The 243793-nt window shown below is 55.5% G+C and overlaps 8 protein-coding genes across 8 annotated transcripts; 4 read left to right on the top strand and 4 right to left on the bottom strand.

The window, feature by feature from the left end:
* The first annotated feature begins 24398 nt into the window (after positions 1–24398).
* On the top strand, positions 24399–81770 carry SEZ6L (seizure related 6 homolog like). The gene is made up of 17 exons (XM_075718960.1): positions 24399–24546; positions 63575–64315; positions 64573–64706; positions 71091–71283; positions 71872–72057; positions 72510–72675; positions 73565–73731; positions 74821–75015; positions 75107–75245; positions 77598–77794; positions 79053–79247; positions 79372–79563; positions 79802–79996; positions 80749–80781; positions 80932–81046; positions 81307–81409; positions 81741–81770. Exons 1-17 carry the CDS (start codon positions 24399–24401, stop codon positions 81768–81770), a joined length of 3129 nt encoding a protein of 1042 aa, XP_075575075.1.
* An 11011-nt stretch (positions 81771–92781) lies between these two features.
* Positions 92782–97758, top strand: ASPHD2 (aspartate beta-hydroxylase domain containing 2). The gene is made up of 3 exons (XM_075719192.1): positions 92782–93667; positions 96347–96460; positions 97649–97758. The coding sequence occupies exons 1-3, from the start codon at positions 92782–92784 to the stop codon at positions 97756–97758; spliced, it is 1110 nt and encodes a 369-aa protein (XP_075575307.1).
* Positions 97759–101986: 4228 nt separating this feature from the next.
* Positions 101987–117379, bottom strand: HPS4 (HPS4 biogenesis of lysosomal organelles complex 3 subunit 2). The gene is made up of 13 exons (XM_075718470.1): positions 117339–117379; positions 115920–116010; positions 115226–115369; positions 114091–114198; positions 113580–113696; positions 113357–113451; positions 111633–111705; positions 110891–110924; positions 110153–110249; positions 108743–109664; positions 105476–105608; positions 104456–104564; positions 101987–102887 (listed from the first exon to the last, which is right to left on the bottom strand). Exons 1-13 carry the CDS (start codon positions 117377–117379, stop codon positions 102716–102718), a joined length of 2136 nt encoding a protein of 711 aa, XP_075574585.1. The 3' UTR covers positions 101987–102715.
* Positions 117380–117574: 195 nt separating this feature from the next.
* On the top strand, positions 117575–119474 carry SRRD (SRR1 domain containing). The gene is made up of 7 exons (XM_075718959.1): positions 117575–117684; positions 117752–117792; positions 117890–118026; positions 118114–118212; positions 118318–118472; positions 118728–118773; positions 119067–119474. Exons 1-7 carry the CDS (start codon positions 117575–117577, stop codon positions 119289–119291), a joined length of 813 nt encoding a protein of 270 aa, XP_075575074.1. The 3' UTR covers positions 119292–119474.
* A 55-nt stretch (positions 119475–119529) lies between these two features.
* Positions 119530–129074, bottom strand: TFIP11 (tuftelin interacting protein 11). The gene is made up of 12 exons (XM_075718469.1): positions 128878–129074; positions 128290–128443; positions 127447–127603; positions 126784–126911; positions 126150–126302; positions 124824–125333; positions 124012–124118; positions 123607–123775; positions 123159–123402; positions 122396–122538; positions 121943–122108; positions 119530–120778 (listed from the first exon to the last, which is right to left on the bottom strand). The coding sequence occupies exons 1-12, from the start codon at positions 129072–129074 to the stop codon at positions 120423–120425; spliced, it is 2484 nt and encodes an 827-aa protein (XP_075574584.1). The 3' UTR covers positions 119530–120422.
* Positions 129075–129833: 759 nt separating this feature from the next.
* On the bottom strand, positions 129834–135748 carry TPST2 (tyrosylprotein sulfotransferase 2). Its single transcript, XM_009484993.2, has 5 exons — positions 134913–135748; positions 133134–133332; positions 131747–131797; positions 130624–130672; positions 129834–129866 (listed from the first exon to the last, which is right to left on the bottom strand). Exons 1-4 carry the CDS (start codon positions 135746–135748, stop codon positions 130643–130645), a joined length of 1116 nt encoding a protein of 371 aa, XP_009483268.1. The 3' UTR covers positions 129834–129866; positions 130624–130642.
* A 13575-nt stretch (positions 135749–149323) lies between these two features.
* On the bottom strand, positions 149324–153129 carry CRYBB1 (crystallin beta B1). Its single transcript, XM_075718641.1, has 5 exons — positions 152989–153129; positions 151958–152076; positions 150058–150190; positions 149783–149925; positions 149324–149504 (listed from the first exon to the last, which is right to left on the bottom strand). The coding sequence occupies exons 1-5, from the start codon at positions 153127–153129 to the stop codon at positions 149324–149326; spliced, it is 717 nt and encodes a 238-aa protein (XP_075574756.1).
* Positions 153130–158214: 5085 nt separating this feature from the next.
* On the top strand, positions 158215–159467 carry CRYBA4 (crystallin beta A4). The gene is made up of 5 exons (XM_075719003.1): positions 158215–158253; positions 158379–158497; positions 158721–158862; positions 159005–159147; positions 159320–159467. Exons 1-5 carry the CDS (start codon positions 158215–158217, stop codon positions 159465–159467), a joined length of 591 nt encoding a protein of 196 aa, XP_075575118.1.
* The last annotated feature ends 84326 nt before the right edge of the window (positions 159468–243793 follow it).

Below are 243793 nucleotides of genomic sequence, written 5' to 3'. Positions count from 1 at the left end.
AATTATCCTCATTCTATTTTCCAGTTCTTACTAAAGGGACTTTTGCTAGCACTGTTATAATTGTTAACATTATTTTTTGTTTTATTTTTTTTTTAAGTGTAGTCCTGTGCAGAACTTTCCCACCTGTATATAATAATTTTTATCATACACCTACTGATGTCCACCCTTGGTTGTTAAACAAAATTGCTGCAAAATTAACCAGATACAATCACATTTTGCTGGACAGCTAGTGATCATTTCTAATAATTTCTATTGTGCTAGATAATTTACACCATGTGAAGACTGAGAGCAGGAGACGGTCCCTCCTCTGCTCGCCCGGGCAATGGAGCGGGAGCAGGGACGCTGCTGGGACCACAGGCCAGGAGGAAGCGAGGGATGCCGAGCACCTTGCTGGGCGGAGGCACCTCTTGCTGCCTGCCAAAACCCAAACTGGGGCCCTGGGACCCACACAGCGGAGGGGTGCGGACAGGAGGGGCCGGTGGCGGGGCAGGAGGGCAGCACGGCACCTGGGGTCCCACCAGGGCTGCCCTGGGGGGCTGGGGGATGCAAACCTTAACACATTGACCGTGGCTCTTGGGGAAAAGCATTGTTTCTCCATGACTCGCAGTCAAGCTGCTCATCTGAGTTGGAAGTGATGAATTGCTTTGAATTGAAGTCCTGAAAGAACAGCGAGAGCTTAATTACAGTAAAAGGTCCTTGTGCTCATGCAGCACATTGCAAACCGGCTGGGGAGAAAAGTTTCTACAATAGGAACCTTTCCAGTGTAATGTGCTGGCATTAGGGGACCTGGGACAGAGGGAGGTTTTTAAAGGGGAAAAAAACCCAACATCAGAAGAGAATCACTAGTTTGAGGTTCATTTGCATTCCTGTTGCAGAGCTACAGCATTGGCAATACAAATTCAACCCACCCAGACATCACTTACAGGAACAACTGCAAAATCCAAAACTGGAGCAAACTGTTGATGCTGAAAATGCTTTTCAAAAGGAAAATTAATATTCTCATCTGCTGGTTGGAGGGGCCAAGGCACAACGACTGTGCCTTGGGAAACGGGCCCCTCGGAGATGGCTATAATCATAGGGTTGTGAGAGGAGACAATCACATTGCTGCCATTTTCTGCTGACATGTTAAAAATAGCTCAAAGTCTTGGGGTTTTTTTTAAGACAGAGTTCACGGAGTCTGGTGTCTGTCCATTTTAATTACTTTCCAACAGCATAGCCTTTGTCACCTACCTTCCTACAGGATATAATGATTCTGCTTTGGCAAAGTTTCCCAGCAGAAGTGGGATTTCACCAGGAACTTGCATGCACAGTGCTGTACAAAAACGCAGGGTGCAGGACAGACTGACAGCCCCTCTGGTGACCCAGGGCTCCTGCTGCCGAGAAGAGGTGCTGGCGAGGGGGAGCAGGGTTTGCTCCTGTGGCTGCTGGGGCAGGTCGGGGTGCCCTGGCCAGGGGCTGGGGCTTACAGCTGGCCCCCGGCATCGGGAGCGCCGCAGCTCATCCGAGCATGGGGAGCGCAGGCAGAGATCCAGGGAAACAGGGCTCCATGCTGAAAACGTGAACATGTGCTTTAGGGGAAGTGCCAAGAAAGCAACATTTGGAGGTTAAGAAATGGCAGAAAACAGACATTTTTTTCCTGTGAAATTCAGTGAAATGATGACTGTGAGTTTCACAGAGCGCAAGCTGTGCAGCTTTGATAATTAATTAATATTTGCAGAGGGCTTTGGGATCCTCAGATGAAAGGTGTCAAGTATCATTACCCTGATAGATGGCCGGTGGCAAAGCAGGGGGATGAAGGTGCGCAGGAAGGGGAGCTGCGGGCTGTGCCGACGAGCCTCCCTCCCGCCCCCGTGGGCTCCCCGGTTTGAAGGGCGGCTGGCAGAGCTGGTGGTGCAGACCAGATGCATAAAGGTGTGCATCCAACAAAGACCTCAAGCGCTTCGCTCTGAGGTTCCTGCCCGCTTACCCGGAGTGCGGCGAGCCGGCGGTCAGCAGCCCCGCCAGCGGCAATGCCCACCTGCCCCTTGCCACAAGGGAGGTGCAGGGGGGGCTGCCAGCTCTGCACCCTTCAAGCATCTTTGCATTGATGTTGCCAATTGTGGTTTTGAGCCCAAAACACCCTGCAAATTAAATTATTTATTCGTATGAAACGTGCTTACAATTGCAAAAGGGATTCACTTAATTGAAAGTGCAGCCAGCATTTTAATAAAACTATAAAAGGGTGAAACATACATAAATGGAAGAAAAGTGTTTAATCTCAGAGCGATCGCTTGATGTTAGTGAGAGCATTTAGCTTCCAATATAGCTAAGCAAATAATACTGAGATCCCATGAGCAAAGAGATATTTTTATCTTTTTGCACAAGCCCTAGGTTTAAATTTGACATTATAATTGTGAATTATGTTAGTTCATTACCATAGCTACAGAAGGCTTTGACCAGCTAGTGGATCGCATTACTAATGGCTGTCACAGGTTGGCTGTGCGTGTGTCAGCATGACAGTAATCCCTCGCATGTACGTGGGGCTGCCATGCCCTGCGTGACACCGCCGAGCCAGAATCAGCTGCACGAGACACCGTGGGCACATTAGGGATGCAGGGTCAACACAGCAAATAGTCCCTGCTTGTATTTAAGCCACTCAGATCATAGGAGATGGCAGCTATGTGACAAACCTGGCTAGCAAAGGGGTCTGCCAGTCGCCTGCCACTGTCCCCTGCAGCTCCTGGGGCAGTCCTGTGACAGACCCTGCACCCAGCACCGGGTTGGAGGGTGAGAAAGGCTTCTGAGCATCCTTTATTTTAGCTCCCCTCTCATGGGGGCTGTTTTCAGGAAGGAGCTGGGGAGCCCTGGGACCAGAACTTGTTTCCCAGCTGGAAGGTGCTACCGTGGCTGCACTGAGGAAACTTGGAAAGGGGCAAGGAGCCGCTGGTTTGGGCACCAAGGATGCTGCAGCGAGGCTGTGCCCAGCCCTGCACAGCCTCAGGGGAATGCAGGACTCAAGAAAGCATTTGCTTATAGAGCATCAGCACAGCACGGTCCTGGAGCTGCGTCCCCTCGATAGCAGCACTACACCTACACCTCCCCGGTGCACTGGAGCTCAGAGCAGCACCCTCCTGTGCTTCACAGGAGGTGCTGGGTGAGGGCTGAAGAAAATTGAGCCCTGTGCCAGTCGGCGTAGTCCCATGCCAGGTATAATGGGCAGCACATCCTCTTCGGCAGCTCCCAAAAGCCAATTAATCCTTTGTCTTGTTAATACCTCGGAGCAGCTTGTCTGGGCTGCGCTAGCCTGTCTGCTTCCCAATGAATAATATAGCACAGCGGGGAGGTTGCTCAGGAATTATGCGGTGATTATAATTAGCGTGGCAAGTGGAAATGTGGGGCAAGGAGGGGATGTTCTCCCAGAGTGGTGCGGGAGGATGGAGCCAGCGAGCTCTGCTCCAGCCCAGGCCAGTGCATCCCGGTGCACGCTGCTGCCGATTAACAGCACCCGGCTCCACGTCAAGGACAAGGCCATTAACGCTGGAGGAACTGCTTCTGCCCAGCCCTGCAGTGATGCTGCCGGGGGCAGTTCCTGCCAGAAACCTCCTCTTCTTCCTTCAGCCATCTGATAGCAGAAGCCCTGGACACCCTGTACAGGACTTCATCGCTCCTGCTTGGAAATGCCCCAAATGCCCTGTCCTGCTCCTTGGGCTGTGCTGAGCATCCCACATTGGGGTTTATCCCTGCCAGGGCAGGGCTGTTGGACAGGCACGGTCATGGGGACAGTCCCAGGGGGCACAGCCGGGAGATCCCGGCTGCAGAGAGATCCCCACACAGGTGCCACAGGGGTCACCCAGGCTACGCTTCTGCATCCCAGAGCTGATTTCATAACCGGTGCTAATACTGCTAAATAACTGTAGCAAGAGAGTGCACAGGAGGAAGGGGAGAAGTTCTGGCTCTAACTTTTATAGAGATTAACTGAGAAACATGCAGAGCAATCCCCCGGCGGCCGTGGCCTCCTGCCCTCGGTGCAGCATGATCGCTGTGCTGTGCCGTGGCCCTGTAATGATGAGCGATTGCTGGGGGGACCCGGCAAGCCCTCCAGCCAGGCTCCCCCACCCGCTGCTTGCAGGGGTGGTGGTACCCCCACGCGCACAGGGCATGACACAGGCCCAGCGAGCAAATCCCTGGGGATTTCAGGCAGATTAGGAGCATTAGCAGCAGCTGGGCAGGGGTGACCACTTTGACTTTGCGGGTCCAGGTCCTCCTGCTGCTCTCGAGGCCTCAGAAGACTTGTTACAGGATAGCTTTTGGCTCCTTCCGCTGCTGGGCTTAGCCTAAATCCCTGCCCAGCACTAAAGCTGCTGGGAAGGAGCCACCGGCTTTGGGCTTCTGCACTGAAATCCCTTCTCCTGTGTGCCAAGGTGGAGGCTGCAGCTCCTCTCCCTGCCCCAGCCCAGGGATAAGGGGTCTGTGCATGGAAATCATAGCAGGTTTTGCTAGGGGAAAACGCCCCTCCTTTCTGGGGAGGCAGCTGAGAGATGTCCTGCACCAGTCACTGCCCTTTGCCGCATCTCTGGCTTCGAACACTCATTGGATCCCTCTCCCACACTATATCCTGGCCTCAGCTGTAGGCTGGGGTTTGCCGTTGGTAACTCCAATGGTAAAAATAAGCAAGATCACTTTTAAGACACATTAAACATACAAATTCTGTGAAATCTTAACAGATTCCTAAATCTCACGCTGTTAGTATCGCCTGCAGCCTGTGCGTGGCACAGGGATGCAGCCAAAGAGGCACTGGAGACCAGTGGTCTCCGGGCAAACCCTTGTCTGGCTTCAGGAGCAGCAAGGATGGATGAGATCAATTCAAACCAAATCCTCACATTTGGGTGCAGGGGCTCTGTGGAAGCATCTCCAGCAGTGCCACATGGACATGGTGCTGCTGCCAGATGTGCAGCTCCTGCCCTGCACTGGGGAATATGAGGCTCCCACCCCCACGGGAAGAGCTGAGCCCATAGCTCATCGCAGCTTTCCTGCTGTGGCCATAGAAGAGCAGACTCTGAAGAGACGTGCAAAGAGAGCTGCTTTTGTCCAACACAGTCCTCCTCCCTGACGTGGCTGAGGTCAACCGAAAACCAACCCCATGCAGCACCTGCAATGGCAGCTGGCTGCAACTGGGATTGCAGAGAGTCCATCAGCTCTGGTCCAACTGCGGTGCTCAGTCACCTCTGCAAAATGAGCATGAGCACCTGCACGATACCCTCCTCTGCAGAGCACCCGTCCAGCACCGTCACCAATCCCGCAGGGTCCCTGCGTGGTGGTATGAGGCAGTGAGAGGCAGCGAGATGGGGAATCTCCCAAATCTGGGATTCAAACTCTTTAGCTGAGGAGCTGCTGCTAACAGCCTGGTCTCCAAACCCGTATTTGTATCGCATGTTGTGTGGAGTTACTGTAACCAAGGAGATTGGAAACTCGGGGAAATGGCTAGTCCTGCTTATCAGGGGCTCTTCTTCATCTCTGCTATTGCACAGAATTGTGCTCGGTTTAATAAAGAGATTGAAAACAGTATAGCCCTTTGCAGGGAGAGACTATTCTTCACAAGGTACACTCAGCTGGCATCTGCTGATATAAAAAGATGGACAACTTAGAAAATCAGTGCAGCTAGCTGCTGAAATTCTCTGTGCTTCTCTAGTCATAAAACTTACATCTGAATTGCAAAAATTACCGGGCAGTTTCCAAGCCAGTGTGAGCTGGCATCACCCCAAAAAAGGCACCTTGCACCAGCTGACAGCCCAGTGCAGAGGTGCCTGGGTGGTGTTTTGGAGGGCTGCATCCACATGCTCTGCCTGCGGGGACCCCTCGGCCACATCCAGAGAGGGCAGAAGACATGGAGACAGAGATCGCCAGGAAACTCCCGGTGAATGCTGCGCTGCAGCCCCCGCGGCCCCCGGCATCCCAGCCCAGCCCCACAGCAAGGAGCTGCTCGTTCCCATACGTAGGACAGAGCATTAATATATTCCTGCCTATTTTGGAGTCTGCTCCTGGGGAGGAAAGCCATTATTTAAACATTAATTCCTTGTGTGGGCTCTTCTGCAATAAAGCAGGAGTGCGGAGGTGTTGAAGGAATTACGTTTTTATTTAATCACGGAGTAATTACAGGACCATAGCTCTACGGAGTGGCTCTGATTGACTTCCCTGCCTAGATCAGCCCCAGCTCACGGGAAGGGCTAAGCTGTTTGACACCAAACACACGCAGGGACGACTTCGCATCGGGCATGGCCTCTGTAACTGTGCTGCAGCAGCCCCTGCCAGGAGCATCCCGCGACCTCCCCGGACTCCCGCACGCTGCCAGCCCCTGGATGCACCCCCCCAGCTGCCGGCACTACTGGAGGACTGTCAGCGTGGCCGAGGAGCCGCCGCTCATCAGGTTGCATACATATATATATATATATATATATATGCGTATATACAGAGTCCTGCAAGGAGAGCCCCAGCTTGGATGGGGCTCTGTGTCCAGGATGGTTTTGCACCAGAGAGCTGCAGCCCCATCACACAGAGCAGATACCCTGGGGCCGCATCCAGACCACTCTCTAACTTCAAATTTTGTACAGGGCACCATTTTACAGAAGGCAGAGGAAATGCCCTGTGGGTGGCAAGCATAAAAGCAGGGACGCTGGCAGGACCAGCAGTCCTGGCTTCGCTGGGGATGGGGCCGGCGCTGGGAAACGCTCCTCTCCCTCAGCCCATGGCAGTGACCTGAACCCTGTTTTGCTTTAAAGCTTCCACCATCTCATCAGAACGTGGTTACGCTGATCTTAAGGCCAGAGGGGTTCTGGAGGGTCTGAGCTGACCTTCAAGCACAGGCAATTAAATTCCTCCAGTCGCTGCTGGACAGAGCCCAGTCATTGGTGTTTGACTAAAGCTTCTTCTTGGAAGAAACATCCCGTCTTAATTTGAAAACTTCAAGAGATGGAGAAAGCACCACTTCCCCTTGATAATTTGTTCCAGTGGTTAATTACCCTCACTATTAGAAATGTGTCCTTTGTTCTAATTTAAATGTGTCTGGCTCCAGCCTCCAGTCATTAGTTCTTGTTATGCTTTTCCCTGTTAGATTAAAGGGCCCTTTCAGAGCCCGCTTAACCCCAGGGAAGGTTTTTGCACAGTGGATTCAAGGCACCTCTGGATCCTCCTTTTGCTAAACCACACGGACTATGCTCCCGCCTCGCCTCTGAGAGGCATTTTTCCAGACCTCAAAGAAATTTCCTACCTCTTTTATTCACCCTCTCCTGTTTGCCCAAACCCCTCTTTAATTAACCACAGCTCCCAGATCTGCCTGGAATATTCCCCTTGGTCCCTCAAGTGTGGCAGGACCGCAGCAAAACCACCCCCAGCCACACGCCACGGCCGCACCAGGGCTGTTTGCTCCAGCACAGAGCGAGCAGTAGAAGTGTATCATAAAGTGCAGCTCTAAGAGTGCCTGTTCAGTTTCTTTTTTCCTACAGCCTCTAAATTATTTTCACATTTGATGTTTTCTGGGACGCAGCCTCCCAGTTTGTGAGCTTGGCCTATATTTTCTGTCCCTAGATTACAACATCGCCTTGAATTGTATTAAAATGTATTTTTTCTTGGATGGCAGTTAATTTACCGAGTAACCCAGATCCCCCTGCTCCCACGGGACACTGGCTTGCCAGCGGTCCCAGCAACTGTGGCTCTTGAGCTGCTTTCCAGCAGCACCCAAAGCTTGCAGGAAGGCAACTATGTCTAAGAGCTCGAGCTGTTTCTTAATCCCGCAGAAGCACCCTCGGCACCGGCACCCTCGGCAGCAAGCCGCTCAGCTCCCAGGCGCCGCTGCCAGTGCTAAAAGGTTTAGCACTGGGCCCGATGGCTTAAGCTCCTTAGTGGGAGTAATGCTGCGTTTGCAAGGAGATCAGGGCAGTGCGGCTGCTCAGGGATCCCCGCTCCCGTCCCCGTCAGCAAAGGCAGCTCATGAAGCACTGGGGGAACTCCCTGCCCCACTAAGTCCTCGTGGCTCTCCCTGTGGCTGCCGGCATGGCTGCCCCACCAGCACACACCGGCGTGCGAGGGGTGGCCAAGACACCCTCTGAGGGAAGGCAGAGGTGCGTGACGGGCGAGAGTGCGTCCCCCAGGCTTGGCAACTGAGCAGAACTGCAAGGAGCAACCCCATCCCGGCTGGGCATGCGCCGGCTGCTGCTGCAGCGCCTGGCGCTGGCACTAATCCAGCCTTGCTTGCAATCACGGGGTTGCAAGCCTGAGGTGTTCTCAGCAATTATATGTCACCCCTAACGATGTCTCCAGTCGACTGCAGCGTCATTACCAGCTCAGCGCAGCGTGCGAGCGCGACAGCTCTGTTCCCTGCCTGCTGACACCAGCAGTCTGTCCCAGGGACCCAGCCCCCAGGGACGCTGCTAGCAGGAGCGCATGTTAGTGCTGCATAGGCTAATGAATAGAGACCGTGTCACTCAGCTGGTGCTGGCCTTAACCACCCCATCCCAGGGCCACCCGTCCCAACCCAGTCCTGTAGTCATGCTCTTCATCTCCACACTGTGTGGGATTTTGTGTGTCACCTGGTGAACCGCTCAGCACCGGGCTCCCTGTTCAGGTAGGTGGCTTTGACATTTGTGGGTATTTACCAGACAGCGGCCATGGATGATTTCCAGGTCAGGGGATGCCTGCAGAGAGCTCAGCTGGGATTATTCATGGCTTGCTACTTGCGTTGTGCAAGTGGCATCACTCCTGCTTCCTGGCTGGGTGACAAACAAACAAGATGAGACCACTCAACACCTACCACAACACAGGAGGACATGCGGGGGGGTGTTTCTTCAGCAATAAGGAAAATCTCTGGCAGTTTCTTTGAGTGAGACAGAGGCCAGTTTCCTCCTTCAACAAGACGGGTGCCTCTGCGGGAGGCAGGCTGGGTGCCTCTGCCCTGCACGGGGGAGGTTCGTAAATCATTGATGACTTGCTCAGCCCTCCTCCCACCAAAGCCAGGTCCTTGTGGAAGTGCTCCAGAAGAGTCTTTGCGGACCTGCTCCTCCTCCTCCCCCGAGGTGTTCCACGCCAGCATCAGGAAGTCATCGAGTAAATAAAGATAAGACTCTTACTCACTGCTGCCCATGTGAATCATCACTGAGTCCCACAAGAGCATCAAAGGAAAATGCTCCATTTTCCTAGACCTTTGCATCACCAGTAAAAAAAGAAATCCTGGCTGTCCCCTCGCCCTTGCTCTCCGCTCCGCCGGTGGTGCTGAGCTGCCAAAGCCCCAGCACAAGAAACCTTCGCCAAGCATCTGCAGCCAGCACAGAAACACAGAATTAACTGTGCTTTCAGCAGTCTTTGCTGCTTTTTTTTTCTGCATGTCTTTTATTCTGCAAAGGCACTTGCACGCAGGGGAGAAGCACTAGTGGGAAAGGCACCCTGGGCCAAGGCGGGGCTGGCTAGAGGGGAGAAAGCAGCGTTTGCAGCAGGGAAGTGACCTGAACGCCATCGGCTCGGGGACCTGCCGCTCCCCTGCACAGCCCACGCAGCCAAGCCAGGCTGGCAGGAGAGCAGGGCTCTGGGGACTCAGATGGCTTCAAACCCCAGCAAAAGCCCTTGTTCGCTGCTGTGAGGCAGCAGGCGCAGCCTGCGCACTGCAAGGAGCATGGCCACGGAGAAGCGAGGGGCTGAAATGCTGCTCCAGGACCTGCAGCTTGTTACATGGGGTTTAAAGAAACTGCTCCTGGAGCGAAGCACCCAGCACCAGGGCTGAGCTGGAGTAACACACCTAGCCTGGGGAACAGGCCGCTGCTTTCAGCTATCCACCTGTTTGAAATAGCAGGCCAGCCTGCAGCCCTGGGCAGGTTTTATGGTTGTAAATACGGATAACAAAGGGTCTTGCCACCAGTGCATCCCTAGAGTGATTCTGCCTGGCCAGTCTCCTCCACAGACATCTCTGTCCTGGCTTTTAATTGATGGCTTTAAAAACTGTCCTTGTTAAAGAGCCCGTCTGCCATCAGAGCACGCTGGGCAGCGGCGGCAGCCGGCACAGAGCTCTTGCCGGGAGCGGGAGGCAAGGCAGCACGGCAGCCAGCGCACAGGCTGCGTCCTCCACCAACTCCGAGACCAGCAAACATCCACTGCTTGCTCCCGTCGCAGGGCACACGTGTTGCAGCATGACTGATGTTTGTTCCATACCGACCCAGGAGCTGAAATAAATTGGAGCTATACAATGAAGAGGCACTTTATTGCTAAGGCATTAGGCAAAGCTAATGTAATCTGAACTGATATTGAATACAAATCCTTGACTGTGAGTCACTCTGCTTTTACATTGTGTTCTGCGGTGGAGGAGCGGCATGCCATCAGAAAGCCAGGCATTAGAAAAAATAAGGAAGGAATATGCTTTTCTTTTTCCCTGTGAAAGACAGCTGCAATGATGGCCAAATCACCCAATCATTGCATTAATTAATAAGTATTTGGAGCCTCTTGAGATTGATTGGATCATTATAACACCAAGTGAAGCCTAAAGAGAAAGAACTCCTGGGGGAAGATGATGCTGATTTCATGTTCACTTTGGCTCTGCTCACTTGCAGAAAAAGCATATAAAAGCCGAAGCAGTTTGGGAGCCCACGGAGGGGAAGAGCCTGCATTTTTCCTGGATAATTCATTCCCGCAAGTGGCACGAGACTTTACAACCAGCTGCTGTTCTTTCGGACTTAAGGCCAACACGGGGCCGAGTTGCTGTGCTGGGGCAGGGCTGCAGCGTAAGGACCTCGCAGCTGCGGGGAACTGGGAAATGCAGCAACGAGCCGGTCAGGGCTGCTCTGCACCGGGACTGGTGCGTGCCAGCCCTTCTCCTGCGCTGCACAGTGCTCCTGCCACGCTGCGGCAATAACCCCTCCCCAGGGAACCACCGGTGCTCCCTCGCCACTGCTTACCCCCATGCACAAAGCCTGCTGCCCAGGCTGAGGGGCCAGGGGAGCTTTATTTTCCCCAGCCCTGCTCAGAGGCAGGCCCTCTCACTCCCTCCCCGAGACCAGAGCTGAGGAGCTGCGATCCTGCTAGGCAGAACATTTGTTTTGCGCAAGATGGATTACAGATGCCATGTTTGTGCATGACGCACAATTAACAACCATAATTGCGCTTCATACTGACGGAGCATTGTTCATCTCTGGGTACGAATGCATTTTTGCAGACATGGATTAATCAAGCCCCTAAATGCTCCTGCAAGGCAGGTGCAATTGATACACGCAGTGTTAGGTGAGATTTAGAGTTGAGTGTGGCCTTGTGCTGAGTTAGGAAATTTCTGCTGCTTGCCATACCTGAGGTCAATACTAATGCAGTCCTCGATCCCACAGCCAGCTGGAGACTGAAAATCTTCCTTCTAGTATGGCCAAGAACCTTTCACTGCTCAAGCTCTTGCTTTCCCTTTAACTTTTTGTTTCAAGCCCAAGCAAACTTGAGAAAATCAAAATGGTGTCTCTGGTCCACCAAGGCCAAGAGCCCCAGAGCATCCCAGGCAGGCGGGCAAAAGCCCAGCGGTGACAAAGGGCAGAGTCAATCTCCACTCAGGGGCCGCTCGCACTGAGTCTCTGTAGCCCTGATCCCCTGCCGAAACCTGCAGCCAGGCACCCCTGGGGACAGCCTGCTCATCCTCTACACCCCTACAACAGAAATTCTTGAAGCGTGCCAAGAAAATAAACATGATCCCAGAAAGAAAAATCAAAATGCCTCCCACTCATGCATTGGATCATCACCTTGTCAGATATCCACACTGTGAGCACATGGGTATGAAATAACCATGAGTGTTCGAGCGCAGAGATGGCTCTCCAGCACGAGGTGTCATCCCTGGCTGCGCGCACGCTGCCAGCCCCGTGACATCCCTGGCTACAGGCACGCTGCCGGTCCCGCAACAGCCCCTGTGCAGCCCATACCCCTGCGGCAGGTGGGTCTGCAGCAGCAGCCATGGCCAGCACACGTTGCATGGCCAGCTGGTGAGTGGATATACAGCCGCTGAGCCCGGCGCCAATGCCACCTGCATGCACTGGTTTGCATCGTGGGAGGCTGGGAGGGCAGCACTGGCTTGTGTTTCCAACTTGCCACTGCCCTAGTCAAGTCCTTTCATTTGCCTTGTGAGCGCAGTCATGGATCAGCTGGGATCATCCTGCCTTGGATCATCTCACCAGTTCCTGCTGGGGAGAGCTGGGAATGAAGCACTGCTCTCAGCTTTAGGGAGACAGCGACCTGCCTGCAACAGGCACCTGAGCCCTGCGCTGCACCCCAGCCCCTGCCTGGCATCTCTCCCTGGTGCCCCGGGGACCCCACGTGCACAGAGGCCACTGGTGCCTGCAAGCTGCCTGCACTGGGGGTGTTGAACACACCTGCTGTTTCCCTGGCTTTGGGGAAGGAATGAACCGTGCCTCACGCTGCCAGCAAAGCCGATAGGAAAGGCAATAAGTCATCTGCTCCTCTCCCTCGCAGTGCCACCCCTGTTTAATGAGACTATCCATCACTGGGTTTTTTTTTAAGCTATCAGCATGGTTCAGGGTGAAAGACTCAGCCATCAGTCATGGGGATCCATCAGTGTCTGAAGGCAGAGGCACCAACTGCTTCCCAGAGCAGCATTGCACTGAGCCCCCCGAGCCCCTCACCTCTGCGTCTTGGGGTGTGGCACAGTGCCTCGTCCCAGCAACAGCATGGCCGGTCCCAGAAAGGCATCTGCTGCTACACCACGATGTGCAAGGCTTTCTGAGCAGAGACCATTAATCCAGACCCGGGACGGGCCACCTTTCCGGCCATGCCCCCTTTCTGGCAGTGCCAGCGCTGCAGCATGGGGAAAGCTGCATGCAGCGAAAAGCAGCCTCTGCCAGGGCCGTTAAAAGCTGCATACTGAAAAGGTCAGGCTGACACAGTGCAGTCGCTCGGTAAATGATCCCCCAGCCCCGCAGTGGTATCAGCCCCGTGCCATCCCTCGGCTTGTTTATTTTCTCTTTTGAAAAACACCGTGGGAAGGGAAGGAAATCGGAAGGCGCAAGGGCAGTGGGATGAAAGGGGATGAAAGCAGATGGCAAGATGGGGAGGGACCAGAAATACCTGGAAGGCTTGAACAGCAGAGAATTGGTCTAATATGCGAATAAGTGCATTTTCCAGTGTTGTGCACCGCAGGAGGACAGGCAGGGGCTGCCTGACGGGTGGATTCTGCACCATGAAATCAATCTCACCCCAGCACACAGAGGCATTTCTGCTGGAAAACACCACTCGTTCCACCAGGAATACTTCCTGGGTCTCGCTAACCTACCTCTGATCAACACCCACAGTTTGCAAGTGGAATTAGAGCAGTGATGAGTAAATTAAGACCTTTTTTTTTGGAGTGGAAAAGAGCTTATGAAAGTGAGAAAATGTCAGGAATGACTGATTTTTAAAGGAGGTGTGGGACACGACTGTGAGCCGAGAGGAAGCTCGCACAGAGCAGCATTGGTAGCAACACGGTTCTCCGGTGTGGAGCCTGGCGCTGCACCCTGAAGACAACAGCCACAGGGACCACACACCATTGCAAGTTCATGTGTAAATAGCAATTTGTGACAGCACACAAGCATCACTCCATAACGTCCTTGAAGCACAGGCTCAGCAAACCCCAAAGAGATTTGTTCAATCAGTGCTGAGTTTTGCAAAATGCAGGAGCAGCCTTGGCCAGGGCATGGGGAGCTCCCACTCGCCCTGGTGCCAGCCTTTGCTTGTAAAAGCCTGTTAAGTAGTTGTGCAGCATGACTGGCATTGCATGAGACCTCCTCCAGCCCCAGTACCATCAGCGGTGCCCTGGCACACAGGGAGCAGAGCGCAGCTCACCAGCACTCGCACTGGCGCAGCAGGGCTGGAGCACAAGCCCCTGGGCACGTCCCACTCCAACAGGCGATGGCAGGACCAGCCCAAATGGCCGTGCTGCACCAAATGGCCTGTCCCCACCAGCTGCAGGGCAGAGAAATGGACCACACTGAGCCAGCACGTTCCTCGAGGTTCAGGGGTCCTGTGCAGCCCCTTTTGCCAACAGTCAGGCTTTGCAATGGCCACTGAGATGGTCCTCAAGGTGCTGGGGCATGCAGCAGCCTTTGCACAAGAGCTCAGCAAGAGGGAAAGCAGGAGAGGACCCACCGGGAGCCAGCAGCAGGGGCAAAGGTGTGCAGCCCCCTCCGTCCCTGCCCAGAGCTGAAGGCATTCAGGGCAGTGTTCCCCCAGGCACTGCCCTCCCCTTCAGCCCTCTCGTGCTATCGGGGCTTTTACCAGCTCTGGGAAGAAGGGGAATGGGACCCTGGCGCTAATACGAGCGGCAGCCCCTGCCTCGGCCAGAAAGGATGTTGGAGAGCATTGTACATGGGCTTTTATGCACAGGGGAGCTTTTGATGATCACGGAGGGCTTTGCAGGCACAGAACAGAGACGGCACAAAGTAGGGGCATGTACACTGCACAAATCTGCCACCACATGTACAGAAAAGGAAGCAAATGCAAAGGCTTTACAAAAAGTCTTAATTTTTTGAGAACCATATGAGAAAAATCCCTGTCCGTGGTTACAGACATTACATTATTGGTGTTACACGCTCAAGCCCTTGGTTCCAGGTGTGAAGGCTTATACAGCTCATCCTCTCATCATCCTCAGACCCGGGAAGCCACACATGCAGCTGGGGAAGGTCTCCATGACTCAGGGCTGTGTGTCATCGTGCCCAGCGATCGCTCCATCACACCCTCACGTGCAGACAGCCCAACACACAACCTGCCAGGGCCAGGCCCTGTGAGCAGTCAGGACCCATTGAACAAGTTCATACGCGATGGGGACCCTTGTGGGTGTCTCTGTGCTCACACACACAGCATATGTACATCCATACATGCACGCATTCAAGTTCTGCTCTTCTGGGCTCATATGCGCCTGACCTGTGCCTCTATGCATAGCTTTACATCGCAGGCTTACAGCTCCCCCTCTCCGGGTAATTATGGAAACTGTGATTACATCTAACTCTTGTAGAATTAGCACTTTACTTGAAACAGCAATAACTTCATCCCCAGACCCACAGTTTTCCCAGTGGATGTCGGCAGAAGCCAGAATGATTTGTGACTGTCCCTGGCTATGGGCCATATTCAGAATCAGAAGTGAGGGTCCCAGACCACGGGGCTGGAAGGGGCTTCTCTGACTCTGCCCCACACAAAGCCCCCGGCAGCTGTATGGCTCATCTGAGGGCCTGAGTTGCTGAGCGGTGTCATGGTTTAGCCCCAGCCAGCAACTCAGCACCATGCAGCCGCTCGCTCACTCCCCCTACCCCGATGGGATGGGGGAGAGAATCGGAGGAGTAAGAGTGAGAAACATTCCTGAGCTGAGATAAGAACAGCTTAATAATTGAAATAAAATAAAGTAAAATAATAATAATAGCAATATAAAAATAATAATAATAATGATATACAAAGCAAGTGATGCACAATGCAATTGCTCACCACCCGCCGACCGATACCCAGACAGTTCCCGAGCAGCAATCGCTGCTCCCCAGCCAACCCCCCCCCCCAGTTTCTATACTGAGCATGACGCCATATGGTATGGAATAGCCCTTTGGGCAGTTTGGATCAACTATTCTGGCTGTGCCCCCTCCCAGTTTCTTGTGTACCTGGCAGAGCATGGGAAGCTGAAAAGTCCTTGACTAGCATAAGCAGTACTCAGCAACAACTAAAACATCAGCATGTTATCAACATTCTTCTCCTACTAAATCCAAAACACAGCACTATGCCAGCTACTAGGAAGAAAATTAACTCTATCCCAGCCGAAACCAGGACAGCGGTAATTCATTACTTGCTCAAAATAAGAGCTTGAGAGCCTGAGAGGAGCTTGCATGCTCATCTTTCAGCCTGGGACAGGGGCATGCACCAGCACTGCCAAGGGGCCAATGCTAATTAACACAAAATCATTACAACCAGGGCATGCAGAGCTGGAGTCCCCAAATGAGAGACTGAGTATGCTTTGGACTGGGCAGGCCACATGTTTATTCCAAATTTGAGCCTTTCTGAGCGCACATCTTGGCCCAGCCCTCTCCAGCCTCCCCATCTCCATCACTGCTAACTCTAATGCAGCAGTGGCAAGCGGAGCCGTCGCCCCCGGGAACGCCACCATCATCCCTCCGGTATAGCCTGGAGAGGCAGCTCATCCTAGAGCCGGCTTGTCTGGGGGCTGCCAGCCTCCCTCCTTCTGATCCCCCTGTGTAATAACACACTGCCGCACTTGACAGCTTCCCTTATCTGCTGCCAGGCTGATCAGTTCTGGCTGTAATTTCATGCTGTTATAAGCAATCACACTTGTAAAGCAAAAATCATGGCTGTGTTTCATAGCAGAGGATGTGAAGTTGGCTTTTAAGCGCTGGAGAAATCCTGGCTGGCAGCTCCTCCCTCTGTCAGCACCAGCTCGCCCCAGTGCCCAGGCATCCCTACAGCCACCCCCTCCCCACGCCTGCTCCTGCTGCACTCAGACCCTCTTCCCCATCCCAATCCCTCAGGCTTTTGCTGAGACAGCAGCTTGCAGCACCCACACCAGGGCATGTAGAGATGCACTCAGGGACAATCTCAGCATGCAGGCAGAAAGACAAACGACTCCAGGCAGCATTGGAGCCACATGCGTGCTTTGCATTCACCACAGACAACACGTGCAATCATCACTGAGCCCTGACCAAACCCAGGGCAGCACACAGGCTCTGGCATAGCAAGAGGTACAAACATATTGAAGATGTTGGTGCAAAACTTTGCTTTTATGACAGGGGGCTTAAACAGCACAGTGCTGCTTCTCTCCTGAGCCTCCATTAGCCTTTTACTGGGTCTCAAATCCGTCCTTTTGCACAGGGATGCAGTGGGCAGGTTGTTGGGATCAGAAACCACCCTCCCCTCAAAACCAAGCACTTCTCCCATGGGATGAATCTGACCTTGGAAAGGTGCTGCCTCATCTGCCCTGGGCTGGTGAGAGTAGCAGGGATCAGCCAGGACACAGGCAGGCAGCAAGCAATCCTCCAGCTTCCATCACACCCACTGCAGGGAGAAGATGGGGGCCATGATAGCTGAACCTCCCAAGGGCCAAGCAGGGCTATTTTTAGAAATAAAAGAGAAGTTTAAGACATTTTCAGATGTATTTTATAACAAGCCATTTGCAGACATGCCTATGGGGAGAGATCACCCCAAGGAGACAGCACCAAACTGGAACCCTGCGGCTCCAGGCTGGGCAGGAGAGCACCCCGTGCAGACTCCAGGCTGGGCAGGAGAGCACCCTGTGCAGACCCCAGCCTGGCATAATCCACCGTGCCCCCGTGGGAAGCCCAGCACTTGCTGGGGACAGTCCTGTGCTGCTCTGGGTGCTGGTTACAAACTTGGGTTTGCTCCAGGGCCCTTCCCCACCCATGCTCAGCCCTCACACAGACAGCACACAGGGGAGGCAGCCAGGACTCCCACCCTGCCATGCTGTTCCTGGGGAGCCCAGTGTGCCCCACTCCCTCCCTCACCCACCCACCAAGGGAGCACAGACTCCAGCAAGCTCATGAGGGTATTCCCACAAAGCGGAGTAGGAAGCCCAGCTCTGCTAATAAAGCTCTCCTTTGCTCCCCACCCAGCTGCAGAGAGCTGGGCTTTGGCACCCAACACCAGGACACCAAGCCCTGAGCTGGGCTATCGAGAAACCCTCTCGCAAGCCAGCCCTACTAGCACACAGCTATGCACCATTTGCACGGCATCAGCCCAGCCACCCTCCATCCTCAGCTCCCTCCAACCCAGCACCCTCCTGGGAGGTGCAGTCCTGGTCCTTTTTAATGGGTCTCAGCAACGAGCCCCAGGTGGAGGTGAGCATCCCCAGCCAGGCTCCATCCTGGACCTGTCCATCAGCTCCAAATCCTCCTCCATGTTGCACCAGTGCCAAGGAGAGGCTGCTCAGGCGGTGGCCACCCCACAGGGGAGCTCAGGCAGTCACAGCCTGGCCCCACTGCCGTTTCCCAACAGCCCTTCGCCGTGCACGTCTGCATCAACCCCAAGGCTAACGCTGGTGTGGCTGAATTATCCCCTGCACGCTCTGCACAGGATGGCACCATGTCTGCTGCGGGGCAGATGCACAGTGCCTTCTGGACACAGCATGCCATGCACCCACAAAACATCCCCGAGCACAAGATGCAGTGTGCGGCTCTGCTCCAGCTGGATACGAGGTACACAGGGGCAGAGAGATCCCCATCGCTCCCCACTGCAGAGTCTGAGGGAAGGAGCATGAATGATTCCTGCAGAGCCAATTGTGCCTTGCACCACGTAGCGCAGCCCTGCGCAGACACCTTGTTAGACAGGCAGAGAATGTGTCATGTGTTTTGGGAAAGAAACAAAACTCCTTATGGCACTCTCCATCTGGGCTGAAAGGTTGCCTGGAAGGAAGGACAGCCAAGTGCGCAGGGCACCATACCAGGGCAAGCGAAACCTGTCCTGCTTCCAACCCAGCCCCCTGACATGGCTCTGCTTCCCGTCCCTCCGCACTGTGTGCCACCATCTCCCACCAGTGTTGGGAAGAGGGGCTGGGAGCCCCAGGACATGGGCTCAGTGGGAAGGCATTGCGCCACAGCTCTGCTAGCCAGGTATTGCAGGGGAGAGGATGCATCCGCTGAGGGCAGCCAGGAAAAGGATGTCAGGCTGAGAAGTGATGCATCTCCTTTGGCCACAGCAGGAGGGGAACGAGAGCATCTTGGCTGAGCCGTGGGCGCTCCCGTGGCGGGGGGGGACACGTTTCTCCATCTGCAACTGGTGATTTTCAGCAATGAGTTGGGATAGGGATGGTCCAGCCTCCAGCTCTTCTAGCAGGGACAGGCTGCAAATGCTTGAATTTGACACCCTGATGGAGGACAGCCCCGTGTCCGTTTTACCTTGTTTCTCACTCTCGCATTTCTGAAGAGTTGCTCTTGCGGCAATGCAATGGAAAATCTTTTTGAAGAGAGGTAACATCCCAGTCGTGTCATTTACCTTAACACAGGACAGCTGCGGGAGGAAAGGGTCATTGTAGTAAGAGGCGAGAAGCTCCATGGGCTTGTTTGTGCAGCTGGTCCTTGGCTGGCTCCCGACACCCCAGAAACCCCCGTATCTACCTGGGCTCAGGTGGGCTCAGAACCTGTCCGCCTACCCTTACCCAAACCCATCCTTCGGTGGCTGCTGGGGGGGTGATGGGGCTGCCACAGAACTGCAGCTCTCAACAGCCCTCTTCCCTCCCAGCCTGCCTGCGCTTCCCCAGCCCTGCCCCGGGGTTGCTGGGACGGGGTGATTTATTAGGGTGTCCAAAAGATGAACAGCACAGGACCAGTAAATGCTTTCCCCAGGTACCAAAAAACCCCTGAACTTGGGGAGTTTTCTCCTCCTGGCAGTAACTGATGCAACGGTGCATTTTCAGGCAGGAGAACATGCGGTTTCCATTCCTGCATGCCCCAAGGGGAATTGCTGCTTTCCATCTTACTCATATTTATAAATCCAGACTTGGGCCCAGCCAGGCTCCTCATTAGGAGGAGATTTACAATCTGTGCTAATAGCGAGGCTCCTGCCAGGACTCCTCCGAATGATGGCAGTTTATGTTGTGCCCAAATCTTTCAAAGTAAACAGCTCATCCTGGGGCTGTGAGGATGATGAGGAGTCTGTCGGCGCTTCCCCTCTCCCAGCCATCCCTGGCAGCAGGTGAACGAAGCCTTTGAAGGGTGGGGAAGAGCCGGCAGCGGTGCAGGGGACCCTCCTGAGCTGCAAGGACTGCACCCCGCTGACTGCAGGCAGAAGGATGTTCAGAAAGGAATTTGTGATTGCCGTGCTGCTCAGAGCTGTGCGATCGGGATTGGTCTCAGCATCAGGCTCAGGGTCAGGCTCAGGCTCAGGGGGACGTTTGCAGCCGCAGCTCAAGCAAACGAAAAAAGAGCCAACGAAATTCTCAACTTTTTCCTTCCTTCCTGGGAGAAAGGCCAGGGACTCAGACTGCTCTTTCTGGTACTTCTCACCCATGAGCTTTTCATGACCTCATCCTCCACCTTCCCTAAGCAGCCTGGGCACCCCAGCCCCCCGGACCCCCATCCCTCTCCTCCCCTCCGTCTATGGGGTCAAGCCCCGGGCTGGCACGGCCGCGCCATTCAGGGCCGGCCACATCTCAGGAGAGGGATTATTGATCCAGCAGCATCCTGCACTGTGGCAAAAGCCTGCTGCAAAGTTTAATTAATTGATCAGTAAGTGCTCAGAGATCCCCAGATGAAAGAGCCACGTAATTACCAAGTATCATCCGGTGGCACTCAGCGTAATTGCAGTAACTACTGCTTGGGGTTAGCTCTCAGAGGCAGAATTACCTCAGTGTTTAATGTCACCCTCCGGGGACAGACGATATTCTCCCTGTGCCATGGGGAAGGAACTGGAGAGCTTGGGCCTGGGAGACACAAATCCCTCTCTGCATCCCCTGGGATGCTGGTCCTCGGGGAGAGGCTGGGGACAGCGGCGGGACAGTGCAGACAGTGCAAGGTGAGGAGTGGCTCTTCAGCCTCCAGACTCAAAGCAGGGACCTTTCGGATCCTTTTGGATCACAGAAGCGTTCAGGTTGGACAGGACCACCTGAGATCTCCTGGTCCAGCCCCATCAGTAAACCCATCAATCAACCACCCATCACCAGTACCAAGGAAGCCCTTTTGGGCAGCAGCGCTGATGCAAAACTGTGCTTGCACAAGCAAAAGCACTCTCCTGCAGGGAAACCCTTGGTAGGGCTGGTCCCCAGAATGCCCCAGGGACCCAGAGACCAAAGCTTTCCAGAGGAAGGCGCTGGAACCTAAAATAATGGTTATGCAGAAATTCAGCTCCATGTGGGTTTCTCTGACAATTCCCAGCCTTATTTTAGATTTTTACGGTCTGCCATAAAAGCAGTTATAGTAAATTATTAGACCTACATGTGGGCTGTCAGGAGGCTTCTTCCATTTTAAATCCCCCACAATGTTGTTAACTCATTGCACTCAGCTGGGCTGTGTGGACCACATCCCTCCAGCCCGTGGGAAGAGGGGCCGCCGGGCCCCCTGTGCTCTGCCCCCCATGAGGTGTGCGGGGCTGGAGCCTCATCCCCCTGCGACCACGCTGGGCTTTATGGGCGGATAAACACACCTGCAGGGACAGGGAAAGCTCAGAGTTCCTGAAAACGAGGGCTGTGATGCAGAGGAGAGGTGGTGGTGCCACACGGGTATCAGCAGAATGCCATTATTCCTGGAGATATTTGGGACAGACATCCACTGCTGAGCTGCCCCAGAGCAGAGCTGGTCCTGCACGGTCAGTGGGCATCGTTCCCTAAAACACAGGGCAGAAAACCAGCTGGGGACACCCAGGTGCTGGGGAGAACACCGTGCCCTGGCCAAGCAGCAGCACCAGTAAGAGCATCACCATTCACCTCACTGGTAAGAGCATCACCATTCACAGCACCAGTAAGAGCATCACCATTACCCCACTTTGAGGGCACCTGCCCCAGGAGCAGCCGAAGCCCAAGGCCAGACACAGCCCTGGGGCTATCTCTTTGCAGCTGAAGCTTCTGCAGCCAGTTGTTCCCCCCTAACTCCACTTCACATGGTTCCTGTGTGAAGATCCTGCAAAAGACAGGTCCATGTAGGATGACATTAAGGTTTCCAGAGATGTATCTCCAACTTCACCTCTTCAGTCCCAGCTGGCAACAATATAAAAGTGCAGAACAAATCCTGTGGGTATTTTGTATGAAGGGGCATTGTCAATGCCAGGACACGCAGGGCTTGGGAGCCAGCAAGCGCGCGGGGAGCCCGGGCTGCGTGCAGCGTGCCTTACCCCATGGAGCTTTGCCCAGGTATATAAAAACCTCGTGGAAGTCAAAAATAGTCCTCACTAAGTCATCCTAATGGCCAGGTCAGGGGAAAGCAGAACAGTATTTGCTTCTACTGCCAAACACAAAGCAAAAACTGATCTCTTGGGTGCTCAGGAAAGTTTTACAAATTTCACTGGTTTACTCTATTAACCCTGCAGCTGCTCCGGCAAGCTCAGCAGTCATGTCTGCAATTACGTGACCTCCCTTTAACCTGCAGACACTGCTCTTTCCCTGCTCTCCCAACCGCTCACCAGCGCAGAGCCCATCTCCCAGCCCTGCCCGAGTTGCAGCCTGAGCAGCTACGTGCTTTGGTGCAATCTCAGGGCGAGAGGCCTGGGCAGGACATCTCCCCAGGGGCCAAAATGAGCTGAGCTGCAGTTGAGCGCACTCGTGTCATTCAGCTGACAATCACAGCAGGCTCGTTGCTTTGCACAGTAATTAGCTGCAACTGGAAACCGCAGCGCTGGCAGTAGGGTAGGAGCTGCGTGGAGGTGCCGAGCTCTTCAGGCAAGGCACCGCAGAATGAATTGCAAACGTTGCTTAATGCCTGTGTTTCCCTGACTGGTAACTAAACCTGCCGGGCTGGCAAGCAGATGGAGCTGTGATCCCTGCTGCAGCACCACGCTTGTCTTTCTCGCGTGGAGGGATGCCACTGCTGGGGACGGTCCCTTTGCAGGGCCTGCCTGTGCCCCCACACGCTCTGCTCCAGCCTCTTGCTCGTACAGGGCCTTTGGGATTCCAGGCTGCAGTACCGGGGCTGGCATCACCTGATCAGAAACCACGGCTGGAGCCATCCCAGGGAGGTGCCTCAGTCCGTGCCTGATGGGACGAGGTGACTCACAGCGAGTGGGCAGTGGACGTGTGCCCATGCCAGCACCAGCTAGCATCCTTCCTCTGCAATGATAGCCCACCCCTTGCCTTTAAATATATCTAGAACAAAGCTGCACATGAGTAGAGCTGCAGGGTTTTATTAGCGGTGCTGCTGCAGACCCCCCTGGAGAGCCCCGAGCCCTTTCCAGATGTGATGCAGCCGCCAGCGAGGGCAGAGCTGGGTTTCGGGCAGCCATCAGCCAGCACTGCTGCCGAGGGTGGAAGCAGTTTCCTCCTGCAGCTAAGTGAGGTGTGAGGATGGTCGAGCATGACAGGCAGCGGAGGCAGTATCAATCGCCGCGTGCCCCAGGCAGCTCCCAGGCCTGGGAGCGGGGTGTCTGCAGCAAGGATGTGCACAGAAACCCTGCACACAGTTTCTCTTGGCTGGCTGGAGAGGCTTGGCCACAGGGTGGGCCAAGGAGGGAGCCCTGAAGTTAAGCCAGGGGGAATCCAATTGCAGCCTCAGGGCAATGACTGCTCTCTTCCCATGCAGAGCGACATAAGCACAGAGAAGTTTAACATTGGCACAGAGCCCTTGCTGTGCTCTCTGCAAAGAGCTTGTCCTCTTGTGGGACACGTGCATATAAGGGAGAGAATGAAAAATAATCTCTGCTGTTGCAGTTGTCACCATCATCAACGTTACAAGTGCAGCTACGTGTTTGAAGAGACCTTTCTGCTCTGGGGCTTGTATGTACTGAGGGTTAAAAGCAAGCCTGCAGCCTGCGAAAGCCCCTTCCATGACAACTCCTTCTCTCTGCCAAACATCTCAGAGCCTGGCCAGGCGCATCATCTGAAAACACGTGGCTTCATGCTAATTGTAATGGAGGAACTGGGGGACATAACTGGTTATCAGCGGCTGCACACCGGCTGGGGGGCCCTTTGGCTCTGCCTCCCGGGCGGCCGGCTGCCATCCTGCGAGGCACCGCGGCCTGGCTCCACGTGAGACGTGCCTGGAGAAATAGTGCATGCTCCTGTCCATAGGCGCAGGCTGCAAGCATGAGCTCCTGCCCGTGGGTGCAGGCTGCAGGCAGCTCATGGGCAGGGCCACGGCTGGCCACTCTGAACCTGTGAAGCACGTGCCATGGAGAGGCAGCGAGAGGCAGGTCCTTTCGGACGGGCACAGGCGCTGCTCGTAATGTGCCAGAGCTGCAGGAAACAAGGCCGGGTGCTTTCAGCCGAGGGACCGTTCCCTGCACAAACATTTACCAAAAGCCCCCTGCCTGCCTCCTCTCCCCTCGCCAGCAGGCAGGGCACGGGGGTTAATGGGCAACATTACACAGTAAACTAGGCAGAAAGATTTGCATTTGTTGGAGAGAGAGATTTCCTTACTAGATGGTTTGTGTTTGCAGTACATTAGCTAATCTCATTTCAGCTTGCGCTACATCTCCCACCGTGCGAATGCACACGCACACACACTGCGATGCTGAAGCCCTGCCAGGGCCCCACACGTGTTGTTTCCAGTCTGCCTGCTCCTCCCTCCTCCCCAACCTCCCTCCTGCCTTTCCGAGTCGTGCCTGGATCCCCACAGAGTCCCCCAGGTGCTGATGCCTCTGCAAACCATGGGGCTGGGGCCCGGATGCAGGGTGCCGGAGCTGCTGCGGTGGCAAAGCTGGGCTCACCGCCCACCCTAATTGCTCAGAGCAAACCCCTGCATGGAGCTATGGCCAGATCCTGCCATGAGCACAGAGCCATGGGGCTGGCACCAAGGGACAAGCTTCTCCGCAAGGTGCTGCTGGAGCCCGTAATCAGCTACATGGAGTCCCGGGAACCAACACTGGACCTTCCAGCCTTGACAAATCCCCGTTTGCCAGACTCTGAGCAGGTGCTGGAGAGCCGAAGTACTGCTATTTCAGAGGAGGCATTTATATAGCAGCACTTAGTGACTGCTGGTAGGTTTATTACCAACCCCTCATCATACTGACACAGCAGCATGAAGTTAGAGGAAGCCTTGGTAATAGCTCTGCACAAGTGAAATGTTATTATTTTGCTAAGATCTCTGGGAATAAATAGGCCTGTATCTGTGTAGCCGCACAGGGCTGTAGGACGGGCAGCGTATCTGCACCGTGGGTAGGGTGGCAATGTACATGGGGTGGGGACTGTGTGGTTCAGGGGCTTTTCTCTGAAAACAACTGAAAAGCATCCACCCAAAGGCTCCTTGCAGGCAGAGGGACGAGTCTGGAGGCAGTTAATGGCTTTCCACCTGCAGGAGCTGTGGAAATGTTACCAACAAAGCACGGGCTCTGCTGCCAAGCTCTTACAAGCTAATCAATTAAAGCATCACAGCTTGGAAGACTGGTCAGAGCAAAGCAGCACAGTATGGATTTTTTTTTTTTTTCCCAGGAAAAGAGCTTTAGAACAAATCCCCTTTTCCCCCACAAAGAGAGCAACCACCCCCTGCAGAGAAAACCAGCCCCCGGGCACTGGGGAGTACCCAAGGGGCTGCCACAGGTGGGCTGGGGGGGGACGACACTGCTGCCTCCCCGGCAAGGCACAGCCACTCGCTGCCAGTTAGCGCCACTGTCCTGCTCCCTGTGTCACCCAGTTCAGGGGTGCTGGCTCCCTGGGCGATGCCCGAAGCATGAGAGACACAGGTATGTCACTGCTAGCCCACGGCTTTGCTGCTGGCTGGGGCACAGACCCCATCAGGAATTTGCTGTGTGTGAGGGCTGCCGCTGCCTCTCTGCAATGCTGTGATTAAGTAAAGCGCCGTTCCTTGCTCCGGCTGCAAGAGCTGCCATCGCTACAGGGGTTTCTCGGACCTGGCTAATGCTGACTGCTTTTGCCGCTGCAGAGGGACCCTCCAGTCTCTCAGACCTCCCGAGTCCCGTCCACTGCTGCCCAGAGCACAGCTCTCCCATCCTGAGGCCCTCTGTTCCGTGGCACAGAAATGAGCATTTGACTGGCTAAACTACATCTGGTTTAATAATTCATCCTGCGCTGTGATCTGCGATGCGCCGTATGACTGCACGGCTCCACACAAGTTAACCAGCCTCCTAATCTCCTGCTTGTAAATCTAATCACTAGTGATTTTATATTTACCTGCAGATCATAAGTAAGAATGTGCAGTGACAGAGCTAAGCACCATTCTTAACGGACTCATTAATAATTCCTCCATTTGAAGATGATTCCTCATTGCTGTTCTCTGAGATCTGTCAATGAGCCGGTTCTTAAGCCACTTAAGATGCACCGCGCTGATACTGCATCATGCTGCTTTTCATGAGAATACTGCTTGACACCACATCGAATACATTACAACAACCTATAACAGTGATTCAGATACCTTCCTCCATCAAATGTATAATCTCTTCAAAGATTACAATCAGCTACCTGACAAAATCTAGTTTTCATAGTGCCATGGTTACTGGTGCTAATTGTAATCTGTTCTTTCCTTCTTTTTCTTATTTCTTTTATTTCACTGTTTCTTTTCATTTGCCCATCACCAGCCTGTGCTGCCCAGCGGCTGGGCCCACCTGCCCTGGGCATTGGTGCCATGGCAGCGCTCGCCTGCTCCTTCCATTCTCTCCAGCATCTCAGGGTTCATTCACAATCAGCATCGCTGAGAGGTGCTGATTGCATCAGCTCCTCAGAGAATGCTTTTAAGATTCCTGTGGGGAAATTATTTGGGCCAACTGGATTGAAAATATTTACCCTTGGTCAGTGCTCAGGGCCAAAGTCTGCAGGCTGCACCCAGCACATCCCACAGGCACCTCGAGCCCTCCCTGGGGCGTTGCTGCCCTCCTCGAGGTACTGAGCACTGATGCTGTGCCCTCCTGCCCAGAGTCAGGGGACCCCAAAAAGCATGGGGAGATGCTGATGTAAGTAAGAAAGCCAGGACATCTTCCTGGAGACAATTAATAGAGTGAGTGCAGAATAATGCAAAGGCAAAGAAATCACTTTTTCTAGAGGCTGGTAAGATAGCGCCAAAGACATGCTGCACTTTGCCTCACTTTAAAATAAACTTCTAACAAAACTTCTTTTTATTCTTCAAGGAAAATTTGCTAGATAGGACAACATAATTCTGTGCACTCATGAATTTACAAATTCAGTTTTCTGTAGCAGTAACAGTATCTGGTGCAGAGTAACTTATCTTACAATTTATATGGAATGCGATGAGTAAATACCAGCGGTGTCCTGGCATGAATACCAATTTTGAAATTAATACAGAAAAATGGAGGCCCAGGCAGGAAAGCCTCAATAGACCAGGTATTTTTTGGCAGCTGGCAATATGTAGAAGGCATTTTTCTCCATGCACTTGTGGAGATGGTCAGTATTGGGCTGGCAAGACTTCACCAGGAAGAGAAATACTGCAACGCTGCCTGTCCTGCAAAGATCCGGCCCTGCAACTCTCAGAGTAAAGCACCCGGAAGCCTTGCTGGGTGGTGAGAGGTTTGTCTTGCTGGAGAGGGAAGGGGTGGGGGGCTTTGATAAAGATGGGTCTAAAATGATGCACAATATTGGTGCAAAAGTATAGAGAGATCTTTGAAGACGGGCAGTGAAGAGCACAGATACGGAGTTCAGACACTGACTGCTCCTGCCTGCTTTGCTCGATGCAAATCCTGCCGGAACAGAAAACTGAAAATCACAGCTAAAAAGTCCTTAAAAACTTTTGGACAGCACAGTGAAGCAGTGAGTTATGGATATGGCAACCAGAAGAGCATTATTGCCTTGATAAACAGACTGCTAACCTTGGGTTGGAGGGGGTTGGAAGAGCTACAGTGCCTGAAGCTGGTGGAGCCTCTCCAGGTGCTGCCATGAGGAGCCTTAGTCAATTAAGCTATGAATTATGCATAGAGGATAAAACAATGTCCTGTTTTATGGCTGGAGAGTTAAGGTGCCATGGGCTCAGGTAGGTACTCCCAGGCTTCATCCCTGCTGCACGAGGAAAGCCTTTGCTCCGACGACAGGACAGCTCCCTGCGATGTGCCACATGAACTCCATCTCTGCAAAGCCGTGCTGTGACCGCCTGCCCATGCAGAGGCATTGCATCGCTGAGGGATGCTGAGGTGGGGTGCACAGGTGATGCTGTGGGTCACAGCCCCCCAGCCCTGGCTGGGTGCTCAGCTGTGGAGTAGCCCTGGGGCTGGGCCACCCAGCACCCCAGGCGGGCTGCCCACAGGGTCCCTTCTCTCCTGATCCGCAGGGACGCTGCTGCCTGCCATCCCTGCAGCGGGTTTGTTTCTCTCAGCCCGCTCCAAACCCCAATGGGCAATAGAGAGCCTATTTTTGAGCTGTGCAAAATCTTCTTCTGTTGACAAGGAACAAGGACTTCCCTCCTGAAAGGGCCCCCAGCTGTGCCCGCAGGCACTCGCTCAAAGGGGCTGGAACCGAGCCTGGCCTCGGACTCAAACCTCCCATTCAGTGCTGGCGTTTGTAAGGCAGAGCAGGGAGGCAGCCTGCTCTGAAAGCCAAAGGCTGGAGTGGCTCTGCCATCTCAGAGGGACAAAGGCCTTTTCTGCCCTGGGACAATATTGCCACTCACCAGCGATGCCCCCCAGCCGGCGGAGCCTGGAGACCGCTCCTCAGAGCCGCCATTCAGCTTTGCTATGGGAGACCTCAGCTTCCAAGTCTAAAGCCAAGGTTATTTTTCCACTTCCTTCTGCCATTGAAGCCCCTCCAGGCACTGCAGAGGAGGAGATGAAAGCTTCCCAAGAAAGCTGCAGGGAGGAGGCTGGCCCTGTGTGTGCACCAAGGACTCGGAGGGCAGGAGCCTGGCACCCCATGCCTGCCTCTGTGTGCCCTCGCAGGAACCCCCCTTTGCACCACAGAGCATCTGTACCAGCCTGGGGCCCTAAACAGGAGCCGCGGAGTGTTTTGGGGCAGCTCAGCATGGGTCTGGAGCCAGGAGCCCCAGATACACCTGGTTGGGGTCTGTCCTCCCAGCACCTCCATCTGCCTCTCCCACCTGGACTCTCCCTGCACTTCCCAGCACTGAGATCCTCAGTACCCCACAAGCACCAGAGAAAACCCACCTTGCTGCTGACCCATGGCATCTCTGCTCTGAGCCCTCTCCCTCTTTACACTGGCTCTGGGGAAAGGGACCTGCACCCAACTTGCATTTAAGCCATGAGATGCTCTTCAAGGAGGTTTCTGGTAGCTCCAGGTGGAGGTCTGAGCTCATCAGGAGAAACTGCTGTGCCCAGACTGGGAAAGCTCCTTCCTGCAGCACTGGAGGTGCTGGAGGTGCTGGCACGTCCTGGCACGTGCTGCTGGAGCGCAGCTGATGAGGGTTTGCTCTCTGCATCCCCGCTCGGCTGCAGCTGGTGCATCCCCACCCACCCAGCACTGCTGACTGGCAGCTGGCAGTGATGCTCCAGCCTGGGCTTGGGGAGGACCTGGCTGTCCTTGCAGGGGACACCGTCAGGGCTGGGAAAGAGGGCCCAGAGATGTGTCACTGTCCATAAAATCATGAGGAGTTCCCAGCCTCTCAGCTGAGCTAGAGAGCTTCAAGCCCAGGGAGTCAGCTTGTTAGTCCTTCTGCAGGCTGGGCACTCGGCGAGGTTCATATTATGGTTGGGGAAGAGTAAAATCTGCAAGGATGCTGGCTCCCTTGCTGGCAGCACAGCAAACACCATGGGCAAAACCCCTGCAGCCCCCCTGCCCGGATGGAGACAGCCAGCCCAGGGTATGCAGACACACACACCACGTTTCTGCGGCATCCCCGCTCCTGCACTTGCAGGTTTCAGCACAGCAAACAACCCCGCTCGGCGGGTGGGCCCGTGCTGTGCCGTGTGCCAGCCCCGTCGCTGCCCACCGACGTGGCAGCAGCTGCCTGCGAGGTTCTGGGGGGCTCTGATGGCCGCAGGGTCTGTCCCACCCTGCTGTGGGGCAGGTGTTGCCAGGCTGCGGGACGCTTCCCGCAAGGCAGATGTGTCCGAGGGCTCCTCAGGTGATGCACAGACTCGACGGAGCCCCTGGCTAGCACTGCTCCTGCCCCACGAGGTGCAGGGAGCTGAGAGCGGATGGTGATGGATAGGTGTAACTGCAGAGCAAATGCAGCAGCACGGGGCTGCTGCATCACCATCATGAAAATAAATGAGAGATTGATTTTCCAGGCGGTTTGGATCTCACGGATCTCACCAGCTGTGACAAGCGGTGCGCAGGCATGGCCAGCGTGGCGGGGCTGACGCCTGCCTGTGCTCCCGTGCACCGAGGAGAGGGGCGTAGCTGTGAGGCAGCTGGAGACTCAGGCACCCTGAAATGGGGACAAAACAGGTCTGAGGGGCTTCAGGCTCTCACTGGCGTTGCAGGGGACAGACCCCAGGCAGGGAGCCAGGCGAGGCTGGGGACAACGGGAGGGATGGGGAAGCGCAGCGCCCTGGGCTCCCCCACAGGAGCCCCCGGCTTGCTGGCATCAGCCATATCCCAAACCATGGCGAGCAGCGCTTGTCTGCTCGCCAGAAAGGCACCGTCTTTCTTGTAACATCTTATCTTCAAGCTTCTCTTGCTAAGTCACATCTGACTTAATTATGGTAATTAAGATTGACTTTAATACAAGATTAAAATGTGAAATGAAAATTAGCTGTGAAACTTATCTGAATTTTTAGTGTGCTTATTGATTTTCTTCACTGTTAATCAAAGGTCTGAGGTAACTGCCGATGAATATGGTGCTAATTAGAGCAATGTCCACTAAAGTGGCCTCAGGAGACGCTTCTCTCTATTTCCTTTTGAATACCCCAGCTTTCTGACCATGCAAACATCTCCAGCCCTGAGCGTTGCCGAAGGAGCAATAACAATTTCTCCTTTTCTTATGCACACCCCTGTGGCTGCCTGCCCTGCTTGCTCCTGGAGCCACCGTCTCGCCTGCTCCTGTCGGCAGTGCTCCCTGTATGCACCGGGCTGCACACCTGGTGATGCACAGTGATGCATGGGGATGCGCTGTGATGCACGGTGATGCATGGGGATGCGCTGTGTTGTGCGGCGCTGCACGGTGATGCACGGTACTGAGGCAGCCGGTCTGGCCCCAGTGTTTCGGCAGGGTCAGCAGGAGCTCAGTGACCTGGGGAGTGCGGAGGCCACCGGCTTGCCTGCTGTGCACATTGCCATTGTTTCTCAAACTGAGATTTCACGGGCCATTAGGCCTCAGCACTGGCCGAGTGGGGAGGCTGCAGGAGAGGAAAATTATTCAAATCACCTTGTTACACACCAGCTTTGGGGAGCACATCCCGCGGCGCATCCCACCCTCTCCCTCTGCACGTGCTCCCTCCTCTCCGCTGCCTCCCAGCTCGCCCGAGTCCCCAACAAAGCCACTGGAGGGGCAAGGGGACCCCAGCACCGCTGCGAGACCCCCGGGCTCGCTGAGCAGCACTGTCCCCACCAGCTGCTGACCCTCCCCAGGCGCAGGTGCTGCGGGGAGTTGGGAAACGCACCCCAAGAGCCGCACCGGCTCTCGGCAGAGCAACAACAAACCCCGGCTGGTGCCAGGTGTGATGTCCCAGGCTCGTGGGGTGCTGCGCTGGTGGGGAGCTGGGCCTCGCTGCACTCCCTAATCCCGGCTGATGAGCCAAGGCTTGAGCTTAACCGTTCCCTCTCCATCACTAACTTTTGCCACTTAGTGGGCATTTCTGCATTACAAATACAACATTTGTTCTTTTTTTCCTGCCTGTTACCATGGCGCTGGTGTTATTATCTGGCTATCTTAGGAGTTTACTACAATGCAGATGAACACAATAAAAATCACTCAAGGAAAACTGCTAAATGAGAGAAAACTTTTATCTTTAATAACGGCAGGTCAGGAGGGAAGCTGGGGATGGAGCAGAGGGGGGACCAGAGCAGGCTGCGCTCGCTCTGCCGCAGATAGCTTTGTTAGACCAAATTAAACCTCTGAGCAAACGAATCCCACTTTGTATATGAAAATGACAGTGTTAAATAATATATTGCACCTCTTGGTGATTTCTCTCCCTTTCTTATTTTGTCCTTCTCTCGCCTGCTGCCCAACTGCTCCCAGCTGGCAGCAGCTAGGAGTGACACAGAGAATGCAAATGACCCCGCTGCCTGCACAGCCTGCTTCACGCTCCTCAAAATCCCTGGGCTGCTGCTTCTCCCTCTTGCACCCGCGTCGGGTGGAGGAACTCTGTAGAGCCCAGCAGGGAAAAAGGCAGCAGGATCAGTCCCGGTGTTTGGACGGTTTCTTGACTTGATGTGTTCTGCGTGGTGGCATTTGTAGTGATACCAGTATGTGATTATTGTTGCTGAGGTAACCGGATCAGTGTAATTGCTCTCTCAAAGGTAGCAGGGACTTCTCAGATGGCAGCATCAACAAACTGGCTATTTGGGGGAAAGGCTGGCCTCAATCTTGTGGTGTTTGACACTCACGTCGTGCTTTGTGACATTGTTCTGGCTATTTGACTTGACAGGCAGAGTGGCCGGGAGGACCAGGCAGCTCTCACCGGGAGGTGATTTACAGTAAACATTTCAGGGTAGGATTTGGGATTTCAAGAGAACGAAGCCTCCATTCCTGTTCTTATCAAAGGCGGTGTAATTACACCATGTGCTCTGACAGGCTCGGGAGAGGCCTGCTGGAAGCTCCCCGCTTACTGCTGCTGCCGGTGGCCCGGGCAGGAGCGATGGGCAGGGAGTTCCTGGGTGCCACCAGGCCCACGGTCCTACCCGTAGGGAAGAAGGTTGTGGAGCTCTGGGGCTGGGGGGCTCAGTGGGGACTGCCTGTGCGTTGCTTCTTTTGCTGCAGGGCTGAGGAGACTCCAGTGCTCACCCATGGCCACAGTGCCAGCCCCACGTTATGGGGAACCTGCGCGGCTTCCACAAAATGTGGATTCCCACGTGCCCAGAGCCCATCACCCCATCGCAGCTGGTCAGGCCGCGGTATGCGGCTCCCTCCCAGCCGGGCTTCGCTGGCTCCAGCAGCAGGACCAGACCCTGGTTCTTCCATGATCCCAAGGGGGGCATGGGGCCTGTGTCAGCCCCTCCATAGCACCACTGTCCTATTCGCCGCCTGCTTTTGGGAAGCCCGAGGGGAGGGAAGAGGGGTAAGGCTGGGCTTGAGCAGGGAGGCAAGAGGGGCTTGGGGTGCTGAGGGGGCTTGGGATGCTGAGAGGGGCTTGGGGTGCTGAGGGGGCTTGGGATGCTGAGAGGGGCTTGGGGTGCTGAGGGGGCTTGGGATGCTGAGAGAGGCTTGGGGTGCTGAGGGGGTTTGGGGTGCTGAGGGGGTCTTGGGATGCTGAGAGGGGCTTGGGGTGCTGAGGGGGTCTTGGGGTGCTGAGGGGGTTTGGGATGCTGAGAGGGGCCTGGGGTGCTGAGGGGGTTTGGGGTGCTGACAGGGGCTTGGGGTGCTATGGGAGGCTTGGGGACAAGGGGCAGTGAGATGATACAAGAGTCCGGGCGCAGGCTGAGCGGGGGCCTGCGGTGGGGACCACTGCCCGGGCTGGGGGGCACTGGGGCTGCTGGAGCCGGGGGGAGCCGGGGGGGAGCCGGGCGACTGGGGAGGCTGAGGGGAGTCGTAGCGGGCTGCGGGGAGCCCCGGGCCGGGGCAGAGCAGCGGGTCGGTGGGGCTGGGGCGAGCCGGGGGGGCCGGGGGAGCCGCGGGCGGGGCCGGAGCGCACGGCGCTGCGCGGGGGCCGGGGCGGCCGCCGGCGCCCTCCCCCGCCGCTCTCCCCGCTCCGCTCCGCGCCGCGCCGCTCCTCTCCGCCCTCCGCCGCGCCCGCTCCCCCGCGCCGGCTCCGGCTCCGGCGGCAGCCCCAGCCCCAGCCCCAGCCCCCGCCCCCGGCCCGGCCCCGCTCGGCTCGGCTCGGCTCGGCTCGGCTCGGCTCGGCTCGGCTCGCAGCAGCGCGGAGGCTCCGCCGCGCCCGCCGCCGCCGCCGCACCATGCCGGGGCCCCGCGGGCTCTGCCTGCTCGCCCTGCTGCTGGGCAGCCCCGCGGCCCCGCGCCCAGGTAAGCGGGGCGGAGCGGGGCGGAGCGGGCCGGGGCTGCGGCGCGGAGCGGAGCGGGGCTCCCCGGGCACGGCGGCCGCCACCGCCGGGGCCCTGCGCCTCCCGGCCGGGGGGTGCAAGCGCTGGCGCGGAGGGGGCGCCGGCCGGGACGGGGGGTGTGCGGGGGGTGCAGCCGTGAGCGGGGAGGGGGGAGTCGGCCCGGGGAGGGGGCAGCCGGCCCGGGAGGGGCTGCTGGAACCGGCCGGGCACCCCCGACCGGGGACCCCCCCGCTTCTGCTGCTCCCCGGGCCGGGATGAAACTTCTGGCATTGCTGGGAGAGCGCAGCGCCGGCACCGGCAGCGGCACCGGCAGCGGCGGCGGCACCGGCACCGGCAGCGGCAGCGGGGCCCGGCGGGACAGCGGCGGCTCAGCACCGCGGGGCGGACAGCTCCCGCCGCCGGGGCCCCGTCCTGCCGGGGCCGCTCCGGGGAGCCGCGTCCGAGCGGGGAACCGTGGGCTAACGGGAGCCGTGTCCTCCAGGGGAGCCGTGCCGGACCCTCCGCCTCCCTTCCGCAGGGAGAGCAGCCCGGTGTCCCCAGCCCCCGGTGTCCCCAGCCCCCGGTGTCCCCAGCCCCCGGTGCCAGCTCCCCGCCAGCGTTCCCGTCCCACCGGCTTGGGCGCGCAGGGGATGGCCGTGGGGTGGTGTTTCCCCACGGGCTGCATGTTCATTCCACATGTTTCACGTTTCCACGCAAATCCGCTCCCTCTCCCTTTCCCACTGCCGTGATGACGGACCTAAGAATAGGCTTCGGGACCCGTCTGCGGGTGACTTGACAAAGTCATTGCAAACTAGCTGCACCGGTGCTGCTCCCGATCTCTCGTAACTGGAAGGCTGCGGGGACGAGGCAGCCGGGTTTTGGTGTGCTGCTGGCTGTGGTTACCGATGCGGATTGGTCAGAGGGAGAACGGGAGAGGCCGGTGTCTGCCTGTGCTGCAGTGTTTGTGCAGGGCCTGGGAGGCTGACCTCCAGGGCCGATGGTGTGTTTTTAGCGAAGATTAACAGCTCCCCGTGTCAGGAGTGCTGTGCAATGCTGCCTGCCCGGCTTTGGTTTCTGTTCTCGTGTTCAGATTGCGTTAAAAGACTTTGACTTTTTGGTCTTAAACCCAGCTCTCCATACAGAGATTATATTACAGAATCTATCCTTTCTGGGCAACAAAACGGAAACGGGTGTAGATTATGGCGTTTCTCTCTCTCACCTGCATGGGTTTGTGTTCCGTGTGTGGATATGCACGTACATATGAAGGAATCAGATCTGAAGTCTCTACCCCGAGTTGTTGGCATCCTGTTTCAGCATTGGAACAAACAGAAAGACGGTTTTCTCCATCGTGTTACACAAATGCTTGCATCCAGGCCGCTGGTGAGCTGCTGTGGGAGACGTGTGCATACAGTGATAGTCCCCGTGCTGCCATGGGGGGGTCTGGGGGTGCTGGGCAAACAGACCGTGTGAGTGCAGGGCCCAATACGGGGCTCACAGCTCCGCCACCGCCTTGTGCCCTGGCAGGAGGGCTGCCCTGGTCCCAAGCACCCGTTGGGAGCACCAGCAGGCAGCCCAACTCCTCAGGAACAGGATTTGGCGCTTACGGCAAGCGCGATCTGTCATAAATCTCAGGGTGCGAGAACACAGCGTACTGAACTCCTCTTTCCTTGGCAGAGAGGGAGCTGATAAATAGTTGACCCTTTACAAGGTTCGGTGAATTATTGCTGTAAAATCCCAAGCTCCTGCACACGCAGCCCTGGAGCTGGCGGTGACGTGGCAGCTCTCCCCGTGCTGGCTTGTCGATCTGTTTGCAGGAGGTCACAGCCAGGGCCCAGATTGGCAAGCCCTGCTGTTCTCAAACTGTGAGGGGGAGCAGGATCAGACCCTGCAGAGAGATCGTTTGTTGTGCTCCATCTGCCTGCTCTTTCAGTTCGTTCTTTCAAGAAACAGCTAATTTCACATGCCTTGCACTAATCAGTTGCTCGGCTGGTGGCTTTTTGGTGCTTTGCACTTGTGGAGCCATTTAGATCAACAGAGAGGAGGTGTGAAAGCCTCTCCTCTCGGCATCCGCTTACACCCACCCACCAGCACGGAGCACAGCGGCAGAGCAGGCAGCGGAGGCACGTCCCTTCCCAAGGACTTGTGCCAGGAGGCTCCGGGCGGCAGCGTGCAAGGAGCGCGGTCAGCGGCGTAGATATTTATTTAGCACTGTGCGAATGCAGCGTGCAAACACGGGGCGTGCGGACAGGCTGCCTCCAAGTCTGGCGGCTGTGGGCAGAGGAAGGCGGCAGCGCTGCCTGTGCTGCCCGTGCTGCCCGGGTGGGCTCGGGCTGGGACCGGCGCTGGGCAAAGCCCGGGTGCTGGGGAGGGTGGGGGTGCGGCCGGACCCCCGGGACATCCAGGGTTTCTAAATATATCCCGTTTGGTGCGGCGGTGGCGATGCGGACCGGTGTCCACTAGAGGTTGTGATGAGACCAGCAAATCTGGCTGCGGTGCTGGGAGCAGAAATGCACCCCGAGGGGTGCTGAGCATCGGGCTCCTCCGTAGCCCCGTCATCTGCGCTCCCCCTTCTTTTCTTCAAGGAGTTTGGGCACCTCCAGGCTAGCTGCACAGCGCAATAGCAAGCCACAGAGATTCACCTGGCTTCATGGGGAGCGCAGCACCATGGGAGAATTTTTCCAGAAAATCAGGCGTGTCCAGCAGGAAGGAAAGCGGAGCGTGAACTCAGCGAGGGCTGCAACAAGTGAGCGGTGCGCTCTCGCTGCGATCGGCAGCACCCCGAGCGGTTTCGTCTCGGGCAATGAGATAACAGCACACGGTCAGGCTGCCAGCAGGCTGTGCGGCCGGAGATGATGGGGAGTGGAATTTGTCTGATGGGGAGGTATGAGAGTCCATAATAAATGTCTTCTTTTCCTTCTCTCCTCCTTGGCAGAAAGAAGAAGGGAGGTCTGGATCAGTAGCAAATGAAATTAAGATCTCCCAGCCCTCTACTTCTCTGTATTTTTGCCATTATGAATATATACAGCTGCTATTTAAAGTGCACGTTTTGTGGATGTTACAGTGTCACAAATGTTTCCTCCTATACATTTTTCACTTCTCTTTCAGTGAGGAATTTGATAGAAGTATTTGGGACTGAAGAGGCAGACTGTAGACCAATTAAGCTAAATGTGCTCACTTGGCATACAGAACGCCACACAGAGGTCTAATAAAAGCAACCCATGTAAAAAGGGAAGTGCAGAACATATCAGTGTATAATCCATCCCTTGCAGCTCTAAGTCAGCTTCTGCTGGGTTCAGAAATTAATAGGTAATAAGTCACAGATGAGGCAGTATGCACAGAGGTGTGGCAGGGCATCACTGGCTGGGTAATGCGGGCATTAAAAATGGCTGGTGTGAGAATGGCAAGTCCTGCCGGAGGGCAGGGTTGTTCCTGCGGGTATTCAGGGTCAGAGCCGAGCGCTGTGGCGCTTCGTTATCCCATTTTGTGCAAACAGATTTTTTTAAAATGAAATGGGCTCTGTATGATTAAATAACACGCAGCTTTTGATCTAGACTACAAGCAGCCTCAGAAATCAGTGTATTTTACATCCTCTGTCATTTCAATGAGTACAGCCAGTTTCAGTGGGCTTTGGAAAAAAAAAGACTAACCTTCTGTGAGCAATCCAAAAGTTATTTACTTGATGCGATTTTATTTTTCAAATATTTGAAAGTGGTTACTGAAGAGAAAAATACACTCCAAGGAAATCCTGTTACAAAACACAGGCTATATTTTAATTAGCATAACGTGCAGTTACATGGCTGGAAATGGAGCCTGCCAATAAATGTATCTGTCGGGAGTTCAGATAGATGTCTATAGAAAATACAGCATGAGCACTGGCTTTCCAATTTTCCAGTCCATCAGGATGGATTTACACTCTTGTCAGAGGTATGAAATTGCTGAATTCAGCGCTGAGATAGATCTGTGTCTTTAACCACTTGACTTGCCAGACTGAGGGTGCTCAGGAAGCCATGGGTGCCTCCCTGCTGCAGTCCGAGGGACCCAGCAGGTCTGCGGGGGGATCACCCTGCCCATCTGGGCACCCTGACAAGCGCCTGGCCCCCTGCCCCCCTTCAGGGCTTCAGCAGAGCGAGCACCGGGATGAACCACACCGGTATCGAACACGGCACCCGGGGCAAGCCTGGGGGTCCTGGGCACTGCCTGGCCCTTCCCCTTCGTTAGTGGAGTGGCATACGGGGCCAAAGCCAGTGTTCCAGCAGGCTGTTCTGCGGCTTGGGAGCAGAAACCCCAGGGTGCAGCCGGTGACAGCACCCACGGCAGTGGGGATGGGGACCTGCCATCCCTCCAGCCATGGCCTCGGGGGGGTGGCAGGGAGGAGCGTGTGTTCCAGGGGGGTTTAGGTCTGCCCGGGACAGCAGAGCAGGCAGGCCTGCAAACAAAAACGCTTTTTGAAGTCCTTGTGTTGGCTGTGCTGGGCCAGGATCGATGTCCCTCGGGGAGGGTGCAGGCAGAGCCCAGTGAAGCTGCTTTTCCACTGCTGCTTGCAGAAAGATGTAACACACATGCGGCCAAACAGCCACAAGAAAATGCCGTGGGACCGCTGCCAAAGAGGTGCAGACGGGCAGGGAGCCCCCCTGCCCACCCCAGCTGCACCCACCGTGCAGGGGGCTCATTGTTCCCTCTGCCTGCTCGAAGGGATGAGGTGTTTGGAGATGATGTGATTCAAAGAGAGACAGAACAATCTTTAACGTGTCCTAAGGTAAAAGCACTGAACCTTGTAGAGCTGGAGCTCTGTGACCCCAGCTGAAGCCCGGGACGTCTCCGGCCGGGCGTGCAGCAGCGCTGCGAGGCCTTGGGCACAGCTCTGTGCTGTACGCCGCTGCCCTGCTGAGATGGAGACCGAAATGCAGAGTGTGAGCAAGGCTCTGGGGAGGCTGCAGTGGGGCGAAGGAGGATTTGGCATCACTCTGACTCAGGTTCCTGCAGTTCAGCCGCTGCTTGTAACTGTCTTCCATGGCTTTCCAGAGCCCTTCCCAAAAGGGCCTGCTTCACAAGATCATTTTTCATACTGATGTGCACGTGAGCGATGCCTAGATAGGATGCACGGAGGAGATCCGCGTGATGCAGGTGGCTCACCTGCTCTCGCTGCAGCCCCGAGTCCAACTATGCGTCCGGGTAACTCAGTCTGCATGAGCCAGGATGGAGTGAAGGAGAAATTCTTTGCAGAAAGCAGCCCTTTTCTGCTGAGCTGCTAAAGGAAGGTGTCCTTCATTTCAGAGGACAGGCCACCAGCTGCCTGTCTGTCTGTCTTGTTTCACAGCTTGTTAACAGGCAAATTGTTAAGGATGTTCTTGCACAGCCCCATGGGGCCAGTCCGCTCTGATCTGCATCCTGCTCTGGTGAAGATCTGCCTGCTGCAGCTTTGCCCTGGCAGGAGAGCAGAGCCCAGGACAGACAGACGCTCGCTCAGGGAGCTTCTGCACCCCAGCCCTGAGCCCACGCCTCTCGGCAGCTCTCCTGAAGAAAGCAGAACTGCTCGGGCAGGGCAGGCTGCTCACCCTCTGCCATCCCCCAGAGCAATTGCTACAGCAACTGCACCACTGGGAAGAGGAAGGAGAGGAATAAATGAACTTCTGATACTTGCAGCAACCCCCTTGTCACTCAGGTCTGTTATGTCTCAGACTTCATCCATAAGGATTTCAGAAATCAGAGGAGATCCACAGAGCTTGGCAGCTGGAGGAGCCGACCAGAGCCTGGGGTGGAAGAGGCAGAGCTGGGAAATAGGTGGAGGAAGGCAGACTCATTTTTTGTAATGGAGAGCGAAGCGTTGTGGATTTCTAGCAGAGCCTATGGCATAAGCTTGATAAGCAAGTGTTGCTTATCTTCAACTTGAATCTATGGCTGTGGTCCCTATGGTTGGGGGGATTCTTGAGCAGTCACAGCCAGCACCTGTGTCCTGACACAGCCCAGTGTGCCCTGGCAGCCCCAGGACCCCCAAAAAACAGGGGTGTGGGTGATCAGCAAGGAGCTGCCAGGAACCTTAGAAGTTGGAAGCTGCAGCTGGCACAGACAGGGAGCGCTCCTCTTGTGCTTTCGAGAAGACACTATTTCTGGCCCAGCGTCTTTCTTAGGTGACATGGATGTGGAATAACAAACCCTTTGAAGCATGTTGCTGTGAGTTAGCATCACACTGTTAAAGCTGCTGGAGTTGCACTGATTTGTAAAAGCAGGGATCCAGCTAAGTGGCCCAAGCCTTGCTGCAGCCAGAGCCTGCGGGGGAGCGAGCAGGGGGAGCCTGAATTTGGCCCTGTGGCCCCCCCAGGCTGACCAGGTGCAAGGGTGGAGGGGGGGCTGATGGCCCCGTGGCACAGGGGACCCTCCACTGCAGCGCTCTGTCCCCGCGGTGGCTGGGGGGCTCAGGGCTGTGGGCACACAGAGGTAACGCTGTACGCAACCGGGGGACCTCCCCTTGCTCGGGGAGGACTGTGTTTCCGGGGCGCTGAGAAGCTGCTTTCCCTTCTGTTCCTTCTTTCGCTTGCTAAAATTCATGGCTGTGGTGCAGCTGAGGCTGAAGTGCTCACAGTGTGGGCAGAGAGCACAGCCCCAACTTAGCCATCTTTTTTTTTCCCCCTCCTTTTTCTTTCCCTGGGGAGAGTCCAGAAAAGCAGCCAACCAAAAGGGACCTGCATGATGGCTGAACCCAGAGCTTTCCTGATGCAAAGCAAGGAAGCTCTGCCTGGCACCCCCAAGTCTGCGTTCTGCTGGGACAAGCACAGATTTGTCCAGACCCTTCTCCCTTTTCCTGACCCCAGGATCCAGCTGCCTGTCTTGAACCCCTGGAGACCCCAAGTGACTGCCCCAACAGGGCCAGGGGCTTGGCTCTGCATCCCCGCTGGCAGGGGTAAGGGGTGCAGAAAGGAAAAGGGCATTAGCACCCCAGGACAGATGGCTGCAGTGGGAAGGTACAAGGAAACTTTATGCACCCGAAAGCCAAGCTCCTGGCAGCAGCAGGGAGGGAACGTATGAGCAGCCTTGGCCACTAAACCCAGCACTGGAGGTGCGATTCCAAATGCAAAGCTTTAGTCTGGAAGGGATATTTGGTGCCAAATGCAAAGGCATCCAAAAATTCAAGTGTAACAGAAGGAATATCTGTGGGACTGATCCTGGAGCAGTGTAATCTGTTTGGCAAAAACGATTTCCACATCTCTGTCCATCTCACTGTCGCGCACACTTGCGCATTATGTGCCAAAGCAAGGACCCGCGGCACCAGGAGCCGTGCTCAAGAGATGCGGCTCTGCAGGGGCGACCCCAGAGAAGGGACAGCCAGCGTGCTCCCCAGGGCTGCCGGGGGAGATTCAGTGATGTGCTTCAGCCTGTCAACAAGGGAACTACTGTGGGGACCTGGCACTGCCATGGGGAGCTGGGGCAGAGCAGGCAGGAGTGGGCAGGAGCGGGCAGGAGTGGGCAGGCAGGCGCCGGTGCGAACAGTTCCGCTGCCGGTCCCCTCCGGGCGGGGAAGGAGAGGGATGGTGGAGCAGGCTGGAGGGGTCTCCCGTGAGGTCTTGCAGCAGTCGCTGTTGGGCTTGGTGCAGTTCTGTGAGCAACGCAATAAACTGACGAAGATACTAAATTAGTTTGAGCATCCAGGCACTAATGAAACAGGAATAATGTGGGGGGAATGAGGAAATATTCTAGAAATTGGTGAATTCGGGGTGATTTCAGAGCTAGTCAGAATGGCTGAAAATATTTAAAATTCAAGAGAGAATCTCCATCTGACTCTTTAGGGTGGATTAATGGAGCATGTCAACATTTTGTGGATGAGATCCTTCATCTCGGGTAGATCGGTGGCTGGGGGACAACACCGGAGGACATAATTTCTGATATCCCCTCCACCACCTTCCCGCAGCCCTGCAGCTCTTCCCCTGACAATGGGGCTGCATGACGATACGCAGGAACTGGGCTTGCAGTTCTTTTCTCATGATAATTTAAACGCAATTTCAGTAAAAATCGGGCTATTCGTGACAGTCCTAAACTCCATTTGCAAAGATACCAAGTCCCTAAATTGAAAGACTACTCTCGCATGAGCCCTAATAGCCTCCCAGTGCTCCCAGCACACCAGCAGCATCCCTGCCCGCAGCGAGGAGCTCTGCAAAAACAGCTTAGCAGATGTCCGCTTGGACACATCAGCCGTCCTTTCCCCCATTGCACAGGATACAAATGAGGGAATGATTTAAAAGAAGAAAGGTAGATGGTGCTAACAACATTAAAAATGAGATTCAAGCGCTGCTTCACTATTAGTGGGGCAGGGGGGTGCACGGCTCTGTCAGCCTGGTACCCAGGCTGGCCTGGGGCGGGATGCAACGCCGCACTCTGGTCCCAAGAGCATCCTTAGAGATGCCAGACTGTTCCCAACACTGTCAGGGTTAGTCAGCTCCAGTGCAGAGAGGACGGATCCTGGGGCAACACTGCCCAAAGCAACCACCCACCTGCAAAGCTACCCCAAAACCCAGCACCCTGAGACGTGGAAAAACTGCTTTCCAGAGGACACAGCCCCCGTCAGACAACTTGGTTCCCTTTGCCCCTTATCATCCATCCAGATTATTCATGCAGCAGTTTTTAAATTGCTGTTGGACACTATATTTACATAAATATGTGAGCCAATGAGGTCTAAAACCCTGGTGAGCTCTAAATGGTGTATTAGGTTTTGGAAAGAGGATTTTATCAATTTACTGAGAGTACAAATCAACAGAGCAGAATTTACAAACCCATCAAAAAGCGAGGTGACAGTTTGGAATTAATCCTCTGCCTGAGGCACACGATGTACCTCCACAAACATCTCCCAGCATAAATATATTTGAGAAATAGCGAAGGAAAATGTAACTTCTAATGCCTTTGTACACTGCCAGTGAAACGGCTGCAGCGTCATCGGGGAGATGAATGGAGCTAATGTCATTGGGAAGGTGCTGCTGCCTCCTGCTTTATTTTTACCCAAGACTCAGTCCCCAGCCTGCGTTGAAATATTTCAATTTGTCTTTGTGCCACACTTACCCCAAAAGAAAATTTCCCCCATAATCTTTCTTCCTCATTCATTCTTTTTTAAAAAAAATTAAATTTAGTTTCTCTGCACACACACATGCTGCTCGGAGCAGCACCAGAGCCAGCGTTCCATGGGGGGGGCACGAGACGTCTGCTGGTGCCCCTGGGGTTGGGTGGTGTCGGTGGATGGCTGTGGCTTTGGGACAATCACTGGCACTGGCTGGGGCCATTCCTGCACTGATAGGTGCAGGGGTCAGGGGTTTCCTAGGGCTCGGTGGGATGCTCCATGGGCCACGGTCCCTGCCTTGGTCCCCAGACTGGCAGCAGCACTGCTCTCCTCGGGGCAGCCGAGCTTTCTGGCATTTGCTGGGCAGTAGAGCTGCTCCTTGCATAAGGAGAGAAAACAGCTTTTGGTCTCCCAACTCAGCACAGCATCCTGAAGGCACAAAGATTCCTGCTTCTCCTGGGCCCTTTGATCCGCACCTCCCGCGAGAGACGGCGCAGGATCCATGCAGCCGTCGCCTCTGTGCGGAGCTGGAGCTGCTCTCCCATAAGGGTTTCAGAGCTGACACTCTAGATGAAATCAGTGAGGCAATTTCAATTAAAAGCAAACTTTTCAAGCTATCTAATCAAAAAATATAAAGGCTTCTTTTCAGCTTTTGTTTCGAGTATACAGAGGAGCCCATGCCTGCCAGCGGTGAAATGGCTGTCTTTATTGTGTAGATGACTGTGAAGGACACAGGCTGTGTTCCCATTTTGGAATGCATTGAAGCTTTCTTGGAATTCATTAGGAAAGGTAGGGAGGGAAGGGTGCAGCAAAACAAGAGCCCTTGCAGCTGCAGCCTAACGCTCTCCTGACAGTGACATGGGGGAGGGTCAGCCTGTTCCCCCAGAGGCAAACCTTTTTAGTTTTTCCACTGCAAAATGACTTTTACAACATCTAAATTCGAAAGCATTTTCCATTCCTCTAGCTGGGGCTTACCGACAGTCTGCAATGAAAGGCAAGCTGCACCACCAGTAACCCAGCGGCTTGCTCTCCAGCATTGCTGCAGCTGCAGTCCCAGCCAGAAGCCACCACATCTCCTCGCTAGGACCCATCTGACGTAGACTGAATGGCTCTGCCACATGTCAGCATCTGCACCCATCTTCTACAGGCTTTGCTGCTCTTGCATATGTCCAAAACTTGGATGGAGCAGAGGTTTCGAGGCTCTGTGTGCCCACTAGCCTGCAGGGCAGGCAGAGCAAGGGCAGAGCCATTTTGTGGTGTTACCGGTGTGGCAAGGGGCTGGGCAGTGCGGGCCACAGGCTCAGCACCACCGGCGGAGGTGTGCAGGCACCCTGCCTGCTCCGACAACGGCATCGCTGCTGCTCCATTGCCCTCAGCAGCGCTGAGCATCTGGCTGGTTCCCTGGGAGCCAAGCTAAGGCAGAACCAACAGCTCGCTCTGCTCACCGGCAACCCAGCAGACATCCAACATTTCCTGCAGGCTCAGACACCGTGCATGCCTCAGCATTACACCTGTATCCGGAAAAAATGTGCCGACCTCAAGAATCAGCCAGATGGCCTGTTGGCAGCCCCACCATTGCCACGTTGGCTATCTGAGTCTTGAGGAGCCAGCTCTTGCAAACTAAAGAGATAAAGCCAATGCAGGAGAAACATGGGCGTGCCGATGAGAAGAGGGTGGTACTGGGCTGTGGGCAGCTCCGGTCAGTCGGGCACTGCCAGGGGAGCAGCTGACGGTGACACACGATGGGGGGATGCTCTATGGTGTGAACTGCCCAGCTCTGCTGGTGGGATGCAGCACAGGGCGATTGCAACTCATTACTGCTCATTGGTACGTTGTCACCCAACCGCACAAATTGAATTGAGTCATGGCAAATAACATCTCCTCGAGTGACTCAGATTACCCGAGCGGGCTTCCATGGGCAAGGGCTGTATTCTTCCACATTTCCACTCCACATGCAGCAAACTGGCCTCCCAAGCAAAGCCTTTCTTAAATCATACAGCATTGCATCTTTGATCAAACCAAGAAGCCTGAACGAATAGCAAAGGCAACACTCTCCTTACATTCAGGACTACAAGCCCAGAGTTAGAGTCAACTCTGAAAAAGGCATTCACCTCTGAAAAATTCCTTCCTAAGTGTGCCCAGCACTGTTCCCAGCTACAGTCTGGAACATTTGCTGATGGAAAACACACGTTACAAGTTTATGTTGAACCTGCTGCTGCTCTTCCTGCTCCCATGAAATCAGCTGTTGTGTTTCTCATGAGCAAACGGCCCTAACCCACGGCCTCCTGACTCCAGCTGCTGCTCCAGAAATGCTGCTATGGGCCACACCACACCTTGCGGGTTCCTGCCGAGCACACTCAGCGACAAGTGCAGGATGCGACCATCATTTCATGGGGAATGATGCCCAGGGAGATGCTGAGCCATGGGGAGATTTGCAAGGGGCAGACAGTGGGGTCTGAGCCTTGGCAGCCCTGCAGCCACTGCCCTTCCTCCCTGCCAGCCATCAGCGGGACCTGGGGGGACCGTCCCCACACAGGGACAGCCCAGATCCCCTTCAGCAGCAGCTGGTCCTTCCCTGAGCATTTAATATTGCATGTCAAAAAGGCAATCCTTAAAAACAGATTTATTTCTCAGATGTACCTTTTTTAATCATACTACACTGCTATCAAAAGCACATTAAAAATTACAATTACCCTGTAGGAACATAAACAATGGCAGCAGTAGGAAAAAACTTATCCAAGCCGGACAACATACTGTTTTTTATAATTTGCTGATTCGTTACCTGCTGGGAAGAACAGAGGCAGGTACTTTCTCACCGCATTTCCCAATCAGCAGGGTGTGTCAAAAATAATAATATCACCAGGAAACACGCACAAGTGCCAGTGATATGACATGCATGTTTTACAAGAATATATGAGGAACATCTGACAAAGCCCCCTCTCCGCACGCTGATTCAAATATCAAAGCTATTCTGGAGAGGCTTGTTGAGTGCCGCTCTTCCCCGAGCCGGAGCGGCACGGCGGCTGCGGTGTCACACGCTGCCAAAGCTGCTTTGATGGGAGCAGAAAAGCTGCAAACAGAAGAGCTGCCCCCGAGGAGAGCCCGATGTTCTTGCAGCACAGCTGGCTCCAGCCCCACGCCGCCTGCGCACCCACCCTGAGATAGGGCTTGGGGTAGAAACAAGCCTCAACGGCTGGCATTTAAAGGCTTTCTCATTTAAGTCAATCCAGCTGTGATTAATGAACAAAACAGGCAATTGTTTACATATTTGTGTTTTCTGGTTTTTCTATTTAAGGAATTCTTGGGGGTTGGGGAAAGTGATATTGCCAAGTCTCTTAAAAGAGAGATGTGTTTCCACGCCTCTTGTCAGCATCCCTGTACCTGCTCCTGTGGTAAAACACAGCTGAGGGGCAGTGAAGTCGCAGGGGGGACACAGCACACCTTGCCCGGGATGCGGAGGGAAAGGTGAGAGCGCCCTGAGCCTGCTGGGAGCTGGCCAGAGCCCCGCGTGGGTGCAGGGGAAAGCGAGGCATCTCCACGCAGGGCAGGATGCCCTGATGTGGGTGGCACAGGAGGGGGTCTGAAGGGGCGCCCAGGGAGGCTGGGGGGCAGCAGGCCCCCAGACAGCAGCAGGGAGCTGTTTCCAGTGAGCATCTGCTGCGAGGCACAACGGGAGAGGCAGGGACACGGTCTCTGCTGCTTGCCACGGTCCAGCCGAAGGACCGAGTCCTCTTTGCTTGTTAGCAACGCACTTTTAGCCTTCTGCTTCTCTGTTTTGGGGGAATATGGGGGTTTCCTGGGCATTGGTGGTGCCCAGGCGGTGGCACTGGGAGCGGAGGACCAGGCGCCTCGCACCTCGTCAGGCTCATTAGCTGGGCGCAGCGGCCGTGCCTGCCATTGCCGCCTGAGCAGCCCTCGTGCACTCTCAACAAAGAGCCTGTCATCTTTGTTCCCAATGTACTTGCACCCCCACAAAGACTATCATTATCCTTTCTGATATAATTAAGATCAATCAAACAGAATAATAGAGCAGAGGTCAAGGAAGGCTGTTACTTCCTCAGGGAACAAGGGGCTGCTTTCGTCAGAAATACCAGGGAGCTGGCTTAATTGTTCTAAATTTCAGAAATTACAAACGTGCCTTCTAATTGCTTGTCCTCCCGCGCTGGAGGGAGGAGGGACCCCGAGAGAGGCTTTGTCTCGGAGCGCACTGCCTGGCCCCACAGAGAGCTCTCGTCCCACAGGCACTGCAGCCCCAGCCCTGGGGGCTGCTACCATGGGGCACCATGGCTAAATTAGCTTTTTCCAGGGTCTGGTGGGTCATGCCACTGATATTGGGCTGGTAGGAAACTCTCTGCCCTGTGCCTGCCCAGCCGGTGCTGTACGGGTGCACATGGGTGCAGAGGGATGCGGAGGCGGCTGGAGCCGGGCAGGGGACCGGGCTGGGCTGGGGGCTGCACCCTGCCCCAGGACTGAAGGCTGCTCACCATGCAGGAGGACCGTGCTTCTCCCCTGACATCCTGATGGCTAATGAAAATATATTTGCTATCTGTATTAATTAAAATAAAGTGCAGCGGCTCATCATTAGGCTCTGTGGGAGAAGCTGTACATAGTTTATCATTATCCAGCACGACACAGTGCAGAAATGGAATTAGTTCTGCCAGGCCATCTTTAAAACACAAATCACTGATGACTGATACAGCTGACAATTAATTATATAAAAACCAGTGTCGCTGAAAACGAAGTGAGGACTGAGAGGAGCACTGGCTGCCCTGCAATGATGGACCCGGGCTGCACTAGGCCCCCATTGCGGGGTCTGGGGCAGGGCACTGTGCCAGCCTGTGCCAGCCCCGAGCTGCTCCTCTGCTCCCAGCAGAACAACTCCATTTTTACTGAGAAAATAAATAAAAAAAAAAAAAAATTAATTTTATATTTCCTCAGCTAAATCTTGTCTGAAAACAGGCTCATTTCTGAAAAAGTAAGCCAGTGCGCCAGCGCATCCCATGGCACTTGCGACGCTGGACACATGGTGACATGCCAGGCGCTGCGGCTCCTGCACGGAGCTGGGCTGCGGGCTGTGCTGGCTGACACCAGGAGCTGCCGTGCTGCCAAACCTGAAATTGTTTTGACATAATGAGGATCCGGCAGCTGAAGTGCAGTTTATTATTTTCTTTAGAGGGAAAATACTAAGTAATGGAGGAGGTGACTGGCTGACAAACTGCATCATGCCTGCCTGGCAGTGTTCCGGGCTGTTAAACAGCGTTTGGGAGGAGAGCGTGTCCTGTCCCTCGGCCACGTGTGGTTTTGAGCTGTGATCACTCCGCTTCACCGGGGTGTGCCAGGCCGGCAGCCGGTACGGGAATGGGGAGCGCCAGGCTTTGCCCTAGTTACTAACAGCCTCCGCGGCACAGACCATCCCTGTAATCGATGGAGTCCAATAACTGTAATAACCACAAACATCAGTAACCCAACACTTTTCCTGCCTTCCTGATTGCTAGCAGCGGGACTGTTCGCAATCTGTCAGGAATCATTAGGCGCCAGAGCTACATAATTTCAGAGGAGTACAACAGGGGTCTTTTCAAGGGCACTACACAGTAGCAGGCAGTGGCAGGCAGCAGGCGGGCAGGTTTCTGCCCAGCCTCTGTGAGGGGACAAAATGCAAAGAAAAGCATTGCTTGGAAAAAAGTTTCTCCCCCCAGGACAGGTGCTTCGGGGAGATATAGGCTGCAGCCATCAGTAGGACGTACTGACCCTGGTGCCTGCCCCAACAAATTGACCAAGCAGGCAGAGCTGAAACCACGCTTTGTCCCTCGGAGGGAGAAACGGGCCATGCTCGGGGGCCAGGGAAAGCAAGGGATGAAGGCACAGCCTGGGGTACAAGGAAACCCCAGCCCTGTCCCCCTTTCCTTGCCCTGAGCATCTCCAGCTCTACCAGCTCTGCCTACCTCTCCCACGTGCATGGTGTGATTGCTGGGTGCTGCATCCCTGTGGTGGGAAAAGCCCGGTTCATTAGGTGGGGAGAGCAGAAAATACTGTGTACCGCTATTCCAGGCTTCTCCTGTGCCACCCTCACTGCTCTGAGGCACCTCTGTGCCCTGGGAAGATAGCCAGGACCTGGTGGGTTTCAAATCCTGCACTGAGATGCCCCAGGGCATCTTTTGAGGTACTCCAAAAAACCCACATGCTTTTGGGGTGTCCCTGGAAAAATCCACGGGAGGACAGCAGCTATGGGCAGCAGCAGTGCTACCTGCATCTTCCCCTGCTGCTATGGGGGGAGGCAGCAATCTGACCCCGAGCAGGCTCCCTGTATCTGTTCTTCTCTCAGGAGCTTGGACTAGAGCCACATTGTCATTCCTGTTACATCTTGCAAAAGAAATATAAAGTGTTGCCAAACAGATTTGGCAAAAGGCAGCTCAGCTCTACCCCATGCCTTGCAGTCAATGCAGAAGCTATGCCATTAGCTCGGGCAGAAACCAAATCCTCCAGGTCCCCCAGCCCGAGGAGCACAGGGCAGTGATGCTGCAGTGCGAGCACAGGGCTGTTCTGGTCACCTGGATCTCTAGCGTTATATGAGTACTGCATTCAGCTCTGGGGCCCCAAATATAAGAAGGACATGGACCTGTTGGAGCGAGCCCAGAGGAGGGCCACAAAGATGATCCGAGGGCTGGAACACCTCTCCTACGAGGACAGGCTGAGAGAGTTGGGGTTGTTCAGCCTGGAGAAGAGGAGGCTCCAGGGAGACCTTATTGCGGCCTTTCAATACTTAAAGGGGGCTTATAAGAAAGCTGGAGAGGGACTTTTTACAAGGGCAGGTAGTGATAGGACAAGGGGTAATGGCTTTAAACTGAGAGAGGGTAGATTTAGGTTAGATATAAGGAAGAAATGCTTCACTCTGAGCGTGTTGAGGCACTGGAACAGGTTGCCCAGAGCAGTTGTGGATGCCCCCTCCCTGGAAGTGTTCAAGGCCAGGTTGGATGGGGCTTTGAGCAGCCTGGTCTAGCGGAAGGTGTACCTGCCCGTGGCAGGGGGGGTTGGAATGAGATGATCTTTAAGGTCCCTTCCAACCCAAACCATTCTATGATTCTATGATGATTCTATGTTGTCATCTCATATTTCCAGTTCTGGAGTGGAAATCAAATCAAACCAAGCCGTGAACACACTCCAGACAGGTAGAACAACAGAAGGAGGTTTTGAATAGTCAGATAGTCCATGGATATGACTGCCTGGAAGTGAGAGCATGAATGATTTATAGCCAGGCAGAGAAATAGTCATCTATTATGGCTAAACTTTGTCTCTCCAGATGTTTTACGGCTGTGTATCTTGTAATTGTTTCCCAGGCATCCCCAGACGCAGGGAGTTTTAGCTAAACCCAGTGGATGATAGCTTGTGTGGTTTTGGTGTGCCCGGTGGGATGCCCAGGCTGCCCCCCCTGGCCTGGCCTGTGTCTTGGCCAACGTAGGGATGGCAGGGACATGAGCCTGGTGCCCTGCTGGGTTGCAGCTAAGGCAGCAGGGGTGCTCAGGACCGAGGGATGCAATTCAAAGCCTGCAGCACTCCCGCAGAGTCCCTGGCTGGCACGGCAAGGACTGCTCACGATGCTTTGGGATATAGGTGCTTCAGGGAGAGGCGCTCTCGGGGGCAAAACCCTTCTAGCCATGGCATACCAACCTCCCCAGCCTGCCAGCAGCCCAGGCGGCAGGGCTCCTGCATCCCTGCTGGGGCTCCTGAGTCCCCTCCATCACCCAAGAGGCTGCGACAGGGCAGAGCAGCCCTGCCAACGCACCGGTTTGTGCAGTACGAGCATCAACAGGTGCTGCCATGGCTTGGCAGGGGCAAAGCCGAGCACAGCCCGGCCAGGGCAGGAGCTGGCAGGAGCCCCTTGGGCACAGCACAGAGCACGAGCTGTGTTTCACAGGGCTGACCTGCTCCCAAAGAGTTAATCGCAGCGCTTGCTTCTCACGATCTGCTCCGCTGCGTCTTAACAGTGATGGGAGATTAATTATTTTAGTCTCAGATAGCTGACTAGAATGGGCTTTTTGTATCTAAATATACTCTCTCTTTAGGAACCCATTTAATTTTATACCCTGATATAGACGACTAGGCTGGATGATTGGTTGAGAAAGAAGGAGCTTCTCTTCCCCCAGTTCAATTTGTATCCTGAAAAGCTGCCAAAATACTCAATTTCCTCTCCCCGGGCAGGCCCTGAGGAATGAGCATCCTGGCTGCAGAGCCCAGGAGAGCCACCAGATTGATTTGCCTTCGTTCCTTCATCCTCATGATGAACCCCTCCAGAGCAGGGACACCTGGGGGGACACAGCAGCAGGGGACAGGAGGGAGCAGGGGCATGGCAGGTGTCCCACGCAGGCTGCCCATGTTTGGTGCTGGCTGGGGCCAGCCTGGAGGTGCATCTGGCCAAGGACAGAGGTTTGGCACCAGGGATTTACCAGGAAGACTGGAAAACTGTACAGGAAACTTTCTGTTTGCACCTAGTGAGGCTCAGTTTTGAAAAAAATGAATTACTCCTTGAAACCACCCTGTTAATTCATTTCAGACACGCCTATCTGCCCATTACAAGGCAGAGACCATGTCTTTCTTACATTTGATATTATAAAAAACTGCAATGAGCTCAAGTTAACATCTGCATCAAAGTGCCACTATCTCTAATGGCTTTGCTCCCCTGCTATGTGGTCCCCACCAGCCTGTGCATCTCTGCTGAAGTATCAGGATAATTAATCACACCCATCAGCTGGGCAGGCAGCAGCGGCGGTACCAAGCCGGGACAAGTCAGCACGCGACAGGTCGTATCGTTTCCACACTGTAAATCTCTTGATTCCTCTGTAATTGGATGAGCCTCTTTAATTCCTCTTTCTCATCAGCTGCTGCTGCTCCTCCTACAGTGGAGCAGCGACCCGGCTTGTAGGCACTGCATCCTTTTGGGAAGGAGCTGGGCATTTCCCAGCACGGGCTGGGTTCATCCCTGGGGACCTGGGGACAGGGGGCTCTGCCAGGGCTGCTCCATGCCAGGGGTGATGCTGGGGAATGAGAGGTGCCAGGGCGCCAGTGCTTGGGGCACAGCGGGGCTATGGCATCATGGGGACATGGGCACCCACAGGCAGTGGTTCCCGGAGCGAGGGGGAGCATCAGCAGGTCCCCCCAAAGCTGCAGGTGCCTGCAAGGAGCTGGCGTGGCCACAACAAATGCCTGAGAGTCAAAGCCCCATTGATTCCAGCTCCATGAAGCAGCACTGGGGAGGAAAATCCATTTTCCTTGTAGCTTGGAGAAGTGTGTAATTTCCAGGCATCTGTCAGGCCGCTGCGGATCGTTAGAGCAGTTACGAGCTTCTCCGGAGCACAGTGGGGGAGAGGTTTGCAAGTTTAATTCCCGTATTCCTGGCGGTGTCCTTGCTCCCGAGCAAAGCGAGTCAGGCACAAACAGTATGGATGTGCCGCTAAAGTGGGTTTTTACAGAGCATTTAATTGTTGAGATATTACCCCTGCCTGCAAGCAGTCCCTGCCACAGAGCCCAAACCTGCCGCTCCCACACGTGACCAGAAAACCCCTTGCCCACAGCCAGTCCTCGGGGCTTTTCCACCTGTCTCAGCCCAGAGCTGAGGCCAAGCGTGGGCATGGGCATCTGCTGCCACCCAGGACCGTGTCCCAGCCTGGTGTCCCTGTCCCCCTGACAACGCAGCATGTGCCCGAGCACCTCGCCAAGCCCCACTCTGACCGTGGGCAGCAGGCGCCAATGAAATGCTTTTCCTCTTGTTTGCCTTTACTGACAAAGATGGGTTTGCCACTGGGCACAGGAGCTGCGTCCAGGTGGGCAGCAGGGAGGAGACCCCGGTCCTTCCCGGCCACGGCTCCTCGGGCTGGGCACAGCTACCAGCATCCTCACCCCGTAATGAGGGGTTTCCATGGCAACCTTATTTGAGTGTTGCTAGTGACACAGATGTAAATTTTAAAATGCAATATTCAGACCACAGTCCTGTGAGCATAAATAAAGCCCTGCACATGGCCAATTTAACAGGATTTTAAAGCACTTTGGAAACTCCCCAGGGCCACAGGAGTCTCTGGCATTAGGAAATTCATGAAAACGGAAGGAAAAGTGCCCTGGCCCCATCCCACCCCAGGAGCCCCAGCGCCCAGCCGGGTCCCTGGCCTGAGCCCGGCACAGAGCCCAGCATGGCCCCCCAGCTCCAGGGCTGGATCAAATCAGCAAGGAAAGGTGCTAGGTACAACCCAGGCTGCAGAAGATGTGGCTCCCGGGGACTGCACAGGAGGGACAGCCCACAGGAACGGGACACAGATCGGACCTGAAGCTCCTTGACCTCTGCTGCAGCCTCCTCCCAAGCAAAGCCTGAGCATCTCTCTTCTTCTGAATTAGCTGCCTATTAATTGTTCTTTGGGGCAGCTATGGTGAAGACATACCAGCCAGCTCCATCCACTGCAGCCAGCTGTGGAGCCCACACATCCCACTGCTTATTTTTAAGAGCCACCTGCTTTGCACAAGCACAGGGAATTGCTGCAGAGCACTCTTACTGCCCTTAAACGCACAACCTCCACATCTTCCCAGCAAGCAGGACCGAGCGCTGGAGTCTTGGGGCTCCCTGCACCCCAGGGCTGTCACCCCGACAGAGCAGAAGGACCTGGGGACGGGCACCGCTCCTGCATCCCTTGTGCCAAACTGGGCACCAAACTGTAGGAAAATTATTTTCTGTTTTCTCCAACTGCGATACAAACATTTGGATGAAAGCCATCCACGAGCCTTCCCGCTCCTGCCTCGCCAGGTGGCACAAAATATCCTTTACGCAGGAGAGCGGCTCAGAAACGCCCGATGTGACGGGCAGATATTGCTCTGGCTGTGTTTATCTGCGCTCCCACGTGGATGACTCACCGATGATCAGATTGCTACTATTTTATTTGCTTATAGGTTGAACTGTCAGGATGCTCTTGAGGAAAACTTTTTTTTCCATTGGAAAAACTTAATTTGCTGAAATTGTAACTGCAGGGAAGAGCAGGTTTCAAATCTCCTGTTTGGAGACAGGCGGCCATCGAGGCTGTATCAGTCTGTTTTGACATTTCGAAAATGAAAGACTGGTTTGATTCAGGTTTTTCTGCTCGCTCTTCAAGATTTAAGGCAAAAATCTTTTAAAATCTGAAACCAAACCAAAGCATTTCCAATCCATCACACCGGAGTGTTTTGACGGACCCAACCTGCTTTTTTGCAGATCCTTGGTTCACACTCAAACGCTCTATATTTTTCTCCCTGACGGTGAAATCTGTACAGTGCATGCTGGAGACTGGCATGGGACGGAGGTCCTGGGAGAGCACGACGTGCACTGGGCCCCCACCGCCCCGTCCCACCCAGGCAGCCCTCCATCAACGTGGGGTTGCATCAGAGACCGGCCTCGACACCCCTCTTTTATCTGAGATCTGAATCAGCCCTGTATGAACTCACAGAAGGAAGTTTTGGATTTAATTAGCAGCGCATGCCTTCCTGAGCTGCCGTGGTGTGCAGTGGGCCAGGCTGGAGGGCAGCGGGAGAGCCGGGGCAGGAGCTCTGTACGCCCACCAGCCTGGCAGCGAGGGCAGCAGTGCGGGCAGCACCTCTGCTGCCAGACTCAGCCACACAACCCCTGCCTCTGCCTGCAGGCAGAAATCAAGCTCTCTGAGCCAGGCACTGCTGCCGGTGGGCACTCACACTGTGGCGGGCGCAGCAGCCCTGTGCAAGTGTTCACATCTCCCCGTGCACGCATGATCCAGTTTCTCCCATTGCAGCGAATAGCAGCGCCGGCCGACCCTCCTTCATCATCCTGGCGGTAATTGCTAATTCTGGGGGTTCAGCCTGCTCGTTCGTCTGCTTGCACGCTGTTGCAGGCTTTAGATTACCTCTCTGCCTGCATGCACCGCAGGCTTTGAGGAGATAAGGGAAGAAGCCTCTATCTTTGGGAAGACAGATTTGGCCTAATCAAAGTGGCTACAACACCCCGACAGCCCGGGCTGCAGCAAAGGCTGCTGGGCTCCTTCATTAATAACAGAATTGGTGCGGCCGCCTGAGCAGCTTTGGCAGGCGGCTGCAACTCAGTGAACCCTGGGGCAAGGTGGGAGGCAGGTGCCAGCCGAGGCATCCCAGGGCTTGCCTGGCTCCATGCAGAGGGAGACCACGGATCCAGGAGGGCTGCCCGAGCTGCCTGGCCTCAGCATTTCACTTGCCCAAGCCTGGGAGCAGAGGGAGCCTCTACTCCAGAGCACATCCTTCACCTTGCACCAGCGGTGCCGGCCAGTGCGCGGAGGCAGTTACGCTCATTACGGCTATTGATTGCCCTGTTTCACCTGCCGATGGAGCCTGCGACAAGGCTGAGATGAACCATCGGTTGGGGTTCATTGTTCTGCTCAGTCCCCTCTCCTTGCTGCCTCGGTCCCCGCTGTGCCATCCATCTCACCCTTCAGAGGACCTCATTCAAGGCAGGGACCACGATAAAAAATTGAACTATACTCTACAAATAAATCAAGGCAACATCTTTTTAAAGGAAAGCTTATTGCATGTCCCTAGCCAGTTTGGAGAAGTACCTCTGCCAGCACAGAGCATCCCTGAGCATGCGTTCCCCATAACAGGGCAGTGCCATGTGCCATTCCCGGGCACTCACCCCACAGAGAGCCCCCTCCCCAGCCACAGTCAGCCACCCCTGACCTCACAGGCACACAAGGACTCGTGGTCTTCACAGTCATCCCTAGGGCCAGGCACTGCAATGCCTCCCTGCTCCGGGGCAGCCAGCACATCCCACTGGCATTACCCAGCCAGGGCGAGGCGGGGCTGTGCCGCAGGCAGCCCACCCCAGAGTGGCACAGCACAGCACAGTAAATCTCAGCAGCATCCCCTGACTTAGAGCTCCCTGCAGAGCAGGCTGAGCCAGCAGCCCTGCCCCTGGGAAGCCCTATGCCCAAGCCAAGCCTATCTACCTGGGCCTGGCTTTATTGCAAAGCAGGGCCAGCTGCTCCCATGGAACCTTAAAGGGGGCTTGTTCCTGAGAGCAGGGCACCCCCTGAGTAGGGCAGCACCCCCAGAGCAGGGCACCCCCAGAGATGGCACAGGGCTGGGGGTGTGCAGGGGCTGGGGTGCCGGGGGGTGCAGGATCAGTCCCAGCACTCAGGGAGGGCTCGGGCGAGACGTCTGCAGCAGAAGCAGCTCCGGGCAGGATTAGCCGATCCTAGCACACTGTCAATCCACCTAAGCCCATCACACAGGCAGAGCACGGGGGCTGAACGCCGCCATTAATAGCATCCGTATAAGCTTCTCAGGGTTTCTGGTATAATCAGATCACTAAAACCTTCAGGACGGTAACTACTGAACTTGAGCAATCAAGCCGCCATCCTCCGGCAGCCTGGGAACGTGTGCTCGCAGCGAGGCAGCGATAGCATCAGCATTAGTAATGGGAACCCGGCGATACAGCTACTCATGGTTTAGCTCTTTCAGGAGCACAGCAGCAAAATGAGTGCTTTATGATTATTTCAGCATCCTTTTATCAAGCATTTGCAGTTCCCTAATTCCTCTAAGCCCCTCTGGCTGAGGTATTGGCAGCAATCAGATTTGCCCGGTTCTCTCCAGCCACGGTACCTCTGGAGCAGCACAAGAGTGTCTGCCATCGCTGGCCATGGCCACAGGACACTGTCCTGTCTGCCTGGCTGGGGCTGCAGGGGGTCCCAGGGACCCTTTCTGATGGGGATGAAGCTTTGGGGCTGGGGAGGCCACAGTGGGTGGGTCCCTGCACCGTGGGGGCCCGGGGCTGAGCCTCCCATGGGAATGACGTGACTGTGCAGCATGGCCCCGGGAAGGAGCACATGGAATTGATGCGCTCTAGGGGCTTCCCAGGCACGCTCCGCTCTGCTGGCAGGGTGGCTGGGATGACAGCCGCTGATTTTCCTACGTGCTGGGGCTGGCCTTGCAGAGATCACAGTCGCTGGGGTTGTTTCTGAGGAGGTGGCTGCTGCGCCAGGCACCGTCCCCAGGAGCTGAGCTAACAGGCAGTGGCTCCTGCCATGACGCTGAGTGCATCCCTTCAGGCTGCACGTATCCCGCAGCCGAGGTCCCACCTGGACCCCGGTGCGGCACCGTGCCGGCACCTGCCCTGCTGACCCAGCGCAGCCCCACAGGGGGTCCCCAACCCATCCATCCTGGGGGACACCGGGGGTCCCTGGGGCCATCCCAGGGCCTCGAGCACAGGCAGAGACCGCGGTGGTGTGGGCAAGGCACTTTGCTGCCAGCTTCTCCCTGTGCTTTGAACACTGCACTTCCCAGCCCCTGCTGCTCCGCAAAGGCTTTCAGGGCTGGAACGAAGTCTTTGCTGTGTCCTTAATTGAAAGCCCCTTGATTGCTGGGGGGGTCCCTGCTGCAGGGGGGCAGCACAGGCACTGGCGTGGCTGCTGCTGCCAGCAGGGAAGGTTTGATGGCACCATGGGCTTCAGCGTGAGTTTTGTCTGCTAATTCAAGGCCCAGAAGCTGAAACCTTCATCTCCCCACCAACGCTGCACTGGGTCAAAAGCAGAGTCTGGGGGTTCCCCATGCCCAAGAGTGCAGCCGGGCCCCCCTTGGCGGGGACATGGCAACGCTGGCACTGTGGCCACCAGGCAGCAGAAAACTGCCTGAACGCCCCACGTCTGTCCTGTGCAAAACACAGCCAAGCTGCTTTTTGAGAGGGAACACTAAAAAGCCTATTTTGCTTTTATGGAGAACAAGAGCTGATAATGTATGAATTGTGGCAAAGGGGAGAGCTTGAGCTCACATTTAATTAGTTTTCTTTCATTCGTCTGGCCTTGCAATCTCATTCACTGTGTTGCTTAATACATTACAGTTCGCTCAGTTAATGCGCCTGGGCCGTCACGGCAAATTCCAGGCCACAACCCGAAATCTGTCGCTGCATGCGCACAGATCACAGGCAATAAGCAGATTTATTTCTGAGTAGCGGGAAAACAAAATTCTTCAAAAGGGTGAGATGAAACTATCCTAAATGGCAAAAAAAATAGGCTGTTTGCACCTGAAAAAATATTGTCAGAGCTATTAGTTGTTCTTTGTATGGGCAGAAGGATTGCATGGGTAACAGAGCACAGACCCCAGTTATGTTGGTCTTTGAGGTCATTAATTTTTCTCATGATAGCAAGTTTCAAAGAGGCATTTGCACTCATTTATATATATTTATGTATGCATTCGGTGCCAAGGGCCCTCCATGAGCGGCTGACGGTGCTGCTGGGGTGGGTGGCTGGTGGTCTGCAAGTGCCCAGGTCAGTGCTGGCTCTGGGCGAGGGGAGCTGCTTTGGCAGCCCCTGCTCTTGCCCTGCCCTGCCCTGCCTGCCTTGCCCTGCCCTCCCTGCTGCCCCTCTTGCCCCGCTGCCTCTCAAGACCGCCGTGCCATCATCCCAGCCCCGGGGACTGGGGCTGTGTCCCCGCTGCCAGCCCTGGCCTGCGCGCAGCCTGCACGCTCCCACGCGCGGCACGGCGTGCTTGGCACCCGTGCCCTGCAGAGGAGCGAGCGCTTCCGACAGCGCCTAAGTATAAATCGTGGGGGAGTGAAAGCTGGTTGGAGACGTCCTCCCCGGAGCCGAGCTTCCTTCCTCGGTGTTTACACGCTGGTATCTAGGCAGATCCTAGAATAGACCTGAAGACGAGCTGTCATTTTGCATTAAGGTCACTTGTGCTCCAAACTGTCCTGGACGTTTCTGTCCCATCTTGCAGGAGCAGCAGCCTGTGCCAGCGCCGCTGTGCGAGCGCAGTGCCCTGGGTGCCGTGCTGTGCCCGGGGGGAGCCGGGGCTGCAGGGGCTGCCTGCAAAGGCTTTCGTGGATTTAGAGAAGCCTTTCCAGTCTCGAACCACCTGCGGAGTGCTTCTGGATCAAGATACAAGATAAACCCCTTATACATCTTGATAGCATTTACTTCCTCCGGAGCTGTTTTAGCAGATCAGATCAAGGTCAAATGTGATCATTTCTCTTCCACCAGCTCAGTGTCTCCATATCAATTGATTGTGCAGAACAGGATGGATTTCGGCAGCCGGGAAGGGTCCTGCTCCGCCTGCCCTGGCCCCCAGCCCAGCCTCCCGTGGGGCCGGGGTGGTGGTGGGAAGCACGGGCATCCTGCAGTGCTGGGTGACATTAAACAGCCTTGTCCCGTGCTGGGAGCGGGCAGCAGAGAGCGAGAGCCCGGCTATGAGAGCCCCCCCAAGCAATCATCCCATGCTGACATTTCCTGCCTGCCATTACGATAGTTTCGCTACTGCAACTCAGAGTAAATCCACAGAACTGATCATAAATCTTTGGTGGTTTATTTAGTGCTCTGGTGGCATTAGGTGGGCGGGCTGCATCATTGTGCTCCTGGGAGGGGAGAGGGGCTGCAGAGCTTCCAGCGATGACTGTGAGCCACAAACCCCCTCCGCTCCTGGGCTGGCTCCTGGATAGAAATGCACCAAAGGTGCTCAGGCAATTTCAGACCTCATCTCTCACCGTGATTACCCTGTGGTCCTTGGAGGTGGGAGAACTGCTGCTTGCTTTCAGATTGTACAGTTCAGGTTGGTTGCATTCAGGTATGGAAAGTATCTTACTAAAGCCCACCCTTATTCCAATGTCAAATATGTAAAGCTACTGCAATCCTTCCTTAAGGATGAGGATACTCAGTTCTGCTTCACTTGCTCTTTGCTTTTAGAATCATAGAATCATAGAATCGTTTAGGTTGGAAAAGACCTTTAAGATCATCCAGTCCAACCAGTAACCTACACTACCAAGTCTACTCTAAACCAATCAAGGGTAGACTAGACTAAACCATGTCCCGAAGTGCCACATCTACCCGTTTTTTGAACACTTCCAGGGATGGTGACTCCACCACTTCTCTGGGCAGCCTGTTCCAATTCTTGACCACCCTTTCCGTAAAGAAATTTTTCCTAATTTCCAGCCTAAACCTCCCCTGGCGCAGCTTAAGCCCATTTCCTCTCGGAAAGCCTTTCCTAAAGCCTTGCTCACCTGGGAGAGGTCATGGATGGGGGAATGCCTTTCTGTGGGCAGCAACACCCATGGCGCTGGGGCCATGGGGGGTCACAGTGCCACACCAACATGCGTGGGGTGGGACCAGGGTCTGACTGCGACGGGGAGGCAGCAGGCAGGGCTGCCAGCCCACCTCTCGGGGATATACTGGAGCACAGCTCTGTTTTGGGGGTGGTGATGCAGTCTGGAGTCAAGATCGCTAATCACTTCTCTTTCTGGTAACGTGGAATATGCCCTTATTAATCACCGATGCTAGGGCCCCCCTGTGCCTCCATCTCCCCGCTCCAGCCTGGCTGCGTTCTTCGCTTCCCTGAAATACACATTTGCCCTTTACAAACTAAAGCATGTTAAGTATCTCATTATGGAGTTGCTATACAGAGTGTTTTATTTCATGCTTTGTTAAGGACAGAATCATTTAAATGCATCCTGGCAAAGGATCTAATAAGAAATTAGTCAACTTTCTGAAAGCATAAAATATGGTTTAGTGGCAACATCCTTTAAGAATTAGAGTTCACATGACAAATAACCCAGGCATGCTCTTTCTGGTAACACACTGGCTTTAAGGACTTAGATTCCTGTGGGAACACCCCAACTGTCCCACTGTGAGCCAGTGTCCCACTGTGTCCCACTGTGTCCCACCAGCCAGCGAGCCCCCTCCCCTCCCCTTGCCTCCTGGGTCCGTGCCACCTCCCCCTGGTCTGATAGCCCCATCTTCTCCCATAATGGAGAAACCGTTTTGCTGCAGAGCACTAAAACTGATGAGCTGAGCTGCGGCCAGACCAGTGGCAGTGGTAGAGCCACTGGCTGCTCATCCTGGGCTTGGGCTGCGAGAGGAAGCATAAAGCAAGCGAGAGCCCTGAAAAATGTGCCAGGGAAGGAGAGTTGATGCTGGTGCTGCCTTGGGGACCGATTCCCCCTCAACACCCCATGGCAGGATGCCCATCGCCCCACAGCAGGATGCCCATGGAGGCCAGCCTCAGCCCTGGTGCAGGATGGATAGGGAAGCAGAGACGCTCAGAAACAAGTGGAGGGTGCGGGGGCTCCCGGGCCACCCCACCAGCAGCATGCGTGGGGACACCGAGGCACCCAGCCTCCCCGGTGAGAGCCGCGGGAAATTATTCAGAGCTGACACAAGCTGGTGGTTGCAGACGACATGTGTGAAATGTCTCCTAATGTGCTAAAGGAATCAGCTAATGAATTTGCTGAACCACTGCTAATTAAAGAATTAATTTTTTAAGTCATGGGAAACGTACGGGGAGAGGCCAGGAAGCTCTTGGTAGCCGGGACTGGCTTGCCTGCGGCTGGCTCCGCAGCTCGGCTGGCTGACAGCAGGGAGCAGCGGCTTGGGGCCAGCATGGGCATGGCCCGGGCTGTCCCAGGGAGCTGGGGCTAAGGACCGACGCGGGTAACAGCAGCATGTGCAAGGGCTCTCTGGGACCGGGGAGCAGGAGCAGCTCGGGACTGCCCCAGCCCAGCCCAGCGAGTGGAGAGGTGAGCCTGCCTGCAGCGGAGGGGAAGGCTCCCGCACTCCTGCAGCACACTCACTGCACAGACCTGGACAAAAATACACCTCCAGCCTTGGACAAAGCAGATTTTGGAAACGCCATCCTTCAGGCTAACTCTCCCAGCCTTTGCCTCTTCCTGTTGTGTTCCCTTATCTTCAGTTCTCGCCAGAAACTGGCTTTGATTCTCCAGAAGACAGAGCAAAGTCAACTTTCAGCAGGCTGCTTGTTTCCCTCTGCGTAGGCTGCTTCTGCCTCTCCTTCCTGCCCTGCAGGCACCGGCCACCCCATTAATGGCTGGGGATATTCTCCGTCCCGCGGTGCGTTCCCAAGGGTGACACTGGGCTGCTTTTGCTGCAGAGCGACCATTTGGAGCGGTGACCACTGGTTATCCCTGCACAAGCTGCAGCAGTAAGAATAACTGCTTGGTGATAAAGGGAGCTGGCAGGGACCACCGGGGCACTCAAAGCCAGACTCTGCCACCCCATTGCCACCGTGGGTCCCTTTTCTCCCTGGCACATGTGGAGGTGACAGTGCTGGGGTCCCTGGTCCATCCCGGTGGGTACTTGCACCTTATGGTGTACGAGCCCGAGGCCTGTAAAGCCCCTGATGCCACACATCCAAATAACGCAGGGGCTGAGCGTTATGCATGCAAGTCACCTCCGAGCGAGCGCGCACCTCTGCAGAAAGCAGAGCGGGTACCCGAGTGTTTCCAGGATCAGCACTTAAATGTGTAATGAGAGGCAACAGCTGGGTGGCACAAACACGCTCGGGGAGCTGCAGCGTGGCCGGGGATCATGAGCAGCATAACAAGCAGCTGCGCTCTGCGGCATCACCGCCGAGGTGGGTTTAAGGTCCCCTACAACTTGTAGGGCCCCCGTGCCGTGCTGGCACTGCGTCGACCCGGCGCTGCTGGTGTGAACCAGCTGAACTGCGCCGCTGCTGCGCCGGAGCAGTGCTGTGCCAGGCTGCACCGTGGTGCGCCCAGCGCGGCACTCACTGGCTGTGCAGCAGCAGAACTAATGCTAAGGCATCAGAAGCAGAAGTTTAAAGCCATTAAAATCGCAGGGTGATGTAAAGGGCGGTTGGGCTCTGGGGCAACTGTCCTCCCCTGCATCAAACACCCTGCAGCGTCCCTGTGTTTCAGATTTCACATCCAAAAACTCCTTCCTTTCTTTTCATTCTGGTCCTACCTTAATTACTGGAGTTTGAAACACAAAAAATCAAGTTTAAATTTAATGTAAGCATTGTGCTTTTATTTAAAGTATCTGTAACACTAATTGTAATGAAGTGCCCAGCCAGAGGTTTATTGTGCTTTGCTGGAGTCTGCTTGGGAAAGAAACCCCTGGCTGCAGCTTAGGTCCCCCATCTCACAGAGACCCGGCACCGTGGCAGGCACGCGTCCCATCACAGTAGCTTGAACCACTTTTTGGAGCAGGTTGGTGTCTTCGTTTGCAGCCATGGAGGGGAGCACGTGCCCATGCAGCCCCAGGCCAGCAGCGGGGCCAGGGGCTCGCAGACCCCCCATGCCTGGCCAGGCACCTGCCCACACTGAGGGCAGGGACCCTACATTTAGGGGACTTAGGCTCCAAACCCTCCCGGGGGAGCTGAGAAGGCTGGAATTATGGTCTTTAAGTACTGCACATTAAGCTCTTTCCCTGGCAACTGCCGTTTCCATGGAAAACGTTGACTCTCTGCCTCTTCGAGCTTTCTGCAGCGTTTCACAGAGCCGCGGCGCTGCTTACAGCTTATTTTACACCATGGACCACAGCCCAATCAGAGCCATTGGTGGTGAATAAATCTGTATTTCATGCAATTAAACTCCCTGGCCGAAGTGGTGGCAGTGCGGCTTTGATTACTCTTTCTTTCCCACGCATTGCTCTGCCCAACACAAAGGGTTAGTGGCTGCCTAAGGAGAGACTTTGCAGAAGCGGGTGGTGTTTTGCCACGGGAGGCCGGAGGGAGCCGGTTAATCGGCGTCTGTTCCCCGCCAGGCAGCAGCGTGGGGAAGACAATGGGAAAGAGCCGTGGCCTAATCAGGCGTTTTGCAATAGCCATATTTGCTGATGACAATTGCAAAAATAAAGGCTTTTCACAGAGACTGAGCCAGAGCAACAAACTCAGCAGGAGCGAGTGAACCTCCCTGAACAAGTGACCTCTAGATAAAGAAACCAAATAGCGGCTCTGAAACGGCAAGATAAGGCCACTGAGTTTCAGCAGAAACCAAACTTTCAGGGAGTCGGTGCAGGCTCATTATTGCTTTCCTATAATGAGCCCGTCTGGGAGAGCGGCAGGCGTTCAATCAGCCGCAGCTCCCTGGGGGGCTGATTTCATTCTGCCAGCACAGCTATAATTTCATGCCCAGAATTGCCCAAGTCCCACTTTTCCCCATTTTTTTGCAGACAGCGGATCAGGGGCAGCGCTGGTCCCCGCCAGCCTGGACCCTCTCACTGCAGATGAACTGGTGGACCAGACGGTCGTCAGAGCCAGGGAGCTTGGGCACGCCACGGGTTCAGCCGGCAGAGTCGGAGAGCTTGGGCATGCCACTGCCCTCAACCTGCTGCCGGCCGCGGAGGAGGGCACCGATCCGGCAGCGGAGGAGACAACGCTGCTGGTGCAGAGCCGCGTCCTGCCAACGCCCACCGCCGCCCCCGACACTGATGCAAAACAAACTTTCCCTGTTAAGAAAAAGCCACCTACTCTAAAGCAAGTAAATACAGCAAGGAAGCACCCGAGGCCCAAGCCCACCCTACCAGGGCCCCCCAGGGCTGCCTCCCCAGCCAGCGCTTTGGGCTCCGGGCTCCCCGCTGCCTCCCAAGAGCTGCCTGCACCTGCAGAGGCAGCAGCCGGGATGGGGGATGCGGAGCAGAGCCCCCCCGAGCTGCCCTGGGGGGACCAGGCCAGCACCAGCCACCCTGCGCTGCAGATCTCCCCGTCTACGCTGCTGCCGGCGGTCCCTCGGCCCTTCCCCGATGGTGCGGGCGATGCCGCTGAGGCTCCGACCGCAGCTCCTGCCAGCGCCGCCATTAACCAGACAAATGGCACAGAGAGCGAGGCGTACACCTCCACGTTGGAAGAGAGCCAGGAAACCACCACGTCCACCATCATCACCACCACCGTCATAACCACGGAGCCCACGCCGGGTAAGCTGCGCTGCCTGCACGGGGCTGGGGAGCGCGGGAATGGGGTTGCGGCAGCTGATGGGGAACAGCTCTGTGCACGGTGCCAGCAGTACTGCCTGGGTTTGTGGGGCTGCCTAAAACCTGCACTTCAGGGGGGTTGGCCGCTCGAGCAGGGACCTGGGTGCTGGGTTTTAGGGCAGTGGGAGCACCCAGGCATGGGAGGGAGCTGCCGGGTGAGCTGTTCCCCCGGGATGATCGCTGATGCACGTTCCCCCCAGTCCTCTGCAGCATGAGCTTCCGTGACCCCGAGGGCTACATCGACTCCACAGACTACCCCCCCTTGCCCCTGCACAGCTACCTGGAGTGCACCTACAACGTTACCGTCTACACGGGCTATGGCGTCGAGCTCCAGGTGAGAAGCGCGTCGGTCGGGGAATCGCCATGGCCCAGCCCCCCTGTGCCACGGCAGCGAAGGATGCAAAGTGCCCGTGGCCTTGGGCACGGCTGCCCCAGGCACCTGCGCTTGCTTTAAAAAACCCTTCCCAGGGAAAAAATTTGATTTTTCTTAGGCCGTGTAATAAATGAACTGTACGAGGGAACTGGTACATCCTGAATGTCAGCAATGATCAAAGCGTTAAAATGCCATGTAATTAATTTAACAACGAGACACTGGCAGGCAATTTGCAAAAAAGGCACTCAGCCTTTGTGGGAAGGGGTGAAGCGGCAGCGCTGTCTCCAGTACAGCCACCAGCCCTCTGCCCTCGCTGCCCTGCCTGCTGGGAGGTATGCGGGCAGCCCCCAGGTGTGCAGGCAGCCACAAGGTGTGCGGGCAGCCCCGAGGCATCTGGGTGGGCAGCACAAGTCCCCTCTCCAGTTAGCGCTTGCTTTGGAGGGATTTTGACAAACGGCTCCTACACCAAAGCAGGGCCACGTCCCTGACAACTGCACGGTAAAAACCACATGGACAAGTAGGTGTTTCGCAGCAAACCCCAGCAGCAGCAAATATGCATGCCACAGCAGAGAGCCAGCGCTGAGTTTCTTCAGGAAGGCATCTGTGATGCTGTGAGCTGGCACACACGGGAGCATGGAGCAGCGGGCACGGCCGGTGTGGGCGCAGCACACCACGTGCCAGGGCTGCCGCCATGCCGGCTCCATGCAAACCCACCAGAGCAGGGGGTCTGGCCCAGGCAGGTGTGCTTGGTCAGCTCTCCCTGAAACACCGCATCCCACAGCCCGGTGAGACTGGGAGCAGGGCAGGGGCCTTGACATGTTTCAAACACCATCTGTCCGTGGTCTCCATGCTCTGGTGTGCAATCCTTTCTTGTTCTTGCATTTTCCCCATGTCACCATTTGCATCCAATTAAAATCCATTAGCTTTTAATCTGTGTAATTAAGAATGTGCATTAAAAAGAGCAGTAGTTCCAGTGAGCTTGTTCCTGCCATCCATCTGGCGGGCACGAGGGGCTGACCTCTGCGGCACAACTGTGGCTGTGGAAGTGAGCCCCGGTGGGGAGGTTGCCCTGGGAGCCAGCAGAGCTGGGCAGCAGTGGCAGCGGCTTCGGGGCGAGCACTGGGATGTGTGTGCATCTCAGACACTTTTCTGTGGCAGTAACTCTGTCTCCCCAAATCCGCAGGGTGCTAAAGACAGGCTGCTCCGCTGTAAATTCGCCTCCATCCATAATCCATCAGGTGACACCACTCCTGACCTCACTCCATTGTAAGCTGAGATTTTAATGGAGCATAAAATTAGCCTCTCCACCCCCTGAGCTTTGCATTTTGCTTTGCTGATGCTTCTGAGCTTTTCAGACAAATTAAATCACAACAGCGGGTCTGCACTGGCTGAGCACAGCCTCATCTGTAGCTGGCTGAGCATGCACTGTGCAGCCCGTCCAGCAACAGCCCCCAGGATGCCCGCAGGTGTCTGGGCAGGGCTGAGCCATCCTGGCTGGATGGGCACCAGTAGGAGCTGGAGGAGGACAGGCCCTGGGGCTGCAGGTAGTGGTGCTGAGTGTCCCGGAGCTGCTGCCTGCAGCTGAGGGCAGCAAAAAGCCTGCCCTTGCCCTGCCCCAGGGTGGACAGCAGCTCAGCAGAGATTAGGGAGGAGGGAAGGGGGCTGCCAGTCCCTGCCCTGACACCCCAGCCGCTGCAGGACCCCTCTGCAAGTGCCCATGGGCGAGGACTGATGTGCTCCAGCATGGCAGCATCCATGGGTGCCTGACCTGCCACTGCAGACAGTGGGCCCTGCAGAAGGCTTTTACCATTTAGGCAGCAGCAGCAACATGATTTATGTCCCAAGGAAGCTAGAAATAGCATTCACGCCAAGTAAGACAAAAGATTTATCCTTTCTCTTTAGTTCGTGCAGGGGATGTCACACACAATAGGTGCTGATGAGCCCATGGAGGAGACAGACAGCGCAGTGCAGAAACGTTGTCTGTGTTTGCATGAAAACCTGATTTTAAAACAACAGATCCACCCTGGACGTCATCGCTGACCAGTGGGGCTGGTGCAGAAATCTCTGGTCCTGTGGTGGGGATGTTTCCCACCGTCACAAACAGGCTTTGCCATAAAGATTCATGCCTGGCTGCTCCCAAGAAGCCTGCAAGACCGGCATGGAAGGCCAGCACCCGAGGGAGCTGAACCTGGAGGCGTCCCTGCACAGGCAGTTGCTGGCAGGGAGGGTGCAGCTGGCTGACATCCCAGCCCCCGGCAGCATCCCAACCCTTTGTCCCGGGGGTGGGGAAATGGGCACAGCACAGCAGAAGGGCCAGTAATTGTGGGGTTTGGGTTAGCCCTAGCCCTTGCTTCTGCTCCCAGGTGCCAGGACCCACGGCAATGCACAGGGACGGCACAGGGCCCTGGGGACCACCCCAGCACCGTGTCTCAGTTTCCCTACCTGTAAACCAATACCAATGGCCTTGTTCTGTGCCTCTCTGTGGCTTGGACTTTGGGGATTAATTAGCACAGGCATGCTGGAAGGTGGCAGTCCTAATTCTGTATCGTTTTCTACCAGAAGGGCTGGGACTGGAGGTGGCAGGAGGAGGACTGGTGATGGCAGGGGTGGTGGCAGTTCCCAGGTTGGGAAGTGGAGGAAGGGACACGCTAGCTGGAGCAGCCGATGGATGGCAGGAACCACTGCTCATGCCCAGTGTGCCAGCTTGGCTGGGGACAATGCCCTTGTCAGAGCCGGGGTGGGATGACCATTACTTCCCCGCTGCTCCCCTTTGTTTTTCCTGGTGCTGACGGACTCCCTTCCGTTGCTTTTTAGTTATTTCACATGTACAAGCGCTGTGAGCTTCAGTGGCTCCGAGGCTAATTACATCAGGCAGGTGCTGGAGTAACGCAGTGCAACTTCCTCAGCTGCCTCACTGTGATGTGGATAATTGGTTAACATTTAAGTGATTTGGATTTAATTCACAGCTCCTGTAATGGAGATGGGCAGGGGAGACCTTGCTGGGTGAGGAGGGGTGGGGCTGAGCTCTCCTGCCGGGATGGTGTGATGCAGAAGTGACTCACAGGGGATTCCTTTCTCTCACGTGGGTTTGCTGGGGCTGAGCTCCGGAGGCCAGGCTTGCTCAGGGATGCTGGTTTGGGAGAAGCCAGGCTGGGCTGGGGAGCAAAGCTGTGCAGGTGCTCTGTGGTGGGGTGGTCTGGGGAGCTGGGGTGGATGGGGTCTGTGTGGAGCCTGGGCTGGTGCACTGCCCTGTCATGAGTGGTGCATGGTCTCAGTGGGTCCCACCAGAGGCTGGACGTGAGGAAGCATGTCCTGGAGAGTGTGGGAGAAGGTATCCCCCAGGATTCAGCATGTGGTGTGGGGAGAGCAGGGTGAAGTGCAGAGTTTTACTTCTGTGAGTCTTTTAAAGGCATCTGCAGGGGAAGAGAGAAGCCCCTGGGACAGGAAAGCATATGGAAAGCACCCTATATGGTGGGGTCACCTCTCAATGCAGGGACTGTGGGAGAGTCCGGTGATGGCAGGAATGACTGTGGCATTGCAGCCCTGCCCCGAAACAGAGATTGGGAGTGCAGAGCCCTGGGGCTGTTCCTGTGGGCACTTGGGGCCATTCAGGAGGCTACGAGGACCCGCTGCTTCCTTCCCTTGCACCCTTTAGAGTCAGACCCTCGCTTGTTGTGGAGGAAATCTCCCTTCAGTGAGGAGCGGGCACAAAGCCTGGACATCAGGTGTGGTGTCAGTAAGGGCTGCCAGCAAACCTGCCTGGTGCAGGGAGCTGCTCAGCGCCATGTGAGAGCTCAGAGTCCCTGCTCTGCTTGCTGCTGGCAGCTCCCCGTGCCCCTTGCAGCATCCCGGAGAGAGCTGTGCCTCAGCCTGCCTGCCCCCATGCCAGCTGAGTCGTGCCACCACAGCCCTGGGAGCTGCGGAGCAGCCAGCTCTCCAAATGCTTAGTTAAATTATATTTATTTTTAAAATTCTTGAATCTTCTTGGCAGGAAATAGAATTTCCCTAACGAGGTTTTCTAGTGGGTGAGCAAGGCTGGCAGTCTGAATCAAGGATCCCTCCTGTCTTCCCAACATACTCTTTAGGAGCTGACATTGGTGCAGTCTTTGATTAAAGTAAGAACTTGTCCTCCCCAGCCCCTGGCAGGAACTTGCACATATGGTCCCTCTTGCAGCGGCTGACTGTCCCTGGCGCGAGGCCACTACATCCGTCTGTACCCGCCGGTTACTCCAGAGCGGACGGGGTCCTCTGAGGATGCCTGCCTACCTGGCACTGGCACGGGGAACTGCAGGTCCTTCTGAATGGCATCCCTGCTCCAGGCTTCTCTGAGCCTGGGTTTACAAAAGGGGGATGCTGACGGCGGAGCTGAGCGGTGCCCCCACCCCATGGCACCCTGCAAAGGGCCAGGGAGATGCCACAGCGTTCATCACCTCCCTGCCTTCTGCAGAGCTCTGCCTGCTCGAGCTGCTCCTCTGAAACCCCTTCCCAGCAGCAGAGCTGGGGAAGAAGAGCAGAGCAGCTCGGCTGCAATCAGCTGCTCAGATGGCACTCTTGAACGTTTCTCTTTCTAATTTGCTGGAGTGATTCGGTGCTAGATAGCGTGCTTGATGGTAGTCATCACCAGAGGAAGCTAGCTGGGGAGCAGGATTGTCTTTGAGTGATTTCAGAACAAAATGTGTTAGAAACACCCTGGAAACGTCTTTGCAGTGATTCAGACCTGGCTCAGGAAGCAAAACTCCGTCCCAGTGGGAGCTGGGGGGAAGTCGTTAGCATTGTACTTAACCCACTTAGCATCCCTGGATCCCGTGCTCCAAATAATTCATCCCAAATAACATTTAATTCATTCCATTTATTAATAATTAGACCTGAGCCATCCCACCAGACGTGATGTGTGCACGCTGTGCTGGGGAGGCACATTTTCAGGACAAAACCTGGGGAAGAAGAAATGACCTGGGGCAGGTCGGGGTCCAGGACAGACACTGTGTTTCCGATGCGGCACCCATGAGGACTGAGGACTGCTTTTCCCTGCAGTGAGGACCAGAGACTCTCTGTGGTGACCCAGCACCCTGCTCCAAAGTAAGGCAAAATCAGCTCCTCCTGGATTAAAAGCATGGGCTGGGGTGAACCCTGGCATGCTCTGACCCTGCCTGGGGGCTGCTCAGCCCAGCCCTGCAGTGACGACCGGGTTTTTCCAGGCACCATTCAGGGCTTAGAGACCTTTGGAGCGGGCAGAGAGTTACCTGATGATGTTGGGGTCATTTCTCCCAAGGAAATCTCACTTCTTCCAGCAGAAGGTCAGAGGACGCCGAGCACTGCAGGTGGCTCAGTGCGGGTCCCCCTGCAGTACCAGCAGCCCCCGGAGCCAGGCACATCCCCTCCCCATGCGCCGGGTGGGGGAGACGGGCACAGTTGTGACAACGGCAACAAACCCTTCCAGTCACAACATTGTCGGGAGCGCTCGCAATTACGGGCTAAGGCTGTGGTGTGTGCTAAATATAGAGCCCTGGTCCTCACACGCTTAAGGAAACAAGTGATCTGATGAGCATCTTTCTGCTGAAATATGAGCCCATTTATTAAGCTAAATGGACATGAAATGCAAATGTGAGGTTACTTTTCAGCTATTTCCAAATAATAATTAAAGCCTTTTGGGACTGCTCATTAGACACATTTGCCATGTGTGGATGAGGGATCCCGGGTAGGATGCCTGGTGTACGGGGTGGATGGTGAGCCCCGAGCCCTACAAAAGTATCCTGGTTTGCTTGCAGACCTGTGCTGAACAGCTCAGCCAAGGCTGAGACCTGTGAGCTTGGCCATGGCCATGCTCTGTGCCATGGTGCCCTGAGACATAGGTCCGCTGCCAGGGCTGATGCAGGTGGAGTTGGGGCCCCACCGCTCCCCTGACCAGTGACTCGCAGGACCCCTCCATTTTCCTCCTGTCTAACCTCACCGTCTCTACCCGCCTGCCTAAATCCCCAGTTTCAGCAGGGAACTAGACGTGGGTCATCTTGTGCTGCACAGGAGCATCCAGCTTTGAAATGTGTCTCAAGTGAGTGGCTCTAGCTGCCTGCGCCCACTGTCTTAGGGGAAGGAGAAGGGGTCAGCAGTCGTGGGGGTCCCTGGGGCTCATGTGGGGCACAAACTGCTCCATCGCAACTGAACAAGCAGGTCCTGTCACCAGTGAGCTGCCAGAGCTCAGAGCACTGCAGAGGGAAGGCTGCAACGGTGCAATGCTCTGCAGCTGCGGGCGCCGCGTATGTTTGGGGCTGGGACGTGACTGCTCACCCAGCACCCCGCCGAGACCCCCGCCTTCGCTCCCGCAGCTCACGGGTCTCTGCTCCCACCCAGGTGAAGAGCGTGAACCTGTCGGACGGGGAGGTGCTCTCCATCCGTGGGGTGGACGGCGATGCCCTCGTGGTCCTGGCCAACCAGACCCTGCTGGTGGAGGGCCAGGTGATCCGCAGCCCCACCAACACCATCTCCGTCTACTTCCGCACCTTCCAGGACGAGGTGGTGGGGACCTTCCAGCTCCACTACCAGGGTGGGTGCCTCCCCGACGTGGCTGCGTGAGGAGGGGTGGGACGGGGCATCAGTCCCGCAGGGCTCACCCCCTCTGGGCTGCAGGGGTGGAAGGATGCCGGGCTCTGCCCTCGCAGACGAGCTGGGCTCCTGCTTCACTGCGTGCCTGTGCTCAGAGCATCAGCTGGGCTGGGGGCAAGTGGCAGCTCCTGTCGTGCCCTGGGCAGAGGGTTCAACGTACACTGACGTCCTGGACCCCAGTGGTGGCTGTGCTCCTCACGCCCGCCTTGCCCTGTTTCTGTCCCTGTGCAGCAGCTCTTCCTGCACCGACTCAGACTGCAAGTCTATTTTTTTCCTTGAAGAGCTATAAAAAATAGATGAGTTCAAGCAAATTATTTCTAAAATAGAAACTGGGTCTGAGCAAAAGCAGTAACAGGTGGAGAAGCAGCAGAGTGGTGGTTTCTCAGTGCTCTACAGCCGGCACCCAGCAGTGAGGTCTGTCCATGGCACTGTGGGCACTTCCAGTGTGTTCCCACTGCTCCCCACCCTGACTGCGGGGTGGCTAGGAGGAGACAAGCCTTAAGCTCTGAAATGTGTGTGCTTGTTGCAGTGTTTATGCTGAGCTGCAACTTTCCACGGAGACCTGACTTCGGAGACGTCACTGTGATGGATTTGCACTCGGGTGGAATTGCTCACTTTCACTGTCACCTGGGCTACGAGCTACAGGGTCCCAGGGTGCTTACGTGCATCAATGCATCGAGGCCGCACTGGAGCAGCCCAGAGCCAATCTGCTCAGGTACACTCCTCGTTAGTTAGCCTCCATGCTAACAAAAACTGGGATCCCCAAAGAAAAGAAAAATAGAGTTGCTTGCTTTGTGCTGTGAGTTGAATGCGGTCCTGGGAGAGAGTGAAAGCAATGTCTGGCTCTGTGCACAGTGCAGCCTAAGGTACTGCGGGTTTTCACGTCAGTGGCAGCAGAACCTGCCTCCTAATTAGGCAGGTAAGGGAAAGGAAATTATAGATTTTATGTGTATGTGTGAGCATATATGTGTATACATAAAACAAAGCAAAGCGAAATGAGGCAAGAAGTTCATGCATCAAAGGCTGCTAAGCAGAGCTGAGCAGGCATCAGTGAAGGGGTTCATCCCCTTTGCTGTGCAGAAGCCCCGGGTGCAAATGCCTGCCCGTACCCTTTGCCTTGCCCTGTCTCCTTGCCCGTCTCAGCAGGGCTGTGCTCTGTGTCGGCAGCACCCTGCGGCGGGACGGTCCACAATGCCACCATCGGCCGCGTCCTCTCGCCCAGCTACACGGGGAACCAGTCGAGCAGCATGTACTGCGTGTGGGTGATCGGGGCCCCCCCGGGCCAGAAGCTGCACCTGCACTTCGAGAAGCTCCTGCTGACCGAGAAGGACAGGTGAGGCTCCGGGAGCCGCTTGTGAACCCGGGTGCTGCTGGCCAGCAGCGAGGACAGGGCCGAACCCATTTCCCTGCACCCCCGGGACTGCGGAGAGCTTTGCTCTGCCCAGGGTGAGGAGCGGGGAGCTTTGCTGGATGCTGAATATACCAAGGCTTGGAAGCTCTGAGATGGTCTCAGTCTTCCACCTCACACCTCCTGCGCTCCCGGTGCCCGGGCTGTGGGTGTCCCAGGACGCAACACCGACCCAAGCTTGGAGTGCACGGAGGAGGCTGCCAGCCAGCCAGATAGTGGGGATGGGGCAGAGAAAGGTCCTGTTGCAAAACAGGAGCTTCCCGATTCAGGTGTCCAAGCGCTCAGGAGGCAAGATAGGTCTTTGAGCCAAAAGAGCTGCAAGAGGCAGGTGCAGGGCACCAGCCCCTGCTATCCCGAGGTCCTGCGCTTCATGCCAGGGCATCTTGCCAGTCTCCTGATCCCGCTACCTGCGGGGCGATGCAGTGTGCTGTGTCACACCCGTCCTTTCCTCCCCCTGAATACCCAGTGCCCAGCACTGCTCATCACCACGGTGCAAGAGGCTGCAAATCGCACGCTACCTGCATCCGTAATGCAAAGCACAGGCTTGTGGTGCTGAGGCTTGTGTTTAAACAGCATTAACATTCAGTCTGGTAACAGGCAGTAAAGCAGGTTTATGGCTTGTAGTAAAATCAAAGAATAAAGCCCCTGTTTATGACACGGTAAAAGAGACTTATCTGGTTGGTGAATTTTTGTTTGCACCATTTCTTTAAAATGCCATATTCCATGAGCACTGGAGGAGGAGGAGGGGCTGGGTGATGCTCTGGGGGGTGTGGGGACGCTTCTCCCATGTAATGTGCCATGTCCTCCCGTGCAGGATGGTGGTGTACAGCGGGGACACAAACCAGTCCGCCGTCCTCTACGACTCGCTGCGCGCTGACAGTGTGCCCTTTGAAGGGGTGATCAGCGACGGCTCCTCCATCAGGATCGACTTCCTTGCGGAGGAGCCTGCAGCCACCACGGCTTTCAACATACGCTTTGAAGGTGATGTGCTCTCATTTCGGTACCCCTGAGAGCAGCAGGCAAGCCTCATCCAACGCTCCCGGGCCTCAGGACACTTGGGCAATTAACAGAGATATGGCTCTAGAAAGGCTCTTGGCTGCCCCTGGCACCAACAGACCCAGTGCTCCACTGTGCCACTGTCCCCACATTCTTGTAGGCACACAGGACAACCTGAACCTTGCCTGGTGCTGGAGTAGCTTTGGGGAATACATTTGCTTAGCAAGAAATAGGAAAAGAAATAGTGAAATTGCATTTACTCCAACAGAAAAATTTGCTGGTGAGCTGAGTGTCCATGGGACAAGTCTCCTGTGCCTGCTGCAGGGCAGCCCTGGGGCAGTGGGTGCCATGTCCAGGATGCGGTCCCTCCAAACCCAGGCTGAAAAGGCCATCGGTGCCATGGGAATCACATAGCCCGCGGTGACCACCACCACCAAAGGCTCAGTCTGTCCCCACCCTCCGTCCCCATAGTGTGACACTGCTGGGTACCGAGCCCACTCCAGCTGCAGGGATGGGGACTGTCCTGGCTCCTGCCCTCGCTGCAGCGCTTCCTCACCGGGCTGCCTTCCTCACCGGGCTGCCTTCCTCTTGACCTGCCAGCAGCTCCTTCCGGAACAGGGCACTGGGCAAGCCCCAGGCAGCTCACACAGATTTACTCCAGTTGTCATTTAAGTGCATCCTGCTGCCAGGATCAGTCCTGCAGGAGCCCCATGCCTCTGAGCAAGCTCAATAATGCGGAGTAATCCCAGGATAGATTGCTCAGCAAATACAGCAACTGGCAACACAGCGAGTGTGTTACTGATGCTGATGCACAATCAAAGTGGGGTTTGGTTAAGCCTGCATGGCTCAGGACAGATAAACTGTTGTTAATCCTAATTACCTGTAAAATACGCCATGGAAGAGGCCATCCATGCACAGTGGGGATGGAGGGATGGGTTTCTAGCTGGGGATGGTGGCAGAGCCCAGGGCTTATCTCGCAGACCCCCAGAGCTGAGGGTGTGAGGAGCAGGGGAAGGCAGCGCTTCCCCCAGCTAGCTCTGTGCCCCGACAGCTGATGCGGGGTTTCTCTTCCAGCCTTTGAGCGGGGCCACTGCTACGAGCCTTACATCCAGAACGGGAACTTCACCACCTCCGACCCCACCTACAACCTGGGCACCACTGTGGAGTTCACGTGCGACCCCGGGCACTCCCTGGAGCAGGGTCCCGCCGTCATCGAGTGCATCAACATGCGGGACCCGTACTGGAACGACACAGAGCCGCTGTGCCGAGGTCAGTCCCACCACCATGGAATGATGCTGGGCAGTGGGCACAAACACCCCTGGGACCCTGGCTGAGCCCTGCCTGCCTCTCGCTCCCACAGCCATGTGCGGGGGGGAGCTGACCGCCGTGGCCGGGGTGATTCTGTCCCCCAACTGGCCGGAGCCCTACGCAGAGGGGGAGGACTGCATCTGGAGGGTCCATGTCGGTGAGGAAAAGCGGCTCTTCCTGGACATCCAGCTGTGAGTAGTCCAGACCTCGGTGCATATCTCTGCCCTGCCAGTGCTCAGCCCACTTTGCTGCAGTATCCTGGCTCCTGCCGCCCCAGGGACCAGCACCGTTTCCCTGTTTTCCCCCTCAGAGCTTTCCTAATCCCTGATGATGTACTTGGCACCCAGGGAGAGGCCCAGGGCAGTACCGAGTGCTGCTCCCTGAGTTCAAAGCACTGCTACACCATCCACTGTAGTAGTTAATTGTTCCCGAGACAGCTTCTGAACTCCTCCAGAGCAAAGTCACAGGGAGCAATGCACACAACCACGTGTGGCTCAGTGACATGCAGCACCGTCACAAGCTGGTTCATATGGGGCTAGGAAAGCCTAGGGACATCCATGAGCTGGAAACCTCAGCTTAGTATCTGGGCTGAATGTGATACAGGCACTGAGGGAGGGCAAGGGGCAGGGGGAAGCTCTGCCCAGCCCTCCCTCCTGTGCCCTGCCTTCTTTCCCTTGTGGGACCAGCATGTCTTCACAAAATGCATCAGTTCCCCACCTGACTGCCAGCCCGCTCCCGTGCCATTCAGTGACATGGCTCGGAAAGCTGTGGGGAACAGAGCAGAGCTGCCCAGGAAGCCCCGGCGGCGCTGTCCGGGCACGGGCAGGCGCGGCCACACTCGCTGCACGTGCCGGGGTCAGAGGGGTACGGATTCGATGCCAGGCTGGGAGCCCTTGGCATGATAATGCTGCCAATGCAAAGGGAATCTCCTTCGATGCTCTTTTGGGTTTTCAAGAGGAGGGCGTGTTTCAAGTAGGGGCTTGGAGTCAGAAAGATTTTAAAGCTTTCTGTAAAAATCACAGGTCGAAGCTCCCAGTGCACCTCTCCCAGCTTTGTGGGTGCTTGGGCAGAGCAGAACTGGAGGCCAAGCGATTTGAAGTCATCAGACATAAATGTCACTGAGAAAATCATGTTTGACAGAGAGCAGAGATTTACTACAAATGTCAGCTTGCCATGGGGATTAGCTGGGCGCCTTCCAAGAACATTCTTAATAAAATGTTTGGGGATCAGCTCAGGCGTCTCCAAACAAGGCTGTATTAGATGGGCCAATGTGCAGGGCAGGGGTCCCACGGTGACTGAGCGCGTTGTGGGCCCACAGGTATTGTGTATGCACAGCCGGCAGGATCCTGCCCGCGTGCAGGAGTCCAGGCTTCGCTGGGAAAGCTACTTCAGCCTCAAACCTGATGGAGACTCCTCCTGCGGGGCCGGGAGCATGCCGGTGCTCTCCCCCTGCCCCTCTTCCCCATGGGGAAGGGGAGGACGTGGTGTCCCTGCCCCAGCCCCTTTCTGCCCCAGCCCCTCCTGCGCTGCCCAGTAGCAGAGCACTGGGTGCTGGCTGTGCTCCCCAGCATGGGAGAGCCTTGCTGGCGTGCAGGACAAGGCAGGGCAGCGAGCGGGGGAAGGTGACGACGTCTGGGCCCATCTTTGGGGTTGACCTGATCAGTTCACCCGCGCTAGCGGCACCGAGCAGGCAGCCAGCAGTGGGGCTGCAGGGGCCGCAAAGGCAAGAGAAACAGCCTGGCAGCAGGGCTGGCAGCCCCGGCTGCGGGGCGGGAGGCGGCGGAGCGATGTTTCCCCCGGGGATGAGCATCCATCGCCTGCCCTTAGCTTGGGAGCGAGGAGAGAGCCCCTTGTCCCCTCCCGCTCAAGGGGCAGCCCCATCCCTAATGCAGACGGGGTGGATGGAGGCTGCTGCCGGTGCTGGCCCTGGCTCTGGAGCAGGGTTTGCCGCCTGCCCGGCTGGATCCCGGGCATCCCCGGCGGAGCCGCTCCGGCAGCCGCGCCATCCGCGGGCCGCCACTGCTCTCTGCTGGCCGCGGGGACGAGAGCGGGGAGCCCCCGGCGCTGCAGACGGACAGAGCCCCGCGGGACGGACAGGCTCCCCAAGAGCAAGGAGGGCCGCCGCGGTGGCCCCGGCCTTTCCCACGCCGTGGGGCAGGGACCGGTGAAGCTGGTGTCACCCCATCGCGGGGACTTGGGCCGCCCTGCCCCGGGGAGCCGCCGGCACCTCCTGAGCCACCCAGAGCTCTCAGCGGGGAGGAGGAAGCGGGGGTGAGTTATGGGGTTGCCATCTGAAAACCAGCACTGCTGATCCACTCGGGACAGGCCAGCCCCACAGCGCTTGCCCAGCCTGGCCGGGGATGGGGACAGTGACGGGGATGGGGACAGTGACGGGGATGGGGACTGGGGTGGGCTGTGAAGCAGATTCGCTGCACTGCAGTGCCAGGGCGGGTGGTCACCTCATTGCCCCTTGAGCCCAACACCATCGCGTCCCGCCGGGGCTCCCTGCCCAAGCTGTTCTCTAACCAAGCTCTCCTTTCCAGCCTGAACCTCACCAACAGTGACATCCTCACCATTTATGATGGGGACGAGCTCACCGCCCGCATCCTGGGGCAGTACGTTGGCAGCAGTGGTCCCCAGAAGCTCTACTCCTCCAGCCCTGACCTCACCATCCAGTTCCACTCAGACCCTGCCGGGCTCATCTTTGGGAAGGGGCAAGGATTCATCATGAACTACATAGGTAGGGAGAGCGAGGCTCTGGGTGCATCCCGTGCCCTGCCACTGCAGTGCGGGTGGGGACCGTGACACGCAGCCAGACCAGGTTGTCCAGGTGCCGGGTTTGGAAGCGGGGAGAATTGCTGTGACACCAGCACTCCACATCCCACCCAGCTCCTGCAGAAATCCCCAGCCCCACTGCAGGTCTCTGGATCAGTCAGTTCTGGGGTGTCCCCGTATGTCTCCCCTATTCTGGGCTGGCAAGAAGGCAGTGGTATTTTTGGTCCCTGTTGGCCCCGGTCTGGCCCAGTGCAACTGCGGAGCAGAACAGGGAGAGAAATTGCTGGAAACAGGGGTGCAGGATTCCCACCACACACACTCCATCAGGCATGGAGCTGATGGCACTGAGGCACTGCAGCGAGGTGTCCTCCTAGGAGAGGTCACTGAAGCCAGTCCCTGGGTGGGCTCCTGAGAGATGTTCCCAGCTCACAGCTCCTTGCTCCTGAGAGGCTTAGACTACATCTGGAGATGTCTGCTCGCATTGTCCTTTGGTGCTGCCACTTCTGCCGGACCAGGGCAGCTGATGCCCAAGGAAGGCACAAGGACTGGGAAGGGCACTCCTGTGGTCTCACTGCATGCTTCTCCCCCCACCTGTCTTCCCCTGGCAGACTTGTTCCAAGCATGTTTTCTTTCCACTGCTGACAGCGCCGGTTATGACAAACAGAGAGCAAGCTGCAATGCAGATCACCTGCGAGGCTGCGGGTCCCCTCCTCAGTGCACTGCAGCACACGCAGCCAGGCTCAGCCATGGGCACAGTGCTTGGTGGGCACGGGGCTGGGGAGAGCAGGGCAGAAACCCTTCACCAGGGCAAACCAGCCGTGCTGTGACCATGGCATCTGCACTGCTCCTCCCGTGCGCCTGCAGCCAGAGCTGAGCCTAGTGTTCCCAGGTTGCTCTTTTTGTCCTGACCCCAGCAAAGACATTGCCCTGTTTTCATCAGCACAGCCCTCCGCCCGCTTTAAGGGTCAGGGCTGGGGAGGTTTCAAAGAGCTTCCGTTACCCACTGCTGCCCCGCTGCCCCTTCCCTCTGCCCAGGGGATGCCATCTGCGGACTGGGCTGCTGGCTGTGGCCATGCCGGTTGCAGTGCATGGGGCTGGAGAGCTCTTGGGGAGGGACAGGCACATGGCAAAGAGCTGTGTTGTCCATGTGCAGCAGCTCTGAGTAGGGCTGTGCCGTGGGGTCTTGCTTAGCGGGTGACGGCCAGCATCTCTCTTGGCTGCAGAGGTGTCCCGCAATGACTCCTGCTCCGACCTGCCTGAGATCCAGAATGGTTGGAAAACCACATCGCACACGGAGCTGGTGAGAGGGGCCAAGATCACCTACCAGTGTGACCCGGGCTATGACATTGTGGGGAGTGACACCCTCACCTGCCAGTGGGACCTCAGCTGGAGCAGCGATCCCCCCTTCTGCGAAAAGAGTAAGTGCCCCGAGCAACGTGCTGCTGTCCCCATGGCATCCCCGTGACCCACACCACTTTGTGACGGCTGCTGGTCCCCGCTGCCGTGCCGGGGCTCCCCACTCAGACGGCCTCTTTTCCCCAGTTATGTACTGCACAGACCCGGGGGAGGTGGAGCACTCAACCCGCCTCATCTCTGACCCGGTGCTGCTGGTGGGGACCACCATTCAGTACACGTGCAACCCCGGCTTTGTGCTGGAGGGCAGCTCGCTGCTGACCTGCTACAGCCGCGAGACGGGGACGCCCATTTGGACCTCGCGGCTCCCACACTGCGTCTGTAAGTTTGGGCAGTTTCCCCTGCTCTCCCGCAGCTTAGCTCCTCTGCTCGGGGGGTCCTGGGAAGCCCTTTCCCATAGCCGAGACCTTCCCCAGCCATGTGGGGTGGTGCAGAGCTTTGAGCTACCTGAAAGTGGGATGGGGTGGGATCTTGGGTGCTTCCCTGCTGCCTCCCAGGCTCCTTCTCTCCCTCAGCAGCCCAAGCCCTGGGGCTCACCCTGGGATGTGTTTCCTTTCAGCTGAGGAGTCACTGGCCTGTGACAATCCAGGACTGCCAGAAAATGGCTACCAAATACTTTATAAGCGCCTCTACTTGCCAGGAGAGTCCCTGACCTTCATGTGTTATGAGGGCTTTGAACTCATGGGGGAGGTTACCATCAAATGCATCCTGGGCCAGCCGTCCCACTGGAGCGGACCCCTGCCCATCTGCAAAGGTAACGGTGGGGGGTGGCTGGGGAGGGGGGCATGGGGACAGCCAATGCCTCTGTCCCCAACCCGGGACAGCCTGGGGACCTTCGTCTGGCTGCAGACCCCCAATGATTCTCTAGCCAGGAGCTGAACTCATCTGAGGCCTGGGTACTTTTCTGGATTTGTGCTGAGCAAGTTCTGCTGCCCTGGGAAGGGGGAGCAAACCCTCTGGCCACCGTGCTGGCGGTGTGGGGCGTGCAGGGTGGGCCTGGCTGCTCGCTTGCTTTTCGTGCTTTGTTGCTTCCCATAGCGGTCTGCCAAGGCTCAGCAGGGATGCTCTCCTTGGGCACCTGCTGAGATGGGAGAACTCAGCCCCAGGAAACCCTCTAGGTGCTTGTCTAAATAAAGTGTCTGGGTTTAGTGTGCTTTCTGGACACAGGAGGACCCTCCTGTTGCCACTAAGCTGCAGGGATGGATTGTTCTTAATTACTACTTAATGAGAACAAGTGGAGACCTTGTCTCTTGGGCAGCGGGGCTCTCTGGAGGGTACCACCACCCCAGGCAGAGCCATCCTGCCAGTGTCTCGCTTGCCCAGCCCGCTCAGTCCTGTGCACGCGCTTACAGAGACTGAGAGTTTATTAAAAACTGAAAATTTGCAGCATGGCTTGGGACCAAATGGGGCAGGCAGACCCCAGGCCTGGGCTCCCCACGCAGCCAACAGCTGCCAGCACCCAGTCAAACCCAGTTACATCCCAGTAACTCTCCATTTCTCTTCCAGTGAATCAAGACAGCTTTGAACATGCTCTGGAAGGTGAGTGACATGCATTTGCTGGGTGAGCCCTGTGCAAGGCCCTCAGCCAGAGCCTGCATGGAGCCCAGGAGGAGGGAGGGGAGAAGCAGAGGCAGAGAGGGGATCACAAGGTGCTTGCAAATGCCAACATAATAGATCTTGTCCTTTTAGTAGCAGAAGCTGCTGCAGAGACATCACTCGAAGGGGGAAATATGGCCTTAGCCATATTCATCCCGGTGCTGATCATCTCCTTGCTGCTGGGAGGAGCGTACATCTATCTCACAAGGTGGGGCGTGCAGTCAGGCTGGGGGGCCGGTGGCAGAGCCCCATGGGCACGTGGCCAGGGCTGGCTCAGCATTGCCGTGCCCTCACCGGCCGCACACGTTCAGGCACGGTCCTGGGGAGCCGGGCACCGAGCTCTCACTCTGGGGTCCCTGGGGCGCTGGTGGGGAGCTGGGATGGGGGGGGCGTGGGAGGATGGGGCTGCTCATGCTTTGTTCTGGGGTTGTGCTGTGCAGCCCAGTGACTCTTAAATCTCCCCCGCAGGTGTCGGTACTACTCCAGCCTCCGCCTTCCCCTCATGTACTCCCACCCCTACAGCCAGATCACAGTAGAAACGGAGTTTGACAACCCAATTTATGAGACAGGGGTGAGTCCTGCTGCACCAGTTCCTCCCTGGGGACCATCCTGACGGGGAAGCACGGGTTTTGCCTGGTGTGCAGCAATAGGATGAGTCCGGCCATCCTGATGTGGGAGCACTGAGTAACGGGGCAGGAGGCTCCATCCCTGTCAGTCGCTCCCGAGTGGCCGGGTGGGCTCCAGCAGGCAGGAGGAGGCAGAGGGGGCTGAGGGGTCTCAGCAGGGAGGGCACCACTTCACCAGGAGCAAAATGACACCCAGGGCCTCTCTTGCCACCTGGGAATGGGGAGATTATCCTGAAACACAGCTGCTGCCCTCAACTGGCTTTTCCTTCTTTTCAGGAAACAAGAGAATACGAAGTTTCAATATAAGGACAGCGGTAAGAGAGTCTCCGGCTGCGAACTTAATGTGCTCTCATAGAACTTCCTCAGTAACTAATCCAGAGACCACGTGGAGTTTGGTTGGACCCCTGGACCTGCTGTTGTCTTTCCTTTTGCCTCTTTATTGAAGATTTTACTGTTTTCTTCACTGTATTTATTCTATTTAAACTGCGATAGGTATGCTGCAGAGCCCTGGGAGCAGGCAGCAGTGGGAGCCAGGGCAGAGCTGGGTCCCGGTGAGGCCAGGGTGTCACGGAGGCATCCGCTGTCATCCCCGCTCTGTGCGGCGGCACGTCCCCGGCACTGCCCACATCCACGCAGGGGGATTTTTGCGGTTCTAATGTTGTCAAAAATTAAAAATGTCTCCATTGCAAGAGCCTGCAGTTGATTGCTGGGGGCTGAGGTAGGCGCAGGGTTTGCCGCAGGTTCCTGCCAGTGCTGCCAGCCCTCCCCATCCCACAGCTCCCAGCTCCCTTTGCCCCGAGCGGGAGCTGCAGCCAGGGCCTCGGGGGCTTGCGTGCCACCGGCACAGGGACCATCCTTGCTGCGGGGAAGCGGAGTGCGGCTCAGGAAAGCTGCCAGCCGGCATGGAGCCCTGCTTGCTGTGCCCAGGGAGCAGGGGACGGCCTGGCACACACGAGATACATGCCACTTTCTTTTCCCGCTTTGCTTTGGATGCTGGAGAGGCAGCGAGCCAGGACTCACAGCTCTATGGAGAAGCATTAACCAGCAACCCCCCAGCAGCCCACTGCCTGGAAGCCGTAGGAAACCTCCCTGGGAACGGGGAGCGGAGCAGCCAGCACCTCTTTGCTCACACCCGTTGTTCCTCATTAGTAACACTCAACCATGACCCTTGCCAGGAAAACCCCAGTCCCGCTAACGGGACTCTTGCCCCCCGGTAGCATCTCAGGGTAAGCAGGACAGACTGGGCTCCCTGCCACCGCTCCCGCTGGCTGCTGAGCTCCCCTTCACTGCGGGAGGGTCCGCTGCCTGCCCCAGGGTGCGGGCAGCCACGACGGCACGGCATCGGGCAGAGATCGGGGCAGCGCAGCCCACCCAGCACCCCCCGCCCAGCCCCCTGCGGGTCTGCAGCTCCCACCCAAAGCCCCCAGGGTTGGCACCTTGCTGGGGCTCTCAGCTGGGCAGGAGATGGAAAGGGGCAGGGGATGAAGGTGCAGGTTTATTGGGGAAGGAAAGGCAGGCAGGCAGCATAGCCAGGCTCCGGCATGGGAGACCAGCCCTGGGGGAGCAGAACAGGCAGAAATCAGCCCATCAAAGCTGGTCCCACCACAGGCAAAGCCCAGTTTGAGCCTCAGCATCCCCCGCGCTCCTTCGCTGCCTTCACCCCTGCCAGAGCCAGACACCGGTGGGTCTCCTCCCCGTCCATGGGGACACAGCCCCCCAGCCAGGCCCTGGGGATGCAGCAAAGCTGCCGACGTGTCCTTGGCTGCTGGTGTCTTTCTTTTGTCCTTGTAGAACAGCAATTGTAACCACGGGAGGCTGGTTTAGTTTCAGGACGGTTAGTGCATCTCTGCAGTGTACAGCTGAGACTTAGGTTTTTTTCCTTTAAAAACAATGAATGTGTGTTTGTAATTTGTAAAGGTTAAAAAAAGAAAAAAAAAAAGAAAAAAAATGTGCCAAAAATGTACTAAGCATTTCATTTCCCTTCATACATGTCTGTTTTTATAAGAACAATGTGAAAATTGCTGGGATTAAATATTTTTGAACATGATAAAGTACTTCCGTGGGAAGCTCTAGCATTCAGTATAACCTAAATACAAATTGTTCTGTATTTTTAAATGTCTGAAATAAGTTTGCAGAGACTTGGACCACAAATCTGGCCTGCCGCACAGGCGCAGGGGCTGCAGCGGTGCAAGCAAGGGTCAGCGCCGAGCACGTCGCACGCCCTGCTGCAGGACGGTGGCCCGATGCCTCTGGCTTGGCTCTGAGCGCAATTTCCAGGGACCACATCCTGCGCTGGTGCAGCCCCATGATGTGCCCCTGCTGCCATGGGATGGAGCCAGCCAAGGCCCACCGGGACACGGGATGAGCTGGCACAGCCCTGTGGACATCTCTCCTCCTTGGGATGCTCTACAGGAGCCAGCACCGGTTCCTCCTGCACCCTCCCAAACCCAGCCTCACCCCTTCCCAGAGCATCGCCCGTGCCAGCCCAGCCACAGCAGTGCCTTGCAGGGTGGGGGTGGGGTGCCTGGGTCCTGCCCTGAGGCACTGGGACCCCGCTGGAGACCCATGGCCATGTCACGGAGGATGTGCAGAAGGTTTGGGGGAGTCCCACTAGCACAGCCCCACAGGGCAGGGGGCCTTTGGGGACCCATCCTGCCTGTGCCCTGCTCACCCTGCAGCGCAGGCTGCCCGACGCCCCGTGGCCATCACCCAGCAGCTCCCACAGGACACGTGCCAGCTGGGGCAGGGCAGCTCCCCAAAACCATTGGGGGGGGGGGGCGGCCTGCCTCGCCTGCCAAAAAATCCCCCCACTGCTCCCTGGGAGCCACTCCAGGCTGAGCTGCTCTGGCAGGGGCTCCTGTCTGCCTCCTGCCCCCGCCTGCAGGAGGTTTCCCCCTGAGCAGCCCTCCGGGAGCTGGCCAGGCCAGGCCACATCCCTGGGGAGCAAGGAGTGTAAAAAGCATCAGGAGCATGCAGGGCAGGGTCTTGCCTGGGGGGATCCCTGGGTGCCTGTGAGCATGGCCATGCTCTGGGAGCATGGTGGCAGGATGATGGGTGTCACCGTTTCACCGAGGAGCGGGACCAGGGCAGGTGACATGCTGCAGGCGCTGGAAAGTCCCAGGGCAAATACCATTTCCCAATACCTGCAGAGTCCCAGGTTTTCCTGGCAGTGGTAATGGCTGGCGTGGAGGAACAGGGATGCACAGCCCACCCAGTGCCCTGGGAAATGCCCACTCCCAGGGCATCTGCTGCCCTCCAGAAAACCCAGGGCCTCCTGTGCATTCTTGCACCTCCCCACACAAAACAATAGAATAGTCCTGCACTCTGAAAATGTGCTTTTAAAAAAGGTTATGATGTGACATAAGATAATAGCTTCGTTTAGCAGCTGTCAGGCTAATGCACAGGGGGGCGAAGGAGCCAAGGCTCTGATGCGGAGCATTGCCGGGGGAGGAAGCTTGGGTTATTTTTGGACAGAGATTGCAAGAGAATTAAAATGAAGGGGAAAAAAAAAAAAAAATCTTGATGCTGCCATTCCTCCTCGGTGACGTAAAGCAGGAGCCAATCTCTGGCCTCGCGCTTTGTGCCGCGGATTAAGCTTTGTCTGGGCGCAGCAGCCACAGCCATTACCCGCCTCTCCCCTGCGGCGGGTGCAAGTGGGAAGATGCAGTGTGCTTGTCCCCCAGCAGTCACGTAGCCAAGGGACCCCCTGTGCCCACCCACCTGAGCTCAGGGACGGAGCAGCGGGGACCCCTTGCCTCCTTTCCAGCCACATCGCAGGGTGGCGAGGCAGAGCATCCCTGCGCAGCCCCAGGGATGCTCTGCCCCGGCATTGGGGCTCACGCTCCCCAGCAGGATTTCACATGGCCGCTTGCTGGCCACATTCCTGCACCTTCCCCCATCGCAGGGTTATTTCTCAGCAGGAGCCTAAGCAAAAGCGGTTTGGGGGGAGGCATGCTGAGGATGGAGGGCTGGGGCAGTGGCCGGCTCCCAGCCCCTGGCTCTGCTGAGGGCTTTGCTCAACACCAGGAGGCAGGAACCGGACGCAGGGTGCCCACGGTCACTGGTGTCAGCGGTGGCAGAGCCCTGGGGCTGGTGCTAGCACCCTTCAGTGCAGAGCCAGGAAACAGCAGCAGGGTGGAATATGATTAAACAGCAAAGAGCAGGGGGCTCAGGGCTGGGCTGGCAGAGGGGGCTGGCAGCTGGCAACAGAGCAGCACCCAGAGGCAGAAAAGCTGAGGGAGGGACGCAGGGCTGAGGGATAAAGCCATGCTCAGAGGATCCTGCACATTGCCTGGGCACAAGCTGGTCTGGCGGGGACTCAGGGGACAGGAGCCTGCACGGTGCAGGTCTCCTTGGCTCAGAAAGCACAGGGAGGGCCCCTCCGGGATCACTGTCCCAGCTCCAGCCCAAATGCTCCGGGAAATCCTGGCCCTGGCAGAACACAAGCACAGTTTTGGCTGCAGCCACGTCCTGGCAGCGGCTCAGGGGAGGACGCTGGGTGGTGTCTGCCCCAGGAGTACATCTCGGGAAAAGGGAGAAGGAACCGCTGGAGCCAGGAGGCTGCCATGCAGACAGGGCTCCTGCCAGGGTATTGCTGGCAGAGCCTTGTGAAGTGCATCCTTGGGCTGTTCCCAGCCCTTCTGCCGTGGGATGGTTCCTGAGCCTGCTCTTGCTGCCCGCTTTGCCCCTGCCAGACCCTTGCTGTCCCTGCCTGGAGCTCAGTGACCCTTCCTGGTGCCAGCAGCGGGGCTGGGCTCACACCTCTGTCCCACAGCTGCCCCATGGCTGTAGGCACCAGCGAGGTGGGGGATGCAGAGGCAGGGCTGCGGGGGGTGGGGGGGGGTGTGCTTGGGGTGCTCCCCACAGGCTGGGGCCATGCCTGCAGCACTCCAGGGGATCCCAGCTGAGCCATCGCAGCCCCGGGAACCTGCCCACCTGACTCCCCTGAGTTCCCCAGGCTGGGTGGATCACCCAGGCCAAACACTGAGAGGAGTTGATAGGGCAGAGGAGGGACCTGAGGAGCACAAACCCAGGAAGAGGCTGGCAGCAGGATTAACCCTTGTGGCATCCCTGCCAGCCCCTCAAAAGAGCACAGGGCAGAGGCATCGGGTCCCTGCACCCTCAGCGTGGGGCAGGCACAGATGGTGCAGGACGTGTCACAAGAAACCTGTGTGGCGCATGCTGTGGGCTTGGTGTTATTGGGGAAATGCACACCAGGGAGTCAGGATGAGACCCCGGTCCTTCAGATCTCCAGTTCCCCCTCCTCTCCCCAGAGCTATGGGAAAGCTGCCGCAGACCGGTTGCTGGAGCGGGTGCAGTGCTGAGAAGGGGGTTGCTGCACTGGAGGGCGAAGAGCACCAGGCGACATCCTAAAGGCAGAGGAAAGAGAGGGGCAGCTTGTCCTGCAGAGAAGAGACAAGCGGCAGAGCTGAGGAGCAGGGCCTGGAGAGGCCCAACGGGGAGCAGAGAGCAGAAGGCAGACAGAGGGGAGAAAGGCTGGGAGAGTCCAGAGCCCAGCACGGAGAGCCAGCAGACTCTGTGACTGCCAACAGAAGGATGCGCTGTCTGCCAAAAGCAGGCAGGAGGTGTGGGCTGAGGCAGGCTGAGAGGGGTCTGGGAAAGAGCAGGAGTGAATAAACTCACTCTCCTCTCACCCTGCAACATTGCCAGGGCCCTGCAGGAGTGAACCGCGGGGAGGCTGGGGTGGGGAATGAGCTCTTGGGAGCGCAGGGGAACAGCAGGACCAGACAGGAGGCAAAAATGTGCCAGGACAGATAACAAGGTGCAGCTTAGGTCTGAAGTAGCTGGGGATGAGGTTGCTCCAGAGCAAGCACACACACCTGAGGGGCTGAGCAGAGCAGCCCTTATTTCACTTCTAAAACCCAGCTTGAGCTGTTACGGGGGAGGACGTGCAGGCCGGCCACCTGCAGCGTGCAGGCACCGGATGGCAAAACCTGCGAAACGAGGCAGGGCTTCCCCCGCGCTGGGAGCAGTGACATGTGTCCCACGCAGCTCCACGTGGCACTCTGCCACAGGGCAGGGCAGCGCTGCCAGGGCTCTGCCTGCACCCGGGCTTTGCCTGCAGTCAGCTCGGCCCAGCAGCTTATCTGATGCCAGGGGGAACGGTGGAGGGAGGGCTGGACCATGGGGCTCCTGGGTCCCCCGGATTTGACAGTATTCACTTAGGTGAATGGGAAATGAGTTGGGGAGGAAAAAAGCAAGCAAGCAGGAAGCAGAAAGGCCACGACAAAGTGTTTCTCCACCAGCATTTCAGAGTTGTTAAGGGACACCCCAAATTGCTAAAAATTTTACTTCCTTTACAGCCAACCTGCAACACTGGTCTCCTCTTTTCCATAGGGCCAAAGCCTGGACGCATGCAAGGTCAGCTTAGAAAGGGAATGTTTGTCAACCCCCTTGGAGCCAAGTGTGCGTGGGGAGGCTGCACTTACAGTCAGTCTGTCGGCTCCAAGTGCTGAGCTGCTGCTGTTAGACATGGCCATGGTCTGCTGGGGCTCTGCAGCTCCTGCACCCGCTGCCAAGGGGCTCTCAAAGGGAACTCCCAGGAGCTGAAGCTGCCATGGCCCAGGAACCTCAGCCCTGACACTGCCCACAGCTGAGGGAGGAAGCACCTTGGAGCAGTCGGAATGGGAGCAGGAGATGCCAGCAGATTGTCGTTTACCAGCTGAGGGTCCCTCCTAACTGGAGGGGCAGGAACTGGCTGTGAGCATGAGGGGGGGCTCACACACTTCTGCCACCCCCTGGGAATGCCCACATCCCTGGGGGCTGCCTCCCCAGCCATCTGTATCCACGGTGCTGCATCCCAGGTGCCCCCAACCCCCCTGGCCAGCACCTCCTGCATCCTGGCAGCCAGCACCCCTGGGAACAGCCTCCCCTCACCCCAGGTGCTGCAGCACACCCTCACATCCTTGCTGTGGCATCCCTGGCTGCCTGCATCCCAGGCACAAGGTGCTCCTGTCCCCTGCATACCCAGCACATGCCTCCTCGGGGACCAGCAACCCCTGCAACCTGGGTGCCCGCATCCCCAGGTGCCTGTATCCCTGCAGCCAGTATTCCCTGCATCCCTGGAGCCAGCATCCCGCACATCCCAGCTGCTGCATCCCTAATAGTCTGAGTCCCTGGAGCCGGTATCCTGTGTACTGGGTGCCTGCATCCCTGTGTGCCCCCACCCCTGGGGCCAGCCTCCCCGGGGCCAGCCTCCCCTGCACCCTGACTGCTGCAGCCCCCAGTGCCGGTGTCCTTGGAGCCGGCAACCCCTGCACGTCCTCCTGCACCCCCCCGGCGCCTCTGCGCCTCCTGCCCCCCAGCCGCCGATGCCCGTGTCCCCGCGTCCCGGGGTGCCCGCAGCCGCGATGGCTGCTCCCTCGGGGACCAGCACCCCCCCCGCCTCTCCGTCCCCGGGACCCCCCGCCCGGGTGCCGCAGCCCCGCTGCTCCCGGCTGCGCGGTGCGGGGGCGCGCCGCGCCGCCCCGAGGCCGCGGCGAGGGGCGGGCGCGGGGGCGGGGGCCGGCCCGCAGCGGAGGGCGGGCGGGCGGGCGGTGCCTCGCCCGGGGCCCGCAGGCTGCCGCCCCGGCGCGGTCCCGGCGGGGGCGGTGCGGGCCCCTCCTGCCCGGGCTGCTGGGAGTTGTGGTCCGCGGCGGCGGCGGCGGCGGCGAGCGGAGCGGAGCGGAGCGGAGCGGAGCGGAGCGGAGCGGCGGCCCCGCACGGCCCGGCCCGGGCAGCAGGTCGGTACCACCGCACCGCACCGCACCGCATCGCATCGCATCGCATCGCATCGCGGGGGGAGAGGGCGAGGCCGCGGGGGCGGCGGGGCCGCGGGGCGGGGAGCGGTGCCCTCGGCGGGGAGCGCAGCCCGGGGAGCGCAGCCCGGCTCCGCCCGGCCGGGGCAGCGGGGCTCGGCGTGGGCCGGGCGACACGGCCGCGCCCGGTGCCACCGCGGCGGCAGGTGCCACCGCCACGCTGGGTGAGGTGACACCGGCGCGGCGGGCAGCGCTGCCACGCCGGGTGATGCAGCCACACCGGTGGCACCAGCTGACGCCGCCACGCCGGGGGGACACCGCCACACTGGGGGAGAGCGGCGCGCCGGCTGGCACCGGCGGGGTGGCGTGCGGGAGGACGGGGCGAAGCCAGCGCCCGCGCCTGCCTGGCCCCGCTCCAGCTCCGTAGTAGCAGGCGGGCACCCTGCCTCACCCCACCGCTCCTGCACCCGGAGGAGGCTCCTCGCACCCCTCCCGAAGGCGCCGCCGCCTTCACCGAGCCGAGGACGGCCCCGCCATGCGTCCTCATCGCCGCGGGGCCCACGGCCTGGGGATGCTGGCCGGGCTGAGCGAAACCCACCTCCTCCGGGAGATGCCGGGGCCCCCGCGGAGCCGCCAAGATGCAACTTTCTGCTGCATCGAAGCCTCTCTGCCTTCATTATGTAACGCCACTGCTGCCTGGCACGGTGCTCGCCTCCACGTCCTGCACAACTTCAGTGCAACGTGGAATTGATTTGCACTCTTCTGGACTGGTCCTGCTCTTTATTATTAGCTGACGAGCCTTTTCTTGGATCCCAGGCCAGGGGTGCTTTATGCGACTACCCGTCTCAGCGCTGCCTGCAGCTGGGCTGGAAGGGTGATGGCACCGACCAGCCTGGTAGCAGGTCCCAGCCGTGCGGCGCCCACGGGGAGTGGTGCCGGCATTTGGGGCCCTGCTCTGGTGCCGGCATTTGGGGCCCTGCTGTGGTGCCAGCATTTGGGGCCCTGCTCTGGTGCTGGCATTTGGGGCCCTGCTCTGCCGCCGCCAGTACAACGGCTGCAGAAGGTAGGTTTGGGCAGGTTTACATCAGGGCTCTCTGTGCCAGCGCAGGAGGCAGCTGCTGGGCTGGATCCCCGCGGGAGGCTCTGCCCGAAGCACCCCCGTGCAGCCCAGGGCTCAGCAGCCAGAAGGCTCCCTGGCTGCCAGGCTCTGGGGCCAGGCAGGCTGCACGTGGGCGCAGGGGCTTTGATCTCTTACTGCTCTGATGGTTTCCCCCTGATTTTCCCCCTTTGAGGTGTTGACAGCAGCTCCAGGGCAGCAGTGGGGATGTGTTTGTGCTGTTTTGCCCTCACAGGGGTGTGAACGACTCCATCTCGGGGACCCCGAGGTTGTCGGACCCCCCAGCTCTGCTTCCCCTCGCACTCTTTTTGTCAGTCGGCTTCTGAACGAGCCTGGCTGCTGCGCTGAGGCAGTTCCCTGCTTGCCTGTCGGGGTGAGAGCCACCTTGAATACAGATCATGCCAGGGCTCTGCCTGCCTTCCCAGGCACGCTCCAGCACTGTGGAGGAGCGTGGGGGGATTGTGCCAGCCTCGGGGAACACCCCTGGGACCGGCTCCACGGCTGCGCCCTGGGAGCTGAGGCCTGGGCTGGAGAAGTTGGCGTGTCTGGAGGGATGCCAGCCGGTGGGGATGGAGGAAAGTTATCTTAAAATTCCCAGGAGGCTGTGATGTGACACGTGGATTGCAGATCCTGGGACAGGGCACGCAGGCAATGTGCTACAAGGAAGTAGGATGGAGGGAGGTTGGCTGTGTGGGCGTCTCTCCCCAGGGTGTAAAAGTGCCCGAAGCCTGTGTCCCCGGCCCTGCACAAGGTCCACAGCTGCAGGGTCAGGTCCCAGCCAAAGCTCTACCAGCTGAAGTGCATCACCATTGCAATCAATAGGGAAATGCAGGACCTTGGCAGGGAGGGCTGGGAAGGATTTGGATGGCTTCCCTGGCTAATAAACCCATCCTACTCCTTCAAGTCAATGCTCTTGCTGATGAGCTCCCACGGCGTCTTCCTCCCTCCCCCTTACCTGTATCATCCTTGTTTCACCCCTCCCAGATGGAGAGCTGTTTGCCCTGCAGCTGCTGCCAGCCTGCATCCCCCTGCCCTGCCCGGGGCTGTGCAGCAGTTGACGTGTCCAGGAGGTGCACTCTGGGCGCAGCATTAGCACAGATGAACCCGGTGAGAGCATGTATCCTTCGCTCCGCTTTCGGTGCTCCGGGGCGGGCTGTGACCCTCCCTCCACACATGCCCAGCCTGACCCATCTGCTTGGTGCGGAGACGTGACCCCCAGACACTCCTGTTCAGCTGCTTTAAATGCCACACATCAGTAATTACAAGGCTCTCCTTCGGTGCTGGCAGCGTGCCGTAGGCTGGGATACCTCTCGGCATGCTTCCCAACCTGGTTTGTGTTTCCCCTCCATTTCTCACCTGTTGCCTTGTGTGCCCCTCTTCCCCCGCTGCTTGCTGCTCAGAGGTGCCCAGGGATGGAGTTTGGAGTGAGCAAACATTGCTCATGGTTACAAGGAGTTGGAGCAGCTTCTCTTTTCACAGAGCTGCTTTCCCAAGAGCTGTGACGGTGAGGCAGGACAAAGCTGCCCGGAGGTCACTGAAGAAGGGACAGACAGCGGCCGCTGCTTGCGTAGTGGACTTGTCCCCTGCCCGGGGAGGGAGGACAGGCTCTGCTTCTTGGGTCGGGCATGCAGGGCGTTGTGGCAGTGTGCGGAGCCGTTCAGCTCCTGTGACCTGCAAGCCAATAACCTCTAGTTGGTGAAATCAAACAAGCCAACCCTGACCTGCCGCTGCCGGCGGGCAAGCTCGGGGCTCAGCTCAGTCTCTGGAGGGAGAGTCATTTCAGAGCATTTAGATCAAGGGGATAAACTGATGTGCTGCAGGATAGGGCTGTTAAGTGTCTGTTCCCAGCTTTGCCCGCTGCCTTATCAGCCAGATTTCAGACATGATGAGGCAGCAATGGAGGAGAGAAATGGGGGGAAGAGCAGGAGGGGAGATGGTCACCTTGGGGCAATGGGGGCCAAGCGGCCTGCTCTCCCTGCTTACCTTCCATTTGGATACTTGTGGAAGATGCTGTTGGGAGGGGTGGGGGTTTTTCTCAGCGTGGGATGATGTTGGGCAGAGAGGAGGGCTCCTCATCCATCATCCCCCCATGAGGAGCCAGTGCCCCACGCAGCCCCGATACGCGGCCCCAGCTGCACGCTGTGCACTGAAGCACTGCAGGGACCCCAAGGGGAAACTGCCTCCCTAACGCCTCCGGATTTCTTTCCGCAGAGCTTCCCTCCAGCACTGCCTTTCAGGATGATCAGCCTGGGATTGCCAGTGGACACCCTCCAGGCACATTGCTGCTGAGCCCCGACGCTGGGACCTCCGGGCAGCCTGGCCGCCCGCCTCCCTGGGAGCTGCCGGCTGCTGCTGCCAATGCAGAACCCTCAGGCGCGCAGGGGAGAGCCGCAGCTCTGCTTCCCCATGGCAGCCCCTTCCCCCCACGCCCCGGCTGAGCTGCATGGTGTGGGTGCCTCTGAGGACCACGAGGACTGACCGCCCGGCCCCCCTGCACGCACCCACCACCCGCTGCACCACCATGTCTTTGGAGTGGCTGATGGACTGGAGCTGGTCCCTGGATGGACTCCGGGATTTCATCGCCACTGGCATCCAGTCTTTCCGGGACTGCGACGCCACAGCCCTCGCCGCCGTCGCCTGCCTCCTGGTCCTCTTCGTGTGGTACTGCTACCACGTGGGGCGGGAGCAGCCCCGCGCCTACGCCACCGTCAACGCCCTGATGCAGAGCGCCGAGGCCAACGGCGTGCAGAACGGGTACGTCTACTGCCACTCGCCCGAGTGCGTGCGCTGCACGCACCACGACGGGCTCAACCAGAAACTCTACCACAACCTGCAGGAGTACGCCAAGCGCTACTCCTGGTCTGGCATGGGCAGGATCCACAAGGGCATCCGCGAGCAGGGCCGCTACCTCAACAGCCGGCCGTCCATCCAGAAGCCAGAAGTCTTCTTCTTGCCAGACTTGCCAACCATGCCCTATTTCTCCCGGGACGCTCAAAAGCACGACGTGGAGTTGCTGGAGCGCAACTTCCAGACCATCCTGTGCGAGTTTGAGACTCTCTACAAAGCTTTCTCAAACTGCAGCCTCCCGCAAGGATGGAAAATGAACAGCACGCCCAGCGGGGAGTGGTTCACCTTCTACCTGGTGAACCAGGGCATGTGCGTGCCCAGGAACTGCAGGAGGTGCCCACGGACATACCGCTTGCTCGGGAGCCTTCGCACCTGCATTGGCAACAATGTCTTTGGGAACGCGTGCATCTCCGTGCTGAGCCCGGGCACTGTCATTGCCGAGCACTACGGACCCACGAACATCCGCATCCGCTGCCATCTAGGTAAGTGCCCAGCGGGGTGGTTCGTCCTGGCTGGGTGTCCCTGCCATGGGCGGTGCAGGGAGCTGCAGCCGTGCCTGGGTGCAGGAGCCCAGAGAAGGCCTCTTGCACCCCATGCCCTCTGAGTTCAGCCACTAATTGCAGCCCCAGGGCCAGCTCAGGTGCCTGCTCTGCTTTGGCCTGAAGGAGGTTTTGGGGCTTTGGTGGCAGCAGCCTCCCCAGGAGAGGCCGGCGCTCAGTCCCCCCAGGTGCCTGACCTCTCCGGGGTCCCCAGCTCGGCAGAAGGAGCATTTCACCACCTCCTCCCACCGACCTGGAGGCGTGGGCTCTCGCTGGTTGCGAGGTACAGCGCTGATTTTGTCCAGGGGCCTCCGAACAACCCCTGCTCTGCAGGCACCCTCACCTCCCATCGCGGGATGTGGGGCAGCCTGGGGTGCTGCTCCAGGGACCGAGCTGTCTCCCAGCGCTGCCCCTCCGGTAGTTTTGGGTGGTCCTGGGGTTTTGGGTGCTCTGCGTGTGACACAGGGAAATGCGAGCAAAGATGCTGCTTTGGTGCAAATCGGGGGTGGGGGGTCCCGGGGTATCCCCTCCAGCGGGGCAAGCTGGGCTGGCAGCGCAGTGCTCCCCGCCCCGCGGGTGCCCGGGATGGGGAGAGCCCACGCGGCACAGATGGTCGGGACTCTGCCGTGCTGGAAGCGGCGCAGATCGTGCCGGGGGAGGCACCACACGGGCCCTGCTGGCAAACACCGAACACGCTTGTTCAGCCAACTCTTCTTGGGTAAACACACTCAGGCGGTGACTGGCCATTTATTTAGAATGGGAATCAGTCTTCAGAGCTGATCCGAGGAGCTCTCCAGGCCTGGGGAATCACTGGGGAGCCGGGACCTGCCCTTGCTGGTGCCAGGAGGCAGCCCACTGCCCGGCCGCCAGCTCTCCCCTCTCTCTGGGGTGCTGGGGAGATGTGCTCTCCTTGCAAGGGGCTGAGAGCGGTTCCTGGGAGTGGGCCAGCGAGGCGAGGTCCAAACTGGCTCAAATGCACCCTGCCCCGGCAGTGTGGAGCTGGGGCCAGCCCTCCAGCTGGAGCACGCACACCCCGGGGAGATGAGCGACGCGGGTCATTCCCTTGTCCTTCCACATTTTCCAGCTCCATCTGTTCCGCAGCTGCTGGCCCTCCAGCCAGGACACAGCACCATGCCCAGGGCACGCCAACGGGCTGCTCGTGTGCTCACCGACACCCCCACCTCGGTGCTGGGGACTCGGCTCTTGCTGTGGCCAGGGCATGGATGCATTTAAGAGACAACCAGCCCTTTCAGGCCAGCTTGCTCTGAAAAGCCAGAACAGCCATCAGCATAGCCGAGTCACTCTCTAGGATTTACCCCAACCCCACTACTGCTCTGCTGAACACAGGGCCAAGCACAGGCACCGGCTCTGCCCCTCCGAGGGACAGGGCAGCGTCCCCCGGGGTGCGGATGCGATGGAAAGGCTGCGTGCCGCTGGCCGCCTCCTCCCCCGGCTGCTCAGCAACCTCTTTCCAGCTGGAGCGTCTCCAGCTGAGGCCGTTGTGCAGGGAAATGGCTTTGGGTTTTGTAGGCTTTGAAACATCCGTCAGAAAAGCAGAGCGGCTTTTTGTGCTCCCAGCTCTCCTGGGCAGCTAGGAGTCCCTGCTGCGCTCGCTTGGTTTTGGCATCGCTGTGAGATCCGTTCCTGCTCATTTGCTGCATCCTTACCATTTGCCAGCCACATGAGCCCTGACCCCTTTCTCCACCACAGCTGCATCCTCAGGGCAGGTTGACTCTGCACCAGCTCCAGCAGTCCCTGGCACTGTGGGGCGGTGACATTCCTGATGCAGGGGGTGATGGGATCAACCCTTGTCAAACTGGCCTGACTTGCACTAATATTTTAGGAAAAGACCCATTTTATTTCTACGATTGCCCTTCTTCATGTGGCCTTCACAGAACCTCATCCCTTATGGGGGTTTTGCAACCCTCCCCTGAATTTCTGTTCTTACAGCTGCCTGGTGGGGGACCGACTGGCAGCGTCTCGCGTGGGGGACTGAGTGACAAGGCAGATGCTGAGTGACGCAAGGTCAAATGGGGAGCTTGTGGCAGAGCCAGGAATTGAGCCCATTTCTCAAGTCCCAGTGCGGCATTTCCTCCTACTCCAGCCTTGCAGTGGGCAGGGTAATTGCAGCAGAGCTGGAGGAAGGAAAGGGCAGGCTCTGCCTTTGGTCCTGAAGCCAGAAAATGCACCAGGAAACTGGCTTCCTACGTACACCCTGTGTTTGTGGGCTCCGGGGACTTGATGGCCGTTCCAGGTGCAAAAGAGAGTGTGCACAATGCTGAGCAAGTTGGGGTACAGCGAGCAACTGCAGGGGGGTGCCCAGCAGCAGCTGGGGACCAGAGGGACAGGAGGGAGCAGGCAGGGGCTGAGCTGCATCAGGCTCGGAGTTCAGCTTGCAAATGCAGTGCCAGCTTTGCGCATGTTTTGAACCCTGGACTTTGCCATGCGCTGAGTTCAGCACAGCATGTGCTGCTGCTGCTGGTGCTCTCTGGAGGGAAGAAACCCCTCGGCAGCAGTATGGAGCTCGCGTGGAGCTCACCATTCACATTTCAGGGCTGCTCCCTTGTCCCAGGGAACGCAGCACCACCTGACCCGCCCTGTCCTCCCTCTTTGTGCTTGAAGGTCTGAAGACACCGAGCAACTGCGAGCTGGTGGTGGGGGGCGAGCCTCAGTGCTGGGCTGAGGGCCGCTGCCTGCTCTTCGACGACTCCTTCCTGCACACGGCGTTTCACGAAGGTAAGCACAACGCGCAGCTTGCCGGGCCTCACAGCCTCATCTCGTGCTGATGCCAGTGCCAGGGGGCCGGGGAGGAGGAGGCAGGCAGGGCGACTGCGCCCAGTCCCTTCTCCTGCCAAGGCGTCTGCAGGGCTGGAGGCACCTGCGTCCCATGGGGGTTACAGCGCCGCTGCCCTTGGCTTGCACCGGGGAGGGCGGTAGCCCCGTTCCTGGCATCCTTGCCCATCACACGTGCTCCCTGCTGCTTCAGGGTGCTGGAGCGTCCCCGTGGAGCCCCTGGAGCCCCCTCCTCAGCCTGCCCCAGGGCTCGCTCCCACCCTGACTTGCTTGCAGCCCCGCAGCGCTGCCAGCCCGGCACAGGGCCCGGTGATCCTCTCCCTCCCGCAACAGCAGCACGGAAAGGCTTCCTTCATCCCCTAGAGCTTTGCAGGGCGGTGCAGGTTCTGATGCTGACAGCCTCGGCGTCCTCTTGCCCTTGCTCGTGGCAGTGCTGCCGGTTGCAGCAGCCCTGTTGCAAGGCAGCAGCTCAGCACTGACGTGCCAGCTGCGCCTTTGTCTCCTGCGCAGGGAGAAAAGCTTCACGTCGGCCTGTTTTGTTGCCTCTCTCCATCACTGATGGAGGCTGTTCCACTTCAGCTCTCCCAGATTAACCGGCATTAGTCGCCGATGGCATAAAAGCATCAAGCAGTGTTGTTTTACGCAGGGGAGCGTGTGAAGAGAGTGGGAGAACAAAAGCTGTTGCTCCCACATCAACCCTGCTGTGGAATTGGGAAGCGTAGCTCAGTGCAGAGCTGCGGGGCTGGGAAGGCTGGAATAGCGCAGCAGCAGCTCCCTACACAGCTCCGAGCCACAGCTGCAAGGAGGGCAAGCTCAGCGTTGTGCCTGCTGTGCTGTGACGGGAAACCTTTGGGTCTGATTGCCCAAAGCAAAACCAGAGCCCTGGCAGGGAGGACCATGCCGGCTGCTGGAGGCACTGGGCTCCCAGTGAGCAGGTGGTGTTTACTGGGGTTGCGCTAGGCAGACAGCTCCCTGCTGTCCGGTCCTGCCGCCGGGTGCACGCTCTGCCGGGGGTGCAGGCAGCAGCCTCCCGGGGTGGAGCCCATCACCCGTGCGCTGGGGCAAGCGCTGGCCTCTCCTGCGGGAGCAGGGCGGGAGCGCAGCCTCACCCCGTGCTTGCATCCCACCCAGGTCCCCCGGAGGAGGGTCCCCGCGTGGTCTTCATGGTAGACCTGTGGCACCCCAACGTTGCTGCCGCGGAGCGCCAAGCCCTCGACTTTATCTTCGCCCCGGGACGATGATGGTGCTGCCCGGTGTCATGGGTTTGAGGGCAGTGGGCAGCCGGGTGGCCGTGCCGGCTCGGCTCCGCCGTGGGTCCAGCGCCGCACGCGGATGCCTGCCGCACTGGAAGCTTCCTCCCAGCACACGGCCTCGGGGTCCTCCCTCCCAGGGGCTCTTGTAAATGGAAACTGCGACGTGTATCAACACCCATCTCTTTCCTTCCATCGTTGGCTTCAGGGATTATTTTCCAACATGACAGCGCATTGCCTTCCCCTCCGTGGTTAGCTGCAGCACCACTCTTGTACGTGTTATGTTGCTACTGTGTTTTGCGGTGTTCAGAAGTAGAGTAACAAAACCAAGGGTGTTTGTTTGAATGTAATAATGTAAAACTTCTCGTGGTCATCAAAAGAACAACACACATACACACACCAAAACAGCAGACCAGCCAAATGGCCCAGCGTTGCGCTCAGCCTGCCCCTGTCCCGGTTGCAGTCCCCGGATGGATAGATGGACGGACGGATGGACACTGGGGGCTGCAGCGGGCACAAAACACCCGCTGGGCAGGGGCTGCTCAGGCTGGGGCAGACAGGGCAGCGCAGGCAGGGCAACGCTCTGCCCGCAAAGAGCTCCTGCTTCCTCCCTCGCATGCCAGCAGCACCCCGGCACGTGGCTCTCCGGTCCTCCTGCCTTGAGAAACCTTTTTGCCACACGGGCAGGGAGGAGGGCACGATGCCGGCTCCCTGCCTGCCCTCGCAGCTGCAGGTGCCCCCGGCCCCAGCAAGGCAGCAAGCCCAGCAGCACTCCGACATACACCCTGTCGAGGGGACAGCACACATCGAGCCCTGCTCTTTAATCTGACCAAGGGTGTTATCGATTGCCTACATCCCCTCCTTGCTTTATCTGCAACCTTTGGTTTTCACAGCTCAAGTTGGGAAGCCCCCACAGGGGCAGGGACACTTTGGGAATGCAGCGCAGGGCTTTTGTTTGTCTGTAGACAAAGGCCAGGGGAGAAAGGAGGTCACGCTTCCTTCTGCTGCTCCGATCTTTCCTGGAGCCAGGGCAGCTCACACATACCTGACAGCAAAGGAAAGGTTTCCAAAGGCAGGGGGTGTTTAATTCTGCGGCCCGAGGAAGGAGCCCTCCACCCCCCGGGAGTCCTGCCCACCCAGCAACCAACATGCTTTTCCTGAAGTCACCCAGCATCCAGGGTTTGTTTGGGGGTTTTGGGGTACAGAGCTACTGTACAGTTTATAACATGCTACACTTGAAGCGCAGCGTGTCGTGGATGCTCACCACCGTCCTTGCGCCTCTGGTTGGGAAGCGGCTCTGCCAGGCTTGTTGGCATCGGCACAGCTCTGGAGACCGCTCGCCTTTGCGCCCTGCCCGGGAGGGAACGCAGCCCCGCTCCCCTATGATTTCTTTACAGGTTTTTCAGTGATTAGATTGCAAGATAAGGCAGAGATTTCAAATACATCCGAGATATTTTTTACACCTGTCTTGTTACAGAATGTCTGAAGTGCATGATTTCTACACGCATTGACTACCTGGAACCAGACCCTGAGGAAGCAGGCTGGCTTGGTAACTGTCTTACAGTTTGGTAACATTCATACAGTGGATAAGCAAAGATTATCAATAAACAGTCGTGCTGAAAACAGAATGGGCTCTGCCTGCTGGTGTAACTATTCCAGGGCCAAGCAAAACACTGAGGGGTTGGGTCCTGCTTACCCCAGCGGCTCAGCCGGTTGCTGGTGGGAAAAGCAGGAGCTCCAGGGTGGGAGGAGGGGATGGGCCCAGGCAGAGTTTGCAAGCGATACGGTGAGCAAGGGTATTGCTTTAAAATACCCAGCCCTGTGGCACTTCTGTCCTGACCAGTTACAGCCCCGCTGGCCCAGATTTCACCCGTAGCCCACGCTGCCAAGGAGCGCAGGGAGTATCTGCTTTGGATCTCCCTGCATCTACCATACCCCTCCGGTCCAGGCGCTGCAGAGCCAGGCAGCCGGCACAGCCTGCAGGTTACAGCATCCCAAGGCAGCAGAGACCCTCACCAGTCAGCAACACAAACAGCCATGGACCCGCCGGCTCCCCAGCTCAGCATGCTCTCCAGGCTCCGCAGCAGGGCCACCAGCCTGCCGGAGAGTCTTCAAATAAGCCATTCTGGAAAATGCTTCCAGCTGCCTGCACTGACGCATCAAAGGCAGCAGGCAGCCTCGTCAGGAGCAGTTCTGGGGTGGAGGGTGCTGGGCTGCCGCTCAGTTCCTGCCCAACTGCCTGAAAGCCAGTGCCCAACACTGCCCCGAGCGCAGGGACAGTTTGGCAATGCAAGAAATCACTCAGCGCGAGACCCTTGGCCATCGTTAGCAGCACTCTCACATGCTCAGACAGGACAAAGCCAGAGCAGCAGCTGCTCCTCATCTTGTTATACTCAAAATGACCAATTTTTAAACATCCTCTCTGCAACGCAAGCATTAAGTCAAGGGCCTGGAGCTCTTTGCTGTACTACCCCAAGACAACTTTCCTTCTAACGATCAAAGGACAGAAATAGGTCTTGGTGGCCAGATGCAGTTCAAGAAGCAAAAGGGAATGAAGCCACCCCAGCTGTTCCACTGCCGACAGACGGCACAGCAGATTGTCGTGGAAGATTCCTGACGACAGCAGGCAAAAGCATCTATTTTGTGCTTTGCTGCTGTGCCAGAACTCCCTCCTGTCCCTCTCAGGCTTTTCCTTCAACTTCTTCGCATTTCCTGATAGAGCACACAACCACTTCCCAAAACACCCAGCTATGAGACAGCAGGATCTCCCTCGGGGAAGCAAAGCAGTCTGGAGCTGCCTCGCAGCCCTGCCTGCTGTCTCACTGCTCCTTCTGGCAGTCCGAGGCTTCCTTGCCTCCCGAGCATCACAGAGGGAACCTGGATCAGGGCTGTCGAGGGCGCTGAGAGGAGACAGACAGAGCAGCAGCATCTAACAGAGGCAGCCTCTTGGCTCAGCATGTCAGAGGAGCCCAGAGCATCGCAAGAGGGCTGGAGCACACAACTGTCTTTCCTCCTGCCTTCTCCCACCACCTCGTCCCTCGCCTACCTGGTGCCTCTCTATGCTGCACTCCAGAATCAAAGCAGCTTGTCTGTAACTCAGGGAAGCAGTGCCTCACGCTGTACCCCCTTCTGCATGGGCACCACCGAGGCAGGAGGTCTCCTGGATGGCTGTAGTTCAGGCTTTCCAGTGATGTTTCACATCTACACTACCATTAGCCAACAGGCAACTGATAGTACTTTACTGCAGAGCAGTTCCACTCCTATAGTCCCCACAAGGAGGACTGCAGGAACAGGAGCAGCATCACACAGCTCTTCTGCTGCTGAAACACCCCCTCCGCTGCCGGAGCTGGAAGCCAGATGGCAATCCATGCCCAGACACCCCCCGGGCCAGCAGCTGGCTATTCCTCTAGAGTCCACTGAATTTCCCAGCCAAGGTCTGCAGAGGAGCCCTGCCATGGCAGAGCTACCTTGGGAATTGTCTGCCGCCAGAGTAGAACTAGCAGTTGTGATGATGGCAACTTTGCCATGTCCATCTCCCAGGAGTGCTCGGCTAACACTGGCGGCAAGTCTGCTCACCATTTCATGCTAAAGTCAGTAATACATCTACCTTTAGCAACCTTCTAAGACCCTGACAAGTAGCTACTTTGCAGAAGTGATCGAAGCAACAGGCACTGCCTGTTCAACCCCACCAGCCCAGAAATTCGCCCTTGGCAGGGAGCTAAGTCGGGGTAACGGGTCACCCAACCCCAAACCCTCACACCATGAATCACAAACACAACAACCAAGCAGTAAGTGGGACTCAGGCCGCTTGGATGAGTCTTGGAGACTCTTTTATTTTCACAGTGATGTGCGTGTATGTAACAGCAGCAGGCTTTGAAACATACAGCACAGACACAGGTATCCATCACTCAGGTCTAAGCAGCCGTCACTGCCAATCCCCGCCCAGCCAGCCACTCACAGGGGACACGGCGTCTGTCTGAGTAGCAAGAGAACAGCTGCCGAGGAGCTACAAAACCTCTTTGGTCCCATTAGCTTAAGGGGCTCCCGCTTGCCTTTTCTGTCAACAGAGTGTAGACAAATTGAGCAGCAAGAGCAAGGACGTGAAACAAGGTCCTTCAACAGGAGGGAGGGAAGGAAGCAGAAGGCCGAGGAGCAGGCAGGAGGTGTAGTGCATTCATACCACCACCACCATCACCACGGCCCCTTGAGAGGCCGGCAGGTTACAGCTGCGTTGGGGGGCAGCGGGGAAGGCAGTGCTGTGCTGCACAATCACCAATCAGGCACGCATGGAGGGACAAGGATCTCCCTGATCCTTGTATACTTGTATAGCTACAGTATAAAAACCTCCTGATGGCACCTGTAGGAGGATTACGAGTTTCGCAGCACTTGTTCTATTCCAGTCTGAGAACATGCAGGCTCTGTTAATCAAGGTAAGGCATTATGTCATGGCAGGGGATCATTTCTATAGAGGAAGAGATATAAATAAAGCCCAAGTCTGACCGGGCAAATGTAGGCACAGAACTCCATGCAGATGCAGTGTCTGACTGACATCTCTGAAAGCCAGTACTGCCCAGTAGCCTGGTGTCTGTGTAGCTTAGAGCAAGAAGAGGTTTTACTTTAGGTCAAGGCACTCCAGGAGCCTCTGCCTGTGGCAGCAGAGCACCATGAATAGTCCTAGAGTCAATGTAAACCAAGCACAACAGCACAGCTATTTTCTCTCTGCGGTCTTTGGTAAGTGCTAACGTCAATGATACTCTGCACTAGCACAAAACGTGCTGCAGGAACAGGGCAGTGAGTGCCCCTTCCTCGGGGCAAGGCAGGCTGCAGACCGCACAGATGTAGCACAGAGCCTTGTGCCTCCTACAGAATAAATGGCTTTGAGATTTTACTTATTGGAGATGAACTAACTTTCAGCACTGGCTGAGACATGTTGCTTCAGTGCATCAGTTCAAAGCAGGTTCACTCCATGCTTCAGCAGCTTTTGCTTGGCCTTGCTCGGCAAGCTGAATGCACTGTCGTGAGGGTTGGGAACACCCGAGTTGCGGAGTGGAGCACCCAGCTGCTGGAAGTAGGTCTCCTGGACGGGATTCCGGCAGGCGTACACGGCTGTGGAGGCATTCCTAGCAGGGCAGGAGAGAAGGAGGTGGTCAGGATTTACAGCTTTGTGCAAGATCCCCTTCAACTCACCAGGCTGGGCATTGGGATGCTTGTGGCACTGGACTCCAAGCTATTGAGAGGGACTTTTAGGTCTCAGCAGAGCAAAGGAACACACAGCTAAAAAGGGCACCAAAACCCTGCAGTGTATTACCAGAAGGCCACAGGGAACCAGACCCTCCTTTGCAAGGGTCCTGGCATCCTAAAAGAGAAAGCATCATATGTCACATTCTCTGGGACCTACTCGGCAGCATTAACGCCCATGCATGTAGCCATGCTCCAAGTATTTCCCTTGCTGGCAGACCAGTCCAGTCAAGAGCTGGTAGTTAAATACTCCTCATGCCTAACACCCCTTCTTTCCTGGAGGAACCTATCTCACTGCTGCTGTCCATAAGCAAATCCTAGCACAGCACCCTTGCAGCAGGAACCATACAAGGTTGTTCAGTCACACATGTGATGAAGCTCAGACAACAGTCAGAAACTGTAACCATGAAAGCTCAAATTGTTGATTAAAAACCACCACTCAGTATTTACCTGCAAGAGGGCTGGCAGGGAGCAAAGGACTCTGCATTCCTCCTTGACGGAGGAAAGCAACAACTGATATGTTTGCTGACACCCTTCTGTGACAACTCTCCATAAAAGAAAGCAGTTTTAGTCATGTTGTTACTCAGTCTGATTCACACATGGAGTTGCTTTTTTTGGGGCAACACAGAATACGCCAGCTTAGCCGGTATAGGATTTAAGGAGCCAGTCACACTAATGCTAAACAAGGAGTTCTCCAGCACTGAAGTGTATGATTCACATTCCCTTGGCAAGCTGTGTCAGAGAAGTGAAACAGTGTAATTCCCAAAAGCATCTTTATTTCATCATGTTTTGGACAAACAAGCACAGCCAGGCAAGCAGAATCTCTGCACACTCACAACATAACCATCCTCCCCGAGATCAGCTACAGGAACGGGGGGAGTGCTGTAGCACAAGATCAGCTTTAGCCACAGCTGTGTGGAAGGGCTCTGACTGTGATAAGACCATCTTGCCTGGCGCATTACAATTGAGTTTGCCACGCACATTACAGTGTGTTTCCAACCCAACAAGCCGTGCAAGAAAACAAAATCTAGGTTGCCAATTCCGGGTGCCTTTGGCTCCCAGCCGAGACACAAATTTATTAGGAACAGCTATATTTAAAACTGCATCTTAGAACCTTATGGTGCCAGGAACCGGCAATATTCTAGCATTATATCTTAATCCAAACCCGCTGCACAACTCAGCTGTGCCTTCAGTCACTCGCCTGGGTGCCATCCTAGCCTCTCAACACCCAGATCACACTGCAGGCAGCATATTAAGTAGCCCACATCTAAAGAGCAAACTTCAGGGAATACAGCAACCTGACTGACCCTTGGCGGGAGACACCGATGTGATTACAACGTGGGCCAAACCTCAGCCAGCCTTAGAAAAAGGGTTCCCCCCTTCTGCCTATTCTGTGTGCCACACAGCACTCCTGTGCCTGGAAAAGGAGGGATTTGTAAGCACACCTTACCTAATTATCATTTCTGAAGCAGATGGAAGCTGGTTGAAGTCGGAGTGGATCAGCGTAGCAGCTCGCAGGAAGTGCCGATCCAGAGGGCCAGGTGTGTGGGGCAGGTTGGCTGCAGAACAGAAGTAAGGGGTGTGTGTTACAAGCCCACTCTGTAGAGGAGCGTGCCCCATTTACTGAGCAGGAAAAGGCTGTGGACCTCTCCCACAGACCCTGGCTATCTACAGAACAGAGACTGGGTGACACCCTAAGCCCCAGCATGACCTCAATGAAATTAGTCAGCGGCTTGCACCGTGCTCAGCCATGCACAAACAAAAATCCCAATGTACCTTTCCACCCCACACATCAGAGGGGTGACAAAAAGGCCTGAGACGTGGGTTACCCAGAATCACTGGGGTTTCTCTTTCCCTAAAGCACTTCTTCTAAGCTGGAGAGAGGTGGGGCACTGCCTGTGAGGCTACCAGGAAAAGGGAAACATTAGAATGAACTGGAGCAATATGTGCATGGGGCTTTCTGCATGTTGGTGGTCTACCCATAAACCCAGGACAGCAGCCTCCGAACTGCTGGCTACTACCTGCTCCCAGTTCCCGCTTCTCGTAGCCAAAAACGACTGACATACATGCTGTTGTACAGCAGGACAAAAGGGATCATACCGGGGATGAATGAAGTCGGGGGAGGGAGGTCAGGTTTGAAGAGGATGTCGAGTCCTGTCCTCAGACCCAGCCCTTAGCAGAACCCCAAGCAACATCTTTCTGAGCGAAGTGCCAGTGGCAGCTGCTCCATCTCCCAGTGGCCTCTGGCTCTCATCCAAACAAAGTGATTAACAAGCCTTCAGCAGATTATAAACTCAGAAAAGACAAAGCTTCCTCAATAGGGCCTTATATCCAGGCTATTTGGTAAGAGTTATAGCAAGCAATGTTTCTGAGAAGTTGTCTGAGGCATGAGCAAAATAAACCATAAACCCTGTTCTCCTCCTTATTCCCTCCTCCAAAGCAGCTGCTGTTCCAGGAGACAAAGGCTTACCCATGAGTACGTTCTGAATGCAATCATAGTGAGTGAAGCTGTAGGTTGTCTTGGCTGAGGAAGAGGAGTCTTTGGGCAGAGTCTCCCTCAGATGAACCTCGAGGCCATTTAGAGAAGCCAGACTGCTGTGGTACTGCAGATGGGGGAAAAAAGGCAAATGTTAGAGTAGATGCCCAGCTTTGCCTAGACTTCGAAGGAGGTACTGGAGGGAGCTTGGGTGACCGAGGTCAATGATAAAGGGACTGGACCCCTCCATGCTCTGCTGCCCAGGCTCCCACCCAAGAACGGCTGGGAAATTTGGGCACAGAGGAAAGCAGACAAGTCTCACAGCTTACAAGTCAGTGAGACGGCTGACTCAGAAAAGAGCGCTCCAACCTGAAAATAAGCCATTAAACCACCTGATGCTATTAATTACAGGAAAATGCAAGACCCCATTAATTTACCATCAAACATTACTTTCCAGGGCTCATTTTCACACCCTGGCCACAACTTTCAGCCGCAGCAAGGAATATTCCTTTGCTTACCAGCCCTTATTACACCAGACAGACAGTACAACACAGGATGCTGCTCTACACGCTTGGGCTGGATTTAATTGCTTGCAGTGTTTCCCACAGTACCCTCTCAACACATGAGTAAATCTTCTAATGGGCACCCAGCCTCCGTGCTGAGCTTCTGGCCAGCTGCAGACTGCAGACACTGGGCTATCACCAGAAGGAAAAACGGAAAAAAAAAAAAAAAAAAAGAAAAAAAAAGAAAGAAAAGCCAAGGAAACCACCTCACCTGTGGGGTAATGACAGGCCCAGCACGGAGCAATGGATTTGCACAACAATGTACTAACATGAAAGCCAAACTGCTTTCCCAACTAGATTTTCAGCTGCTGAGGCTCCCAGGTAGCAGGCAGGGCTCAGGCAGGGCTGAGGGGCCCTCCGGCAGTGCTGGGAAGATTAACTCCATAATCCTCCAGCCTGCCTGCGTGCTTCCCCCACCACGGAGAGGATCAAGCCTCCATTCAGCAGGACGGCAGTGCCTGGCCTACCCTTGACCCCCCTGGTCACGGAACAGATTTTCTTTTCCGTGCAATGAAATTAAGGGTTAAGAGCTAAAGACAGGCAGGAAGCAAGCCTGAGAGCCTCCAAAGCCTCCTGCTCTGCAGGGAAAGCCTGTACTGGAAACTGCCCTCCCAGAGGGATGATCGGTACTGCCTGCCGTTCTCAGCTGCACAAGCAGCATACTTTACCCTTCTTTGGTGTCATTCAGGGGCCTCAACGCATTTGACAAATGTTAATTGTAACTAAGCTTTGACATCCCCGAGAGCTGAGGGTCATTTTTAATCTACAGATAAACAAAGGGACAGACAAGCTGAGGTTATGCTTCAAATCCACCATGACGCCAGCAGCAGAGCCTGGCTCTGCCTCCTCAAACAATACTCTTCCTCCTGCTATGATGCGACATGCAGTGCGTCTCTCCTAAGGGATAACAAACACCTGCACCCAGAGGACGGGCGCAGTCAGAAGAACCCAATCACAGTCAAAATCCAGGCTGTGTGAAAGTACAGTTTTGCTAAGATGAGATCCAAAGCAAGAGTATGCGAGATGGAAGCAGCATGTTTGGGAAAAGAGGAACCTGAATGGAACAGGGCTTTGTCAACCCTGGGGCAATACATAAAGGAAAATCGACTGAAACATGATGTGCCGGTGTCAGGCAGCTGATCTTGAGACTTAATGAACTGAATGACAAATTGAGCCAGGCTGGGCCCACTGCTGGCCTTGCCCAGGCATGTGATGGGAGGAGGATGTGCAATGTGTCACTAGCAGAGCTAACCCCCACAACAAGGCATGTCACACACCAGCTACATCCTTCAGATGCTGCTCTTCATGGCAGGTCAGACATGAAGCAGAGCAGAGGCTGGTTTCCAGCCACGGGTGCCACACGGGCTGCCGGGCACCGCACCACCTCCGAGCAGAGCAGAGCTGTGCTGCCAGCTGGCCAGACCAGAGCTGCAACCGGAGGAAACCCAGAGAAGCTGAGGGTGCAATGAGGACGACCTTCAGCTCTAGAGAGCATCAGTTCCTACCTGCCTGCATCACCCTCTCTCCCCGCAACCGGAGAAAACACGGTAGAGCGGGAGCCGTTGTGCAGCTGCCTGTTTGAAACAAGCAGAAAGGGGACAGAGCAACATGCCTGGTGCAAAAGGCCAAGGCTGCACCTCCTGGCCTCTGCTGATTTTGCAGCAACCCCTTCCTGGGCAGGCCAATCCTCACATGCTGTGCGGAAGTGGCATCCCCCTGCTTATGGGGGGGCCACAGCCACAGCCTCCGAGTCCCAGAGCTCAGAAGTAAAAGGACTAACCTTGAGGGTCTGCTAATGCTGGGAGCGAGCATTAGTCTGAGCTTCCTTCCACCTTCCAGTCTGACAGTTAAAGAAATTAGGTTGTTCCTATGGCAACTGGCATATCAAACAGGCCTCTGCAGCTTTGACTCAGCTCCCTGGTAGGGAAGCAGAGGCCAGGCAGCAGCTCTGCAGACTAATGCTTCACCGGGAAATGCCGGCGGCCAGCATGTCCTTCCCCCGCAGCCCCATTAGCTGCACTGCAACACTTGGCAGGGAAGCCTGCACACCGAAGAAAATCCTGCAGCAGGGTAAATTGGGATTCCTCTGGTACAGCACCTATTTGCAGTGCCTGAGTAGCACCCTCTGCTCCAGTCCCTGGAGAGCAGCACCAGGGAGAAGCAGGCTGGGGATGCAGACAGCCAGACTTTCACGTAGAAAGGAAACGTTTCGGGGACTCGCTGCCAGACACATCTCCCCGGTGCTTCCAGAGTGAGAAGCTGTGACGTGCAAAGTGGAGGTTAAACAGAGAACAAACCTTGCTTTCCAAAAAGTACTACAAACTGACGGGGTTTCCCCAACAAATCCCAAATCCAGCACAGGCCTTTGGCAGCCCGCGGGGCTGTCTGACTGTCACACCTACACGTTCTGCTCCGGCGCTGGCACTGTCAGACAACAACAGGCAACAGGAGTCGCCTGTGAGACAACACTCTCACCTCTCAGGCTCGCTGCCTGACATTCGTGAACAACCTCCCACGTAGCTTTGGTTATGGTGACGAACCCTAAGCCAAATGGCTTTGTCTTGCACAACACAGAGCAGGTGAGGAAAGAGATGGGAAGCGCGATCCAATGCTCGCTCTTCAGTTGTAACCCCTGTCCCCACCACCAGACGAGCAGCAGTGAGCGTATCTGCAGGTGTGGAGGAGCTTTCCCACTTACCACATCTTCAATGGAGCTCTGATCCTCTCGGAGATGATCTTCAGCCAGCAGGGAGAGCACAAGCCCCTTAACAGAGTGAATGTACAAGCTCATTTTAACCAGTTTCTGCTGTTTGCCTGACTCCACACCAGCCTGGGCTCCCAGACTGCCCACCTGGGGCGGCCAGCCACTCTCCCCGCTCCTGGGACAGTGGGTTTTCTCTGCTGGGTCACCAGGCAGACTCTCCTGACCCTCTACAGCTGGCAGCTGACTCCTGCTTTGGAGCTCTGATTGTACAGCAGTGGCTGGGCAATCCAAACGCCACACACTGACACCAGCTGTACCGCTGCTTCCTCCAGAGACACTATTTTGGCTCATAGTTCCTTGCTTGTCTTCTTCACTTGATTTCCTTCTGCTTGACTCCTGGGCAGGAGAGCAAATAGCTGGACTGACACTGGTTGCAGGAGAACTCTGGAAACTGTGGTGCTCAACATAAGAGTCCACAAGGGATTTCACCATGCTCTGACTCTCCTGCTCCTGGGCATAAGGGTTTGGAAAGAAAAAGCCTTCCAGATAGGGACCTGTCTTTTGAGCACATTCAGCAGTATAGAGCGTGGAAGGGCTTGGCAGGTCTCTCTCTAATGGGAAGGATGCTTTTCTACTGAGCTCTGAACTTTTGCCGTCTAGGCTGCTCAGTTTTGCAGTTGGAGAATTCTTTGTACTGGCTTCCATTTTGGGGAAGCCCTTCAAAGGACCTGCGTTTGCAAGGCCGCCTGATTGCACAGCATCTTCTGGTGCAGCTGTGCTTGAAGCTCGCTCAGGGGACTCCTGCACAGAGATATTATTCAGGTCTTGGTTTTCATGAACTCCTGTTGATTCTGAAACTGCCTGGGAGCAGAGAGCATCCTTCTCTCCTCTAGGGCTTGCTGGGGACATGGATGACCTAGCGGGAGATGACAAGTTGATTAAACTACTGAGTAGGATCTGTTTGGAGTTATTACATACCTAGTAACACTACCACCTCCTGGCAGTGTTCAATAGCTGATCTATTCTCTGCTACAAAGAGCATCTACCTCTGAAAAGGATGGGCTAAGGTCTAACACAGGTGAAAAGCAAGGGCCTCTTACACTGCAGGCTCCTGGGAATGTCACTCCCTTACTTACAAAGCACAAAGGCATCACTGTGAGCTGAGAAACAACCGAACATCGCGGTTGGTCTTGGGAAACAGTTCTGCTTTAGGCTGCTTCACAACAGAGATACGGACACCACAAATTCTGTCCAGCCTGAAAGACCTTGGGCAGCTTTAACAGCCAGATGACAGAGTTTGAGTTAGTATCAGAGAAAACTGTAACAATGGCTAGCGAGGACACAGTGCCACATGTTAGCTCCCTCCCTGCAAAAGCCTCTCTATGCATCAGATTGATTTCCTACCTAGTCATCCACTCCACTGGAAATTCTCGGAGCACTGAGACTTCATCTTCTGTTAGGAATACTGGGATGATACAGACACCCTGTGGCAATGGAGAATCTGCAAGAGCAATGGAGGTTTAAGGATTAAATTAACATGTCCCAGCATAAAGAACAGAAGCCAGACTCCATCAGCCCAAAGGCTTCTGCAGGAGGAGAAGGCATGCTGTCATCCCGTATCCTGGGTCACCACAAACTGACTATATCTGACTAAGCAGCAATTTCCCATCCTCCTCATACACTTAATGCCTGACACAGTTAAATTTTCCCTTAGCGTTTTTTTTTCTAACCATCCTGGCAGAGTGTCTATAAACTGAAGCTCAAAAACGATGACTGAAGGTTTGGACTGAAAGCATCAGCCATCTGTTTTCAGGGCTCCGTCAGTGGCCAAGTAAGCACATGGATAACTGGAATTAAAGCAGGCATGTTGGGAATCTGCAGAACTGACAATTAAACCCAAAAGAGCAAACTCCTTTGCTTAGCCAAAGGAAGGAACTAGTTCTGATTACACAACACCCACTGGCACATGCTGACTAGTGGCAGCAACACCCTCAGGGATATACCCCTGCATCCAGCAAGAGCTTTGATGTGAATCCCAGAGAACCAGCTCATGCTCTCACTGCAGAGAATGCAGCCCCAGAGGGCTGCCCATATGCTGCTGCTGTGCACTTGGCAACCAGTACTCTGCAGCTGGATGCTCACCAGGCTCCCGCTGCTCCTCACCTCCAGGCTCACTCTGAAAGAAAAGCCAAGAATCAGCTCTGTGGCATGACTCAACACTTGCCATCAGTGCCACCAGGACATCTCTTCCAGCCTCCCTGTGACTACAGCAGACCCCAGACCATCCCCTTCAGCAAATTCTGGGACTGGTTTACCATGCTGGGCAGTGATTTGTTCCTTAGGTAGCCCTCAAAGTCAAGGAGACTTCCCAAGAACCAAAGTACACCTGAAAGCAAGGACAAATACCACAATTTGCCGTTACTGCCTGCTGAGGGCACAAAAACTTGGTTCACTCAACCAGAGTAAGAGCAGAATCCTTCTTCATATCTGGATCTCCATGGTTTTTTTGTAGAAGATCTTGAAGCACAGAAATAATTACTTTTGCAAGTTTTAATGCAAATGAAAATTCATCTATTTGTCACTTTCAGGCATTTATTGTGTGTATATTTAGCACTAAATACCTAAACTTGGGTAAAAAGCTAATCAAAACATCATATAGATGAGAATTCATGAATTCAGTAACTTAAAGACCAAACAAAAAAGCAAATTCCTAGTGCAAAAGTCTTGAAACCTTACTCAATCATAACTAATAAAAGCTTTTAGCATCAGCACTAATATTTGTCCTTCCCAGTAACGGCACACATAAGATCTATGTGACAAGAGCTCCCACAATGCATCCTTACAAGTGGGTATCTGCATGCAGGGAACATGTTTAGCAGCATACCTGGCCTGGAGACTCATTGCCTTGGAGGAGAACTTTGGCAGTGAGAGGAGGTGGCAGCTGGGTGCTCACAATCCTAAAAGGACAAAACAAAGTCATCCATGAGCAGTGTGTCATTTCCTGAAGCTCAGCCATAGACTCCCATCACTCAGCACATCAGGACGGGCAGAGCCAGCAGTAATGCTCACAACAGACTTTCACTTGTACTCTGAGCAAAGCTGACGGTGCTGCAGGGCCCCATTTCACAGCTGGGTGATGTCAGGGGGAGTCTCTAAGGTTCTACTGCACGCGCCTCTCCCAGTCCTGCCAGACACTCTGCAAGGGTTGAAGGGCCAGCCCCAGACATGGGCTGGAGCTAACACATTGCCAGACAAGAGGAACACAAGCTGGGTGACCATCAGGACTCTTTGTTTCCTTCTTTTCTTTGGGTCAGTTCCACTCTAAACTCAGGAAAACCACCTGCTGGCATTTACTGTGGACCAACAAATCTGGTTTTGCTGAGTCAAGACCTAAGACAGACTGACTCATCCAGGCTTCCTGCCACCCCATGAAGAGCTGTGGGCAGTGGAGAAGATTTGGAAAGACTAGCACTCAAAGTACTGCAGCACAGCCCCCCTTGGACAGGGCTTCCAAAGGTATTCTCAGTCTTTCCGTTTACAGCTTTTTGAGATCCACATTCTGGAGAGTCTCCAAAAGACTCTAAAGAAGGAGAAGTTTAATTCAAGTACAAAGCCCTTTGCAGTGTCATAGTAAGATTCAGAGTTCAGAAAACAGTGATGACGTTTGGTGAAAAAAAGTCTCTACCAGACAGACCTGTGATACAATGAGACACACACACACTGGTGATGGGCAGACGCAGGACAAGACTCCATTCTCAAGTCAGACGTCCACTTCCACTGCAACATGCTGCCAGCTTTAAGGTGCTGCAGTGACTCATGCTCAGTGTCCTCCTTGCACATATGAGATCATTCCCTTAAAAATGCCTGGCCTGCCTCTGTCAGACCTGGAAAGATGCACACATTGTGGCATATTTCCAGCGCTCGTAAAAGGTGCTACAGGAACAGTCTATACCAAAAGAAAAAGATGCTTGAATGTTATTGCCAAGAAATTCTCAGAATCCCCTGCCTCCTGTCTTTCAAGGCCACCTTTGAGGCTTCATGTTGTTCAGTGCCACATCTGCAGCATCTTCAGCTATGATCAGTTGAAAGACACCAGCATTTCTTGTGGGAAATCCTGGCTCATTCTTCTGCGCACTTTCTACCAGTATAGACAGTGGTCCTGGCCAACAAGTCAGTCAAAAATACACACAAAAAGGCACATACGTGCACTGCATTTGCAAGACTGCAAAGGGTACACTAAGGGGAAAGAATAATATTTACACATCTTTCTTTTTCTTGATGACTTCCACTGAAAAAGCCCAAGAAGTTCAGTCTTCACATCCTGCTGAATATCAAAGACAGCAGATCACTACTAAAACCTAAACCTTGAATTGCTTCCATTTCTCCTACTGATAAACACAAATAACCATTTATCCTCTTCGAAATACACCAGCAGACGAGGATTACCTTGCCTGAAGCATTAATGTTCCTGTCATTAACAAACAGCAGCCCTGTGTGTACAGCTAGTGCCCTTGCTCTGCTTCCTGGATGCACTCCGGGATCACAGCCCTGAGAAGGGGCAGACTGAATGCACAGGTTAACCCTTTTGGGTAATGCCTGGTTACTTACAAGCCTTTGTAGAGAATGCAGCCTGCCAAGACATAGGGAGACCGCTGGCAAGTTTGCAGGATGAGAGCTGCTTTCAATAAAAGCAGGGGGTCCACCTAGACAAGGAGAACCACAAGAAGTTAAGCCAGAGAATCCTGGGAAATGCTCAAAGCAGCAAATAAACACAAAAGCATTGGCACTATGGCAGCTCTAGAGACAAACACTGCAGAAGACAGGCTTTTACCTGGGTTTTGTCCAGATTCCAGAGAGAATTGAAAATCTTGTGGAGGTCACTGGTGGTTTTTTGGATATGTTCAATATATCTGTCCCACTGCCTGCTCAGTTCCTCCTGAGAAAATGCCTGTGGACAACAAAAATCCACACGGCTGTCACTGCACAGGCCTTAATGCATTCAGGATGGTTAGATGCAATCAATCTGGGGCAGTACCTATAAGTGACAAATCTTGTGAGGATAAGGACGAAGATGGTATCGAGAGGAAACTGCTTTAGACTGAACATCTACGAAAATTCTAGTAGACACCCACACTACCTCAGTGCAATAAGGAGGATGGGCCCGTACACTTTCCCAGGTCACGATTTCTTTGATATGTGAGCTTGCTCTGACCCTTGCAAGTAGGAAGACAGTGTAAGGGAACATGCCAGCACGTGCGTGCCTGGGCAGAGCTCGGCCAATATGGGAAGGGTTTAAGATCTCTTCCTAGGCAGAAACATCACAGCTGCTGATCTTTAATTACCATGTATGCATGGTGCACAGGTCCATTGTAGAAGGTGAAAAGGCTGATCAGCTGCTCCAGAAACCGTCTACAGCTGACATCAGGGAGCTCAACAGCACAGCCCAAAACCTTTAATACAGAAAGCCACGAATGAAGAATGTTTACTGACAAAACCCAGGCACAGCAGGTGAGAACAACTCTTATCGCTTTCAAATGAGTATCAAAGGCATGCAAGCAGGTCTGTGGCAGGCAAACAACCCCCGGATTCACAAGTCAGATGAAAAGGAAATTCAGAAATACCCACAGAAGAGCCCTGGCACAAACAGGATAAATAAATGATATCAGAAATCCAGCATTTTAGACACACTCCCTTCCCATGTTAGATGACCTAGTTTGGGGCTCTAATAGCTAAGAATGTTTTCCTGAACTTAAGTACTTAAAAATACTCCAATTAACTCGTTATTTACAGCAATGAAGATGCTTCATTTAGTTTTTGAGTTGCCGAGAGAAACAGATGCATGAGGCCTTCTGCCTCAGAGAGAGCTCAGTGAGTCTGAGCAGCACTGCCAATTAAGCAGGGCTGACTGGTCTTAGCCCAATTTCCAGGGGATGGTTTAGGGCATTTTTGTCACGACTCTGCTGCACACTGTTTTTTATACACCAAATGTCTGTTGACATTGACAAAGCTCTGCAGCGGGGAATAGTGAGGCTTAGAAGGAAAGAACAGTCGGACTACCAAATAGGGAGACTGAGTCCTTATTGTAAACTACAGCACAGAGAATCCTGTTTCTAGTCATTGCCAGTACCTCACAGATACACGTAATGATGCAGAGCTCAATGCTTTACAGAAATTGCCAGGCACATCTTAAGAAAACACGTTGGGCGTGGACACACAAATGAGGTACGTGCAGCTTTTTACAGAACAGATGGAGTGACTGCCATGACACACGCTTGTAGGCTGTGGTAAACAAAATTTAAGTTACCTTACAATGAAAAGTTGTGCATTGCAAGTTCCCACCCTAGCTCTCCCCAGGTCTATCTGTGTGCAGCCCATGCCATGAAAAAAAAACTCAAAAAGCCCTCTTTGTTTGATAAAGTAGTTCAGACTCTTTCACAGTTTTAGCTCTGTGACTGCCTCCAGATCTCTTGAACTCACCCACAGATAGCCTCCATCCACTACAACTGCAAACTTGAGCTTCCTCAGGCGAATGAGACTTGGAGGAACTCCAGAAATTTCAGTCAAGCAGTGCACCACTCCGGCAATCTGCCCGCACAGCAGTTCCTGCTGGTCGGGAAGAGTCTGTCAAGGAAGACAGGGAAGAAAGACTTACTTTTTTTTTTTTCTTTTAAAAGGACTTGAAAAAAAAAATCACTACTGTATTCGGGTATAATAAAAATGAATTGTAAGTTCAATTCAATTACAAATCAAATGCAGTAGCACAGGCAAATTTCTGGGGAAAAAATAATTGGACTGCTTTTTTTCAGGCAGCACAAGGGCCTAGAGCTTATTTAGGGGCACTTTCATCCCTCGTGTGTATTTATTCACATCACCAGAACAGACCTGGGCTCTGCTGAAGGACTCCACTGATCAGAATCCACAGTGAGGGAGCAGAGCGCAACACCACCGCGCCCAGCCTCAGAAGCCTGAGGACTTCCATGCACTGAGCCTTGTGGAGCACCACCCCAGCTGGTTCTAGTTGCACGAGTTTTCTTAAAACTTTAGTGAATACTAAATAAGAATTAATCCAAAGCTCCACCTGGAAGCCCGACCATTCCAGAACCAGAATTATCAACACTGACTCACAACACAGGCACTCTTTTACAGGCACTGAAATAAAAGCAGACATTACCTGAGAAGGATAAAAATAACAAATCCCGGCACTTGTAGGATCTCCTTCTTCCTTAACCTTTGAACCATCATAAAGGAAAAAGTAATTCCACCTAAAAAAGCAAAGCATTGACAGAAATGACTGTATGTTTGAAAACTGTTACGCTTCTCCCTCCCCCTTCTATTATTTCACGTAGAGCAACAAAAAGGGCATTACAAATGAAGAGAGACACGGTTCTTACACAATCACACCGAGTTTAGACATGAAAGCGGCACTAAAAAGAGTCCCAGGCTATTACACTTGACCACTTTTGTGGGTTTAAGATAGATTCTATAACTCTGCAGCTAGGACATGAGGAAGGAGATAGGAACTTGTGAGATATTCTCCTATCCTGAGCACATGGAATATTTATCATTAAGCATTAACCATGTGCAGTCCAAACAGTTCCCACAACCTGCTGCTTTTAATTTAATTGCTGACTGCACATGACAGGCCCCAAGGAGCGCAAGATGGAGGCTTCCTTCAGAAGAGAGCCTACATCGTAGTATTACTCTGCTCGTAATTTCAAGGATGTACGTATTTAATAACACTTTTTCTCCACTCCTACTAGTAAGTAGCTAGTTACAAGCTTTGTACGTGAGAGCTTTCCAGCAGAAACAGATGAAGTCTGGAACAAAAGCAAAAGGCAACTCAAGGTGAAACTGAAGAACACAAGTGTTTCCTTGAATGAGCTAAGATACTACAGCAGAGCAAGCAAATGACTAAATCTTTCACGGTACGGAAAACATCATCTGTGAAATCATTCAGACTGTGATCCCAACACCAATTTCATCCTTCCTTCCCTGGTTGCTCTAGATTTCTGCCAGTCTTAGTCATTATCTTCATTATGTTCTTCAGCTCTTGTAAGGAAGAAAATATTTCTACTTGCTTTAAGCCCTAACTGTATAGAGATAGATATGTCTCTATTCTAATGGCTGGACTTGATAATCTTAAAGGTCTTTTCCAACCTAAATGATTCTATGATTCTAAGCTATCTGGCCAAGAAAAAAAGGCTGAATCCAGGCTCAGACCGTCTCTCCGCGTTCCTGGAAGGATTCCCCGGAGAGAGACGAAGCGGCTGAGACCCTGCGCTGGCTTCCAGGAGATCTGGGCCCTGCTCCCGGCTTTGCCAGACCCCAGGGAAGCGCTCCCGGCCTCGGCGCTCCACCTGCAAGCGGGGACGGTGAAGCGTTTCCCCGCCGGGCAAGGCACGACCGCGCCTTCCCGGGGCAGCAGCGCGGCCGCCCGGCCGGGCACCCGCCACGCGTGAGCGCCCGCAGCCCCGCACGGGCGTGGGCCGAGGCAGCGCCGGCGTCGCCTCCGCACCGACGAGCCGGCGGCGGGGGCACGGACCGGGAGGGCCCCGCGGCCGCGGCGGGAGGCCCGGGGGAAGGGGCTCACCATGGCGCCGAGCCGGGCTCCGGCGCGGCGGGGCGGGCCATCGGCGTCGGGCTGCCGGCGGCCGCGGCGGGACGAGCCGAGGGAAGGGCTGTCCCTCCGGCGGGGCTCGCCGCCACCGGGGCTGAGCTGCCCGGCCTCTCCGCCGCCGCTTCCGGGAGGCGGCCGCCGCGCCCGTGACGGCGGCACGTGACGGCGGCACGTGACCGCCCGCGCTACGGCGGCCGAGAGGGCGGCGCATGGCGGCGGCGGCAGGGGACGGGTGGCGCCCGGCGGGCGGGCGGCGGCCGCGGCGGGGCCGGGCGGAGGCGGAGGGCGGCGCGGTGCTGCGGCGGCTGCGGGAGGCGCGGTGAGTGCCCGCCCCCCCCGCGTCCCTCCCCGCCCCGGGCCCCGCTGACGCTGCGCTCTCCCCGCAGGGACGATCTGCTGAGCTCCGGCTTCTGGGCGGCGAGCGCCGGTGCGTGCGGGGAGCCGGGGCGGGGCGGGGGGGGAGAGGACGGGCCCGCCCGCCGCCGCCGCCCCGCCGGGCCTGACGCTTCTCTCCCTGCCCGCAGGAGCCGTGCGGGCCCCGCTGGGCGGCAGCGCGGAGCCGCCCGCCCGCTGCGTCTGCTACGGCCTGGGGCGGTTCAGCGGCTGCCCGGCCGCCCGGCACCAGCTGGCCTTCCTGCTGCTGCTGCTGGAGGAGCTGGGGGTGAGGACGGGGGGACCGGGGCAGGGGACACCGGGGGTTCCCGGGGGTTCCCCCGGCCCGCGCCCACGGCCGCGCCTCTCCCCGCAGGTGCCGCCGGGGCGCTGCTCCCTCTTCGACCCGGCCTTCTCCGCCCAGGAGGCGGCGGCGCTGGGGCAGCTGGGGCTGCGGCTGCTCCCGGACAACGAGGTGAGCGGGCCCGCAGGGCTGGACCCCCATCCCCGGCGCTGCGGGGCTCCCGGGGCCAGCCCGCCCCGGGCTCCGCCGTAACGGGAGGCGTTGGTTTATGTGCAGGAGGGGAAGCACAGCGTTGAGGGATCGGCCACGCTGTTTTACATGGTGCACTGCGGGAAAGCCTTGTACAACAACCTTCTGTGGAGGAACTGGTCCGCAGGGGCACTGTCCAAAATGATCATCATCGGCAACAGCTTCAGAGGAATTGAGGAAAGGTGCGTGCAGCTCCCCCAGGGAAAGGTTCTGGTGCCTCCAGCAGCGTTTGCTGCTCCTTGCCTCCGTTTGCTGCTTCCTTGCTTCCTGTACTCCTTTTTTTTTTTTTTTCTGTATTGCTTCTGACAGCGATTTCCAGATTTTGCTCATTTTCCACTTGCTGTCCCATTTGCAGTCGTCAGCCATCTCCCACTTTTTCTATCCCACACGCCTGCTGAGAAAAATTGTCTAATGCTGGTTACCTTGTGTTATTCTAGATTGCTGTCAAGAGTATTGCAGAGAGATTATTCTTACATAGCAAAGGTATGAGTCACTAGTTTTTTAAACATTTTTTGTTTGCGCTGAAAAGCACCTTTTAATGAGAAAAGAAATTAATTGCAGTTGGAAACGAGGGTGGTTATTTTTAAAACCTTTTTTCCTGGCCACTACAATGTAAAAATGAATTGCTTTAGGATCGTTCTACGTTATCTGCAGAACACGCTGCACACAAGGCTGGGGTTAACCAAACACCATCCTCATCTTCACCGACTCTTAACTGAACTTTGCAGAACAGTTCTTCTGCATCATACGTAACCTTTTCCCCAAATGCTCCTTAGGTCTTGAAAGGGACAGAGGAAGTGGCACTCCCCGCTCACCCTCGGTACCTGGACACCTTTAACGACACCTCCGTCCACTGGTTTCCCTTGCAAAAACTGAAGGAACTCCCCCCTGAGGTCTGGGACTTTGTGGAGGAGCCAACGTACCAAGACTGTGACGACTTGGAGATCATCAGGAAGGAGGACAAAGCTGACCAGCGCAGTCCTGCTGCTGTGGAGTCCTGACCGCTCTGTGCAGCGGTGGGGGACCTTGGGGCTGTGTCTCTTCCCACGGCAGCTTCTGCGCAGCCGAGATGAAGCTCAAACACTGACAGGGTCATCGTGCTCCACCAAAAGTGGCAGCACCCGAACACTGAGCATGATGGGACATTTTTGTATCTTAATTATTTAATAAAAGGTAAAGCTGTGCTTTGACTTATACTCACTTAACTACAGTGAACAACTTTAACTAAAATCTGCCTTTTAAGCCATCCGTACTGCGTAATGATTGCTCTTTTGATCCCCTCCCCTTTCATGTACAATTCAAAGTCTTTGCATGCACTGCATGCATTTTTAAGCATCAGGAAGGGGCAATTATTTGGGAGGGGTTTGTAGTCAGAGGTATTGGTGTCTAGTTCCAAATGCAGGCTTAGAAAAGCTTTCTTATAGGCAGGGGCCTTCAGCTGCTCAGTGCTACTGAAATTGGCTCTTTATCTGTTCTTCTGTGAAGAATCCGGTCATCTCCCTCTAGGGGAAAAAAAAAGCCTTGGTTTCCCTCCCTCACCTCTGTGCCCTGAACTGCTGCGGTCCCGAGGCACACATTCTGTGAATTTGCTGGAAAAAAATCCCCCCTCTTCCAGCTCTGCATTGACAGGGCAGAGGGGGCACTCAGAGCAGCTGCCGGCCTGCAGGCAGGCACCAGGCTGAAGGAGCCACCAGCACACCTGGAGAGAGGTGGGACGCGTCCCGGCTGCGTGAGGGACACTGTCGGGACAGTAACTCACTGCCAGAGCAGTGCAGCAGGCAAGGAGAAGCTGTGACATCTCTGTTGCTGGAGACCTTCAGGACTCGGCTGGACCAGCCCTGGCTCATCTGCTGTGGGAGCAGAGAATCACCTCCTATGGTCCCTTCTAACCTGATGATAAACCTTTATCACAGGTGGCAATTACACAAGCATTGGAACTGCTTGTTCCTCCCTTAGCACTGCCTTCCACATGTAATTTCATCTCTTGACACTGCCTGAACAGGTCTTCTAAGAAAAAAATCCTGGCATACAGTTACAGTTTCACTCTATTTACAAATCTGTAGCTTCTTTATTCTAAGACGATTACACTAAAAATATTAGCAAGATGGTCTTCACAGTTCAAAGTGGAGGCCTCACTTAGCCATATCAATGAGACTCTGGAGAGAGGTTGGCACCCAAGTCTTTTCTCCTTGTACAAACACGACACCTCTGTCAATGTAAATGACAATCCGTCCAAATGTATACAGCTGTTTCCCTTCGTGCCGCTTTCCAATCACAGGCATGAAAACAATGTTGTGCTCCTCTGCTTTTGTCTGAATTAGGTCCTTAAAGTTCATTGGCACGGAGCTGGCAGCCATGCCGATGCCGCGCTGGGCCATGTTCTCAGCCTCCCGACGCTCCTGCATGGCTTCGTACTGAAAGTCTTTCCTCCTCTCGGTGTGAGTAAGGTAGGCGATGTTCTCTCGAGCACCTGGCTGCATGTACCCGCCTGTTTGGAGAGACAAAACGTGTGAAAACAAGGTCCCAGTCTGTTTCTGGTGGAAGGTCTATGGGTAAACTCCAGTCCAGGGTACATACAGTGAAGTCAATCAATAATGCTCTGAACCCTCCCCTACACATTCCAGTTCATTAAGTTTTTACTGCTATTGCTAATACAACACAGACTAGCTAGGTGAATTTGAGAATTACAGCAGAAGCAACAGGATTTGATACAATCCCAAACTGTATCTGAGCACGCACAGGAGGGGAGAATGCTGCACTGCTACTGGGCAAAGGGAAAATGTGAACAACAAAAAAAATACAGCTCAAAGCCAAAACTTGGCCTGTGGTCTCCACATGCCACTGCTGGGTTACAAACAGTGACTATTGCAAAATCAGGCTACGGATGGAGTAGTACCACATTGCAGGAAGCAGCATTGCATCAGGAGTGCTTTTGCTATCAGCCCAAGTTCACTCTGTGGCTGCATGGATACCATGCCAGAAATTTCTCAATAGGCTAATTCCTCTTTGTGCAACACTTGCCCGTACTTGTATCATTTTATCACAGAAATAAACATAACCCTTAAAATAGACCTCAAGGAATCCTCCATGTTTCTGATGCAGATTCTCCGTCACACTGTACAGCAAGCAGGCAAGAGGAACGCAAGAAAGGAGCTCTCAGTCTTGGAGGACAGGGCAAATCTCAGGTGCTGCTTCCCTTCTCTTTTATACAGGTCACAGGGAGAATCATGTAGAAGGAAAGGGCACTGCTCTAAAGCTAAGGAGAACCACCAGTATCTCACGGTAAATAAAAAAAACCCCAACAAATTATAGCTTTGGAAGTAAACATCTTTAAATTATGGTCTCTCAGTGACTGACATAAAATACACTATAATCAGGCAAGGCTGAAAGAGAATCAGTTGCTTAATGGCACTGGCAGCCAGTCACAAAAAAAAATGGGTTTCTGCTTCAGTGAAGCACAGACAATTATTAAGTAGCACCTTACAGGTGTTATTTATGGACACAGCAAGGTAAAACACACTTTGAATTTCACTGCTCATGGGAGCTGCTACAATGCTCATCAGCAGGGCCATGCCTAAATACAGACTCGCAAGAACCAAACGTTGATGTGCTGTCATCACAGTAAGCAGAGCCATCACCATAAGCCACCTACCAACACTGGAAGAGACAGCTCGGTTCATGATATCAAGAGCTTCATTAAATTTGTCTTTGATTGATGGATGTGCTAACACTTGGTCTGAGAACATGGACTTCCAACCCAAGTACCACTTTGTAATCTCTTCATAATTGGGGCTGTTACTAAGCCAAGAGCACAGCACCTGCAAAACAACATGACAGATCAAATGCAGTAGGACAGGTACATTTACAGAAGAGAGTCCTTATTATCACTTAACTTGCTCAGTAGAGCTTTCAGTAAAAAGGAAAAAAAAAGGACTGTGACAGTATTAGGAAACAGTCTGTTCTGATGCATATGGAGCTATGAGTGGAAATCACCCCATTTGGTAGTTAAACCATTTCAGCACTGGGGCAACAATTTCTAGGCAGGAGTCACTGAAACACTTCACAGTGAATCAAGCCTGTTTACTCAGCCTTGATAGTTTCTCACCTGCAGCCACTTTGGGAAGAAGTGTTTCTCCAGCAGCCCAACAAGACTGGAGACAGAAATCATCCCCTCCCAGTCAATCACCCAGTAGAAGGCATCCATGTGCTGCTGGTGAGGGTTTATGATGAGTTCGTTCAAACACATCCCTGGCAAAAGGGTGAGAAGAATTAGAAAAGAACTTGACTCACAGTTTTATCAGTGCCCTGACGTATTTCACTACCAACACACACGGATTTGAGCAGCACCTGTATTGCATATTATCCTAAGGGACATTCAGGCTCTTTGAACTGTTTGGCTGATCCTTGCCACCAAAACAGTGCGCTTCCATTTCCAGCAATTACAATTTGCTGCCAGAACTGAGAAACTTAAAACATTTGACTGGTTTTTTAGACTACAGAGCCTGTAGCCAGTTTGCATAGCTGAATGGTGAATTACAAAATCTCACGGTGAAAACATTAGCATAGACCAAAGAATACAGGAATAACAGAGAGACATTTTATAGCTTTGTACTATCTGACAGCTATCAGATACTCCTGTCAGCTGAAGAACAGAGAGAGCACTTCCCCGTATTTTCTGAAATGTCTGCCTCTGAAAAAAATGCACAGTACTAATAGCAAAAAACAAGATGCAAGCCTGGTCTAAACTTACTAATAATATTCCTTGAAGTACCACTGACAACCAGGTTAATACGTATCTTTTCTAGGTGTAAGGGGGAAGGTGGCAACCAGCAGATTCCAGAAATTCAGCACTATTTGGCTTGTCTCACCTAGTTTAGGCACAATGTTTTTGACCATGAAAGCCTCCCATGAGCCAGGTGTGAACACATCTTTCCAGGGCTGAAGGATAAGTTTGGCAGAGGAGTCACTGGGATGCCACTTCTGCAGTGCATTTGCCAGCTTGTTTCGGATGGGAGAATACAGCGGCTCTAATCGTGCCTGCATCAGGGGAAGCCAGGGATGGATCCATGAATGGATTGGGACTGTGTCTGTCAAAGGATTCCAGCTTTCGACCTTGAGGTAAAACAGAAAAGATTAAATTAAGTCCATCCATTAGCAGTAAGTCTTGCCAGATGCAAGAATAATGACAATGCAACCCCCTAACTCCTAAATGCATTGGTAGAGGCAGCAAACCACTATTTTAAAAGTTCTAGTTGACTGAAATACAAATACTGGTTCAGAGCATGGCTTCGTTCTAACGCAGCCCTCTTGTCTCACCTCTTTCTGTAGCTTGGGGAAGATGAGCTGATCCAGAATGTTATCCAGTATCCAGACAGGAACAACATTTACCCAGCTGTCCAAGAAATCCACCATTGATCCACAGTTCCTCGGTTGCCACTGCGCCACTATGTTTCTGACATATGGCATCCAGATTTCCCACATCAGTCTGGGGAAAAAAAAAAAAAAAAATCAAAGTTAAGCTTAAAGCTATAGCCCCAGGCCTAAATAAACCAAATGGTAACTGTTATTTAAAAGCTACTTCTTTTTATATAGCTGACAGCTGGATTTTAACAGATACATCAAGAGAATCATCCGGAAAGCACGCTTGTATCTGTTCTTTTCCATCCCTGAGGAAGCAGCACTTGAAGATGCTGCACAAAGTACAACCCATTTGCTCTTTACCTGTGAAAAGCATCTGTTGACAGGTCCTGCCCACTGTGTGATAACAGCTGATCATTTTCCAAAAGGCTCTTCCACTTGGCTATAATCTCTGTGCCGTATGTACAGTCCTGGAAATGATAAGGCATGAGCGGCCTTTATTCTTTTTCATTAATTTCAGCTGATATCAACAAAGAGCAGGCCAATGGTATGCTTGGCTACAGACAGCTTTCTCACCCACTCAAAAGGTAACCTAGGAGCTCGCAGCTGTGATTAGTAAAGCCCCACAAGAGCAAAATCCCACTTTATGGATTTAACATACCTGGGGGGTGGGGGGGAAGAGGATAGTCTGAACTTTTTCAGGTGTACAGAGATAATTCAGACTCTTACCTATCACAGCTGAAATAGCATTAAGAATAGACAGCACATAACTGGCTACTTGAAAGACAGACCTCTCCTGCTTTTATTAAAAAACAAGGACTACAGACTTAACTTTCATCTATTTTTTCTTCCCAACACCCATGAAAGGGATTGATTTTAACCACCAAGCTCCTGAACTGTTAGCCACTTTACAGAACAGTAGCCTTCAATCATAGCAAATGTCTGGGAGTGGGTGCAGAGTGGGTCCATCTTTTTGCACGTTTATTTCACTCTGCCATGAACACTGGGAGTTTTCTCGGGAACCTTCCTCTCCCCTGCCAGGCAAGAGGAAGGCACTTTTTTTTCCTCTTTCTCTCCAGACTGATAGAAATTTGGGACAAGGAGTCAGGGGCAGTCAAGATAATAAAGACTAAACCATCAAGAAAGAAATGCAGATAAATTAAACTAATACACACCTTGAGGGGATCCCAGTTCTTGAAGTAATCTTTCATGAGAGGATAGACTATTGCTACTGCCAGGTCTACCCTATCAGACATTCTGTACTCTTCATAGTACTTGTCTTGAAGCGTCTCAAAAATCTTTGCACACTCATCCAAGGTTAAGGGATTTTCACAACTGGGCTGCATCCGTCTCTCGCACTCTTCCACCATCTCCAGCACTTTGCTGAGATTGTTAATTGCTGTCTCCTCGTGCGAGAGAACTTCAGACATCTTCTGTATCTCATGGGTCAGGTTGACAACCATATCTCTCTCGTACTGCAGCTGCCGGTCGCTCTGGATGATTTCCTGCTCTGTGATGTCAATGAGAAGTTGCAAGTTGTGCTCCAGCTCAGGCAAGGCAAACCCCTGGGGCTTGGAGTCTTTGCCCAGTGGCTGCTGAGGACTGTCATCTGGGATATTGTGCTTGTGGCTAATTTGACTGTAGCTGTAATAAACCTTTTGTTCCCGGCCCGTCATGTCTATAACCTTCCAACAAAGAAGAACAAACATGTCTCAAAAATAATCGTATCTTGTGTTTAAAAAACGAGGAAATCCCTTACTCCAAATTGAAAACTGGAGATTTCCAAGTACCTTAATTACTCCAGCAGGCTACTAATACACACTGGTATTCTGAATGAGGCAACTGTGGATTACCTCCAAAAAGGCAGACTCCAGACATGAAGAGTTAGAATGAACATGAAACAATTTGGAATCAGAACTGGAAGAGTCTCCTCTTCTGATCTCAGTTTTACCATTGCTCTGAGTTCTACAATTCTACAAGCAGTGATGATACTATTCATGACTGCATGGAAGTCTTAGGTACTTTTATACTTTTTTAAAAAACACATCACTTTTAGATCAATAATTTTACTATGTGCATACCACATAAATCCCTCATTGTCCCTTTTAGGTAGAAGATGGTTCAAACTATGTGTTTAGTCACACAGTCCCAATAGGAAAACTGTGGTTCCAGAAGTGGATGAGCATTTTATCCATGCCAAATGCAAAACAACTAAACTTAACTTGCAATTTAAAAAAAATAAAAACCCCAACACATTTAAGCTAATTTGCATTTTTCTGAGGCCAAAGAACTTGCCTGAAAACAAATCAATGTCCTAGTTGACACAGTGGTCTATTACATGATTCACTGATGAGTCCAAGGCCTTGATTTTCGTGAGGCTGCAGACAGCCAGTTCCTAGAACTGGCTTCTATGAAGGTTACTGATGGCTAAAAAGCACTCACAATACCAACGCAGACAAACTGTTTCCCAGAGATGCCACCTCTTGGGTTATCAACCTTACCTTGACTTGAGACAGCTCCTTCTGAGGGGTTGAAAGCTGCTTGTTGATCCTACCCTTGGCTTTCAGTTCTTCTACTGTCTTATAGCTGTATTTGGGCTTTTTCTTGCCTCCATTAGGATCCTTCCGCCACTGACTCAGCTCTTTTTGAAATTCCTAAACAAAACCAAAGAAGAGTTGTGGTTGCTGCTCTTTATTGCACCCCAAATTTGCCTCTATTTTCTACAGGAAAATAACCATCAGATCAATGAAGAATGCTGTACAGCAAAATAATTGGGAAAGCGGTAAAGCTCAGTGACCAACCAGCTCAGATGCTGTGGTCCAGTTCACCACCCTATTTACAATGCTAGCAGTACATTTCTGATTTTTTTTTAAATTTGAAAAGACAAAGACTATTTACTCAAGAGGACTCTTTGAAGGTGGGGTTCTAGCAAGTCTACTAGAATAAAGTGAGCCAGAAACAACAAGGAACATTACAGTGACAAAAAAAATATGTCTAAATTAAATTAATGTGCTATGTCTTTAGCTTCTTATCTAAAATGAGCCCAAACAGTTTTCTCTGACACAGAATCTGATACCAGAACTGTATTTTGTACATACAACAGGGAAACAGATAAACCAAAAATCATACAGATACCTCCTCAGCTTCTTCTTCTGAGTCCACAACAGGGAAGTCTTGCAAAGACTGGCTGGTTCTTTCAGAACCGTATGCCCCCACAGCTCCTTTGCCTTTTCTTTGTTTGGCCTCAATTGGATTGATAATACCTAAAAGGACAGTAGTTAGATCAGAACGAGCAGTTTGTTTACTGAGAGAGAACAGCCAGTGTTTTCTTACAGTACCCCAAGTTATCAAATCAGCACAAACGTCCAGCCTGGTATTCTGCCTCTATCACTATGGTATCTTCTACCACTTCACTAATTTCTTAGTGGCTATAAAATCATTTAATTCCAGCACACATCAAAAAAACCCAAAACAGAGTATTATTCACATCTGCATTTCACTGCTTTTTGATTCTATCACATACAATAACATCTCCTTTTCTGTGAGCTGACTATGTTTGGAATTTATCTCCCTTTTTTCTTTCTCTTTTTCTCTTGCAAAATAACAAGAGCATAAAATTGGCCTATGGTAATTTAAACACAATCGAATCTTATCATGAGGACCCAGATCACTTGCAAGAGACGCAAGAAAACAAGAATGAAGTTGTAAGCCACCTGAAGGTGGCAGTTCTTTAAAGAATCCAATCTCTTCTCTAAATTACTAGTTAACAATAAACAACCAAACACACAATCACAGTACCTTGAGCATTCTTCCCGAGACCTCTTCCAGGGACGTAACCCATCTTCTGGAGAAGCTTCTGCCCAATTCCCTTAGTGTGTCTCTCCCAGCTGCCAAAATCCACGAAAGATTTTGTCCCCCCTACAAAGCCTTTCTGACTAGGCTTAAAATTACCACCCTGTTAAAAGAAACAAACAAACAAAAACCCCCACACCACCTTAATGCACCATAATAACCAAGCTCTGTATAGTTTTACTCAAAAGGAAGGTTCTTCCCAGAAACAATTCTGTTGTCACTACACTGCACAGCTCACTATGTCGTGACTTATGCGTCCATGGATGCTCCCTGCCATCTAAGGATTTTCCTGAAATTCCTTAGATGGAAAAGGAAAGTCCTGACAAGCTTAGACTGACAAGCTGCCAGTTATTAGGCTCTACCACTGACTTTAACTGAAGCTGACTCCTGATTCTTTCTGTGTTTGGTAACTGAAAATAAGAGTTTGATTTTTAATCTATAACATGCCTAGATTTGTCATACTGTTCTGTGAGATTAAAAAAAAAAGTCTTTGAAAGGCAGTAAGCCATGGACATTCTTTCATTTTAACCTCAACTGACCAAAGGGAATATTAAAGCAAATAAAAGAGCCTAAAAGGACTGATGTTCCCAAGGACACAAAACAGTACATCAAAATAGCTACAAAAGACAGAGGAAACACCTCCCTCAACTGCATGCTGTCACATGCAGTTCTCTGGTTTTAATTATTTCTCCCTTTCTTTAGTGCTCTATTATTGTTTCAGTGCCTCTGACTACAGCCTAAGTTTCATAAATACAGTACACAGAATTGAAAACTTCCTGGATAACTCACTGTTTTTAACTTCTTTGGCACAAACTCTTTAGGGATTTCTTCCTGTTTAACAGGCTTTTCATCTTCATCAGAGTCATCTTCCGACATATCCTCAGCCGCTGACTTTTTCAGCCCGGCGCTGATGAAGTTCACAGGGGCCGAATAATCCCTGGAGCTACACCAAAACGAAACCTGTGAGTGAATTCTGTTCCAGTGGACCAGTGTACATTCCTACAGAAGCCTGGCGAGTACTATGCTTTAGATCCCCCTTAAAATGAAATATTAGAAAATGACGAGCAGTTCAATGCTGGTTTTGCCAGGAAATAACCTTTCCCTCTGGGCAGAAGGGACACGCTTGCAACAGGCAAAGTCCCCACAGGCAGCTCCGTGCACCTCACGGCCGCCCTGAGGGCAGCCCCTGTCCCGGCCCGGGCTGTTCAGGAGGACGTTTACAGCCTGAAAACCACCACGAAGCGGGGCGGCCACCGGAGCCCTGCCCAGGCGGCTCTGCAGACCCACCAAGCGGGGCGCAACCGGGGGCCGCCAGACGCGCAGCCCTGGGCGAGAGGGGACGGCTCGGCCCGGGGTGCCCCTTTCCCCGCCCCGTACCGCTTGCCGCCGAAGCTGGGCCGCTCCTCGTCCGAGTCGCGCTCGGCCCACACGCCGTAGGTGGCCTCCTCCTTGCTCTGCCGGTGGCGCTGCCGGTGGGGGTTGAACTCGTTCTGCAGGTCCCAGTCCGACACCTCGAAGTTCTCCATCTCCACCCCATCCTCCCCGTCCGTGCCGTACAGGTGCGACATCGACATGGCGCCTGCGGACAGCCCGCGGCCCACGCACGGACACCCCGCTACCCCCGGCCCGGCTCCACTCCTCCCGCCGCTCCCCACTGCGCCGCCGCCACCCGGAAGTGAACCAACTCCTTCCGGTGACGCGCCCCGAGCACCGCCTGCGCCACGCCCACAGCCATAGAGGCGGGCGGAGCGGCCCGGGCGGAGCGGCCCCGGCGGGGCCTCACGGGCAGCGCCTCCTCGGTGGTTTGGCGGCCTGGCCCCAGGCCGGACCCCCCCGGGAGCAGAGAGGGAGGGCAGAGCCTGCGCTATTAAAACAATACTTTAATGGTGCGCAACAAAGGAAGGAGGCGGGGGGGTGGGCTCATATATTAACTCTGCAATAGCCTCTGTAAGTCACAGTGAAGGGCTGGGGGGGGGTGTGGGGGGAATCACTCGCACGACAAAGGCTTTACAAGGTCAGAACACCAATTTCTGACCCGTGAATTAGAGAACAGCGTTACAAGACATTTAAACGCGATTGAACGAGTCCTCCAGCCTCGGCATACAAAATCTCTTCCCAATGCACGCCGACGCCCCCGTCGAGTATGAATTTTCACAGATGCTTTCACCACGGAGCGTTCGGAAAAGGCAGACGATGGGTATCCGACGTGTAAAATGTTTGGCCTTTGCAAATAAATGCAAATACATTCCTCGTACAGCAGTCATTTTGGCAATAGTATTAGCAAGCAATATGCTTGGATAACCGATTTCCACTGGTGCCATTGCAAACTCTTCTTTGTTGGACAACAAAAGGCCATTTGCAGCATTCTGGAAGAGAGAAACACATGGACTCAGGAGCAGGATCTGGACACGGCAGCACAGCAGGTGCTCGACTAATGGTCTTAAAGCAGCTGCGATACAAAAAATGGTTAGAAAGAAACCAAGGCCCAGCTCCAGGACTGGAGGCACACAACTGTTCTCACTCAATGCTTCTGATTTTTTTTTTTTTTAAGCACAATATACTGCTTTTACATAGAAACTTGTTTTTAAAGGGTCGTTTTTGGTAAGAAAAATGATGTTCTATGTTTTAGCGTAGAGGCTAGCTGAAAAGAGTAATGGAAAAACATCCAACATCTACAGTTGTATCTGGAGCAGAAACCCAGGGTAGCAGCTTTGTTTTTCCAAACTGACAGCAGGTGGGACTGCTTTATCTTCCCTTCCACGGGTCCACGGCACATCCTAGAAGACAGCCAGGGAGCAGCTCATCTCATCTACACATTTCCACATCCTGTTTCAATGCTCCCCACGGGGTCAGTCAGTAATAACTCTCCCAAGTGGCTGATTTCAGTTTTGCTGAAGTAAGCCTGTTTCCAGAGGTCAGAAAAAAAATTTCTGACAAATCGTCTCACATAACAGTATTGTCCTGAAAGCCTAAAGCAACTGTGAAGGGGATCATTCACATAACGAGCGTGCCGGGAGCAGCCTGGCTAATCCACAGGCACAAGAAATTACACAAGCAAAATGCTAACTCTGGAGCAATGCAGGCAGATTTTCCTGAGTCCCAAAACAAAGTAGAAGCTCTTACCTGGAAATCATTAATTTTCTTAGTGAGAAGATGATGTGTTCTGAGTCACCTAGAATAACCCAGAAACAGAAGGGTCAGCTTTAAGCCAACATCTGCAACTCAAAACACTCCCACTGTGTCCCCGGAAGCAAGAAAAGGAAATGTTTAGGACACAGAAAGCAGCACAAGGGCAGAGAACCAGCAGCCAGGAGACGCTGCCACGAGACTGCAGCTTCTCGCTTCGCTACTGTTCACGCAACACGAACCACCCTGGGCGGTCATCGGGGAATCGCCAGCAACACCTCTCGCAGTGAAAGCCACTACACGCTCGCTTCACCAGCAGTCCTGCTTCCTCAGTCCGGGACTGGGCTCTGCATCTTCTCGCCCAACACTGGTGATGCAGCTCAATCCCCCTGCTTTCTTTAGGAAGCCACATGTTGAGCAGGTGAAACCTGGCACCTTGGATCGAAACATCAACACCAATCTACCGCATCTCCATACTGTGCAGGTAGCGCTTTCCAGAGAGTCAAGAAGTCTTTTTTTTAAGCATGTATGTGCAATAGCTGTTGGATTGCTCTTGATTACAAAAGATGATTATTGTTTTCAAACACTGCTCTTCAGGGAGGGAGCCCCATGGTGTATTTTTGACACCTGAACACAATCACCCAAGTACAAGAACTAAAAGACCTATCTGTAACCTGCAAATCAGACAAACCACCCTTCCCTAAGGCAGGCAAGGCCCACGGCAACGAAAACGTTTTAATAAGAGTTTTGGAACAGAGAACAAGGTGGGAAGTGTCTTAAAGTCAGGGAGTGAAGAGCACAAGTTTCTGATGAGTGAACATGGAACTCCACAGCACAAAACCATACACACGAGCAGACCGGGAAGGAGGTGACAGAGATGAACGAGCAGGGTCTGAGGAGGGCAGAATACACAGAGCATCAACAACAAAAGTGTAGAGGGTGGGAGCAGTGCGCAGCAGGAAGGACAGGCACATCATCCCCATGGGTGGAGGCAAGAGAGCAGGGACATTTCCCGCAGCTGGCTGCCCAGCCTGCAAATGTCCATAAGAGGGAGCAAGGGACCAGGCACCCAGGATTAATCAAACAGGCAAAGCCCTCAGAAGGGACATCAGGCTCTTACCTGCAGATGACCTTTCAAATTGGCTGGCGTTTTATAATCCCCCTTTAAAACCTATGGAAAAGAGAAAATTGGAGTGACCCTTCTGGGGCAGTGGCTCTATCGACATTGGCAAGTTTGCCTCATTAACTGCATCCTATGTCCCAGTATACTTGAACCAGCAGAAATACCCTGATGGGCATTTGCTTTACATCAAGGTGCTATATTGGGGCAATAGTGGGAAGTTCCTCCTTCGTGACTGTAAGGAAAGACAGGGAACAGCATCCTGCTGGGGCAGAGAACTGACACAAGCAATTCTCTGGTTCCCCCCCTTAGCCTGGGAAGGGAGAGTATTTTGGTCTTTACCATCGTGCCAGTTCTCCCAATTCATCCCAAGAAGTACAGAAAGGTCTAGGTCAGAGACCCAGAGTCCCTAATCCTGCCCAGGGCAGATGCACCCAAAACCACACAAATCACTTGTGTCCTAGAACAGCTCTCAGCAAGCAAAGAGATCAAGGAGGAGCTGTAAGAGACCAGAGCACTCGGAGCACAGACCAGCTCCAGGGAAGCTCTTCCAGCCTGCCAGGTCAGTGCTGCTACTTGTCTGCCTGCCCACGATCTGCACATAGTACCACAGGGACCAGTCCCACCCGCAGGAGTTCTCCTGCTCCCAGCAGTGTGCCCCTCGTCCAAGGGCACCGTCATGGGGAGCATGTGCAAAGCTGGGGGGGATTGCAGAGTCCAGCCTCAGGTTGGGGAAGAATTGGTCCACCCCAAAGCATGAGAAACTCCCTCTGCGTACTAACTGCTCTGTGGCTCTGCAGCTTCTTCCTTCCAGTTCTGCTCCAGGGACATGAGTCAATATTCTAAAAAAAATCTTCTGGTTTTGCCCAAATGCATTACGAGCCTCCACTTGCATTCCCTGTGGGACTGCGGGAGTGGCCGGTGAGCTACACAGAGACACAGCACAGTCTGCGCGTCCTCCTGAGGCCAGCCCAGCGTGTCTAGAGCCTACAGCTGTGCACCTAGATAACATCAGCACACACCACTAACTCCCACGCCTGGGTTCAAGAGCCAGGCTGGGTCAGGGAGGGACAGGTCAGTATCTGCCACAACAGAAGAAACAAACACCACCACAAAATCATAGGCAACATCATCAGTTTGAGCCATGCCAGACTCAATCTACCACACGCATCTGTTTTGAAATCATCTCAGTGTAACTGTGTGTCTGTCACTCCCAGTCTCCCAAAAGGAAGAGAGCGTTTGTTTCCCCCCTGCTCTTTTCTGATTCGGTTCAGCAGCCTCTTCTGCTCCAGAGGGTTCTGTGGGTGCAGAAACCCATAGCCGCACGTCAGCACTCCCTCCCTGTGACCGCCCGGCAGCACCCCAGGCAGACGGCAGTGACACTCACTCTGTGCGTGTTGTTGACAACTAAAGGGTCGGGGTGGCCGTAGTTGGGTGGGTTGGCGTAGGGGTCGTAGCCGAGCCTGGCGAGCATCGGTGCGATGTGGGCCATATCCTGCAGCACATCCCCCGGGATGTGCCCGATCCACTTAGATAATGCCTCCATGTTCACCGGTTTGATAACCTGGTCTGTTGATCTTTCTATCCTGGGGAAAAATAATAAAGAAAAAAACCAAACCAAGACACTAGAGTTGGATTTCATCCACATACTGGGCTCAGACAGAAGAGCCTTCAGCTAGGTTCACTGCCACTTCAGTATTTTGCTTCCAATGCCCAAGACACGTGTGCAGCACAAACGTTCATCGCCTGCCGGGTCTGCCTGGGGCAGAGCCGGCGTGAGGCACAGTGGGGCAGCCCCGGGGCAGCCGCTTCCCACTCACAGCCCGCCTCTGGGGGCGCAGATCCTGGCAGGGGCTTCCACAGTCCCAGAGGTAGGATCCCACTGTACGTCAGGATCCATCCTCCACCGGTGTCCAGGTATTACCAGGACACCTCTGCTTATTACAGGAAAATCATGAAAGATGTGAGGTCTGTAGCACAGATACACCACGCGACCCCACTGAAAATCTAAAAACTTAGCTGTTTAGGCAACCTTGGCAAAATTTACTCTGAGCAAATAGTGCTGAAAGCCCTGGAGAAATCATCGCTTCAGCTATGAAAGGTGCCTGCATCTCTCCATCTTAACACCACAGCTGCCGCCTTAGTCTGCCTGGGGTAAGGGCGCTGGGACATGCTGCTGACCAGCCATGCTCCCTGCCCTCCAAACCTCGGTGGGACACCGGCCCGGGGTGAGCAGCTGCCTGCTTGACTCCAGCCAAAGAAAACCACACCCCACGCGTCACAGGCAACGCGGCGTCCTAAGAGGGATGAACAAGCACAGAGGCTGCGGATCCTGAGCCTCGTGAGAACGTCCCAGTTACCAACTGCTAAGGCACAGGCAATGCCACACAGCCCCATATGGAAGCGTGTCTCATGGCAGAGGGAAGCGGAGCCCAGCCACACACCCACGTCCATCCCCAAGAAATGGAGCAGCTGCGTGTCCACAGCTGCCCTCACCACTTGGGCGTGAGCAATTTATACAAAGACTGCTTGTGTGGTTCCCTTACACCACTGATTAAATTTTGCTAAGTTAGACTTAAGCCTCCATTTAGGAAATAAAGAGCATTAAAAGAGGAGAAGAAGGTGGGAGAAGGCAAGGACCCCCCCTGACACCCAGAGATGGACAGTCAGCAAGGACGGAGTGCTGGGGTGTGTCTCCATGGAGCACGGTATTTCTTTTATTCTGCAATACCAGCAACAAACCTGGCAAGAATTGCTGCTCACCGCTGAAAGCCATTCATTAGCTAATCACAGTAAGGAGGTATTTGAGGACAGGTAGAGAAAAGAGACATTAAAGAGCTCACGTTTCAGAGCAAGCAGTTCTTTTCAAATTAGAGACCAAAATCCTTTCTGCACTGTCAAGACAGATGAATAAAGCAGTCACCTGCTCCTAAAATCCTCGCCTAACAAGCTGCTCTGTTGGTTACAACAGATTGCTAGTATTCAAGCCGTCTTCTACTCAGAAACACAAAACCTATTGGTGCAGAACTGGACGTGCTGCCACTCCTGCCCCTGAAAAGTGTGCATAAACACAAGCAACGCGTCTTTGCCCTCAGTTTTAGCCTTGACCTGCTTCGTGTAACGAAAACACTCCTCGAAAAGCCAAGGCAGGAACCGAGACACTCACTTGGAAAGCGATACCCCGCCGGGCTTCCCTATCAGGTCCTCGTGGTGCAGCACCGTGTCACTCCAGGAGATGTCCAGGAACTTCATGATGGCATGCATGGACTGCTCGGGGTGCAGCACCAGCTGCTCGTAGTAGACAGGCAGGCACCGGGACCGCCCGATCTCCAAGCACTGGGAGTACATCACCTCGATGGCTTTGTTCCACTTGGTTAGGCAGTCTCGGTAGCTGTTCAGGTCAAAGCCCGCGATCGTCACTTTCCGCGTGATCATGGAGTGGACCGAAGCCCGGCCGTCTCGAACCATCAGGAGAAATTTGGAATTGGGGAACAGCCTGGACAGGTAGACAGAGGACTTCAGTGTGAAGGGGTCCTTGTTACACAAATACCTGGCTGGCTCACCATGCTTGGCGATCACTTCCAGTATAAAGGCCTGCATAGCGGCATCCAAAACTTGGTCCGTCACCCCCGCTTCATCCAAGCGCATCTTCTCTCGCCCTGATTTGGACCAGGCCTGCCGCATCGCCAGCACGCGGGGGATGATGCGGGTCTCCTCTCCGCAGCGCACCTCAGGGTGGGCATCGAGCATGGCCCTCATCAGCGTCGTGCCGCTCCGTGGGACCCCGCCAATGAATATCAGGGGCATCTCCTTGCTGTAACGGTACTCGACGTGGTTGGAGTCCATCATGACCAGTTCCTCGTTCTCGGGTCTCATCAGCCTGTGTCTCCTCTCGCTCAGGACCTGCTGGCACTCCAGGACCTGCTGGCCAAGGTGCAGAGTCACCATCAGGGCGACCACCGAGCCCACCACCAGCAACACCCTCCTCATGGTGACCCGCATCCTGTTCTCCTCCGCACAGGCTGGTGACCACGCTTCAGCTTTCAGCTAGCAAGTGTTCAACCCAACGGGCATCTGCAAGAGAAACACAGCACGGTCAGAGGAGCAGGAGCTGCAATCCAGCCCGGCAGTACCTCAGCATCCAGCCTGGCTCCTTCAGGACGCTGACACCATCCCAGTCTTTCATCATCTCTTTCACTTATCAGCAACTTCCAGGCTAGGTGCCTTCTACCCAGGAGGTAATTAAAGTTTGCCTCAGAGCACACCCAAAGAGATTATTTCTGGACTGTTTGTGTACCCAGAATCACAGGTTTACAGCTGAAGCAAAGCTCCAGTAACATTTCAGAGGAGGGGCCATGCGTACCCAGTCAGTCCTTAAAAAAATCTTCACAGAGAGTCTGCTCCATCCCAGATGAAGCCCAAACCTTCCCTGCAGTTCTCCTTCCTTCCAAAACTGAGCTCAGCACACCACCGTCTTCTCACTTCTCTCAGCCACCTGTCTCCTTCCTACATTTTCTTTAGTTTCAACGTGCTGTCACAGGGGAGGGGGGAAAGCTGAAGTAAGAGAAAAACAAAAGCATCTCATGGAAATTTTAAGGGTCTGAGTCAGGAGAAGCAGTCACCCATTAGAATGAAACACCATGAGAAATTAAACCATCTGAAGGCTAACAGCAACATGCAGAGTCAGTATTAAATGCCCTTCCTCCAGAGACTGACCTTACATAAAAATCCTTGAAGACTTCATCTGGCATTAAGGCTTTTTGGGTTTTCTGCGTCTCGGTAGGATATCCAGCATGAAGCCTGCAGTTTCTGCAGGTCCCCTGTTCTGCTGCCTACCCGGAAGGGACTCCTGTAAACGCTGGCACTGCTTCCCACACCCTCCCCTCTTCTGCTCCATTTGTGAGCACAGGTTTTGCAATCCTCCCCCAGGCTCACCCAGGGATTTCAAGTTCTTTGTGATTATGTGGCTGGGGCAGGAGCTGAATGGAGTGGAAGGAACGGGACGTCCATGCATTTTGTTTTGCTGACAATCCAAAGAACTGCTTCAGAAAAACGTTTTCTCCTCTCGACTCTCTCCATGAAAGAGCACATTTAGCAGCGGCCCGTGCAAAGCCCCTTTGAGCCAGGCAGTCTCCCTGCCCCTGCCCTACCTGCCAGCACACGCCGCCCCAGAACCGGCCGGGCGCTGGAGGACTTGTTCCGTTTCCCTTCCAACCCCTGACATGCTGCTCCACCTACCCGGACTGGTGAAGCTGTCAGCTGCTCACCACCCACCCACTCTGCTTTTATCCACTTCTGCTCAAACCATTGGATTACCAGGACACAAAGAGGCTGTGCCTCTCTGCCCACCCAGGCATGCAAAGTAACATCACCACCAAAATTATTTTTGTGGCTCTTTAGCAACATGGTTAACATCCTGGCCAACTGCTTGGTAAACATACCAAGGTTAAACAGTTTCAAATGCATGCCCATATAAAAGTCAGAAAGTCAAATGCTGGCCCGTTTGTTTAGATGTAAATCAGAGGGAACAACAAACAGCTCTGGCATTTTATGCAGCACCAAGCCAGAGTCAGGCGCATTAAAAAGACAAGTGCTCATCTGCTCCATCCTGCTATCTCGATCTGTTTCAGTCATGTAAATATATTCAAATGTTCACCCTAAAAATAATTGCTAATGCCACAACACCCATTTCAATGCATTGTAGCTGGAGCAGTCAGGATTTAAGGCCAACTGGAATAATTACAGCTATGCAGACCAAGACAGGCTAATTAGCAGGAAAGACCTGCAGTTTAAAAAGGAGGCTGGGAGCACAGAAGTGCTCTGTTCTTTGCAAAAACGGCTTACAGTAAGCGCTTCCCACCAAGATGCTCCCAGCAGCTCCAGTCCGAGTGCCGCCAGAGAGGGACAAAGAGACTCACTCATTTTGCTGTGCAAAGCGGGAGGCTGGCTGGGAGCCTGCGGTACCGGGCCCTGCTCCGGCAGCGCCCGGTGGGACAAAGTGCCGTGTCCCTGGGGATCATCCTGCTGCCCCGGCCAGGGCAGACACACGGCCCCCACCGCTGCCCGTCCAACACCACCAGCATGGGGAAGCTCTCGATTCACTGTGGGGCAACAGGAAAGGCAGAGAGGCAGGTGCCGACAACTTCTCCCTGCTGCGCTCTGGACTCTCCCCGCTGCTGCAGGACGGAACAGTCCCGCTCTGCCTCTTGCACGGCAGCCGTGGGCACTGGCAGGGCTGAAGCAGAACGAACTTCTCTGGCGGGATTACCCCAGCGTACCAGGGCAGCTGAACAAGCATCTGTGAGTGTGCTTGGCGGCAGTGGTCTACTGAGCAACTGCAAACAATCCTGGCTTATTTTCAACTCTTTGGTGCAGTACTCCACTAAGAATTGCCCAAAATTTATGGGGCTTATTAGTCTATGAGAGAACAGGGATGGATAATTTCCTCCACGGCAGATATCTGCTGGAAAATATCATGGTATAATTTGGTGGCACGGCTGTCTGATCAGAGATGACCTTCTAGTCCTTCAGATGCCCAAGCTGGCTCTGAGAGCTTTCCACTCCAGCAGGAATTAGGGAGCTCTCAGGGGCTTGACTGGCACATCACAGCAGGGACTGAAAACCACTGCAGCTGGTGACGAGGAGCAGAAATCAAAGTGGCAGCAGCCAACCCTGGGCTGAAGCTCCTGAGTGCAGCTCAGACATTGCAGGACAGGGACAGGCTGTGACCCACAGCCGGGGAGTCTCTCCCTGACTGCGATCAGGGCAAGGCTGGTACCAAGAGCAGAGAATGGCAGGGAGGATGGGAGCTGGTGGGGGAGTGACAGCAAAGCAGTGACAAACACGGACACAAGAGGTCCTGCAGGCAGAAAGACTTCCTTATTTTGCATGCTGATCGGACATTAGTATAAACAAGGCTTAAACCGTTTCTTGTCAGCTTGTGAAAGCAATACAATATTAACGGGGCATCAGTGGCGGTGCGCACAGATGTATGAAATATTCACCAGCCCACGCCCAGCGTCACAGGGGAATCAACTGCTCTGGCACTGCCATCCATATGTACTTACCTTCCCCCGGTAAGTTCATTTTGCGGCTAGCCGAGCTTCATGCTGAAACACAGGTGGCCACGAAAATACCTAATGGGAAAGAAAAGCCACAATGCAGATTTATTTATTTATCGCAGACATCTGCACGCGTGGTGACGAGCGATGCTCTCCTTGGCAACTTCCACTGCCACACGCACCCCTCCTGCCCACAGCCTCCCTCCGAGCCCAGGGGAAAGGTGGTCCCGGCTCACGGTCAGCGCTGGCAGCCAGATGCGGCATGCCTGCGCCTCGGCCACCCACCCCGAGGCACCAGCACCGCTCCACCACGGCAGCGTTCGCAGGGGCGAGTCAGAAGGAGAAACCGAGGGACACGGGAAGGCGGCTGCTCTTGTAGGAAATGAAGCCTCCTGGAAGGGAGAAGCCTCAGAGGGACAGGAGCAGCTGAGATGTTTAAAACCCAGGGGATGACAGTCGGAACATGGCACGCTTCCATTGCACACAAGCGACCGGCGCAACAGCCCCTCCCAGAGGAAGCACCTCCAGACTCGCCTGCTGCAGGCTTTTGTACAAATGCTGAAATCAGGTACAAGCCAGACTATAGTCAGAGTCCCCAAACCAGTAACAGCAAAAGGAGACAGGGCCCAGAGGACTCCCCAGGTCTAGCAGGACATGCTCGTGTCTCCAGGTGGGGTCATTGGGATGCCAACCTCTGCACTAGGAGCTGCCCACGCTGCCAGGATCTCCCTGGCTCCAGCCCAAGGAACAAATCTCTCTCCAGCCTCACCACTCGCTGAGGCAGCGGCACCGGTCCCTCGCAGCATGCAAACCCCACCAGGTAGGAAACCAAAACCCACACATCAGCCCAAGCGCCAGGTTTCCCACAAGGACACAACACCTGCGCCTATGAGGACTGCACCCATCCTGGGGAGCCCAGCAGCCGCCTGCACCGCCTTGGCTGAAGCTGTCCTGCGAGCACAGAGCATCCCAGTGACAGCGCGCCCGTGCAGGGGTCCTGCCCGCGTCTCGCCGGCAGTACAGCAGCCACATCCCTACAGGACACCCTCCTCCAGGCATGGGAGGGCAGCAACCAGAGGGACCTGTCCCAGCAGGGCTGCAGCTTTCCAAGAAAAGCTGCCATGCGGGGGGCTGTGCTGCAGCGGAGAACCCCGAGGGGCCAGAACCTGATGGGCAGGCAGGATGGCACTCTGCTCCAAGGCTCACAGAATGTGCATGGGACCACAGGCTTGTTGTGGGGCCACTGCAGCTGGGCCCTTCCCACAGTCAGCTCCCCCTTGATGCACAACGGCGTCCCAGCCTCAGAGGATGTTTTTGAGAACATTTCAAGCACGGACACTAATTATTATTCCAGCCACCCGAGAGACTCCTCCTCTCCTGCCCAGCTGCCCCTCCACTTTAGCACTAATTAGAAACCAGAGGGAAACTCCACCCAGCACAAACTTTTCAAGAGCTTATCTGCATCGCCCTCCTTCCCTGCAAGGCTTTCTGCTCGACCCTGGCCTGGCCTCCATCAACCACGGGATTTCAGGTCCAGACAAGGCTGCAGGTCCGTGGAGCAGCAGCTGCATCCCTGGATGCGCTTCTGCAGTGCCACGAACGTTCTGGTGCATGGAGCGGCGACGGTTTAACAGCCTAGCCCCGAGACGCCCTGCTCCGGAAACGGCTCCAGCTCTTGCCTGTGCACACACAGACAGACGCACAGACACACACGCGCTTGCAGACTTCCTTCCTGACGCCTCCCACCGCAGCATGGGGCCATGCAGCGTGCTACCGCACGGCTGCTGCACCGGCCAGGCGGACACCACGGCTGAGCGAGCACCGACAGCGAGCGTCAACCAACGGCAGCCTCCGTGTCCTCCTTCACCTGCTGTTGTGAAATGGGCAAAGCACCACCGCTGCTGGAGAGCGGCCCCACATGCCGGCACAGCACGGTATTGGTGCAGCCGGGGCCTCCGGCGCGAGGGAGCCATGCACCATCTGTAGTGATGAAGCAATGTCTCAAGTCCATTTTTTAAAGCAGCAAAGTGTTACAAACAAACAACAAAGCCAGTTTCTACGAGAAGCTCAATATTATAAAAAAAAAGCCTGCATTTTTCTTTAAACCATTCCCAGAAATGATTGCTATTAACTGCAACTGCCCCAAAAGACATAGGTGTGGCCTGGAAAATTTTAGCTCAAATCATCAGTGCTTAATAAAAGGATGAGGAACTGCAGACGTCTTTGTGGCAGTACAGCAGCAGAAGCTGTGGTCAGCAAGAAATATCCTAACACATCTAGCTCACATCTTTACAAATCAGCAAAATTTAATCACTTAATTGATAGTCTGCAGTTAATTCACACGCGGCATGCAACAGAAAAATAACACAGCTTGCCCGAGGGCAACCGCTGCCGTCCCCACCTGAGCTCAGGCAAACAACGCGGCCAGAAGCAGTGTCACGGACGAAGGCAGGCGTGCTCCTCCTGGTCTCTCCTGGTGGCAACTTGTAATGCGCGTTTCAAAACACCCGATGACTCTGAGGCATCTCCCTTAGCAGGACAGAGATGCTCATGTCCTGAGAAGGCAGCAGCAAACAGGAGAGGGGTCAAATGAGCCCCGGGAGAGGAAAGCCGGGAAGAGCCGGCGGAGGCTGAGGGCAAGGAGCGGGAAGGGACAGGCTGCCGGCACGCAGAAGCACAGGGCGTTCCTCCATCTCAGTTTCAAAGCAGCCCGAGCGAAAGCTGATCAACACATTTTAAAAGATTCACCAAGAGGTTGATGAGCAGCCTTGGAAAGCAGCAAGCACAGAGCAAGCACTGATCTCTGCTTGCTGCTGCGTGTCCACGGAGGCAGCCGAGGGGACGTCAGAGGCTGAGGTTCACCTAAGTGCAGCGTCAGCCCTGTTGCACAACCCACAGCTCGTGCTCGTCCGCCCCCAGCACAGCGAGGATCGATCCCCGCGGGGACAGCCAGCCTGCAGGAGCAGGGTCCAGCCTACACCACGGTTTGCTGCCCACCCCAATCGATACTGCAGCCGCTCACAGCAGAACAGGAGCTCTGTACAAACCTCAGCTGGAGGTGAGCAATGGCCTGAGGCTCCAGGCAGTGAGAGAAGAGCCCACTTCTATGTGCATGAAGCTGTAGCTGGCACCTACAGCACTCAAAAAAAAAAAAAAAGTTGTTGCTTTCGGGCCACCAAGTGGTGAGAACAGCAACATCAACAGCAGAACAGTTTTTGCTTATTAAAGCTAAAGATGCACCACAGGCCACAAACCCAGACATATCTACAGGAATCAGAAGCCAATCCCAGTAAAAATACATGGATTTTAGAGCATTTAAGGGTTATGTGTCCCTTTGAAAATCCCCAGAGAGAACAAACAGCACTGTGGTTTGCATTTGCACTGCTGACATCATCCCAAGTAAAACTGGAAGAAACAGACAAAAGACTGCAAGAATGGGTGTTTAAGCTTGCATCTTAGCACCCAAACCACAAGGAGGGTGTTTAAGCTTGCATCTTAGCACCCAGCCGGCTCAGCTCACCTGCACAACAGCCGCAGGGCACGCCAACACTGCCGCGCTTACAGGTCCTGCCCCGTTTCCTTTCAGTTGAGCACGCTCAACACAATGCACCAGCCAAAGTCCCCACAATGACGCTGACCCCAGCAGCTAGGCGAGAGGGTCCAGCGGCACAGCCCACCACCACGGCGCTGCTCCCGCTCCCCGGCACCACCACAACTGCCACATTCCTGCAGCTCAGAGGTCTCTGGCTTGGACCTGCAGGGGCAAGGTGGTTTCACAAAAGACGGTTTCACAAAAGACCTTTTCTCTCCCAAAGCACAAAGCCCTCCTCCAGGGGGAACTTATTCTCACTGCCGACTACCTAGAAAAATAAACTAGAGAATGTGATGCCCTGACGATTAAGGCAGCACGCACCAGCTTCAAATACTGGCTTTCTCACTCAGAAAATCCTGCGAAGTGGAAGCCCTGAGCCACGCAGCACATTCGCAGCCGAGCACCCCAGCACGCCATCCCAGGAGAGCCTGGCCAGGATGCATGCAAAGCGCGCCAGCCTGCTTTAACAGGCTCTAAATCACATCAACAAAGAATTGACAGACATTTCACAGCACAAATGTACTGTTTGTTTATCGCCTCGAGGCTGTTATGATTAGAAAAACATTTTATTATCCTGCTCAATGCTACAATGTTCATGAAATAATGAAAATCCCACCAATTTACAGCATCTTCACTCCGCCCACCTCTTGTTCCAAGCACAGCAATGGCATTTTATCGTCCAGCAACGGAAACCACAGTATCCACTTCAGCCAACCTCTTCATAAGGCAATAGCCTTTCTCTCAAACCGGCTTATTAATTATGAAACGCCCGAAGTGAAAGCTGCGGCAATGGAGGCACCCACCCCAGTGACCTGGCACAAGCCACTGTTCCCACCGTGCCCCAGCAAAGCCAGGAAGGAAGGGCTTCGCCATGTCCCCCTCTTGGCTCAAGGAGCAGGGTCAGGAGGCACAGCTGCCGCTGGAAGGACCGAGCCAAATGAGGGGGTACAGGCAGGGAAGGGAGATCCACCCCCACCCCATGCTGCGGGCTGCAAGGGACAGGCGCCAGAGCAGGAGGGGTGTCTGTGACCCCCCAGCGATGGATGGAGCCACCCGGCAGATCAGCTCAGTCTCCGCTTTGCAAGTGCGTGTGCCAAAACGGGACAAGAGCTCTGTGCTTCGGAGGGACGCTTCTGACTTTTAATCAACCTGCAGCTCCAATTCACAGAGCTTTACCTTTTCTTAATTATTCTGCAGTTGCTGCCTCACGGGGGACAAAGACAAAGCCAGCGCGGGTGCCACTGCAGGACCTGCACGAACGGTGACAGAGACACACACGCTCCCACGCTCGCTCCCCATGCGTCCTGACCAGTGGCCCTGTCGTCCCGCTCCCCCCTCCCCAGAGATGGACAAGGGGGCTCTTGGGAAGCACAGAGGTGCTCCCCCGCTCCTCCCCGCACCTCCAACTGGGGTCCCTCCAACTCCCACCCCTGGCCCAGGGTAGGTCCCAGAGAACCTCGCTGGAGAGGGGTGCAGGGAGCGCTGCAGGGCAAGAGGAGCTGGAGTCTGCAGCCTCTACATTAACTCACTACACTCGGTGCAAACATGACTCTTCCCTCCCAAAACTGAACAAAGATTTCCCACATGGATGTGGCTGCCATACAACAGGGAGAAAAAGAGGTCAAAGGAACTGCTAGAAAAAATACTATCTTCAAGAAAATATTTTCCAAATCCACATGCCAAACCGTAAGTCTCAACAAACTCCATCCTTGCACTCACAAAGATCAGGATTTGCAAATAAAATGTTGTTTCTGCAAGAGAAACCCCAAAACCTCAAATTTGCTTAAGAAACAAAATCAAAATATTTTACTTCCCCATGCAGCAACACCAGCATCCCCAGAACTGAAGGCACTGACTAAGGAGATGGTAACGTGGACAGAGGGGCACGCTGCACACCCCTCGGGCAGCGAGGCAAGGAGGAAACGCTGCAGCCAGCCGTGCTTCAGCAGTGCTGCCCCATTTCCCGCACAGACCGGCCCCAGAATCTCCACCATGGCCCAGCCAGGCTCGGCGTGTCGCCTGCCACAAGGGCGAGCATTTGGCATTTTCACAAAGCCAGTAATTTTGGGAAGGGCACAGAGTGCCGCCCAGCACTGACTTCAGCAATGTGCGAGTACGTGGCCTCCCACTCCACAGAGCGCAAAGCCCGTGTGCCTGCACAGCCCCCAGCGAGGATGTGTAATGACACCCCACCAAGCCCCGGCATGGGAGCAGCTCTTCTTGATGGAAGAAGAGGAAACGGGTCCTTCTGAGACGTGCTGCGCCGTGGCTGACCCGTAAGACAAATTACCCTGAACCCGCACATCCGAGTGCTTCACGGCTCAGTTCCTGTCTTCAGAAGCCCAGCTGTGAGCCCTGGGTCCTCTGCTCTCATTTACATCGGCAAATGCTGGGCCGCTGAGGGCTGCCTCTGCATGCCATCCTTCCTCTGCATGCCACCCGGCCACGCTGGCCTGCAGCCAGCTGTGAGCACAGCTGCCTGGGGAAGCAGGGAAGTGTGTGTGTGTGTGTGGGGGGGGGTGCCCTCCAACCCCCCGTACAGCGTGTCCGGGCACAGCCACTGCCAGAAACGGTCGCCCATGCTGCAGGATCCACCCCCAGCACCAAGCAGGAACAGGAGCACTGGAAAAACCCCAGCTGCTTCTCCCTGCCCCACTACAGCAGTCTGCGATGGCAGCGGCTCCGGAGCCGACGAGCCGGTGGTCATTACTCCATGGAGAAGCGCCTCGATGCCGCAGCCACTTGTGGATTCCCCGGTCTCGGTTTGGACTCACTCACCTGGGAAGGCACGATGGGAACCAGCCACTTACTTAACTTCCAACTGCTGCGGATTGAGCAACCCTCTGCTGCTATCAGTGGTTCTTGTTTGCAGACCCTGCGAGGGGGAGAGGGGCTCGGGGCAGCTCCTCGGCAGGACCTCCTGCACGCTGCACGGCTCCTACAGGCAGGGCCAGCCCCAGGCAGCGCCGCCCAGCCTGCGCTCCTGCCTGCACGCGCGCTGCGAGGCCAGCACAAAAGGATGGACTGTGGAAAAAGGGGGGAAAAAAGCATCGTTCACCTTTAGATAGGTTTTCTCTGAGGAGAATCCCTGCGATACTGGAGGCAGACAGGGGTTTAGGAGAACTGCACAGACTAAAGGCTTGCAAAATGGTATGCAACAAAGCAGGCAGATGACAGCACGGCAAGCTTCTCCCGCCAGCCTGCACACTCGCTGCTTGCACTTGGAGGGCTGCAAAATCCAAAGTGAAACACGCTCTGCTGAGGCATGAGGCTTCGGCTTCCTAAACGCAACACAAATTTGTCAGAAGCCGCATCTGTACGGTGCCAAATAAAACCACCTGCTGGGTGTTTGTTTTCTCTCTCCAAAAACGTTCTTGACAGTCACTGCATCTTATAGCACTCCTGCCATCCTGCATGTCCCCTGAAGGCTCAGCGTATCTGTAATGCAAACTGCCTTTGGAAGTATCTTCCTAAAATAGCGACAGAAATTACTAATACGGTTTTTAAAACCTACAGGCAGAGAACGGCAGCAGCACGAGCCTGCCCATCCTTCTGGTGAGCCCACCAGCAAACCGTGTCCTGGAGAGACCCACGGCAGCTCCTGCCTCTGTGTCCCCAGCCTGGGACATCCCACCAGTGTGGAGGGCATAATTCTGCCCGTATCCCCCTGCAGCAATGCCCCCCGATGCCAGCTGCAGCACCAGCTCCGGGTGATGCCGGGAAGGACATGGAGCTGCTCGCCCCAGGCAAAGGGCTTTCAGCTCAGCAGAGGGGGTTTGGAGCACGGCAGTGGCTGCCCCATGTCAGCTGACACGCCACCAAACATCGAGACACGAAAACTGGCTCTCATGGCCAGGTCCTAGCAGCGATGCTCTGGTCCTCCAGGAAACACGGAGCTGCAGGCAGCAGCCAGCTGCTGCTCACCCAGAGAGCAGCACCACCCCCTGAGTGCACACGCAGGCAGAGAAGCAACTTGCAGGAATGGAGAAAGCTCAGCGCTCCGGACCAAAACACCAGGCTGCCAGTAGCGCGTTCATCAGTGCACCAGCAAGATCCACCAGCCCCTTCCTCAAACTCCACCCTTGCGGGTTCACGCAGAGGCTGTGCAGCGGTTCTAAAGGTCAGCGCTGCAATCACCCCCCAATTTCAGGGGCTGCCCTCCCCTGCGTGAGCACCCTGCAGACCTTTGGCTTTCTCTGTGGGCAGCACAGCATGTCTGTTCCTGCCAGGTGCAGGCATGCAGGCAGCCACCGAGCACAAGCTGCAGTCAGGCACGCTATTACAAAACCCCGCTTGGAGGAAAGATTTGAACCTGCGTTGGCACTTGACAAGCTCCCCAGGAGCACGCTGCAGTATTCCCAGAAAAGCAACGGCAAATTTGGAAACCTGTTAGCACAAATCATTTTAATCTCTCCACTCACCCTTGCTCAGTACCCAAGCATGAGAGCGCAACACAGCTGTGCAAAGGGGAGACTCGCCGCCCGTATATTAAGTACAAGCAGCTGGCGGGACCTGGCTCTGACTCGCAGAGGAAGACGTGTGAAGGGGTTTCAAGCTGTGAGATGTTTTTTGGACAGAGACCGAGCATGCAAACAAACGCAGCGAGGGACAGAACAAAGGCCCGCGCAATGCAAACCATACTCCTCCTATGGAAGATTGTGGCCCAGCTCACGCTGCCGGCAGTGGGAACGCGCTGCCAGCAGCGCCAGGGACTGCGACTCCGGCCATGAGTCCCAAGGAACTTGAGCTTGCTATGGAAACAGTGTGGCTCTCAGGTCCCTACCATGCAGCGCCGCAGGGCAGCGGCCTGGTGACAGGCAGAGCAGGGAGAGCATCGATGTTTTGGGTGGGCTGCGAGGCACCGACACAGCCGCTCAGGAGCCTGTCTGCAACCCCCCTGCCAAGGGACCCGCACCCCACGGCCGCCCAGCAGAAGCTGCAGCTGCCCAGACCTCTGCTGCTGCCGAAACCTTTTGTCCCGAAAGCTGAGGCTAACGCCGAGTGAGACCCGCAGGTGCAGCCTCTCACCCAGCGCTTGCTTGCCCAGGCCACCGCGACACAGGCAGCCACGCTCGCCCCAGTGAAGGAAGGCAGCCCCAACCACCAGGCTCAGCCCCGGGTGCCTGGACAGACGGACAGCCCTGGCCCGTGGGTGCCTCCCGACGAGCCTAGTGCCCAAGCCCACTCCCCACACTACAGTCCTGTACAGCAATGCACGGGTGATGGAGGGCATAGCCTGGTGCTGGGGTCCCAAAGGGGTGCCAGGGAGACCGAGGGCGAGGGGGAGCGTGCTGGAAGGCAGGAAAGAGGGAAAAAAAAGTTACATGGAGCACCCTGCACCGAGCACCCCGCACCGCACGCCGCGCACCCTGCACTGTGCACCGTGCACCCTGCACTGTGTACCGCGCACCGCCTGCTGTGCGCCAAGCACAGTGTGCAGCCTGCATGGCTCCGCGCAGCCCGCATCGCTCCGTGCACCGAGCAGCCCGCATCGCACCGAGCAGCCTGCATGGCTCCGCGCAGCCCGCATCGCACCGAGCAGCCCGCATGGCTCCGTGCACCGAGCACCCACCATCCCACGCCGCTCCCCGCACCGTCCGCTCTGCACCCCGCACCGCTCGCCGCTCCCCCGCGCCGCGCACCTTGCACGCCACCCACCGAGCAGCGAGCGCTGCCCGCGGTGCTCGCACCGCCCGCCGCTGTCACCTGCCGGCCGGCGCCGCGGCGGGGGGGGGGCACCGTGACGGAGCCGGTGCGGAGCGGCGCTGGCGGCACACGCAGCCCGTGGCCGTGGCCGTGGCCGTGGCGTACCCCCCCCTCCCCCCCACTCACCGGGGCCGCCGCCGCCGCCGCCGGCCCGGAGCGGCGCGAGACGCGGCGACGTCACGCGCACGAGGGGCCGGGATCCCCGCGCCGCGCGCCGCCCCACTGCGCATGCGCCCCGCGGGCGGCGGAGCCGGGCTGGGGGGAGGCGGGTGTCACGCGACACGCGTGTGCCCGCGACACGCGCGCGCCTGCGGGGTCCCGGGCGTGGGGCGCTCCGGGGGGGGCTGCCCACGCCAGCAGCGATCGCCCCCGGCCCGCAGCAGCCCCCGGGGTGCTGCTTGCACAGTGCCCGGCGGCGCTGCGGTCGCTGCCGCGGCGAATTAGCCAAGGGGGAGCGCAGGCAAACGCCCCCCAGGGCGCCTCACCGGGAGGGAAAGGGGATGGGGAAGGGGGAGTGAGGCCCCAGGAAAGAGGGGAAGCGCCCGAGGGGAGGGACACGCTGTCCCGGAGGAAAAAAAAAACAAACCCTCATGAAAGTGAATTGGTCTTTGATTGAGTGTAGTCACTGCTGTTAATTATTTACGGCTGAGGGGCCGCTCACAAGACCTGCCTCGGCCCGTACCCACCAGTGCGGCCCCGTGAGCCCCTGCTGCCCCCTGCTCCGCAGGCACGGGGGGACCTGGGACCCCCCTGTGCTCCAGCCACTCCCGGGGTGCCCCGAGCCTCCCCGGCTGCGAGAGGCCCCGCAGGGGCTGGCAAGGCCAGTTTGGAGGAGCCTCCTGCCACCTCCTTTCCTGTGCACGCTGCTGCTTTCACCAGGGTTCCCCTTGTTCCCACTGCAGCCCCAGTGTGTGTGGCGGGGTCCCGCCTGAGAGCAATTCCCCTGGGAAAATCGCCCTCCACCACATCCCACCCGGCTTCGGGCATGAGGCTCGAGCATGGTGGAAAAGCAGAGCTGAGGCAGAGCGTTCCACGGCCACGCTCACAGACCACCAACTCCCGAGCAGCTTAAGTCTTCTGTTTTTTTTTAATTTGCCTCGCAAGGTAGAGTACATCCAGGGAATGTGCAATGTACAAGGAAAGTGCTGAGCAGGCGAGCGCGGGGGGAGGCGGGGGTGCCCCACGGGGCCCGGGACTCGTAGCCAGCAGGCAGCATGCTCAGTCAGAGGGCGCGTCGGGGGTGACGAAGGTGCCTTTCTGGTCCCACTGCATGTCCCGGATGCGGCGGATGGACTGGATCTGGGGCTGGAAGGCAGACCACTCGTTCCAGTGTCGGAAGTCTCCGGTCTCAAAGAGGTACTGGTAGCCTCTGTAGCCAGGGTACTGGTACCCGACCCAGCTGCAGGGAAGGCAAAGAGAGGGCACCTGAGTGGGGTCGGCTGCTACAGGCGGCAGCGACATGGCCGGCATGCTCTTGGGAAGCCGGCAGAGCCCCCTGCCTCCCGTGTGCTGGGTGTGACCTGCTGGGTGATGGGCTACACCACCGAAAACAGCCATGCAGCACTTCCTGGCTGCCCAAGAGCCCCGTGCGGGTGCTCAGGATCAGCGGGCAGCAAGCTGGGGCACGGGAGGACGGGGAGCCTGGCAGGAGGCAGCCGCTGCTGCAGTCGGGCTTACGTTCCACTGGGCACCTGCACACTGCCCACGCGGTCGCAGAAGCCATAAGCCCAGAGGCTGGGCACGTCATCCTCCTGGATTTCCATCTTGTTGCCCTTGAAGTCAGCAGACTCGTACAGGGAGATTTTGTGGTCCTCAGCCTCCTGGGGAAGACAGAGGGAAGGCGCTGGGTCGCACGGCCGAAATCCTGGAGCTTGCTGCAGTGAGGCATCGAGCAGCACAGATCTGGCCCTGGCCAGAACCTGCTGGATGCTTTCTGCTCCTGGACCACTCACCATTTTGATGGGACGCATCGACATGAAGCGGTCGCTCCGGTAGCTGCTAGACCAGGTGTCCCAGCGAGGGTACTCGCCCTTCTCCAGGATGAACATCTCCCCACGCATGTTGGCCTGCTCGTAGGCCACCCAGCTGGGGAGAGGGGCAGGACAAGACAGCGGGTCAGATGCCACCCAGCAGCTCCTCTCTGGCTCTGCCAGCCTGTGGGGCGCTGGAGCCGGCCTCCCAGCACCCAAAAAGGCTGCAGGTTGTCAGGACTGGTCCCACCATCCTGCTCCCACCTTTCTCGGAGCACAGGCAGTATGGCATGCACAGAGCTGGCAGCTGCCACGAAGCCCTGAGCCCACAGGCTCTCAGCTGAGTGCTCGCTGGTGCACGCATCCAAGGCCAGCAGCAGACACCAGCGTGATCGCAGTGCTCCTCTTCCTCAGCCCAGGGAGCACCGGGACCGTGAGGCAGCTGGCAAGCCCTGCACGCTGGGCGCCGCAGCCTTGCCCTCGCGTTGTCTCGGGACTTTGTTTTCCCTCTTGCACCACTGAGCCAGGGCTAGAGCTGCCCAGGCTGTCTAATCCTGGCACGCTTGCATGCTTCGCTGCACCAGCGTCAGCCAGCTCTGGCATTCGTCCCGTTACCAGAGTACGGGCACTGGGGGCTTGTTCAGCTGCAATGTCACCTCTTTAGCAATGCCACGAGGTGCTGCTGTGCTGTGAATGTCCCAGGCTCAGGGCTCCAAAAGCCCTCGACACCAGGGCAGCCCTGCATTTTCTGCTTGCTGTTTCCCTGCAAAACGGGGCTATTTCTGCAGATGCCAAGAGGTATTTTCCTAATGGCAGGAGATGTGTTCGAGTACCACAGGCAGTGTGACCTTACACTGACTTCCAAGGCTGAGTTTGGTTGATTTTGCTTTTGTCTTTCCCTAAGTAAATTTTTGGGCAGAGTCTTACCAGTGACTCTCAAGAAGACTCTGAGGGTTTAGGACCCCAATGACACTTAAATACTCTGTTCTCCGTGTTTCACCCTTCCTATATCTAGTGCAGCTTCCCAGGTGCCACAGCTGAGCTCCTTTGGGGATGCTCCATCCCCCTTTCGTTTCAAGAAGACTTGCATATTCTTGGTTCCTAATAAAAAGGTTGTCATCGGTGCTACATGGTGCCATTTGAGGTGACCATAGGTCACCTTGCCCAGTCCCTCAAGCCAGGTCCTGTGCATCCTCCCAGCAGCACTGCCAGCCCCCCCCGGCTGTCCCGCTGCCTCCAGGCTGCCTTCCCGGGCACGGCATTTCCAGCCGGACATAGCCACAGTGAGATGCTCTTTCAACACGAAGATCATCTGCCTGTGCAGTTGCCATCTAGTTTGGTGATCACTTTTGTACCTGACTGTGCCGACTGTTGCCATGGCTTTCAGACCTTTCCAGCCCCTTTATCGCTGCTCAGCTGCCTGGGTGCAGACAGGCGTGTGGGGCTGCCTGCCTGCCTGCCCTCCCCTGCCTGCTCCAGCCTTGTCTTTGCGGTGGCCCTGGCCACCAGCCTGGCCCAAGGCACCTGCCCCGTTTCACCTTGGCTTCTCTAAAAGCTACAGGTCTCTTGCATTTCATGGACAGCTTCAGGTAGCAGATCTGATGGACACCTTTCCTCACCTTTCGGCTTTGCCTCTAGCGCCCTTTGCTTTACAAATGGCCCTGGCACCCTTTGCACCTGCCCAGGCTGTCCTGCCCTCCTCAAAGGAGACCCGGGGTCCCCAGCTCTGCTCCTGAGCTTGCCCTGCTCTGCTCTCTGCCCAGGCTACAGGGAAATGCCTCTGCACATCACGTTGTGCCCTGGGCTGCTCCCCAGGACCATGTCCCGACCTCCCTGGGGCATCCCCAGGGACATAGTCCCCTCTGTGACTGGGGTCACTTACGGTCCAGAGGTGACGATGACGCTGCGCACCCGGTCGAAGCCACGGTCCCCCAGGTTCAGGCACTCAGTGGTGAACTCCATCTGCCTGCCCTGGAAGTTCTCCTGCTCAAAGACGATGATCTGGGGGCAGAGGGAAAGGGTCAGATGGGGATAGGCACGCTAGGGGAGGGCAGGGCGGTGCTGCACATCCCTGCATGGACCCTGAACGCATGAGCCCACCGCCCCACAGGTCCCCCTCAGCTCTCCAAGGCTTCCTGCAGCTTTTCAGGTCTTGTGCCCTGGCAAGCTGAGCTGGATTCTGTGCATGAGCAGCCCCGTCCCAACATGGGCTGAGCACGGGAAGGTCCCCTCCTGACAGCCATCCCTGCTCTGAGACGGCCTCATCCTGCCCCCAGTTCTGCTGCTGCAAAGCCACCTCTCCCTGTGCCAGTGCCCACAGCAGGCCCCAGCCGGGCTGGGAAGGAGCTGCTCTTCCAGGAGCTGTATCCATACCGTGGCCTTCGCTGCCTGGCACATGCAGAAGTGTTGCTGGAGCCCTCACGTTGCTCACCCTTTTCCCAGCCCCACTGCAGCACCTCGGTGGCATGCTGCCCTGACATCACCGTGGTGTTTCAGTGCTGGCCCTGTCACCTGCAGCCTCCTCCTCTGCTCCCCCGCAGCACCGCAGGACCCCCGCACACAGAAGGCGACCGGAGGGAGCAGATGGCAGAACCCAGCCTTGATGCCGTGACCCGGGGAAGAGCATTTCCAAAGCCTGTGGTCCCCAACGAGCTGTCCCAGCCAAGGGGCACCCGGAGCACCCCTCCTGCAGCAGACCCACAAGCGGCTGCCCGAATCCTGTACCTAGAGAGCTGCTGCCCAGGAGAGACACAGCCAGGAGGGACGGCATCGTCTGCACTCTCCTCCTGCTCTAGGAGGAGGGTTCTTCCCCCTGGGCTGCCTGCACTCTCCGCCTGCTGACTGCCCAGAGATGCTGCCACCATCCCTCACCCCCGGACTGCATCCCTGCATGTGGGGAGCAGCAGGGCTTACCCTGAAGGCTTCTGTGGAGGGCTCCTCGCCCTTGCTGTTTGCGACGGGAGCAGGGTCGAGGGATGGAGCTGGCGCTGGGGCCTCCTTCTCCCTCTCCTCCGCAGCCTGGCCAGGAGCAGTGGGTTTTGTGGTCTCAGACATCACGGTGTTGGGCTCAAGTCTGGGACAGGGCACCAGGCAGAGATGCCAGCAGCAGGTTAGAGGGGATGCATGGCTGTGGGCACCCACCACCCGCCCCGCCCCTCGCCCTGCCCTGGGGATGGTCACATTGAGATGGGGGGCTCAGCAATGGGGTGGGCACCTGGGGCCAGGAGAGGAGCTGCTGGGAGGTTATCTAGGAAGGCACAGGCAGCGGGGTCCTGCCTTCACCAGGAGGACTGCAGGAGGTCCCGGCTGCCCACACTCTCCTTCTGTGGTCAGGACTGCCCTGAGCATGGTCCCACCACTGCAGGGGTGCCCAGGGCAGCCCTGAACACTAGTGCTCAGCAGCTCCCTGCTCTCCCCAGCCAGGCTGAGGCCTGATGCTGCACCGGGTGCTGGGGCCGTCCTGCACAGGGTGTGCCTGGGACCCCAGCTCAGCACCAGGGCAGTGTGTGAGAGGGTGGGAAGGGGCCAGCCCAGTTTGCATGAAGCCCTCCGGTGGGCACCCTGCCAGCGGCCCCACAGGTGCGGGTCACCAGTGGCTGCCGGGGGAGCAGAGAGCAGCGGGGTACTGAGCACCGGGGTGCTCCCAGATGTGGTGGCCACAGCGGTGGTCACAGCTGAGACCCTGCGTTTCCCTCTCCCCCCCTCAGGTCTGGCTGCAGCCCAATGCCCGGGGACTTTGTCCTCTTACCTGGGCAGCTGCTGGTTCTTGTTGGAGTGAGCGGGCTTGTGTTTTGGGCCACAGCAAGGCCCCCACTTTATAGCCTGGCAAGGGCAGACCCCCGGGTGGGCGCACAAAGGAACTGCCAGCTCATCAGTGTCTGCGCGGTCGCCCAGTCATCACATCCTGCAAAACGCTGGGCGAGCTGGAAGCCTCTTCCCGGCCCCATGCCCAGCCGCTGAACCCAGCACTTTCCTTTGTGCCCGCGGCACAACAAAAGACCTGACCGTGCCACTTTGCAGCGCGCGGCAGTACCTGCTGCCTGGCGTGTGGCCACTCCGACAGGGCATATATAGCCCTTGCATGGCCCAGCCTGCATCGGCACGCTGCCCTCCCCTGCCCACCGCCCCAGCGCCGGACCCACACGGGCACCCAGCTCCAGTGCTGCTGCAGCTGGGGAGGGTGCACCAGCCCCGTGCCCCGTGGCTGCACTGTGCTCATTTCTCCCCTCTAAACACTAAATCTCTTGCTTTAAACAGCACTTCATACCTGCAAACGCCTGAGTGCACTGCCCTGAAGATGCCAGGATGCAAGATTTAAATGTTTTGAAATGCTTCAAGAGTTGGGTTTTTTTTCCAAATGATGTGTAATCAAAGCTGACGCTTTCCAAACCATCTCAGTTCCTGAAAATGGTGTTCTCCTTTGAGGATGTCCCTGTTCACTGCGTCCACTGGCATGGACATTAGCTATTTTTTAGCTCATTTAACCTGTGCTGTACTCATTCTATACTATTCCAGGTTTTTCCATCACCACGCTGCACAGTACCAAATCCCACGTGGGGTTTCAGCGCTGTCTCTGACTGACATCAGGTGGAGGGGGCCGTGGGGTGGCTGGCTGGGGACGCGATGGGCACCAATCCCTGCGGTGGCTCAGCCTGCGGTGCCGTCTCCCGCACCCCACAGCCACTCTCTGCACCAGGAGGCACCTTGGGGGGACCTTCTGACTCTCACCGAGCCTCTGATCAGCTGCTCTCCCTGTTTGCCTGCTGTGATCCTGATTGTGTAAATACCTGCATGCTTGTTTCCTCCCGGTCCTTTGCAATATCCCCAGCCTCCCACAGCCTCCAGCACCAGCACTCCCGGGCTTGCTCTTCATCACTGGCAGCAGTAAATCACCCAAGGCTGTGTGTTCAGAAAGCTCAGAGCCCTCAGCTTTGCCATCATCTTTCATTCCCCTCAAGTGTTAAGTGTCAACCAGCAGCGGTGGGATCCAGCTGCACCCTCTGGGCTATTGCCCAAAATCCTGAACAAAAAGCATTTATTGATCCCTTCTTCTTTTCCTGCAGTTTTATGGCGGGCTGTGCCGCACCCGCAGGCATGGCTGGGTGCAGGTGCTGTTGCCCCGTTTCCCCTGGGCACTCCCTGCAGTCTGGTCTCTCACTTTGACACTGGGCAGCTTTTTATGATTCATGACTTTCAATTTGCATTCTTTTTCATGTTTGTTAGACAGATTTCTATTTTAAGCTGCATTCTCTTCCTCTTAGAACCAGTGCGGGTTTTTTAACCCCACTGCCTTGCTTGTGGCTCCCGGGCATTAATCAGCAGGTCTCACCCACCCTCCAGCTTCTTCTGCTTTGCTCCTGGCTCGCCTTCCCTCCCAGCTCCCGGCACCTTTGGACTTGCACATTGGAAAACTGTGCTCGGAGGGAACAAGCTCTGCTCCTGACGGCTGTTCCGTGCTGCTTTGGCTGTTACTCTGAGGACTCAGTAGCCCAGTCAGTGATTTTCCCTGAGACAGTGTTGTGGAAGGGCTGACAGAAGGGATCTGTCCTCGGCAGTTCCTGAGCCCCCCAGACACAAAATCTCTGCCCTCCCCACTGACCATCCCTGCCGCTGGCTGCAGGTGCTTTAGAAAGCCCCTCGCTGCACTGTCCCATCCTGCCCCAGCCCCTTGCTGCACTGTCCCACCCCGGCACAGAGGAGCATGTGGGATGCACGGCTCAAACACAGCAAAGAGTTGCCCAAGCCTCACCCCCAGTGCAGATGGCTGGAGCTGACCCAGCTTGGCCCCAGCAGGCACAGGCACGGGCGCAGCAAGGGGTTTGTTCTGCCCTGGTGAGTCCTGCTGCATGTGGAGCTCCCACTGCTGCCTCCCCTGCCCAGCGCTGAGCGGCACCGTGCCTGCACCCAGCCATGGCCCGGGCTCCATACGACCACGTCCCGGTGCCGGGGCACGTCACGGAGAGCAAGCGAGCTGTGGTCGCTACGCTGGTGGCTGGCAGCAAGCTGACTTTAGCTCAGGCCACAGTGAGAGGCTGGGGGCAACTTGTGCCAAAGGCATATTTGCTGTGGGCTGCAGATGTCAGGGACAGCCAGCGCAGCCCCGCTGCAGCCAGGAGCAGCTGGTTGAATGTGAGACCCCCAGCTGCCATGCTCGCCTGCTCTGTCTCCCCCGCGGTGCCTGGCTGCACGTAGGATGCTCCAGCTCAGCCAGCTAGCAGTTTCCTGGCAAATGCTGTCCCAAAACACAGCACTACCTGGGAACATGGGTTTTGCCACCCAGCCCAACAGCGTCCTTTTGCTGCTGCCCCACTGCTCCCCCTCCGACAGGCAGGCTGTGGGGGTGCCTCTGCAAGGTGCCCAGAACCCTGGACGCTCCCAGCATGACCCCGGGGATGGTTTGGTGGGGGAGGTCACCATGAGCAAAGCTTGACGGCATTTAGGTACCCAAAATGTGGATGCAGCGGGCTCATTCCAGGTCTCTGCGCACAGAGGCAGAAGGCTGCTGCGGTGCTCCCTAAGTCTTGATCTGCATCTTTAGTCCCTCTAATGCCTCTGCAAACGTGCCCCTTGCTTTCCCGTGCACCTGGTCCCCGCTTGTTACGATGCTCCACGGTTGCTGTGTGCTCAACCTGAAAAAGAGCTGCCCTGGCTTTCAGGGAGAGCTGCTCTGCCCTAGCAGGGAGAGCAAGTGCTGCCGCAAGTGGAGATATGTCTTTCCTCCTACTTCCCAGAAATGTGAGAAAACCTCCCTGCACCCCCAGCCGAGGCACGGGGCAGGCAGTGCTGCCCACAGGAGGAGCGCTGCCAGAGCTGGGGGGCATGGTCCCAGCCCAGCTGCAAGCCAGGGCAGGGCTTGCAGCCGGAGCACCGGCAGACCGCAGGGGTGATGCCCCAGCTCTGGAGCTGTGGGGCTGGGTGTCAGAGCCTGTGTCCCGTGGGCCGGGGGAGCGGGAGCGTGGTGTCCCGGCTCATCAGCTTCTTTGCAGCATCGCCTTTGTTCTGCCCGGTCCCTCCTCCCCGCCATGTGCTGAGTTAGGGGTTTCAGTAATGCTCTCCTGGGCTCTGTCTCTATCTGGAGGCTATAAAAACCCAGCTGGAGGGCTGCTGGACATGTCACCTCCCCAGGCACCAGTGCCTCACCCCAGGTAAGCATGGGAGCCTGGCAGCAGCTGCCCCTGCCCCACATGGCTGGGTCCTGGGAGCAGAGCAGTTGCGGGGACCTGTGGAGGAGGATCTGAGAGCCAGGGCTGGACCTCGGTCCGCGGGCATGACCTGGCTGAGGGCCGCGGGGTCCTGTAGCCAGGGTGTGAGACAAGGGCAGCTGCTGGGGACGGGCTGTGGCACTGCTCTGCTGTCACACGCCTCGGTGCGGGGCAACGGTGGCAGGGGGATCAGGGGGCATCACTGGCTGTGGCAGCAGGGCAGGGTGCTGCTGCTCAGTGTGGGCATGCAACCACCTCTGCAGCACTTCTGGCTCAGCGCTGCCATGGCTGCAGCCCCGGGCACTGGCCCTGCCTGCTCGTAGTGAGCACGCCTGGGGACCTGCATGGGGCTGCCTGCACCAGGGCTGCCTGCACGGGGGCTTTGGCTCAGGGATCTGCCTGCAGGAGGAGGAGTCTCCCTGGGCATGGGCAGCTGTGGCCAGCCGTGGGCAGCCCCACGCACAGGCAGGCAGCGTGCTCACCCCACTGCAGTGCTGTGCCGTGCTGTCAGGACGGCTGCCAGGGCCAGGGCTGCCCTGCCAGACACCCGCTGCTCCGCACAGCCTGGATGGCAGCCCTGGGTGTGCTGGGAGAGCCCTGGCCTGTGCTCTGCGCCTGCTCCGCAGTGAAGCTACCCCGTCGCTGCCTCCCATGCCACTAGTGAAGGGGTGTGCACAGGCTCCCAAGGGCAGTTTCATCCGGGCAGAGGATGGAGCGAGCCCTGCAGAGCAGAGCGGGCGGCTGCAGGCTCCTGCCTCCATCTGCTTGCACTGCCCATGCAATGCATCACCTGAAGCCCAGTCCTGGGATGTGGGAGTCCAGCGCAGGGCTGGTGGGTCTGGCCAGGCTGCAGTGGCGAGGCCAGGCTTATGGGGGCCAGTGATGCACCAGCCCCGGGGCAGGCTTTAACGGTCCCGTTCCCCTGTGCAGAGCCACCATGACCCACCACTGCAGGAGATCCTCCGGTCTCTGGAAGGTATGGGAGCCTGGGAAGGACCAGCGACACAGCCTGAGTCCTGCAAACCCCTGGGCATGGGGGTGCAGTGTTTGCTCGGGGCCTCTGCACCCACAGAGCCCCCTGACCTGCACCATCCTCCCCAGATCGTGGTGTGGGATGAGGCTTTCTTCCAGGGCAAGAAGCACGAGTTCACCGCCGACTGCTACAGCACCCCAGAGCACGGCTTCAGCACCGTCCGCTCCTGCAAGATCGAGAGTGGGGCGTGAGTGGGGGTCACAGGGGGCTGCTGCCCCACAGTGTTGTGGGGCCCCACAGATGGAGGGTGGTTGGAGGATGGCGTCTCCAGTGCCTGTTACCACCTGAGCCACAGGGCCACCTCCTCTGGGGAAAGACCTCATCCCCACAGGGTGCAGCGGGCTCTGCCCCGGGTGTGAGCGGGGTGGTGGGGGCCGTGGGGGTCTCACCCCACTTCCCACCCCTGGCAGGTGGGCAGGCTTCGAGCACTGCGGCTTCCAGGGGCAGCAGTTCGTGCTGGAGCGCGGTGAGTACCCGTGCTGGGAGGCATGGAGCGGCAGTAATGCCTACCACGTGGAGAGGATGTGCTCCTTCCGCCCCATCGTCTGCGCTGTGAGTGCCCCCGCCTCGGCTCCCTGCTGTGGGGCTGGTCCCCGGAGCCCACCACCGGGCTGGTCCCCGGAGCCCACCGCCGGCCACCAGCCAGGGGCCGGGCAGGGCAGCCGTGCCAACACCGTGCCCTTCTCGGTGGCAGGACCATGGGCGCAGCAGGCTGATGCTCTTTGAGCAGGAGAATTTCCAGGGCAGGCGAGGGGAGCTGAGCGACGACTGCCCCTCACTGCCTGCCCTGGGCTGGGGCAGCAACGCCGTGGGCTCATTCCTCGTCCGCTCTGGCGCGTGAGTGTCCCGGAGGCTTGCACCCTGCTGGGACCTGGCACCAGGGGCACACACCAGAGCTGAGGATGCTCTGGCAGCTGCCTGCACCCTGCCCGCTGCCAAGCGCCCACAGCATGGGGTGCTTCACGGTGCTGCCAGCCCTGAGCCATTGCCACTCTCTGCTCTGTCGCAGGTGGGTCTGCTCGCAGTACCCAGGGTACCGGGGCTTCCAGTACCTCCTGGAGAGCGACAGCCGTGCGGGCGAGTACAAGCACGTGCGGGAGTGGGGCTCCCACGCACAGACGGGCCAGGTCCAGTCCATCCGCAGGGTCCAGCAGTGACCGCCTGTGCTGGAGCCATCGTGCCGCCGGCCGCATGCCCTGGGCACCATCTCTCCCGCGGGGCAGTGGGTCCAAAGCTCAATAAAGGCTCAGTTGTCCAAGGCGGCACGCTGGCAGTTGGGGAGGGGGTACCGTGAGGGTGTGTGGCTGGGAACGATGCCACGCCTGAGGGCAGGGTGGGGGCTCTGCAGGGGCAAGGATGGGATGGGGAGGATGACCACCCTTTTCTGCCCCTGCAGCCAGCACAGGCATCCACATCTCCCTGTTGCAGGCAGGCGAAGCCCCTGCCCAGTTCACATATGGAGCAGCAATGTGGTGCAATGGCCTGCCCCTAGCCCCCCTGCCAGACCCCAAGGAGCTGCGGGGCCAGGGCATGGTGGTCAGGCCCAGTGCAAGGGTGAGGAGCCGGGTGCTGAGCTGGTGGGAGCAGCAGTGCAGCCCTTGCACAGCGCTGCACATCCCACTGGCGAGGACTGTCTGTTTGTCCCATCCCTGCGCCAGCCTGTCTGCTGGCTCGGGGGCTCTGCAGGACCCACACATCCCTGCCACTGGGCAGACCCCATCTGCTCTGCCAACACCTGCCCAGGGCTGCGCTGCAGCTCCAGCAAGGCTGAGAAAGACACCGTGCGACTGCTGCTGAGCCTCAGCCTTGTTCAGGAGCTGGAAGGAGCTGCAGGATCAAGCAAGCTGAGCTGCATGCTGTGCACACCTCTGCACCCATGCACACACCTGCGTATGCACCCCTGCACTCATGTACACCCACGCACACACCCCTGCACCCACACCAGCTTGCAGCACCCGCTGGCCTCGCAGCACCTCCCATGCCCAGAGCAGAGCAGGGAGCCCAGGGCAGAGGCAGGCGAGCCCCTCTGCCCGCAGCGGTGCAGAGGACCAGGCCAAGCTGTGTGCTAGCCCTGGAGCAGCGAGGTGACACCGTGGGCTTGTGGCTCCGCATTTGCCCCAGCAGCAGAGTGGGTACAGGCAGGGCCTGCTCCTCCCTGCCCAGCCCGGGGCTGTCACTGCAGGAAACCTGGGGCAGCAAGAAGCCATCAGGGGCTTCTTCAGCTCGTGAGGAAACAGCAGTAAACTGAAGCTGAAAATGTGACAGGGAAAGGCTGCTCTGGAAAAATTTCTCATTTCAGAAGAGCTCTGGAGAAAAGGTCTGATGTGATGAAAATGTCCCATTCCTGACATTTGCAGCAGAAGGACCACCATCGGAGACAATGCTGTGCAGGAAGGGATTCTCTCCGCAGGAAATCCTGATTAAAAATGCAGAACAGAAGAAGAAACAAAAAGTTTTGGGATGGGCTGAGTGAAACCCTCCTGCTGCCCCAGGACAAACACATCTGGGGCCGCCAGTCCACGAGACCTGGAGGAGCGGAGCTTCCCGGCCCTCTGCGGCCACATCTGGTGGGGAGCCTGCTCCTGGCCAGCCCACCCTGCCCCTGCCCAGCCCCAGAACCCCAGGGGGACGCGGGGGGCTGGGATTGGGGCCAGTGCTCAGCCAGGCAAGCGGGCAGCTGGTGGCAGGACCTGTGGGTCCCTGGGGATCCGACGGGGACCTGGAGAACGATGCAAGAGCCCAGCAGCTGCAAAGCGCTGCAGAGGGGCCGCCCCAGCCCCCCAGCACCCGGGATGGGGGTCTGCCCTGCTGGGCATGGCCGGCCCGCCCGTGTGCTGGCACTGCGGCCATCCCCAGGCTGGGCTGGTCTCTCTGCCATCCCTTCGTCCCCAGCGAGCATGGATCCTGCGCGCCATGTCCCCAAATGGCTTCTCTGTTGTCCACAAGCGCTGCCTGCCCAGCATCCCCTGCCCCCTGCCCCCTACACCACGTCCCCTGTGCCAACCCCATGGGTATGGGGTGCCCACGCCACCCCAAATGGCTGTGGGGAGCCCCTGCCACCACGGCGGGCCGGTGTCGTGGCAAGGGGTGGACGGTGGCCTTTGCAGCGGGGGCCGTGGCCCGTGGCCACCGTGGCCCGTGGCCACCGTGGCCCGGCCGCAGAGGGGTGGGTGCCCCCGGGGGCTGCCGCAGCAGGCAGCGGTGCGGGGCCGCGGGCAGGCGGGGTGCGGCGGGGGGGGAAGGTGACTCGGCCGCATTTCCAGCATTAAAATTTAATGGGAGTTGCAGCATCCTCCTGCGCCGTAGGTAGGGCCGGGCGGGCCCGGCGGGGGCTGCGGGGAGGAGGAGTTTGCATGGCAATATCTTCCTCAGGGATGCTCTCTGGAAAGCTCCAGCACAAAGAAGCTGCACGGCGGCCAGGAGCGTGCGGAGCCCGGTGGTCCCCGAGCCCAGCCCTCCCTTGGAAATCAGGTAAAGCCGCGCTTACATTTCTCTCTGCTATTCTCCGGATGGCAATGTGGCTCCTCTCCGGGCGCTGGCGGGGTCTGGGGGCGCGGGGGAGCCCCGGGGCCCCCACCTCGGGGCGCGATGCTCGGGCAGGAGCGGGGAGAGATGCCCGGGATGCGGCCGGTCCTGCGGGCACCGCTCCCGGGAGGCTGCGGGGCCGGCGGGTGCTGCTGCTCCCTCTGCTCGGTCTCCAAAAGAAACCCCCCCCCCCCCCCCCCCCCAATATCCTTATTCCCTGGTTATAAATAATTCCCCACGCGAACCCACGCGCAATGGCAGGAGCCACCAACCTCTCCCCGGGGGCACCAGGCTGGGGGCAGCCTGGGCCCCGCTCCCTTGGTTAGGGCCAGGAGCAGCACCCCCTCCACACCATGTCCCTGCCACAGACCCGGCGCGGCGCGGCGATGCCCGGTCCGGACGGTGGCACCCGGGCAGCCTGGCTCCCGCTGGGCACTGTCTGCACCCCCCGTCCCAAAATTAATATTAACTGATGCACCACTTGTTTGTATTTTTTTTTTTTTTTTTCAGAAACTTCATCCAGAATAGGGCTCAAGACAGGTAAATGGATTCTTGCCTGATTTTCAATGCTCCTGGAAGGAAATGTAGCCAAAATGCTGGTTTACTTCTTTGTCTTGAAACCACCATTTTCTCCTAAACCTGGTGATCTTAGGTAGGGGGTTAGAGGAGAGGCTGGGGCCAGCAACCCTCCAGGGTGCTTGAGCACAGCCCTTCCCCCTGCAAAGAGTTAACCTGACAGATGCTACCCAGGCTCCTTTTGGGGAGCCATTTTCTCTCCCTCATTGTCTCACTGCCTTTTGTGTGTGCAATTACATCCTGCCCCAGGGAGCCAGGAGGAGCCCAGAAATAATCAGGTTTTCAGTCGCTTCTGGGCTTGCAGGGAGCCTTTCTCTCCCCCTTTCTGCCAGGGCTGCCCACGCTGCCCAGCCCCGAGAGCCCAGACAAAGGGAGGCAGCGCCCAGCACCGCTGTGGCAGCACCAGAGCCTGGGCTCTGCCCGGTGGCAGTGAGGGACGGGGAGCGCTGGCAGGGCTGAGGGCAGGGGTGTGTTGGCCCCCCTGCTAGGATCTTGGGGGGCTGGGGTGCCCAGATCGCTGCATCTCTGGGCACGGGCAGCAGAGCAGCCAGCACTCTGCCTGCGGTGTGGCAGGAGCACACGGGCAGCTCACGGCGATGGCGTGCCTGCTGTGCATGGGCAGCTTGCCTGCTGCCCTCACCTCCCTGCTCCTGCCTGCGGTGGAGCTTGCTCTCCCTTCCGGCCTCCTCTTTGCTTGAGGGGGTTTTTAGCTCCCGTTTAACCCTAGTGCTGCACCTGGGTGCTCAGCCCCGGGGCACCGTACATGCCACCAACCCCGTGTGGCAATAGGCAGCTCGAGCTCACGGCCACCACGCACAAGATGCATGTTTGGCTAAGTGCTGCTCCCACAAAACTGTTTTTCACCCCTCTGTCTCCTGGGATACGCTTCTTTGCTGGGTGAGAGAGACCATCCTGCAGCGGTCACCCCGTGCAGATGCATCTTGCCTGCCCCACCACAGGCACGTCCCGCTAAGATCCAGGCAGGGAATCCATTTGCCAGAGGCTCGATGGCATCTCTGGTGCCTGCCACTGCCCAGCCCCCTGCTGAGCCTGAGCCTGAGCCCAGCTCCTGCTGCCTGGCCCCACGGCAGCTGGTTTGCAAATGCTGCCTGGACATGCTGGCCCCACGGGAGGGACTGTCCTGCAGGCAGTGCCTGCAACGTGCGGCGACAATGAACGGTGGGAAGCAATAGCAGCTCCGCAGCTGAACTGCAGAGTCATCACGGCCCAGCTCCCCCGGGACCTGTTGCCATCGTGGCTTTTCCACACGGGCAGGGCAGGAGGAGTGCAGACAGCGCAGGCTGGCTGCAGGCACAGGCTGGCATCTGGCTGCTGGCACCGGCCATGTGCGCCCACATCCCAGCGGAGGTGGAGCAGCACCCACTGCAGCACAGCCGTGACTGCCAGCTGCTCCACTACAGCCAGTGCCTGTGGCATGCACAGGAATGAACAACCCAGTTTAACTGCAGGGCAGAAGCAGAGGCAGCAATGGCAGTGGCAGTGGCAGTGGCAGTGGCAGAGGCAGCAGTGGCAGCGGCAGCAGCAGCAGAGGCAGCAGCAGTGGAGAGGCAGCGGCAGTGGCAGGCAGTGCCTGCCCCCAGTGCAGGGAGTTCCAGCAGCAGACGGGGTCAGACAGTTTGGGGCATTGCCATCATTTCTGGTGTGGTCCTTCCCAGTGCCCCCCGTGCCTGGTGGCAGGTCCGGCTCCCCCTGGCTCTGCAAGGGGACAGGCACAGGAGGGAGAGGCGGCATTTCCTTGGGCCCTGGGTGCCCCTGAGCAAGCAGCGGGCAGCCAAGCAAACCCACATAGGGGGCAAGTGCAGGTCCCCACTGGGAGTGTGGGCTGGAGCTCCCCCACTTCTGCCCTGCCTGCCTCTGCCCGCTGCTGCCTGCAGCAGAGTTCAGTGCCAGCTGCCTGCAGCCATGTGAGCTGCTGTGAGCACCTGGGTGCCAAGGGGCAGTGCTGGCTTTGGTGGGCACCCATGGGGCGCGGGGAGCACCCGCTGCAGAAGGCAGCTGGGCATTGCTGCTCCAAGGCAGCGCTAGGACAGGGGTGTTAGTTTGCCTGAGCTGGGAGGACGCTTGGGCCCGTCCCCACTCCCTGGGGCAGCGCAGCCCATGGGAGGGGAGCCGTGCAGGGCAGGCTCAGCTGCTGGCATGGCATCTCCCCTTGCAGAGGTCTTGCATCCCAATCCCGCAGGATCTTGCCCTTCCTTTGCCCGCAGCTTTGGGCAGTGCCCAGCCACCCTGCAGGGACCAGGAGCGGAGCCAGCAGCAGTGGGGTTCTGAGCAGAGGATTTCACCTCAGGGGTTTAATCCTGCAGGGATGGGGAGTTGCAGGGATGGCAGGCGAGCTGAGGGAGGCTCTGCCTGCGTTCCTGCCCTGCCCAGCCCTCCTGCCAGGCTCCCGGCAGCACCACGCATCCCCCACCGGCTCGGCTCGGCTCTGCCTGGGGATGACGGCGCCGCGTTGCTCTCCTTTGCTGCGTTGGTTGCTTTCTTTTGCAGCTGCTAATGACTGACCTGAGGTCTGTTCACACACAGTCCCCTGCGCGGCCGCAGCGGCGGAGCAGCCAGACAGGATGGGGGGACATTGCACGGCACTCGTGTAGCCAGTGACCACAGGTAGGACCCCCGGGGAGGGGGACGTGGACGGTGCCAGCCCCATGCTCTCCCCACCCCTCGCGACCCAGGAGGGCTCTGGGCAGCCGGGAGACAGTCTTCCTCCCCAGGGTCTCCCCCCCTCGCGGGCCCTCCCCAGGTTCCAGCTGGGTCCATGGGGTCACACCGTCCCCAGGGCCACCTGCAAGAGGCAACGCGTCCCCTACACGTGCCCAGTGGTGGGGAGGGGGTGGCCGCCGTGCTGCCTGGGGTCTCACAGCATCTCTGCTCCCCAGCGCCACCGGCCCCAGGGGCACAGCCCCAGCTCCTGCCCAGCCAGACCGGCTGTGCCCGGAGGGGAGCCGGGGCTCAGGAGCCGCCATTGCTGCCCACACACGGATGCCAGACCTGGGCCAGCCCCAGCAGAGCGACCCAGTGCCGGCTGCCATGGTCCAGAGCCACGAGCCCGGCCGCTGCGGGGGATACGGCCGAAGAGATGGTGGCGGCAACACCTGAGGACACGGGTCTGCGTGTGCATGTGGTTTTTCTGCAAGGTGCTGGGGTCCCCTTCCCTCCTGCCGCTCCATCCCAGCCAGACCCAGTGCATGGGTGTCCCCATGTGCCCTCCCCAGCAATGGGCAGGGCATGGACAGGATGAGACCCATCCCCTTCACTGAATGCAATGTAGGAGGAGGGAGAAGGGGAAGGGGACAGGAGCAGAGCTGTGCCAGCTCCTCAAGGAGACATGATGGCCAGAGCCTAAAGGGACCCTCGTTGTCCCCACTGATCCTGCCTGTCCTTCTGTCTGTCAGCAAAATCCCAGTGCTTTCTGCTCTGGAAGTGCCCTGCACTGCCGGTGCCATGTCCCGGTGGGACCCTGCCTCTACTCTGCTTTGAGAAAACACCTGGTTTGTGGAGCAGCCTGGAGCATGGGGAGCATCCCTCCCGAGCAGCCTGTGGCATGGCCCCTGTGAGGCCATGTGGGGCTGACAGTGGTCCCATAAGCGGGTGTGACCATTGCCCCACTGCCCACTCCAGCAAGCATCCTCCAAGCAGGTGGGAGAGCCGGGCGCGCAGTGGGCTGGGGGCTGAGGGCAGACACAGCTCATGGCAGGCTCGTGGCAGGCGTTACAGACCCTTGAGGTCCAAAATGGAGAAGCATCCTTGTGGGGACTAGAGGGAGCTAGTGATGCAGGAGGAATGCAGGGCAGAGGGTGCCCTGGGTGCCCCTTCCCAGCCTTATTTCTCAGGCCATGGTGCAGAGCCGCTGTTCCTGCCACCCCTCAGCAATCAGCACAGCTCAGCCGCCTGCTCCTGCAGGCAGCCGTGCGGAGAGGCAGCTTCTGATGGGGCGGGGGTAAGCTGTTGGGCACCTTTCCTCTGCTCCACGTCATGCTTTTCCCTGCTGGACCTTCTCCCTCCATGGGCAGTGGGGGCTCGGTGGAGACCCAGAGCAGCCGTCACTGTCTCTGCAGAAGCCCTGCTCTCGCAGAGCTGCCTGTAGCCTTGCCCCAGGCACTGTCAGTGATGCTTTCACCACTGTCAGTGATGCTTTCACCCCTTCCCTCTCTCTGCTGCTTCTTCCAGCTCCTTTAGCACCCTTGCCCCTTGCAATGCCAAGCCACAGTCCAGCACTGCTGGGATCGACTCCTCTGTGCAGTCCATCTCTTGCCTTCACTGCTACCGGCGCTGGGAAACACGTGTTGCATGGGGGCACAGGCTGCTCAGTGCATCTTGTACCTCACCAGCGTGGATGATAGGGGCAGATCCCTGCAATGCATTTAATTCAGAGAGTAGGTTATATTATGTAGGCTAAACCCTCCGCTAACACCTTCCCAAATCTCAATCCAGTGGCAAAGCCCAAAAACACCTCCTGCTCTCGCGAGCCGGAGCCCTGCTGCTTCCGCAAGAGCCAAGCAGACCCTTCCCTGGGAAAGCGCTCCTCCACTGGCGGGGGGGCTAACCCGGACCGGCTCTGCATGCTGCCGCTGTGCTCTGATAATAACCTACTAACCTGCCAGGACCCCTGCTGCCCCCTCTGCAAGGGGAGCCGAAGCCCCTGGCAAATGGACTAACCCACTAACCGGCTCCGGCGCATGCCCTACTAACCGGCCTTGTCTCACCTCCCACTAACCGCGGGCAGCCAGCGCTGTCTTTAAAGGGGAACAGAAAAGCTGGGTAAGTACGTTTGTAAGTGCCGGGTGTTGCTGCGTTGGTGACAGGCTGCACAGGCAGGGCTGGGCAGCCCGAGCCCCTGCAGCGGGCAGGAGAAGCAGCTGGCAGCCCCTGCCCCACGCAGGCAGCCCTTGCCGGCACGAGGAGGGGGCTTCTCCCCAGCTCGCCGTGCCCGGGTCTGCCTGTGGAGTCTGCTGCTGACTAGGAGCCTAAAATGGTTTTATCAGCAGAAGCTTTTCAGTTCCTTTTTAAGCCAGTAGATCTCTGTTACTAACACATTCCTGAACTGAATTAAACAAACTAACCGTTGCTGCTTTTCTCTTCATTTCTCTTCCAGTATGTATGTCCTCTAAGTCAGACCAATTGTGCCATGCTTCTGTTACTAACTGCCTGTACTAATCGTTCCTGACTTCTTTCTCTATTGCTACTAACAAATACTCTTTGCACTTTAACTCTCGGATGCTATTTGCCATGACAAATGAACAGTGGCCTCCTCCTGGACTCTTGGTTATTAACCTGCAGCAGCCCAATTTTCAATGCTGCTGAGCATCTTTGCCTCCCATTCGGTGCGATGGAAAGGAAGATGCTCAGGCTGGGGGGGCTTTGAGAATTTCCCTATTGGCCTTCTGTTTCGCAAGAAATTCCATGTGGCTAAATGAGGAAAAGATGCTGAGTGGGAATAGGACAATGCGTAATGGCTGTAAAGGTCCAGCAAACCCAGTTTGCAGAGAGATTCAGCCAAAAAGCGATGCTATTGCCATGAGCCCCACCAGAGCTTGAGCTCGGGGCTCTCCCGGGGCCCCAGTTCACCCGTCATGGGGAATGGTCTCGTGCTGCTCCCTGCATCGGCACGTGGGTGCCGGGGCGGCTGCAGGGCTCTCCTGGGCTCCTCTCTTCACTCCCTTTGTCTCTCCACAGTTTATCTTGTGACCCTGATGCATGCAGAAGCCATTGCTGGCAGCGTGGTCCTGACTAACCGCACGGCGCCGAGGGCTGTGTCTAACTAACCTCTGGGTTGGTACTTGCGGGGTCCCCCCAGCCACCAGCCCAACAGGCAGGAGCGGGCAGCAGGCGGTGGAGGGTGACCCTGCTGCCGGCTGCCTGGCAGAGCCAGGGCGCTGTAGGGCTGGGATGGGGGCAGCCCATGCTTTGCTTTTTGTCTGTCTGTCAGTCAGAGAAATGTCCCCTGCCTCTACAGGGATTCTGCTGGGGTTAAGGCTTCAGGATCTGGCCCATCTGTATGGGTTTGGCATGCAGGCTAGCGATCCGTGGTAAGACACCGTCAGCAGTAAGTGCTGGCTGTACCAGCAGCATTGCTGCGATGACCAGTGGGGCAGAACCAAGCCCTGCGTGCCAGGAGAGGACGCTGGCCCCGTGCTGCTGGCCGGGACAGGGGCTGGCTCATGAGGACGTCCCAGACTGTAGCTGCTGGGGGAACACAGCAGTGGGGCAGCTTGGGGGGGCTGCCTCAACCAAGGGTCAGGGCAGCTCTGCCTGGGGCTTGTATAGATCCGGACAGCATCCAGCTCCGGCTGCTCTCTCTTGGCTTTGGCTTGTGCTCGCTAACCCCATGGCGAGGACCTCCCCAGGTAACCTGGTGTCGCTGGCTGGTTTCAGTCTCACCCGACAGCAGCTCTCCTGCCTGCTGTTGGGAGGCAGAGCCAGAGCGGGGTCCCGTGGGTGGCCGGGTTCATTCCGTGACGCTGCCCATGTCCCCTTGGCATCCCCGCTCTGCATCGAGCACAGCCTGGTCCTGCAGCTGGGGGGGTCTTGCGGGGCTCTCACACTGACGGGGCTCCTCTCCCCACCCAGCTCCATGGCTGCCCGACCTCCACCTTAACCCACTAACCACGCACCTCCCTTTCCTCTGCACGGCTGGCACCAGGGGGGATTTTTGGGCTGATGCTCCTGTGTTTTGATTGAAGGGGGAGGCAGGGCCCTGCTGCGGCCTGGTGGCAGAGGGTCAAGCAGAGGCATGGAGATGGGGAGGGAGGACAAGCTGGGTTGGGCACAGGGCAGGCGGGCACCCGTCAGGGCAGGCAGGTTCAGGGCTCCTGCACAGGTCAGCAGCACCATGAGCATTGGGCTGGCACTGTGGGAGCCCACCCATCGCAAAGGGCTGCCCTCCCTGCCTCCACAGACCCCTCTTTCAGCTCCAGAGCAGCCTTCCAGCCAGCCCTACGCCCAGGGGGACCTCCCCAGGCTGGTTGCCAAGGGGAGTGATGGGACCACGATGCACTGGGCGAGTGTGACCCTGCCCATGGACCCCTTGGTGGGGACAGGCCACCAGAGCCTGCCGGGTGGCTGCTCTCCCCTGCAGAACTACCACTCCTGAACAGAGCGGGGCTGGGGGGTGAGAGAGGCTTCACAAAACAGCCAGGTTGTTCCTTTGCTCTGCCCCACCACCTTGGGGCTCCGTGCCCCTGCTCCCCATTTCCATCAGCTAGGAAAGGAGTCTGTCTCTCTGTCTGTCCGTTCCCCTTTGCTGGTGCCCCCTGAACTCTCTGAAGAGGGGAGGCAGCAGCACAAGCTGGCCGTGATGTGCAGATCCCCCTCTACCAGCTGCAGCAATGGCAGGCGTGGGGCTGGGTCACCCCAGCAGCGATGTGGGCAAAGGTCCGGGGATGGCACCCGGCCCAGGGGTGCACCCTCCTGCCCAGGGCACGCTGGTCAGAGCTGGCCGGGGCTGCCCCAGCTCTGCCAGGACCCCGCTGCTGCCCCATGCCCAGCACGGTGGGAGCAGGCACGGCTGTAGTGGGGCTGGGCACAGGAGTGGGGCTGAGCTCTGGCATGGGGCAAGGATGCTCTGGGGAAGGGGATCCTGGGGCTGCCTCAGTGGTGTGAGTGGGAGTCCCGCGGGTCCCCACGGCCTCGAGGATGGTCCCTACTGCCTGTAAAGTCTGCTGTGAACATGGCAAGTGTGCAAACAGCCTGCAGTCTGGTGTCTTTGTGGGGCGTGGGGGGCTGGGGGACCTGGGCGAGGATGGTCTGGGGGTGCCCCAGCTCCCATGTGCACCACGCCATGGGGGCCAGGCCAGGCGGTTCTCACCGCGGCCATCTCGGCATCCCGCTGAGCAGCCAGGGCCACCCGGCCGGGGCAGGAGGGGACAGAAATGCCACCGTTCCTGGGTGCCCGGGGGGGGGAAGGGGCTTCGCCCCGGGGCAGGGAGGGCGCAGGAGGGGGGTCACCTCCCCGGGCACTGCCGCAGGATGGCCCTGGAGCGGGGAAGTGGCATCAGACGGGGCGGGCAGCACACCCGGGCGGCGCGGGGTGCGGTGCCGGAGCGGCCGGCGGGCACAGTCCCCAAACTGCGCTGACACCCGGGAGCCACGGCGGGGGGGCGCGCCCGGGGTCCCCGGGGGGGCTGGGCGGAGGGGAGCCGCAGGCAGCGCGGGGCCGGGGCGGGCAGCAGCGGGGGGCTGCGGGGGCACCTCCGCCGTGCGGGGCCAGGTCTCTCGGCCGCGGGGGGGGCGTGCCCGGGGTGCAGGGTGCTGCCTGCCCTGCCCGGCCCTGCCCGCGGGGCGCCGGGCGCCCGCCGGTACCGGCCCGGCCCGGGAGGGCGGCGGCAGGTGGAGCTCGTGCTCCAGGAAAGCCCTGCCCGGCGGAGCCCTGCCCGCAGCCCTGCCCGCAGCTCGGCGGTGCCCTGCCCGCAAGCCCTGCCCCGGCAGCCGGCGGCAGAAGCGGGGGCGGGGGGAGCGGTCCAGCCGCCCGTCCCGCCGGGCAGCCCCGGGCGATGTGCCACTGGTGCCCGGGTGCTGCAGAGCTCCCAAACCCCCCGGGAAGGGGCTAACGCCGGCACCCCGGCTGCCCCGCAGCCGCCAGCAGCTCCTGCGGGCTCCTGCCCAGCACGGGGAGATGGGGGGCATGGCAGCGGGGGGACCCCAAACCCGCGTCTGCAGCAACGGCTGCACGAGCGGCAGCGCTGGGGCCTGGCGTGTCCCAGCCTTGCTCCCAGCAGGGTCAGGGTCAGGGTCAGGGTCAGGGTCAGGGTCAGGGTCAGGGTCCCTCCCCGGAGCGGGCAGGGGAGCAGTGGAGGGACCCACCGGAGCTGGCAGAGCGGCAGCCTGCATCCTGCACTGCCCGGGGTAAAGCACAGAGCCACCGCAGCTGTGGAGGAGACCTTTTGGACAGGGTGGCAGCTCCAGCCAGGGGCACGACGGCCACGCAGAGCGGAGATGTGGCCCTTGCCTGGTCCTCTCCTGGGAGGGAGGCTGGAGAGCCACCCGCTGCTGCGGCTGCGGGCAAGGGAGCCCCAGCTCCAGCCCCTGCCCGGCCGTTCCCGGCGGTGCGGGAAGGCAGCAGCCGAACCGTCGTGTTTATTTTCCCCCCAGTAAGCAGCATTTTGACATGTCACAGCAAGTCTCTGAAACACATGTTGACAGAAAATGTGTACAAGCAAGAGAAATGTTGTTCATTTGCATCAAATTGCGAAGCGATTCTGTGAAATTGATACGTGGCATTTCTGTGAGAGGCTGCGAGCAGCACGGGTGCCTCTGCCACCGCAGGCAGGGAGCTGCAGAGAGTCCCCCCGGGAAGGGCTTTGCAGCGGGATTGTGAAAGCCCTGAGCACCACCAGCTTTCCCAAACGCCCCAGTGCTGCCAAGGGACCTGGGGTGGGGGGGGGAGGGGGCAGGGTGCCAGCCCGGTGAGCAGGTCCTGGGGCAGCATGCAGCAAAATGGCCATGTCCAGAGCCTCGAGAATGTGGGAGGCTGCTGCTGCTGTGGGGGGGGACTCAGCCCTGCGAGGTGCACCCACTCCCAGGTCTCTCCCCCTTCTCTTGGTTCTCACCCTGCCTGGCTTTGCCTGTGCTGGCGTTGATCTCTTGAGCAAGTGCACAGAGAGCCCCGGGGGTCACAGGATGCTCACCGGGGATGGATGTAGCTCAGGAGCTGTGAAACATCCCAGTGCCCGCGGCTCTGCCCAAGTCCCAGCTGCACCGCGCTGTGTGGGGAGGTTTAGTGTCTCTGTTCCCAGATCTGCAAAAATGACATTAAAAAAAAATACTAATTTTCCATTTCTCCCCTCCCTACCTTCACTTTGGGAGACAAAGGGAGCCGTGCTCACTCTGCGGGCGCTGGAGGTGGCTGGCAGTGCCAGGGCTGTAACCATGCAATGCACCTGTCACACTGACCCTTGGCGAGGTTTTTCCCAAAGTCCTGGACTTGAATCTGGACAGCGACATGTGTTTGCCATCCCCAGCAGCTCACAGGGACACTGCAGGGGGACTGTGTTTGGCCCGAGCGTCGCAGTGTGGATTGAAATGCGGCTGCACACTCAGCCTCTTGACCTAACCTCATTAGGAAGGTGGAAGTAATAGTAATTAAAATCATGAAGTCCCAAACTGCTCTTCTCTCCTGGTTTAATTTATTTCTGGCCACTTCTCATTCCCACAACTAATGCTCCACCAAGTTAATATTCTGAAAATGATAAAAAGATGGGCAGTGCAAATTGAAATATGTTTCAGGAACTTCCTGTGTGCCTTTTAATGGCGTTTACATCTAGGGCTGTGGTGGTGGCAGCTGGGGAAACACATCTGCATCGGGTAATGCTCTGCCTCCTGCGTTGTGAAGCCCCATTTTGGAGCGAACCCTGCAGAGACCCATGTGCTGCCGGGAGCCGTGCACCACCGGGAGCTGTGCCTGGGACTGCCAGGTGGCCCTGCCCGCTGTCCTGGGAGGCTCTGTGCTGAAATACACCTGGAAACCAGGGGAAAGCAGGGAAGGACCAATGCACCTTAAATGGGAAAACTGTTGTTAGCCGCAAGCATCACCCCGCTGCCGCACACCGTGTGCAGGCAGCGCTGTGCAGGCAGTGCTGTGCAGGCAGCCGCGGCATCTCCCTGTGGGGAGGGTTTCAGCGGGTGCCTTGCTGTCCCGGGCAGTCGGTGTGGCTGCTCGCCTCCAGGCGAGCCTCCATCCTTGAGAGCCGTGGCTGGAATCCACTTGTTTCCCAGATGGTTATGACTATTTCATATCTTGCAGCAAACAGAGCCGAAAGCCATGTGTGGAATAATGAGTAAAGCCGAAGCTTAAGACAGGAGATCCTGGTACATCTTGAAGCAATTAAAATATCAATTACAAACTTCCGCGCATGCAAAGCCACCATCCTTTCTTCTTCCACCTTTGCAGAACAAGGCAGTGGCTGTGACTTGGTTGGGCACCAGCATAAATATTTAAGTCCTGCCTGGAGCAAAGCGTGCCATGGCTGCGCTGGCAGCAGCCCCAGCCACGCGAGCATCACCCCGTGGCACCTCGTGGGGACTCACCTTCCTGGCAGGCGGGGATGCTTTATAAAGGAAAAGCTTCTCGCTTGCGCAGCTGGGTGATCAGTACTGGTGATAGGTCAGCCTGGCTATTCCCAAGTGAGAAGCCCACTAGACAAAAACCCAGTTCCCACCCACCCGGCAGATACAGGTGGCCCCAGCAGCCATGGTGCGTGCGGTGCAGTGGGGAGGGCTGGGGAAGGGCTTGGGGCGATTTCTGGCGAACAGGCTTGGTCCATCCTGCCCTGTGCTGTTTCCCTGGGGCATGGTGCCTTCGGGAGCAGTCACGGATGCTCTGGCCGGCTGTGCTTGGGCTCTCCCTTCTGCCAAGAGCAGGCTCCTGGCCCGCGCTGCTGCACGCTCTCATTAATACGTGGGATTGTAAGGCGATCCATAATTAGATGCTAACTGAGTTTTCTCTAAGTTGGGTGAGGGAAGGTCACCAAGGTAGGACTGGAGTCAGCTTATTGTTATTATCAATCAATAACCTATTTATTTTCCAACATTCCTATTAACCTCTGCAAGCCACTCGCCGTTTCCATTTGAAAGGGCTGTGCAGCCGCTTTGCTGACTGGACAACTCTGATTGAAAATGTAACAGTGACCCGACCCCAAAGGCAGAATCCAATTAAAATCATTTTCATTTGTAGATTAATATTTTTTAACATGTTCTACATTCCTTGCTTCAGCATTTCACACAGGAACTGCTGCCTCATTACGAGCAGCCCGTGTCGATAATGCCATAAGAAAATAATTACAGTTAATTAGACACGGAGACAATAGGACTGTCCTTTTATGGGGAGTGAGGGACAGTGTCCGGGTGTGATGTGGCCACCCCCATGGCGGTGGTGGTGACCGGGATGCTCGTGGCTGGTGGGACAGGGCTACCCTGCTCCCAGAGGAGGAGAGGGACGGGGTGGTCTCAGCGCCTGGCTCCTTGTACCACTCTACAAGCATCGGCCCTGGGCAGGGGGGCGGGTGAGGGTTGCTGGAGGTCCAGCCCACACTGATGGAGGAGACCAGGTGCCCCGGTGATGGGCATGTCACAGCGTGGCAGTTCCTGTCCTTGGCCCCCCGCAGAGCCTCGTGCCGAGCGCTGCCGGGGGATGCAAGAGAGCGCAGTAATTGGCTGATGAAGCTTGGTTTTAATGTAAAGTCTATTATTAATAACGTGACTATGATAATAAAAAGATTAAAATTAAGTTTATGGTTTGCTGACTGCCCTTTCCACACTGTAATCATCTCTCATTCATATTCATGAACCACTCATTAGTAACCACTGCTTACAAGCAGGCTAAACAGCCAAACCATTCAGCAGCCACTATCTCCTTAACTGCTTAACTTGCTCACTGATTACCAACATCAAATTAACTCTGCAGAACAGATCTAATAAGCTTCCTGGTGGCTTCAAACCTCCTTGAAAATTGCTCTGATGTCTCCATGGGGCCCTATTAAAAAAAATTCTTCCCCTGCGAATATTGCGCTCTTAGGCGGGTAATGCATCAGGCTGCAGCTGTGGCGCTGCTGCCGCCCGGTCCCTGCCCGGCAGCGCCGGTGCCCAGCGGGTGCAGCGCCGAGGGTGCACCCCGCAGTGCCGTCACTGGGGCAGCCCCATCGTTGTATGTGGATGTCTTTGCATCGCAAACGGCTGAACTAACGTGCTGTTTTCCTGGGAGTCCACCTGCTGCCCGCTGCCCCGGCTTTTTCCCAAATCTGCCTCCTGACAAGAGACAAGTTTCTTTCTGAGCAGCAGCAGCCACTAAACCCCCGGCCAGGGAGAGCTGTGGGGATGCTGGCTCCCACCCTCCCACCCTCCCCTCGCCCTGGGATACATCGCAGCATCTGCCCAGCCCCAGAGCAGCCCCACATCATTTCCCACCAGCCTCTGCCTCCAGCCCTGATCCTTCATTAAATGCTTCCAAGACTTAATTTGACTATTTGATAGCTCAGGGCTTGCATAACAAAAGAATAAATAAGAACGACCTTTCCATTTAATTACTTTTTTTAGATGTGGGAAATATATCGGCTTTCTGGCAGTGCGGTGTGAAGAGGTTTGGCGGCATTTAGGAGGAGCAGGGGACCAGCCTGATGATGCTCTGTCGCCACAGAGATGGCTGGCCCTGGTCTGGGCCAGGTTTGGGGACACCAGGACTTCCTACACTGCCAGGGGTGGCATGGTGCCGTGGAGGGCAAGCCGTGGGCTGGGAACGATGCTGTGCCGGCAGCTGCCGCACTCGGCATGAAGGATGGGGGTGGCTTCCTGGCAATTAGCTCTGATTAATATTTCAGCGGCGGCCTGGCAGCACGGCCATGGCCATGCAGAGGAATGCTGGCGCCGAGCATCACGGGAGGCGAAGGGGAACCTTCCTCTCTCATTGCCATGGCAACCGCAGCAGAGCGGCTGGAGAGCTGTGAGGGGCGTGGGGCGGGGGGGGATGCATCCCTCCCTGTAAATAGCCCCCCAGCTGGGGTGGCTGCGAAGCCTCCCCCAAAATCCCTGTCTGACAGAGGGATGGATGGGCTGCACCTGGTGAGATGCCACGTGCCCCCCATCACCCAGAGCCCCTCCAGCCCCAGCCCTGCCTGGGGCTCAGGGCAGCGTGCACACATCCAGACCCTCTGCAGCCGGGTGGGATGCGGAGAGCTGGCCCCAGCTCCCCCCCATGCAGTGGGGCTCATCCCCCAGGACAGCGGGCAGAGCTGGCTGCTTCTGCCCTCACCTGGGAAAGGCCCTGGGTGTGCAAGGTGCACACACGGGAGGCTGGACCCCCAGCCCCCTGCCCCGCGTCCCCTGGCCCCCTAGTGAGGGAGCCTCCCACCCCTGCCCAGCACTGCTGGAGCGAGCGAGCGACGCGGCTGCAAATTCCCGCACCCAGCACATATTTTTTGCATGCTGGTGAGTGCGTCTTGCAGCAAGTCAGAGACAGGCGAGATTTAGTAGGCAGGAGGCGGAGAATTTGTGCATCGGTTCCTTGCTTTATGGCACTGGAGTCTGGGAGGTGGAGGCAGGCAGCTGCCGGCAGCGCGTGGTCCCGCAGCCCCACATGGCCACGCTGCGGGTCCCAGCCCCCTCGCTCCGAGGCTGCGAGGAACAAGGACCCTCTGCTTGGTCCCAAGCCCTGGACCCCTGGGGTTAACGCCGTGCTGCCCCTGGAGCCAGCAGCATCCCCCTCCACGGGCAGAGGGGTCGTGGACCATGCTGCATGCCCATCTCCTGCCGCAGGGTGGGCAGAGGACCCTGCAGCCCTGCCCCACACCATCCCTGCCCCACACCATCCCAGCCCTACGCTGTCGCTGCCCCAGGAGCTCATCGCAGCCCCACTCCCCCATGGAGGAGCCCCGAGAGCCGCAGCAGCGTCGCTTCGCTGCAGGGCAGGCAGGAGGGGCCGGGCATGCCGCAGGCTGGGGCAGCGGGGCATTGCCCCCGGCTTTTGAGCAGGCGAGGGGGAAAGGGGATCCTCAGCCTTCTGCCCAGCCAGAGGAGACCTTCCTCACCTGACCCCTGGCACAGCTTAGAGAGGGGACACCTCGGGCAGGGAGAAGCCTTTCTGCACTGTCACCGCTTGCTTTCGCTCCCCATCCCTTGCCCACACCCACCCCCCTCACACCTCCCTGCATATTCTTCCCGAATTCAGGCTAGAACTGATATTAATAATGGCTTATTTCAAGTTTCCAGCCCCTTTTCTCCCAAGAAAATATTTATACTGAGCTCCATTTTCCATTTCTTTTCAATTACCGCTGCGTCTGATCACCTCCCCACAACTCTCCTCTTTAGCCATAAACACAAATCCTATTACCTTTTCTCTTTCTGTGTATTTGCCCTTTGATTTAAGCTGCATTTTCTCCTGTTTTCATCAGTTCTGGACCTCTCCTGCTGTATATCTCCCTGTTTATCTACTTTCCAAAGGCCTCCTCTTATTTCTCCGGCCCTGATCAATACGGCTGCAGAGCCGGCTGGCAGCTCCTCTCCGCTGCTGCCTGTAGTTTTTCTTGGGGGACTTGTCCAGTATTTCTTGTTAAGCTTCTGTCTCAGCTTGTTCCATTTCTCATTAGGTTTTAGCACTGGCATTGTAGTATTTCTTGTATTTCCATGCTGCCCAGCGGATCTCTTGTAATTCTTAATGGCGAGGCTTAAAGTCTCACTCTTTAGTGGACTCCTGAGTCCTTTCTGGCAGGGTTTGAAGTGGCAAGCAGTGTGACACTTTTATTTTCAGGTGGAGAAAAGAATGTCTCTGGTTCCAAGCCAGGCCATGATTTTTTCTAACAAAAGGGGCAGTGGGGATTATTTGTATTTTATGGCTGTTATTCCAGGGGATGTATTTCCCGGGGCTGCGGCGAGTGGCAGCCCCTGTCCCTGCAGTGCTGGGAGGGTGGGTGGCAGCACCCAGGGCTGGGGCACCTCGGTCCCGAGCCCAGGCGAGGGTGGGAGGGATGCTCTGGGGACACAGCTGAAGCGCTGCTGGCAAGGCAGAGCTGGACAGCTCCCACCAAGCCTCCTCCGCACCCCCCGAGAGTCCCCAACCCATGACCCTCGCCTCCCCAGGCTGGGTGGCTCACAGCCGGAAAGCATCCTGGCTATTTTGAAGGGTTTTTTTCATCTGCATCCCTCTCAAAATTTTCCTTCTGAGAGAGAAGCTGCTTTTAAAATACACCCCAGCTTTCCAGCTGTCAGAAGCCAGCAAATGTATTGCTCTCCATGGCTGCATTTCTGAGTATTAAACATGACGTGCAGTTGCCGCTACACAATATTTCCTCAGATGCCACTGCACCGCGGGAGCCAAACAGTGTCCTTTAAAATAAAACCAATTTTTCCTGTCTCCTCCACAGAATAGTCTTATTTATACGCACTCAAACAGCTGTTACTGCAGGTTAAGCAAAGGTTGTAAAAACATTTTTCAAATGTCCTTAACTTCACTTGGTTTGTTATTGAAATTGTTAATCCTGGGTTTAGATCTTTTCCCTATCATGCTGGTATAAAATAAGCAAAACCAGCCCTTCTCTGGCTCTGCAGAGCTTTCTGCCCCCCGCCAGTGGCTCAAGCAGCAGCTCGGTGCCTTCCCGGGCAGCGCTGGGGCCATGCAGCCGCTCCACACCACCCAGGAGGGATGGAGATTGCCGTGTCCGTTTGGTCCTTGCACTTCTGTGTGAAATTCCTGTCCAGCAAACTCCTCCGTGGATCCACACATGCACACACAGCCCTGCCTCTGCCCTGGCTGTGTCCCCCTGCGGTGGCTGGGGGCACTCTGGGTTTGGCTGTTGAGGCTTTTCTGACAACGTCGCAAAACTCGTGCGATTACGTCAATGTCTTCTGCTTCCTTGATTCCTCCCTAGACTGGTGCAAACGAGATTTACAGCAATTAAAACTACTTTTAGTTTAATTGCCATTGGGGACATTGCCTGGCAAAGCCGTGCACAGGGCCAGGACCCGTGAGCAAGCAGGGCAGCGGGCTGGGGATCGGCACTGGAGCATCCCCTGCCAGCAGCAGGGACACGATCGCCTGGCCCAGGCAGGGGTCGGTCTCACCTCCAGCTGCCTGTGCGGTGCGTGCAACCTCATCTGATGCTGCACAATGCCGTGCGATGCAGTGCTGTGCAATGTGACGCAGTGCTGCGCTGCGCAATGCAGCGCTGTGCAATGCAGCGCTGTGCAATGCAGTGCTGTGCAATGCTGTGCACTCTAATCTAATGTAATCTAATCTAATCTAATCCAATCTAATCTAATCTAATCTTCTCCTCTCTTCCTCCCCACCTCACTGCCTCCACCTCTCTTACAGCAGCCGGGATTGGCACAGCCATGGCATGCCCCTTCCTCTGTGCACAGCATTAGCTCTTTCTCCCGGGCCAGCCCCTTGGCCAGTGCCCCCGAGGGTCACCCACCCATGCAGTACTGGGACGGGTGCCCCAGCTCCTGCACCTCACCAGGAGACCTGGCACAGCCGGGTCAGGGCTAGCGCTGCTCGCACGGCAGATGAGTGATCGCCGTCCTCCCCTCTCACCCCAAGAAGGCCATTTCTATGCAGATGATTCTCTCATCTAGGAGTGGGAAACCAAGGCTGATGAAATCCAATCTCATCTTCAGTCTGATTGTGATAATTTGCAACGAGATAAGGAAAAGTGAATTATTATTAAATGCAAATAAAAGTTAAATAATGCTGTTTGGGAGCTGCTCTATGTCGCACCATCCGCATAAATCAGGGGGAGGTTTAACCCAGGGTAATATATCACTGCAGGTAGTTACCACCTCTAAATACCTGGCTGTGTGTCCAGAGCTGCCCAGACCCTCAATTACCTTCCCATTAACTGGGGACGGTGATTACACTGCTGGGGACGTGAAGGGGAGCTGCGGCTCTGCCGAACCCCCGTGCACAGCAGCTCCCGGAGCGCGGCCGGACAGAGGGACGCGGGACCGCAGCGGGGGACGAGACGTGGCTGAGGAGCGGAGCCGGCCAACCCACACTGAGGAGCCATGGAGCACCCTGATGGTTTTATGTCCCTGTAAATCGTCTACCAATCCAAGAGCTGACAGAGATGTATTTTTAGCCGCTGCAGCACAATTAAGTCTTCTTGTTAGTCTCAGGAGGAGAAGGAGGTTGTTGGTTTACTTGCAAATGCTTGAGGTAATTCTCTAATGGCTCCTCCACCATTACACAGACACTGTTTTCAATCTCTTATCATATGTAATCCCTAATGATTTCTCTGTTATGTCCTGTTTTATTAAAGCGCCATTGAACTATAGCCTATTGATTTAGATTTCACAGACAATTGAAATTTAAATTGACTCCAAATTGAATGTCTCCATGCAATCTGTGTTCTGTACTAAAGATAGATAAAATGCTTCTATTTTTGATAACAACTTATAGCGGAGGCACATTTTCATTTCAGAAAGTGTGGAAGGGCATCAGGATTTCCATGACAATGTCAGGTGGCTGGGACAGCAGCGGTTTTCTGACCTGCATGGGCATTTAACATCGCCCCGGGGCTCGTCGGGAGCTGCTGGAGCCTGGGCAGGTAAGCGTGCACGCATTCCTTGGAGTTTTATTTAGAGAAAAATTGAGCTTAATGCCATGAAGGATGTGGCTAGTGAATTGCTGAAGGGCTCTCAGCTCACTGAGCACAAGCCAAGCCGCCCGCACCGGCTGCCGGAGCTGCCAGCGGGATGCTTTGCCACCGGGATGCTTTTTTTTCACTGCGTGGTAGCACCAGCAGCACTGCGAGCAGCGGGCCGCAGCGAGCAGAACCGACACGCAGCCAGCGCAGCCGAGCGCACAGCCGAAACCCCACCGGGTCCCTAAATGTCTGCCAGGTTTTATTCGCTCCCGCATTATTCATGGCTAAAGCAGGGCTCCGGGCGGTGCACAGACCCGGCCAGGGGCAGGACCCCATTGCCAGGAGCGCACAGGAGGAGCTGCGGTTGGAGCCGGCATCGTGGCTCCCTGCTCCCTGTGCCCCATCCCAGTGTCCCCACAAAGCATGGGGTGAATGCAGCCGTCCCTGTGGGCTCCGGGGACCTGCGCCTCCACCTCCCAGGAGCTTTGGTATAAATAATAAAGAGTTACAGGCTGCTATCTGCCACAGGCTCTACTTATATGCCTCCTGCTAGTAATAATGTCTGTGTTACAGCCGACCTTAATGCCAGCAAAGATAATTCTTTCAGTGCAATGAACTGTTTATTGGCTGATAGATACAGCCCTGTCACGCAGGGCGATCCCCACAGACCTGCGAGCACGCAGAGCCCCTGTGCGGGGATGGAGCGCGGGGGGCCCTCGCCGTGGCTGGAGCATCCCCCCGACATCCCGTAGCGGTGCCCGCAGCCCGGCTCCAGCCCCACTCCAAGCCATGCGGTGTGCCTGGCAGCGTCTTTGGAGATGAGGGTCTGGGAAACTCTCCAGAGCAGACCCTGGGGGTAGCGTGCTGGCCGCGGAGGTGGGAGATCAGCCCTGCCCTGCCCAAAACCTGCCCCTGCCCTAAGCATGGAGGCAGATCCCGACGCCGCTTCCCCATCCCCTGTCCTGCCAGGGCCTGTCTCAGCAGCTCCGGAGCCACTGGGAGCGGACGCCGAGTCCAACTCCGAATGGCCCCATGTGTGCACGCACGGCGACGTGTGTGTGTACGTCGGGGGCTGCAGCTGATGAAGTGTGCTGCGTTCCAGGCTTTTAGAGACATTTACGTTTAATCTACAGTTTAACATTCCTAGCGGGAATACTTCACAGCTGAAGAATGTTTTCCCCAAGCCTTTAGTCTCATTTCTGACATTTCACCTGTCATATTATGTGCTTTTCAGGGGAGCGAAATGGCAGCTTGTCTCCTTAAAAGCGATGGACACACTGTTTGTCAATGAGACGAGCTCTGGGTGCCGTCCCCTGCTCATTTAGAAACAAAACTCACCTCAAATGACGGTTTGAACAAATAAGCCACTTTGCCAGCCTCTTCCCAGCGGAAGACATGGGGGATTTCCCGGCCGTCAGGGCTGGGTGCTGCATGCAGGGAGAATGCTGCAAGAGGACGGGTGCCCGGCAAAATCTGCTAACATGAATGCTGCCCACCTGGAAAGACAGCCCACCCCCAAATACCTCTGGTTAAAAAAATCATCTCCCTTTAAAGCCCACCTAAACTCCTACAACCAGAGCTGTCACCTAATTTATCAGGTTACTGCGGTTTTCTAAGAATGATAGACAGTAATTAAAACTAAGCTAATAACCTCCTCACTCTTGACATTTCTACAGGGGTTTTGTTCACCATTATCTACATATAGATTAAAAATTGTAATTGGACCAGAGATAGGGTTAGAAAAATCAACCACCTTCCAACTGATAGTTTGCTAGTGAGTGACACTTTGAAATTTTATTTAATCTGAGAAAATTGAGTTGAACTCCAGTAAAGTTGAGTTATCGTGAAGTACCTGCATTGGGTAGAAAATGCACTCGGCAAAGGCATGGGAGGAAAGAGTGGGCAGGGGGCTACAGCAGCAAAGGGGACCCCACTGTGGGGCTCCAGCAACGCTGCCTTGCTGCAAAGCAGCCAGGAGAGTTTGCACTGTGAAAGTTTCCCTACCAAAAAAGTCGAAGTGGAGCAACTGATGATGCTGGCAGCACCAGGTGCTTTAAAGCCTCCTTGCAGGTGTTGGGAGCAACCTGCCAAGCTGGAAGTTAATCCAGTCTCACCCAGCTCTTCCCCATGGACAGGGCATCCCTGCAGAGGCTTGCTGCTGCCTGTGGGTATCTTGGGTGCACGACTGCAGGTGCTGGAGCAGGGAGATGCTCACAGGAATCTGCTCCTCGCTCCTCCTAGCCAGCACTTAGGCGATCTGCCTTTTCTTGCTGTTGCTGGTGGTCTTTTATCCTCCCATCTTTTACAACAGGGCTTATTCACACTCACCCACAGTGCAGGACCCTCCTCTGCACAACAGCTGTTGCTTGGGTGACATTTCCTTGGAGAAATGTGCCCATCCCAGATACTTCAGCAACAGCAGGGAGATGGCAGAGATCTGGCTGTGGGTGACCCCTCCGAGGAGAGGGGCACCCATCCAGCATACACTGGGGGGAGTTAGTAAGGCTTAGTGTTAGCTTTGGATGGCTGATGCTTTCCCGGGATGCCCAGGGGAAAGATGATGGCCATCCGGCTTCTCCGTGGGCATCCCGGGAAAGCAAAGATGCTGTAGACACTGTGCATCATCCCACCCAGCACAACCCCATGGGGATGCACATCCCACCCAGCAAATCCCCCCATCTCCTCCGCAATGTGCCACGCAAGGATGCTCAAGCACTTTGGGGGATGATGCCGGCAGGCGCCAGGCTGTGCCTGGATTGCCGGAGCGGCACGGCGAGGCGGCTGACATGCTGGGGCGGGCAGGGGTCAGCGAGCAGAGCCGCTGCTCATGAATTTCATCGCGCCGGTGCAGACAAAGAGCATCCTCACATCAAGCTCTCTGCTAAACTCACCTCTTCCTCTGGTGGCTATTTCTCCCGCGTTATTTACGGTGATTTTTATTCCGATCTATGGCAATCCATGATCACTATAGACACTTAATTATTACCGCAATAATTATTATAACACAGTATTAGTAATGGAGTAATGACAGCATTTATTTTAAACTGTGACATATTAACTAAGCAGGGCAGTATTAATTGCAATGGTGAATTATCCTCATAGACACTATTTCAATTATTGTTTTGTCACTATTACGTTTATGACAGAAATAATTACATATCTAATATACTCATTATTGTTAGATATACAGAATAAGTCTGAATAAATGCAGCAATTAAGGGATAATGTTCCTGGTGGGGAGTTGAGGAGCAAGAAATGACTTTGGTGGCTTGTTTTAAGGCTGGAGTAAGGCAGGGACTCTCCTGATGGAGAAGACCTTCGGTGGCTCAGCTGCTGGGGGTGCTCCAGCACTTTGTGCTGGTTCTGCGGGCTGTGTCAGGGGGTGAGAGCTCAGTATAGGGAAGCCTCCTCGTCAGGTCTCTGGCATGGCTGTCACATCACCCTGATACCCTGGAGAAACCCCAGCTCTCGGAGGTGGGGTGGTTTGAGCAGGGATGCCTGACCAGGGGCATGCCTGTGAACAGGGGTGCCCAGGGATGCCCCACTCGATGGCTCTTGGGGGAGCAGTCCGATGGCTCCCCTGGCCATGGCTCATCCCCTGGAGCCAGTGCCTGTGCTCCTCTCCCCGCTGCCTCCCACGGCAGCCCTGGGCCAGGGTCCCCACGCTGCTCCCTCCGCACCTGCTGAGGCAGCAAATGGGGCTGGGTGCCACACACCGAAGCAGCAGTTTCTTTCTTTGCTGTTTTTCTTCCCTTTGTGTGTGTTTTTCTTATTTTGCCTCCAAGGAAGTGAGATCAGCTCCAACAATAGCAGCAGAAGCACCATGACCACCACCAGCAGGTCTCAGCTAATGCCCGAAGCGTGGTGTCACCAGCTCCACTGCTGGCTGAAAGATTCTGGTTTTCCCCTTTTTAAATGCTGGTTCTTGCCAAGGGGAAAGGAAATAAATGGCTTGTTAATTGAAAGCTTTTCTTAATATTCAATGTTTAAGATGTTATAACTGCTTTCCTGCTTTTCTGTGCCTCTAATAAAAACCTAATGAAATTTTTAATGCTGATTGTTGCCAGGGGACTGACCCAGCTCCAGTCATGGGGTTTGACCCCCCCTACCAAACCTCATCTAACTAATGTGAGGGTGGCTGCAGCCTGGGGACGCCTCGACCTCCATGGGACCACTGAGTAACACCGGAGGGAAGAGGAGAGGCTGCTCCAGCCACACTGCGGGACCCCCCCACCGAGCCTCCCCAGGGGCACGCAGCAACGGGGCTGCCAAACCAACCACCTGAGGGGTGGGAGAGGGAAAGTTGCTGCTTCTCGTGCAGTTTTATCCCACTAGCACTACAGCTCATGTTTCCACATACCACCTGCGTGTCTTGATGCGTTGGTCTCTGCACTTGCTGCACCCTGCAGACAGCAGAGCAAGCAAAGGTGGGTCTTACAGCCTGGCTAATTTTACTGCAGATGCCCCAATGTGCTGGGTTTGTAACTTCTCAGCTTTTGATTCCCCATCTGCAGTACTGTACTAGTCAGGTCTCACCTTAGAATTTATGAAGAACAAGCCATAAACGTTCTCCCCAAATCACTCTGCTTAAGCAGCTAGAAACCTGTTGATGTGTGACTGTGGAAGGGAACAAGGGCACAATTCGGTTGTACTCCAGCAACAACAGTGAAGGGGGAGGAAAACACCCCACAGAGCAGCTGAGCTTCCCCTCAGATGCGGCTTCCATCAGCCAGGTGCCAGCAGCCGGGGCTGGTGCAGCCGGTGCTCCCCAGGGATCCTGGCAGCGGTGCAGGCGCTGCTGATCCAGCCTGGGCAAAGCATTACTGGGGGGAAGCGGGGTGCTCAAGAGCGGCAGTGCAGCAATGCTGTGTGCAGCGTGCAGCATGCGGTGCGCAGCAAGGCAGCGTGCAGCCGTGCAGCGCGCAGGGGTGCGGTGTGCTGCATGCAGCGTGCAGCATGCGGCGTGCAGCATGCGGCATGCAGTGGTGCAGCCGTGCTGATGCAGCCGTGCAGTGATGCAGCCATGCAGTGACGCGGCCGTGCAGCGTGGAGGGGAGCAGCATGCAGCCTTGCAGCGTGCGGCAGCGCGGTGGCACGGCATGTCGCGGTGCATCGGCGCATCCCCACACGATGTCCCTCTTCACCCGCCGCACGGCCGCATCCCGCCCTGCCAGCCCACCATCCATCACCACCGACCCGCCGGTCTTCTCCCAGACAATGAGGGAAAATCGGCCTTTTCAGGAGAGCCACTTTGTTGTTTATACAAAGGAGTTTGGCTGTTAACACATGTAAGGTAATGGGATCCCCCACCGGCTGCTCGCAGGGCCTGCGCAGGGGTCTGCCTGATGGATTACCCACACCATTCATCTAAATTATGTCACAGGCAATAAGCAACTTGCTTAATCTGTCTAAATGAAGGGCCGGGTTGGCTGCCGCTGACACGTGCTTAACGCTTCCTTCCTCACCATCACGGGCAGCGCAGCCCGACGACAGCCCCTGTCCGCACGGCCCCGCGCCGTGACGGGGCCAAACCCCCCCGGGGGAAAGGGCTTCCTGCCCAGCCGCCCCACGGCAGCACCTTGCAGCGGGGCGGCTGGGGTCATACCCACCGGACCAGCTCCCCGGGGGCAGGGTGGGTGCCAGCCTCCAGGGAGGGTGCTGCCGACATGGCTGTGGGTACAGGCAGGCGTGCAGCGTGCGCCGGTCCTGCCCCAGCTCCGGCACGCAGGGAGCCGCCTGCGGTTTTGCATGCATCCAGAGGCCGCATCTCCAGCTTGGCAGCTGCCTGCACCAAGGCATTGGATGCAAAGTCCAGGGGCAGATCTCACCAGCAGCAAACGCCTTGCACCTCTCAGCCATCAACACCAGCTGCTCCGGCCGGCGGAGCCAGGGGAGATGCCTGGGCTCGGCTTGCTCATGTGTGTGAGCTCCGGGGGCCAGCCCAGCGCCTGCTCTGGGTGCAGACCCTGTGCCGTGGCGAGCACAGGGGTTCCCATCGCACGCAAATCCTCTCTCAGTGTGAATCTCATCAGTGGCACGGCACAAAGAGGTTTTTGCTGTGGCACAGGTCAGTGAGAGCAGCAGCCAGAGCTCGCTGCCGGAGCGAGCTCCCTTGTCACCGCGCGCAGAGCCGCAGCGTGTCACCGGCGTGGGGACAGGTGGCGGGACGGCTCGGGCGCGTCAGCTCCCTCGCTGCACAAACGCAAGCCGAGATGCAGGCAGCGAGCTGGAACGCTCCTCGGCAGCGCAAGCGGCCGCGCTGAGCCACGACTCGCTCCGGCCCCGCAGCGGGCACAGAGCAGGGGCCTCCCGCTCGTGGCTGAGCATCCCTGGGGATCCCCGGCTGGCGTGTGCGGAGCAGCCTGGCCAGGTGCCTCCCGGGTCAGCGGCTTCCAGCGGCAGCGCAGGGGCTGGGGGGCTGTGGAGGGACAAGGGCTGGGCACAGGAGCTGCAAATCCCGGGTTCATCCAGGGCACACGGGAGGCTGCATCCATGCCTGGCTGTGCTGAGCGTGACAGTGCTCTGCTCCTGGCCACTGCTGGGATTGGGAGCAGGTTCCCAATGGGCTGTTTCCACCTTCCCAACACTGAGGGCCCTGGAAGAGACCAGTTCCCTGCTGCACTAGGTGCTGTGTGAAGACATACCAAAGCACAGCGAGCTCTGTCTGGAGAAACTGCACGCCTGAGTGACTGCAGGGGAGGATTTTCTCAAAAGCCAGGAGACCTTTTGAAAGTTCTTGCCCGCTTTGGCTTGTGCAGGCAGGTTCGGTTGCTGCCTGACCTCCTCAGCAAAGCCAGCAAATGCTCTTGGGTCTCCTGAGCTGACACGCACAGTGCAAATGAGAGGAATGGTTCATAATCATCCATTCGGTCATTAGCATCTATCCTGCATGCTTCATGAATAAGACAGAAATTGGCATAAATGCATGTTGATTTGCTGGGATAGAGATTAATTCTGCCCCGGGGCTCTGTGGGTGCTGTCTGTGTCGCCTGGTCCCTCCGTTTGCATGGGGCAAAAGCACACGTGTGGGACTGCTCCACACCATTGATCTGCCCCCAGGAAGGGGGAAGCAGCTCGAGCCCCCAGGAGGTTTGGGGACGCACCTGTGGCGCTCCAAGCACCTTGGTGCTATGGGGAGCCAAGGCCACCACCGCATGGCAGTGGCAACCCTGCTTTCCCTGCCAGGGGGCTCGTTTTGAATCATTTCTTGTTTCCCAAAAAACCCCAGGAATCCCAAAACCCATCTTCAGAGTGGAATTTCCCATGAATTTGCTGATGCAGTTTGTGCAACTTCTTATATTTTTTTATTATTCTTTTGCAGTAAAAATTACAGCATTTTTGCAGCCCAAACTACCAGGATCAGATTCTGTAAAAGCAGCAGATTGACAGGTGCCCAGCTGCAGAGATTCAAACCCTAGCACCTCCACACCTGCACTGTGTCGCCTCATTTCTTGATTTTGGCTTGTTGAAACCGCTCGTGAGCCAGGTTGGCCGGGCTGGCTCTGGGTGAGGTCCAGCAAGGCATCTCATCCTGTGTGGAGCAAGATGCGATGGGGCCAGGACACAGCGATGGAGCTGCTGAAGCTCCAGCCCTGGGGGTGCGTGGGGGCCGTGTGTGCCACAGCCGTGCATCACACCGCCTGCAGAATGCAGAGCAACGAGGACCTGAACACAAAACCGTCCTAACAGCATTGAATGGCAAGAAAATCCAAGCTGTGGATGCAAAAAACGAGGAAACCAAATGTATAAGGAAAAGAGATACATGATGTAATTCATATTTATGTAAATTCTTCACATTGTACTTGTTAAATTTTCCAAAATACTAGTGAGAATGGGCATTCCTGACGTGTGTTTATTTATCTTTATTCTACATCATCTTTTGTGTTTATTTATATTTGAAAAAGAATGCAAGCTTATAATTAATAAGATTCTTAGGAGAGGGTGTTTTCAAATTTTTGGGATTATTTGAGTAAATATCGTCCCTCCCCTGTGTCCGGCTGCTTACCCTGAACCACACTGGTCCCTGCTCTTGCCCTCCTGCCCTCTCGCTGAGGGGATGGCTGCTGGCACTCAGGCAACCTCGCCTTGTTAGAGCAGCTCCGAGCCTGAACATGCATGGGGACGGGCTTCCAGGTGTGCCTGGATTAAACGCCGCCCGCACCGTCCAAGCAGATGAAACCCCACATGTGCAGAAGAGGCAGCGGCAGCCGGGCAGAGGATGTCTCTGCCTTCCAGCGCGAGGAGGTCCAAGCCTTTCCCCACACCCTGGTTCGGAGGGTCCGGGGGTCACTGCTGCAAGCAAGCCAGCTCTGCTGCTGCCCTCCTGTTTCTAACATCAGCATCGCCCTGGGCTGGGAGAAGGTGGGGGCCTCAGTGGGGTGTTAGGATTGGCCTTTCAGTACTTAAAGGGGGCCTACAGGAAGGATGGGGACAATCTTTTAGCAAGACCTGTTGTGACAGGACAAGGAGTAATGGATTTAAACTAAAGAAGAATAGATTTAGACTAGATATAAGGAAGAAATTTTTTACAATGAGGGTGGTGAAGCACTGGAACAGGTTGCCCAGAGAGGTGGTGGAGGCCCCATCCCTAGAAACATTCCAGGTCAGGTTGGCTGGGGCTCTGAGCAACCGGATCTGGTTAAAGCTGTCCCTGCTCACTGCAGGGGGGGTGGGCTGGATGGCCTCTAAAGGTCCCTTCCAACCCAAAGCATTCTATGATTCTATGATATTTGCAAAAATGCAGATGTAACAGGCATGGACTCTCTGCAGTGGGTCCTGGACTTGTAAATGTTGGCACCTGCGGGAACACGCTGAAGTGGAGCACTAAACCGCCTGGTTCAGCCATGGTCAGAGAGAAGGAGATTAGTGCTGGGCTTTGGAAGACTTAACAGCCTTCCCAGTGCAGTGATAGAAATTTAAAAAGAGAAGAAAAAAAAAAAAAGGAAAAGAAGGAAAAGAAAACAGACAGTGCTTTATTTTTATGGAATCATTAACCCAAAAGTGCTAAAAACCAGCTATGGGCCATCAGCTGGTGCTTACAGCCAAATTAGTCATCCCTGGTAGCCCGGTTACTCCCAAACACTAGTGACTGGAGGGGACACGGTTTCATTGCAGCAATGAGACATTATTTAGTTTCTCTTGCTGCTAAAACACTGCTCTGTTCCAGATAATGAGGCACCTTCTGCTTTAGCATCATTAGGAGATTTTGCAAGCCCATCGTGCAGCCAGCACGCCCAGCTCAGAGGTTTCCCTCTGAGAAAACATAAAATTTTGGGCTACCAGTGAGCCTTGGCGAGGGACGCCTCACCCCGCTCACCCCACTCTTCAGCCAGCCACCCAGCCCGGGCTCCAGGTATCGCCCACAGCCAGCTTCCAGCTGAAGGCTGCAGTGAATCCCCCAGGAATATTTGCAGCAGTTAAAATACACAAGATCCGCACCTGCTCGTATGTCCTGCGCTGGGGCTGCGCAGCGCCGGGTGCTCATGGAAGGCCGTGCTGCACCCGGCGGCTCCTGCGGCCGTGTTCCCTGTTAGCCACTCTCACCAAAGGAGGGATCGACCCAGCTGATTTTAGAGATGAAGAAAGGAAGGGAACAAGGAAGAGGACCCAGCTTTTCTCCCAGTTTGGTGCCATGCTAACGACTGGAGATAGTGGCTAATTTGACAAGGCCATTGGTCCTACAGTGATGGTATTTGACTTTTTGACTAATGACAAGGGCTGAACTCTCTGTTAAAGCAGCTTACAGTGGAATAGCTCTGGGCAATCACCCAATCACATGTTCAAAATGTTGCAAAGTAAATTGTCTAATAAAGCAATAAAGTAAGGGACTCACTAAATGATTTGTCTTCTAACTATTGTAATGGAATTTTTTTAACATTGTTTTATGTTGGAATCCAAAAATTATTACAAGTAATTAGAGTCATTTCGATTCAAATCTCTGCTTGGGCTTGACATATTTTGCATACTTCCACCGCATATAACAAGTCAGCTCATAAAAATGCAGGCAGCTTGCGAGCTTCGCGGCTCAGGCGAGAGCAGAGGTTGTCTAAACTAGCGTAAAACTGCCTTTTCTTTAGCGTGAGAGGAGGGAAGGGGGTGGGAATCCAGCACCACGTAAATTTATTTTGTCTCATTAGGGAGCAAGGAAAAAGCGAGGTTCTGCATCGCAACAGAGCCGCAGCGTCCCCCGCTCCCCGCGGCTCAGGAAGCGCCCGCGCAGCCCGGCACCGGCACGGCTCCTGCCGGCAGCCGCGGCTCCCCGGGTGCTCGCACCCCCAGGAACCAGGCTGGAAGGGAAACATTTAATGTTTCATCCTGATTCTTCAGCTATTCTGAGCGTGCACAGGCACAGACAGGCTCTGAGCATATATTTATCCACTCCGCCTCAAAAGCTGGTGTGTTTTAGCGGAAAACCTTTGGGGGAGGCAGGGTGCTTGGCAGGCACCCCTCATCTTCCATGGTGTGATGATGGTCTCATCAGCATTTTAGTACCACTATAACTAATCGAGTCAACACCCAGGCCTTTGCAGAGATGGCCATCAGCTTTGCACACACAAACCCTGGCACAGCCACGGCGCCGACGGCATTGCTCCCCGTGGCATCAGCCACCCCCAGATAGCTCTGTCCAGGGAAGAGAAGGAGCACGGGAATTAGAATAACCTCATCACGTAAAGAAGAGAAATCCTATAAGGCAACACTCAGCCGCCGCAGGAACAGAGTTTAACACAGACCAGGCACGTCTCTGCTGGTACCAGAACCACAGTTTTACCTCGACTGTCAGGTCTGAGCTGTTCTCTGTGTTCAGATTTCCGCCCGACTCCTGGAGCAGCTGCGGTGGGCTCAGCCCGCAGTGCCGTCTGCCCTCCCTGCCTCTCCTGCCCAACACGATCTGGACCAACCGATAACGAAGTTCAAGATACCCAAGATGTGTGTGGTTTCACAGGCAGAATAACAACAGCAGCAACAGCAATAGGGTCAGTCCCAGCAGACTGAGAACGGCAGGTAAATTTTGCAGGAGGGCTCTGAGCCAGGCTCTGCACCAGGCTGCCAGACTTTTGTCCTCAGATGTCGGGAAGGCCGCCGAGGGCGGCTGGTCCGGCTGAGCAGTGCCTGCGCTGGGGCCAGCTGGGCTGCTCGGGCTCCCAGGGCTGTGGCGGAGAGGAGATTCTGCAGCTCAGCTGGGGCCGAATCCTGCTCATCCCCCTCCGGAGGGACTGTGCCGCGCTGACAGTGCTGTAGATCTGCTCCCGACAATCAGATGGGATCTTTTACCCGCCGCTTTATGTATCACACCCTGTACACAGCATCTCAATACCAGATCTTATTCTTTCTATTTGTCTTGTTTGAAAGCCCCTGTGTAAGAGAGACAATTTTTTAACTGTAAGATAGATTGCCTGGAGCTGTGCGACAGCAGGGATGGGGAGGCAGAGGATGATGGATAACGTACAAATGATTAGAGGACAGGCCGCACAAATTCAGATGGAGAAAAAAACGTTAGCAGCAATGTCACGCCTCTCTCCCCTCTGGTCAGTGCTTGCATGAGCACCTGGCTGTGCCCACGGCTCCTCTTCTCCAGAGCTGGTGGGGCCTAACACAAACCCTGCACCTCCTTACAGCTGCAAAACTGCACCAAAGGTGATGCCTGCGTTGCAGGACCCTCCCCAGCCCCGTTTGTCTAGCCCTCCTCCGGTGCAAGGGCACGGCTTGCCAGTGCAGGGCAGCGGCACGGGCAGGTCTCCAGCACGGTTTCTTCCCCATGTCTTGTCCTGCTCCCAGGGGAGTCTCAGGGCCGAGAGGATGATGAGTGCCAAGCAAGAGTGGGCAAGCGCAGCTGAAAGGAGACCCTTGCTGCCAGATCTGGCAGCACCATGGCTGAGCGATGGCGGGGTAATTGCTAAGGTGCCCTGGCACAACCTCCTGGTACAAAGGTGGGGCTGAAGCCCACCACACGCTGGGGATGGTGCACAGCCACTTTCCAAAGAGGGTGGTCCAGCCTGGCCCCCTGGGTACCGTCATCTGGTCCATGCAGGATCCTGCCCACAGGCCAGTCCTGGTGGCATGGTGCCTTAGAATCATAGAACCACTTAGGTTGGAAAAGACCTTTAAGATCATCAAATCCAAAAATAAACCTAACACTCCCAAGTCCCCCTTGCCACGCTGTGCCCCTGCACCCTGCTTATCTGCAAACAGCGTCTTCCCCCTGCCGAGCTCCGAGGTGCGTGCTGGGGGGCCAGCGGCCACGTGGCACTGCCATGGGTGTGATGGCACAGGCTGGGCTCGGTGGGACAGCCCCGCCACCGGCAGCGGAGAACCCGTGGCTGTGGTGGGAAGCGGGGAGGACCAGAGGCACGGGGAAAGGGCCGGTTACCAGCGTGCTGCTGGCTGGCACCACTACTGCCCAAGGACATGAAGGCAGCCGCTGCTTGCGAGCCCGGCTGCGGTGCAGTGCGAGCTGCCAGCAGAGCTGTGCTGGGCTTTGAGTTTCCTCCACCGTCTCATTAATCCTGATTTACAGAAGAAGGCAGCAGGCTGGGGCCCTCTTAACAGGCTGTCCAGGCTGCTGATTTGCCTTCGCTGAAGACAACGGTGCCCCCGAGACGAGGCCACACTGAATTATTCAAATCAGCACTGGGGAAGAGGAGCAGGAGCCCATCGGTGTGGCAAAGCCCCGGTGCTGTGCCTGCAAACGGGGTGCCAGCAAGGGTTGGCAGTCCCTTGCACATCAGTAACAGCACCCCAGAAGTGCGGCACGGCCCCCTGTGTGCATAGCAGGGTCCTGAGCGCCGGTGCTGGCAGTGAGCAAAACCCACTGCAGCTGGAGCTGCCCAGCGTTCAGCACACGATGCAGCCCGTGTCGCTGCTCCCGGCTGCGCCTCGCAGCACGGTGCGGCTCCCAGCCCTGCAACCGGGCGCTTGGCACAAGGATGGGAGCTTCCCATCCATCTGTTCACCAAATATAGATGCTAGCACCTTATTACACCTCTGTTCAGCTATTTTTCAACTTAAAGGGCTAATAATGCCTTAATAAAACTGTTTAATTACAGAAAATGTCCTTTATTAAACATAATCACCATATGGTTGCAAAATACTTATGGCTACATTCATTATATGGGAAAGTAAAGCTTCTCTGGTGACACCGGCAGTATCATTAATAGGGCTGCATTCAAATTATTACAACACGTTAATTCTTTGAAGATTAAAGGAAAGCATTTGTCACAAGGCAAGTGAAAGCGTTTACCTGAGCTGGCACCCAGTGCAGCATCTGGCCACCCCGCTGTCAGGCAAAGCCCAGCTGCCTCTTAAAGCAGCCCTGGCCTACAGTCACACCACAGCACCCTCTGCGTGGGTGCAGCCTCCGGGTCCGCTGTGGCTCCCTGCGGCCTCCTGGGACCAGCCTGCTGTGGTGCCGTCGCCAGCCAGGCACCAGAAAACCGTGTTTTGCTACAGGCAGTGGTGCTGGGTGGCCTGGCACAGGCGGCTCGGCACGGGGCTGCAGCCCCTTCCCTGACACCCTGTTGCAAACTGGTCAGCAGCGGCCAATTAATCTATTACCTAGAGATACATTTTCCATTAACTGCTGAATCACTGACTTCAAAGCAATTAGCAAAAGTAATGAACTTTAGTGCAGCGGCACTGAAGGGAGCCGTTAACCCCTTCTCCTCCGGATGAGGCTACCGGAGATGGTGGCCGATGCAGAACTCCAGACCTGGTGTCCCGACCCTCCCAGCTGCACCGTGCGGGCTGCTCATGCTCGTGCGAGGTGTGAGTAACCCAACCGTGCATCTCTCTCGTCTTCCCATGACAGCCTATCCAGAGGGATCTGGGCAGCATTGCAGCCCTTCAGATGGTGAGCCCCAACATCCTCTTGTGCACCCATCCCTCTCCGTGACAGGCATCCATATCTTCTCTCCCAAGCCCCCAGGGATCAGTGCAAGGGTGTCAGGGATCAGCACTGTCTGCACGGGGCGATGTTCTGCATTGTGGACTCATTTAATCCTCCAGCAAACAGGGATTGATTACTTTGTGCAGTGAGCAGCACATCACAGACACAAAGAAACATCCCTGCCCAGTCTAAATCAGAGACACAAGGCAGCTCTGCGCCCACACTGGTGCTGAGGACCCAGCAAACGGGCCCTGCGGGAGAGGTTTGCCAAAGACGAAGGAGGCTCCGGGGAGGGTTTCCAAACACAGGGCATGGTGCAAAGGAAAGGAAAAGCTCTGCCACGCAGCTGTCCGCGTGGCTTCTATCACCTCCTGGCACAGAGCTCGTGCCAGGCTCCGGCACGCACTCGGGCTTCACCTCTCGGACGCCTGCTGTGTGGCCAGACAGCGGGCAGGTGCGGCTGGCTTCTGCAGTGATGCCTTTGCACCCCGTGTCCTCGGCAAAGGCTTGGTGCAAAGCTGGAGGAGAAAGAATTGCACTCATTTTTCAGCTGCCGCAATTTTATGTGTAATTAAGTTTATTAATTGTGTATATTAGGGATGAAATGGAGACACATGACTGTCGAAGACCGCCCCAGCAGGCATTCATCTTGCAGCCGTCTCTCCCAGCCCCTTGCGTGGAGGAATCGCAGCTCTCACGGTCATCTGCTGAGAGGTCCACAGGCCACCCTGCTGTCCTCCCTGTCGTGGTTTAGCCCCAGCCAGCAACTCAGCACTACGCAGCCGCTCGCTCACTCCCCCTGCCCCGGTGGGATGCGGGAGAGAATCGGAGGAGTAAGAGTGAGAAACACTCCTGGGTTGAGATAAGAACAGCTTAATAATTGAAATAAAGTAAAATAGTAAAGATAATAGTAACAGTATAATAATGATAATAATAATAATGATATACAAAGCAAGTGATGCACAATGCAATTGCTCACCACCCACTGACCGATACCCAGACAGTTCCTGAGCAGCGATCGCTGCTCCCCGGCCAACTCCCCCAGTTTCTATACTGAGCATGACGCCGTATGGTATGGAATAGCCCTTTGGGCAGTTTGGATCAACTATTCTGGCTGTGCCCCCTCCCAGTTTCTTGTGCCCCTGGCAGAGCATGGGAAGCTGAAAAGTCCTTGACTAGCATAAGCAGTACTTAGCAACAACTAAAAACATCAGTGTGTTATCAACATTCTTCTCCTGCTAAATCCAAAACACAGCACTATGCCTGCTACTAGGAAGAAAATTAACTCTATCCCAGCCGAAACCAGGACACTCCCCTGCCCTGCGAAGCAGGCAGGATGCTTGCTGCTACTAAAGCTTGTCCAAATGAGCCCCAGAAATGCCTGTGGAAGGATCCTGGGGTTGTGTTGGTGCAGGCTGCTGGCAGCTGCCAGGAACGGACCCTGCCCAGCAGTGGTGCAGCAAAACTGGTGATGCTGGCCATGGGGATGGGGAGGTCTGTACCTGCTCTTTTGGGGACATGTCCATGCCCCTCAGCCTGGCAGTTAGTAGATGAGTGCCCAAAGACAACTAACTCCTAACCAGGCTTGCAGTGCATCCCAGGAGCCGGCTGGTCCCAGATGCCACACTAGTGCTTGGTCCGTCCCCGAGCTGGCAGCTGGGCTGCTCGGCTGCGGAGCCCGGCTTCAGCCTTCACGTGTGCTTGGACAAGGAGTTGCCCTGGGAGAAGGGTAGAGGGGAGCGTGGGGCTGAGGAGAAGCAGCTGGGAGATGCCTGGGAGCAGGGGCCAGGGACACCAGGAATCAGTAGCTCAGATGGCCAAATTGGCAGCTAGGAGGGAGGAAGAGCGAGCCACTCTTCTTGCTTCAATACATCCTGCATGGCTGGAGGGAGCTTCACTGCGGGGCGTGGGGAGAACTTTTCTTTGGCAGTCCCTGGTTAACATTTCATTCAGAAGCCGTGTTAATTGCTCCTGTTTGTGCTGTACCCTCGGCAGCTGCTACAGATACTATTCATCAGATGCAATATCATAATCCATTTGTGCTAACGAACCGCTCTGCAAGGCGCTGCTCTGCTGCAAGAGTGATGAACTCTGGTGGTCCGAGGAGGAGCAAGACAGCGCAAACATGGGTGGGTGGAGAGACAGACAGATTGAGGCATCCAAATAAAACCCAACTATGATTATTATTCATAATAAATAGACAAAGTCTGTTAATTGCAGTATTAACCTTGCAGCATTGCAAAGTCCCTCTACCCGGTTTGTACCTTGGCTTATTCGCAACTTCACCTCCTGGTCTGTGCTCTGTCACTTCGGGGCTAGCAGGGTTTAGGGCGCCTGGCTGGCCACCACCTGGGATGCTGCTGGGGCCGGGCACAGCACAGGAGCAGCCTCTGGCACGTTTTCTCCCTGCAGCTGCTTGTGAAGTTTCAGCCCTATTAGTGATTTGCTGATCTTCATGGCCCTGGGTGAAGCCAGAGGCTGAAAACTCCTCATTTAACCAGTGCCAGGATCCCTGCACATGGTTATTAGCCCTCCTTGCAGAGTGCTGGCTGTTGTTTAGATGCTGCCTTGGCCTTTTGTTCTGATTGGATTTAGGTTTTTCCACTAAAAAAAAATACAAGAGAGAAGAGTGTAGAAGTGCAGATGCTCTGGGGCTTGATGCATAATTTGCACTAACTGGCTCCAGCCCAGTCCCGACTCCGGCGCTGTGGCCACCGCTCCCAAAGCGCCTCCGGCTCTGCTGGGCACACAGCTCTGTGTGTGTGTGTGGGTGCATACCTGTGCGGGTTTTTCCTGATGCAAACAGATCCAGGAAAAAAATCATTTGCAGGAAAAAAAAAAAAAATCATTTGCAGGAAAAAAAAAGTCATCACTTGCCCTTAATCTCACGCAAGAGCTCCCCAGCCTCCAGCTCAGCCCCTGCCCTGGGCCAGCCGGGCGAACTCAAGCTCTGGTCTGGCATGGGGCTCCAGCAAGCCCAGCTGGGAGGAGACCCCCGCTGAGCTGCCACCTCAAGCCCCCTGTCCGGCAGCTCCCTCCAGCTGCAGGGGCAGGAAAAAGGGTTAAAATGGCAGCAGGCTGGGTATGTCCACTATCACCAGCACCCACCGCAGCCCAGCCGGGCACGTGGCCATGAGCCGATGGAGACGGCTGGGGCAGCTGTCGGTACAGACCTTTCTGCCCCAGGGCTTTGGGGACATGAGCTGCAGCCCTCTCGTCTCTGGCTGGGTGCAGGACAGGTCAGCGTCGGGCATGCATGGGGCGGCCGGCTCTCATGTGGCAGCCGGTGAGGTGGGAGCCGTGTGCCAGTGCCCTTGCCGGGAACGGGGGCCGTGGCAGCAGCGAGAGCGGCAGCACAGGGCGCTGCTGGGCAGGGGCGGCCGTGCCTCCGCCGGCTCAGCGCTGACCGGCCACAGCAGGGCACCAAGACCAGCAGGGACGGTGACACATAAGCACATGGGGACAGCGGTGACACGGCGTGGCTGCGGCAGTGCCATTAGGCATGCGGTGCTTCAGGCTGCAAATGGCATCACTGGTTTGCCTAAAACTCTGCAAACTTCAGTGGCTCTGCATTTGAATCACGACTGATTTTTCAGTGGCTCCGGCATTCCCATAAGCATCCCAGGGCACCTGCATGGCTCGCAAGCAGTCATGCTCACCCGGCACAGGGCGCTGGGAGCAGGACACCAGGAGCTGCTCCACAGGAGCTTTAATTCGAGCATGGAAGTGAGACGCAGCTTCTGAGAGCAGCAAGCGGCTTCTCTTAACCCGGGATGGTGACGGCATCTGGGGCTATGAACTGTTGATGAAATTAATCTCAGCAGAGGACCGAGCGTGGGCTTGGACGCCTGAGAGCCAGGCAGGATGAAGGAAGCTCGCTCTTCAGGACAGCAAGCGTGTGTTTGCAATTACACTCTTCACCCACTGCGGTTTATACCACACCCATCGGGTGCTGGGTGTTAACTCTTTTGCCAGTGGTGGCTTCTAAAGTGCATCTGCCTTTGTTTTCGGCGAAGAGCAGCCCAGCAGCGCAGCCCAGCAGCACCTCAGGGATGTGGGGTTAGTCCCAACCAAGGGATCTCATTCATTCTTTCCATGACGTACATTTTGTGAACATCTGGTTAACATTTTCCAAATGAAAAGAGTTCTTCTTTGCTGAAAAATGGCTTCTTTCCTTTCTTCAAAATTGCTGAGATATGTGAAACGTCGTTCTTTTTTTTTTTCCCCCAAAGTATTCTGTCCTTAAGCCATTTTCCTGAAGGAACCTGCTTGTACAACCAGAAACTGCCCATCAGGGTCCCTCCCAAGAAACACCTTCCCTGTCCACTGCCCACTCAGGTCAATCATTGCCTGCAGACACCCGGCAAAGCTGAGGCAGGACCTTGGTCCTGGGGGTCACCCTGCTCAGCCCCGGCAGGGGACACGGCAGCAGTTTGACACTCAACCCCCAGGATGGGTCCCCTCCACTCCCCGCTTTGACCCCTCCGCATGGAACTGTCCCCCTCCTTGCTGATGGATTTGCTGGATCTCTTCTGGCTCTCCTCCCGAAGCTTCTCGCCCCACAGCCTGCTCTCCCAATGCCCCACCCTCCCAGTAGTCCCCCTCCTCCCCAGTCCCCCCTCCTATGCACCATCCCTTGCCCACTGCCTCCGCTGCGTTATTTATCACCACCACTGCTTGCCCGGTCCAGCCGGGCACGGGCAGCGGCCGCACGTGTGCCAGCAGCTCTGCAGTCGGAGCTGCCTGCCCGTGGCCAGCAGCCTGTTGCTCTGCCCTCTCTGTGACGTTATTCCATGGATATGAAGGGGGGGGGGGCATTTAATCAACTGGATATTGAAGTGGAGAGGCTGGCGAGCAGCTCTCAGTGCGTGCTGAGGGCCGGCATTGTACCAGCGAGGAAAGCCTGGGGGAGAGGGCACGGGGCGAGCACCGGGGCTGAGGGTGTCCCCGCTCCGGTGGGGACCGCAGGCACCGGGGCTGTTTCCCGCTGCGGGGCGGGGGCCGGCGAGGACTGTGGGTCCTGTGGCGTGTGGGGCTGGGGTGAGATGGCCACCCCACAGGGCTCCACATCCTCCTCCCGATGGGAGGCCAGCCTGGCTGCTGGCTGCCCAGGATAATAGGATTCAAAAGGTTTCCATGGGGGGGGAGAGTTTGCTTTTTTTTTTTTTTCCCTTCAAATTTCCATACCTTGGATTTGATCGGGCCCTCTGGGGACCACGATGCCGTTTGATCTCATTTTGTGTTCCATTTCTGATGTTACACCTTGTCACGGTGTATTAAGTACCATCAAGCTCCGTAATGCAGTGACACGAGAACCTGATGCTACATGATCGACAAAAATATGCTCGTCCCCCGAGAGATGCTGACAGTGTCATATCTGCTACCGGTTCCCGCCATGTGCAAAAGGCACAAACCACCTTTCATGGCAGCTCCAGTGCTTCTGCTTGTACAGTTGAGCGGGGAAGCTGAATTTCGTTAAATCTGATGTCCTGGAGCCTGACACCTGCAGAAAATGAGGCCCGCAATTAACAGCAAGATCTGTATTCAGAGGTGGCTTAACCACCTTGGGGCTGTGGAGGAGCAGAGCTGCTGGCTGGGCAGGGACCCGAGCTGCTGACAGACGGGCACGTCTTCAGACGTTGATTACCTGCCTGTTTGCATACGGAGCAGCAGCGGATAAAGCCTCAAGGTGCTGCAAATTCTGGAAAAAAAACCCCAAATGCATGTCACATACAGCGGCACTGAGGCCCCCCTGCCCTGCGGAGGGAAGGGGACCCGGGGAGGACCCGGGGACATTTGGGGGTGCCCAGGGATGGTCACAACAGCCACGTGATGGGACGAGTGGGAGAAGGACCAGCACGGCGATGCTCGGTCTGCGCTGGGTGGGAGGGCATTGCCCCCCCTGTGCCCCCCCCCCGCCTCTGCTTGGGGGATCCTCGCTGGTTTAATCCACAGTTATTTCCCTTATTTCCCTCGCCTGGGTTTCTTGACAATCGTTAATGTGCGAGTTGACTGATTTTCATGGTAATATGCTAAACAAGTGCCTCTTTCTCTTCGCAGCGATCCAGCGGCTCAGCCAGAGTCCCCGTGATAGACTTGGTGTACAATACCCTGATGTAGTGAATGTGGCGTGCCAAAGTAATTCTGAGTGAAATCCCAAGGGATTTATGTCAAGGACAAAATAGTGTATCCCATGGGTAAATATAGTTAGCACAGCTGCAAAACAGAATTTATTTCTTGTTTGTGATATCATTTTTAAAGTATGGCATAGGGAAAGCTTTAAAAATGAAATTATAGCATGCAATAAAAAAAGCTCATAGGCACTGTATTCAAATTATGCAACAGTAATATGCTGAGTTCATAAATAAACATCTCTTATTAACCCTTCTCATAGCAAAATGGTATTTTTCCCTTGAAATAAACAGTCAGAATGATTTGCCAGGGAAAACATCGGCAAACAACGGTAAGCCATATCTGCAGATGCTGTTATTATCTGCAAAGCTCCGTGCGGTAACTGCACCGGGAAGGCGCTGGGGACACCGGGACAGGGCAAAGGCCTCCTCCACCCCTGGCCAAACCCCAGCCCAGGCTGCGGCCCCAGTCCCGGGGGAGGCGGGGGTCCGAGGGGCTGGGCAGGGCGGTTTTGGGGTCCTCGAGCGGCCGCACCCACGGCCCCCGCACCCGCTCCCCACCAGCCTCTCCCTGAGTTATTAGGCGAGTGCAAAGTGGCTAATCAATTTTGTTTGCATATGCAAGTGAAGACGCTGTCATTTCATTAGCTCAAGTAAGGACTCAGCACACTTTGTGCAGCTTCAATAATTCTCTTTAAAGTTATTGAGAAATGTATGCTTAATTATATTTGCATATGAAAAATAGGGTCTAATTACTTTGATTGATTATTATTTTAACCTTAATGACATTTTGAGTATCTGTCCCAACTAATAGCAAATGTATCTCTAATAAATCACGAATTTTTATAGCATGGCCTATCGAGCTTCCTTTTGAAATATATTTTATTAATATACCAGAATGTATTGAAACTGAAACAAGTCAAACAACTGCTCATTTATTAAACCGTTTAAATGTCAGTTTTATACAAGAGTAATATTACAGGAAATACGTTCCTATGAAAGACATCTGTAGTCCAGGGATACTCAAAATATTAGTTATTTTAGTGAAATATATTAAGGAAATAAAAATTCAATTATGTCATTTATTGCACTAAATAAATTTATATCGACTAGCATAAACGTTTTGCATTAGCAGATGTTCTTTCCTGCAAACTCTCTAATTGTCCATGGCCGATCCCGTGCCGATGTTTCTCGCCCACCCGTCATCTCCCGCCCCAGCAAGCAAGCCCAAACCAGCAGCACCTTGCAGCAGGGACCGGTGCTTTGCGGAGCTCTGGGATCAGCTCAGACTTGGGGAATACGAGGAGAAATCCCAGCCGGAGCGGGAGGTGTCCGACTCGGGGCTGCAAGCACCAGCAGGCACCAGGCTGGGAGCAGGTGAGGAGCCACCCACCCACTCAGCATCCCGCGAGAAAGAAGAAGCAGGGGCCGCTTTTGTACTATCCTGGATTGAAATTCTTATGCGGTGGTGGTGTCCCTGCCATCAATGCCTTAATTAGAAATTAGGATAGTCACATTGGCATAAATTAAATCAGACTAAAGATGATTAACAAAGTAATGCAAGAAATTATTAAATTAAACCACTGTGCCAAGTCCACTGCTGATCTATCACAAATTTGGGCTGCTAATGAGGTCTTAATTAGTAAGTTAGGTCGAAATAATTCATGTCATTCAATTCGGAGAAGACACTTTTTTTTTCCAAGGCTCAATGCAAATGTATCAACTAATGGGGCCATAAATAAATAAACAAACAAACAGCATCCCTGTGTTATCAAAACTCCGCTGCATCGAAGTGGCAAATGTTAACTTGCAAAAGAGTGGTTAGTTCCCTCCGTGCCCCAGGCATCGAGGCCTGTTATCCGGCATCTCGCCTTCTTCGTGGCCTCGGGGCTGAGCCTGCCCTGCACCCTGCAGACACGGCCCTGCCCGGCTTTTTTGGGATGGAAACAGAACTTTGCTTTCCAGCGCTGGGCAGCAGCGAGTGCCTTCAGCCCTGCCCGAGGGGAGAGGCTGGGGCAGGGCATCGGGGTGCACCCGCAGAGCTGGAAACCACCCTGCAAGAGGCCAGCGGGTGTGAAACCCATCCACACGTGTGCAAGGAAAAGTCATCTGGAAAATTTTCTTAAGAGCCACATCATTAAATTGCTCTCTCTTGCTCCCCTGAAACACTAGGAAAGTACTATTTTTCTTTTTTTTTTTTTTAATAGAAAAATCTTGGGCATGCTGAGACAGAGGACAGGCAGTTTGTGCAATGAGCAGATCCAGAGGAGAAGCCTCGGGAAGGCTGGAAACCCCGCAGCAGAGACCCTGCCACGGGACCCGCTTGCGTCGGCAGCAGGAGGGCTGGGCAGTGCCCAGCAAATCCTCACCTGCGCTGGGAAACACAGCACAGCCCTTTGGAGCCAAGGGCTCTCCCCACAAAGAGAGATTGCTTCTTCCTTGCTTCGCTTTTCCTTTCTGGGGCCCTCCCTGCTTTTGGGCAGTTACATTGCAGCTATGCTTGCACAGGCACAGCAGGCCACTGCTGTAGGCACAAAGAGAATAGATATATTTAAAAATGGACCGAAATGTGTCTTTTGAACTTCTTGTTCTGTGCTGCTCCCAACGCCTCTTCCCCGCCCCAGCGTGCTGAACAGGCGAGCCCTCCTTTCCAGTTACCTCCTGCTTCCCCACTGACTCGTAGGGCACTGCAAAGACAAAAACATGATGCTTGTGCAAACTGGGCAAAATCCAGCCCCGTTCTCTGCGAATCCCCAAGCCAGGGAGGACCCAGCCCTGGAGGGTGACACGGCCGTGCTCATTAGCAGCCAGGTTGCCTGATGGCATTGCCACAGGCAACAAGAGACCAAGGAGCTCCCGTGGCTGGAGTAACCCTGCTTGACTCAGCTGCACGGTGTGTACAAGAGGAGGGTCTGGGGTGCAGGGACCCCCCTGACCTGAAGATGCTCCGTACTTGAGTATTTCTTCTGCTAAAGAAAGGGATGAGAATAAAACTGAGGCAGGGCTGGAAAGGTGTTTTTAGTTGCAAAACTCTTTGAGCTGGCAATGGAACAAGTGCAGAACTGTCGTGCAGCCGGCCACCTCCTCGCAGCCCAGGGAGGATGCTGCCCGGCACCCCGATGCTCAGCAGCCACCATGGGACAGCTGGCATGTCCCCAGCCACAGCATACGGCACTGCGGGTCACCTCGCTGGAGCAGTAGCGGCTGTGCCACACTGGGGCTGCAAGTGGCAGTGTCTGCAGAGTAATAAAATAAGAGAAAAGCAGTCCGAGCAATTGCCAAGTAGGAGATATCCGAATAGGGCCGCTGGCTGGGAAAGGGGGATGTCAGAGAGGCGGGACATGTGTCCTTGGGCTCAGCCCGCTCCAGGGTGGCAGGGCCCGCCAGGCTCCTCAGGGTCCCTCCATTGGCAGAAGATGCAGAGGATGAAGTTGGCAGAGAAAACCCTTACAAGGTGTGAACGCGCTGATGGGTGGATGCGGTGCCCATAGGCATGGAGGGTTAATGGGGAGAGCAGGCTGGGGTGATGTGATGGGAGTAGGAAAGGTTCAGAGCAAGCTCTTTTTCATCTGAAAGGAAACATTCATTCTGGCTGGACACCTGAATTCTCCCATTCTCTCTTCTTTAGAGCAACAAGAACTGGGCTCTGCAGGGCTCAGATGCTTTTGTAAAGCTCCTCTTTGCCTTCCCCCCACCTTTGGCCTCTGGCCCTGGACCCCGCAGCAACCCTGGACAAAGCACATGTAAATAAAGAGCAGAACCATCACCCAGCACCCCTGCACAGGGCCCGGGTGCTTCCCACCCACCCAGGTGCTTCCCACCCACTGCACCCACCATCCTATGGCCGAGCCTCCCCCATCTTCCTGGCCAGCACCCCATTGCTGCTGCCGGCAGTCACGCTGAGCTGCTCAGACAGAAAGCTATTGATTTTTTTTCATTTGTGAACAGACTCAGCTGCGAGAGGGGAGCTGACAGGGCTGGATCTGGCCACAGCAGGGGGGATGCCCAGGGCCAGGTGTGGTGATGCTCAGTGTCCACTGCCCGCACCCCTTGGGGAGGTCCAGGCTCCCGTGGAGGTGATGCTCCTTGCAAGCCCACCCAGCCTGCAGCATTGCACCAGCCTTCTTGGACACTTCCAGGTTAAGAAAAACTGAAGGCAAATAAGCAATTGTTAAACTTTATCTATAACATGTCTGAGCGTCCCCAGGGATGCACAGTGTGTCGTGCAAAGGCCAAGAGCAGAGAGGGCAGTCAGGGGTACGGGGGTGTCCAAAAGCTGGAGCTGGCTGATAGCTGCCTCACGCAGCATCGCCTCTTGTTCAGCTGGGATGGATGCACTAAAGGCTGAACAGCAAGCATTACATTATCTGTATGGTAAATAATGCCTTTAAGAAGCAAAACTGGCCATGATGGGTCTGGTGTCTCCACAGAGCATAAGGAGACTTGTGCTGGATAGGGAACCCCCGGCATCTCCCCTCCCATCTGGTCTGTGGCGCCATGACCCAAGCTGCCCTGTAACCCTGGAGCCAGAGCTGGCTGGAGCCAGCAGAAATGGTAGGATTTTCCACCACGATTCTCTCCAGAATTGGGTTCCCTCTGGGTCCCCTGCCCCCGCAGAGCACAGGAGAGAGACATAAATGAACCCTGATATTCTAATGCCTGAAAAGCACCTACAATACAGAAGCAATGGTAACAAGAAATGATCAGAAAGAGCCAAGGAGGGTGACCTGGAAACCTTGTCTGCATGCATTGAGTTCTGCTGTCTTGACTACAGTGTGGGGATGTGTTTGGGGAATTAAGCAAAGCACATCACTTTTTTTGCATAATTGAATTCTCTGCATATTTTTTTCTTTCTGTGCATAATCTTCCTTTCATGTTGTTCATGTACTTCCTAGATAATTCAGAGGTTACTTTCCTTGAAAAGAAAATACTGAAAGAACCTATGGCACTATATCCTTAAGTATTCCACTTGTTGTAAACTCCCTGAGGAATCTTACAGACACTAAACATCAGTGAAAAAATATTCAATACATTTTCAGAACAGCTCTTTGTACTTGAAATACTCTGGTTTATATTAAAATATTCTCATCTCCCTATAATTTATAAGAATTCATAGAAGTAAGAGGACTCTATTTCTTCCAACTCCTATTTAGCAGTGGCATCAGCGGTGCCAAGCACAGGCACCACCAGGAGTACGGGGCAGTGCCGGTCATGCCATGCTCACCAGGGCTGTGCGCTGCCTGGCACCGGCACCTCCACGAGGGGCCACATTCGGCACCGTCCACCCCAGCCGTGCAGGCTGGGACCGGGAGCCGGCAGGGATCGCGCTCCGCTTCCCGACACGCAAACAAAAGGAGATCTCAGGGAGGAGAGAAGCGGAAAATTGCCCACTGACATTTCACCTGCAGCACCGGCGCAGCTCAGCCCTGCCCAGTGCACAGGGGGGATGCACGAACCAGCCCCAGGGGAGTGTGGGGCTGGGGCAGGGGCAGCGTGGGGCCGGGCAGGGGTGCAGCCAGCTGGGACCCCCCGGAGGGGTGTGTGTGCTGCAGCCGTGCGCAGCCGGCGGCACACGTGGGATCCGTGTGGCATTGCTGGATGGGCACAGCGCCCTCCGGGCTGGGGGCGATGCCTGGGGTGTAAATTTTCCCTCTGACGCCCCACATGCCCCTTGCTCACGCCTGGGAAGGGGGCAGGGAGGGTGCTGGGGCCGGGATGAGGTGCAGAGGGATCCCCAGAGCCAAATAAGGCTCCCAGCAGGGCCGCAGCTGCCATGGGCGAGCTGAGCTGCTTCCATTTTGCATGTTCAAAGGGAATTTTCCATTCCTTATATGGGCCTGAGCGGAGGCTTGAGTAAGGAAAAAGAAGCCAGGACAGCGCAATAGCCTCGTCCTGCCCGGATGGGATTAATTTTTTGAAAAACAAACACTTTTCCCCCCAAAGACGGAGCCCGTGGCAGCTGCACCTGACACGCGTTTCCGGCACGGGGACGCGGCCGCCCTGAAGGGCATCAGGAAGGATCTTCCCAAATTCCTAGCACTTCAGTGGTTAAAATGTTATCACTTTTATTCGTGTAATAGAGATGAAGTTCCTGGGCCTTCCAGGAGCATCAATCTAGAGATTTATTAACCAATTTAAAATACTATTGTCTTTCACTTCAATGTGAGATTGAGGTGTGTTGTCGGAGGAATATAAAGCTACAATCAGTGAGCCGCAGTGCTGGGAGACGCCAGTACCTGGAACTCAATAGATATTCATGAACATTCTCGTATTTAGTGAAGGAAATAACTTAATACCGACAGTGTCGATGGAATAATAGCCATTTCCTGGCTGACTTGCAGCCCTCAGAAAATGAGATTGCGCCTGCCTTCATTTTTCTTGTCTTTCCTGGGTTTCTTGCCGGGGAATGCACCGCGCAGGGATGCTGTGTGCATTCCAAATCAGCCGCAGGGCAAGCCCCGCCACCGCCCGGCGTCCCACCCCGGCCGCCTCCGGCAGCCTGGCCACACCAGGAATACCCCCTCCCTGCAGGCATTTCATCCATGGGAAGATTACAAATATCCCAATTATTATTCCAGGCAAAAGGAGGGCAGGCGGCTGCTCCGGCATCCCACGCCAAGCCCCACATTTCCCCCTTTAGCACACGCGCAGCCTTGCACGCTGCATAAATATTCATAGCAAAATCAATTTGCACCTAAAGATCTCTTCTGAAATTGCATCCCCAATGCAGTGGCTTGGCCCAGGAGCACAGATGGGACGTCAGTGGAAATGCCATGTTCAGCTTAAATATATAGAATGGGGTAAATCTCCTGTAAGTAATTGTTATATGATTTCTTTTATTCTTCTATCATAAACGGAACTAAATTGGTTTTTATCATTTTAAAGGCTGCCGGCAGACACTGCTGTGCAGGCTCTAGAAAAAAGAGGATCCCTCCTCTCGTCCAGGTGCCAGCCGCAGGCAGGCAGCCCTTCCCGGCACAGCCTGCCCGGGCTTTATCCTGGAGCCCTGGGTGAGACCAGTGGTGCACGCCAGCAAGCAGCACAGCCACAGGAACCAGGTCACTCCCAATGCAACTCAGGTTTTCTGGACTGGTGACCTCAAGGGACAGGCAGCTAAACCTAGAGATACTGTCAGAGTTTAAAAAAAAAAAAATTAAAAATGACCTAATGTATTTCCTTAAGTCCAATAAAACCACAGTTTGCAGAAAGCTCAAGCAAGGAAAAGTATTTCATATTTCAATGCTCTCATTTGTTTTACTTGCCTCACGCTGGCTAAAAAAAGAGGCCAGGGCACATATGGTCTGTGGCGTCCGGGTAATTTCCCTGCTACTTCCAGCGCCTGCCTGCAGTGTCTGGGCCAGGAGGCAGCCAGGGCTGCGTGATGTGGTAAAGACCCCTAATACCAGCAATGAGCTCCCTGGGCCCCCTCAGAGCCTCCAAAGCCCGTGGGTTGCCTGGGGTCTTCCTCAAAGAAGCTGACGGCTTCCTCAAAGCTCCAGCTCCTGGAATCATGTGAAAACGTGCATCTGTCCCAAAACTGCAGGAGCCTCCTGGCCCATCTTGCAGGAGCGAAGCGTGGGAGACGACCTACGCGGCAGGCAGCTGCCTGCAGAGCTGCGTCAGGATGCGCCTGGGGCTGGGAGGAGGTCTCTCCTTCTCACACGCCGAGGACAAAGCTGCACAGTAAAAACACTGATCTTCCAGTCTCAGGAAAAAGCTACAGCACCTACCAATCATTTTTATACCCGCTAAACAAAACCTGACAATGAGGATTTATTGCTTATAATATTAAGTGAAGTTTAATTTAGACCATCTATAAAAGTCCCATTCCAGAGTGTTTCCCAAAGATCCTCGACGCTTTAAAATAAAGAGGACAAATACTGAAGTGCTCTCTGAATGTTATGGGACAATTTCCTTTTATGTTGCCATTCAGCGATGTTTTCTCTCTGGCTGAAACCCAACATTTCAATGAATTTTTCAGACTCTATCATGCTCTTTCCTTCCCAAGCTGCCAGATGATGCTCATGCGAACAAGCTCACAGTGGCAGAACAATAACCAACGCTCAGTGTCCCCTGGAAGCCCTGCGTTCATTTTCTTCTCATACAGCTGGGCGCTTGCTCCATGCGACGAATGCAACAACACGTGCGACGGACACCTCTGGGAGGTTTCTGTGCTCCTGAGCCCCCCTCCCCACCCTGGCCGAGGGGACACGGGACGAAGGGAGGTCCCCTGGGGCCAGTTTCCTGGAGGGACCGTGGCAGGGTCACTGCCCGAGCACCAGGCGGTTGGGACTGGCAGGGACACGGTCCCCGCAGGGTGGGCTCCAGCCGGCCTCTTGCCCTGAACACAGCCCTGCGTGCTCCCAGGTGAGCAGGATTGCACCACCCCATTCCCAAATCCACCAAGTACATGTGGTGGCCAGTTGCACCAGTGCCTGGGCTCCTTCGGGTCACTGGGAGCCAGGTTTCCTCTGCCGGCATCTTCCAGCGCCACTTCTCCCCAGGGGTTCTGGATCTTAATTAACTTAGGGCTGTCACTGTTTGATGGCAGGTACTAAGCAGCATCCAGTGTTATTCTTTTGTTCTGCATTTTGCTTTTCCTTGCAGGGTTTATGAAACGTGGTGCCTGCCCTTTCCCGAGTCCCCTGGGGAGCAGGGTTAGAGAGTGCTGGGACGTGCTCCCGGGGGGCCGGTGGCTGGTACCCCCCGCGAGGCAGCGCCCATCCCAGCTCCGCTGGGCTCGCTGGCTGCCGGCGGCTCTCCGGGCGGCCGGCTGGCACTGGGGCTGTTCGCAGCCAGGTCCTTGTATAAACAGAAAGCAGAATATGATCTGCTGTAGGCAGAGCTGGAAATGGCAAAGCAGTGACGAATAGCATTGCTATGGTAACTTCATCAGTTAAAGTCCTCTGGCTCAATCCACTCCTGTTACCAGCAAGGTTGGGAGGAGAGTTAGGGAAAAAAATAGAGACGGGAAGAGCGAGAGATGAACTCACCTGAGGATGGTGAGTGCACCGGGCTGATTGGATTAATCGCTGCAGATGACTGGAGCTCTATTTAGAAAGCACTGTTTTAAAAATATGCAGAATTTTAATTATGCATCGATACATGCTTTATTCCTAATGAAGAAGAACTTGACAGCAAGGGCAGGTGCCGTTAATTATGGCTTCTCCCAGCGCCGGCGCTCACCGCCCCAGCGAGGAGCTCAGGAGCACCCTGTGGTCCCCGGGCACCGTGCTGGCGGGTGTCCCCGCAGCCTGGGCATGGGGTGTGCAGACAAACCCCCTCCAGAAGACCTCGGAGTGGGGTCTGGTGTCTGCAGGGTGAACATACCCATGAGGGCAATCTGCTCTTGAAGGTGAACCCACTGTTCTGACCTCCCCTCTGTCACAGGGTGCCCAGTTCACCCAGTTACCCCAGTGCTAGACCAGTAACTCAGTAATTCAGCCATGCATTTTGTTCCTGGGTAGGGCAAAGCAGAAATAGTTTCAGCCTGGTAGGAAGGAAGGTTTCTTTATTCTGCTAGTCAAAACCAAATATTAGACAGAAGACAACAGGTCTTTGGGGCGGATGTTTGTAGAGCTCTTGGCATCATTACTTTTTAATCCGTGCTCCCGACACCCGGCTGTGCTGCAGCTCTGGCGGTGAAGCGCCGGCAGGACCGGTTTGCAGCCGGAGAGGCAAACTGCGGCAGGCGAGCGAGCGAGCCTTTCCCAGGGACCCGCTGGGCTCGCAGCCGGGGTGCCACGGGTACAGAGCAGCTTGCCAAGAGGAACTTCTTGGTGCCGCTACCTTCTCAGCCCAGTTCTTCATAGGTTTTATAAAGGCAGCAACAGCCCTTTCCCTGTGAGATGGAGCCTGAAGCAGCAGGCACACAGGCGGGGCGGGTGACTTTAGGTGGGTTTGCTTGTTCATCTTTCAGTGTAGTGAACTGGTGCTTCTAAAACACCCCAGAAATGATGGTAAATGTGTTTTAAAATTTTGTGACAGTGCATGCACAAATCACCAATTAAAGACTCCCTAAGTGCCCATTAACATGATAAGTTGTAACAGCTCCAAAAGAGACATTATTGTTTATCACGTCAGCGACCCATGGATTAAGGACTCCCCAAGTACACATTGTCAGGGTGAGCGTAACATCTCCAGAGCTGTTCTCTGCGCCGCCGCAGTCAGCTGTGGAGAATGGCAGCGCTTGGGAGCTGCAGCAGCACCCAGCCCTACTCAGCCACGGCAGCACCCAGCCCAGCTCAGCCATGGCAGCACCCAGACTTGCTCAGCCATGGCAGCACCCTGTCCAGCTCAGCTGCAGCAGCACCCAGCCCAGCTCAGCCATGGAAGCACCCAGCCCTGTTCAGCCACGGCAGCACCCTGTCCAGCTCAGCTGCAGCAGCACCCAGCCCTGCTCAGCCATGGCAACACCCGGTCCTGCTCAGCCGCGGCAGCACCCAGCCCAGCTCAGCCATGGCAGCACCCAGCCCTGCTCAGCCGCGGCAGCACCCAGCCCTGCTCAGCCATGGCAGCACCCTGTCCAGCTCAACTATGGCAGCACCCAGCCCAGCTCAGCCACGGCAGCACCCAGCCCAGCTCAGCCATGGCAGCACCCAGCCCTGCTCAGCCACGGCAGCACCCAGCCCTGCTCAGCCATGGCAGCACCCAGCCCTGCTCAGCCATGGCAGCACCCAGCCCAGCTCAGCCACAGCAGCACCCAGCCCAGCTCAGCCATGGCAGCACCCTGTCCAGCTCAGCCATGGCAGCACCCAGCCCAGCTCAGCCACGGCAGCACCCAGCCCTGCTCAGCCATGGCAGCACCCTGTCCAGCTCAACCATGGCAGCACCCAGCCCAGCTCAGCCACAGCAGCACCCAGCCCAGCTCAGCCATGGCAGCACCCAGCCCTGCTCAGCCGCGGCAGCACCCAGCCCTGCTCAGCCATGGCAGCACCCAGCCCAGCTCAGCCGCGGCAGCACCCTGTCCAGCTCAGCCACGGCAGCACCCAGCCCAGCTCAGCCGCGGCAGCACCCAGCCCTGCTCAGCCGCGGCAGCACCCAGCCCTGCTCAGCCATGGCAGCACCCAGCCCAGCTCAGCCACGGCAGCACCCAGCCCAGCTCAGCCACGGCAGCACCCAGCCCAGCTCAGCCGCGGCAGCACCCAGCCCAGCTCAGCCACAGCAGCACCCAGCCCAGCTCAGCCACGGCAGCACCCAGCCCTGCTCAGCCACAGCAGCACCCAGCCCAGCTCAGCCATGGCAGCACCCTGTCCAGCTCAGCCATGGCAGCACCCAGCCCTGCTCAGCCGCGGCAGCACCCAGCCCTGCTCAGCCACGGCAGCACCCAGCCCAGCTCAGCCATGGCAGCACCCTGTCCGGCTCAACCATGGCAGCACCCAGCCCAGCTCAGCCATGGCAGCACCCAGCCCAGCTCAGCCACGGCAGCACCCAGCCCAGCTCAGCCGCGGCAGCACCCAGCCCAGCTCAGCCGCGGCAGCACCCAGCCCAGCTCAGCCGCGGCAGCACCCAGCCCAGCTCAGCCACGGCAGCACCCAGCCCAGCTCAGCCACGGCAGCACCCAGCCCAGCTCAGCCATGGCAGCACCCAGCCCTGCTCAGCCGCGGCAGCACCCAGCCCTGCTCAGCCATGGCAGCACCCAGCCCAGCTCAGCCATGGCAGCACCCAGCCCAGCTCAGCCACGGCAGCACCCTGTCCAGCTCAGCCATGGCAGCACCCAGCCCAGCTCAGCCGCGGCAGCACCCAGCCCTGCTCAGCCATGGCAGCACCCAGCCCAGCTCAGCCATGGCAGCACCCTGTCCAGCTCAGCCATGGCAGCACCCAGCCCAGCTCAGCCACAGCAGCACCCAGCCCTGCTCAGCCATGGCAGCACCCTGTCCAGCTCAACCATGGCAGCACCCAGCCCAGCTCAGCCACAGCAGCACCCAGCCCAGCTCAGCCACGGCAGCACCCAGCCCAGCTCAGCCATGGCAGCACCCAGCCCAGCTCAGCCACGGCAGCACCCAGCCCTGCTCAGCCACAGCAGCACCCAGCCCTGCTCAGCCACGGCAGCAGCCAGCCCTGCTCAGCCACGGCAGCACCCAGCCCAGCTCAGCCGTGGCAGCACCCAGCCCTGCTCAGCCACAGCAGCACCCAGCCCTGCTCAGCCATAGCAGCACCCAGCCCAGCTCAGCCACGGCAGCACCCTGTCCAGCTCAACCACGGCAGCACCCAGACTTGCTCAGCCATAGCAGCACCCTGTCCAGCTCAGCCATGGCAGCACCCAGCCCTGCTCAGCCACGGCAGCACCCTGTCCAGCTCAGCCATGGCAGCACCCAGCCCAGCTCAGCCACGGCAGCACCCTGTCCAGCTCAACCATGGCAGCACCCAGCCCTGCTCAGCCACAGCAGCACCCAGCCCTGCTCATCCATAGCAGCACCCAGCCCAGCTCAGCCACGGCAGCACCCTGTCCAGCTCAACCACGGCAGCACCCAGACTTGCTCAGCCACAGCAGCACCCAGCCCAGCTCAGCCATGGCAGCACCCAGCCCTGCTCAGCCACGGCAGCACCCTGTCCAGCTCAGCCATGGCAGCACCCAGCCCAGCTCAGCCACGGCAGCACCCAGCCCTGCTCAGCCACGGCAGCACCCTGTCCAGCTCAACCATGGCAGCACCCAGACTTGCTCAGCCATGGCAGCACCCTGTCCCGCACAGCCGAGGAGGCTCTGGCTCCGATGCGTTCCTCATCAGCTCACACCACTTTAAAACAGCCTTAAAAATTAAAGTCTTGTGACTCTTCTCTTTCTGTTTATGCCCATCCTGCCTCATCAACCTACAACAATCTGAGCAGGAATTTGATTTGTTTTGGAGCCACTGAAAATTATCGCAACTTCTGGTTTCTAACAGAGGTTTTTTACTCTTTCATTTACAAATAGAATCAGTTTTCTCTTAAAAATCTTCACTTTTAATTGAAAAGCACAGTTCTCCCAAGCAAAAATATTATAGCCAAAACTGGAAGTATTTTGCAAGGCCTTTGCTGCCACGGTGCCTTGTGGGAGCTCCATTCCCGGCAGACCTGGCTCATCGCCGGCACGGCTCTACACGGCATTGCCTTGCTCAGCTCCGGGACACGCCACCCACCAAATCACCAACACTGGGAGCTACCACAGGAGCTCCCACTCTTCTGAAGTGCATGTCCCTGGCTCCTGAGTTTCACCCAGGAGCCCAAGGTTTCCATTTCCAGCTGTGCCTGTTTCTCCTTTTTGCTCCCACTCTGCCTCGAGCTCCTTGGCTATGGCCATGAAGGAGGAGGAGGAGGAGCAGCACCCTGTTCCCTGCTCTTCCCCGGCACCATCATATGGGGACCCCGGCAAGTCCAAGGGTGGCACAGGGGATGCCAGTGCCAGCCCCATGAGAGCAGGGGCTCCGTGGGAAGCACTGGAGCTGCTCCCAGAAGGGTCCCCATCCCCAGACGGGGCACGTGTACTCCCAAGGCAGCGCGGAGCCCCCGCAAGGTGCTGCCTTCCCATCGGGATCCCACCTGGCTCTGCCCTTTACCAGCGGTGTGAGTGACACAGCTGTGGGTGCCACTAACCCAGTGGCAGGAGCCGAGCCAATGCCTTTGCCGTAATGGGGAAGCCTGCAATTTGCTGCTCAAAGTGTAATGATGTCTCTTAATTTCCAGCCACGCTCATTACAAGTCAGGCCAGCTTATTACACACAATATACAATTTGTGCAGGGAGCGCGAATTCCCAGGCCTATAAACATCCCATTCCAATTCCAGAGTTGTACAGTTCAATTTCTACTTAAAACCTCATATGCTGTCTAGTCCCATGAAGAGCTCTCAGCTTTAGTCTGCTCCTCCCAATTATTGTCTCAGGGCCTTAAGTCAGGCAGGATTCAGTGTGAATTCCCCAAATCTCTCCATTAAACAGATCTCTTCTTGTTAGAACCTATTTATTCAAGATGCAAATGACAGGCTCACTACCCAATTGAAATCATTTTCATCCAGGCCAAATAACACACTTTAGTCTTCTTGGCATGAAGCAGTGAGCTATTAAAAACGGGAAGGAAATACAGTCAGGCTACTTCATTCTTAGCTTCGGGCCCTCATCATCAATATTTTACTTAGGGAGCCATAGCTCCATTTCAATGTGAGTCCCGTAACCAGCCAGATGGCAGCTTTGTCTGTGCGGTGAGCAGCGGCCGGGAGCCGAGAGCGCTGCGGCACCTGTTGAAGCCAGGGCTGGCTGCAGCCCCGTGGTGGGAGCAGCCCCACAGACGGGCAAAGCAGGGCCCCTCCGCCTCGGTGTCTCTGGTACCAGCCCTAAATGGCAGCCCCAGCATGGCTGGTTGTGCAGCAGCCCTTGGCCCCAAAGGGATGTCACCCACAGGTGCTTCCCAGGGAAGGGGCACCAGGAGCCTCGGGGCTGGTGCAGCGCAGCACGGGGTTTGCCGGAGGATGCTCATGGGAGGATGCTCACAGGAGGATGCCTGGGAGAGGATGCTTGGGGGAGGATGCTCGCTGGAGGATGCTCATGGGAGGATGCTCACAGGAGGATGCTTGGGGGAGGATGCTCGCTGGAGGATGCTCATGGGAGGATGCTCACGGCGAGGTGGGGGCCCTGGCTCTGTTGCCGTCTCTGCCAGACACCGAGTCATGGCTTGACCTTGCAAAAAGTCCCAGAGACCCAGGCTCCACGCACAAGAGATTGCACCCAAGCCCTGAGTTTTGCTTGGGTCCCTCCTAAGGATTACAGCCAGTGCCCGGCACAACGGGCTCATGCCCACCTGTGGCTTGTTTTCTGCATGACAGGAGAACCAAAGCAGTGAAGGAGGGAGGAGGCAAAGTCAGGGCAGGGACAGTCAGCCCATGGATGGTGTCTCCCTGCCTGCTGCAGAGCAAACCGCTGCTGAGCCGGGGCGGCACGGGCTTCTCGCTGGCGGTTTGCTGCTGGCTGCTCCCGCCGTGCCCACAGCCCCTCGGCGAGGCAGCGGGGCGTGGGAGAGAGAAGGCAGCCGGTGAGATAGCAGGCTCCGTTACAATGGAAGAGGAGCGTGTTATTCGATCCAAGAGCTACAGGAGCAGAGACGAATAATGAGTCTACAGCACTTCCACTTGTTTTCCTCAATAGTCAGACTTGGCTTCTTTCCCTTAGATCCAATACTAACAAAACTGTATTTGAAATTCACCCAAGTGTACAGTAACCATGCCAATGTGTTAGCAACTTACTTCTGGCACACTGCTGGTAACATGTAATTACACCTGACACCATGCTATTTAGTGTATTTCATTCAAATTAAACAGTGCGCTTTAGAGTGTTTAAAGGCAACGTCTACTTTAAGCCTCACAGAAGTGCACGGCATGTACTTTGCGCCAAAAAATACACACGTGCACGCGCACACACACATGCACGCACACGTGCATGCCAGTCCTTCCCCGGCAATGCTCCTTCTGGGGTTGTGCCAGGGCATCCCTGTGGTGTGCCCTTTGCCGCGGCGTTCCCGCCCCAGACCAGGCAAAAGTAACCCATGGGCAGGCACTACCCAGGCTCCCTGGGACACGGGGGCTGCAGGAGAAGTGGGATGGGCCACATCCTTACCGGGATGGGCCACACCTTTACCGGGATATGGGTCGGGCAGGGCACAGGGCTGGCAGCCAGCGTCCCCTCTGGCAAGGGTCTCGTGCCAAGGAGCCGCCCAGCTGCGGGACAACGGGAGCAGAGGGGTGACACCAAGTTGTGCCTTTGACTGCTGCCTTTGCAGATTAGATGAGTAATCAAAACTCTCATTCTCAGCTCTGGTGCCAAGGATGGTAACAGAAATAGGAGGCAGCACATAACGAACCCATTCACATGCTAATGACTAGGGAGAACAGGAGGCTTTGCTGAACCGACTCTGGCTGCCCTGACTGCTGCCTTGGGATCTTTCCCAAACACCATGTGTCCCAGTAGTCATGCCCATGCTGGAGAGGGGCCGATTCAGCTTGCAGACATGCTGGGTCATCCTTCTCCTCTGGTTAAGCCGCAAGAACACCCCAGGCTCTGCCCTGAAAGCATTACCACTGTCCAGTTCCCTGGAGATGCCATGCTCGGGAGGGTGGTGCTGGCAAAGAGCTACAGGGGCAGGGCGTGGGGAGAAGGGTTTGCCGTGCAGGTTCCATCCATTCCCACCCACAGGGACTGAAGAGCTGTGCCACTGTGCCCTGTGAGCCGCCAAGAGCCGGGAGCTTTAGCTGGCAGCAGCGGTGCTCAGTGAGTGCAGCCACGCGGCTCTCTCTTATCCCTGATATTCTCATTAGTGTCCCTGGCACTCCGGCTGCTGGCCGTGAGGCTTCTTGGTATTATATATAGAAAGTTAACAAGGATCTGCAGGGCAATTGTGAAGTAATGGGAGCTTTTAAGGGTTTATTTTATTGAAACATTCTAACGTTAAATCTCCTGTTACACCAGCAATTTCTATTTCAATACTTTAAGATGTTTCTGTACTTGTCACTGAATCTTAATGGGGGTAGACCAGGGGTGAGTGCTGGGTCCTGCACCTTGCAGAGCAAAAAGAGACTATTAACTAGTACGTAACATCATTAATAACACCGTCAGGTTCTCCTGCCTCCCACTGTCCTGCCATGCGCAGGAAGTGCATGTCCCACCCAGCTGCAGCCGCTGTGGTGCTGTGAACCCCCTGAGCTCCATGCACGAGGCTGTGAACTTGGGTCAAAGTCATGTGTTGGAGAGGAGAGCCTGACCCCCCCGAGCAGGCTGTGCTTAAGCTCTACCAGAAGTAGCAGGGGTGATGGCAGCTGCCGGGGCGCAGGGGATGGAGCCGTCTCATCTGGGCGTGAGGTCTGTCCCCGCAAAGCCAGGGTGCCCGGTCCCCACTGTAACCTCTGGTCCATGTCCAGCCCTGCTGCCGTGTCACCGAGCCCCGCAGTTCCACTGGGCTTCCACTACCTTCCTTTCCTTCTGCGTGCTTGATGCGTCTCTCATTTCTGGCAGGTATATTGAATTGCTCTCCTGAACGCATATGAAGTGTATGAAATGTTATAGAACAATAAATACATTTAAAAGATGGGGATGCAGCATGTCAGCCAAGTAATTTCCCCTCAGTAAAAGGAGCTGGGGAAGGGAGCAGTGAAGTTGCTGCGATCCTATTTCAGACTTCATACAGTATCTGCAATAACATCAGTGCAATCCAAAAAGAAACAATACATAGTTTATGAGCACCTTAAGTGCCTGTTGTACCTGTATTTACTCCATTAGGTTGTGTCACATTGCATTTGAACTGGAGACTTTGCATCTCAGTCTGTTCGCCACGCTGTATGAAGCAGAAGAAATCCTCCCAGGTAAGAGAAGGATCCCGCAGAGCTTCCCCACCATTGCAATAGCTAAGGAAACCGGGCCCCAGCAGCGGGCAGAATCCATGGCAGGCAACATCCATGGCGGGCAGCATCCATGGTGGGCAGCATGAATGGTGTGCAGCATCTGTGGTGGGCAGCATCCGTGGTGGACAGAATCTGTGGTGGGCAACATCTGCAGTGGGCAACATCTGTGGTGGGCAGCATCCATCTCAGCTGGCACAGCCCCCAGACAGAAGACATGGCAGAGGGGCACGAGGAGCTGGAGCTGAGCGTGGCGTGGGTGGAGGGGGATTTCACAGGGTGGGTATCCACGGGTGGGTGCCTGCTGCAGGGAGGGAGGGGAAGGTGAGCAGAGGGCAAAGCCTGGGAGGCACCAGCCCCAGCTCCCAGCTGCGAGGGGGGGTCCTGCCCCACAGCAGAGGGGTCTGCACTGCCCACGGAGTTCGTCACACCTCTGTTTGTTGTCGCTATGATCTCCCTGGGACAGCGACTCATCTCAGCTTAGCAGTTATCTTTTGAAAAAAAGCAACACAATTAAAATAGACTAAAAGTATATTACTCCCGGGCACAGCTTTATGACATGACATGCTCCAGCTAGCTGCTCCAAGTGTACCCTTTCTGCTCCAATTCCACATACTGTTATGGTTAATAAGCTGCCTGCACTTAAAAAAATATAGCAAGCATGTCTGAATGCTCTGAAGGGGACAGGTTGTCTAACCTTTAGTGCAGCTGGTGATACAGTGAGGCATGATTTATTAGTATAAGGCAGTGATCTGCATGTGATGGATAATAGTAGTTCATTATAAGCCTGAAGTAAAAATTAATTGTAGCACATTGGAAAAGGTCACAACTCCCTCTCTAAACTTTATAGGACCAGTCAAAATACAGTAGAAGAAAATAGAAAGGTGATAAAAAATAAGTATTCTGAAAAAATAGATATATAGGTAGACAGACAGATGGATAATTAGATAGATGATAGATGGGTGGAGGGAGAGAGAGCGTGTGTGCGCGCACGTGTGCATTATAGAGGCAGATGAGAAGGCATCTATAGTCTGTTTTCTCTTCCACCTCTCAGTGCCCTCCCTCAGAATTCAACATTTCTCTTACAGTTATTCATTTGTTTCTCTGCATCCCCGTGACAGTTCAAAGCCCGCTCTGAGGTCGCTTTCCCCCACACTGGGCACCACTGGGATGTGCCCAGGACCCTGCCACGAGGGTGAGCAGGGGGTGTCTGGGGCTTTGCAATGGCTCCACTGTTGTGGGGGCAGCCAGGGGGGGCCGGGGGAGCAGGGGGGGGGTCTCACAAGGCAGCAGATATTTTCCAAAGCCCTGTGCCCAGATGTGCAGGCAGCAATGTCCTTCTCCAGCCATAGGAGCATCCTTCAGGGGTGACGGGGGTCTTGTCCCCAGTCGTGATTCAGCCCAGCTCACACCGTTGGTCCTGTCCAGCCCAGCTGAAGGAGGTTTTTCCATCATAGAAATGGGATCTTCCATCCCATAACTGGAATGTGCTGGCCCCTCTCGGCTGGGACGCTGCCACCTTCAAAGGGTGGGTGTCCATGCGGCTGAGACATCTCTGCCGGGTGGACAGGGCTGGTGCTGGCTCTCCGCCCACCGTGCCAGCTCCGAGCTAAGCAGCATCTCCATGAGCTGCCTTCACACAAAACACGTTCAGGGCTCCAGGGCTTGGCGGATTGTTGGTGCTGAGACCGTGATTCTGCCAGCACGCCGGGCAGGGCCATGCCACAGAGCTGTGGTGCTGGTGCCACAGCGCTCCCCACCCACCCACGGGGCCACCCCTCGTGCCTCACTTGCTGTGGGCACCCGGCGGCCACGTCCCTGCGTGCAGAGAGCGAAGCATCTTGTGCTTCTCTGATGCAAACACACAAGGACAATACAAATTAGGGCAAATATTTACTGAAGGTGCATTTGAGGTAATATTCAATTGGAAAGTCAGGAACACGCGTTTGCAATCAGCATTTCACAGCTCCTGCTGCGTTCGTGAGTTATACAAGTCGTCTGTTCAGGGAACAGAAATAAGCTCAGACGAGTTTACAGTTAATCGAGGCAGCAGCAAGGCAGGCCAGCCCCGGCCCTGGCTCTGCAGCTGCAGGGAGCTGGCTTGGCTCCTCAGGCAGCGTTTTTACAGGACCACTGGAGCCCAGCACTGTAAGCGTGCGGTCGTACTCTGCATTTCTCTGCAGGGATGCAGTGGCCAGCACAGTGTGGGCTCTGGGCGGTGAACGTGCTCTTCTCTCAGAGGCAGGCTCAGAGGAGAAATCGGGTGTTATTTAGGAACACCAGCAGTGGCGAGTGTCAGCACTGGCTTGTGATCTGCTAATGAAAGGATAACATTTGCCGAATAAATTATCTGTTGCATTTTTTTTTCCTCAGCTTCGGTGTGTTGTGATGGTGCAAGACAATAAAACTTTTATTTATGCCTGTCTGTAAGCTGGTCTCTGACAGTGGTGAGAGATGAATGATTTCCTGAATGCTGCATTGCATACTCTCCCCATGAACCCTGCTAATATTAGTTTGTCCAAACTGTAAGGCCCTGAAAATAAGAGCTGATAAATGGAAACCAAAGCAGCCACTTGACCCTTCTGACGTGCAAGCTCCTCCAGAAGAGCCCGGCATTTCCAGCACCTGCTCCATTTGCTGAATATTGATAATGTTGCTGGGCTCTGACACGTGCATTTGCAGCTCTGCAGCACCCAGGAGCATGGGCACAGCCTCTGGGTCAGCTCCTTTGCTCCAAGGGTGGGTGCAGGGGCCTCCCTGGGGGTCCCACTGCCCTGCTGTGTAAGCCCAGGGTGGGATGGGGCAGCACCCACCATCCCCAGCACCCCTGTCATGCCACAGCTGCTCCCTCTCTCTGGCCGAGGGTCCCAGTGGGCTCCCAGGGCTGGTTTGGTGCTGGCAGAGGTCCTGCCCAGGGCACGGGGAGCAGGGAGCATGGTAGGCAGCAGTGCATGTGCAGGGTGAGGTCCAGACCAGCACTGTCACCGGGGTGTGCACCCCGGGGAAGGGGTGACATGGGACCGTCCCTCCAACCCAGCACCCCAGGATGGCACCTTCCCCCTTCTCCCGTCCGAATGCCCCAGAGCAGCTCCCTGACCTGGCTCAGGGCATCCCAGTGTGGCCGAGTGGCACCAGGTCCCAGCAGGGCTCCTCTTGCCCCTCTCCATGGTTTGCAGCAGCCGTCCCTGCGGGAAGCACTGCCACCAGGTCCCGCCAGCCCCATGAGCACAGCCAGCCCCAGCCACAGGACACGGGGACGAGCCAGCCAGGACAGCAGCACCACCCGGCCACCGGTGCTGGGGACACTCCGTTTGCCAGGGACCCTCGATGGGGCTGAGCCTGCTGGTCATGGGCAGCTCTTTCGCCCCGCAGAGAAGGGCACAAAGTGCACCGGGTGGGAGCTGAAGCTGGGAAATTCAGACAGGATGTGTTTTAAACCAAGGGGATGTTTAGCTCAGCTAGAGACGTCATAGCTAGGAACGTGCTGGATTCCCCATCACTTGAAGTTCTCAAATCAAGAGCAGATGTCTCGCTAAGAGATCTGCTGTTGCTCAGAGCAAGGTTGTTTGGCCTGACCTCCATGGGCGCCTGCATGACGCTGTGAGAAATCAGCGGGGCTCTCCCCCAGCCACAAAACTCCTGGCGCGAGCTCCCCGCTCTGTTCCTGCTCTGTTCCTGCAGCCGTCACGCTCACAGGCACCACACCGATGCCACACGGACGGTTTGGTGAAGGGATGTCCCACCAGGCAGCCGTGCCCGGCGGCTCGTGGCCAAGCAGTGCGTGGTGCCACTGGCCGTGCCAGAGTCCAGCACCAGCCATCCCCCCGGCTTGCATATGGTCGTGCCCTGCCAGCCATCGCCGGTCAGCGTCCTGGCACGGCACAGGCTGTAATTAAGAGGGAACGCACACTCGGGAGCACTGCCAAGGTTAAGGGGTGACCTTGACAATTTTTGTAGGCGATAATTTCTAAATTTTAGCAATAGGTGGAGAGAAAAAAAAAAGCCATCTAATTAACAAAACCACACAGCATGGTGCAGTACAAACTTTGGGATGATTCTGTCTTTCTTTTGCTTCGGTGATTTCAGAAGAACATGAACCATCCAATTATCCAATCATTTCTAAACTGTCTGAGTAGCAGCTAAGAAAGGGGAAAGGTCAGCACATTCCAGAGAGCAAGACTAAAATGCCTTCATTTTCTCTAATATCTGTCTGTTTAATTACTGGAACAATTGTTTGAACATTTTAATATATTAATTTAGCAGGAGGATAATTGTATGATTACAAATTCACTTTGGCTGTGATAAACTGAAAAGCTGGAGTTCGCACTAAAATGAAATCCAGAATTTGTAAGAAGGAAAAAAAAACGGAAGAGGGTGTGCATGGGTTTGCCTCCTCCCTCCCCAGTGCGCAAAATGGTTCATTAGTCCTGAGCCCGCACGTGTGCAGCTTTGCGCAAACCCGAAAGGCCAGGACGGGAGGGTGCCGGTCCTGCCGGGGCAGGGCAGGGGCTGCTCCAGGCACTGGGTTTGGAGCACCTGGAAGGGGTGTGAAACCCTGGGACTGAAATGCAGGAGCAACAGCTGCAAAAGCAAAGAGAATTGGGAATTTCTTGCCGAGCTTCTCAGAGGGAGTTTGGTCCCGACGCTCCTGGGAAGGGGTTAGCTTTGAGTTTTTAGCTTTTCCCAAAAAAAGAGCCTTGCAAATAGTGAAACATCAACACTGCGGTGTCAAAGCACTTGTGTTTTGACATTTAGCAAAGCATTTCAGATTTTGTTTGAAATTGTCCGTATTGATATTTGCTTAATTTATAGTAAAAGTATGTAAACAGAGGTCAGCACTGAACCCTCGTGTTTTGAAATGGCTGAAGTGAAACATCTCCACCAGCTGAACCGCTTGGGATTTACATTTACTGACAAGTGAGGTTTTGATCTCAGTCCTGTCTCGGACTGGCCGCAATTTCAAGCCTCCTTCCCCCAGCGCTGGGCAGGGCACGGCTGCAGCCCCTGGGAGGGAGCGCGGCCGGGGTCCCCACGCTGCCGCAGCGCCCCAAACCACTGCAGCCCCCCAGCCCCACTCGGCCGGGGGGCAGGTTTAGCTGGAGGGGTTTTCCAGCAGCAACGGCCTCGCTACCAGCCCCTGCACCCACCGTATCCATGATGGGTCCCAGGATGCTCTGTGGTATCCGGCACTGGCCACGGTGGTGGCCCAGGGACCAGCTCAGGCATGAGTCTGGGGTCCCTGGGGACCTCCCTGACCCCAGGCAGTCCCAGGGCAGCCGGGGGCCCGGGTGCATCTCCCTTGCACAGCTCAGCTGGCATTTCTGCAACCACTAGCAAGAGAGAAAATTGGTCTTTAACAGCTATTCATAGAAATGTCACCAAGTGTAAACACCAGGTAACCTTTGCTTCTCTCCTCGCTCCTCAGGGAATGAGCAGCAAATTCAATAACGCAGCCAGCAGTTCCTAAATGATATCACCTCCCGTTTTAAGTAAATTAGTATCAAATCCATCTGGCCTGGCACCTTTGCTGGCCTTCAAATGGAGGCACCTCTCGTCCTCCACGGGCATTAGCAGACACTCACACAGCCCCCTGCATCCCGGGTGCCGGTGTCCCCCCTTGATCCCAGCTGCCACCCTGTGCTGGCCCTGCCCAGACCCCACACGGCTGATGGTAACAGGGTCCAGGCAGGGCTGACGTCCCTCTGCTAAAGGATGTGGGGACCCAGAGAAAGGGAGATACCTGGGACTCCCCAAGATATCACAGCGTGTCCCCGCATCCCATGGGACATGCTCCTCCCTCCCGTTCTGCAGCAGCAGGGAGGGCAGCTGCTTCCCACCGCCTCACACCCTGGCCCTGCTTGGTGCCGGCAGCGTTCTTCATGCCGATGTGATTTTCAATTATCAGAGAAGTTCCCAGATTTCTGCCTTTGTCCAGTATCTTCTGAAGTATCTCATTCCAGACAACAATAATATAATCCACCCATGACAGGACGATCAGTCACACTCTAAATTAAGCATCTCAAATAAGGATTTATTAGAACTAATCAGACAATTAATGTATGGCCATTAAATAGAGTTTATTAAAATACATCCAAGTGTATTAACTATTTAATAGGATAGATATTGGTTACGGAGTTGGCAAAAAGCTTTCCACTCATCCTCTCTCTGCCAAATGCAGTCAGGCAGAACCACGGGGGCAGGATTCGGGCAAACCCCACACGGATGCCGCCTGCCTGCAAAACGCCCCGCACGCGGCAGCTGCAGCACCCAGGACCCTGACCGGTGCCGACCTCGCTGTGCGAAACCAGGGACAGCAATACCAGGGTGCTCCCCCGCACCCCCCTTTGTGTCCCCGAGCCTGCAGTGCCGGGGACAGGCAGGAACCTGAACTGTGCTGGAAAAACGGTGCTGACAATCTGCACGCACCTGCAGTGACAGGACTGCTGCTGGGTGGGCACTGCTTACCCCTGACAGATGCATGGAGGCTTCAGAGTGTTTGTTTTAATACAAGAACAAAAAAAAAAAACAAAACAGAAATAAAGAGGACTCAGCAAAATGGGCCCAGCAGGGCCAGAGGTCCTGCTCCCAGGGGAGCGAGTCTCTGCCGCAGGGAGATTGCAGGATGCATGGATGGTGCAAACCTCAGTCCAGAGAGCAACCACCAGCTGCTTACCGGATCACTTTGCAGGAATAACGGCAGCATCATTACTGCCCTAGGAGATAATTAGCAACCTTTTAAGTAAAGCAGCACTAAGAGGGCATAGCAGGGAGAGCCAGGACAGCCCAGCTGAGCTCCCTCCCCGGGCCGTGGGACATCGCAGTCTCTGTGGCTGGTAACAGCCCCCTCAGAGCGAGTCGAGCCCCCCCGGTGCTGCCCAGCCCGGAGCTCAGGCTGCATTTCTCTAGCTTACAGCTACACGTTCAACCGGCATTTCTTCCCTCCCTCTTCCCCGCCTCTCCTCTAAAGTATCTCCCATTACCTCGAGTACCATTGCCAGCTACTCTGGATCATCCCATTTATACTTTGCACTTGTACAGCACTTTACATTTGCAAAGCAGACCTTAACTAATTAATCAGATGTTAATGATTCCTCAAAAGTGCAGCAGACCAGACAGCTATCAATCCTTGCCTCTCCCTTTGTATCTCCCCCGCCTCCACAATTAGATTCCAGCAGATTTTCCTCCTACTTTGCTCTGTTTTCCCTGTGGCCTCTGTTTCAGGGAAGGACGGCTCAGCAAGCATCCATCAACCTTGCGCTCTCATTACGGATGCATAGTAAGCAGGCTTTGGCCACGTTTACTGCTGGTAACTCCAGCCTGGGAGCACAGGAAGGCTAAGCAGCAAGCACGCACAGGCAGACTAACAGACATTTGTTTTAGTCTGAAAAAGCTGAATCTGTTCTCAGAAAAATGATGTGTCCCAGAGACATCCCACGCCACCCACCCTTGTCTCAGTTGCCCAGGCGGGAGGGAGGTGGCATTTCCCGTGTGTCCTTGGGTGCACGCTCCCGGTGCTGGCAGGTCCTTGGAAGGGAGGTGTGGGTCACGCAGCGCCAGCCCCACGGCAGTCCTGCCTGCGAAGGGACCAGGCGTGGTGCCAGCAGCCGGGGCAGGGGGCTGCTCCCCCTCGCTGGCTGCCAGCAGCTGTGGCACACCTCTCCAAACAGCTAACCTGATAGGAAATCCTGCAAAAACACCCAGTTCCCCAAAGCAGGACCCAGCTCCTGCTGCCCTGAACTGGCAGGACACAGGTCCCATGGGACAAGGTGGGGGACTGCTGCAGAAGCACCCAGCAGTCGAATCGTCATCTTTCACGGACCCCACTCACAGGCCAGTGCCACCAGTGCCACCTCCAGAGACCCAGCACTGGCACAGGGTTAGGCAAATCTCCTCCGTTCAGGTGCAACGTGTGATTAATCTAACCTGTGGGGCTTTGCACTTCCACTTCCTAATGAAAAAGATGGGGAGGGGAGGAAGGGGGAAAAGGGCAAAGCAAAAATACAGATCTTTATGATATGCAAAAATATTCCAAGACAATGCAAATTAAGCAATTTAGCCTCGCAGGCGTTCCTCTGTGCACCATTATTAAAAGTTCCCAGTCTGGAATTGCAATTTCTAATCACAAGTGGGATCCAAGGCAGCCGGAGTCGGGCAGAGCTGGGGAGCGCAGGGCAGGATCAGACCACGCCGTGCCCACGCGGTGGGCGCGAGCTGTCGGCAGCGTTTTGCACGCAGGGACATCAAATGTTTAGTGCGCAGGGGTGAGCGAGCAAGGGTGCCACTGAGAAATTATTTGCAGTTTACTGACCTCCCACTGCCCTAAGCCTTTAGTGTGGGGCAAACACTCAAATTGTTTTGCTGCTGTGTGGAAAGGTCGGGCCCCGGGATGGGAACAGAGGGCTCCAATTAATCCCCTCCCATCACGTTTGCACCCCAGTGAGCTTCCCCACCCCTAAACTGGGAAGCAGGAAGCTGGCTGGGGAGGATGAGGGGAGTGTGGCCCAAGCAGAGGAGCAGGGGCATGCGAGGGCTAATTAGTTAGCAGCTGCGAGGTATTCTGAAGGAGCATATGAAATATGCAATTATAATTACAATAATAGCAACTCCGTGAGCAACGTAGAAGTGATGAATTCACTTCAGCAGTGGTGATACAACTCGACAGGGCTTATCACAGGGAACGTTATATCCAATTAGTAATTAACTGCGCTGCAGCCACCGTGCTAAACACCCTGCACCCAGCCATCCACTTGTGCTGGGAAAGCCTCTCCCCACCCTCAAATTCCCAAGTAAGGCCCTCCTCCCGCTGCCACTTTCTGCACCCTGGATGCCATGGTGCTCGGACTGCTGCCACTTGTCCCATGATGTCCCTTGCCTTGCAGGCAGCTGCCTGGCTCTGCCTGCTGCCCGTACCGCCCTCTCTGCTGCCTCGCCACAGGCAAGGAGTGCGGGGTCAGGTACTGGTTGGAGCTGCCCCTCGTATCCCACCTTCTTCAGAGAGCTACCATAAATATCTCTGATCAATCAAAAGAAACCATGAAAAGAATGTGAACTTTGAAAAATAAGCATGAGCTCTAAGGAAAACGGAGACATCTCAGTTCAGATCTCGTGGAAGTGCTCAGCACATAGGAAGCACTGGACGACCTTGTTGACCTGAGTAACAGAAACAGGATGAAATTGAATAGCAGAAAGCACAAAGTCGTGCATTTAGAGACCAGTAATGACAAAGCCCTTGCCTCAAACAATGAACTCACCAGCTGGGAGGAGAGGGCAGCCTGGCTGATTATAAAGCGATGCTGCCAGTCTGACACTGCCGTCCAAAGGCAAGGGCAGCTCTGGCTCCTGACCTGCCCACCCTGCCATCATCCATCTCCCTCTGATCTCCTCGCTACTATTTTTTTTTTTTCCCCCCAGTGTTTTTGCAGGAATTGTAGTTAAGCCAAGCAGTTTCACCTGTTGCAGATGCCCATCTGTGTTGGATGGGGAAGGAACCTTTTTGCTGGTGTTTGTGACCATTCAGACGGATGCTCGTCCCTCACCGCCCCCCGAGCTGCGCCTCATCCGCTGCCTCAGCCTTTCGGCATGTGCCGTGCGTACCTGGGCTGTGCTTTCATCCTTACCCTAGCAGTTCAGTCTGGTCTCTGCTTTTTAGACACTTCCTTTGTGCACTTGAAGTCACTAAGAACCTTGTGACTCTTGTATTTCAAGATGGCTTGTTTGTGTTTATTAAAATAATTTATTTAAGAAACTGGCTTTTCTGAAACTGTCTTCTTTTCTTTTTGCATTTCTATCAGTTTTGTTTCCAAGGATACTATATACCTATTAATTCTCTGAATTTACTCTTTCTTAAAAGTCCACTCTTTACACTTGGCTTTTCTTCCTTTTTTCCTTAAAGGAATTGTGAATTTTATTTTTCATTGCCATTCCCAGACAACCTGCTGCCTTCGCATGCCCAACCCATTCCTCTGTTGATTAGCATCAGATTCGTAAGAGTTTCCTCCCCATTTGTATTTATATCTTTACTTACAAATTGTTTGGTGCAGAAGAATTCAGCAGAGCCAAATAATCTAAAGAGCAATTGGAATGAGGGGGTCAAAGGAAAGACAGAGGAAACTGCTTTTGTTTGGTCAAAAGGAATGTCTGAGGGGAGACATGGGCTTTGGAAATGTAAAAGGCAGCCGAAGAAGAAAGTCATGCACTTGTGGCTCCTGCAGGCAAGAGGTGAGGACTGCATGAAAGAAAGGAGGTTTGGCTTTGTGTTGAGGATAACGAGGCTTTTCAGGACAGGAAGGACAAACATCTGTTAGGAAAGGCATCCTTAGCTGCTCCTGCCTGCCTGTTATCACCTCGTTATCACGGCAAGTGGAAGGGCCAGGCACATCTGGACCGATCTCCAGAGGTGGCCTCTGAGCCCCTGGCCTCCCTCACGCGTGTGCATTTCTAGGAGTGGGGGCCCGAGTGTGGAAATCCCCCGGCTCCGCCCTGCCCCAGCCCCTGTCCTTGACCCTATCCCACCTCCAACCCCTGCCAGCTCCTGCCTGTACCCTGGCCCTGCCCTGTCCCAGCCCCTGTCCCTGTCCCTGTCCCTGCCCTGCAGCAGGACCAGCTGCAGGAGGGGCTGCACGTCCCGAGCAGCTCCTGCCCAGTGGCTCCGAGGGGCTATCGGGGAGTCATTTCCCCATTACATGAGTGACTAACGATGTTAGACTAATTAATAAGCAATGGAAGTGTAAACAATTGTGTCAAAGGGAATTTAATTATTGGCAATATAATATGATTGTGATTAATACAATTAGATTCTCTAATTGCATTAGTAAAACCAAAAACTAGCTCCAGGTCACTAATTTGATTGAAATTTCCAGTTAAATGAGCTCCCGTCTTTCTCGGCTGCCTGTGAGGACGGGCCGTAGGCATGACCCGCTGGCACCTCCCACCCTTCAGGACAAGGACCTGCAGCACCACCAAGCCTGACCTGGGCCACCGCTGCCGAGAGCAGGTCACTGTGCAAGGTGGCACCCACCAAGCTTCTCCCAGGCCCCCCTGGCCCCATGGCAGGTACTGGCAGCCCTGCCTGGAGCTGGGAATGCAGGAACCTGCTTCGGGAGCGCGCATAGGGGAGCAGGAATGGCTGGCCGGCGGGCAGCTGGCAGGACCATCACCTGATTTAAAACTGATCCCCTGGACCACACCTGGTCTGTGCAGCATGGTCCCATGTCCTGCTGCTGGCTCGGGAGATCGGTGCCACCTTTGGAGCAGGTGAAGATGCCCTCTGATGTCCTTATACCGCACTAGGAAGAAAAACATCTAATATTTTTGGATTTTGCGTGTAAGAGTCAGAGAATGTTTTAAAAAAAAACCCTGTGCTGGTGGTTTCTGCAGCAGCTGAGATAGCCCAGACCGTCCCAGCCATGTGCACAGCTTACAGAGGACAGCAGCTCAGCTGGCTGGGCAGCAGTTCCAATTACTGATGATGAAAATCTAATTATTGACTTTAATGGGAGCTGAATCTGGCCTGAAGAATCCAGGAACAATTATTCTGGGTTCCCATTACATTAAACAGGAGTGATAGAATAGCTCCATTCCCCTGTCATGCAGAGATCAGAGCTGAATAAAAGCTGAATAAAAACTTTGTCCATTGCATTTTGTTTTCTTCTAAATGCAGGAAACAAGGCAACGATGCTTAGCAGAGCTGGACTTGGCCCGGGGTGCTGGGAGTGCGGGCACAGGGCAGCCCCAGTAATACGGGTTCCTCCTTCCTGGGCTGTTCTGAACTTTTATTGTACTCAAAACAATAAAAAAAGTAGAGCTCAATAAAATGCCATTTGTCTCTCATGCAGGTTTGCCTCAGCAGGAAGTTACATGCAGAAGCGACAACTTGCTGGGATAAGGATGAACTTTTAAGCACAGTTTTCCCGTATTGGCCCATGAATTGTTAGTGTTATTCAAATTAGCATGGAAAATACCTAAGTAAATTAAAAATATGTGTATGTACATGCAGGAATACAAGTCCCTGTGCAGCTCAATGACACCTTTGCATAGGTTTGCAGGTACTGGGATGTGATTTTTGGTGCTCTCCCAGCATTGCGGGAAGCCTTCAGCCCTGATTCACACCCTGCTGCCTCTGTGGCTGTGGGACTGGGCACAGGAGCCCCACGGGAGCATCGCACCATCCCGTGGGATGCTCGGGGTGCCGAGGCTGGCCTCCTGCCCCTGCTGCCAGCTCCGGAACAGGGGCTGCCTCCCTGCAGCTTCCCGAGCTTCAAGATTTATCACTTCTGTAAGTGTGTGAGAATTGAGACAATTTTTTAAGATGTGTATTATCCACCCGCTAGACTGTGACGGCTCTTTGTGAGCTGTAACGCTCCATCGTATAAAAGCAGTATTTAGGATCTATTTTAAAATTCATATTTTCTACCACATAGAACATAACGGCTCCTTGGGAGCCAATTTAATGATTACCGGATAGATACGTTTTTAGAGGTTGGTTTTTTTTTTAAGACACACATTTATTTAGAGGCCATTTTAAAAACGTGCATCATGTATCAGGTCTCCTGGACTGCACCCCTCGGGCTGGCCGGTCGCACCTGTGGGCAGGGAGGTTTCTGTTGGATCGGTGGGCTGGAGCCCGGAGGAGGATCCAAGGAAGCATGGCCTCTCCCTGCCATGGCGATTCAGTGCTCCAGCACCGGTACCGAGGGGTGCCTGTTGACTTGGGGGTGCTTGGAGCCAAGCGAGCAAGGAAGTGTGGAGACCATCTGGACCAGGGAGAAAGGACTCAAGCATTTACTTATCCTGTTGCGCCATACTTTGTACCATTCTTGCTGATTTTTTAAGGATTCTGTAGTATCTGTGTACTTTCCCAACATTTCACTATGCAACGGTCCTGATAATTTGGACTAATTATCTCCCTAGACATTTTAATTTCATCAAATACCTTCAAACATGTCTTCTCTAAAGCCTAAAGATGTACCTCATCCTGACCTTGGGTCAGCCTCTGCTGCCGAGAGCCATGCGAGCTTAAACCTCCAGCTCCGACCGGGAGGGGGTCTGGGTGTCCCAGGCTTTGGGGTCACCCTCTTGCGAAACAGGGTGGTACGGGATGGGAGTCCCTGAGCCCTGCAAGGGGGAAACAGCCCCACACGTTTTCTACCCAAAGTGCTGCTGTTTGGAGATGGGGAACGAAGCTAAGCAGCATTTCCCCACGCCAGCCCCAGCTGGCTCCGCTCCTGCCCTAAGCCCTGGTGCTCCAGCCCCTCTCTGTGCCTAAAATACCTCTTTAAACACCATCTCTTTTATGTCTGACTCGTGTGATTAAAATTTGCTAGGGTACCTGGAAATAATGATCCCAGTTTGCTGGTCTAATCATGACTATCTCTTCCCTTCTGGCACAGAGAGGTATTTGAAGCTGTGCTGGGTTTTTGTTTTTTTTTTTTCTCCCCACGTTCCCATTAGAGTTTATTAAATTCTCATTCCAATCTTAACATATGAGCTTCCTAATCCCATTACAGCCAATTAGCCTGTTCTCCCTGTATGCGCAGAGTGGGTGGGCTTGCAGCCCTCGGCGGGGCCAGGAGTTTGCGGGCTGGCAGCGCGCAGGGCAGCGTGCTCCCTCCGGCCGCGGGCATGCCCCATCCCTGCTGCAGGCAGAGGCGATGGCAGGGGTGCCATCCCCGGGAACGCTGGGGCTCTTTTGGTTGCTGAATTAGCGGTGTTTGACGCAGCTCTGCTATGCATGGATTGCAGAAATAGGGATAAAAGGACCCCCACATTTCGGGGCTGTGCTGCTCCCCGCGTAACGCATGGGACCGGGGTCGGTGCCGCTGGGTCGCCCTCCCAGCCAGCAGCGTGCTCGGGAGCACAGCGAGCGGCAGGTCGGAGGCAGGCAGGTAGGCGAGTGAAACAAGAGGACCCGCTTCAAAATGAGGCAGAAAATAATTTTTGGGGACAAAATTTTCCTTTGTTTATAGCAAAAAGAAGCAGATTTATGGGTTAATAAACATCTACAATTGGCCTCTGAAAAAATTTACTCAGGTAGACAGGAATTATTCATTCAAATTAACTATAAATTAAGATCAGCCTAATTTACGTCCATTAAAATGGAAAAACATATTATCTCCCATTCAAAGGAATTTGTATTTGATGCAAATAGAACAAATTCAGAAACTTTAGAAATATTCTCTGATTGTTCATTTGCATCGTTAACCAATGTAGAATGGGACTGTGATTTAAAAATGGGAGAACAGAAGGAACAATAATTAGTTATGTAAATAATGTGGCATTCTTGTTTATAATTAGTTCAAGAATAAAATAAAATTCACACATGTCACAGGACTAATTTTCGTATGCAAATTAACAATCAAAATTATGAACGGTAATAATGCAGTTTGGGAGAATGTGGCATTTTTAATTTATTAGCCGAGGCATAAGCTAGAGCTGATTCCAGTTGACGTTGGGAGATTTCAAGGGTACCTCCGGGATGGGAAAAACATGCAAAAAAAGAGAAAAATGAGAGGGGGGAGAAAATGATGGAGCATCCACCTGTTGGAGTTCTTCCTGAAGGGAAGAGGATGCAAAACTCACCGGGGCTCTGGGAAGGACGTGACCCGCCTGCACACATTGGGGCCAGGCAGCCTCTGCAGCTGGATTTCATCCTGAGAACACTCATCCTTAAGCACAAAACTGAAGGGATATAGGAATGTTTTAAAATTCTCTAAACTTCCCATGGTCTGTAACCACAGACGTGGTCTTTCTGTTTTCCAGGAAAATGCGGTAGAGAAGAAAACCACGGCTGGAAACCCTTTCTGCTGCGGTCTGACATTCCACTGACCGTCACAGCAACGAGGTGGATCTCCATCACATTTTGCAGAGTGGGTCCCATCTGCATTGCCCAACATCCAGACCTGGGCAAACAACACAGGCCCATGGAAATGCCCACTTCACGTCATTAAAAAAGCCAGATTTCCACCCATTCCTGCCACTCCCCATTTCAGACCCTGCCATGAATTTTAGCCCTTGCGGATCAACACCAACAGCCTTCTCCAGTGACAGGAGCTTGAACAACTCTTCCTTTCTGTCCCACTGTGGCCGAGGACAGGGACATGAACATGACGCCAGGTTTTTCTACCTTGCTCCCATCCAAGTGACTTCACCATGAGGCCAGTTCCTGGTGCCTCTGCCAAGGATGCGGCAGAAGCCTTTGTGCCACGGCCAGTGCCCTCCTGGCACGTCCCCATGAACAGCTCGAGCCGGGGGATCCTTCCAGACAAGCGGAGCTCTAGGAATGTAAGGGATTATTTGGTATTAATTATTAATTATGGCTTATCTTGCTTCAGAGTATGAAACAAGAGTCAGAATCTGCATCAGGGAGGACAGGACATCTCGGGGAACAGTAATTCTTAGACTTCTCTTTTAAAATATGCTTTCCACCTCAACCTGACACTGGAGCTGAAATCTCTCAGCGGAGCAGTGGAGCCGAGACGAGCATGTTTTATAATAAAAGCAAGTGCAGTAACTTTAATTAAGGCTCCTCAGCCTGGTGTTGCTGCAGCCCTGCAGGAGGGGAGGCAGCTCGGGCTTTCCTGGGCTAGTGCCAGGCTAGTGCCTGGGCTAGCCTTCCAGCCGAACTTCCAGGGACAGAGGAGGGGCTGGATGCCAACGTGGCCACCCACAGCTGGTGTAGGGCTCAAACCAGGGGCGATCACAGCAGGACAAGGGCTGAGGAGAGGTGTTCCCTCTAAATCTCTTGGGGAGGTAAACACCGTGAAAATGCAAGTGTTTCAGGTGAACAAGTGCTTTTGCTAAGCACCAACCCCTGATTTCTTGAAAGAATTCTCAGAGGAAGCACATCCAGAGGTCAGCCTGTGATCCCAAGCATCCCTCTCCGCAGGGATCCCAAGGCTTTTCTCTGCAGGTGGGTGCAAGGGGCCGTGCAATGTGGCTGGGAAGACCCAGGGACATGGGCTGGACCGTGCAGGGGCTGCTCGGCGCCTTTCAGCACCGCCAGCCCCGCTACCACCTGGGTCTGCAAGAAGTCCTTCAAGCCCTGACCCTGACAACAGGCCAGGAGCACCAGCCCTCTCCAAAAGGCACTAAAATGTCTTCCAGAAGACAATGTACTTAAAATACTTGCAGGAGAAAACTGAAATCCTATTTCTGAGCCTTGCAAACCGGGTTCCTGGAACTAAGCATTTGCAACTGTTTACTCGCGTCACTTAGGCCCTTGGTTGCCAAACCACTGACTGAACCTTTCTGTCAATCTGACACTTTTAGGGTAATTTAACTTAATAATACCTTTGTCTGCACAAGCATTTGTATCTGAAAGGTTATTACCATAGGAGTTATTTTAGGTTGGTTAATGGTATGTAGTAGACTCTAAATTGACAGAGCAGCTACGCAGGCTGCTGTTCAAAGTGTTTACCTTTCAATTCTTTCCCTCACTTTACAAAACTTCCTACCCTTACCTAAAAGTGCCATCATAAATTATTAGCAATTTTTCCCCAGGTTCTCATGCATCATTAATTCTTTGTTTAGAAGAAAAAAATCAAACTGTCCAGGTCTTAATTGTTATCACTTTGAGAAGGTTCTGTCAGAATTTTTGACTTATTGTAGTTGATATTTAACTCATTGTATCGGGGGGCTTCACAAGAAAAGGGGGAGGGGGAAAGAAATCTTCTTGAAAGAAGAAAAATTATTGCTGAAAAAAATCAAGAATTGGCCAAGACAGCGGAGGAGCCCACTCTCCCTTCTGCTCCTTAGCAATGAGTTTTTAGGAAAACCTGTGACCACAGGCATACAGGGAGCAGAAACATGGTAGCCCATCGCTCGAGGAAGGCTGCCTGTGGCTGCCGGCCCCTGGTGTTCATGCTGCAAGAAAGAGGGAAGAATAGCATTTGTTGGGAGCATCCTCCATCACTGCGAGCCGCTCCCCCTGCTGCCGACAGCACCGGCTCATCACCAAAGCCAAGGCTTGGGGGGCTGCGGTGGCTGGCACCCCTGCACAGCAGCTGGCACCCCTGCATGGTGGCCGGCACCCCTGCACAGCAGCTGGCACCTCTGCTCAGTGGCTGGCACCCCTGAATGGTGGCTGGCACCTCCGCTCAGTGTCTGGCACCCCTGCATGGTGGCTGGCACCCCTGCTCAGTGGCTGGCACCCCTGAATGGTGGCTGGCACCTCTGCTCAGTGGCTGGCACCCCTGAATGGTGGCTGGCACCTCCGCTCAGTGTCTGGCACCCCTGCATGGTGGCTGGCACCCCTGCTCGGTGGCTGGCACCCCTGCATGGTGGCTGGCACCTCTGGTCAGTGGCTGGCACCCCTGCTCGGTGGCTTGGCACCCCTGCATGGTGGCTGGCACCCCTGCATGGTGGCTGGCACCCCTGCTCGGTGGCTGGCACCCCTGCATGGTGGCTGGCACCTCTGCTCGGTGGCTGGCACCCCTGCATGGTGGCTGGCACCTCTGGTCAGTGGCTGGCACCCCTGCTCGGTGGCTGGCACCCCTGCATGGTGGCTGGCACCTCTGGTCAGTGGCTGGCACCCCTGCTCGGTGGCTGGCACCCCTGCATGGTGGCTGGCACCCCTGCACGGCGGCTGCCCTCCTCACAAGCATCCCACAGCAGCCACAGTGGTAGGGAGGAAGCTGCACCCACCCCACTGCACATCCCCTTTCCCCTTCCCTAGAGAACCGCAGTTGAGCACCGCCCTGCTCAGAGCCTGGCACACAGCACAAACTTCCTGCCCTTCCTCTGCCCGAGTGTTATTTTTGGGTGAGAGTCACGTTAATGGCAGCAGGGAGGGCAGCAAGGGCTGTCCCTGTGCCAGGGCTGGCACCTTCCTGGTGCTGCCACCGCCCCGTAACCTCCGCCGGGTCCCCTCGCTGCCGCCCAGCCGCCCCTCGGGCCAGGTGACCTTGAGGTGGCTTTGCTCTTTGGCTCAGCTGCAGTCGGAAGATTAAATCCTGCTCCTGTCCTGGGAATTTGATGATAAAAAGTCCTTTCTAGACAGAATCCAGATAATGAACAGCTCCCTGGCTTCACAGGGGAAGAGGGAGTGTGGAGTTATTACTGCATTAAAAAATCTCCAAAGTCAACTAAATTCACCACAGAAGCCGAGAACCAGAATTCTTCTTCATTACAGCAAGGTAGTGCATTAAACATTATAAATAATGCTATGCTAATTGCCAGATGGGCAGAGTGGATAGCTGAGGGCTTTGCAGTGGGTGTGCTGATCCTGGAGCAGAAATAAGCTCGCGCGCTCGCCCTCCTCCCCCCGTGTCCATCACCCTGCTCCGCCGTAGCCAGGGAGTGATTTGTTCGGTAGGAAAACATACTTCCAGTGCGCATCAAAAATACATGCTTCAAAGCATCAGAGGGTGTGCGACGGTGCCCGTTCATCACCGATCCATGCAGTGGGCAGCAGTGCTGGGCCAGGGGGGTTCTCCAGCCCACTCCCGCTGGAGCGGGTGATGCCGCCCGGGCTGCGCGGGTCTCCGGGGAAGGTGAGCTCCCTCCGCTGAGGGGCTGGTGAGCAGGCGGATGCTCTGGCCACCTCTGCTGCTGGCTGCCAGCACAATGGTACGGGTTTTCTCCAAAGCGTTTTGCCCATAATCTGTTTTTTGGTTTTGTTTCTTTTTTTTTTTTTTTTTTCATATGATAGAATCATAGAATCATAGAATCGTCTAGGTTGGAAAAGACCTTTAAGATCATCCAGTCCAACCATTAACCTACACTACCAAGCCCACCTAAACCAATCAAGGGTAGACTAGACTAAACCATGTCCCGAAGTGCCACATCTACCCGTTTTTTGAACACTTCCAGGGATGGTGACTCCACCACCTCTCTGGGCAGCCTGTTCCAATGCTTGACCACCCTTTCCGTAAAGAAATTTTTCCTGATTTCCAGCCTAAACCTCCCCTGGCGCAGCTTGAGCCCATGATGTACAACAGAACCCTGTAAGCCGTCGGGCGCTGTGCGGGGCAGATGCAGCAGTGCCCAACAGCAAAGGCGGCGGACAGCCCCAGCCTGCCAGCAGCACGGCGAGGCCGGCAGTGCTTCATGCTTGTGATGGAGAGGAAAGGGGATTATGCCAGGAAAAGCCGCGTATTCATGTTTTCCAGCCTTGTGGAGCCTCTCCGGGGGCTGCACTTCAGTGACCGGTGGAGATGTGAAGCCTAATGCAGGAAAACAAGCAGTCCCGCCAGTATGGCCAGGTTTTGCTGGGACCAAAGGGACCTCGAGTTCAACAGTCTTAATGGCATCGCCGACAGTGCATTAATGAGGTCGAGTGAAGAATGTGGTGACCTCAGTCAAGTATCCCATTAAAGGTACACTCAGATGTGGCAGCTCAGGACCAAAACCCGGGATGTGGTCCCTTGCCTTGTGTCACCAGGATGGCACCGGCCAGGGACCCACTGCCCAGCAGCTCAGGGAGAGCCACGGCAGGGGCACAGGGGCAGGGCAGGTTTCACAGGTACCCTGGGGCTGAGCCTGCATTTAGGTATAAATACTGTGTTTTAATTACCCAGAACAAAAGAAAGGACAGGCCAAGATACAGAATAGCTGCAATAAACAAAGCTGTGGCACGTCTCTGGTATTAGTCATAGGCGAACAGGGAAGCGGAACATATATCTGGGAAGGATTCGGGCTATCCGCTAATTAAAAAAGCCTCTGACTGCTGGAGAGTGTTAATTCACCGAAAGTGTAGTCCCCCTGGACAGTGTTTAGGGCGAGAAAGGATTTACACCTCATAGAAAGTTATTCTTTTTACAAAGGCTGCGCTTAACCGGAATTTTTCAGAAGAGTTTGTTGAATAAAAAAGGAATTGAGTCTCTGATCAAAAGTCTTTGGCTTTCCTTGTCTTGCTTTCATTTAGTTAAGGCCGTAGCCTCTCTCCTGCAGACACAACCCGCACTAACTTTCATTTCTCCTTCCAGGGTGTCACACAGCCCAAGCCCTCTGCTGCCGTAATGTCACCGCAGTCACTCCTGAACTCCAAGTCAAACCGTTTGGACCGGGTCGATAGATTTTATGTTCCTCTCACTGGTCCAAGGGGATCATATGAAGCCAGCATCTTACAGCGCTCGCCTGCTCTCCCAGATGAATTGTTTTCTGGGAGATGGGAGTGATGCAGGAAGGTGCCTGGTGGTCTCACCGCCTTCCCTTGCCTCAATATGAAGCAGCAAGGGCTATTTAGGGATGGCAGACACTTCCAGCGCAAAGATGCTTTCTGACCTTCAAACACATCATCGCAAAATTGCCAGAAAACAATCCGCCGGGCGAGCAGAGCCAGCGCAGAAGCTGGAGCTTCACCCATCACCGTGCGCTGCAACAGGACGTCTCTGACAGCACAGAATAAAAGCAGAAATAGCAATTTCTCACTGAAGATCTCGCTTGACATCTCTCTGACCTGTAAGCAGCAGGGACTCTCTGCACACAGGTACAGCCTGTTTGTTTGCTGTTGCTTTCGTTGACACTGCTGATTAGAGAAGACAGCCAGGCAGTTGGACACAGCGCGCGGAGGCAGGCGCTCCGGCCAGTGATTGGGATGCCCCCTCCTGACCCCAAACCTGAGTGCTATTGCCCTGCATCTGCAGCTAAATAAACGGAGTAAATCATCCTGGCAGATAGATAATTAAATAATTATCAGCCACTTAATAACAAGGAGTGGGTGTTCAGAATTAGCATATTAGACAGTGTCTTTAAGGGCTAATTGTTGCATTACATCAGAGTTACTCATTCATTACTCTTGTCATTTCGGGTGATAATTTGCACTTTAGGAGACAGAGACAATTTTAGCAGGCAATTAGAGACATGTCAGGCTTGGCCTAGTGAGTTACTGTCACAATTATTGCATTTTTTCCGGTGTCCTCATTTGCAGGAGTGTATTTAAGGGCAGTCTAGTAATTTCATGGTTAGGCAAAGTAGGCACCGACACCAGGAGAGGCAGTCTGGGATGGAACAAAACCTGATTTCACAGCGCCGGCCGGGTGCAGGGCTGCCACGGCTGAGCTGGCCGCTGGCTCCGGTGCCGACACGGGCTGGCTGGGGAGGGGGCTACTGGTTTTGCACAGAAAAAGAAAACAAAAGAAAAAGAGGGGTTTCTACATTGCTAATGGAAATGCTTTACAATACCTTTGTTCGGGGTCCCATGCAGTCTTTGAAAACGCGGTTCCACACGACACCCGTTACCACGAGGAACGGTTTGCGTTGAAGAGCTGTTGCCCCTTCTTCACCCCACACCACTGACGGACACGGGCATCCCCATCTGGCATATGTGAGAAATTAATGGATATAAGTGGATATTGTCCCAGTTTTTAGCACCTTTGCTGCCTGGAGCAGATCTCAGCTTAGTTCTGTTTGCTGCAGTCGCTCAGGGGACGGGGGTGAGCTCTGCTCCGGCAGCCCACGGGTGCCGAGACCGGTGGCGTGCGGGTTGCACCGAATGGGGTTTGAGCCACGGGCTCTCCCCAGCAATCAGAGAATGGTAATTAATGTCAGAAATGGGCTGTCAGAAACTTGGTGCCCATTTGCTGGTTTCCACTTTTCAGTAAAGCTCTGTGAGACAGTCACAGCCAGAGCTGCTGCAAACAGGCTGCGTGAGGGACGGAAATGCCCAAATCTGCTGTCACATAGCGGGGAAGCAAAGCTCCACGGAAACTCTCCGAACAGAGCTCTCTGCTTTTGCCATGCACACTCCTCGGAGAGACCAACCTTCGCCAGCCCACGTGCACGGTCCTGCGCTCCGGAGCCGGCGCAGAGCTCGGAGGCGACAGAGCAGCCGCCAGTGCCGTGAGCCGCAGAGGACCGATGCCGGCAGAGGATGCTCCCGGTGCACGAGGCAGGAAAGCCCATGCCTGCGATGTGCCACGGGTGAGACCACATGGTCTTATCCTCTCCAGCGCCTGAATCCGACCACTTATCTAGGGGTCTGGTTAGCACTTTCAGCATCTCCATGGGAAAGCCCTCGCCTGTAAGCACCCCAAAAGGTGCGGCTGCAGGCGCAGGTGTGGCAGGAGCCGGGACACTTACAGCGAACTCCAAGGAGAAGTAAGTTCCCCTGGAAAGCAGCGCATCTGCATATCAAACAGATGCAAATTGTATAGCTGCTTTATCAGTTAGACTAAATATAATGATGTGTCCCGTGATTTTGCAGACCAACCAAGTCTGAGAATTATGACAAGGATTAAATATTTCTTAAACTACAATTGAAGGGAAAAACTAGATCTGTAACAGATGCACCTTGGGATACATGCATTATAAGGGTATATACAGTCAAATAGAGTTAATTAAGCTAAAACCACAGTAAATCTGCCAGACCCATATTAACACTATAGTCAAAATTGTGGAAAATATAGTATTTTCTATAATAAATCCTGTTCTGTTACAGATTTATGTTGGCATCTGCATAGTTACCATAGTTTTACAATAATCATTGATCAATCAAAGTTTTATGACAAAACTATAATTTTACTGTGTTTCTTTCTTACTTAGTTTCCTAGTTTGCTTAATTCCCAGAATGCAATACAGTAAATCTTTTGATCTGAGATATTAAGTAGATAATAAGAATGCCATGTAAGATTTGCTTATATTTTAAACTGTCTTTACAAATGATTTATAATTAGGACCAAATCTAAGACAAAACATTATTAAAGTCAAACCCCTCCATAAATTACTAGAGTTTGCTTATGCCTGTAGTAATTTATTAGGGTTTTACTACAGTATTTTCTCTGGTGATATCCAAAGCTTTATATGTCATAAATGGAAAATATGAGTTGGTAAACCATACAGAAAACAGGAATGATCCCCAGTGACCTGAGACGACAAACTCATACTCTGGTATAACGTCAAAATCATTTTGCAGTGGAAATATAATGGTACTGATAATACAATTGTGCCAGACCCAAAATGCATCTTTCTTTTTTAAAATTAAATCTTTATTTATATGTTTTTTTAAGTTATCCCATTTACAGAAGGAACATAACCTGTAGCTGGGCTGGCTGAGGGAAAAGCTGGGTTTGTGTTTCCTGGCATCAGGCAGACGGCGACAGCTCTCCCGTGGGAAACCCGCTGGGTTCAGCTGTGCCCCGGGTGGGGACTGGGGACTGCAGCGCCCAGGGCACAGCAGGTGGGGCTTTGCTACGTGGGGCTTTGCTACGCGAGGCTTTGCTAAACGGGGGTTCGCTACGTGGCACCCGGTATCTGCTGGCACCTTCCTGCCCTCTCCAAACGGACAGAGCCCGTGTCCCCATGGGCACGATCCCGAGCAGGAGTTGGTCCCATTGCTGAGTGCTCTCTGGGTCCCTGCCTCCTCCCAGCTGTGGCCATTCCTGTCTCTGCCCCTTTTTATAACTCTTGTCTCTGCCCATGAAGCCGTTGAGCCTACAGACTATTTTGAAGCACAGGGGTTTTCTGAGTGCTATCCATGAGCATCTTTCAATCTGCTGGGCTGGTACAAGACGTTCTCAATTAGTCACATACAGGTAGGCTTTTTGGTTTGGGGTTTTTTTTAAGTATTAGTGAGTGATTTTGCTGCAAGTGAATACTTGCAATGACTAATTGCAATAATACTTGCAAAGAATACAACGATAACTCTGTGAATGTCTCCATAAAACGCTTTCCAAAAGCAGCGCTGTGCGCCTGTCTATGCTAAGCTGGACCGCAAGTGATGGAGCCCACCCCATCTTTAGCCGCCTTGGTTTCGGTAGTGGCAGCAGAACAGCTGCCTGTCCTAACGCTGGGTCCAGTCTACCTGTACAAACCTAAATCATACCACAAGCACTGGGACAAACTGAAGGGTGAGGGCAGAGGCAGCAGCGCGGCACCGCTCCCCTGGGAAGCAACGGAGCTGGGCGGATTTAACCCGGAGTGGAGCTGGATCTCGGGCTCAGGGTTAGGCAGCTGCCCCAGAAATAACCAAATATTTAATTTTCTGCTGTGCTTTTGCTCTGTGGGAACGACAGCGTTCCCTGGCACGGGGCAGTGCACGCAGCTCACAGCCCTTGCGGGGCGGGTGGGTGACAGGCAGGCGTGCAGGCAGCGGCACAGAGAGATGTCAGTGCCTGTAGGCAGCAGTGAATGAGTCCATTGCACATAAGGATGAAAACTAGATGTGGTGGGAGATCTCAGCTCACTGCTCGACTGCTGGAAAGGCCAGCCAGGAGAGTGGAGCGAGGAGTCCCTGTTTGTTTCATTAAAAAGCTCCTTCCTTGTCTTTCACGGCAAACTGTAAATAATAGAAATGAAACCTGTGGCCAATTTAGTCATCTGTTAAAATAGAGAAAAATAAATTAAAATTAAAAAAAAAAATAAAATAAACCAAAATCAGATAAGAAGACAAAGATGAGTGATTGCAAAAGCTGCACTAGTGCATTGTTCTGACCATCTCTCAAGCTGCACTGTCTCTGCTCCTCCATCTGCGATACCATCAGAAGGCACTGATTGAATTGCAGGTTTGTTATCAGTCTCTCGCCATCCATCACCCACAGATAATCCTTTAGCTCCGACATCAGGCGGTGATGATCTCTGTTCTACACCTGGCACAATGAGCCCGGGATGCTCTCGAGAACCATAGGGATTTTTTTAGGCAAATCACTCTGCAGACATCCGCGCACAGGCAGCTGCACTGAGCAGCGACTGCCGCAGGAACTTCCCATCGAGGATAGCACCAAAAAGGCAGAGATTTGGCCTGAAAGTGATTTGTATTCCTAAGAATAATCATCATACCTTGTCCAATGTGTTTCATGAGGTGGATATATAAATTAAAGTCTATTTGATAACACTGCCTTAACCTGCAAAGCTTAGCTCCTAGATTTTACCAAGGTGTCGATGCTCAGAACAACAATCTGAATTGAACAATGGTGCAAACGGAAAGTGGATTAGTTAACTTGCATTAAACTCACCTGTGGACACGCATTCAGAATTGAAATCCTGTTAATCTGGTCTAGTTCAACTCATGAGCACTTTAATTCTAAATAAAACTTTCACTGTGGGAGGGCATTTGATGAGGTTTAGCTAATCCACTGTAAATTCATACCTTAAATTCTATTTAAATTTCCTGAGCGACCTCGGAAAAGCAGGGCCAAATGTAGTGGATTCATCGTACCCACACAGCTCATGAACGCAGGTGGGTGCTGAACCCCACTGAGCACCCCAGGAAGGGTGCAGGACCGGCTCAGGCCCCCGTTGACCAGGCACTGGTGCTGTGGGGACCTGCCTGGGAGACGACCAGGGGAAATTCGGCTTTATTGCAACTGGAATATTTTGCAGAGACGTGACATTTTGTATAGGAAAACTTGAAAGTGACTCATGCAAAAACGCTGTCTTACCAAAGCATTGTATTGCATTATATCAGTGTTATCATTTATCTTTTACACTGTTGTATGCATGTTGTAGTGTTGTGACTTTACCTGTGGGAATGATTCACTGCGATCAGTGCAAAGTGTTTCAACATTCCTGGGCTGAAACTGCAAATTTCTGCTGAGTTTCAAAGTTTAATATTGCATGCCAGTATAATTTTGATTTTTTTTACGATATATTTCCAATAGATAAAAGATTTCATTCTGTCAAAATCTTGTTATGAGTCATTGCTGGAAGTTTATTGTTCTTCCTTTTTTCTTTACAGTATTTGTCATTATTTGTCTAGCATTCAATCAATTCTGCCCTGATTTAGGGTTCCCATTCAGCTCCCACCTTCTTGTCCATTAACAAGGCGGCAGATCCAGCCTCGGCGGTCATTGCAAATATATTACAAACTTAAACGTTATTTTAACTTAAATGTTATTTTATTTGCAGAGGGGTACATCTCAGCCCCTTACACAGGCAGAAGCTGAAGCCCAGGGCAAGGCGCGTGCTCTCCAAAAGGGGACTCGGGGTGAGCACACCCCAGAAGCTAACGTGGGATTCAGCCTGCACTCTGACAGCCAAATACACCATAACCGTG

This window comes from Pelecanus crispus, chromosome 11 (genome assembly GCF_030463565.1).
Source record: "Pelecanus crispus isolate bPelCri1 chromosome 11, bPelCri1.pri, whole genome shotgun sequence".
In the NCBI taxonomy this organism is placed as follows: Eukaryota; Metazoa; Chordata; class Aves; order Pelecaniformes; family Pelecanidae; genus Pelecanus; species Pelecanus crispus.
Note: the sequence above shows the minus strand (reverse complement) of the source record. Positions and strands in the feature narration are given on the sequence as shown.

Coding starts and splice junctions, on each gene's coding strand:
- SEZ6L (XM_075718960.1), top strand. CDS start 24,399: ATGGGGCTGGCACCAAGGGACAAGCTTCTCCGCAAGGTGCTGCTGGAG. Junction 79,248..79,371: donor TCCCCCCTTCTGCGAAAAGA/GTAAGTGCCCCG, acceptor TCTTTTCCCCAG/TTATGTACTGCACAGACCCG. Junction 81,047..81,306: donor GCGTACATCTATCTCACAAG/GTGGGGCGTGCA, acceptor TCTCCCCCGCAG/GTGTCGGTACTACTCCAGCC.
- ASPHD2 (XM_075719192.1), top strand. CDS start 92,782: ATGGTGTGGGTGCCTCTGAGGACCACGAGGACTGACCGCCCGGCCCCC. Junction 93,668..96,346: donor CCGCATCCGCTGCCATCTAG/GTAAGTGCCCAG, acceptor TTGTGCTTGAAG/GTCTGAAGACACCGAGCAAC. Junction 96,461..97,648: donor GCACACGGCGTTTCACGAAG/GTAAGCACAACG, acceptor CATCCCACCCAG/GTCCCCCGGAGGAGGGTCCC.
- HPS4 (XM_075718470.1), bottom strand. CDS start 117,379: ATGGCCCGCCCCGCCGCGCCGGAGCCCGGCTCGGCGCCATG. Junction 113,697..114,090: donor CTGTGCACCATGCATACATG/GTAATTAAAGAT, acceptor TGTTGTCCACAG/GCATTTTCTCAGGAGGAACT. Junction 111,706..113,356: donor TGCATTCTCTACAAAGGCTT/GTAAGTAACCAG, acceptor TTGTCCTTTTAG/GATTGTGAGCACCCAGCTGC.
- SRRD (XM_075718959.1), top strand. CDS start 117,575: ATGGCGGCGGCGGCAGGGGACGGGTGGCGCCCGGCGGGCGGGCGGCGG. Junction 118,027..118,113: donor TGCTGCTGGAGGAGCTGGGG/GTGAGGACGGGG, acceptor CTCTCCCCGCAG/GTGCCGCCGGGGCGCTGCTC. Junction 118,774..119,066: donor ATTATTCTTACATAGCAAAG/GTATGAGTCACT, acceptor AATGCTCCTTAG/GTCTTGAAAGGGACAGAGGA.
- TFIP11 (XM_075718469.1), bottom strand. CDS start 129,074: ATGTCGATGTCGCACCTGTACGGCACGGACGGGGAGGATGGGGTGGAG. Junction 127,604..128,289: donor TGCCAAAGAAGTTAAAAACA/GTGAGTTATCCA, acceptor TTCTTTTAACAG/GGTGGTAATTTTAAGCCTAG. Junction 122,539..123,158: donor AAACATTGTGCCTAAACTAG/GTGAGACAAGCC, acceptor CCCTTTTGCCAG/GGATGTGTTTGAACGAACTC.
- TPST2 (XM_009484993.2), bottom strand. CDS start 135,748: ATGCGGGTCACCATGAGGAGGGTGTTGCTGGTGGTGGGCTCGGTGGTC. Junction 131,798..133,133: donor TTGTCAACAACACGCACAGA/GTGAGTGTCACT, acceptor TCTTTTCCATAG/GTTTTAAAGGGGGATTATAA. Junction 130,673..131,746: donor ATTTGAAAGGTCATCTGCAG/GTAAGAGCCTGA, acceptor GGGTTATTCTAG/GTGACTCAGAACACATCATC.
- CRYBB1 (XM_075718641.1), bottom strand. CDS start 153,129: ATGTCTGAGACCACAAAACCCACTGCTCCTGGCCAGGCTGCGGAGGAG. Junction 150,191..151,957: donor GTCATCGTCACCTCTGGACC/GTAAGTGACCCC, acceptor CCCTCTCCCCAG/CTGGGTGGCCTACGAGCAGG. Junction 149,505..149,782: donor GTGCAGGTGCCCAGTGGAAC/GTAAGCCCGACT, acceptor CCTTCCCTGCAG/CTGGGTCGGGTACCAGTACC.
- CRYBA4 (XM_075719003.1), top strand. CDS start 158,215: ATGACCCACCACTGCAGGAGATCCTCCGGTCTCTGGAAG. Junction 158,254..158,378: donor GATCCTCCGGTCTCTGGAAG/GTATGGGAGCCT, acceptor CATCCTCCCCAG/ATCGTGGTGTGGGATGAGGC. Junction 158,498..158,720: donor TGCAAGATCGAGAGTGGGGC/GTGAGTGGGGGT, acceptor CACCCCTGGCAG/GTGGGCAGGCTTCGAGCACT.